The following is a 288,358-nucleotide window of genomic DNA, read 5'->3' as shown; positions in this document are numbered from 1 at the left end:
AAAATATAATTTTGAAAAGACAATTTTGAATTGAAATTTAACGGTAACAAGCAACTTGCCACGCCTCCTCGAGTGCAATATCGAGACGATCTTCCCGTGGGATTTTGTAGTAACTTGACTGTTTAGATTTATTTAACGAATATGAACTAATCGGTTTAAAGAGAAATAGAAAATAGAAAAGAGGGTTGCCTAAACGTAACACGGTTTAGAACTCACGCGGGCCAGCAAGGAAGATACATTAACGTCTCAAGCGTCATAGGCTGCCGCCTGTTTGGAAATGACCGAAGATCCCGAGTTCGGCGCCGTCAGGGAGAGCGTTTTTCACCTAACTTCACTCAGCCAGTAGCTGCTTATAACGGAGGATCGGTGATGGTTTGGGGAGGAGTTTCGAGATTTACGCGAACTCCTTTGGTAATCGTCCACCAAAATCTAAACGCTACGCGCTACATTAATCAGATCTTACGACCTGTTGTCTTGCCTCTACGGCAGCATAATAGAGGATTTATTTTCATGCAAGACAATGCTCGGCCTCACACAGCAAACATCACCCGTCGGTTTTTTCAAAGACACGACATAACGTTATTAAGGCATCCATCGGTAAGCCCCGATCTTAACCCTATCGAGCATGTATGGGATATCCTGAAGCGCCGATTGCGTCAGAATTATCCCAATTTAAGGACTTAAGCAGCATTAGAGCAGGCGCTAATCGAAACTTGGCGACGGATTCCGCAGTCAATGATTCGAAACTGCATTTCGAATATGCCTGAAAGGTTGCGGGCTGTTATTAGGAACAGAGGTGGCAATACGCGGTATTAGCAAACACACACACACACACACACACATGATCTTCGGAGATTGAGTTTGGAGTCACAATTTACTGTGGCAGTGACGAACCACAGGGTCTCATTCTCTGATAAAATCACACACATACACGTGCGCAAGCACAAAAGAAGCGTAAATCCGCCGCGCAATCTCCACGTGATACGCTTTGGGTAACGCTAATGCCGGTGGTAATTTTTTTTTCAAAAATTTTCGATTTTTTTTTTTTTTTTTTTTTTTTTTCAAATTTACCAAGTCACTGGTACAGAATTGAGAGGAAAATGGAAAAAAAACATTTTTTTTTATTTTTTAAAATAATTATGACCTTTTCGGAGCGAAATTCTTGTTCCTTTAATTTTTTCAAAAATTCAATCAAGTGGGATATAAAAACGGTTGGCTGGATTAAATTGAAACTTGGTAGAGTTATTATGGGTATATTGAACAGTAAAAGGCACACTTAACATTAGTGGTTTCCGCGATATTTTTGAGTAGGCGCTTGATTTTCCAAAAAACCACGAAAATCCCTTTTTTGGTTGCTTTTTGAAATTAATGTTATGATTGAAAAAAATTTTTTTTTCAAAAAATCAATAGCCAATTCTTATAGAGACATTATTCAAGTTTTTGAAACCAACCTTGAATTTTCTGTGCGATCATTGGTTGCTGAGATATTGATAATCAAAGACAAAATGATCTTTTTCCATTCAAACACCGATATCTCTGCGAAAAATGCTCGTATCGAGATCTTTACAAAAGCAAATAAAAGCTGAATAAACAAGTTATCTGGTCCATATAAAGGTTGAGTCTAAATAATTTTTTCCAAGTCCGTAGGATAAAAGAAAAAAACAAAAAAATTTCGAAAATTTTTTTTTCGGTGGTTTTCTTAAGATTACTTGAAGAAAAACTTGAAAAAAAAAAATTTTTAAACTCAGATCCAAAAACTAGACACTTAGAGCTACAATTTGCTTTTTTTTTATTTGCTGTACGACCATTTTTCTACAAGTTACAGCCTATTGAAAATCCCCCAAAAATTTGGATTTTTTTCTTGCTCCCTTAATTTATGCGAGGAGTGTAGTAATTAAATAATTCAAATAAGTAAATACGCAATTATTTATCCCAGCATATATAAAACCCATTTTACCGTTTATAACATTCAGTAAATTTTATTGAGTTGAACGCAATTTTTACCTAGGAAATTAGACAAATAATAGAAACACAGTAAATAAAATAAGATAATACATAAAATAATAATAATAATAGTAAGATAATAATAATAATATATGAGACGTGTTGAGCAGCGTGTGCTGCCGTCTGTTGCCCCTCTCCGACCTAATGCGAAGATGCCGCGATATTTAAATATCGTGACAAGTATTTTGTGTGAAAAATAAAATAAGTTTATTTTATTTCGACAACCTACTGTGTTTTCTCCGAGCAATGAATTAATTGTGTTTTCCGATCAACTACGACTTTTTTTTGATAAATTTGTTTCTATCGAGTCAAGTCGACAACGGCATTTATATTTTGTTTGTAACCGATTATTTTTGTGATACCGATCAATTACTTTCTGATTAATATACGACTAATTATTTTGTGTTAACCCTGATTAATAATTTATCGTAATCTTAAGTGCCTGACCTTTCCCCGATCCGCCACCCTGAGCCGATTTCGATAATTGTTTATTTGGTGATATTAAAATCACCTGGCGCCCAACTATAAATTTTGAACAAGGTTGCCAAAAATCGTAAGTGTATTCGGACTTCACTCCGGTAAATCCCCGGTGGTGAAAAACCCGTTACAATATTTATGTAATATAACGCACTTTTGAGGACACGATTGCGTCTACAATTCTTACCTGATCTTAATGAAACTTTCTCCACTTATTTTATGTGTAATTACCACGGTTAAGTTCGAAGATAGGCTGAATCGGTCGATTAGTTTAGAAGTTATGGCTGTTTGAAATTTTTACGATTTTTCGAAAAAATCAGTTTTCAATCACTTTTAAAGTCCATATAACTTTAAAACTAAAATTCATAGAGAATTTCTGTAAAAAGTATTTTAAATCTTGACCAATAAGCTTTAATTCATGACCTTAAACTTTACATTTTGACCATTTCTTCCAATAATTTGATAGCCTTGAAAATTTTAATGGAATCAAAAAATGTCGAAAATATGGTTTTCATTCCACATAACTTATGCTTGTCCAATTATAATCCAGTTTCATCAGCTGTATTTTATTTTGCACAAAATAATCTTTAAATTCCACTGCTATTTTGTATTTTAAAAGTAGTTCTTTCATTATTTATGATGCATCAAATGTACCTCTAATCTCGATGATTATCACTGGTCTTGTCATTAAGATAGCACCTACAGTTCTTATCGGATCTTAATGAAATTTTTTACACTTATTCTATAGCAAATTATCTTGATCAAATTTGAAGATGAGCTAAATCAGTCAATTGGTTTTTAAGTAATGGTTGTTTGAAATTTCCACGAGTTTTCGAAAAAATCAGTTTTTATTCACTGTTAAAGTTTATATAACATTAAAACTAAAACTGATAGACAATTCCAGTAAAAAGTATTTAAAAGCTTTTCTAATAAGCTTTAATTAAAGACCTTAAACTTGATGTTTTGACCATTTCTTCCAATAATTTGATAGACTTAAAAATTTTAATGGAATCAAAAAATGTTGAAAATATGGTTTTCATTTCACCTAACTTATGCATTTCCCATTATAATACAATTTTGTCAGTTGTATTATAGTGTGAACAGAATAACCTGTAAATTTCACTGCTATTTTATATTTTAAAAGTATTTTTTTTATTATTTATGCTGTTTCAATCGTAATAGCGATTACAATTATGATCATACTAATTAAATTTTCTATACTTTGTTTACGTGAAGGTTAGTTTAGTACATTACCTATATAATGTTTTGTCAAATCAACTATCTGAAGTTCTCTATCGAAAATAGTCGTTGTCTTTTTTTACTCTCACTCTTAGAAAACGAACCTAATTTCATATCATGACTATACACTAAGATGTATCACAAGATATGTATGTATGAAACTTTTTATATCGATTAATTGGAAAATCTACCTTCCATTTCGGCTGCCGAATGGCCTTTTTTTTTTTTTGAAAAAGTTTATTTGGGTCATTCCACCAAATAAAATTATTTTTACGGGGCGACCCTCGTCGATTTGGTTCAAACTTTGTGGAGTCGTTCTATATATTAAAAAAAAAATTATCTGAAAATTTGAGCTTTTTATATGCAGCTGTTTCAAAGTTATGATTTTTTGAATTTTTTAAAAATTTTTGTTTTCAACTTTTTCATTAATTTTTTTAAAGGAAAAAATTTTTTTTTTAAAATGAGCACATAACAGTTTTTCGTAGGAAAAATTCTCAGCTTTCCAATAAAAATATCTATTTTTCATTTTACGTTACAAAAGACCTTTTAAAATTCGATTAAAGACGAAAAAACGATTTTTATGACTGTGCGGCGCTTGATACATCTAATTTGATATTTTTTTCTAAAAGCTGAGACTTTTTCCTACAAAATATGTGATTTTCACGATGTGCATATTTTTTGTTTGAACAAAATCAATAATTATTTAAATACAAGTCATTGATTTTATAGTTTTAACAAACTGTAATAGTTCATTGTGTGGCAAGAGATGAAACAAAACGATGTCAGACGAAAGTAAAGTAGGCTGCCCGAACCGTAGACAAAAGCTGACAATAACTGCAATCTGAAGTCGTGTTTCATCTAGTGTTACACACTATTTTTTTCATGATTACCTGCATTGAAAACTATTATCAGTGTCAGCAGCCAGATAGAATCAAGTTATATTAAGACCAATGGTGCGATCAACCATTAGTGTACGCCTAACTTATGCTTTGCAATTTATAATTAAACAGAAACCATAAATACTATTGATTATGCACACAAATTTTTATAAGACTTGATTACAAAGTCAGAACTGTCATTAACGCAGATGACATCAATAGTCTGAAATCACTATTGAACAAAACACAAGAATCAAAGTTCAAATTACGATATAATTCCTGGACTTGAACCATTGATGCTGGTATCATGAAAAATGGTTTTATAATTTTTGTTTTCAGAGCTTTACTGCAGATCCATACCCGGAAACATATCCTCACACCGCAAAATTTATACATCCGGGCTATTCAAAATTTTACCAGCGTTGATTTCACTGTTATAACCATCATTTATTGAAAGAAACGACTTAAAACGATTGAAAAAAAAATTTAAATACTTTTTAAGGCTTTTGAATACTTTGAATACTTTTGAATCACCCTTTTTATGGGCATTTAACATTACAAATCGTTTCGAATCGTTACGTTTAATCAGGGAATGATGACTTCTTTTAGAAAATAAATGTTTTAGAAGTACGATACTTTGAGTCATAAACGGTAAAAGAAACACAAGCAGTGCACCCTATCTCACTTATTGTTGATAGCTTAGGATATATATGTGGTAAAAATGTATCACCATCCTCAAAAAAAATAAGAATTAACGTTTTTTAATCATAGAGAGTTTATATTTTATTTAATTTTATTCAAACAAAAAATATGCACATCGTGAAAATCACATATTTTGTGGGAAAAAGTCTCAGCTTTCAGAAAAAAATATCAAATTAGATGTATCAAGCGCCGCACAGTCATGAAAATCGTTTTTTCGTCTTTAATCGAATTTTAAAAGGTCTTTTGTAACGTAAAATGAAAAATAGATATTTTTATTGGAAAGCTGAGAATTTTTCCTACGAAAAACTGTTATGTGCTCATTTTTAAAAAAAAATTTTCTCCTTTCAAAAAATTAATGAAAAAGTTGAAAACAAAAATTTTTAAAAAATTCAAAAAATCATAACTTTGAAACAGCTGCATATAAAAGGCTCAAATTTTCAGAGAATTTTTTTTTTAATATATAGAACGACTCCACAAAGTTTGAACCAAATCGACGAGGATCGCCCCGTAAAAATAATTTTATTTGGTGGAATGACCCATTTACATTATAAAAGTACATTATTTACATATTTACATGAGTACAGTATATGGCTGCAAACTTAGCTTTAAAAATTGCCGTTTATCTCTTTAATAATTTGTTATTATATTTATAATGTTGGTCCATGTCGTGTTTGGCTTCTCACATTATTATATTCTCTTATATTAGTATAAGTTTATTATCTCAGGTATTGTTATTGTAATTATAATATGTTATATTGACTCTCTGTAATTTTCACGTAATCGAATGATGAAAAATATATTTAAAAAAAACATCATATATGCTCATTTTTATAATAGTTAGTGATAAATAATAAAAGAAAAAGAAAAAATAAATGAATAAATAAAAATAATTAGTTATAAATAAATAAATAAATTATAACAGTTTAGTAAACCCTCAATCAGGGACTGATTCATGCTCTAGTATTTATACATATGACAACTGTCGTTTTTTTTTTAGTTTGCTTACGCTGTCTTGGGTGCTTTTTGGTTATCCTTCCTTCTCCTGATGGCTTTGCGATGGGGGGACATCTGTTAGCCACCAATATTTTATATTTAATCGATGAAAATCTCTGTAGTCTCGATCAGGTATCGATCTACTATATACGAGGTCATTTTTCTTTGAATCAAGCGTAGTCTGTATTTTTTTGTCAGCTTGGTGTCTTCTGGTATGGTACAGGATCGGGATATGATTCTCGTCTTGTATTATTCCAATTTTATCGTAATAAACAAACGCTTGAGGTGGTAGGCAGCACGAGTTATTGTTTCTTGAGACAATGATTTCATCTTCCGTTCAGCTCAGGTTCGTGATTGCAGCATTATTAATTTCCGGCAGTTTGGAAAAATAATCTCTGCACAGCTTTATTACGAAACTGTCGATTTTTAGTATATTTGCTATCTCATATTGGATATCATTGCTAATTTGTTTATTGTAATTCGACTCTCTCGATCTATACATACTTAGGCACGCCCTTAGGCACTTTCTCTCAAAGATCCTCAGCATTTCGATCGTGCTAGCACTCTGGTTTCACCAGATAGGTGCTGCATATGTTATTATAGGACGTATCAGCAATTGATAACATATGATTTTTGCTCGGCGGTTCAGGTGTTTGCTATAGAATAATCTCCTATTAGCATTAAAGGCTGCTTTGGTCTTGTTAAGCTGAGCGTCCGTGTGTTTGCATAACCTGAGGAGGCTCAGAAGAGGTTTTGGCGCCCTCTAGGGGGTGCCAAACCAAGCAAGTGCCACCCTCTACGTGGGTTCTGAGACTATTACCTCAACCGTTAGCGGTGCCTGCATGTTTTGCACCTTGTAACATGTGGCAACTCCGTGGTTGCAGGAAGCTAATAGGCACCTCTGCGCAGGCGATGCCAGCCCTTCAGACTGTCTTAAAATTTTATGGAATACTAGCCCGTACACAATACTATCACAAGCTATAGTTAGCAAATGATATTCACTTGGTGATGAAGGTAGAGGGCAATCTTTTAATAGTTGCCGTCCTAGATTCAAGTGGGATAATGTGGAAGAAACCCTTTTTAGGGTAATGAGTTATGCTGCGACTCACCACTTATCTGCAGCCTGTAGATCAATACAGGGAATTGGTACCATGGGGGCCCCATTCCAAGCCCCATTTCGGCCAGAGTCTCTTTACTTCCTGAGATGGAAGAAGTGGGGGGCACGAGTGAGGTAGGATTCGTGGTGGCTGTGGTTAGATACCACACGCAATGGGGATGTTTAATTATACCCCCGGTAAATGTTCACTCTTGTTTTCGACTGAGAGTGTCGTCTGGGTAGAAGAGATGCTACTTCGCATAACCTGAGGAGGTGGGCCAGATGTACTCCCAGGTATTTATCTGTAGATCTATGAGGGATGACTGTCTCTTCACCTGTTGCTGGTCTTTTCGCTTCAATTTGGGAGTCATTTAACTGCTTTTTGCTCATCTTTGTCAGGTAGTCGTGCATCTTGCGGAATATTATCGTTTCGCATTTATCGGGATTGATCCTGAGGTTCCAGGTCTGGTAGTATTTATCTATGCTATTATATAATTCTTGTAATTTGATAGGTAGTTTATCCGGTGACTTTCCTGGGATATAAACAATAAAATCGTCAGCAAAAGCAATTGCTTTGGTACCGTCAGTGGTTTTATTCATATCAAACATACTCAGCAGTTGTAGCGTAAATATTGTAAACAATATCGGCGAGTTCACCGTCCCTTGTTGTAGGCCCTCTTTGATGTAGAATGTGTTGCTGGATGAGTGTTGGCCATCCCAGGTCACAAACGATTTTCCTCTTATCATGTCGCTGATTAGTAGAATCAACCATTCAGGAAATTTTAGTCTTATTAGCCTATAGATAAGCCCATTCAGCCACACTGAATCGAAGGCTTTTGCTAGGTCTATTAGTATTGCTCCTACTATTTGATTATAGTGTAGCTGGTATTGAATATCGTTCAGCAATTCATTGATTGCGTGCACCATGGAGTGCTGGAATCTAAAACCGAACTGTTGGTCCGGGATTATTTTATTATCTTCGCAGAATTTATTTATTTGTTTATTTATTAGTGACTCGTACACTTTGCTTAATGTTGGAGTTAAGCTAATTGGCCTGTAGCTGTTTGCTTTGGTGAGATATTTTCCCTTTTTCTGGATCAGCAGCACCTTTGCCTTTTTCCAGCAAATTGGAAAATAGCAGTGGTTAAGTCAATTGTTAAATATAATTACGAGCGAGCCAACGATGTTATCCGGTAAGTGCTTGGGAATTATTGTCGGTATGTTGTCCACACCGCTGGATGTTTTGTTCGGAAGAGTCTTAAGTATTTTCTGCAGAGTTACGCTATTGCAGAAAAAGTAGTCTTGGTCATTTTCCCAGGTTGGGTGTGACGCTTTGTTGTTCTGGTCAAATGTTGTATATGTTGTTTCACTGTTTCTTTTCTCTGCTATTTTGTTTTCAATCAAGTTTGCTTCTCTGTCGACAATTTCTTTTATTCTCGTTCCTTCATTTAAATATCTAGCAGAGTTTATGGATTGCAGGAACTCACCAATGTTGTCTAGTTTAGTCACTGGGTCGGTAATCGTAATCTTTTTCTCGTTGACGCTGATTCCTATTTATAGCTTGTCAGTGATAGGATCAGTTCGGCTTATGACTTGATCTCTTATATTTATGTTGTTTTTTTTCCTCAAAAATCTGTTGATTTTTGGGAAAAAAGTTGTTGCGTCTCTATGGTTAATTTCCTTCAACTGTTCGGCGTAGTAGTTTGTGGTAGCTTTCGCAAACTCACTTCGTAGCCCTGCTTTCACTATCTTGATTATTTCTTTTGTTTTTTTTTTTATTTCTGCTTCTTTGTCTATTGTGTACTTCTTTTGTAGTTTATGTAGTTTGATTAGCAATTCAGATTTTTTTTTTGGAGCTTTTTTTATTCTGGAGTCGAGAAATTTCAGTACACTATTTCGCGGTTTAAATTTTGGTACCACTTCTTCTATTGACTTTTCTATTGTTTGTGTTAAATTACCGATACAATTATCTATTTCATTAATTTTTAGGTTTTTGTCGTCCGGAATTATTTCTTGGTGTTTATTTTGCAGGTTACGAGTGAATTTTGGCCACTTAGTGGCTCTGTAGGTGGAACGGTGCTGTTTTGTTTTGTCATTGAGGTATTCTTGTTCATTAGGAAGTTTAGCTGTAAATTTCAGCGCCAGGTAGTCGCTGTCATATGGATATGTCTTGATCTTGTTGTCTTCGAGGTCAGTCAGTTATAGATTTGTAATGCAGATATCAAGATAGGTTTGGCTCTCTGGTCTAGATGGAGTGCTCGTTGTAAATATTTTCGCTCCAAATTTGGGTGCATCATGGATCTCTCATTTTCTTAGGTATTTACCTCATTCGCTGCCGTCGTGATCTCCCCACTCCATGCGCCTAGCGTTAAAATCGCCTGCAATGACAAATCAACTTTTGTAATTTTTTATATTTAGTTTGTAGAATAGTTGATTGAGCTCCTCTGTAAAGACCGTTTTATTAGAATTGGTGGCATATAGACTGACGAAGTATATATTATTAAAATACTTTTTGTCGGTATGCAGGTTTATTATAGTGTATTCCACTAATTCATTGTTAATGGAGGATGGATGTTTGATGACATCGTAGTTAAGGACTCTTTTTATCAATACAGCGGTTCCTCCTTCATTGATTAAATTAGGCCGGTCTGTTCTGATCAAGTCATAATCAGCAAATATTATTTTATGGTTTTCGTTCAGTTTTGTCTCAGAAAGAAGCGCTATGTCCGGGTTATTTTTGTTGAGCGGGCTCAGCAGTTCGAATCTTCTGACATTATGCTTTATTGAATTTACATTTATTGCGATTATTTTTAATAATTGCTTGGCCTCAGTGGGGAGTAATTTCTTTTTGTCGATTGATTCTGGTGTATTATCCATAATTTAAGCCTCAATTTTGGAATAAATATTCTACTCTTTTATTAGGTTCGTCAATCTGATTTACTCTGTTGCTCAGTCCTTTGACTTACTGTGTAAAATTATTGATCTCTTGTAGCATTGCGTTAGCCCATGGTGGGGTTTGTTGATCTAGATTACCTTGTCTTGCGTTTTGGTAGCTTGATGTTGCGTAGTAGCTTGTTGCCTGTTCTGCTCCATTGAAGTTCATCGTTTGTCTTGGTGTTGGTAAGCCAGGCCAGGCATTTTTTTGTCTTATTCCATCTGCGTTGCTGTCATTTCTCTGTTGTTTTGCTGATGCATTATATATTTAGGTATTGCTTGTTTGAGTTCTAATTTGGCGATTGTTAGTTTCTCTAGTTTCAGCCTTTGCAAACTTATGGAATGGACATCCTGCATAGTTTGCTGGGTGTCCTTTTTTTCCGCAGTTGGCACAGGTCAGGTCAGTTATTGGATTATTATTGTCAATCTTGCATTTTCCTCGTTCATGGTCACTGCCTCCGCATTTGACACATCTGTATACTATATGGCATTGTGAACTGGTGTGTCCCAGACGCTGACAGTTTTTGCATTGTATTATATCATTCTTGATAAGATGTTCCCACGTAGCTTCTTGTGAGGCTATTTTTCTGATTTGAGTGAAATTTATTTTCTTGCTTTGGGGTGATAGTTGGAAGCTCGGGAAAAAAGATTTTATATGATTATATATAAACATACATAAACATATATGTTCATATACAATTTATATATGATCATATAAGAAATATATAAAAATTATATACGATTACATAAAAGTTTATATGATCTTATAAAGTTCTTATAAGAATTAATGTGCTATTCTGAGGACTTTATAAAAAATGATATGATTTGATGTAAAGTTATATAAAACTTTATAAAATTACTAGATAAAGTTCTATATGCTTATATATAATTATATATGATCATATAGAAGTTCATATGATCTTATAAAAATCTTATTTTATACCTTGAAAGCTCAATAATTTTTTTTTTCTTTCACTTTATGAGCATGCTAAAATAATATTTTCTTGCGGGAAAATAGATTTTCTGTAAACGATTGCAAATTAAAATTCAAAAAAACTACCACCAATTAAATAACGATAGCGTAAAAACAACAATTATAAGTAAAAAAAAATCTTTTTTTTTCGAACTTTGGAGGCTTGTAACTTTTTTTTTATTATAGTGACGAGCATGACTATCAGGGACATTTTTGTAGGGAATCAGATTTCCTATGAGGGTATGAGAGTCAAAATCGAAAAAAAATTTTTTTCATTGTTTTTCCTTGAAAAACTGAAAAATAATTTTTTTACGTGTATTTTAAATGGGAAAATGAATTTGTAAACCGCCAGCTCAATTTTCGAGATATTGAGCTGATTTTTTAGAAGGATTTTTTTTAGGTCCCAAAGAAACTTTTGAGACTATGAGACCTAAACAAAAACAAAATCATTTTTTTTGACACACCCTAATAAACATATGTGTTTATTAGGGTGATTCAAAAAACAATAAATTTTTTTTTTGTTTTTCCAAACAGGTTCAAAAGTTTCGTTTAGATAAAAAAGACCCCTGTGAATATTAGAACTCTTAATATTAATATTAACATTATCCGCATTGCACTTTTCTATTTCCCATAAGAATAACATGGAAAAAATTTTTTTTACGTCTTCTGATTTTTATAAGTAGCTAACGATGCGTCACAGGAATCATTGGCAGGCATTTTTTTATAGGGAATTGAATGCTCTACAAAAAGAAAATTCTCATCATTTTTTAAGGAATCTATTTTTTCAAAAGTTATTTGAGATTGAAGTCGAATTCATATTAAATTTTGAGATTTTCTTACTTTTCCGGCGGAACTATCAGACCTATTACAAAATATCATTGGACCTTTTTTGTAGACAGTTTTTTCCATTTTACCACCGGGTATACACAGTGTATCCTCTGTGATTACGCGGTGTATCCACCGTGATTTCACGGTGGCTTTGTGCTATTTCACCACCGTGGTTCCACGGTGTATACACGGTGGCAAAGCCACCGTGGAATCACGGTGGATACACCGCGTAATCACAGTGGTACAATGGAACAAACCCACCGTGTTTCCACCGAGATTCAAATCTGCGAGGGTATATATTACTTTAGAACAATACATTATTTCATTCATTATTTCATCAATATCATTACTTTTTCATATCTCTTGTAATGTGTCAATCTAAAGTCACTTACATTTGCAAGCGCTTTTTGCAATCTTTCAGGGTTGCTAAAAATTTCTGGAATCCATTCCAGAAAAGCTGTCATATAATATTTTTAAATACGGCCATCTACATTTGAAGGTTATACTCTTTTTCTAAGACGGTAATCTAGTCCACTGAGTCACGTGATAATAGTCAAGTGGTGTCAATTAAATTGCTACGTTACCTCACCTTCGCTCATAGCTAGTAAGAGCTTGTCGTAGTGATCAACAGGTGTCGCCTCTTAAAAGAAAAACACATGGTTTTTGTTTACATCAGCATTGATGTTTATAAACAGTTAATGTTTACATGCCTGTCAATGTGAAACTGTTATGGATTGTTTTAGATGTAAGAGACAAGTTATTAAGCCTGTGAAGTGTAAAACCTGCAAACACTCATATCATCCTAGCTGTGCCAAACTAATTATTGCTGCGAAACTCTCAAGCTGTTGTTCTACGTCTTTTTCGTTAACACAGTTACCTCACAACAGTGCGACTAGCTCCAGTAATCAAACACTATCATCCTTGATGAGACCATCTAGTCTCTCCAATCTAAAGCAAACACGTTCAACTCTTTCCAGCTTTAAATCGGTGGGATCATCGCCAAAAACTCCACCTGTAATATCTCTTGGTGACGACTCTGTATTCTTATCGCCAAGTGTATCAAACTCTCCCACGATGGTAGGTGCCATAAAAGCTAGTGATAATTCAGTCACTTCTGATAAACAAGATGAAACAAATTCAGTCACTTCTGGTTAACAAGATGAAACAAATTCAGTCGCTTCTGGTAAACAAGATGAAACAAACTCTGCTGGAAGCAAACCTGATTGGAAAAACTTTAGTTTAGAGGACAAAGTCAATCTTTTAATTGATATGTCGTACAACAATAGTCTTTGTATTCAGACTATCTCTAAAAATCTTGATAATCATAGTCAAGAAATTAAAAGTGTAGTCGCCAATCTTGAGTTGAATACTTCTAAAATTAAAACAATATCAGACAATCTTGTTATGGTAAATAAATCGCTGGCAGACATAACAGATAATCAAGCACTAGCTCGAAAGGATATTAATGACATCAGCAACAAATTAAAATTAAATTCGCAAAAATGTGATGAAAATGCTATGTCGATCACATTATTACAAGCTGCTCTTGATACTGTTGCAAGTGCTCCAACTTTAACTTCCAATCATGCTGCAGAGTATCATATGTCTTCTGAGCTACTACTATCTGGGATTCCAGCAAATGTTGCTGCTGATCAAACGTCGGAGCAAATAGTTCATAAAGTCTTCAATAGGCTTGGTGTTGCCAACCTTATTACAAATATTTTGAGTATTCGCGATTTCAACTCCAAAAGGAGACAAAGTGGATCTAGTTCCAAGCCACTGTCACACTCTTTTATTATTCATCTTAAATCATGTGAGGTTTGTAAACATATTATTGATACAAAGCGTCGTACACCTAAATAATTGGCCAATAATATCTTTGATTCAGTTACTCAATCGGCCCAAAATCGACAAGTATATATAAATGAATTCTTACATACTCATGTTTATAAATTGCATCAACTTACTAAAGCCAAAGCTAAGCAAAGCAAATTTAATTATGTATGGGTCTTTGAAGGTAAAATCTATGCTAAAAAAGATGATGACTCATCGAAGCTCCTAATAAGCACCGAGACTGACTTAGTCAAATTGGATTAGCAACTACCTTGTAAAACCAGCAACATCTTAACATCTATCAACATCATGAGTTTGAATATAAATAGTTTCTCTGCTCATTCAGCCCAATTTCAAGTCTTAGCAAACGAGTTAAAACCTCACATCATCACTGTCGTGAAAACTTGGCTCACACCAAATAATAATGTTACTTTCACTGACTATGTCATACATCGTAGAGATCGGGGTTTAATAAATTCAAATGGTCAGTATATTAGAGGTGGAGGTATTGCCTGCCTCATACATAACTCCTTACAATCCAAGCTGCTATTCTTATCTGAAGCCCATGATATCAATAATCCAGAGTTCATGCTAATTGATGTCACTTCATCAACCGGTACACATATACTGCTTTCAGCTATTTACAGAAGACCTCAGGGTCAACTATTAGACAGCTACTTTGCCCAATTTGCCAAATATTACCCATTCTACAAAAATGTCATCATAATGGGTGATCTAAATTGTAATCTTCTAAGAACTGATCATCCTGCAAATCATCTTAAATCATTTCTCATGGAATCTGGGCTGGACTGTGTACCATATAGATCTACATTTCACACCTCAACAGTAGATTCATGGCTGGATGTTATCATCGTTGATAGTTGTGATAAGCTGGTGAACTACTTCAAATCAGATATGCCTTTGATAGGTGGTCACGATTACTTATTTTGCAAATACAAACTTGAACACAAGAGCAAATATAGTAAAAAAGTTAAGTTTCGTGACTTTAAAGATTGCAATCATCAAGCACTTTCAACGGTTCTACATCAAAAACTAATTCAGTCAAATTTGAATACAGCAGACTATGACCCAAATTTTTTGGTCTCATACCTCATTGATGCTGTTACATCTTCTTTAGATCTTTTTGCACCGTTCAAAGAAAGGACATTAAATCGTCCCAGCAGTCCGTGGCTGACAAAAAAACTTAGGTTGAAATTTAAGCAACGAGACACTTTATACAAAAAGGCACGACGCACTGGTGACAAAAATTTGCTTACCTTATTTAAAACAAAACGTAAAGAATTGAAAGCACAACTTACATCTGCTCGCGACAGTGATTTTAAGCAAATTCTTGATAACAATTCCCACAAAACAAACTTGTGGTCTACTCTCTAACGTACTGGAATCATCAAGCATAATAATTCTTCGCCGTTAAACCATTTTAAAGCGAATGATCTTAACAACTTTTATGCCAGTATTCTAAGAAAACATCCGTCTTGTTGTAGTGAATTTATAACTGATCTACCAACGATAGCTGAGAGGAAAGTCAACAGTGTCTTTAATTGGACTGAAATAGATATTGTGGATGTCACAAAAAATCTGCAAATTGCTGTCCAAAAGTCAAAAGGGAAAAGCCCAGATGGATTTGATCTTAAATGGCTTAGAGACCACCTACCCCAGATCTCGATCTTTCTTATAACCATCTTAAACAAATCATTTGACTCGGGTATATTTCCGGAAGCTTGGAAGCAGGTTTACATTGTTCCTTCAAACAAGACAAAAGTTCCAAGAACTATGTCTGACACTAGACCAATAGCTAACATTTCTCATCTCGCTAAAGTGTTTGAACGTATTGTTGCAAACCAATTGACAGACTATCTTGAAAGGAACCAAATCATTGACAACTTCCAGTCAGGATTCAGGAAACATCATAGCACTCAGGCAGCATTACTTCTACTAACTGATGATATCCGCAGAGCTACCGATAGAGATGAACTAACATATCGTAACCTTTTTGATTTCTCCAAAGCCTTTGATTATGTTAAGCCTGAGGTTTTATATATAACTATGTATCAAATTAAATTTTCCATCGAGGTTATTCTGTGGTTTCACTCTTATCTCACTGGTAGATCGCAATCTGTGCTTGATCTTGATTACTCTTTATCGGACACCATCAGTACAACATCTGGAGTTCCACAAGGATCCATCGTAGGTCCCATTTTATTCCTTATCATGATAAATGGTGTTGCCAAGAAGATAAATTATTCCAAATACGGTCTCTTTGCTGATGACAAATATGCTTATTATCATTTCAATTGTACTCAACTACATGTAGCAGCTTTCAAAATAAATACCGATGCTCAGGCTGTAGCTGATTGGGCTAAAGATGTTGGTCTTGAACTAAATCTTCAAAAAACTATGGTTATGATACTGGGTAGTAGCAGGAAACTGAAGTGGCTGGATGGCTATGATCTTCCTCAAATTACTGTTGATGGAAATGTTATTCCATATGTCAATTCAACTAAACATCTTGGGGTTCATATAACAAATAATCTCTCTTGGGATGTACATGTGGCTCATACCACACGCAAGGTTTATGGTAGATTAAATAGCCTCAAGTCTAGGAATAACATTCTGTCTACAGCAAATCGTAAATTACTCATTACAGCCTTAATTATCCCAATAATTGATTATTGCTCTTTGGTGTAGATTGACAATTCCCAAAGACGAATATAAACTACAGCGCTTGGTGAACAACGGCATCAGGTTTATCTACAATTTGAAACGTGATGACCGTATCACTCCTCATCGTCGCTCCTTAAAATGGCTTTCAATCAAATCAAAAAGACTTTATCTTTTAGCCTGTTTCTTATACAAATTATTCAGTTCTGGTGAACCAAGTTTTTTGAGATGTCTTTTTGTTGATGAGCCACAAGACATCAGACGCTCGGAAAGGCTGGCTTCAAAGTACAACAATGTCTCTTTCCGCTTTCCAAATTTCTCGACATCAGTATACGAGCACTCCTTTTTAATCTCATCAATACGCCTTTGGCGTGAAATTCCACCAGATGTCATAAACTCACTCAGCATAGAGGCATTTAAATCAAAAGCCTTTGAATTCTTCTATGAGCTTGAACTCAGGGATGCCTAGGGATCAAAGCTAATTTTGTTTCTTAAAATAATTTACATTTTATATTGATATTTACAATACAAAACTATACTGCTCTGATCTATGATTATTTATATTTTTTTTTCTTTTTTCTTATACTGTTATATTGTGTCAAATCTTTAATTTGAAAATGACTATGTTTATAGTTTTACATGTACTTTAAATTATATTTCTTTTTTTTTGTATTTTGCCATCAGGCTTTTTGCTTTGGCATTGAAATTTAAATAAATAAAAAGAAAAAAATAAAAAATACCAGGTAAAGTTTCATATGCTTATATATAATCATATATGATCATATAAAAGCTCATACGATCTTAAAAAATTCTTGTAAGAATTTATATAATTTTATAAGGATTCTATGATAGTTGATATGATTTTTTATAAAGTTATGTATGAGTTTATAACATGACCAGACGAAATGTTATAAATTATATGCCGTCATATATGATTATATAAAAACTCATATGATCTTATTAAATTCTTATAATAATTCGTATAATCTAATAAAATTACATGTAACTTCATATAAGGTTATATATAACATTATGAAATTACAAGAGCACGTTTTATATGGTTATACATTATCGTGTATGATCACATCTGATCATATAGAATTTTATATGACCTTATACAATTCTTCTAAGAATTTAGATAATTAACAAAAATTTTTGTGATTTTCTATGAAGTTATAAATAAATTTGTATGATTTCAATAGAGTTTGATACTGTTATAAAAAATCATACACTTATCCAAAAAATTAAAGGAACAAGAAAATTTTATAAATTTTTTAGTGATTTTTGGAAGGCTGTATTTTCGTGAAAAATGATCGCATCGAAAAAATAAAAAAAGGAAATTGAAGCTTGAAATCTCTAGTTTGAAGATCTTCCAGCAAAATATTTTTTTGAGCCACGGTTTTTGCGGAATCATAAGAAAAACGTCGAGACAAAATTTTTCTAAATTTTTTAGTTTTGTTTTTTAGGTCTACGGGGCCGGGAAAAATTTTTTCGAAAAAACGAATTCATGGCTCGTTTAGGAAATTTATTCAGCTACAATTTGCTTTTTTTTGTTTTTCTGTACGACAATTTGCTGCTGAGATATCAGCCTTTAAATCAAAAAGGAGCCTTTTGTCTTCGATTATTGATATCTCAGCAAGTAATGGTCACACAGTAATTTAAAGGGCAGTTTAATAAACTTGAATAAATTCCCTACAAGCTCCATTTTCAATTTTTTCAAAAAAAAATTTTTTTTCATCCTTGATATCCATTTGAAAAACCCACAAAAAAAGACCATTTTCTGGTTTTTTAGTCAACTCATCGCTACTCTGCAAATATTGATAAAAAAAATAATGTTGCCAGGTAATTTTACAGCTTAATGTACCTCCAAAAACCCTGGAAATTTTCAGATTGATCCATTGAACCGTTTGTCCGGTCCGATTGCTCAAAGTTTTGCAAAACAATTAAAGGAACAAGTTTTGTTCCTTAAATTGTGTAATCATTACCAAAATGAGAAAATTAATTTTTTTCGGATTTTCTTTTATTTTTGCGTTAGTTATTCAGTAAATGTAAGGTAAAGAGGAAAAAAAAAAATTTTTTTCCGAAAAACGAAAAAAAAAATAACCCCCCGAATGAAACGTAAAAAAAAAAAATGTAAAAAAATTCTTGTATGGTCTCGTTTTTTAGAAAATTTTTTTTTTTCCTCTTTACCTTACATTTACTGAATAACTAACGCAAAAATGAAAGAAAATCCGAAAAAAATTAATTTTTTCATTTTGGTAATGATTACACAATTTAAGGAACAAAACTTGTTCCTTTAATTGTTTCGCAAAACTTTGAGCAATCGGACCGGACAAACGGTTCAATGGATCAATCTGAAAATTTCCAGGGTTTTTGGAGGTACATTAAGCTGTAAAATTACCTGGCAACATTATTTTTTTTATCAATATTTGCAGAGTAGCGATGAGTTGACTAAAAAACCAGAAAATGGTCTTTTTTTGTGGGTTTTTCAAATGGATATCAAGGATGAAAAAAAATTTTTTTTTGAAAAAATTGAAAATGGAGCTTGTAGGGAATTTATTCAAGTTTATTAAACTGCCCTTTAAATTACTGTGTGACCATTACTTGCTGAGATATCAATAATCGAAGACAAAAGGCTCCTTTTTGATTTAAAGGCTGATATCTCAGCAGCAAATTGTCGTACAGAAAAACAAAAAAAAGCAAATTGTAGCTGAATAAATTTCCTAAACGAGCCATGAATTCGTTTTTTCGAAAAAATTTTTCCCGGCCCCGTAGACCTAAAAAACAAAACTAAAAAATTTAGAAAAATTTTGTCTCGACGTTTTTCTTATGATTCCGCAAAAACCGTGGCTCAAAAAAATATTTTGCTGGAAGATCTTCAAACTAGAGATTTCAAGCTTCAATTTCCTTTTTTTATTTTTTCGATGCGATCATTTTTCACGAAAATACAGCCTTCCAAAAATCACTAAAAAATTTATAAAATTTTCTTGTTCCTTTAATTTTTTGGATAAGTGTATATGATTATATAAAAGTTTGTATAGTTTTATGATTCTTATATATAAATTTCGATGGTCTTATAAGCAGGTTATCTTAAAGAAACTTATAATTTTATATAAACCACAAATGTTATAAAATTTGATCATATTTGGTGCATTATTGATGTAGGATGTATCAATTTGATCATTTGATTTAAGTAATGCTATTGATTGTTAAATACTTATAAGGGTAAAGCAGACTCGAGAAGCAGACGGCAATCAAGTGATCATCAAAGTTGAGCAGCATTGAGGTAGCACATTAGTTGGATGGGTGACCCCTTGGCAAAATAGCAGTTAACCGATAGATTTTTTTTTTGTTCATGCATGATTATATATAATTATATATCATCAGATCCTGCCAATTTTGAGATCTAATCATTGTAACGAGGTTAATGACACCTCACTATCATACCATGATAATAAACTGTCACCTCGATAAAATTATCATATATTACCGCTATTACCTGTTGACATACACAATGATTATTATGATTATTTAATATTCCCTTTCCATTTGCTATTTTAATGGAAGGGATGCGCATCTCGTCGGCGCATAAGCACCGACGTGAATCTATAAAAAGGCCTGCGCGCCGATTATAATCAGTTTTTACTCATTTACTTTCACTTTTCATTATGTCTCTATAATAAATATAGTTTACGTTTTTAACCCTTTTTTAATTTTTTCTTACCCGTTTACGACTAAGTATCCGGTAGTATCTAAGTACTTCCTTAGATAATATAATCATAGACTGATATGATTATCCTAGCCTACAGTACCTGCCTGTAGAAGACGGCAACCCCGTAGAGGTACATACCTGCTGTATCCTCATCCTAGCCTATAGTACCTGCCTATAGAAGACGGAAACCCCGTGGAGGTGCATACCTGCTGTATCTTCCTGGTATAAGCCTGATTATACCTATCCTGGCCTGCAGTACCTGCCTGTAGAAGACGGAAACCCCGTAGAAGTGCATGCCTGCTGTATCCTCGTGTACGTCTGATTACACACATCCTAGCCTATAGTACCTGCCTATAGAAGACGGAAACCCCGTGGAGGTGCATACCTGCTGTATCCTCCTGGTGTAAGCCTGATTACATCTATCCTAGCCTATAGTACCTGCCTATAGAAGACGGAAACCCCGTGGAGGTGCATACCTGCTGCATCCTCACCCTGGCCTACAGTACCTGCCTGTAGAAGACGGCAACCCCGTACATCCATCTGCAACACCTGCTTGTGGTTTTTACCGACAATTGTGATACTCTGATCACAATTGTCTTAGCTTGTAAGTTCACTTCTATCTGCATCAGTGAATCACCAGCTCTCAAGTAAGTATAATAATACTATTATTATGGCTTCTCCAACTCCTAGTGCATAGTATTTAATTAGATTCTATTCTTGTGGCTTGTCATGCAAGTACCTGTAATCCATATTTATTATATACCATCTGTATTTAATCTGGCCCCACGAATCCTGATCCTTTATATGTAATCCTGTGGGTTTAATGCCTATTCCTTTCATATCTCTTTATATTTCCTTTCAATATTTATTGAATTGACTCGTGCTCCAGAGTTCCGTTTGGGAGTTTTGTGAGTTTGATTGATCTCAATGTTAGTCCCAAGACGCTTTTTTTCATGTTTACACTAGCACCAGCCGCCGCCACCTTGGCTGTCAGCTTGTTGGCCGTCGCCTCAAGCTTATTTATTGTTGTCTCAATTTGTACTGATTTTATTACAAATTAGACTAAAAATAATTATGGTTTACTTGGCTTTATTATTTTTATTGCTTTATTTATTCGATTTTGTTTTTTACTTTTTTACTGGATATTACATATGAATAATAGTCACTGATATGCGATGCGTACTCTATGGCAGTTCCGTTAAGACTAACTAGGGATGTATGATTCAAGATCGATGCTCACTAGAATCGATTCATTTATGGTGATAATTCGATTATTTTAATCGATTCTTTCTGTGAAAACAATTCGAGAGATCGATTCTTTCAGTTGAAGATTGATAGATTGAAAACAAGATGGCGGATGACCGGGAATTTTTAAATCTAAACTTTATTCTATTTTAAGAAATAAAATTTTTTTTTATTTAAATAAAAATTTTTGATTTAAATATTTAGTTTTTATTAATCATTTTTATAATGACAATCAAAATTAATTTACAATTTCGAAATCGATACAATCGATACTTTTGTAAATCAAAGAAAACTCGCCTGATGTCACTAGAAAATCCCCCGTCTCGAGGAGATTGAGAATGAACGATAAAGCATAATTATTGTCATCTACATCATAAATATAATTAGAATTATTACAACAAAATGGCTGAACATGAATTCATATTTACTTACGTTTAATATTTAAATAAGTTATAAAATCCAGATTTTCCACTTTACGAACAGCATCTTGCTCAATTTGAATGTAAAAAACATATTTTCTTTCACCAGATTGATCTGCACAATACACAGTTGTTAAATTATAACTTATACTTTAGAAAAATTATCAAATCGATTTCATTGATTTACAAAAATAATTATTTTAAATGAAGTGGAGCACTTACGCGGGACTTCGGAAACTTTGATTTCACTCTGCTGTGCCATACTGTACCGCAGAAAATGAAAAATCAAATTTAACAAACGAGATACTTTGAATGAAATCTGGTAACCCGATGAAAAGAGTTTTTGTCTAATCATATATAATTATGCATAATCATCTATATATGATTGGATACTAAAATTGGCCAGGTCTAATTATATATAATCAGATATGTTTATACATGATCATATATGATTATATATAATCATGCATGAATTCAATCATGCATATAATCTCATTTAGAATATCTGTAAATTATTAATTAAGTAATTTAATTAGGATTTATTGTTTTCATCAATATAAATTTCGGTTAAAATTAACATAATTAACTATTTATAGGTTGCATATCAATTAAGCCTGATCAGATTTAATCATACATAGACATATATAACTACATATAAGTTTATATCAGTCATGTCTGATCAGATCCAATCATATATAAACTAATGCACGACTATACATGAATTTATATTAGCCATGTGTGATCAGATCTAATCATGTATAGACTTATATATGGTTATATATGGGGTTATAACAGCCAGGTATAATTATATCTAATTATATATAGACTCATACATAATCAGACCTGATCATATATAGACTTATATATGGTTATATATGAGGTTCTAACAGCCAGGTATGATCAGATCGAATTATGTATAGGCTTACATATAATTATATATAATCCCATATATAATATCATGTATAATTCTATATAATTATATATAATTATATATTTGATCATATATAATTAGACAAAAACTTTCTTCATCGGGTAGAAAATGTTGTACACAGTTGTCCCCGAAAAAAAAAGAACGAACGATGCTTATGCAGTCACAGCTGAATTCTGAGAAATGTAAGTCCTTCCCTGGGGAAGCTTAGTACTCAGTTACGCAGTAAGCCCGCGACAAATAAAAAAATCTGGGCGTCGGTTGACCCTGCGGGCCAGCCCAAAACTTCCCGCTGTTTTCGAGCTCAAGGAGCTTGAAAACATTAATCTAAATATGTTTTCGAGCTCGAAAATGCTATTATCTGCGATCATTTTTTATGAGCTTTTCAAGCTCTACCAAGTTGCGTTTTTTGCTAAAGTTTGACAAGTTAAGAATCGAAAATTATTAATGAAGAAGCGGTTTTAAAATTTTTATTTTCGATTATGTTCACTGAAATAGATGTATCGAGGCAGAAATTAATGTCAGTGATCAAAATCAAGATTTGATTGAGTTTTGACTTAGGTCAGAGCAATAATATATGAAATATCCGAGAAACATATTAAAAACGGGGTTTTCTCAATTTTTTGCTGATAATATGATTCAAACTAAAGAACAAGTTAGATGACATTATATGATCATCGAAAGAGACTATAAGGAGGAATAGTTGGTATGATTTCAGACACATTTAGTGCATTATACTTTGATTCATCCGGAAAAAATAACGTTTTATGTTATTTTTTTAACTTTTCAGCGCTGATATCTTTTGAATTAATGAACTAATTTTGACGTCTGAGGTGGCAATCGGCGCCTTTTCTCGAATTCTAGAGCTGATACAATTTTGGAATCGATCCGTTCTGCCGTTTCGAAGATATGTGGAAAAACCCGTTTTTCAGTATTTCTATCTCCAACGATATCTCTCGAGCAAATTAACTGATTGAGATGGTTAAGGCGGCAATCGACGCGTTTTATTAAGTTCTAGAGCTGATTAGATTTTGAAGTTGATCGTTCAATTCGTTTCTGAGAGATCAATAAATAACTAAAAAAAAAAAAATTTTTTTTTCGTAATTCGCCAATATTTTCGAGTTTACTTGATCAAATGTTCTGAAATTTTTAGGAAAGTTGACGGCTAACAAGCTCTTTCGATTGCCACCTTATTCATCGAAATCGGTTCATTAGTTAAAAAGTTACAAAGAGTTTACACACACAAACACACACACACATACATACACACACACACACACACACACACACACACACACACACACACACACACACACACACGCACACACACACCCACACCCACACACACACACACATACACACATACATACATACAGCCACTCGAACATCATTATGAAAATAGTCAGAATAGCTTCCTAAGACCTCAAAACGTCGACATCTGATAAAAACTCGATTTTCGAAAATCGGGGTGAAAACAATAACTTCCCGAATTTTTGAAAATTTACAATTTTCTTAGCGGGAAGTTAAAAAAATATATAGATATAGTATTAGCATTGGTAAGTAGTTACGGCGCTGCGATCGTTAAGTTTAAAATTGTAAAATTGTCTTTTGTTTGTAATAATAAATATACTAACAGAACCATTCATTGTTTATTATAAGTTTATCAATAATGAGGTGTTTTAAAGCTTGTAAGTATTAAATAATTTTATTTAAATTCAACTAATATTTAATTTAAAAAATAATATAATAAAATAATAAATGGAATAATTAAAAAGTGCATGCAAAAAAAAAATGAATTAATACTTGAACTAGGAGACGTTTTACATTTTTTTTATGAAATTAATTTAATTTTTGTTTTCAGTGCCGTCTTCCGAAAGATCACTTTAAATTTTCGAAATTATATTTCAATAACAAGTTATGTTTTGAAACTTGTCATCCATCCGTCACAGAGGCATAGTTTAATATATTCCATAGCTTAAATAACAAATTCTTATTTATTTAGTAATATAGATCATGTTCGGGCTTTTCTATGAGACCGGATTACCGAAGGAGAAATCGATACTCCAGATCAAGGAATTGATTCTATTTACATGAGTGAAAATGGTCTGGATTTGTAAGTATTTCCTCCATAATTCGTTGAATAAATATGAGATACATGAAATAATGAAATTAATTAATTAATTAATGTAACGGGACCTAAGTCCACCTCCTCCACGGAAGCCGATACCTCGCCCTTTTGGGCATACTCGTGTTGCGTGTGGTCCCTATTTTTATAATCAACACCACCATATATTATAAAAGCGAAATATGAGCATAAGCTCACATTAACTTACCCATTAGGCATGCATTGCATGTGGGTGTCTCACCAACAACCACCGCGAGACGGACCTCATTTGGACCCATACACTCCTCCCATCTCAGGGAATAGAGAGACTCCACTTGTTTCTTTCGGGTTCCCACAACCAATTATCCGCTTGTTTCTCTCGCCCCCTGTAAGATTTTCTACTTTCCCCAAGCCATGTAGTACACTAATTATTCAAGCCAAATTAAAGTTAGGCGGATTGGGGGGGGGGGGGGGGGTGAAATAATGAAAAGCTAAATTACTTAATTATTCATTATAATAATTATTAATTTTAGTAAACCAATTAACAAACCTAGTGACTCCGCAGATGACTCACGCCAAACAAAAGATAATTCTGATAAAAATGAGACGGATAAAGGTAATTAGTTATTAAAAAATCTGTCTATCGGTTGACCCTGCGGGCCAGCCCTAAAACTTCCCGCTGTTTTCAACGTCCTTAAGCTCGTAAACATTGTTGTGAATACATTTCCGAGCTCTTCGAACTCGAAAATACGTTTGTATTCCATTGTTTTCGAATAAACCGTTTTTTACCAATTCTTTCCCCACGATATCCCGCGAACGAATTAACCGATTAAGACGGTTGAGGTGGCAATCGAAAGCTTTTATCGAGTTCTAGAGCTGATTAGATTTTTGAATTGATCGATTCGATAGTTTCCGAAATATTCACGAAAAACAAAAAAAAACGATTTTTTCATTCTTTCGTCGACGATATCTCGCGAACGGATTTTCCGATTAAGACGGTTGAGGTGGCAATCGGCGCGTTTTATTGAGGTCTAGAGCTGATAAAATTTTGGGAATGATTGGTTTAGTCGTTTCGACGATATTTGCAAAAAACCGTTTTCTACTGTTTCTTTCGTCGACGATATCTATTGAACGGATTATCTGATTGAGACGTTCTTGGTGGCAATCGAAAGCTTTTATCGAGTTCTAGAGCTGATTAGATTTTGGAATTGATTGATCCAACAGTTTTCACAATATCAAAAAAAAACGAAAAAAAAAATTTTTTTTTTTTCGTATTTCTTAAATATCTCAGAGTTTATTTGACTAAATGGTCTAAATTTTTTTGGAAAATCTAAGTTCAGAAAATATCTTTCGAATGCCGCAAGAACCATCTAAATTGGTTTATTCATCAAAAAGATATGAGAGGTTTACATCCACACACACACACACACACACACACTCACACATACATACATACATACATACAGACATCGCTCTGAAAATGTCAGAATAGCATCCTAGCACCTTCAAATGTCAACATATGATGAAAACCCGGTTTTTGAAAATCGGGGTGAAACCAATAACTCCCCGAATTTTTTGAAAATCGTCGATTTTCTCAGCGGGAAGTTAAAAAATAATAACATAAACAATAATTTGACAAGAATAATTAATTTTTAAAGAAAAGTTAAGCAGTAACGGCGTTTTATTAAACAATGACATTCAGATATCAATAGGCAATAAGTCAAGTTCTCAAAATCAACCTGAAAAGGAGTCTACCAAACTAAGCTCAAAAAATTTTAATCCTGGGTATTAATCATATTTATTACTTTTAAAATTTTTTATCGATTACTTTCTTATTTTTTCAATAGTTTAATGATAATGATATTTTTTAGAAAAATAGTTTAAAATCCGAGGATGAAAAAATCTACAGTTTGAAGCTTTTTTATTAAAACTCTAAAAGAAGGAGAATGTAAATTATGCACAAAAAATGTTGCAGCTCCTGGTAACACGACTAATTTGAAAAATCATTTAAAAAGTTCACATTATGACAGCTACACTAGTGTCTTTGTTGATCTTAATGTAAACGATGGTTCTGAGGTAATTTTGTTGCTATTTTAATTCCAATATTATTATCTTACTTTTATCGAAATTGTACTGAAAAAAAAAAAAAAACTTTTCAGGATCCAGTTCAAGTCAACAACAGTAAAAAAGATTTAAATATTCAATCGAAAATACTTAAATTCGAGCAGCAGAGAATTGATGTGAGTTTCAATCGGATGTCTTCATTTCAAAGTTAGTTATTGATATTTTTATTTAATTATAAAATGTTAATTTTATTATAAATTTTAAATGAAATCAATAATGTTTTTCTGTAGATGGCGGAACCCAACATGAAAGAATCACAAATACATTAATATTTATGATTGTTAAAGACCATTTAACGTACATCGTACATAGCTACTGAGATACAGCGTTTAAAAATGTTATTAACGACAATTTGTCCTCACTATCAGATTCCTAGTCGATACAAAATCATCGAGTTGATTCAAGAGAAAGCTCAAGTCTTGACCATATTACTAAAAAAAAAACTAGAAGCTTTCGATTCTTTTTCGATGACCACTGACGTTTGGACAGAGACAAACACCTCGCGAAGTTTCCTAGGCTGTACAATCCATTACGTAGAAGAAAATTCATTAAAAACTATGACTTTGGAGAAAGTTGGATTGACTGATTGGCATACAGATGAAAATTTTTCAGAACGATTTGAAATTATGCTTAGGAAATGGAATATTCCCAAACATAAAATCACTGCGGTTGTAACTGACAATGGTGCAAACATGGTGAAGGCTGTGAGTGATACTTTTGGAGTATATAAAGGCTAAAGATGTTTTGCTCATTCTCTAAACTTAGCTATGACTGATACTTTTGATAAATATTAGATACTGAAAGAAATAATTGATAAACTCCATAAAGTAGTTATTTATTTCAAAAGTCCAATAGCAGCAGCTGAATTGAAACAAGTTCAAAACAGTGATAAAGTTTTGAAGCTCATTCAAGACGTTCCAACTCGATGGAACTCTGAGTTCTACATGCTCGAAAGATTTTTACAAATTTTTGATTCAATAGTTATTGCGCTTGTGAAATGCGACAAAGCTAATATCTCATTATCAGCGTCTAAGGTATCAATACTTCGTGAAGTAGTAAAGCTACTTCAACCGATAGAAAATGTTACAAGAAGAGTAAATCGCCAAAATTATGTGACGAGCAGTGAAACATTATACCATTTACATTATTTGTTCTCAACATTATCAAGTTTACCTGCAACCACTGAAATGGCCCAAAAAGTGAAACAAAAAATACTACAGTCTTTAAGTAGCCGCTTCAAGTCAATTGAAAATCATCCGTTGGTCGGTCCTGCTGCAATCCTCGATCCAAGACAAAAAAAAATTTGTTCCACCCGGAACGTCGTACTCTACCATGCGAAAAAAAATCAATGAGCTTCTGTCTGGAACTGAGAAATCAAAACCTAATAACTCAGTTAAAACTACAATTAATAGAAGCGGTATTGACAATGACTTTTTCAAGTATCATCGTGAATTGGTGAAACAAAACCGAGAATCACACGAACACTCAACTGTTGAAAAAGGGGACATTGATCTAAAAAAATTTTTGGATCAGGCTATCCCTAGCGGTTTTGACGACACCGTAGAAACGTGGTGGAAACACGAAGTTTTTACGGTGTTCACTCCTTTACAGTGTTTCCACAGTGAATCGACGGAGTTACGACGGTATTTTGATGGTAGAAAGGCGGCGTTTCTTGTGCAGTTACGAGACAAGGTTTCTCTCGTATTTTCTTCGAGTTTGATCGGTGTTCACCCGGAAATTTCACGGTTTTTTTTTGGACTCTCGTCGGTGTTTTCTTGGAGTTTTGTCGGTGTTTCTCCGGAGTTTTGTTAGGGTTTTCGCGGAGTTTTGTCGGTGTATCGTCGGAGTTTTTGCGACTTTGACACTTGGAGTTTTGTCGGTGTTTCTCCGGAGTTTTGTTAGGGTTTTCACGGAGTTTCATCGGTGTATCGTCGGAGTTTTAACGGCTTTGACACGGGGTTTTGTTGGAGTTTTTGCGGAGTTTTGAGGGTGTACTGTCAATATATTCTTGAAATTTTTTTGATAGATTCGCGGCTTTCTTACGGTATTAAGTATATGTTGTATTGTATGCTAAAATTTGATTATAAAAAACGTTGTTTCAAAGTAAATGATGTTTTGTTTTTTAATTGAAAAATTTATTTCAAATAAGAATAAAGTACTAATTATAAAATGCATATCTCTGTAATTATAAGTAAATCTATTTTTTAAATAAATTATTGATCATATTAGTTTATCTCAAATAATTAATTTGAGTAAAGAATAATCGATGACTTAGAAGTGATACCCTGATTAAACATTACATCCACCTATGTACTGTCTTCGTCAAGATATATTCACATTTACATAATATACTAAATAACCTCAAATTCATGATAAAAATTTGCTAAGTAAAGTGTTGTGTAATTAAACATAATAATAACTATATAATACAAATAATTTTATATGAATTCGTTTATATATAATTTCTTACTATGCTAAATTAGTAGTGTAATAAATAGTTTATTATCGTGATTAAAAAGTAGAACGATAAATAACAGTTCTGTGAAAATTAATATATATTTAAAAATGTATAAAAGACTCGATACTATCGTGGAAATTCGATTGTGGGCGATCAAAACACAATATTGCATTTATTATGAATTGTTTATTTTATAATGTGAATTAATTAATGATTGTAAAATATTAACTTAAAAACTACATTAAATATTTATTTGCTGGATCGGGATGGTGAAAGAAATAATATTTCACTAATTTGGTGTATTGCCCATATTTAATAAAAATAAATCACAGATAATAGCATAGAGTAGAAGAGTCGATCACGAATTTTATTAGAGCACTTATTAAACATTATTCGATTGCATTTGAGTTTAATTGAGTTAATATAAATTGCATGGCACCGTACACATGAAATATTATATACATTATATATAGAGCGCAGTTGAATTGAAGATTGAGTTTTTCGAGTTTAAATGAGTATGATTTTTTATAATTTTACACGGCAACATACACGTGAATTAATAAAGTACATAGAGCGCAGTAATGAATAAATTATTGACAATTAATAATTTACAAATATCACAAATATTTCGAGTGTAAATTTAAGTCACAGATAATTTAAACACGCGACATATAGAGTACGAGTAAGAACCGAGTATTAATTGAGATGCGTAGCGAGCCGAGTCTGAACGTATATTAATTACTTTGCAGTCACAAATAAAATTTGATATTGATTTTTGAGATTAAAGATTACTGGATGACTGAATGATGACATCAGTCACACCAGTTGACATCATGTACAAGTAAATAATTAATCGATGAGTAATGAAAGTGAATGTAAATTAAGAATAATTATTTGTGGCTGCAAAGTCACGTGATGGCGAGTATATGTATATATATATATATAGCCGGCAGGTTAATTTGACACGTGGTCAACACAAAAATGATCACAGATTTTATTAATTAAAGTGAGAATATAACTGAAAAATATAGATGAATAATAATACCTGATGAATTTGCGAGTAGTAATCAAATTAATGTAATCAATGACACACGATAATTTGTACGATGTAATTGAATATTATAATAAACTTGTAGCACGTGGTGGTCTATCACAAGTGATGTAGAATAATGCCAGTTGCCGTGTAGCTGGCTATCGAGTTGAAATTCCGAGCATCAGAGGGCGCGTCGATAGCAGCACCTCTGGTATAGTAGAGCGATTAAATTAGGAACATCGAGACCATAAGGGGACGTGAAAAGGACGTTTGCTTACGTTTTCTTTTTTTTAAGTTATTTTCTCAATTAATTTCTTGTATACGGTGTACTTTTACTTTGAAATTCTTTAGTTAAATTTTTTATATTGATTTTACAAACATATTTATTTCGTTTCTTTTAATTCTTTTTATTCAATTAATCTAACCTTAATCTTGGCGTCATTTTGTACGCAAGATTGTGGTGGAGGCCCTGGCCTCCACGGAGTTCACCAGAATTTTGATCATCTTATGAAAGATTATATTAAACGTAGAAGATTTGAATCATTGGATTGGGATTTTGCTGAGTTTGCTGGAATAAAGAGTCGTTCAAAAGGAAATTCTAAGGAGGGTGAGGAGGATGACAAGGTAATGAAAAAGTTTAAGACAAATGATGATACTTCTGAACTTGACAATGATGTAAATATGGTTGAGTCTCCGACAGAACTAGAGACGTCACAGGTGCAAGGAAACGTTAAAAACACGTTTGAGTATGGACACCGAGGAAAGGGTCCCTATTGTGTTTTCGTTAGAATCACTGATGAGAAGTTAAAGTCAAAACCGATTAGTATTATTGAAATTGCGCGTAAATTATCTAAGATTCTTATCCGTTTTGATGATATTACACTAAGTGCTAAGAACACGTGGCGTTTAATGTTTAATTCAAGAGCAAGCGCTAACACGTGTTTGACTAGTCCTAATCTTGGTAAATGTGGTTTGGAAGCGTTTATCCCTAGCTTTTTACGTTATAAAAAAGGCGTTATTCGTGATATACCAGTTGATGTGGGGACAGATGAGATCAAAAACTGTCTTACTTCTGAAAATGCTGATGTACATATCGTTGATGTTTTTCGTCTTAAGAAGAAACCTAGTATTTTAGAACGCTCTAAAGATGGAAAAACTAATTGGACCGATTCGACTTCAGTCTGTATCACGGTTCCAGCTACTCGACTACCTGATAAACTTAAACTTTGGGGAGTTTTGTTGCCAATAACTGACTATGTAGCACCGATACGTATTTGTTATAACTGCGGTCGTTTGGGTCATATTAAATCCAAATGTAATAATCAAAAAGTTTGCTTAAACTGTAGTCAAATTCATGATCAAGAAGAGGGTACTGTGTGCAATAAGGATAAAAGATGTATTAATTGTCATGGTGATCATAGTACATTGGATACTTGTTGTCCTAGTAGAAAAGAAGAGATGGTAATTAAGAAGATCATGGCTCATGATAATTTGTCTTTTATGGAGGCTAGAAGATCGTTGAGATCTTTTGGTTCGGGTGATAACGTACCAAAAAAGAGGTTTGAAAGTTTTGTACCATCTTCAAAGGAATTTCCTTCTTTACCGGGTAAAAGTTCCTCACCTTTGCCATCATCACCTTCTGTTATTAATAAGAAAACTTCATGGAGTCAAGCGACATTGAAACCCAGTAAGCCTATTTCTGGTAGCGCGGCTGATATTTCAAAAGATCAACTGTTTGGACTACTGACCAACGTTCTACAAGAGCTTTTAAAGGCATTATTGTGTTCACCAGATATTAGTTTATTGATAAACCATATCTTGAAGGCTGTTGAGCTCCACTTCCAACATCATGGCTCAAAAGAAAAAGGAAAAGAATAGTAATAATGTACAGTCTTTAAGTATCGTCCAATGGAATGCCCGTAGTATTAAGTCTAAGTTACCTGATTTGATTCATAACTCTATTAATGTTGATTTATTTATTATTTCAGAATCCTGGCTTAAAGAGAGAGATTCAATATATATGAAAGGCTTTGATATTATAAGAAGCGATCGATCTTATGGTAATGGAGGAGGAGTAATGATTCTTGTAAGAAACACTTTAAAATATTCCGTGGTTCGGGGTTTGTTTAATTGTGACGGTAAGATTGAGGTTTGTGCAATAAAACTGGATCTTGATATTGGACCTTTAACGATTGTTTCTTGCTATAGACCACCTTGTTCTTCTGCAGCTATTGATGGTGATGATTGGTTACGTTTTTTAGATCAATTTTCGGGTAGAATTTTGGTTGCCGGAGATTTCAATGCACATCATTCCTTTTGGGGTGATGTGAGGGATTGTGCAATCGGTAAGTCCATTGTTGAAGGGTTAGATTTTCGCGACTGGGTTTGTCTTAATGATGGAAGTCCTACTCATTTGTGTGCCGCTACAGGGTCTGAATCGGTAGTTGATCTACCCAGTAAACACATTGACGTAAATTTGACGTCAGAGTGACGTTACGCTATGTCATCATTTACGTAAGATATAAGTCACGAGTGTGTCAGGTGTGACTCATTATTTCCCACTTTTTTACGTAAGATTATGATGTAAAACTAATGACGTATGCATGATGTGAATGTGATGTCTGTGTGATTTTCTATGACGTCAATATGACATATGGGTGATGTCAAAATTATCAATTCGGAAAAAATATTTTGAAAAAGAAAAAAATTAAATAAAATACCGAATTTTTGATTTGATTATTACCGCGCGAACGCATTGTGAATTCTGAAACAAGATTAGATAACGTTAAATGATGAAAAAATCCTGGGCGTCTGCTGGGTTCGAACACGGCTCCTCTTGGCTGGGAGTCCTGAACGTTGCTCACTGGTCCACATCACGAGAGTTCAAATCTCGTGCTTAATTGATGTATTTAGAGTGAAATGCCGGAAAAGACAGAGTTAATAAGTTTTCGTGATGGATTTTTACAAAATTTAAAAAACTCCATGAACTTATATGAAATTTTATAGAAGCAATATTTGTCGACCTCGATGATAATTGTATAAAATTTCATTAAGTTTCATCAAATTTTTTAATTTTTTGTTGTGATGTGAAATTTAAAAAATCTTATATAAAATTTTGCGAAACATTAAATAATTTCACAAAATCGTATGAAATTCAATCTATTGAAAAATTGTGATACTAAACTTTAAAATCATAATAGCAAAAGAGTTCAAACTGTTGTTACATTTTCTTTGTCATTCTAAATGATATTTTCAATATATCATTTAAAAAAATAAAGTTAATTTTTTTATGCTCACGCTAATGTTTTAATCTAAAACGTCTGAATGATCTATTACCGAGTTGATCGATTACTTTGACCCCAAAAATGTTCGACGTTTAGTTGTTATTTTTATACATTTACACATGTTTGAAAATTCATTCTATGATTGTTTTATTTCAATAAATAGATGATAAAAAACTATGACTCGGACATTACATCAGCATTGCGTAAAATACTGACTTGTCACTGATGTAAAGATATGATTTAAGAGTGACATCCACATTACGTATAACCGTGACTTTGCCACTGACATAAATGTATGATTTTAAAATTACGTCATTATGATATATGGATAATGACTTTATTACTACATAACAATGTGATGTAGATTCTATGTCAAACGTACGTAATACCCCTCGCAGATTTGAATCACGGTGGAAACACCGTGGAAGTGTAAACACCGTGGATCCACCGTGGTTACACGGTGGGTTTGTTCCATTTCACCACCAGGTATACACAGTGTATCCACTGTGATAACGCGGTGTATCCACCGTGATTTCACGGTGGGTTGACCACTGTGTATACACGGTGTTCCCACTGTGATTACGCGGTGCATTCACCGTGATTCCACGGTGGTTTTTTGCTATTTCACCACCGTGGTTCCACGATGTATCCACCGCGTAATCACAGTGGGAACACCGTGTATACACAGTGGGCAACCCACCGTGGAATCACGGTAGATTCACCGCGTAATCACAGTGGTAAAATGGAACAAACCCACCGTGTTTCCACCGTGATTCAAAAATGCGAGGGACATAAGTCATAACTGTGACATCGTACAAGAGTCATGCTTACATCAATATGATGTCACAAGCTTTACATCATATTAAAGTCATATAGAACGTCAGATTGACATCAAATTTACATCAGATGTCGTGACATTGCTATGACCTACGTATGACGTCAAAATAAGGTCATGTGTTCACTGGGTAACGTTCGTAGACAGTAGCTCAGCGTGGTTGTTTGATTGGAAAGTTGGGAATGATTATTGGGATAGTGACCATATTCCAATTTTTATTAGCTGTAAAACTCGAACTTAGGCTGGGATCAATCGTAAAAGTTCGAATCGGATTTATAATAAATCTATTGACTGGGATCTGTTCGAAGAAGAATTTAATAAAAAAATTTTCGATTTAGAGGCTTTGCTGGCCTCTGATGTGGATATACAATCTAAATATTCCTCTTTTGCTGCTTCTGTGGTAGATTGTGTATCATTCGCTTGTCCTAAAGTTAAGAAAAAAAATGTTCAATCTTCTGTGGCTGCTCCTTTAAAATCTAAGTCTCTCCCATGCGTATGGTGAAATGAGGAATTTGATAAGTTAATTAGAATTAGAAGAGCTTGTTTTTTAAAATTTAAATTTGTCAGGTCTGCGGAGAATTTGTCTGCTTTTATGGAGGCCCAGGCTAAAGCTTCTGCTGGTTTAAAACGTATCAAAGAAGAGAGTTTTAGGAAATTCTGTGAAAGTTTATCTCGCGACACAAACCCCAAATATCTTTGGAGTAGGATTAAAGGATTTCAAAACAGATGGAATTACAAAGAAAATTCTAATGAATACTGTCCGGACAAAATTAAAAAAGTAAATAAACTAATTAATGAGTTATGTCCATCTTGGGTTAAGGGTCCAACTCCTTCTTTTATTTCTGACCACAACGATGCTTTCTTGGATCTCCCTTTTAATATCGATGAGCTTAACTTTGTTTTAGAAGATTTGAAGTTGGCTTCTAGTCCTGGTTTGGATGGTATTGATTATAAAATTATTTCGAATTTACCACGTGACTCGAGAACATTGCTTTTGGATTTATTCAATCAGATTTTTACATCTCAGACTTTCCCAGCTGAATGGAGAAGATATTCTATTTTTTTTATCCCTAAACAAGAAAGTGATAAATTCCGTCCGATTTCCCTAGCTCCTTGTTTAACTAAGGTTATGGAAAAGTTAATTTATAATCGTGTGGTTTGGTAGTTGGAGCATAATGGTACATTACCGGATTCCCAAAATGGTTTCAGAAAAGGACGTTCGTGCTCTGATAATTTATCCATCTTATGTGCTAACATCATTAAAGGTTTTAAGTCAGGTGAATCTACTGTGGCCTTGTTTTTAGATATCAAGTCTGCTTACGATAACGTTCTCCCGGATATTTTGATCGAAAAACTTAGATTTTTAGGTTTTTCCCCAAATGTCATTGCCTTTATATATAATTTAGTTTCCGAGAGATGTTTAAAGTTTCAATTTGAGGATATAGACGAATATAGGTGGGTTTTTCGTGGATTACCTCAAGGGAGTGTTCTTAGTCCTATCCTATATGCTATTTATGTCCTGGAGCTGGAGAGTATAACTCTTAGGAGTGTCAATTGCGAGATTCTCCAGTATGCTGATGACAGTTGCATTTTTGTCGTCATAAAGATGTTCCCACTGCTGTTAATAACATTGAAAAAGTCATGATTGATATTTGTCGTTACCTTGATCAACTCGGGCTAGAACTTTCAGTGGCTTAAACTAAACTTTGTGTTTTTAATAAAAGGAATCGTGGTAGAAAAGCTCAAAGAGAGAATTGGAGCATTAATATTAGAGGAACTGATATTTTTAAGTGTGATGTTGTTCGCTTTCTGGGTGTATATTTTGAATCGTCATTGAGCTGGAAATTACATATCGAAGAACTTGATAAGAAATGCCGCAACTCTCTTAAAACTATTAATTGTTTGAGAAGGACATGGTGGGGTGCTGATCCCATGGTGCTACTGAGAATTTATAGAGCGATTATTAGATCCAGGTTGGAGTATGGGGGTCTTGTGTTTTTTAATTTGACTAAGTCAGAGAAAGCTAAGTTAGATAGAATTCAATTTAGAAGCTTAAGAGCTGCTCTGGGGTTTTCTGCCTCTACTCCTACAAATGTTATTCTGGCGGAATCCAAAGAACCTCCTCTGAATTTGAGATTCAGGTATTTAACGCGTAATTTTTTGATTAGAGCATGTTCTAGGAAGGATCATAAGATCTTAGGATTGTTGAATAACATTCAGGAACTGGAAGATAACCCAGTGTTAATTAATAAAGAAGGTCCTATTAATCTGGTTGAGTGTTATCGTGACATTGATAAGGTTCAGCATTTTATCAAATACTCTGGTAGTCCTTTATGTTTTTGTTATGATTTCGATGCGTACTGTTTTTGTCCTGATGTTTCTTTTACTGAAGGTGATGAGATTAATAAAGTTGCTGAGTTTATCAATTGTCAAGAGCTATTTATGGATATCTTTCATGACTTTTTAGTAGGGTGGATATGTTACTATACGGATGGTTCCAAAGGTGTTGATTCTCCTTTTGGAGGCTTTTCTGTGATTGAGCTTGAGGAGTCTTTAGAACTAGAGTTTAGGGCCCCTAAATTCGCATCTATTTTTACTCTAGAAGCCATGGCTGTGGTTGAAGCTTTGAAGTTAATTGAGAAGTCTCCATTTAAAAATAATGTTATTTTTTCGGATTCCAGGAGTGTGCTTATGGCTTTGATCTCGAATAAACATCATGGTAAATTATCCTTTTTGATTTATTTTATTAGAAGTATGGTTTTCCGTCTAAAACGGTTGGGCAAAAGGGTTAAATTTTTTTGGATTCCAGCTCATCGTGGTTTGGTAGGTAATGAGACAGCTGATAGAATTGCTAAAAGAGCTATTTCTTTGGGTAAAGATACTTCTCTTAACCTTCCCAGTAGTGATTTTAAAGGACTGTGGAAGGCCTGTCTGCGGAATGAGTTTATGAATTGCTTCTTGTCATCGGATTTAGATAAAGGTTCATTTTATCGTAATAACTTTTTTTATGACAGTTCACAACCATGGTTTGCGAAAATTCGATTGAATAGACGTGCGACTGTCTCTATCAATAGACTCAGGAGTGGTCATCATAGTCTAAAGTCCAGTTTAGCTAGGCTGGGTATTATTCAATCTGCCTTATGCCCGTGTAATATGGCTGAAGAAACCCCGAATCACGTTTTTTTCCAGTGTTCCTTGTATGAAGAACCGAGAAAAATCTTAATGAATAGCCTTGTTAAGTTATTAGGTTTTGCTCCGTACTGCATAGAATTACTTCTTTGCTCTTTAAGCCAGGATATCTTCCGTGTCATAGGCAAATTCCTGATCTCAATTGATCTTTTTATTTAAGATTTAAAGATTTTTGTTTTTAAATTTTATTTAAACCTTTTATTTTTGTTCTGTATTTTTTGCATTTCAGTATTTCTAATTTTTAGGTATAATTTATGATATTTTGAATATTATATTATCTTATATATCTTATATCTGATATTTATAAGTTAAGTTATAAAATTGTTATTGATGTTACTTTGAACTATTTGAATATGTGCCTTAATATATATGTTATATTGGTGATATTTTTAGTTTGTAAGTTAGTTTATAGAAACTACTATAGATGTCATAAATAAGATATTACTTTTGTATTTACTATTGTTAAGTTGGCTAGATTGGGTTCGCCCAAGGCCTGTATGCTTTTCTTTATTTTTATTCAATAAAAAAAAAAAAAAAAAAAAAAAAGGTATAGTAGAGCGTCAAATTATCAAGTGTTCTGGCACGAACATTTGAAATTTACGCAACAATGATGATCATTAATAAGTGATAATATTTATTTGTAGCTATAAGTGAATAGTAACTGTCATTAAAATTTTCAACTATTCAAACGGTTTAAAGTATTTCATTACTTTTATTAAAAATTGTTAATTTTATAATAAAAGTAATTAATTGAATTTAAACTTGTAATTTGATTATATTTATTTATTAAGCATTATTTCTTAAATAAATTTATATGAATTCTTCAAATTAAATTGACCTTGATTTATTTAATTTATTTATATTAATCTCTTCTATATATTTATATTAATTTAGTAAATTTATCAACGTATTAGATTGATTTTATAATCATAATTATCATTTTAATATTCTAACGTATAACCTAAAACTTTGAAATCGTTAATGACTGTAACGAGGTAAAAATTTAAAATTACAACTTTAAATCAACCTGATTTCCCGCGGTTGATTAATTACCCATAGTACCCCATATGCGTTACTATTTCATCGACTTGTCGCCGGGCGCGCTAATTTAAGGGGCTCGTCCCCAAGACCCAATAAGGAAATAAGTTGGAGTGGTGGATTTTCCGATAAGGGCCGAAGGATCGCGAACTAAGATTTGATAAGGGAGTGCACGAGGTGAAGACACACACAGTCGGACGGACCGGCAGAACAGTTGGACGGGTGACCGCACGGGAAATATTGAGAAGGATTACGAGGTGGACAGTAACGAGCGACGGGAAAACGGAAATCGGCGGGAAGGCTGTAAGAAGTAAAGGACGCCACGATCAATTGGATAAAAAGAAATTAAACCGAGGTAAACAAATCGTCGGCAAGTGGCCACAATTGATTAATTAATTAATTGAGAAATAACAATTAAGTTAATTCGTGGGCAATCGCCATTTCCTGTTTGACTGTATTAAAATATAAATTCTCGGCAAGAAGGCCAGAATTCAAAATAAATTAACACGCGGTCCGTCTGATAATTTCTCGACAGAAAGCCAGTAATTATAAATTATAAAATTAATATTAAGAAATTGTTAATTGACAAATGAAATTAGTTTTAATTACTAAGATAAAAATTAAGTTACAAGAATTTTACATGACTGAATTTAAAAGTGCTGTGAAAATAGTGATAACGATAAAACTATAATTAATTAAAATTATTATTAATGGAAGTCCGTTCTTGATGTGAAATTCGGTTATTAACGCGAAGACAAGTTATAAAAGGAAAAAGAGGGATAGCGTCTGTCGTTGGCGTCAGTTTTCCAGTATCAGTAACTTCTTTACTCAAAAACTCGATACTTGAAAAACTGAAAATATAAAATGTTGTCGCGGAAAATTTGAAGTGTAAAATTATAAAGTAAATTAAGATTTGTCGTGTTGAAAAAATTATCTTATTAAATTTGGCAGAGTCAGTAAATTTATAAATTGAAATTTTGCGGATATAAATTTAGTCCAGTGGACAATTAAGTAAATTTGTGATTAACTAAAGTGTGTGAAGTAGTCGGTGAAATAATTATTGTAAACGCGTGTGTGTGTGAATAAAGTCCTGGGGACTCGAGTGTTAAAACGTGTGTGTGTGTGTGTGAGAAAAATTAAGTTTCCTGTGGAAATGTTTTTAAAATAATAGATCCAGGGGATCAGGCCGGTGGCCATTTTCGTGAAAGTCCAGGGGGCTAAATTTTATTTTAATTAAGATCCAGGGGATCAGGCCGGTGGCCAAGTCGTTGTAAAAGTCCAGGGGACTCGTTCGTCGTAAATAATAAAAGATCCAGGGGATCTGGCCGGTGGCCAATTTATTATAAAAGTTCAGGGGACTCGTTCGTCTAAATAATAAAAGTCCGGTGGACAAAATTTTAGTTAATTAGTTGTAAGAATAAGAAGTCCGGTGGACGGTTTTGTTAAAAATAGTTATAAGGAATAAAAGCCCGGTAGGCATAATTATGAATTGTTAAATAAAAGTGAAATTATATTGATTTAAATTGTGTGTAGAAATTAATTTAATCCCTCAATCTTCTCACTCTTATATATTTCAACGACCCTGATTTCATATTATAACATCTCCGGTTCTGGAAGGCCGAGTTTTAACTTCGAGTGGCACCCTTATTAAGATCTATTAATAAAGGGGCCAAACTTGGCAAGGTTGAGATATACCCTGTTATATGACATCTGAACAATAATGTAAAAAATTTGAAGTCCACGGTGTGGTGTGAATGATTTGGTGTTAAAATTTTCAACACGGCCGGTGTGAAAGTCACATGACACACAGTATTAACTTTTAGACTGTGTGAATTAGAACGTTCACACCACCGATGGTGTCAAGTTTTTTATTTTAAAATGCCATAAATATGCCACACAAATTCTAAGTTACCACTACCAAAACGACGAAAGAACTCTTAATATACTCTGCAAAACCCATAGAAAACCACCATAGAAATTCCGAGCAAGCCTAAAGAGGACTCCGCGAAAACACCCATGAAACTTCAAAAGAACACCCAAGAAACTCAGCAGGAACACCGATAAAACTCTGTGTCGTAACTGTACACAAAAATACTGCGTGTCTACCATGAAAATGCCGTCAAAACTCCCTTGGTGCACCCAGTTTCAATCGAGTTTTTTCCGAATTCTTACGGTGGCGCTAGAAGCGCGAGAATCCGTAAAAACTCTGACTAAACTACAAAGAAACACATTTAAAACTCCCACAAAACATTAAGAAAACTGCGTGATAATACCGACGAAACTCCAAGAGAACACTAATAAAACTCTGAGAGAAAACCAACGAAAGTCAGTAAAAACACCACTAAAACTCCGCAAAAACTCCGTGTCGTAACTGTATACAAAAATACCGCGTTTTTGCCATGAAAATACCGTCGGAACTCCCTCGAAAACCCGAGTTTCGCTCGAGTTTTTTTAGAATTTCTACGGTGGCGCTAAAAGCGCAAGAATCTGTGGAAACTCTGACTAAACTACATGGAAACACCCAAAGTACTCCGATAAAACAGTAAGAAAAGTCCGTGATAACACCGACGAAACTCCAAGAAAACATCAACAAAACTCCAAGAGAAAACTAGCAAAACTCTTCAAAAACACGGAGAAAACTCCGTGTCGTAATTACACACGAAACGCCACGTTTCTACCGCGAAAACACTGTCGAAACACCCTCGGGACACCGAGTTTCTGTCGAGTTTTTTCGGTGGCATCAAAACCGCTAGGGACCATTGAAATTGAGAATGATCCAATTGACTATTGGTATCACAAGAAAAATGAAGCTCCTCAGTAAGCAAAACTAGCATTAAAATATTTGTCTATACCAGCAACTTCTGTTCCATCAGAAAGACTATTTTCTTCTGCTGGTCAAATAGCTTTAGCTAGTCGAAATCGAATTAGTGCTGCTCATTTACAACAATTACTGTTTTCAAAGTAAATTAATATTGAAGAATGGAAACTTAATTGAAAAATATTCAATCTATAATTATTTTATTGTTTAAATGTTAAAATTATAATTATTTAAGTAATTAACTTATAATTATTTGGTTGTTTAACTTATAATTATTTAATTATATAAATTAAACAATGCCCGGGATAAATCCATCAGACCTGATCATGGATGATCATGCGTTAATCTCATGCATGATCATGTCTGAATATTTGCCAGCCATGAGCATGCGTGATCATGCTCGGTCAGGCATGATTGTGCTCTCTCATGCATGATCACGCATGCTCATGGCTGGCAAATATTCAGCTTAAACAAGATAATGCTTAAACAAAAATAATCATGCTTGACCAAGCGTGATCAGCTCTGATGAAGCACAATCCCTAGAATTATTTTTAAAAAATCTGTCTATCGGTTGACCCTGCGGGCCAGCCCCAAAACTTCCCGCTATTTTCGAGCACCTTGAGCTTTATTGAAATTTTTTCATCAAAAATATTTGATTATTCCTGATTAAAAACTTCGATTAAATCTGGTTCAAGCTCGATTGGATTTCGATTGTATTTTTTTGCATGATCAGACATGACTTTGCCTAAACCATGCTCAATCGTGCATGATTCATACATGACCATTTTTAGTCTTGTCTAAGCCTTAAGGCTTATAAAACAATAAAAACTAACAGTTTCATCGTACAGATAACTTGGGCTGATAATGATTTAATTATTTATGGATCAATACAATTTTTCGTAGAAATAGAGAAAATAATATGTTTTGTTTTAGAAGAACTTGTTATTGAACATACAAAACTTTTCTGTAATGTTGAACATCAGGTGAATATAACTTATATAATGCCTATCCGTGAATGTAGAAAACTATTATTTCTAACAATAAATCAAATTAAAACAATGCTTCATGTATTGCGTGTAGGAAATTATATACGTGATAGTTTTAAATTATTAAAAAATAAATTTTAAGCAACAAAATTTTTTAATTATAATTATTATTATACATTTCGAATTATACATACTCATCCATGATCATACATGATTGAATATCACGTTGTATGAATCAGCCATAGTCATGTACGCTCATGCAAAGTCATACTCAGTCATGCAATCTCATGCATGATGATTAATTTCCCGTTATATATAGTCATAGATGGTTGGGCATGATTTTACATGATCATGTATGACGTTGCATAATTCGTGCAGTGTCATGAATGATCATTCATGACTGAGCTTGGTCATGTTTGACGTTGCATGAATCATGTGTAATTATTTTTTCCTCGTCATGCATGGTCATGCATGATTGAACATGTCTTTGCATAGTCGTGCAAAGTCATGCCTGGATCATGCACAATCATACCTGAATCATGTGTGAATCATGCATGATTCTTGCATGATCAGGCCTGATGATTTTTTCCTGGGTGGTTTTTTTGAATTAAAATAATTTAATTTAATAATAATAAATGCCCTTGTTAATTTTTCAATTCAATTTTTTAAGAATCGATTTTTTCTAGAATCGATTCTTTATTGTAACTTCAATTCGATTATTGAAAATTGATGTTTTTGCGATATCATATATCCCTAAGACTACCGCGAGAGCTTTACCAAGTAAGCCATCCCAGCCTTTGCTAGGCTACGTTTCTTTTGCCTACATCTATTAAGCCACATTGGCCTTGCGGTCAGTCATCCCTTACGGTTTCACCGCGACAGCGGAAACACGGTCGAACCACCGTGGTTCGACCGTGAAAACACGCCTTCAGTGTTCTGACAGTGAAGCTGCGAAGATTCGACGGTTATTTTACGGTCGAACCACGGTAGTTTCTGTGCAGTCACGCTACTGTCTACCGACCAAATCCCCACTGTGTGGTAGAGCACTCGGCGCGATACCGAATTGGTCTGGGTTCGATTCCCAGTTCGGGCTATCTATATTTTTCTCAATTTATCTATAAATTGTCTTATTGAGAAGGTTATTTGCATGTTTGCATGTTTAGGTTTCCATTATATTTAAATGGTGTATTACCGTACGATGGACGGTGTGGCTCAATAAGTTATAGATCAAATTGAACGGAATATAGTATAGGACCGGATAGCTCAACTGGTAGAGCACTCGGCGCGATACCGAATTGGTCTGGGTTCGATTCCCAGTTCGGGCTATCTATATTTTTCTCAATTTATCTATAAATTGTCTTATTGAGAAGGTTATTTGCATGTTTGCATGTTTAGGTTTCCATTATATTCAAATGGTGGCTTCACGGTGGTTTGCAGTAATTTCCACGGTGAGCTCATGGTGGTCCCACGGTGGCCTCACAGTATTTTCGCGTCGATTTTTTGGCGTTTTCACTGTGGTAGTTCGGTATTTCCACGTTGTTTTCACGATGATTTCGTGGTTTCTTCACCATTGATATCTTTTTTTCTTATAGTTTCCAAATCTCTGTCAATCATGTTTTCTTGTTTTCTCCGTATTTTGGATAATTACCGTTTCTAAAGTGTATTGTTAAATTATTAAAATGAACATAGCTTATCATTTTAAGTTATCTTATCAACATGAGTACACAGACAAAAGGAATTTCTTGGCGCAAAAAAGTTGCACTCATCCCAAAAAAACTTTTGCATAATGAATTGAAAACAAAAATTTTCTTGGGGTGAGAAAAAATTTTCTTAAAATTCAAGAAAAAAATTATTTAGGCAAAAACTAAACGTTTTTGCGCCAAAAAATTTTTCTAGTCCTAAAGAAAATTTTGTTTTTATTCTATAATATGCAAAATTTTATATAATTGAGTTCTAGCAAATTCTATTTAATAGCTATTTCTGTAGTAAATATGCTGTACAGGTGTGTGAATCATCATATTTTGTATTATATATTTTAGATACGACTAAATAATTTAACATCATTCGACAAAAATCTGGGCGTCGGTTGACCCTGCGGGCCAAATGCGGGAAAATATTGTGGAAATCGATAATGTTGACTGTGCGGTTTACAGTTCAATATGTCCACAAAAACCCTGCAGAGAGCCAGATTAATCCAACCAGCCGTTTTTTTGTTTCACGCGATCAAATTTTTGAAAAAATTAAAGGATCACGTTTTTTGCTCTGAACAGCTCATAATCTTTAACAAGATGAAAACAAACATTTTTTCTGAGCTTTGTCCACAATTTTATTGCAGACAGTGCTTAAATTTCCAAAAAGGAAAAAACTTTTTTTTTGAAACAAAAACTTCAAAAAAAAAAATTTTTTTGAATTTAATGACTGAGAGATCAGTAAAATCACGGAATGCAGCGACGTAAACGTGTTAAAAATTATTGGGTGTTGGTTTTGTAAATTTCCTGAAGTTATTCCAAAAAAAAATTTTTTGAAAATGAGGTTAATTTTTAATTTAATTGAATAAATATTTATTTAATAATGTTTTTCACTCACCTTAATTTTAAACAAGAAACTAATAAAAATGTTTTTTAATTAAATAAAAATCAATTAATTATTTTTTTAATAACAATTTAATATTGTACATATGACAGCGTGGGTTCTCGAATATTAAGGTTTAAGTTTTTAATGGATTTATGTTTGAAAAAAAAATACGTTATGGCGCTGTCTACTGACCTGTCAATATGAGATACAACTTCAATATTCTGTACTAATTATTGACATCCACTATTTTAAAATTAAAAAGCATATAATTTACTGTAAATCTATGATATTGTTAATTTTTTATATTTTATTTATTCATAAAAAAAAAGTTGATGTAATTAGATGGAAAAAAAAATTTAGAGCGATCATAAAGCACACCGGCGCTTTCGCGCTTGAGGTGTGCAATAATTAAAAATCATTGTTTCAAAAGACTGCTTTTCTAACCGCAATAGTTAGGAAAATTGACGCTCACAAGCTGTTTCGATAGACTCGAATGAATTTTATTTTTTTTATTAATGAATTTTTAATAATAATCACTAGCAATAATTTTTTTTCGATTTTTTAAATTTTATAAATTGTTTAAAAATGTATACGATCATTATTAATATAGTAGGTAATTCAATATGTTCTGAAATAGGATAGGGCGTCAATAATTGGTGCTTTTACCTTATTTTTTATTTATAAATTATCACAATTTCCCTGAAAAACAAGCACCCAACTTAGTTGTGAACAGTACAAATAAAGCATTTAAATAAAAAAGAGAAATTTTGTTGATAGGATATTATGTCCGGGGATATTTTATCCGTAGGATATTTTGTCGGGGGATGGAAACGCGCGGAATCGAAAAAAAAAATTGGTCTGTCAGTTGACCCTGCGGACCAGCCCCAAAACTTCCCGCTGTTTTCGAGCTCAAGAACCTCGAAAACATTATTGTGAATACATTTTCGAGCTCTTCGAGCTCGAAAATACGTTTGTATGCTGTTGTTTTCGAAAAAAAACGTTTTTTACCATTTTTTCTCCAACGATATCTCTTAAACGAATAAACCGATTGAGACGGTTGAGGTGGCAATCGACGCGTTTTATCAAGTTCTGAAGCTGATCCAATTTTGAAATTGATTTATCAAGTCGATTTTGAGATATTTCAAAAAAACTAAAAAAAAAAATTTTTTTAATTCTTTCGACAACGGTTTCTCTTGAACGAATGAAGCGATTTTGATGGTTGAGCCAGCATTCGACGCGGCTTATAAAGCTCTAGAGCCCAGTCCAATTTGGAATCAATCCATCGAGCACATTAAAAGTTATAAAAACAAACATTTTTGAAAAAATTTTATTTTTGGAATATCTTTGAACGAGCCCTACCGATCAAGCTCAATTTTCTTTCAGCTTCAAGGTATTGACAAGCCGCGTCGAATGACACCTTAAAGTTCAAAATCGGTTCATCCGTTCAAAAGATACAGGTATTTACATACGTACGTACATACATACATACACTCGGACATCATCTTGAAAGTAGTCAGAATAGCTTCCTAGGGCCTCAAAACGTCGATATCTGATGGAAATTCGATTTTCGTAAATCGGACCGAAACCAATAACTTCCCGAATTTTTGAAAATTTACAATTTTCTTAGCGGGAAGTTAAAAAAAATATTAACGCCGACTTGGAGGATCAATCCCAGCGCCTTTGCATTTAAAGTCTGATCTGTTATCCACTGTGCCAAATCACGCACTTAAAAGACGACGTTGATTGTATTTATACACATCCAAAAAATTAAAGGAACAAGAAAATTTTATAAATTTTTTAGCAATTTTTGGAAGGCTGTATTTTCGTGAAAAATGATCGCATCGAAAAAATAAAAAAGCAAATTGAAGCTTGAAATCTTTAGTTTGAAGATCTTCCAGCAAAATAATTTTTTGAGGCACGGTTTTTGCGGAATCTTAAGAAAAAGGTCGAGACAAAATTTTTCCAAATTTTTTAGTTTTATTTTTTAGGTCTACGGGGCCGGGAAATTTTTTTTCGAAAAAACCAATTCATGGCTCGTTTAGGAAATTTATTCAGCTACAATTTGCTTTTTTTTATTTCTCTGTACGACGATTTGCTGCTGAGATATCAACCTTCAAATGAAAAAGGATCCTTTTGTCTTTGATTATCGATATCTCAGCAACTAATGATCTTACAGTAATTCAAAGGACAGTTTGAGGAACTTGAATCAATTCCCTATAAGCTCCATTTTTAATTTAAACAAAAAAAATTTTTTTTATCCTTAACATCAATTTTGGAAACCCACAAAAAATGGCCATTTTCTGGTATTTTAGTCGACTCATCGCTACTTTGCAAATATTGATGGAAAGGTCAATTTTGCCAGGTAATTTTACAGCTTAATGTACCCCCGAAAACCCTAGAAATTTTCAGATTGATCCATTGAACCATTTGTCCGGTCCGATTGCTCAAAGTTTTTCAAAACAATTAAAGGAACAAGTATTGTTCCTTAAATTGTGTAATCTTTATCAAAATGAAAAAATTAATTTTTTTTTTATTTTCTTTCATTTTTGCGTTAGTTATTCAGTAAATGTGAAGTAAAGAGAAAAAAAAAAACCCCGAGTAAAACGTAAAAAAAAAAGTAAAAAAATTCTTTTTTTTTTTTTGTTTCTCTCGCTCGTTTAGGAAACGCGGTTGGAATACAGTGGCGCGACTGCACAAAAAATACCGCGATTCCATTGCATTACAACCACGTTTCCACAGTGATTTAACAGTATTTTTACTGTGAGCTTACCGTGGCGCTAAAACCGAAAGGGATCCCGATGAAAAAAGATTTTGTCTAATAATATATGATTATATATGTTCATATATATGATCATATATGATTAAATTATTTATAATCATATATGAAGTTATATATAATCATGCATGATTATATATGGGGTCATATATAATTACATATGACCCCATACATAATTTGATCTGATCAGATCTGATTATATATGAGTCTATGTATAATTAGATCTGATCATACCTGGCTGTTATGACCCCATACATAATCATGTACAAGTCTATATATAATTAGGTCTGATCATATATGAGTCTATATAATTAGATATAATCATACCTGGCTGTTGTAACTCCATATATAACCATATACGAGTCTATATATAATTAGATATAATCATACCTAGCTGTTATAACCCCATCTATGATCATATATAAGTCTATACATGATTAGATCTGTTATGTCCGACTTCGCAACCTTTTTTTTTTTAAATTCATGTTGAACGCTCCAAAGGAATAAATATTCCATTTTCTCATAAGAAACCTGGAGTAGTTCAATTGCAGAGATTTATTCTCCCGTCTTCCATTCCCTTATTCTTAGTCCCCACTTAGTAATAATTATGGTCACTCTAATGCGTAGCAACACCCACAATTAACATTGAGCTAAATTAAGTTCCGTCAACGGGACATCTCTTACTATGTAAGACGTTGAAAACCCCCTCCTTCCTAACTCGGACCCTGTTACGTCCAAGATGACGAAAACACGTTTTTCAGTCCCTTAATTTTGAGTCAAAGCACTTAAGCCATTGACTCGGGTAGCGGGGACCTCGCTATTTAGTGTCGAGTATGTCAATATACGAAAATAGGATGTACGAGGTGAATAGATGTGTCTTATCACTAGATAAATGAACAATTTATTAAACTTACAGTTGGTTTATTCAATATAACAATATGTCAGGATACAAGATTTTGGCTGAGCTGGAGACCAGATCGTTGATTAGAATTCGACTCGTATGAAATTGTTGTTGATTGAAATTCGATTTAAGATGAGATGTTGTCAGGTGGCTTGATGGTTGGTTACGGTTCTTGAAGGTTGATACTTGTTGATGTGAATGAGCAAAGGGGGGTACTTATACTGGGTAATTGACAATCTGTCTGAATATACTTTTAATATGATGAAATTTTATTTAAATGTGAATAATAAAAATTAAGCAGCAATAATGTTCAATAGAAATAATTTAATTATTTAAATTATTTATAATATTGAATAAACGAATTAAAAATCGAAATTATTTTTAATTAAAATGATTCTATTTAAATTGTATAAATTCTGAATTTAATATTATAACGACTCGAGTAAGAAATAAAAATTCGATATTTAAAAGATTAAGGTTTCGCGTAATCAAGAGCTTGATAATTAATGGGCGCAGAGGACTAATTTGCGGCAGCTTTTATAGGCGCATTTCTAGGCGAGGGGTAACACGCGCGACCTTGAATTGAGATTTGTTACCAAAAACTAATGTTATTTGGAAGATTTGGTGAATTGCGGGGCGTGGTGTAGGGAAAAAGGCGTACGTGACCATTTTGAGTAGAAACTTCTAGAACAATACCCCCACCAAGAAGAATACACCCGTTCTCCATGTTATTAGATAGAGACTATTTTAAATTATTAATTACGGATTATTAATTTGATTTAAAGCATAGGTGTTTATTGATTATTAATCTCCTTATTATTATCTTTCGATTGATTCTAATTATTTCTTTTTATTATTATTGGTGTAGATGTTATTCGTATTTTTAATTATTATGGATTAGTTATGAATAATTTTTATATTATTCTTGGTTTAATTAATTAAGGTGGAAATTCGGGTCACGATGACATTTTTAATTTATAATTATTTCAATTATTTATCGAGTTATTCAAAGTGGTAATTCATAATAATTTCATATGTGTTAGTGAGAAGCGGAGGGATACATTACGTAGAGGAGCTTGAGCTGACCTTCACAGAGCTAATGTAAAGTCGTCTTACGATATTTTTAATTATTATGAGATAATTATGGAAAAGATTTATATCATTCTTGGTTTAATTGGTGAAGGTGGAAATTCGGATCACTATGACATTTTTAATTTATAATTATTTCAATTATTTATCGAGTTATTCAAAGTGGGAACTAATGATAATTTCATATGTGTTAGTGAGAAGCGGAGGGATACACTACGTAGAGGGGCGTGAGGCTAGTCTTCATAGAACTAGTATAAAGGAGCTTCATGACATTTGTAATTATTATGGGATAATTATGAGAAAAATTTATTTTATTCTTGGTTCAGTGAATTTAGGTAAAAATGCGGACTATTATGGCGTTTTTAGGTTGTAATTATTTCAATTATTTATCGAGTTATTTCAAGTGGAAATTTGGGATAATGTCATATGTGTTAATGAGAAGCGGAGGGATACATCTTACGGAGGGGCGGTAGAAGATGGGTCAAGCAGCACGTATCCCCAAATAAGGAGATTTTATAATGATGGCACGCGTCAAGAGAGAAGACCGCGAAAGCGCAAGCGTCGAATACAACACTTAGTTGAGTTATTAGAGGCAAAACTATATTCCTACATATGTGTTAGTGAAAGATAATGGGAACGAAATAGTAGATTCCCTGACTGATCTATGCCGGTTAGCCAGTCGGTATATAAGCTTTTATCCTAATCTCGCGTTTTTTGTCGTTACCCGCTGGACTATTATAATTCTCTCATGTTGTTATGAATAGGTGGCTATGAGGTTTATTATCTGTAGAACGTCAAAATTATTATTTATATTTCCTGTCGCGGTATGTTATAGTGGTTTCATGATATGTAGATTATGAATGATTATCCTATTTATTTTTCTCGTCAGTACGTTAGAATATTGCGTCTCCAATTTTTAATTTGTTTTTTTTTTATTTTATCTGGGGTCTCGTTTTTTTTGTTTCACATCAACAGTCTCAACAATCATCTGACCTTGAATATATAATATACTCTTTTATTATTAAATTTTTGTTATTTATTAAATCTTTAATGGTTTCTGGAATTTGACACGTTACGCCGTAACAACCCCCATGGTTGCATCTACAAAATTTTTCAAGAGCAATCACTCTACCGAGCACAGGCTTGCTTTCCGGTCACTAGTTGAATTCAAAGTTTTCAACAAAGAGTCGCAATTTGGTACATAGTATCTTTCAAACAAAAAAAAAACAAAACGCGTATAATTTTATTCAGGAAATAAAATTCGCAAACCATTAAAAATAAATATATATACTATATAAGAAGCGGCTGAGGCAGCCGTTCGGCACACGCGTGGCTCGGGCGATCACCGAAGTTAAGTAGCATTGAGCATGGCCACTACTTGGCTGGGTGACCGTTTAGCCACGCGTTGGGTTCGAACGAAGGTCTCTGACCGTTAGGCGCGGGATGAAGATCCAGTGATCGGTAAAATGGGAATTTTATCGACCACTGGAGCTTCACCCAAACCGAACTGTACTGGCAATGGTTTTCTCTGTGGTTTTCCTTGCCCCTATACCCCCACAGCCAAGGTGGAGGATAGGGTATCACCGTAATGGTACAGTACAGTATAAGCACAAGTCGGGCCACAGCCGCACAATGAAAAGCAGATAAAGAAAGGAAGCAGTTGCGATGTAAAGGCAAAAAGTGTAAAAGGTCGTACATGCGGCTATACACTGGAACAATTATTCATTCATTCATATATATACTATATATTTATAACAAATATACAAATAAAATAAAACCGACCACGTCGCTTTTATAAAAATACAAAACAAAGAAAAGAAAAGTTAAACAAAGAAAAAGTGTTATCGGTTGTGAGTCCGTAGTTAAGTGTTAATAGCACTGTTCAGTGCATTGAAAATTGAAAACCAGATATTGTAACTAACAGTGAATACATGCTGGAAAATAAAAGAAATAACCTTTAAAGAGTATCATCTCTAATTCCTTTGGGAAAATTAAAGGAATTTTATTCCATTAAAACACAAAACTAATCTAATAAAGAATAAGAAAATATCAGTGTATACTAAAGTGTAACAAATTTTTATGCATAAAAATAAAAGCCTTTAAAGAGTATCATCTCTAATTTCTACTAAGAAAAATTAAAGGTATTTTTGGTTTGTAAGCAATTAAAGTTTCATAGTTGAATAAAAGGAAAGAAAAAGTGAAAGACTGTTTTTGTGCTTCATTAATTAAAATTAAGTTAGTTAATATTGATCACCCTTCCTCGCCGGCTTATCGCTTGCACGAGAGAAAGAGAAATCGTCAACCAGTTCAAGGAACACATCTCAGGAGTCCAAGGGCCTACTACGAAGGAGTCTTCAAAAAAGGAAAAATAATCAACGAGAATTATCACAGCAAAGGTAGGAAGTTTATAAGTGACTATTTTATCTTTAAAATTCTTTAACAAATTTTCCATCGGCCTCAAAAATTTAATTGGAAAAAGGACGCTATAAATTCCAAATCGTATGTATCAATTCGCATATTCTATAACTCATTTTTAGTAACCTAAGAATTAAAAGAAAACTTACATCGAAACGTATCCCTAAAATAAAATAAAATAAGGCTTGAATAAAACATTTAAGCCGAAAATTGCATGTGTTAGTCCGAACGCCCCAATCCACGCAACCAAATAAAAATATAAATAATAGTCGGACATAACAGATCTGATCAGACATGATTGATACAAACTCATATATAATTAGATATAGGCCTATATATAATTAGATCTGATCAGACGTGACTGATATAAACCTATATGTAGTTATATATGTCTATGTATGATTAAATCTGATCAGATTTCATTGATATGAAACCTATAAATATTTATATATATATATATATATATATACTCAAATACATATATATATATATATATATATTTAAATAATATGACAATTTTTTAATATCAATGTTATTAAATTTTTATTCTGTCAACTATCAATCAAACTTAAATCCCCAATACTTAAAAAATTGTCAAAGGTTTCAGCAGCAATTTAAAAGTATAAAGTATCAATTTGATTATTTGAGTTAAGTAATGCCATAAACGTTTCTTAATTGTAAGTGTATAACAGACTAGAGGATCAGACTACAAACCATCGATAACCAAAGTTAAGCAGCATTAGCGTGGGACATTAATTGGATGGGTGACCTCGTAGTAAAATAATTGTCGATAGTTAATAATTTTTTTTTTTTATTTAATTTTAACCGACATTGATATTGATGAAGACAATAAATCCTAATCATACTACTTAATTAATAATTTACAGATATTCTAAATGAGATTCTAAAAATGACTATATTCGTTCATGCATGATTATATATAATCATATATGATCATGTATAAACAGATCAAGTTATGTATGATCATACCTGGCCAATTTTTGGATCTGATCATATATAGACAATTATGCATGATCATATATGATTAGACCAAATCTTTTTTCATCGGGATATTTTTCAATCTTAAACACAGAATTTAAAATAAAAATATTATCGCAAATAATTTGGGAAAATGTTACATTTTAGCAAAATACTGAACGGGTTATATGAATTTTTCATAAAACAATTTCGATATAAAAATATAAAAATTTTTAATAAAAAAAAATTCAGTTAGAAAAAAAATTACAAATTTCCTTAATCTTGTTTAATTATATAAATTAATGAACTTATTATGATTATATAATTCAATTATTTAATTTTAATTTATTTCAATTAAAAATGTGGACTCGTTATCAATTTACTGTGCTAGTGCGAGAAAGAGAGAGTAAGTTAGAATTCATTTCTTAAGAACAAAATTTTCTTATTTTCTTCAGCCAAGAAAATTTACTCTTTGCTCAAGTCAGTCATATAGCTTGTCTGGAAAAACTATATGACCAACAGGAGAATAGAATTTTGTTGGTACAACGAATTTATTTTCTTCAATCAAAAGATATTGTTATTGAATTAAGTAAATTAAGGTTCTTGTTTAAAAACAAAATTATTTATCTTAATAAATGTATTAACTTAGAATAAATACGTTCACCTTTAATATAAGTAAATAGTAAATCTTGAATAAATAACATTTTTCTTCAATTGAGGATATGAAGTATCTTGAATTAATAAATAAGTATTCTATTTCAATCGTAAAAGAGTTTTTAAGAAACGATGTATTGACGTAAAATTTAAAATTCGAGTAAATTTAATACTTGATCGAAGAAAATTCTGGCCTTCCTTCTTAGACCCAAAAAATTTCATGACTCAAGAAAATTGATATTCAGCCAACATACAGTAGTTTTTTTTTCTCTGTAACAATTTTAAGGGCAGCAACTTCAGCCAACACCTCGTCGCACTTCGTCAACGTTTCCTTCAATCAGGAAATTATACTTGACTGTATTCTAACTTCATCCAATTATGTATTCCAAATTATTTCCTCTAGAACCGCGAGCCGAGGTAATAAAAATAACGAACACCAAGATGCGGCAGCCTTTGACGCTTGAGAAGTTAATGTATCTTCCTTGCTGGCCCGCGTGAGTTCTAAACCGAGTTATGTTTAGGCAACCCTCTTTTCCTGTTTTCTATTTCTCTTAAACCGATTAGTGCATTTCCATTAATATGTTACGTCCTGGAGTCGTGTCGGCTTGTGATATGCCGGCGCGAATTATTTGAATTGGACGTGACTGTAGATCTTCGGATACATGGGTAGTTCTCGAAAGCTCGGAATAACTTGGTCGTTTATTAGAGAATAAATATGTTTGATTTATTCAAATAAAATAGAATAGTCGAAGAACTTGGTTGAAAATATACTTGAGTTTTACAATTACTATTGACAAATAACTTCGAGTCAAAAGAATAATATAATTTAATTAATTCGGGAGTTTACTTGCGTGTTCTATACCGCACTACTATAATTTCTGGATGATGTGAGAGTAAGTAAGAGTACGAGTGTGAGAAGAGAATGATGCATTGGACATCGGCTTTTTATATCTTTACGCGAGCCAACACCCTAGAGAAAAGTGAGATAAGGTATTGGGGCCTTATTCCCAAAAAGAGGTAGTTTCGTTATCATCGTTCGACGGGGATGCTGTTGCGTCAGCAGTTGGACGATCTGTTTTAACATATTTACTTTTTCGTGGAAACACTAATTTCACTTTTTTATTCTTTTGACAATCATTATTTGTCGTACAATTATTCTTATCTATTTTTATTTATTAAGATTCTTTTAGAGAAATCGGCGGTGATGAATAAATATTCTAATGCATTAAAAATATCTTATCTATCTGACTATTTTTAAATACATACTTATTAAGATACGTTTTAAAGAAAATATATTGTTATTAATAATTCTATTATTTAAATATATCGATTTGGCGGGTCTCAGGTCGGTCTCTTATTATTTAAGATTTAAAAATTGGCAGAGCCGTCTATTGAGTGGACGTAACAAATATTATCTAAACAGTCAAGTATACTATTGTGATGTCCTATCACGGTCGGTACGATTAAAGTGACACCGCGTAGATTATGAGATAAACGCGATTCCGCGGGATTATTTAAAGATATCAGCATTTAATTTTACAATATAATATACTCTGTCGTGTTTTAGTTATATCTTATCATATTTTTCTTTGGGAATTTCCAAACCATTTATTTAAGCTAGGCCTGGTCACTTAAGCATTTCTCTATTCTTCGAGATCATAAAATTGTAAGATCCCGGGAAAACCCATAGTCTTAGGAAACGTATTTTTCCCAAGTCTGTCCTTTTATTTAAAAAGATGGAATTTGTTCTAGACATAAGCTTTTTATTTTTTGTAAACGTAAAATATTTATAAATATTGTAAATGTAGTATTTAAGCTAAAAATAGTTGAGCCGATTAGAGACCCTAGTAAACTTGGGATACTCTAATGTTGGCAAAAAGGCAAGTCCAGAGCCATAAAAGATCGTACCCTGGGAAAAACCCTAACCACGCCGGATAACAGCACAGCTGCAGAGCAGACGGAGCCGGTGGTCAAGAGGAGATCCGATCCTGCTGGAGGAGGTCGCTCACGTGACGTCAGATGGACCAGTCCTAGGACAGACCCAACCCCCCACTCAAGCCATCAGCGCGGACTTGCCATAATTTTAAGTTATGCTAAGATAGAAAGATTGTGTGAGTCGAGTCGACAAGACGTGCTTTGTAAGCCTACTGATAAAATACAGACTTCTAGAATCATAACTATTTATTTAATTATTTTGTTTTATTCAAAGAGCCTGCAATCAAGCTTAAAGTTATGTTATATTTCTCTATTCATCGCGCTCTCGAAGTCGAATGTTTTAATATTCCCGGCCTAATCGACCCCGTCGATAAATTGGAGATCTCAAAAATAAACCTCCAGCCAACCGCTAGGAGGAGGCGATTACACTCTAAAATCCCACGGGAAGATCGTCTCGATATTGCACTCGAGGAGGCGTGGCAGGCTGCTTGTTACCGTTAAGTTCTATTTAAAATTCTCTCATCTTAAATTATATTTTCTTTTCCAAAAATCACCACACGGGTGAGTACCACTCGCGTAAAACACGAGGAGGCGTGAGTGATTTTTATAATAATTGATCAGTGTATGAACAGCGATTCTCGCCCGAGTGAATTGCTAATCCCTGATTGAAAAAGAGAATTAAAGAGGATTAAAAATTAATTGAATCCTTTTTAATTCTCCGCAGAGAATTAAATAGAATTAAGAAGAATTCACATTTAGAAATTTCCAATACTTTTTAATTCTCTTCAGAGAATTGAATAGAATTAAGAAGAATTCATGTTTATAAATTTTCAATACTTTTTAATTCTCTTTAGAGAATTAAATAGAATTGATAAGAATTCATATTTAGAAATTTCCAATACTTTTTCATTCTCGTCAGAGAATTAAATAGAATTAAAGAGAATTCATATTTAGAAATTTCCAATACCTTTTGTTATGTCCGACTATTATTTAGTTTAATATTTGGTTACGTGGATTAGGCGTTCGGACTAACGAATGCAATTTTCGGCTCAAGTGTTTAGTTCAAGCCTTATTTTATTTTTAGGGACACGTTTCGATGCGGATCTTCCTTTAATTCTAGTTATATCTGAAAAGAAATATCTTTCTATTTATATGTATATATTATATGTTAACCGGTACATACAGTCATGAAGTTATGGATTTCTTATTTCCTCCTAAGTTGAGGCTGATTGAAATTTTGTTATCGAGGTTAAAAGATAAAATAGCCACTTATAAACTTCTTACCTTTACGGTGATAATTCTTGTTCGATTACTTTTCTTTTTCCTTGGGGGACTCCTTCGTTGTGGACCCTTGAACCCTTGAAGTGTGTTCCTTGGACTGATTGCCGCTCTCTCTCTTTCTCTCGTGGAAACGATGTTCAAGTGAGGGTTGGTTGTTAATATTAACTAACTTATTTTTAATTAATAAAACACAAACACTGTTTTCACTTTGGTTTTCTTTTTATTTTAATTTAGAAACGTTAAATTTTAGCGATGATAAAATTCCTTTATTTTTCCTTAATAGAAATTAGAGATGATACTCTTTAAAGGCTTTGATCTTTATTTTTGTACATTTGTTGTTACACTTTTTTGTATACACTGATATTTTTCTACTCTCTATGATTTATTTTTATGCTTTACCGGAACAAAATTCCTGGGGACTCCTTCGTTGTGGACCCTTGAACCCTTGAAGTGTGTTCCTTGGACTGATTGCCGCTCTCTCTCTTTCTCTCGTGGAAACGATGTTCAAGTGAGGGTTGGTTGTTAATATTAACTAACTTATTTTTAATTAATAAAACACAAACACTGTTTTCACTTTGGTTTTCTTTTTATTTTAATTTAGAAACGTTAAATTTTAGCGATGATAAAATTCCTTTATTTTTCCTGAATGGAATTAGAGATGATACTCTTTTAAAGGATTGGACTTTTATTTTTGAGCATGTATTCACTTTTCTTTACAATATTTATTATTTCAATTTAATTACACTGAACAATGCTATTAAGCACTTAACTACTAACTCACAACCGATAACACTATTATTTATTGGAATTTTCTTTTCCTTTGTATTATAAATTTTTGTCTTCGCTGTGCGATTTTATTTTGCTTTCTTTGAGCTGTATATTTTAATATACTTTCTTCACTGTATATATTTTCTTCACTGCTATAACTTTTTCTTTACTTTTCTTTTCTATATTTGTTATAAATAGATAGTATATATATTTATTTTATTGGTTTGATAATTTTATTTCCTGAATAAAATTATTTGAGAGATTTTTGGAAGGATTCTGCTATACCTAATTTGCGATTCTTCGCTGAAACTAATGAACTGATAACCGAAAAGCAAACCGGTGCTCGGTAGAGTGATTTGCTCTTGAGAAATTTTGTAGATGCAACCATGGGGGTCCGAGTTTGGGAAGGGGGGGTTTTCAACGTCTTACATAGTAAGAGATGTCCCGTTGACGGAATTTAATTTAGCTCAATGCTAATTGTGGGTGTTACCACGCATTGGAATAATTGTTGTTAAAAAGTAAGTGGGGAACTTAAGAAGGATCAGAGAATGAAAGACAGAAGAAAGAAATCTGGTATGACGTTCTGTATCACTCAATTGAACCCATCCTGGTTTCTCTTATGAGAAAATGGAATATTTATTCCCTAAGAGTGTTCAACATGAGTTTGAAAAAAGTTTGCGAAGTCGGACATAACATCCCCCCCCCCCCAAGCTCAGAGATGGATCTATCTCTTTGAGCTTGCAGTTGATAAAGGAATGTTGAACCCTTCTCTTGATTTGGATTGTTCGAATAATCTGGCTCCGCTTTTAGCCAATTGGTCAGCTTGCTCATTGCCATAGATTCCCTCATGGCCGGGAACATGATGGATTTTAATGTCCCTGGCTTTCATTTGGGCTTTGACGTATTCGAGTTCTTCTTTATACGAAACAGGCTTTCCCGTGGAAGTAGTCCAATCTCGCTTTTCCCAATTTTCATACCAGATGGTGAGGCCGTTGCATAAGTACTCCGAATCAGTAAAAAGGTCTATTTTTGTTAAGTCGAATTTTCTTATAATTTTTAAAGCCTGAAGAATGGCCTCTAATTCGGCACCATTATTAGTGTTTCTGTCAAAGCATGGAAGAGAAAGATTTTGAGGATGGTTTGGTCCAAAATAGATTCCTAGACCCGTGGCTGGTTCTGAAGTACCATTGCGAAAACACAACCCGTCCGTGAAGATGGTGATGCGGCCTTCGACGTTTCTTTCGAATTGTACTGGGTGGATAATTGGTTTCCAATGTTGTAAGTATTTATGAACTTCCTTTAGAGATGGCAATTGCTTAAAGATTGGATTCGGATAAGCGAGGATTTGGTCTCGGCAATCCTCCCAAGTGTGATATATTCCGGGTTTGTGGCCGCTGAGAACCACATAGAACGGCATCTTGCTGAGCAAGGGCGAAAATGAAATGTCCGTAGGCTAGTGGATGAATTTGGAAGGGTTTAATTTTAAGGAGGTTAACTCGGTCCGCCAGGGTAGGCCCAAAGGTAAATAATACGAACTTATGTGCGTTATGGTTGTGAGTTTTGGCTTATGCTAGATACTTATATATTTTATTCTAACTTATATATATATATATATGTCGAAATTATTGAACAGGAGATATGAGCCTATCACTAGAACTGAAGGTTTCCCCGCTAATACCTTTTTCTTTTTGGTTGGATTCTAAAACATGGCCCCTTCTGGTTCCGAGGGTTTACAACCACTGTTCCTAGTGATAGCTCCAACTCTGTAATAAAACATATTTTATGAAAACTGACAAATGCTTGATATAACTATTCTAATGGGAAACATATGTTTTACAGATCCTTATAATCTAATAGATTAATGCACTTATCTTATCACAATACATGACTATTCATAATGTTATTATTATTATTATTATTATTATTCTTATTTTTTTTTTTTTTTTTTTTTTTTTATAAAATTCCTTTATTTTTCCTTTATAGAAATTAGAGATGATACTCTTTAAAGGCAATCTATTTTAAAATTTTATTTTTTTTTGTTTGTTAAAATTTTTTTTTTGTAATACTACTTGGAATAACCTAGGATTCCTCTATGTTTTGCTAACAGAAAATTGAGATGATACTCCTAGCGGAATTATAAAGTATTACATTTAACTATTTAATTCTAAGTATGGCTAAATCTTATTTCTTAACTGTACTATACTTATTATTAATCCGACTCTACTAGAACTCAGTAAGGTTTGCTGCTTCCCTGGGTGTTGACTTGAATTCCATTGAGTATCTCCTTGGATGGAAGCAGGATGGTGACGAGCTGCAGCTTGATGTCGCCTTCTCTTTTCGATACCGAATTTGTTTTCCCTGGATTGGGTTTGCAGATGCCGCGCTGTTAGACCGAGTAGAGCTTTACAACCCCTACCGACAGGTGGTTTTTCTTGGGAAAGATAACGAGTTTCTGCACGTCCTTTGGGCTGAGTTCCAGAATCTCCATCACCTTTTTCTTCGTCGTTTTTCTAGGCAATCCGTAGATCAGAAGTTTGAGCGTAGGTTGGTTCACCTCATCACAGATTTTGGGCATGGGTTTGGCGGTCTTTTCGCGTATGGTAATGTCATGATAGTATTCGAAATCGCCATCCTGAGGATCAATTGGATATATCCTCGAGTGATTTGATCTCGCGTTGAGATCCCTCGTACGCTTCGCGGCTCCCTCCTGCGCGGGGTATTTATATTTCTCCAGATGTACCTTGGCTTTATTCTGGACCATGATCCAGGGATTGACACGTTTGGACATATTTATTGAGATGGACTGGTGTACATGGACTGGTATAGGGTGTCTTTAAATTAAAACTAAGATTATATGAGTCTTTCCTTTATAAGGAAATGGAGTCGATGCTCCTCTTACTTGCTAAACTACTACTACTGAATCTATTATTGGGGAGCTTATAGGTATTATTTTGTAGCTCTGCCACAAATACTTATTCAGTAAGGGTATCTCAACCGAGATTATAATTAGGTTATCTGATCTTGCAGCAGAGATTCTTGCTATTTTTGTTACTGTTAGGAGTGAGTTTGAATGGCCCGACTATCAATTGAAATTTTTTTTTTTTCGAACGGCTCAAAAGGTGTGTCAGTTATTATCATAGGTTGCCGGGTCTTTATTCGCGATAATTTTTCGCGCTGACAAACGTCGCAATTTTGAATAAATTCATGTACGTCCTCTTTCATTCCGGGCCAATAATACCGCTCGCGTATTTTCCAAAATGTTTTTAATACGCCTTTATGTCCTCCGATCAGACTCGAGTGATGTTCGGTAATTATTGGTATTTTTTGGTTTTCTGTAGGGCATATTATTTTACCCTTAGTAAATGTGAGATTTATAGGGCAAAATCTGAATATTTTATTCAAATAAGGTTATATTCCCTCCCTTATTTCATCACCATTTTCAGCTATTCTTAGAGTTAATATTTTGTATTTTTCTAAAGCGCCTCTTAATCTATACAGAGCGTTCGATATCATTTCCGGAGTGGTTTTATCAAAGTGACGCGGTTTGAAGATCACCTCGAAAACGCGATTTTTTCCGTACTGTGTTACGAACACCTGTCCTACCTTAGGTTTATTTATCTTAAATTCCGCTTCCGAAATATAATTTAGTGCTTGCAGCAGCTTGGGTACTGGCTGAGTGAATTTACAATCCGCGGAAAGGAAATAAGCTATATTATCCCTAACATAAGTGAGTCCGTCCCGACTATAAGAAATTCTTAAAAGAGGTTCCCCTATTGATTCGGGACCGGTTATATTTTTATTAGTTAATTCAGGACCCTTTGGGTTCCTACTTACGTCCGATAACTCTGGTTCCGTTTCAAAAAATTTACTTATCCTGTGTGCTATAACGGCTTCGGGTAATGGGTAACTAGGGCTTGGTTTCAAAGAAATTGTTGTTTCTATATTTGTATTTTTATATGGTTCAGGTTTTTCAATTTCGTTTAGGGTAATCTGTTTCGGGGGGTTTGTGTCCGGATTCTCTTTGGGTCGTTCAGATGGACTCTCGGGAGTTACGTTTAAATCTAATGTAAAGGGTGACCGTGTCGAAAAACAGATCTTTTCTCCAATAGGAGTTTTTAATAATTTATAAGCTCCGTCATCCCAGTACATCCCTCCGAAGGAGGACATGAGTTGTCGGTTGAGGGAAGATGTTACCTCTCCGAAAGAGGGTACCGTTACTTGTTGGGGGCTTGCGTTTGTAGCCTCGTCTGCTGACGAAAGCTCAGAGGTCTCCAATTCTTTATAATTAGGTCTTTTGTAAAGGTGGTCGGTTGATCTTGACTCACCCATTCTTTGTCTTAGCCTTGAAGCGATTGTTTCTCGAGGTACCGGAAAGACAGGTTTTCCCTTCTCCGAAGGGTTGGGTTTGTCTATTTTTCTAGGTCTACTTGGTCCTCTTTTGGTTGGTATATTCTGAGGATTATCAATCGGACACATGCTGGTTCTAGACGTTAACAAAAACCATTGGTCCCGACCATTGTTAATGAAAGGAATGGTACGTGTTGGTATGTCTATTAAGGGGGGGGGGGTAAGGTTTTTAAATTATTTAAAAAAATTTTTTTTTTCAATTTTTTTTCTGAATGAACAATATGTCGAGAATATTGTGCACAAATTTTAAATCAATCCGAGTAAAACTAACGGAGTTACAGCGTTTCAAATGACCGGCCAGTATACCTGATTTTTATACCTGCCCGACCTGCCCCGACATACCCCTAGTAGAAATCAGCTGCAATATTCTTTGTTCTTTCGAATCCCTTTCTCCGGCTGTGTGTCTTTCAAAGGATGTAAACTGATGACTCAATATGAGTATAAAAATTCATATTCTTTGATTGATAGTTTATTTCAAATTTTCACGAATAAAAAACTTTAAATGGATTTTCCCGAAAACGTTATTTTTAAAGTCCGTGAACATCATAACTCAAAATGTACTGAACCGATCCCTTTGAAAATTTGAACATTACTTCTTCACATAAATCAACAGGTAACTACGAAGAGTTTTTTTTTTGTTTTTCATTTTTTTCTATTTTTTAATAACAAATTAACCGCGATTTTTTGAGCTAAAATCGCGTTTTTCACTTCCAAGTGCTGCAAAAAATCGGAAAAAAAAAAAAAACTCTTCGTGGTTACCTCGAGAAATACATCAACTTTAAAATGCATATCAATTTTTTTTTTCCGATGATCCGGTAACGAGCCTCAGGAGATTCTACGTCACCAGCTTATTAATCAATATTTTTCGTTGAAAATTTTTTCTGATATTCCTTAAAAGTTGTACAATAATATGTGATTAAGTTTAATGAAATTATATTACTCATCTCGCCGGGAAAAAATCACAAAAATATGCGTTTTTTTCGCCTTTAAAACCCTACCCCCCCCCCCCTTAATGTCAGTGAATGTTTGTTATATGACAGTTCCGCTTTTTCTGTTTTTAAAATGTCATTACCGATTATACCCATACAGGCGATGGGAAAATCATCTCTTACAATATGAAATTCGAATTCTTTAAAAAGAGATTTGGACTCGAAAATTCTTAACCAAACTACTTCTAAGGTTTTAATGATTTTAGTACCTACTCCGCTTAATTCTAAGGTTCTACTAGTGTCTACAGATAAACAGGGCTTTAAAACTTTTAATTTTACCAGGCTAACGTCCTCGCCTGTGTCAATCAGGAATTTTTGCTGATTTTCATGCAGATCGCTACATGATGACTAGATAATAGGCCCGGAATCAAGGTTCAAAATAACCCTATGGTTTTGTGTATTGTATACAATAGGAATGGGACGTATAGGCCTATTTCCCAAAACCATAGAGTTAGTGAAGAACGAAATAATTGCCTTGTTACTATCAAAGAACTCATTACCGGTTACTGCGTCGTATTTATTAATGGGGGCCGTTGTTACGAAGAAGTCGATATTCAAATCCCAGAGTTTAAATGTTGTTATACCGATTATCGGAACGGACTCGTGCGTAGTTCCATTAACTGATTTCGAGGTCTCGTAGACTTCGACTTCCCCGTTTAGTATAAATAAGTTGATAAAATTATGAGAGGATCCTGTGTCTAGCAACACAGATAAAGGTTTATTAAAGTATTTTGGATTGTTTAGAGTTATCACCGAACCATTTCCTATTGTTCCGGAGAGGGTTTTACATTGGATTTCTTTTGCAGGCTCGCCGCGTGGGTTGGGCTCTGCGCGCTGCGTCTCTGAGGGGGTGGGGTAGTTTGGTTGCTCGACATCCCCCCCGTGGGTCGAGCACCGTTGGAGTTTAAATTACGGCTGTCTAGGGTTTCGACGCGTTGTAACAATTCTTCGTATTTTTTCCGTAGAAATTCTAGTTCAGTGTTTTTATTGTCTGGCGCTTGAACAGGCGCCTTTTCGTGAAATTGAACGCGTTTCGCGATACGATACCCCTCTGGCTTTGTAATCGGGTCCGCTACATTGCCAAGGTTAGGTTTTGGAGTGTCCCCTGCTTCATTTATCGGAGGGTTGGCTTTCCGATTTAGTTTGGGGGAATAAGAAAAAGACTCAGTCTCTTTGTTAGGATCTGGGCCGTACTTGGGGGGGTACAGGGTGGTATGTTCTCTACGGGCTCTTTGTTGATTCTGAAAATCGTCGTAATCTCTGGAAAACTTAGAGTTCTCCCACGCGTCCGCGCGAGCGTTTTCGCTATCGTACCTCCGTACCCGATTCAAGTTGCTGGTGTAATCCCCCGTGAGTTTAATCATATCCTTAACTTCTTCGAAAAGTGGGGTCAATTGGATAGCTTCGTCTTTCATTTGCTTAGCGAACTTGAGTCGAAGCGGTTTTGGTAAATTTTCAAAAAATATTTCTTTAGCGTCTGCGCATGCAGACGCATAAGCTGCGCGTCCATTAGTTTCCTTATCTTTGACTGCTTTTAGGCTGTTCAAAATGTCTTTTATACGATAATAAAATTCTTCGACGGATTCGTCGCGTTCCCGTTGGCACCTTGCAAGCTTCCGACTTAAAAATCTGATCGGGTTCTGCGGCCTGAACTCTTTCCTAAGAATTTCTAACACTTCTTTTACCGTAGTTAATTCTTTGGCCTCTACGTATCGTCTAGCTCTCCCTCTTAGCCTGCTTAAAAGATGGGCCACATATACCTCCTGGTTGTTTTGAGATAGCAGGTGTTGTTGTGTAACTGACCTATCAAACTGTTCATACGTTATTTCGCCATCGCCCGAAAATATGGGAATAGTAGCTGAGAAATCTCTTGCCGGAGTGTAGAATCTTTCGCGCTCGAGCTCCTCCTTTTGGCGAGCAAGTTCCTTTCCACACATTTTATTCGGAATTAAAACTAAACCTAAGATATTTATTCCTAATAGCTACCTAGATGCTTAGAGTTGTCAAAATTATCACTTTTGTTCTCAATTAAGAGAAAAGAGTTACTAACTCGGAAGCAATATTTTGATGTTTAGATATGACTATACATATACATAAGCATACATGTTTTTGTATGTGGACAACTAACTCAAACTAATCCTAATGCTCTTTTTCGAAAAGTACAAGAGAGAAAAGAGGAAATGAAAATTTTAATTGTTTTGTATAATTACATGTATTATGTCTCGAGTTTATTTTAATTTCTCTATCGTATGAAATATTAGAATTTTTATGTACGTTCAATAATAATAATACTAACAAAAAAAAGAATATTAATCAGATTATAAAAATAATTATTTGGTATATATTCTTTTGTTTTCTTTTCCTCATTATATTTTTTTTTAAAGATTGGATTTCGATACTTGGCTATGATAACTGAAGTAAAATCTATTCACACGGTCCCAACTGCCGAGTGGACGTAAATATAAGATAAATTATTTTATTTATTAAATTGCTGACGCGAGTAAGATGATATATATATATATATATATATATATTTCTTACAATTATTTAATATGATACCCACTCTGTGGTGTGCTGACGCTTACTTTTCGGTTAATATTTTTATAAGTCTTTTCACGCAACACCAAGTTATTTAATTAGCATTTTTGTTGCAAACCCTGAAGAAGTTTTTTAACATTATCAGTGAGTGTTAAATCTTGTGCCTCGGACACGTTTTTATTAAGTTTCGAATTTTTTAAAGTTCCGGCTGTTGGAATCTAGGTTAATAACCTATGATTATTGGGTATGAATGTAATCTGCGCAAGCGCTGATACGGCAGTTGGCAACACTGTGGTCGAGGAGCCTAGTCCCTCGTGTGAACTACCAGCGACCGCTACAAATACTACTTCTCCTCCTCCAACTCAACCAGCGGGAAATTTAAACGCAAGCAATAACATCTCCAATTTTCTTTCAACTCCCACGACCGTAATAAAGGATACATCAATACTCACACCCAGGAGCGGTAGAGGCCGGCCTTCCCTGGCAGAATCTTTGAAAAAACATCGCCCTGATCACACTAGTTCATTACCAGATCTGTTCAATAAATCTAAGAAGAGGCTCAGAGACTCTGGACCCAAGACCAGCCCGCCTGAGAAACTACAGCGTTCATCCTCTTCGCCACCTTCAGTCCGGCAGCTTAAAAATAACATGGGAGAAAGCAAGGAGCTTTTAGACGCTATCCTCAAAAACATGGACAAATGGAGATCTGAAGACAAAGCACACCTCGACAAAGTCAAATTGGAGCTATCAGTTGAAATCGCTGACGTTAAACTATCAAGCGCCACGCTAATTCAGTCGATTAAAAAAGATTTTGCTGCTGAAAATGCGGCTCTCAGATCGGAGATTGCTGACCTAAAATCCCGACTGGAATTGCTGGAGCATTCTATTGCCTCCTCTGCTCTCGATCCTGGGTGTCCCTCAAAACTAACCTCTCAAGTTGTCACTCACCCATCTGCGATTGAGAACCAAGTCATAAGATCTTCTATCTCCGCTGTCGAAAAACACCTTAGAAGAAATAACGTAGTCATCAGAGGCTTAGTATTTGATAAAGTTAATCCTACCAGCTCAGTAAGTAAATTTTTAGAGACTCACTTTAATGTTGAAAACTGTATTTCCAGCGTAACTGTGTTTGGGAAGGAAAATAATAAACTCAAAGTCACCCTCAAGGATCAAAACGTCAAAAACATTGTTATGCAGAAGAAAAAGAACCTCAAGACCCCAGTCTACATTAACCACGACTTAACCCCCGAAGAGGAGCGATTGGAGAAAAGTATAAGGGATTTGGGTAAAAAACTCACGCAAGAAGGAAAGAAGGTTAGATACGGGCATCTTAGAGCCTACGTAGATGGAATCCCCCACAAATTGGACCCAACCAGCAAAGTTTTGGTCCGCTCTTCCAACTGGACTAGCCGCTTCGCCCCACATAACCCTCAAACACTTCAAGAAGATACACTAGCTCAAATGGATACAGACAATTGCAATAGCACAAAAAACGACCAATAAGTCACACAACAGTAAAGCTCACGTTTTGGAACGTCCACGGGTTTAATAACCTAGTTGAAGCAATTGATGAACTCGACTCATTGTATGTCAGCGCCTCTGAAACCTGGTTATCGAATATACCCTCCTTTTGGCCTCCCTTGCCAAAACAATGGCAGGTGTCCTGGAGTCCCGCCACTAAACTCCACAATCTGCCAGGGAGAGCCAGAGGAGGACTCGTATCCTTGGTGAACAATTCTGCTCATCATAAAGTTTTGGCTTCCAGCCGCTCGTGGATTGCTTCATTAATAACACTAGCAGACACACGTATAGTTACCATTTCTATTTACTTCAGCCCTGACTCTGATCTCTATAAGGAACTTGATGAACTGCAACTTTTGATAAATCATATTTGTTCGGAAATACCACATGATATTTTTGTATTTGCGGGTGACTTCAACGCCAGGCTTGGTTCGTTGGGAGCCTACGACCCTAATGTACTGGATTCTCCCTACCTATCCCCAGCCAGAGACTCTATGGACAGCTCTACAAATCAGAGAGGCAAGATGATCCTGGACTTCATGGACACCAATAGTTTCGTACTTTTAAATGGCCGCACTTTAAGAGACACTCCAGGACGATTCACATTCTCAAACAAAAACGGTCAGAGCACCGTGGACCTAATTTGGATCAGCACACTAGGGCTACATCTCGTCAAAGATATGGAAGTCAACCTTGTCATTACCAATTCAGACCATTTTCCGGTTACAGTTGAGCTCTTTACTCCAAACCCAAACTATACAGAAGTGGTGGATCTGGCTTGTAAACAGGACAAACTCCCTATTCTTCGTTGGAAGCCAGAACAGAGAGATGCGTATAGAACATCGATGAGCTGGTCTCCCCTCGTTTCGACACACTCTGTTACCGACAACATAAATAGCCTATACAAAAATCTTTGTCTCGGTATAACATCGGCAGCTAAACACTGTTATATGCTTAAGCCTATTCGCGCAAGTACGGGGCACACTAACAAACCTTGGTTTGATAAAGATTGTTATCACCTGAAACAGAGAGTAAACCTGTCGCTTAAACTTTGTAAATTAGCCTGCAACGACCGACTAGCCTGGAAAGATTATCACTCTTTAAAAAGCGAATTCTACTCGCTGATAGAACTTAAAAAAGCCGAACACGTTAGGCAAATTAGACAAAAATTTAACAACGTCAGTAACCCAACAGAATTTTGGAAAGTCATCAGGTCCGCCAGGGGCTTCTCTCCTCATCTTTCCACTATCTCTCTCCACGAATGGGAGAAATTTCTCAACAGCACTTACCCCGCTAGATCCACCGTCTCCTACTCCTTCCCAAATACCGAAGTAGTTACACTAGATGACGAGATTACCATGGCCGAACTCATCAAAAGTCTCTCTAAAGTCAAGCAGCGCAAAGCTGCAGGCTCTGACGGCATTTCGAATGAATTTCTGAAAGAACTTCCAGATAACTGGCTCCTTTATACTCTCGCATTGTTCAACAAGATTCTGGGATCCGGCACCGCACCCAGTGACTGGTCCAGCGTGATCATGTGTATGCTTCACAAGAAGGGTGACGCCATGGACCCAAACAACTATCGTGGCATAGCATTGGTCAACTGCCTGGCCAAGGTATTTACCCAGATTCTCCATGATCGAATCAAGAAATGGGCTGAAGAAAATAATTTGATCCCCGAGGAGCAAGCTGGTTTCCGCTCTGGCCGTGGTTGTGAAGATAACATCTTTAACTTAATCTCCTTGTTACAAGTACAAGCGCGTTTCAAAGGCGTTCCTGCTCACGCCCTTTTTATTGACTTTAGGAGAGCTTTTGACTCTGTTCCTCATCAGAAGCTCTGGGAGAAGCTAGCCAGACTTGGTCTTAGTTCCAAGATCTTACGACTTCTGAGTAACCTATACAGCAATATTCACATGAGAGTGCGTAGCAACGGGGAATTATCAGAGCCGATCGACATTACGGAGGGAGTACTCCAGGGTGAAATCCTCAGCCCGCTCCTCTTTAGCCTGTATATCAGTGACATCATCTCCTTCTTCAAGGTCAGGGATGCGGAGGGCTTCTACATTGGATTAGTAGAGGCGTTAATGCTCCTCTACGCCGACGACATTGTTCTCTTAGCCGCCACGATCGCCCGCCTACAAAAAAGTCTACGAATTTTACTAGAATATTGCTCGCTAAACGGCCTTTCTGTCAACGTTGCGAAAACTAAGGTTTTAACTGTTAGTCATAACGGTAGAAAACGTACTCCTGCTATCTTGAAGTACAACGGCTCTATAGTTGAATCGGTGCGCTCGTACTCCTATCTGGGAGTAAACTTCTGCAACTCTATACTAGGTAACACTTCCATTGAGGAAGCTGTCAGGAAGGGTAAGATAGCTGCGGGCACCGTACTCACGATTCTCTCAAGAGTTAAAGGGGAATCCTGGCTGGGAAAACTGAAGCTGCATCACAGCATTACACGCGCTACACTAACTTACATGTCCCACCTGTGGTGCCTAAAACCTGACTTCCTAGAGAAGCTGGAATCTGCCAACCTGTTCTTTTTCAAACGTCTATTCACTCTACCTCGCTGCACTCCTGGTTATATCATCAGACTCGAGCTCGACATTGACCACGTCTCAGTACCGGTCTTGAAAGCGGCCATGAAATGGGTCATCAAGATTCTGGATATGCCTGAGAATCGCCTACCTAAAGTGTGCTTCCTCATGCTGGTAAAACTAATGTCCACTCCCTTCAACGTTACCAATTTGAACTGGGCGCAACAACTAAAGGACCAACTGTGTCTGATCAATGAAGACAGCATGCTCAACAACCTGTCCTCCAAACATTGGAAAGCTAATATCGAAAAAGTCATTGCCAAATATCGGTTACACAGAAGATCCGTAGATCTGTCCAGATACTATAACTCGTCGGCCATTCAATTCAACTACTTGAGCCACTCTACCCTGCTGGCGACTCAGATTCTCACCCGCTTACCTCCCCATATCTCAAGATTGCTCCTCCAAATGAGAATGGCTTCTATCTACGCAACTAATCTGACTATAAACAAAACAACACACAAGCTCTACCCTATAAATACATGTAAATACTGCCATCTGAACGAGAATGAAACCTTAGTCCATTTTCTATTATTCTGTCCGAGATACACAGAACTGAGAGAAAAGTTTTTGCCTGGTTGGCATTCTACTGCGGATAATCACTACGCATTTTTAAAATTCCTGGATACTAGCAATCTTGATCTGTTAAAAAAAGTATTCGCATTTTGCAAGGGCTGTCTCAAGTTGAGACTTGAGCTGGACTCGGCGTAACCACCCAGCTAGTTGTTATTGTAACTGTGTGCTACTTAAACTCTGTACATATGCTATGAAGATTGTATCTTGTTATGAGCAATAAATAAATAAATATTTAATATGATACTTATAAAATTTTTATATTATATTATATTATTACTAGCTTTGCTATAATAATTTTTTTTAGATCGTAATCGTATAATAAAAACTTTAGTCATTGAAATAAGATATTTCCTGCGATAAAATTAAATCGAGTAAGTATTTAACAAAATCCGTATGAATAATATGATATATGAACAATTACTTATTTCGAAATTTTTTTTCTTATTATTATAGCAACTGAAAAGGGGAAACTCGATGATTTTTTTTTTTTTTTTTTAAATTCAATAAATTTTTTCCGAAGGTTTTTTTTTTTCTTTTATAAGATGCGGATTAAAATAAAATTCCTTTACTTTTTCTGTGAGAAAATAGAGGTACAACTCTTTAAAGGAACCTATTCTTGATCTTATGCATTTTCAAAAATTAATATTTCTATAATGTAGCTCAGGTTTTATGTACTATTTCAAGGGTTAATTTAAAATTTTATTCACCACTCATTTTCCGAAAATAGCTATCCGGCTGCAAAATCAGATTCCGTTTTTTTTTTCTTAATCTTTTACGACTATGCGTATCGCTCTTTGGGGAGTCTAGGGTATTATCTTAATAACTAGAGTATTAGTACATATAATTTTAGGATCAGCCTCACTTACATGTACAGTTTAAATATAATAATAAAATTCGTATAGGTAAATATAACGGTTGGTCTGAAACTTTGAAAGAAATTTTTTTATATTTTAATATGTTTCTTTTACGGAAATTTTTCCTTTCCCTATGTTCCCATGAGGAGATCTAATCATGACCCTGAAAGTAGCAGACATCCGACGAAAAATTAGTTTAGCTAGGGATATCTAGGGTAATAATAAAGTTACCATAAATTTGAAAATTGCCACTTGTTCATTGGCTCGAGATCTCTAAGTGGTAGATTTCAAAAAAAAATTTTTTTTAGTTGAAAAGTTTTTATGATGAAAAATAATTTTGAGATGGCTCTCCAAAGATTACAAATTATTAAAAATAAATTTTTATTTATTAATCTTAGACTATTTACGATGATTTAAATGGGGTTTCTGTTATAATTTCGAACTTTCTTTTAGAATTTTTGGTGACGAATATCCGTCTCAAAAATCGCTTAAAAAAAAAAAAAAGAAATTTGGAAATTTTTTAAAAATCTACATGTAGAGATTTTTCTTTTTTTTTTTTTAATTTATTTCATTTATATTTAAAAAACCAATTTTTTTTAATTTTTTGGATTGGGATATCAGCTAAGAAAAAATTTTTTTTCTTCCAAATCAAAGTTCCACATTTTCTTTGTGCTCAAAAGTTTATGTGGATTCCTTTTTTTTTTTAATTTTTTTTAATATATATATTTAATATTCCCATTTCAAAATGTTTTTTTGGTATATGTAAAAAAAGTTGTTAATTTTCTATAAATTTTATATAAATTGTTATTTTTATTCATTTATCAACTTCAATATACTAACATATCTTTATAAAAATATATTTTTAAAAGTTAATTATAATATAATTTTTCAGTCTTGTAACAACCATCTGCTACAGAAATCGCAATTGTACGAATAGCTGTCTTGCTGCATTTGTTGAAAAGTTTTTTTCAAATGTTTTAAACACCCATGATGAGACTATCTGAAGCAGGTATCACATTATATCCAATTGGGTTTCTGGCGTATTTCACCAATGCCACATGCCAAACATTTTTTTAATTGATTCCTCATCGTATACGGATCAAACTCATTAGTTGATACGTTATTTATTTTAATAATTTGTTGAATAAAGTAAAGTACAAATATTCCACAATTGAATTGATCCTTTTGACAAGGATGATACATTTTTTCGGTCGTCCAATTGATTTTACTTGTTGGAAATACTCGTTTATAACAGCGAACAAAGTTATCAAAATAAGGATCAGAGTCAGCAAATTCGTCATTAGGGTCTAATACGTAAACAAAGCCGTTGAGTACATGAATATAAATTAATATCCAATGCGATCGTCTAATATTAAGTGGAAAGAATATCTCAGTCTTGCCAGTCCATTGTCGTTTCAAATGAAGATAAAAACTTTTATCGACATCTTTGCAATTCTTAATAAATATTATTAATCCTATCTCACATAGAGCATAAGCAAGTTGGTCTTGTTTTGGTGACTCTAAAATTAAAACACTAGCATAGTAATCAATGATAAAATTTGACAACCATTGGTTCTCATATAGGGTTTTATAGTCTTCACCACGTAAATAAATAAATGAGTTATCATCATAAATGTTTTTAGTGAAGGCCACAAAATAATCTCGTGTGGAATTTTTGTAATAATAATAATCATGATTTTGTATTGTTGAATTTTCATTAAAAACTAATTGTGCCTTTTTATTTTCTTGCACACAATTTTTTTTTAATGTTTTAGTCTGCTGATATGATGATCTATTGGGTTTTTGCCGCTTTGAATCTCTCCAACCTACGACGATAACAAATTATCTGGTTCATTAACTGCCGGTTTGGATCTTTTCCTCATATAAACTTTTGGAGTTGATGAAATCAACTGTTCATAAGCTGAAGTTATAGATAAAAAGAGCTGGTCTATAAAAACTCCGGCTTTTAAATCATAATTTTTTTCTGCTTTTACAGACTTGAAGTGATTTTCGGCTGTGCTGTTTGTTAAATGTATTTTGTTTGGATTAATAAGGACTGTCCAGAGCGGTAAATAAGGTAAAAGATCGTTCATTAAATATTCTGCAAATAAATTACAAGTATGTTGGTTCTTCGGAATTTTTTTACTGATTGGTTTTATACTTTTTTCGACTTTCAATTTTAACGGTAAAAGATCTTGGTAGAATGGACTTGATTTATAATTGCTTCCATCATTATCCAAATCTGAGTTCAAATTTTTCTCTTCCTCAGGTTCACTGTCATCAAGTTCGACTTTGATTTTATCTTCATCTTTAAGATTTCTTTGTTGACTTTGAACTTCAAATATTTCATTTAACGCCTTTAAATATTCTGCATTCTTGTTTACCGATAAAATAACTCTAAAGACGTTACTCACTGTTTTTTTTAATGAAGCGTAATTTTCACAGTGGACTAGTATGGCCATTAGTTCCAAAATAAAAGTAATTATATGTTTTTCTATTTTATATTTATGTAAATATCTTGATATCATTTTCATGAAATGAGCATAACACAAATAACCCTGATTAAAAACAATGATTAAAAATGATTTCACACGTTAAATGTCCATAAGAGACAGGATTAGAAATGATTTGAAGGATTAAAAAGTATTTAAAATGATTAAAAAACAAATCATTTTAAATACTTTTTAATCATTTTTTTTAATCAGGGAAACTGGAACAATACATTTATCCAGTAGTTCATTTTTATTACAAGCTGCAAAAGGTAATTTTAAATATTCTTGAACAGATAAATTATTCCACTCGAGCATTAGGGAATTAACGCTACTCCAGGACCAATCGGTAACAGCCCCTTCGAATGGCGGCCACTTAACATTATTGTTACCCCACAATTCTTTAAAATGAGCCAAACATTTTCCGATATTTAATGCTGTTTGATCATTCGTCAGCATTTCAAGAACAGGGTAAATCTTATGGGCAATGTTGACAACACCTGCATAATAATTTATCCTCTTTGAGCCCTCGAAAGGTTTACGAACAACAGACCCAGTTGCATCGAAGTGAAATATAAGATTACTGAATTTTTTAAGTAGTTCTATTTGCTCGTCAATACCGAGAAGAACTGTAAATGGCGAAATAAATTTTTGAATGTATTTATGCTAATGATTCGTTTCGGTAAGTCTCATCATTAAATCAACACAGTCATCTTTATGCCGATCAGCTTTACCTATTGCTTCCGATCGAGTTTTTTGAAGATTTTGCAGTGGAACCATGAATTGATAATTATTATCATCTCGAGCAAGATCGATGTCCATCTCACCGACTAATTATTTATGAATTGTGTTTGATTTTGCAAGTTTCAATTTCGTTTTTACTGATTCACGCTGTGTTTTAGATAATTGATAAGCAAGAGGTTTTGTATGCTTTGGCTTATCATTCGTAGAATAAATCGAAATTTTAGTCTTTAAGCTGTTCGTATGTCTTTGAAATCTAAAACGAATTTGGCATTCTGGCTGCTTACACGTAGCGTAATCACGAAAACGATTATTATTGTCGATTTTAATTCCGTGAAAAATTAAAACGCATTTAATTCCGCATTTCTTAGGTAAATCACGACGTAATATATAATGCAGCAAATCTGATGAGACTCGGAAATTGCGAACGACCTGAGACGAGCAAATCTCGATACCCGAGTCGAAATTTAAATCGTAGATTGAACGTAGTCGACGTTGAAAACGTAAATTCAACCTTTGAAGACGTAAATGGCCGTAAAAACGTTTTAAAGACGTAGATGACATACGAAAACGTAAATAAGAGCCTTGTAGGAAAAAACTCTACTGACAGCTGCTTTCTCGGGCCTCTTTGGGTCTTATAGACTACCTATCAGCTCTGAGACAAGAATAAAAATTTTCAGCATCTTTAAAAAAGTATTTTGGAGCCTTGTAGGAAAAAACTCTACTGACAACTGCTTTCTCTGGCTTCTTTGGGTCTTACAGACTACCTAAAAGCAGTCAGAAAAAAATAAAAATTTCAGCTTTATACCGAAGGAATCAACAACCATCTTTTTTTTTTTTTTATATTCAAAAAGCCTTCTCTCAATTTTAGACAGTTTTCTTTATCATTCCCGAGATTATTTCATTTGGTGAAAATTTTTATTTACATTTTAATGCTATTATAAAAATAAAAAAATTTACTCTAACTCATAATTTTTATTTTTGTCTCCCAAGCTGCTAGGTAGTCTGTGAGACCCAAAGAAGCCCGAGAAGCCGCTGTCAATGGAGTTTTTTCCTACAAGGCTCCAAAATACTTTTTTAAAGATGCTGATAATTTTTATTCTTGTCTCAGAGCTGCTACACAGTAAGAAAATATTGTGTAAAATCAACACAGTCTGTGTGTTAAAAACGGTTGACACGAAATTTGTGTTGAAATTTTGACACAAACTTTGTGTAACCCCTTTTTAACACAAAGATTGTGTTGAAATATTGCCACAAGAGGGCGCAAAGAATTCCACAGTAACAAACAAAATGTGTTAATAAAGAGTGTATAACACATATTTTATGTTACAAAATAAAGTGACACAAACTTTGTGTTAGTTTAACACACTACAATTTTTAACACACACCGTTTTCGACACAAATACACAATATTTTTTACTGTGTAGGTAGTCTGTAAGACCCAAAGAAGACCGAGAAAGCATCTGTCAGTAGAGTTTTTCCTACAAGGCTCTTATTTACGTTTCCGTACGTCAACTACGTCTTTAATACGTTTTTACGGCCATTTACGTCTTCAAAGGTTGAATTTACGTTTTCAACGTCTACTACGTTCAATCTACGACTTAAATTTCGACTCGGGTAGAACTAATAAAATTATAATCATAAGTTCGATTTATTACAGCAGGAATTGTCGCCGGCTGTAAGATGTCTTCTTTCTTAGGACTATTTGACCAAGATGAAGCCTCGGAAGACACAGAGGTGAAACTAAATTGTTTTGTCATCTCTTCTAGTTTATCACTAATCTTTTTATCAAGTTTGTCTTTAATGGCTATTTTTTTATTTTTGAAATATTTGTTGAACTTCTCAGTAAAACCCTGTTCATTTTTACGCCAACAAAAAAATAAATTTGTTCGTAGTTGTTCAATATCTTTTTTTTCCGCAGCCCCAAATGGCTACAAAGTTTAAAAAACAGGGGTTTATTTTTTGTTGGACCGTCAATAACGTCGTCAAAATCATTGACTAATTGAACAAGCGCTAAAATAACTGTTCCATGGCAAAACTTCATTTTCATTAATGATGCTGAAATAGCAGATATCTATACAATAAAATTAAATACTGCTGTTATAATTGAATTAAATATAAAAATGTTAAAATTAATTAAACATAACACAAATCACTGATAGTATGGATGACAATGTACTTAAAAGCTCACGACACTTGTAAATAATTAATCAACATAGTACTTTAATTATTATTGTTTAAAACATAACACAAATCACTGATAGTATGGATGACAATGTACTTAAAAGCTTACGACACTTGTAAATATTCAAATCAACATAATAGTTTAATTAATATTGTTTAAAAGAGAACAACTATCATCTTCAACTATAATTAAATATTGCTGAGACACACATGATACTGAAGTTAGCAGACGTCTAATAATTTTTGGATTTTTTTTTAGACGATAAAACACAAAAAAAAAATTTTTGAAAAAATTGCACCTGTAGTTTTTTAAATTTTCTACATGCCCTCGCAGATTTGAATCACCGTATAAGTGTAAACACAGTGGATCCACCGTGGTTACACAGTGGGTTTGTTCCATTTCACCACCGGGTATACACACCCGGGAAAAAATGATCAGACCTGATCAGACATGAACAGGCATGAGTCTTCAGGCCTGATCAGACATGAAAAATGGCCATGCCTGACCAGACCTGATCAGGCATGTTCAGGTCTGATCAGGTATGTTCATGTCTGTTCATGCCTATCCGGGTAAAAAAATTATATATAAAAAATGGCCCTATATAATTATATATAATTATGTATAACTATATTCAATTATACATGTATATAATTATTGCTATAAAAATAAAAAAAAAATAAAAAATTCGGGCGTGTGCAGGATTTGAAACGTGGACCTTGCGCTCGAAAGTGTAACTCGCTACCCACTGACCTAAGAGATTTAGTTGAAAGGTAAGTTTCGTATGCACTTCAAGTAATAAAAATCTTATACGTGATAGATTCTTGGTCAACAAAATTTTAGATCTATGAGCAGACATGAACAGCCATGAACAGACATGAACATATATGACCAGGCATGAACAGGCATGGACAGGTATGATCAGGCCTGAGCGTATTTAACGCTTCAGACATGAACAGGCATGGACAGGTATGATCAGGCATGAGCGTATTTTATGACAGAGTGATTAGCTTGCCAAGTCTGGTCGCACCTAAGTATTATAGTCGAATATTAGGGCGCCACTGGAAGATGGACTCGGCCTTCCAGAACCGGATGTTAATTGTAATTTTTGATTCTCAGGGTCGTTTGTAAATTTATATTTTGTGAGAGAGGAGAGGAATAGTGAACAGGCTAAAATAAATTTTATTAAAACTTTGCTTTTAATTTCAATTATTTTAAGCACCTTGCTTATTATTTATTTAACCTTTTGTTTAACAATTTATATACTTATGGCAAACTAAATGCGTCCCCTGGACGTGTACTTATGACAAACTAAATATCCTTATGACAAACTAATATTCTTACGATAAACTAATATTCTTATGACAAACTAATTTTTTCTACGTCTCCCGGACGTTTTCCACACTCCCACACACACACACTCTCATTAAAAAACCGTCCACCGGACGTTAAACCTTCATATTAATAAACCTTGATTAAAAAAACCGTCTACCGGACGTTAAACCTTATTTTCCTTAAATTCTACTTTAAAAAACCGTCCACAGGACGTTAACCCGCATATTCTTATTTCCTAGTGTCCACCGGACATATCCTAAACCTAACTTAATCTTTGTCCACCGGACTTACATCACAGACACAGTTTCGTTACTCTAACTTGACTCTACAAATTAATTGACTCTAATTTTAACAATACTCAGTAACTTTTCCCACTTAAATTTTTACAATTCATAATTTCCAATACTCAATATAAAGTTTCTCATACCATAATTCACTGTATTTCCAATCAATTAATTTATTTTTGTTTAATGTAATTTATAAATTAATTAATTTTACCACTTATAAATTTTTCACTAATTATTTTCTCTGATTAATTTACCACAATTATTATTCATTTATTACTTTCAATTTCTAAATTCTTCACTGACAATTTTCACAATTAAATTCATTTCACATTCAAAATAATCCGTTTTCTCAATTTTACTCAAAATTTAATTTACCCAAACTCTAGTATCTTTTATTTAGTTTTTAGATATTTTAATTAACTTAAAATTAATTTAGTAATCACGTAATGACTAGAAATTGATTTCGGGTTGACTAGAATTTTTGACCGGTGAATTAGCGTCACGCGGTTCCCGATTTTTATTGACGTTAATTGAGTAAATCGATTAAATTTATGAATCTTAGAATTAATGCGGCCGACGGAATAAATTCCAGCCTGTATTAATCTTAAGATAAATTAATAATTTTATTTACCGGATTATTTTCGCGACAACTTCATTTTATTCTGGCTGTAGAGCCTTGAATAAATACTACAGAGTTTTGAACACTTAATTGCGACCAAACGAGACGCGATAGAACTTTCGAGAAGACGAGATTGAACGGCTGGAGAGCCTGAACTATCCGTTTCTTTACGCGAGATCAACCGAAAGATATTAAGTAATATAATATAATTAATTTGCCAAGGGGCAGAGGCAGCCGATCGGTTCATGTGTGGCTCGGGCGATCATCAAAGTTAAGCAGCACCGAGCGTGGTTACTGTTTGGCTGGGTGACCGCTTAGCCATGCATTGAGCTTGATCGGACGTCTCTGTGCGCTAGGCGCGGACTGAAGAGCCAGTGATCGGTAAAATGGGAATTTTATCGATCACTGGAACTTCACCTGCTCCGAAAAATGACAGCTGTACTGGCAAAAGGTTTTCTCTGTGGTTTCCCTTTGCCGTTATACTCCCACGGCAAAAAGGTGGGGTATAGGGCATCACGTAATGATGCAGTACAGAAGCACAAGTCGGTCCACAGCCGCATGAAAAAGAGGAGGGAATAGAAAAAGGTAGCGATTGCGATTAAAGGCAAGAAGTGTAAAAGGCATAAATATGCTATACACTGTTAACAATAATAAAAAAAAAAAAAAATATAATTAATTTGCCAGATTAATAAAATTAATCAGAGGCCTGAATTAATTATAATTTACCTCAAATTTTAATTTCAGCAGTCCTTGGAACTTATAGTGATGATCTGCTCCGGGCTGCTACCAATCTCTCGATGTTAGTTGAGTTTTCAGGTTTCCGTTGTCCGGCTTTCGTCCTCGTATCTTTGCTTCCGTCACAATGGTATTATTTAATTCACAATGTACTAGATGACCTTGTATTACAATGTGTTTGATCACGTTAGTCATTCACTTTGTCTTCACTTGGCGTCCATCGCCTTCGGTCGTCCGACTGACTCTCTCTGGGTGTCCAACGAACTCTCTCGATTTTTGGCACGGCACTCCCTTATAACTCTTCGATTCACCCCCGGAAAACTCATCCCTACTAAATTAATTAGCAAAAGAGAGGGGCGGATGTTCGGGTCTCACTGATTAGCGACACCCGGTGACATGTCGAATCACTCAATTTAATAAACCGAATTATAATTAGGGCCCGTTATCGACCGTGGACAAATCCAAATTTAGATCTTAATAAATAGCCATTGGAATATATTTTACCCTGTTACAATTTAACGCTTCAGACATGACCAGACATGAACAGGCATGGACAGGTATGAACAGGCATGATCAGACCTGACTGTATTTAACGCTTCAGACATGAACAGTCATGAACAGGCATGATCAGGCCTGAGTGTATTCAACGCTTCAGACATGAACAGGCATAATCAGGTCTAATTTCAGGCCTGATCATACATGAACAGGCATGGTCAGGTCTGATCATTTTTTCCCGGGCAGTGTATCCACTGTGATTACGCGGTGGATACACCGTGGTTCCACGGTGTATCCACCGCGTAATCACAGTGGAAACACCGTGTATACACAGTGGTCAAGCCACCGTGGAATTACGGTGAATACACCGCGTAATCACAGTGGTAAAATGGAACAAACCCACCGTATTTCCACCGTGATTCAAATCTGCGAGGGTGTGCATATCTTTATTTTATTTTTTTGCAATTGATTTGTTGAAACCCGAAAATTCAAAAATTTTTAAATGTCTGCAAACTTCAGGATCATAGACACACAACTATTTTAACACAAATCACTAATAAATTGTATGACAATGTATTTTACAGCTGATGATACTTGTAAATATTTAAAGTAACCAACTTCAGTACTATGATGAAGTCAACAGGCAATTGGAGTTAACTTCATGAGCACTACTTCATTTGTAGAAAAAAAAAATCCGGAAATTGTGAATTGTCGACTAACTTCAGGATCATACAATTTTCGAATTTACAACAAGCAATTATAAAAGAAAGAAAAAACTAACAATATGAACATATAGAAAATTAATAAAACTACAGGTGCAATTTTTTTTTATATTTCATCGTTTTGAAAAAAATTATTAAACGTCGGCTAACTTCAGTATCATTGAATTAAAGTGATGGTTAATTAAACTTGTTTGAAGAATATGCATAAAATAATATCTTATTCATCATGTGGAATATCGGTATTATACTCAAATGCGAGTTTGGTGGCACGAGCGAAGCTCGTTATTGGTTTGAATTACTGAGTAGGGGTACCCTGTGGAAAAGGTCTTTTATGAGATTTTATAAGACCTTTTCCACAGGGAAGGGGGGGGGGGGGGTTTCAACGTCTTACATAGTAAGAGATGTCCCGTTGACGGAACTTAATTTAGCTTAATGCTAATTGTGGGTGTTACCACGCATTAGAATAATTGTTGTTAAAAAGTAAGTGGGGAACTTAAGAAGGATCAGAGAATGAAAGACAGAAGAAAGAAATCTGGTATGACGTTCTGTATCGCTCAATTGAACCCATCCTGGTTTCTCTTATGAGAAAATGGAATATTTATTCCCTAAGAGTGTTCAACATGAGTTTGAAAAAAGTTTGCAAAGTCGGACATAACACTTTTAATTCTCTTCAGAGAATTAAATAGAATTAAGAAGAATTAATATTTAGAAATTTTCAATACTTCTTAATTCTCTGCAGAGAATTCGAATGTATTAAAAGTCTTTTATTTTAGATCCTATTTAATCCTTCATGGGGAATCGAATAGAATAAAAAGCTATTCCCAAGAAAAATGTTGATAGCCCGAACTGGGATGGATATCCCGCCCTTTCTATGGGGAAGAGCACTGGTTATACCAAAAATAATATAATATCTATACCAGATATATATATATATATATATATATATATATATATATATTTATATATATATATGTAGTGTCTAAAATAAAACTTAGCAATTTTATTATATTTTGTATTTTTAGTTGTAAGATTTTAGTTTTCCGTTTAAACTTAAAATTGTAAGTTAAGGATTAGGACGGTCGTAAAGCAATAAAACAGTCGGACAGACTGTTGCCAGATGTCGAAGTAATGTCAAGTCCTTTAGTTATATCTTTTGCAATAAGTAAATATAAGAATGTTGTAAAGAAAGGAATAGAAAAAAAACAGTACGCAGTATGAAGTATGAGCATGAGGGTGAGAAGGGGCAAACGGGCCCAATAGTATTAAGAATAGTTGTAACTTTAGTGTTAGATGAACCACTCTGAAGAGCAGACGTGCTCACTACTGATGTAACCCTGACTTAAATAAATCGTTTTGTTATTTCTTAATCCTACCTTCTTTCTCAACCTGCGATCTCCTATAAACTTAATAATATTCCTATTTAAATATATTATACTACATATATATATATACATATATATATATATATATATCTTAGGGTGTCCCAAAATAAAAAAAAAATTTTTTTTTATCGTCTTATGGGCTCAAAAGTTACTTCATATTATCAAAAGTGAAGTTCACTTTCCGTTGACATTTTAGTTCAAAAAATTAATATGTTTTAAACTTCACTTTTCGTTGACATTTAAAGCCCTGTAACTGTTTTCTCATTCATTTGACGGATATATGATATCAGATACTTTTTGAAGGAAATTAAATTTCAACAAATTTTTTGATGCAATAAAAATGAAAAATAATAAAAAAAAAATTGAACACTGATTAAACTAAATTTTTGTTGATTTTCGAAGCCCCATAACTTTTTCCCAGTTCGTTTGACATACATAATGCATCAGCACTTTTTTGTAGAGAATTTAATTTCCTACAAAATCATACTAGGCAAAACTGAAAAAAAAAATTTTTTCATAGTCTTTATAACGAAAAACTAAAATGAAAATTTTTCGCGTGTGTTTTAAATGGGAAAGGGGACCCCCCTTTGTGATAGCTCAATTTTAAAGATATCTGGCTGAAATTTTGTGAGGATTCTTTTGATAATATGAAGTAACTTTTGAGCCCCTAAGACGTTAAAAAAAAAATTTTTTTTTATTTTGGGACACCCTAATATATATATATATATATATATATATATATATATATATATATATATATATATATATATATATTAGGGTGCTTCGTTTGAGATGACTATTTTTTTTTTCCAAGTCCCATGTCAAAATATCATTGTACACATTGAAAAAAAAATTCTCACCAAAGATGAGCTCTTAATTTTAATTTTAAGTACTCGCTAAATGAATTTGGAATTTTCCCATTTGATTAACACGTAAATTTTAATTTTATTTATTCAATTATATATAGCTTTACGGCATTTCAAGATATTTGATTGACCATAGGTGGAAATCACAGAGGAATCGTTCCTCTTTGAAAGTGCTTGTAGCTAATTTATGTTTTGTAACCGACCTCGCCGGTAAAAAATCTTAAAGCTAATTTTTTCTCAAATTTCATGGTTTCTTTTATTTTACTCACAAACCATAAGCTTCACAACAAAATTGTACATGACTTCTTTTGTAGGGAATTTGATTTTCTACAAAAGAAGTTATGTAAGCCATTACCGTAGAGCTAGTAGTTTTCGAGATAAATCCAATTAAACGTCTCAAAATTTGAAAAATCGCTGTTTTATCCAAGATTTTAGTACTGTTTGATAAAATTGTGGCCGAAGAAATATATGACATATCATGGTTAACATATCATCAAAAATATGTCATGTAAAACAAAACTGTCTCCTACTACATTTCCTCCGTCTTTTCTTCATTTAATCCAATCACCTCTGTTTGACCATCGGAAACTTTTTTAATTACTTTCTCTCTCAGTACAAAGATAATTGTTTCATACTCGTTATATTTACATATGAATGTGTAATATGTATTATTATATTTTGTTTTCATACATTATTTGTGTTTTCAGCAATGATTTTACCAAAAAGTACTAAAATCTTGGATAAAACAGCGATTTTTCAAATTTTGAGATGTTTAATTGGATTTATCTCGAAAACTACTAGCTCTACGGTAATGGCTTACATAACTTTTTTTAAAGGAAATTAAATTCCCTACAAAAAAAGTCGTGTACAATTTTGTCGTAAAGTTGATGGTTTGTGAGTAAAATAAAAGAAACCATGAAATTTGAGAAAAAATTGACTTTAAGATTTTTTACCGGTGAGTTCGGTTACAAAACATAAATTAGCTACAAGCACTTTCAAAGAGGAACGATTCCTCTGTGATTTTCACCTATGGTTTATCAAATATCTTGAAATGCCGCAAAGCTATAGATAATTGAATAAATAAAATTAAAATTTACGTGTTAATCAAATGGGAAAATTCCAAATTCATTTAGCGAGTATTTAAAATTAAAATTAAGAGCTCATCTTTGGTGAGAATTTTTTTTTTCAATGTGTACAGTGATATTTTGACATGGGACTTGGAAAAAAAAAATAGTAATCTCAAACGAAGCACCCTAATATATATATATATATATGGGTCATTCCACCAAATAAAATTATTTTTACGGGGCGACCCTCGTCGATTTGGTTCAAACTTTGTGGAGTCGTTCTATATATTGAAAAAAAATTCTCTGAAAATTTGAGCCTTTTATATGCAGTTGTTTCAAAGTTATGATTTTTTGAATTTTTAAAAAATTTTTGTTTTCAACTTTTTCATTAATTTTTTTGAAGGAAAAAATTTAAAAAAAAAAAATGAGCACATAACAGTTTTTCGTAGGAAAAATTCTCAGCTTTCCAATAAGAATATCCATTTTTTATTTTATGTTACAGAAGACCTTTTAAAATTCGATTAAAGACGAAAAAACGATTTTTATGACTGTGCGGCGCTTGATACATCTAATTTGATATTAGTAGATTTAATAAAAATCTAACTATTGTATTTGTCCTCATGATGGAATTTTCGAAAAATTTTGCTACCTCTAAACTCAGCTCGATGAGCTGAGTCAGGAAATACATTCAGTTCAAAAGTTTATGTATGTATTTATATATATATATATATATATATATATATATATATATATATATATATATATATATATATATATATATATATATATATATATATATATATAATATAACGCGCCGTTCTCCAACGATAGCGTCCGCAATTCTACACCGATCTTAATGAAACTTAGTATATTTATTCTATGGACGATTACCTTGGATGAGTTCGAAGATGAGCCAATTCGGCCAATAAGTTTAGAAGTTATGGTTAATTGAAATTTTTTAAAATTTTCAAAAAAAATTTGTTTGCCGCTTTAACTGAATGTAACTTCTAAACGGAAAGAGATGGCTTATTTTCGTTTGTTCTATGTGAAAGCTCGTCCGATTGCCTACAATTTTGACTATACAACTCATTGATTGGACCATTTTTTCTAGTAGATAAATGGTTTTGAACATTTACAAAATATTATAAAAACTTATTTTATGCAGGTTTTCACTTTGATTATAGCCACAATTTTAAACCAATCACCTTGAAATTTAGTATACGTATTTTGTGGGTGACTACCCATACGAAAAAAATATATATCCGGATATATCCGGGCAAATCTGCATATATGAGACATATATTTATATATATGTTGCATATATGCGACATATTCCAGATTTGCCCGGATATATCCGGATATATATTTTTTTCATATGGGTACCTTGTTCGAGTTTGAAAATGAGCTCAATCGGTCGATTAGTTTAGAAGTTATAGCATTACAAAATTTTCAAAATTTCCAAAATTCATATTTTTACTTTTTCTTCCTTCAATATCTTTTGAATGTGATAACTTATCGACTTTATATAAAATTCATCTGAAAGCTCTCCGAATAAATTTTAATTTTCATGCCTATATATATGTCTAGACCACAGAAATTACTTATTTTACCATTCATTTAATGAAATTTTGCTATTGCATTAGTTCTCCTACTTCTTAGTACATTCATGGAGCTATTTAAATTCATATTATCGCAGTGTGACACTTATAAAATCCAAACATCTCAATTCAGTGGGTATATACAATTTCGTTTTATCGACAGTGTATAAATGATATGATACATCAATAACAAGATTAACATTAGTTATGATGATAATATTCTCTATATCTACTCGTCGTTTGATATTCTAATAGGCTTTTTATTTCAAATATTAGTACTAATTTCAAGTATGACACTTTGATGTATCACAATCAATTTTTAATCTTAGAATATTTTATTAGTAGATTTTATTGAAACCAAATTATCGCCTTTGTCCTTATGGTAGAATTTTCGAGCATTAAAACCATAATCTATCATAATTTTTCGAATAGGGTCCGGAATACCATTGGTCCGATAGTTTGAATATATGCATACGTATCTTTAAATAACGTCAAATCAAAACATATAGTGCATTATCATCAAAAATTCTTCTGAAGCTCATTTAGTTAGCTTCAATTTTTGGCATTATACTTATAATTTTTTGATTTTTTTTGTTTTATCATCTCGAGAATTTCTAAGAAAATGTAAAAAAAAATTTTATTTCATTATTATCTTTTATTTGAACAGTGAAAAAATTCAATAATGAGAAATCTACTTCCATTTCGGCTGCCGAATGGCCTTTTTTTTTCTGAAAGCTGAGACTTTTTCCCACAAAATATGTGATTTTCACGATGTGCATATTTTTTGTTTGAACATAATTAAATAAAATATAAACTCTCTATGATTATAAGACGTTAATTCTTATTTTTTTTGAGGATGTTGATACATTTTCAACACATATATATCCTAAGCTATCAACAATAGGTGAGATAAGGTTCACTGCTTGTGTTTCTTTCACCGTTTTCGACTCTAAGTATCGTACATCTAAAACATTTAATCATCATTCCCTGATTAAACGAAACGATTCGAAAGGATTCGTGTTGTTAAATGCCCATAAAAAGGGTGATTCAAAAGTATTAAAAGTATTCAAAAGCATTAAAAAATATTTCAAATTTTTTTTCCAATCGTTTCAAGTCGTTTCATTTCATAAGGGTTGGTTAAAACAGTTAAATCAACGCTGGTTAAATTTTGAATATCCGGATGTATAAATTTTGCGGTGTGAGGATATGTTTTCGGATATGTATCTGCAGTAAAGCAATAACTTAACAATAACTGCAATCTGAAGTCGTGTTTCATCTAGTGTTACACACTATTTTTTTTATGATTACCTGCATTGAAAATTATTATCAGTGTCAGCAGCCAGTAAGAATCAAGTTATATTAAGACCAATGGTGTGATCAACCATTAGTGTACGCCTAACTTATGATTTGCAATTTATAATTAAAATTTTATAAAACTTGATTACAAAGTCAGAACTGTCATTAACGCAGATGACATCAATAGTCTGAAATCACTATTGAACAAAACACAAGAATCAAAGTTCAAATTACTAATTCCTAGACTTGAACCATTGATGCGGGTATCATGAAAAATAGTTTTATAATTTTTGTTTTTAGAGCTTTACTGCAGATTCATACCCGAAAACATATCCTCACACCGCAAAATTTATACATCCGGATATTCAAAATTTAACCAGCGTTGATATAACTGTTTTAACCAACCCTTATGAAAAAAAACGACTCAAAACGATTGGAAAAAAAATTTGAAATACTTTTTAATGCTTTTGAATACTTTTAATACTTTTAAATCACCCTTTTTATAGGCATGTACGATACTTAGAGTCAAAAACGGTGAAAGAAACACAAGCAGTGCACCCTATTTCACCTATTGTTGATAGCTTAGGATATATATGTGTTGAAAATGCATCAACATCCTCAAAAAAAATAAGAATTAACGTCTTATAATCATAGAGAGTTTATAATTTATTTAATTATGTTCAAACAAAAAATATGCACATCGTGAAAATCACATATTTTGTGGGAAAAAGTCTCAGCTTTCAGAAAAAAATATCAAATTAGATGTATCAAGCGCCGCACAGTCATAAAAATCGTTTATTCGTCTTTAATCGAATTTTAAAAGATCTTCCCTGTGGAAAAGCTCTCATAATTTCTGATAAGATATTGAATATTTTTTATGAGAATCTATGAGCTTCGAAAATATCTATGAGATTTAAAAAAATTCTCATATGAATTTTTATGAGAATCTATGAGTCAAAGCTTTTGATGTTTTCCTATCATGATTTCCGTACTAGATTTTTAAAAGAATGAGTAAGATTTTTTAATTTATGAGATTTTGTGACTCGAATTCCGCCAACGATTATGAGATTCAATAATTACTTTCACTTCTATAAGATTGTTACAGTTTATTCTAATGTATTTTCAATAAGAATTGATCAGGCGAATTCCGATGTTATAATACTTACAAAATCGCAATAAGATTATTTTTTCATACGAAATTTTCAGAATTTATAAGTTTTAGTAAGAGTTATCCTAGGAGATAATATCTTATTGAATATCATAAAATATTTGTCATATTTTATGAGAAAATATTTAACATGTATTTCTTCGAAATTTTATGAGACTGAATCAGGAATCACATGGACAAATGCAGACCTTTTTCTCATAAAAATTTTATGAGAATTAGTATAAGAAAATCTATAATCGAATTAACTTGTAAAAACTTGAAAGATTTAATTTTAATTTAAAAGCTATGTGATTTATGAGTTTTTGTAAGTTTTAGTTAGAAGGCTATTACTTATAAAATATTATGGAGTACTTATGAGATTTTATAAATAATTTCCATTCACATAAAATATTAATTTTATCAGATTCATTTAAAAATAATTGCTTAACTTCATTTTTTTCTTACAAGAATTTACACCAGAAATACTAATATTATCACTTTTTCTTGTACTTTGAATATTTTAACTGTTCGGAGATGAGTGAAAATATAAGTTTTTACGTGATTTTTTACAAACCCAGTAATGTATCTTGCCCCATTTTTTTTTTTTTTTTGGTGCAAGATACATTATTTTTTTGTAGCAATATTGCATTTTTTTGGTTAAACAGAATAAAATTTCTCGGAACAAGTACTATTCTTTTCACGCAAGTTTTTTTGTATTCTCCGACCAAAATAACAAAAGTTGCTTAAGCCAAGAGAAAAAATTTCTCGGAAGAAAAGATCGATATGGAGAAGGGGAAAGTCACCGGTGCTAGGCAGCAGTAGCGGGAGTAGTTCGGTGCTCGCCGCGAGATCGCGCCTACGACATGTAGTGTCCCTGATAAGACATTTATTTCAGAAGTGTTATATTCCAAATTTCAATACGATTTTATTCGAGTACTCCTCTGTCATTTAACGGATCAACAAGTACCTGTTTATAAATACTCATACAAATATTCTTGAGTATACATAATAAAAACTTTTTGAATTCATGCTAAAAAATTCAATAAATAAGCATATAAACCTTAATCAATCTCATAAATTTTTTCGTTACTATATGGAAAATTACTGTAATCACATTGATTAATCAGTATCAAATCTTGTATGATTACTTCAGAAATCGTCTCATACAATCTTATTCATTTCCAAAATCTACTCAATTGTAAACTTTACATTTTTCGAAAACTTATAAATACTTATATTCACAATATTACAGCTTCTGTTTCTTATAGATTCTGATGATTTATATGAGAATTTTAAGAAAAATTTTTTTTTGATGCACCATGTATGAGAAAATAATTGTATAAGAATTTTTGAGATTTTTCGTGGACAAATACTGATCGTTTTCTCATAGCCAATTTTTTTTATGAGATTTTATAAGACCTTTTCCACAGGGTTCTGTAACATAAAATAAAAAATGGATATTCTTATTGGAAAGCTGAGAATTTTTCCTACGGAAAACTGTTATGTGCTCATTTTTTTAAAAAAATTTTTTCCTTCAGAAAAATTAATGAAAAAGTTGAAAACAAAAATTTTTAAAAAATTCAGAAAATCATAACTTTGAATCAACTGCATATAAAAGGCTCAAATTTTCAGAGAATTTTTTTTTCAATATATAGAACGACTCCACAAAGTTTGAACCAAATCGACGAGGGTCACGCCGTAAAAATAATTTTATTTGGTGGAATGACCCATATATATATATATATATATATATATATATATATATAGAACGTTGTGCAGGGTGTAACATGTCTAAAATTCTCGAAGGTTGGAAATTCGTCCGTTTGAGAACGTGGTAGCGTTTTACTCGCTAAATCGAAGACCGCGCGTAAAATCAAAGTCTGAAAGTTAATTCGAGTTAACTTGGTTTAATCACTATTCTTTATTATAGTATTTCAATTACACTTAAAATTAGACTTTGAACTTGATTTTAAATAATAAGTAAATTGTAGAAATTAAATCGATTCTTTAATTTAACTGATAGGTTCATGAACGAAAACACAAAGTTTCTATTCGAAACTTATAACAATTTTATTTTACGTCTATAACACACAAGAAAAATTACAAGCTGGTTGTCTTCGAAGCTCGAAGAGAATATTGATACATTTTTCGGTGTCCCGCGTTTGAGATGAGTGGCGAAGGTTTCTGGCGTGAGAGGACTGGTTGAGTAGGAGAATCACGTAGTTCCTCCACTTGAGTCGGGCCCGCCTTGAGTCCCTTTAGTGCATCTGCACTGAAATTGCTACAATTTTGGTTTTCAGCTGTTCAAGTTACCTGCACGCCACCACCTTGGACACTCATCTCGGAGTCTGGACTTTTTTACGATAGGATTTACATTACGGTCTAGACTATAAGTACTTGGGTAAGCCCCAACAGTTTCCATCTGTTTTGAATTTTCTAAGCTCTTCTTGTTTCGTACTTATTTTAATTTTACAATTCTTGTTTATCTTTTATTTACAAATATTTTACTTAGTTCTATTATTTGAAGTTTCGTTTAAATAATGTTATCAAACAAATACTTTTTACTAAGGGTATTTTCTATTCTATATTTCTATTTCTATTTTTTCTCAGTGACCATAAACTTTTATATACCTCTTACTTTAAACTTAATCTTATTGTAGTTATTTAAATTATCGGGTTATTCCCGCGTCGGTTTACAATTTTATCTTAAAGTATGAGGGCGCTGAGAATAACCCAGCCGTCATGAAGGTGGTCGCGAACACGCGAATGCGCGACAAGGGTATACTGCGCCACTACCAGTAGGTACTTCCCACTCTGCTACGTAAAGTTTACTTGGTAACAGTGGAGTGCTGACTGACGATAACGTCCGCTGCATTCGCTTTTAACACTTCTACTATAAGTGTCCATATCCAAGAAGCCCGCACGCTTTAGCGCAAGGTTACTAGAATAGGTAACCTATTCTAGTAACCTTGCTTTAGCGGTGAACGCGGAACTATCTTTCGCTCACTTACTCTCTCCCGCCGGATTGTCGGTCGACGAGCGTCTCACGTTCACTCTTACATTTTTTTCCCGTTGCCTTTTTCTCTTAATTACTTTTTTTTTCCAAAAATTTCTCCATAAAAGAAAACAAATTTTCACGTATAAAATTATTATTTCTTTTCTTTCTCAAAATAAAATTTTAATAAATAAATAATTACTATTTATTATTATTTTTTTTTTCAAAAGTTAAAAAGAAAAATAATTTTTTAACTTCCCGCTAAGAAAATTGTAAATTTTCAAAAATTCGGGAAGTTATTGGTTTCGGTCCGATTTACGAAAATCGAATTTCCATCAGATGTCGACGTTTCGAGGTCCTAGGAAGCTATCCTGACTAATTTCACGATGATGTCCGAGTGTATGTATGTGTGTACGTACGTACGTACGTACGTATGTATGTATGTAAATATTCATAACTCTTGAACGGATGAACCGATTTTGATCGTTGGGGTGTCATTCGACGCGGCTTGTTAATGTCTTGAGGCCGTATAAATTTGAACTTAATCGGTAGGGTGCGTTCAGAGATATTTCAAAAATAAAATTTTTTCGAAAATGTTTTATTTGGATAACTTTTAATTTGCTCGATGGATTTATTCCAAAATCTAATCAGCTCTAAAACTCTATAAGCCGCGTCGAATGCCACCTCAACCATCAAAATCGGTTCATTCGTTCAAGAGAAACCGTTGACGAAAGAATTCAAAAAAAATTTTTTCCTTGGTTTTTTTGAAATTTCTCAAAAACGGCTGAATAAATCAATTTCAAAATTCGACCAGCTTTAGAACTTGATAAAACGCGTCGATTGCCACCTCAACCATCAAAATCGGTTAATTCGTTCGCGAGATATCGTGGAAGAAAGAAATGCTAAAAAATGGTTTTTTACAAAACAATGGCATACAAAAGTAATTGCGAGCTCGAAGAGCTCGAAAATATATTCACAATAATGTTTTCGAGCTCAGCGAGCTCGGAAACAGCGGGAAGTTTTGGGGCTGGCCCGCAGGGTCAACTGACAGACCGATTTTTTTGTTATGGTTACAATTCTCTCGAATTCTCGGCGAGAACAGAAATTGCGCCATTATTTTAGAATTAAAAAGAACCCAGTAAACACATTGACGTAAATTTGACGTCAGAGTGACGTTACGCTATGTCATCATTTACGTAAGATATAAGTCACGAATGAGTCAGGTGTGACTCATTATTTCCCACTTTTTTACGTAAGATTATGATGTAAAACTAATGACGTATGCATGATGTAAATGTGATGTCTGTGTGACCTTCTATGACGTCAATATGACATGTGGGTGATGTCATAATTATCAATTCGGAAAAAATATTTTGAAAAAGAAAAAAATAAAATGAAATACCGAATTTTTGATTTGATTATTACCGCGCGAACGCATTGTGAATTCTGAAACAAGATTAGATAACGTTAAATGATGAAAAAATCCTGGGCGTCTGCTGGGTTCGAACACGGCTCCTCTTGGCTGGTAGTCCTGAACGTTGCTCACTGGTCCACATCACGAGAGTTCAAATCTCGTGCTTAATTGATGTATTTAGAGTGAAATGCCGGAAAAGACATAGTTAATAAGTTTTCGTGATGGATTTTTACAAAATTAAAAAAACTCCATGAACTTATATGAAATTTTATAGAAGCAATATTTGTCGACCTTGATGATAATTGTAGAAAAATTTAATTAAGTTTCATCAAATTTTTTAATTTTTTGTTGTGATGTGAAATTCAAAAAATCTTATATAAAATTTTGCGAAACATTAAATAATTTCACAAAATCGTATGAAATTCAATCGATTAAAAAATTGTGATACTAAACTTTAAAATCATAATAGCAAAAGAGTTCAAACTGTCGTTACATTTTCTTTGTCATCCTAAATGATATTTTCGATATATCATTTAAAAAAATAAAGTTAATTTTTTTATGCTCACGCTAATGTTTTAATCTAAAACGTCTGAATGATCTATTATCGAGTTTATCGATTACTTTGACCCCAAAAATGTTCGACCTTTAATTGTTATTTTTACACATTTACACATGTTTGAAAATTCATTCTATGATTGTTTTATTTCAATAAATAGATGATAAAAAACTATGACTCGGACATTACATCAGCATTGCGTAAAATACTGACTTGTCACTGATGTAAAGATATGATTTAAGAGTGACATCCACATTACGTATAAGCGTGACTTTGCTACTGACATAAATGTATGATTTTAAAATTACGTCATTATGATATACGGATAATGACTTTATTACTACATAACAATGTGATGTAGATTCTATGTCAAACGTACGTAATACATAAGTCATAACTGTGACATCGTACAAGAGTCATGCTTACATCAATATGATGTCACAAGCTTTACATCATATTAAAGTCATGTAGAACGTCAGATTGACATCAAATTTACATCAGATGTCGTGACATTGCTATGACCTACGTATGACGTCAAAATAAGGTCATGTGTTCACTGGGTAAGAACAATTCAACATCTTGTGAACTGAATACGTCGAGCCCATAGGGAGATATTTTAATAAACATCTATCATTGGGAAAACCTGTATATTAGATTATTTCTAATATTAAGAACCACATCCCTTCTTCCTGGACTAAATCATCTTTCGATCAGAGACCATCAGAAGCCGTACACGAAGGTCAACTTCTAATGTAAGCAGTCGAGCATCAAAAGGTAGGTGAAATTATAAATTTCTGTAACGTATAAAATCCAAATTCTGCATCGATACACAGAGAGGCCCCTGCGGGGTTTATCGTTCGAGTTCTCACAATAAAAATAAAACCTAGAGCTTATCCTCTAGAAAAATCACCCTGTTCGAACCGGTGCCTCCCACTTGAGACCCACGCGACCATTACCAATAATAATTATTAATTAATTAATTAAATCCGGACGTAACATGTCCAAGAAATTTAATTTTCTAACTAATTTTGATTTGATAGCTTAAAAATAAATAAATAAATAATAAGAAATCTACTTCCATTTCGGCCGCCGAATGGCCTTTTTATTTCTAAATAAAAACGTTTTTTGTTCGAAATTTTTTTTTTTTTCTAATTTCAGACTTTCAATGATACAACTTTGACTCTCTTGAAAAAACTTGTGAATACTTCGATTTAAGGTTTTCTTGGATTCTAAGATTTTTTATTAATTCTGACTTTGTCGGAGTGAACATTTTTTGACGTAATTTTTGGCAATATAATCCATCGATTTAGATAACAGCTACCCGGTAAAAAATTTGTCCCAATCTCGATGCGAGTTAATTGCCTGGTCTAATATTTTGGCCTGGATCATAATGTGAAATGGACATTTCGCGTGTCACTTGATGTGTATCTTGCCGAAAAAATTACAATCTACAATATTTTAAATAATTCCTTTGATTTTCTATTTTTATCTACAGTAATTCATTTATTCAGATTATTAATATTTTATATTACATTATTTTAATATTTCTACGCGATTAATTAATTACCTAAATTATATGTTTAATTTAATTACTTAACTATTTCCGCTTTTATAATTTTTCATGTTTCATTTAATTGCAAAAAAACAAAGTTAAATCCACTAGAAATTACGTCATCAGTTACATTATCTTATTTTAAAATAATAATTGTTTAGCTTTTTATTTTTTTCTCTATTTTTAAAAAAACTATCGATATATGTATTATAAATTAATACATGAGCAAAAGGCACACTTCGATACTACATTATTTATATTTATTATTCGATACATATATCAATTCAAGTAAAGAAATTCGTTTAGCTGATAATATCTTGTTACAAATATAATGTTTATTATATTAATAATGAGCCCTTTGTATATATGTCAAATTATTTATGCACTGTAAAAAATTCGCGGAGTGAATGCGTATTAAATCAGGACTGAATGCGGAGTGAATGAATTTTCAATTATTCACTCCCCTCGGAGTGAAATTCACTCTGAAGGAGAGTTTTCGCGGAGTAGATAATTTTTTTTAATTTAATCCTTTCGGAGTGAAGTTCACTCTGGAGAGGAGTTTTGGAAATATTAATAAAAAATAACTCCACTAAATAAAATCGAAATAAAAACTCGTGTATTACATTACTGAACAGCTGATACGCACACACACGCACATACTCACACACACACACTGTTTAACAGTTAAATATAAATTCATTTAAATGTTAAAACTCCGGACCGGAGTGAATTGGGAGTGAAATAAAATCCGCGTCACTCCGAGATCACTCCGCTGAAAAAACTCCCAATTCACTCCGCATGTGGAGTGATTTTCTTTAAAACTCCGGAACTTAGAGTGGCAGAGTGAATTCGGATTGAAATTAAATCTGGATTCACTCCCGATTTTTTTACAGTGTGGCGTTAATTAACTAATATTAATTAATGCTCAATATAATATCACGGTGACCACAGATTTTTGAAATTGAAATTCCCTGACTTTTCCAGATATTCGAGTCATATATAATTAAAAAATTCCCTAACCATATGTAGTAATATTAAATTATTGGAAATATTTATTTAAATCAAAATCAAATGGTATAAGTCAGTTCAATACATAATCAATCGTTGTCAGTAAATAAAACTTTAGTTTTGTATTTGTCAATGTTCATAGGTTTTTTTTATTTATTAAATAAATAATTTTTGTTTTTGATTTTAAATCTATTTTTATATAACTCACTCTATAATAAAAAATAAATAAATTTTTCATTTTCCCGAGAATAAATTTCATAATTAAGAACGTTTTATAGAATATTAATAAATTATTAATCAAGTACGCGAATAATAAATATAGTGAAATTTATAAGCTCAATACTTGTGCATACTTTTAATGTTTTTTGAGTTTTAACTTGTCAGAATGCATGTTAATAGCTTGAAATAGATCCTGACGATTGGTTTCGAAATTAATTTCTACAAATTTTTGTTAAGACGGTATTACAATCGCATTCACGCCGCGCCATTTTTTCAACGGTTTTGACAGAAAAAAAAATTTATCGGATTTTTCCAGTCAAAAGAAAAAAAAGTAAAAATTTTTCCAGCTTTATGACGAAATTCTCTGACTTTTCCCTGATTTTTCCAGTATGTTTATAATTCCTTGACATTTTCAGGTTTTCCAGAAATGTGGCCACCATGATTATTATTTAAGTTTAAAATAACATTTAATAAACTTAAAATCATATATGTTGTTTATCATTGATTTGCTTAAAACTATACAAAGACAATAAACAAAATTAAACCATTAAAATTGTAAGAAATTTTTTTTTCTTCTTCCTTTAATATTATTTTAAAAATATTCAATGACAGTACGGACAGTTTTTACGATTTAAAACAAAAAAACAATTTATATTTTTCCCTATTTAAAAGGCAGTCGATACTGGAATTTCAAATATAGTCTTTATTCTTATCACAATATTGAAATAAACAGCAAAATATATTTAAAATTTTGCCAATATTTAAAAATAATATGAAAATTTACACCAGAAAATATTTCTAAATTTTCATTATATAAATGAAAAAAACCAATCAATTTAATTAGGCTGCCCGCAACTATTTTATACAAAAAAAAAGTTTAGTTAAAATTACTGTTACTGTTACTGATAGCAGTAAGTTAACAATTCTCATACTATGTACACAATTGATGGCCATAGCCGATTAAATTCAAAATTTATATCACTAGTACAGTTCTAGCCCATGATTGAGAATAGTATTCATTTCTTGGGCACTTCATACAATTGCAATAACCAATTCAAGCCCGAGAGATTCAAATAAAATATAAATCAAAACTAAATATTTCGACTACTATTCGTTCAAAATGTAAAAAAAGTTTTTCAAAGGTCTTATTAATATTGGACGGACTTGAAAGGTTAAAATTTTTTGAAACCAACATTTTTTATGATAATCACAAATATTTAAACAAATTTTTTCATTCTATCCTAATAATAAAACTACATAAAATTATTACCAAATTAATCAATTATTTACACATTTAGCCGATGATATTCTTATGTCAATAATTATTATATTAATAAAAGCTACAGATAAAGTTTAATCATTGATGATATTATTTCATCGTAAAAAAAATTATGTTGAATTTATTTTTACTTCATATTTAAGTATATATTTACTAAACTTATTTTCGTGACGTATAAAAATTTATCATGAAGAAAACAAACACACGTAACTTAATATTTAAGTTTTTCCATAATTGATATTTTTATCATTTGATAAATATTTACTATAATTATTTAGCTTTTTATTCTAAATATTTGAATTACTTTTCTTTTCATTGGCACTGTAGCACCATCATAACTTATTTTTACAAAAATATATCATCGCGATGTAACTATCTACCGTTAAACGCATTAACATAAGTAAAAGCATGCATTAATCTTGATCCTATCAAATTTCAAGTTTGTTCATAGTTTTAATATTTTTTTTTTTACAAATTATCACGTTTTTATGGCACGCCTCAAGCTCGAAGAGTTAAGAGTGCTCTACTCTTATTTTTACCTTTTCAATCTGGTTTGTAGATTGGTATTTTAGGTATGAATTCAATAAGTAGAACCTACAAATAAAAATTAATTTAATTATTATACAGGATATATTTATTTATATTGTAAAGTATTATAAATTTCTTACGTATTCCATCATTGAAGAACTATCACATCTTTGCTTAGTTAGTCTCCAGTGTAATCCAAGTTTATGATATAATCGACCATTTTCCCATTCCAATAATTTATTCAGGGAGTGCTGTGTCTAAAAAATATTTAATTTTATTAAAAATAATATATAATTCGGTATTCTGACTAGTCGCTCCAAAACCTCTCTATGCACAGACTACTACTCTATACCATTTCTCTACCTAAAACATGTCTATTGTAGAGAAAAAAAAAAAAAAAAACTATTCTTGAATTGATTACTCCAAAACATCTCTATCCAGAACAACTCTTCTCAAGCTCAAACTTCACTCCGAAACTTTTCTATTCAATGCCAAGACTATCCAAAATAACATTATTCATTAATTACAACGTAATTTTAATAATTGTGTAAGATATATATATATATATATATATATATATATATATATATATATATATATATATACAGTTAGATAGGGTTTTGTGCCAAAAGGGCGTATAAAAATTTTTTTTTGTCATTCAACTCAAAATTGTTTAAAACGTCAAGATCAATAAAAAAAATCGGTTTATCGGTTGACTCTGCGGGCCAGCCCCAAAACTTCCCGCTGTTTTCGAGCTCTTCGAGCTCGGAAATACTTTTGTATGCCGTTGTTTTCGAAAAAAACCGTTTTTTACCATTTTTTCTCCAACGATATCTCTCAAACGAATTGACCGATTGAGACGGTTGAGGTGGCAATCGACGTGTTTTATCAAGTTCTAAAGCTGATCAGATTTTAGAATTAATTTATCTAGTCGTTTTTGAGAAATTTCAAAAATACTAAAAAAAATTTTTTAAATTATAAGTTAAAGTATAAAAAAATTTAGGTAGCATTTGACGCGGCTTATAAAGTTTTAGAGCCCAGTGAATTTTGGAATCAATCCATCGAGCACATTACAAGTTATCAAAAAAAAACATTTTTGAAAATATTTTATTTTTGGAATATTTCCGAACGCACCCTACCGATTAAGCTCATTTTTTCACAGCTACTAGATATTGACAAGCCGCATCGAATACCACCTTGGCGATCAAAATCGGTTCATCCGTTCAAAAGTTACAGATATTTACATACGTACGTACGTACATACATACACACACTCGGACATAATCTTGAAATTAGTCAGACTAGCTTTCTAGAACCTCAAAACGTCAAGATCTCTTAGAGATTCGATGTTCGAAAATCGGACCAAAATCAATAACTTCCCGAATTTTTGAAAATTTCCAATTTTCTTAGCAGGAAGTTAAAAATTTTTTGAATTACTTACTAACGCCAAGCGGGCGTATAAAAAAAATTTATTTTTCTTTTTACAAAACAAAAATAATGCTACACGGAGAGAAAAATATCGCCAGAATGACTATCCAATGTATCCTCAAATGACGTATCGTCAGAATAACGATTCGTATACCTTATTTAGGAATACTCTCATATTAATTTAATAATCTATAGTATCGTTAAAATAAAGATACGTATTTGGGTTAGGTTAAGTATTCGTTTATTTAATTTAACAATACGACGAATAGCCTTTGTAACGATATGTAGTTTCGTTGATATAGGTATCTGCATCGCCAGCGTGAGGATCCGTATAGCTGCTAAATTGGCGTATCATCGTTCTCGGTTGCCGGATGCCAAAATACAGAGTTTGCGCAATAGTCATGTCAGCGATTCATAAAATGCCTAAAATAAGAATACGGATCGTCGTTTTGACGATCCACTGTGAGGATACTCTGTATATCTGAACTGGCTATACGGCGTATCGTTAAGTAAGATGACTATACAGCGTATAGCCAGAATAGCGAAACGTATACTTAATCTAGCGATATTTTTCTCTCCGTGTATATCAATGAAGCAATTTCAAAATAAATATGAAAGGTAAAAAATTGAACTATATATATATAGTTCTATTTCTGTATACAAAGGGGCAAAATAGGTGAGCGAAAATCAGTACTGAAAAACTTGAGAAAAAATTTTTTATTCTCTGAATTTTTATAAAAAAGTAAAAATTTTTTTTTAGTTCATTTGACTCCATTTAGAATTTTCGAAAATCACCTGTTACGTTCTGGCTTTAATTAAATTTAAATAAAAATTTTTAGAAATTTTTTTTTTGAAGTCTCGAATTATTTATTCGCCACAGTGGGCGAATAAACGGTTCGACACTTCTTATAATCATAATTAATTAATAAATTAAGAAATCGTTACTTGGTTGGCGATATTATTTTTATTCACCGCCAACAATGTAACGGAAATCTCTTGCGATAAGAGAGTCGCCGTGGCTCGCGGATAGTCTAAACAGATGACGATGCATGAGACCCGGGCCACGACGATTCTCTCATAGGAAACCTGAGATGCAACGTTAACAGTTTGGATAATGTATTATACCAAGGAGCGACAGAATCAAGTCAGTCGATCACAAGATCTAGTAGAGCTAAGAACTCTTACAAATCCGCTGGTTTGATCCTGTCACTCGGACTTTAAGGCAAAATATATATATATCTACCCGTATTTTTTTCAAAATACATTTTCCTTTTTAACTTTGGGCGCCGCCACTGGCAGCCCAATATTAATACACACCTCATACTGGGCGCCGCCCCCGGCAGCCTAATATTTTCACCTGCTCTGGGCGCCGACACTGGCAGCCAAAGCACTTCCTTCCTGACTTCCAAAATTCATGCCGAGAAGCCGAAGGGCAGGTAAAAAGGCCCAATTACGTCGGGTCCTTCGTACGATCCATGAGGATCTCGGTCGTTCAGTTCACCAACGCCGCCGCCTAGAAATCGTTGCCGAGGAAGTTCTTCTCGATCCAGTGACGTTGGTTATTCCAAATTCGGGTATCGCGTTAAGTGAGGTTCGGGAGTTGTCGAGCTCTTGTGTCGTTGAGCCATCGAGCTCTTGTGTCGTTGAGCTGTCGAGCTCTTGTGGTGTGGTCCAACAGCTGGAGTCGCTCGTCCTTACGGAGGAACCGAGCCTTCAAAGCTCTTCCTGTGCAGAGGAGGATTCACGGGCGAACCCAGTCTTCTGGACTGGTGTCAGTGAGGGTTGGCAGTTGGATCCAGTGGACATTCCATCCGTCCATCCACCCAGTGGGAGCATCCCTTTTCACGACCCTCGTTACGGGTATTACTCCGAGGCCTACTTCAAGGCCACCGGCCGAGACGCGTACGCACCAGCGGAGGCGAAGAAGTTACGCAAGAAAGGGATTATTTGGGCTGACTTATGGGGCCCATAATCTCCACCATGGTAAGTCATTGAACTTTTTGCCTAAAATAAGAGAAGGTCAACAGCTGACGCACCTGGGGTCTATTGACACCCTAACGACGTCAACCTGGTCAAATTAAAAATATTCTGTATGATCAATAGATAAGCCAGAATGTAACACACCTAATTTTTTTTTTCTTTTACTCTTTCTCAAGCGATTTTGTGAGATTTAAATATTAAAAAAATTAACTCTTAAAGGCTTCTAAAAAAAAAAAAATTCAAATTTTTAATTCTCCACCTTAGAATATGTTTGACAGGCGATGAGAAAAAAAATTTTATACGCCCTTTTGGCTTTAGACCACAAAATATTTAAGTTCCTAAAGCCAAAAGGGTGTATAATTTGAGACATACGCCCATTTCCCTTTGGAATTTTTTAACTTCCGCTAAGAAAATTGTAAATTTTAAAAAATTCGGGAAGTTATTGTTTTCACCCCGATTTTTGAAAATCAAGTTTTCATCAGATGTCGACGTTTTGAGGTCTTAGGAAGCTATTCTGACTATTTTCAGAATGATGTCCTAATGTACGTATGTGTGTGTGTGTGTGTGTAAACTCTTTGTAACTTTTTAACTAATGAACCGATTTCGATGGTTAAGGTGGCAATCGAAAGAGCTTGTTAGCCGTCAACTTTCCTAAAAATTCCAGAACATTTGATCAAGTAAACTCGAAAATATTGGCGAATTACAAAAAAAAAATTTTTTTTTTTTAGTTATTTATTGATTTCTCAGAAACGAATTGAACGATCAACTTCAAAATCTAATCAGCTCTAGAACTTGATAAAACGCGTCGATTGCCGCCTTAACCATCTCAATCAGTTAATTTGTTCGAGAGATATCGTTGGAGAAAGAAATACTGAAAAACGGGTTTTTCCACATTTTTTCGAAACGGCAGAACGGATCGATTCCAAAATTATATCAGCTCTAGAATTCGAGAAAACGCGCCGATTGCCACCTCAAACGTCAAAATTAGTTCATTAATTCAAAAGATATCAACGCTGAAAAATTAAAAAAATAACATAAAACGTTATTTTTTCCGGATGAATCAAAATATAATGCACTAAATGTGTCTGAAATCATACCAACTATTCCTCTTTATAGTCTCTATCGATCATCATATAATGTCATCTAACTTGTTCTTTAGTTTGAATCATATTATCAGCAAAAAACTGAGAAAACCTCATTTTTAATATGTTTCTCGGATATTTCATAAATTATTGCTCTGGCCTAAGTCAAAACTCACTCAAATCTTGATTTTGATCACTGACATTAATTTCTGCCTCGATACATTTATTTCATTGAACATAATCGAGAATAAAAATTTGAAAACCGCTTCTTCATTAATAATTTTCGATTCTTAACTTGTCAAACTTTAGCAAAAAACGTAACTTGGTAGAGCTTGAAAAGCTCATAAAAAAAAATCCCAGGTAATAGCATTTTCGAGCTCGAAGAGCTCGAAAATATATTCACAGTAATGTTTTCAAGCTCCCTGAGCTCGAAAACAGCGGGAAGTTTTGGGGCTGGCCCGCAGGGTCAACCGACGCCCAAATTTTTTTTTTCATTTTTAAGCTTAGAATATATTCGCAAAATGATTGGCAAAAAAAAATTTTATACGCTCTTTTGGCATTTGTCACACGATATACTGAAACTTAAAATGTATGAGCATATTTTTAGTTTTCGAAGACAACTTAGGCGGTTATCTATTGAAAACAGAAGGTTATATTTAATTGGTATATTATTTTATAAAACTGTACATCTTGGTATCCCAGGGCTTTTTGTTGATAAACTATTATTAAAAAATGAAATACGTTAATTAAGACATGACAACCCAGAGAGAAAAGTACCACGGGCCCAAGCTTGGCCCAGACTTGGCCCAACTTTGTAGAACCTTGGGCCAGGCTTGTAAGCCAGTCTTGGCCCAGCTTTGGTAGAAGCCTGGAATGATAATCTCGGGCCAAGCCTGGTTGCCAGACCTGGCCCAGGCTTCCAGGAAACGAATAAATTTAATTAAAAAAAATTTATTATTATTAACCTCGTAGAATTCATGATCATTAACGTTTTAATTAATTAAGGGAGGTAAATGATGTGAAAAAAACTCGGTGGAAATTCTGCTGGACTCTGGGCGCGAACTGCCGTCTTTCTGATTACTGGGTCCGAACGGTAGCTACTGGACGACCCTACTAACGTTGAACTGGTACATTTATATGATCTACTTGTATAAACCATGGGTATATCCAAACTTGGGTAATCCTACCTTGGCCCAAGCCCGGGTAATCATTGTAACGGCCAAGGCTAGGTTACCCAGTCTTGGCCCAAGTCTGGCTTGCCATTGGACGGCCAAGGCTAGGTTACCCAGTCCTGGCCCAAGCCTGGGCCAATATAGGTGTGCCAAAGCTAGGTTCCCCAGTGCTGGGCCAAGTAGGGGCCCGTTGTTCAACTCTGGCAGCTCCTGTATGGGAAAGTAAAAACAAACTCTTTATGGATGCCAATTAGCCACATCAATCATTATCAAAATTCATTTCTTGTAACGGGAATAAATTTCTGGAATAATCTACCAATAAACAACCGCTGAAAGCTTATCTATATTTGTTACAAACAATGAGAGTAGAAACTAATTCTTCTTAGAAAAATTTACTGTGTACGTTATACTGATATTTATAATGATTTCGTATTGAACAACTGGCTTCGAAAGGGCTTCCTAGAGTCAGTATATATCTATGTAATTCATGTATTACTTAAATCAATAAATAAATAAATAAATAAAAAAAATAAAATTATCAACAGCTAAAAAATCATCGGTAACTGGAAAAAAACACGTGAATTTCCATGTTAACTGACATGTTTTCTCAGTTACCGATGATTTTTTAGCTGAGTTAATAATGAATAGTGTTATTTCGGATATAATCTTGTCATTGAATAGAAGTTTTTGAGTAAAGATCGAGGTTGAGGAGAGTTGTCCTGGATATAGATGTTTTGGAGTAATCAGTTCAGAGATAGTTTTATTTTACGATACACATATTTTAGGTAGAGACATGATATAGAGTTGTCTATGCATAGACAGGTTTTGGAACGACTTGTCATGATACTTATGATTCTATACTCTGTAAAATAAACTAATCAAACTCGTTCCCACTCTCAAATTTCACATGTAAATTGAGAATAAATAAAAAATCTCAAAAGAATTTACAACTTTTTCGAAACATAATTTGGTATAAAATATAAAATGTTTTCTGCCCTTAAAAATATGTATTGACATTCGTATTTTTAAATTAAAGAAAAATTAAAACTATCCAATGTAATAATTGATATTGTTTATATATTTTCTTCATTATTTTCAATAATTGTTTACATTGCGTAAAAAAAATATTATTATTTAAAATTTTAGTAACTCTGAGGTATTATGATATAATAACTAATTATAAATTTGTTAACAATTTTCTTTTTTCAACTCAAACTAAATATATCAACAAAAAAAAACAACCACAATTATAAAATCAACCACGGTTATAGCAGATGTAGATTGAAATGAAAAATGTATTATTATATTTATTTTACAAATGATGTGACAAAACCATAAACAATTTGTTCAATTTTTCTTAATTGATATCTTATTTTGTTTGAAAATCAACTTATTCAAGCTTTTAATAAGTAAAAATGCAACATCTATTGTATAAAACTTACTCTTTTGCTAAGACAAATAACTGGCCACAATGAACATCCCAGAGTACAACAACAGCATACGCAACCACAAAAGAGCCATTTAACATTAACAGGTAATGTTTTTTTTAGCACACTATTAACTCGCATAACTGTGGCTTTAAATTCTTCTGGAGCAACCCTTGATACTAATCCATTGGGAAATTCTGCTTCGAAACGATTACTCAGTCCAAACCTAATACAAATCATTGGAAAAATCTTAACGTTTACATCAATAAAAATTATCAGATAATTATTGTGAATAAGATCCAAATATTAATCAACTCTAGATAGAATAAAAAAAAATGTAAATTACAAGTTACTAGTGATAAGCAAAATCTGTCTTAGTCTTGCAGTATTGGTCTTGGTCTTGCTAATCGAATACGGTACCCGGGAAAAAATTATTTTGCCTAATTATATATAATTATATATGATTATATATGGAATATATATAATTATATATGGTATTATATATAATTATATATGATTATATATAGACCTATATATAAGTATATATAGCCTTATATATAATTAGACCTAATTATACCGGGAAAAAAATGATTTTGCCTAATTATATGATTATATATAGAATATATATGGTTATATATAGACCTATATATAAGTATATATAGTCTTATATATAATTAGACCTAATTATACCGGGAAAAAAATGATTTTGCCTAATTATATATGATTATATATAGAATATATATGGTTAGATATAGACCTATATATAAGTATATATAGCCTTATATATAATTAGATCTAATCATATCCCGGGATAAAATGATTTTGCCTAATTATATATGATTGTATATGGAATATATATAATAGTATATACCCATATATAGTTATACATGGGTCTATATATGATTAGATCTGATTAGACCTGACCTATATAGACCCATATATAGTAATTTTTATTATATTTTAGATCTTTAGATCTATATATAATCGAATATAAATTAATTATTTATATATATATATATATATATATATATAAGTTAATATTTTATTTATAGAATATATTTAATATTTAGTTTTTCTTATTTAATATATTAGATGCTCTATGGTCTTTATTGATATTTAATAATCAATACTCGTTAAATGCATTATAGTTTTAGGTGTATACTTACAGAAATAATGATTACAATTTTACTATAAATTATAATTTTAAAATATTTACGAAGCGTTACTTTATATTTTTCAGTCTGTTAAAAAAGTAATAAACTTATGTATAGTTAATAATACCCAGTTACCAAACAGTTTTTAAAGTGTTCGGTTTTTTGCATACATAATTTTCAACTCTTATGAGTTGTGTTAATGTTTTAACATTGGAATAATTAATCAGCATTCTCCTATCACTTTCTTTTATAGGAATTACATGCTCAATAATAGATTTGGTTTTGATGCGATATGATATATATGTATTATACATAATCATTTCTAATTATATATGAGTATATATAACTTATATATGATTATATATAATTAGACCTGGCCAATTTTCAGATCTAATTATATATAACGTATTATGTATAATCATATATAACCTATATATAATTATATATAAATTATATATAATTAGACCTGGCCAATTTTTAGATCTAATTATATATAAGGTCTTGTATATAATTATATATAATTAGGCAAAATCATTTTTTCCCGGGTAACATTTTTTGATTATTGTAAAATAAAGCTTAATTAATTATAGATATTGATTGTTGATCATTTATAATTTATATTGATAAAAAGCCTTGAAAAATTTCCAAAACCAAGTAAGTAATAAATAGTAGACTATTTGAGCAAGACCAAGCCAAGACGGAATACGCAAGACCGAGACCTAGACCAAGACGAGACAATCAAGACCAAGACCGTTACCAAGACGGTCTAAGTCTTGGTCTTGGTCTTGCTTTGCTCATCACTACAAGTTACAAAAATAGTATATATTAAATGAATTTTCCAAAAATTAGTGATGATTATTTTTATGTTTAAGGTAAAGGGCCCAGTTATTGGCATTAACCCAGTTTCTGACACTTTAAAATTTATTTTAAAATTAAAAAAAAGAATGATTCGAATGGATAAATAGGGAATAATAAATAATAATTCAAAAATAATATTTATGTACATATTACAAGATCCTCAAGAAATAAATTCATTATGGGTACCATTTTGTCACAATAATCATTATCAGAAGTTGTTTCTGGTAAGAGGTATTAACTTCTGGAATTCGCTACCGATAAAAATAACATCAGCTAAAAGCCTGAGCATTTTTAAGAATCTATGTCATAAATATTTAATGCTACTAGAAAAAATGGATAACTTGAAACTGAATATATATATGGGTCATTCCACCAAATAAAATTATTTTTACGGGGCGACCCTCGTCGATTTGGTTCAAACTTTGTAGAGTCGTTCTATATATTAAAAAAAAAATTCTCTGAAAATTTGAGCCTTTTATATGCAGCTGTTTCAAAGTTATGATTTTTTGAATTTTTTAAAAATTTTTGTTTTCAACTTTTTCATTAATTTTTTTAAAGGAAAAAATTTTTTTTTAAAAATGAGCACATAACAGTTTTTCGTAGGAAAAATTCTCAGCTTTCCAATAAAAATATCTATTTTTCATTTTATGTTACAAAAGACCTTTTAAAATTCGATTAAAGACGAAAAAACGATTTTTATGACTGTGCGGCGCTTGATACATCTAATTTGATATTTTTTTCTGAAAGCTGAGACTTTTTCTCACAAAATATGTGATTTTCACGATGTGCATATTTTTTGTTTGAACAAAATCAATAATTATTTAAATACAAGTCATTGATTTTATAGTTTTAACAAACTGTAATAGTTGATTGTGTGGCAAGAGATGAAACAAAACGATGTCAGAAGAAAGTAAAGTAGGCTGCCCGAGCCGTACGCAAAAGCTGACAATAACTGCAATCTGAAGTCGTGTTTCATCTAGTTTTACACACTATTTTTTTCATGATTACCTGCATTGAAAATTATTATCAGTGTCAGCAGCCAGTTAGAATCAAGTTATATTAAACCCAATGGTGTGATCAACCATTAGTGTACGCCTAACTTATGCTTTGCAATTTATAGTTAAACAGAAACCATAAATACTATTTATTATGCACACAAATTTTTATAAAACTTGATTACAAAGTCAGAACTGTCATTAACGCAGATGACATCAATAGTCTGAAATCACTATTGAACACAACACAAGAATCAAAGTTCAAATTACTAATTCCTAGACTTGAACCATTGATGCTGGTATCATGAAAAATAGTTTTATAATTTTTGTTTTCAGAGCTTTACTGCAGATACATACCCGAAAACATATCCTCACACCGCAAGTTAATACATCCGGGCTATTCAAAATTTTACCAGCGTTGATTTCACTGTTATAACCATCCCTTATTAAAATAAACGACTTAAAACGATTGAAAAAAAAATTTTAAATACTTTTTAAGGCTTTTGAATACTTTGAATACTTTTGAATCACCCTTTTTATGGACATTTAACATTACAAACCGTTTCGAATCGTTTGATTTAATCAGGGAATGATGACTTTTTTTAGAAAATAAATGTTTTGAACGTACAATACTTTGAGTCATAAACGGTGAAAGAAACACAAGCAGTGCACCCTATCTCACTTATTGTTGATAGCTTAGGATATATATGGTAAAAATGTATCATCATCCTCAGAAAAAATAAGAATTAACGTTTTTTAATCATAGAGAGTTTATATTTTATTTAATTTTGTTCAAACAAAAAATATGCACATCGTGAAAATCACATATTTTGTGAGAAAAAGTCTCAGCTTTCAGAAAAAAATATCAAATTAGATGTATCAAGCGCCGCACAGTCATAAAAATCGTTTTTTCGTCTTTAATCGAATTTTAAAAGGTCTTTTGTAACATAAAATGAAAAATAGATATTTTTATTGGAAAGCTGAGAATTTTTCCTACGAAAAACTGTTATGTGCTCATTTTTAAAAAAAAATTTTTTCCTTTAAAAAAATTAATGAAAAAGTTGAAAACAAAAATTTTTAAAAAATTCAAAAAATCATAACTTTGAAACAGCTGCATATCAAAGGCTCAAATTTTCAGAGAATTTTTTTTTTAATATATAGAACGACTCTACAAAGTTTAAACCAAATCGACGAGGGTCACCCCGTAAAAATAATTTTATTTGGTGGAATGACCCATATGTAATTATGTCTATAATTATTAATTTTATTGATTATATATTGTATGAGCTGCTAGCGTATCTATCTTTTATGTAAACGGGCTATGACGGAATTAATTCTAGATTCTAGAGTCATTATTATTTGTACTTGTTTTTGTAATTAAGTATAAATAAATAAATTAATAAATTTGTTATTAATTTTTAAAAACTCATCCTGTACTTAGTTAATACCAATAACAGAAATAAAAAATAATTTTATTTAATAAAAAAAATTTTTTAAGCCGGAGTAACTGTGGATGCTATTTTTTAGTTATAGCGTAAGCAGTTCACGAAAGAGCATTTCAGAATTGAAAATTTTATCTTATCACCATGTAACTTTAAAAATATAATATAAAATATATGGATAGGATAATAATTAATTATAATTTATTTAAAAATATTAATGTATCATATTAAATAACATTTTATTATTAAAATGTGAGTATCAATAACTAGGCTCAATTTTATAAGTATGTCACAGTTATTGGACCTCAAATAATCATAATTTTTAATATTGCTGATAATTCGTTTGTTTACGTGAATATTTATATTAATATTTCACAACATAATTTAGATTGTTTGTTTTAAAAAAAATTGTGTTGTATTCAAAATAAATATTTAATTTCTTTTTCTTTTCAATTAATAGATTTAGTTTATTTAAACTTAATGACACATAACCTAACGAATCATAAATCATTTTGAAATATCAGTGTCAGAAACTACAGCACAGGAAATTTTGAGTGTCAGAAACTGGGTCTTTTTTGAAAGATTGATTTAAATTATTTATTAGCTCCAAATAATTATTTTGCGCTTATGACCTTATATAAAAATACTAAAATTGTTTATTATATAAAATACTACTTATTTAAATTTAATTTTATATTAGTTATCATAGGATAACCTCAGCTGTTACTCTTAAAGTGTCAGAAATTGAGCCCTTTACCTTAAATGAAATATATTTAAAAATTAACAACTTATTTTAATTATTACTTAATATTATTGAGTGCTGAAACAATAAAAATAATTAGTCACAATATATACAACAGTCAAAAAATTTAATATTTTATTTGAATAAATTATTTATAAAAATGTTATTTATTTTTAATGATAATCTATATTATTAAGAGAACAAGGAAAATTTTGTTCCCGCCATATCTATATGAAAGAATTAGTTAATGTTATTGAAATTGGTATCATTAGGTAGGTCTTGACTTGCATTTGTGCCTTTTCATAGTTTAAACTTTCTTTAATTGCCAAGCATTGAGATAAATAGATTTATCTGTATCATTCGAATTACATTTAAATTTCGCGGGAAAAAAGACAATCGTATTTATTTTCTTTAAATGAATTAATACTTTAATTATTCTGTCACTAAATATGACTGAATGTCACTGAATATATAGCTATATTATTTATATCTCGTTACTTATTCCAAAACGACGGATTTTTATACTCCCTTTGGTTTTAGGAAACTTCTTAAAGCCAAAAAAGTGTGCATAGAAAAAAAAAGGATTCATTGTCACAAAAAATCTTTACTCGCCTGAAGAAAATTTTTACTTACCCCAATAAATTTTTTGCATCGTGAATTGAAAACAAAAATTTATTTAGAACTAGAAAAAATTACTTGGTGCAAGGAATTATTTCTTGACCAAAAAAATCTTTTCTCGCTCCAAGACAATTTTTGTATTTAATTGACAATGCATAAAATTTCTTGGTTCAAATTAAAATTTTGTTGCGGCAAGAAATCATTTTCTTCTGAGTATTTTATAAATTTAGTAGTGATATTTGGGCAGTCATGTAGTAAACGCAGGTTGCTCGTAAATATAATTTTGGTAACTTAGTCAATGACTTTGAAACATTAACAAGGACACGAACTGAAGAAAAAACAAATCTATAGGACAAAGAAAATTTTTTAACAAAGCACCGAGAGTCTTTGTGACGTTTATTGTTAACAAGATAAGGTTATGGACCTCATACAATTGAGGGCTACTAAATATTAAATAAAATAAAAATTTATTTAAGTATATAATGAAACTCACACTGTCATGTTGCCAGCACCACGTACTACGATAGGGTCTGGAACAATAGTCACATAGTGATCCTCAGAATTTTGTTCATTTTCTTCTTCTTCTTCTTCATAAATTGCATCAAAATCTGCCATTGTGATCTGATTGATTCACAAACTAGATCTTCTCTTTAAACCACTTTATTTTTATTTTATTATTATAAATTTATTTGTAAATATTATTTTTAATTCATTGTAATAACAATTATAATATTAACATTTTTTTTCATTAATATTAATATCATACATTTTTTTGTTTACTACGGAGTAATTATTAAATGCGTAAAGACTTTTACTGAATCAAACAAAACGTTTGCACAAACAATAAATCACACACTGTGGAAAACTGCAGATAATCCTGGTAACGTGGTATGAACATTGGTGGAACATCTCATAATAATCTAAATAAAAATTATGAATACGAACTCCAAAAAAATACACCGCACTAAATTCAAGGAACTTTTTAATATAGGTATAGAAACGTATAAAGAGTTTACACAAGTTTACACTAAGTATTTATGGATAGATATACGTATGTACCTCTTAATGCATAATTGTATAGTATGTGGTCGAGATACAATAAGTGGCTTTCCTCTAATGCCATTGGGGTTTGGAATATGGAGGGTAGAGGTACATATGGGGCTTCAGTTTCAAAAGTGTCCACGATAAGCTGTACAATTTTAGTTCCAAAACCAACTAGAGAGGCGCTGATGAGCATACATGGTTAGATGTGAAGGTGGCGATTATTGATGAAGTGAAGTATGTCTAAGGGAAACAGTCGAGTACAGAAGTAGTTGTACTGAATAGAGTAGTTTATTATAAAAATAAAGTAAATGAATATGCAATTGAAAACGTAGTCAAGTGAGAATAAACACGGTGAAGTATAACCTGAAAAATTGCGTTTTTATTATGAAGTGCTGTTTTTAAATATTTTCAAGAACAATTTAAATTATTTATTTTTATTAAAGACTTACATTATATAAATACTATGGTGAGAGTTTGTACTGTGAAAAGTTGCCCAAGTGGCCGGAAAAGTAAAAAAGTAGTAAAAGAAACATTGTGTTCTGTGTCTTTTTTTCAAGCAAAAGTATGTATATATGAAATAATAGTTCAGATTAGAATTTTTAATTCGAAATATATTAATCATTACTAACATCTTTACATTAATGTTTAGACCCCAGTAAGGTTACAACATTGGTCCAAATCTTTGGGTGTAGCGTTGAAAGCATCCGATTACATTTGTCAATTTCACTTCAAGGCAAAAGATATAAATATGTATGCCAAGATTGTCATCGGAAATGAAGTTCACTTACATTCTTTAGGCAGAAAAGATTTTACAGAAGAAGCAGTGCCGACGATCGAACATCAGTTGCAGCTCAATCCTGAACTGCAGCAACAAGATCAGCAACAACTAGAGCAAGAGCAACATCAACCAGATCAAGAGCAACAGCAGTCGGAACAAGAGCAACTGCAATCAGAGCAACAGCAACTAGAACAAGAGCAACAGCAACCAGAACAAATACCGGAAATTGTAAAACCAATTTCATATTTAAGAAAAAAATATGCATTACTACCCCAGAATTGGTCTTACGCTGAGAAACCTGACGCAATGGAATTTATTCGGATTGATCCTGTGCGAATGCAGATCCAGAATCATATAGCTTTAAATAAGGATTTCTCTATTTCGGTAAATATACATGCTTTTTTATTACATTGTATTATTTCAATCAATAAATTATTTAAATTAATTAACATTTTACAGGTAATTTTTACAAATTTTGAAAGAGTCAATTTAAATGATAAATTATCTTCACCTGATGAAATATTTGATTATTTAAAATCTGTGGAAAAATGGCCGTTATGCGTTGGCACGCAAATTGAGAAACAAAGGTAACGTAGATGTATAATTAGGAAATACTTAAATAATTTGAGGAAACAAATGCGAAATGTCATTTGATTCTTTTTTAATTTTTTAACTTAATATTTTAGATACTCTAGTCAATGCAAACGAGTAGTCATCGGTGATGAAGCTTATCAAAGGAACCAAATAAATCCTAGATGTAAATCTTGCAGAGTTCTCCGAAGACGGTTACAGAGCAAGCATAGTTATCAAGCAATGTAAACGGGGAAAAATATGTCTGATTTAATTTACGAAATATTTATTTTTGAAAATTATCTATTTTATTTTAATGTTTCATCGTTTTAATCGTGTTTTAACTATCACAATTACGAAGACTGAGCAATTAAGTTTTAAATGCATTTATTACTTTTTTAAGACTCATTGTTTTTGAATATATAAGCAGTATTTAATAATTGTTGAGTATTAATAATTATGTAAGAATGTTCTATTTTTTTAAATACATTTATTTACTCAATTTTTATTTTAATTATTCGTAATTATACAACCCATCACTAAAAAAATTTTTATTTTTTTTTTTATTGGTTATATTATTTATGGTATTTCATATTTTATTATTCCAAAGAATACTAAAATTTTTAATATTATTGTTATATAATGAATCAATGTAAGAAATTACTTTATTATCTCGGCCTTCAAAAATTTTTGAAAGTCGCTCGTTTGCGGACCGGATATATCTTTCTTCGTTTAATTCTGTCCTACTCTAACAGTTTTAGGCGCTTTCTTTCAAATTGAGTCATTTTGCTAAAACAGCGCTACCTTAATTGTATCTGATTTTATGGACACTTCTAATGAACAGAGAGAGTGCTCCTTTCCTCTACCCACAATTTAGAGGAAAATGTTGGAGAGCAAACAGTTACCTTTAAGTTGACAGTAAATTGTCTGTACTCTGTAATTTGAATTCACCCAAATAGCACAGTTTGCTTTAGCAAAAGTTTATTTTACAAAAGATTCCTTGAATTTTTCGTTAACTTCGGAAATTTTTCTAGTAAAAAGTTACCTCTAAATTGAAGGAAAATTATAGCCTGATAGCCAGAGTTTCTGATCAGAAAGTTGGTGTACATGAGTTGCGACCAACTTGACGTCAAGTTGTCAACAACTTTCAGCTTGTGTAACTGTTGACTACAAATTGGCTACAAGTTGCTCAGAAGCTTGTAGTCAACAGTTACACAAGATGAAAGTTGTCGACAGGTTTCTCGGAAAGTTGCCGTCAACTTATTGAAGTGCCAACTTTTGCAGTCAATTTGGCGATAGGTTGCAGCAGTAGATTGTCGCCAGGTTGCCGCCAACTTGGCTATCAGGGATATTTCTATTCTTTTATTCAACTTTTGCTGTGAAATTGTCGGCAAAGTCGGGCAGCAGATTTCAGATAATTTCAACATCAAATTACTGTCAATTTCAAGCTAAAGTGGCTATTAGGGGATAGAGCAGAGAAATTCGGAGTACGGTTGTCATACTGCCGATGGGGCGACTCAGACAAAAATTTTATGGCAACTGATACCTACATTTTACTTCCACGGCTTCCACGTAACAATAAAATAATTTTATAAATATTTAGCCGAATCTGTGTCTGTGTATACAAGCGCTTGATGTTGTGTAAGTTGTGAATATATAATAACATTAAAAAACTAACCTAACTTCAATATAAAATATATGAAATCAACAACTGAGTCAAGAGGGTAAGGGAATATATATATAAATAATTCATTGTTTAATTTATGTAAAGTAGAAATTTAAAAAAATAATTCATAAATATTTTTTTTTTTTGCAGTGTCATAAACTTATTTGTTATATAAAGTTTCTTTGTTATTTTTTAAAAATATATTATTTAATAACATGACATATGCTAATTCATGGGAAGAATTTGAAAAAGGTGCAGAAAGGTTATATCTCCAAGATCCAATGAAGGTACTATTATTTATAACAGTGTATTAACTAATTACTAATTTATTTATTTTTAATTACTTGATATAAACATTGGATTATTTATAGGCACGTTATACAATGAAATATTGTCATAATAAAGGTGTTTTAAGCTTAAAACTCACAGACAATCGAACGGTAATGAACTATATTTATGTTTAAACTAATTATAAATTTTATATAAATATGAATACTTAATGATACTAAATTAGCCGACGTCTAATAATTTTTGGATTTTTTAAAAAACCATAAATTATGAAAAAAAATTATTTAAAAAAAATGCACTAGTAGTCTTTTAAATTTTCTACATGTGCATATTTTTAGTTTTTTTTTTTTTCTTTAAATTTAATTGTTAAAAAAAAAAATCAAAAAATTTTTAATTTTGTTTGCTAACTTCAGTATCGTAATATTTAAATATATTGATTACAGTGTTTACAATATAAAACTGAAATAGCTCAAGATTTGAAAAAAATGGAAAAATTTATTGGAAATCTTATGAGACACATGGCATCAAAGGATAATTAAATGAACTCTTTAAAAATTTTATATATTTTTCAATAAAATAAAATTACCATAAGTATAAAATTTAAAAAATTATTTTTTTATTGATCCTATGACTAGTAGGATTCTAATATTTTTTTTTTATTGATTTATTTAAGTATATAAAATGAATGAACATGTACAAAGAAGTTGAATAAACAATAGTTATCAATACATCATTCGATACACGATCATTAGATCCAATTATGATTTGGGTAAATTCTTAGGTTTGCGGGTTAATGTTCTGTAACAAAAATTTATAACTTTATTATTTTTTTTATTATTACCATCAAGGCCATTCTTAAACAGTGCTCCTCACTTTTTAAAAATTTTCGATGATCCAACTGTCATAAGCGTATCAATTATGGTGACCACAGATTTTTGAAGCTGAAATTCCCTGACTTTTCCAAATATTCCAGTCAAATAATTAAAAAATACCCTGACTATACGTCGTAATATTAAATTATTGGAAACATTTATTTAATTCAAAATAAAATGGTACAAGTCAGTTCAATACATATAATCAATCGTTGTCGTTAAATAAAACTTTAGTTTAGTAGTTGTCAATGTTCATAGGTTTTTTTTATTTATTAAACTAATAATTTTTTGTTTTCGATTTCAAATAGGTGTTTTTATATAACGTATTCTGTAATAAAATATTAAAAAACTTTTCATTTTCCCTCAAATAAATTTCATAAATAAGATCGTTTTATAAAATCGCGTGCCAAAAGGTAAAAGGGCGCATTGCTACATGTTACTAGGGAACCATGATAAAAAAGCGCATAAAAAAATTCAAGTTTTAATACAAAATACTGACAAATAGTTTCACAAGACAAGTTAGATGCAAAAAACTAAAAATTTACAGATTTTTTCTTTAATTATTGTTTTGGATTATGGATCCGCCATAAATCAGAATAATTTGAAAAAGAAAAAAAAAATACAGATATGGAGAAGGAGGGTATGGGAGTCGTACCTAATTGAACCGGTTACATATTTCTGCAATTTTTTCTTTCAATTTAGTATAAGAGTTTCAAAATAATTTCATAAACTCCAATAACCAATTCCATAATAAAAAATATTGATACAATCACGTGTATTTTGTGATTTTTCTAAACATATTTTTAATTTTGATATTAAAAGAACGTAAAAGTAAAAATACACCTTCTTGACTGCAGCTTTTTTTTTTTTTTCATTTGTAGACTTAGGCTAAGCTTTTATTAAATTCCTTAGAAAAAAAATTTATAGACCCTTTTAGCTTTAGGTCACAAAATTTTCGAATTCCTAAAGCTAAAAGGGCGCATAATTAAAGACATACGCCCTTTTACCTTTGGGAAAACAATGTTTGATTTTCAAGCGTAGAAAATGTTGACTAATCAATTGGCGATGAAAAAAAAAATGTATTCGTCCTTTTAGCTTTGCAGAGCTAAAAGGGCCCACACATTGGTATGCGCCCTTTTACCTTTTGGCACGCGAAATATTAATGAAGTACGCGAATAATAAATATAGTGAAACATATTAGCTCAATACTTATATATATTTTTAATGTTTTTGATTTTTTAACTTGTCAATATGCATGTTAATAGCTTCAAGTTCCTGACGATTGATTTCTACTAAGACTTTCTTTTCTAACTGCTTCATTTTTTCGCTATTGAAATCAATTTCTGATAATTTTTTTTCAAAACGGTATTACAATCGTATCCACACCGCGCCATTTTTCGAACAGTTTCAACAGAAAATACAAATTTATCGGATTTTTTTAATAAAAAAAAAAGAAAGTAAAAACTTTTCCAGCTTTGTGACGGAATTCCCTGACTTTTTACTGATTTTTTCAGTACATTTATAATTCCCTGAGATTTACAGGTTTTCTAGAAATGTGGTCAATATGTCAATTTACATAGATTGATATAGATTTAAAAAAAAATTACTTACAGTTGATATCAATTCGGAGTTAAATGAAATTTGTTAAATAAATTTCAGTAAATATTCCTGTCAATTTTATAATCCGAATTTTTAAATTTTGCGGGCTAAAATTTATTCAACAAATTTCATTTAACTCTTAAGTGATAACAATTAATTAATTTTTTTGAAATTCTATGTTTCGACGAAATCGCAACTACGTCTGTTTTCAACTAATACTTAAATTTTTTTTTTAATTAATTAATAAAATTTCAATACTGTTTTAACAGTTGAAAGTCATTGGATATTTTTAAAAAGTGGAGGACACTGTCTACGAATGCCCTGAAAGTAATGAATTAAATAAGTTTATCGTATAAAAAATAATAACTTACGATATTATGGGTTGTAGAACTGCATCTAAAGTAACATCAATAGGAGGTGAAATTTCTGGATTTGGTGATAAATCATAAATTCCTTTTCTTGCTAATTGTGCTTGCGTCTGCACCAAATCAAATATTATGTCACTACAATTTTTAATAGTTTATACAATAAAAAATAATAATTTTTTAAAAATTAAACTTGTTTCATGAACGAAAAATAAATCAATGGAACTATTGGAATGTTTAAAATACATTAACATTAAGACTTTAAAAATAAATTTTGAATAAAAATTATAGCGTACCATACGAGTTATTCTAGTACTATCGGCAGAACTTGAACAGCAACTTGATAAATCCTGAGTGGTACTCTCACCCAATCCACTATCAACATTACTGCCAATTAATATTTTGCTACTACGTGAAGTCGAATTATAATCTTTTTTTTCATTATAATGATTTCTAGTTGTCGAATACTTTGATTCAAGTCCACTGGATCTTGTCGATAAAATCTCGTAATTTGCTTCGCGTTTTTGACGAATTTGTCTATCCCTCTTGTCAAATGTTCCAATTGTTCTGAAATCGAATCTTTGGCTACCTTTAATTCTTCCATAATTTTCTATTCATTTATTGATACAAATATTAACAGTATATGACACACCAAGGAAGGAAAGTAGCACATTCCAACCCGGGTGTATATTTTATGAAAAATTGTATTAAAGTTTTCCATGTATGCTCTGTAATTTCCAAAATATTTATGGTACACACGCGACTTTAATAAACTTTTTAAATAAAGAAGAAAAAAATTCCCGTGTTGTTAAAATAAGAAATGGAATTTTTCAAAACATCAAGTCTATAATTGAGTTCGATTTTTTCTTTTTTTTTTCTAACGGATTTTTTTTTTCCCTATAAATTACCAGTCTTTAAACTGGCAAAAAAAGACACTGTAGGGTGGATCAAAAAAATCAACGATTTTTTTTTTACTGGTGACACTGGAAAATTGGTTGCTAGACACCTCTAGAAAACTTTCGCCAAAAATAAGCTCTTAATTTCAATAGGAAGGTCCTCCGCATTACAGTTTTTTATTTTTTCCTCAGTCCATTAGAAAAAAATTAATATCTCACTCATAAATTGATCGTACAGCAAATCTATTTATACCATTTTGTAGAAAATTTAACGCTCCACAAAAAAAGGTTTCCTACATTTTTATCGTAAATCTCACCATTTAAAACATATTGAAGATTAAAGTTTGATTGTTTTAAGACACATTTGTTTTTTGCTTATGAATTTCCTAACTTGTGAACAAATAAGGATTATTAAATGAGCAATACATATTTTTGTAGGAAATTAAATGCTCTACAAAAATGGTCTCTTATGCTTAGTCGATAAAATTGAGCTTTTAAAAGATATTTGTCATCAAACTTTAATGCATTCCGATCTGAACAGTTTTCGATAACAAATTAGGAAAATTTCAATTTAATTTCTGAGTTTTGAGGAAATTTATACAAATTTAAGCTTTTACCAACACAGAAATGCTTGAAACTATATTTCAAGTTTTTTTTTTCAGACTTACATATGTTTGGCTGTATTGAAAAAAATAAATTATGCATCATTTATCGCTTAGAGTCAATTATTCATCAAACTAGTAATAGTTTTGCTGTAGATCAATTGATGAATTATATATGAATTTTTAACTTCCCGCTAAGAAAATCGATGATTTTAAAAAAATTCGGGAAGTTATTGTTTTCACTCCGATTTTTGAAAATCTAGTTTTCATCAGATATCGGCATTTTAAGATCACAGGAAACTATTCTGACTATTTTCAGAATGATGCTCGAGTGTCTGTATGTATGGATGTGTGTGTGTGTGTGTGTGTGTGTGTGTGTGTGTGTGTGTGTGTGTGTGTGTGTGTGTGTGTGTGTGTGTGTGTGTGTGTGTATGTGTATGTGTGTGAACGGTCTATAACTTTTTAACAAATGAGCCGATTTGGATGGTTAAGGCGGCAATCGAAAGAGCTTGTTGGCCATCAACTTTCCTGCGAATTTCAGATCATTTGATCAAGTAGTCTCGAAAATATTTGCAAATTACGAAAAAAAAAAAATTTTTTTTTTCGTTTTTTATTAATTTCTCAGAAACGACTTAAACGATCGACTTCAAAATCTAATCAGCTCTAGAACTCAGAAAAAAAAGCGTCGATCGTCGCCTTAACCATCTCAAGCGGCTAATTTGTTCGAGAGTTATCGCGGGAGAAAGAAATTGTAATAAACGGTTTTTTTCGATTATCGTTGAAGTGACTTATCCGATCAATTCCAAATTCTAATCAGCTTGAGAACTCAATAAAACGCGTTGTTTGCCACCTCAACCGTCTCAATCGGTTAATTCATTCGAGCGATATCGTTGAAGAAATTAATGGTAAAAACCGTTTTTTTTTTCGAAAACAACGGCGTACAAAAGTATTTTTGAGCTCGAAGAGCGGGGTCAACCGATAGACAGATTTTTTTCTATTGGACTGAGGAAAAAAATCGAAAACTGTATTGAAGAGGACCTTCTTATTGAAATTAAGAGCTTATTTTTGTTGAGAGTTTTCTAGGGGTGTCTAGCAACCAAATTTTCAGTGCTGCTAGTAAAAAAATAATAATAGCCGATTTTTTTACCAACCCTAATACACTGTATTTAATTTATTTGAAATACTTCAGCCATGAGAGTGCATTAGCACAGGAAATAAATACACAAGTGCAATAAAACTGTTAATCAGTGATTTATTAAAGTATACTCATGCTTTAAATAAATAAGGACATGCTTAACGAGTAAATAATTTACATGCTCGAAATAAATTAATAAAAATTAATTTAAAAAAAAACTGATTCATGCATAACATAAAAAACAATTTGATAAAATAATTTTCAAACAATGACTACAGATTCAGTATCATCCTCCAAAAGAGAATGGCTGAAGTGTGTTGATGTTTTCTTGAGATCATCGTACCTAGTTGAGACTGTTGTATCAATGTCTAAATGTAAATTACTTAAATGTGAAAGACTTTGAGGAGTAGCTTGTGATTTAACAACAGTGTAAGTGATTTCTCGTCGTTGTTCTTCAGTCATTCTTGACGTATCAATAAGATTATATTCTAAATGCCTAAAACAAGTTAATATATTACATTAATTATTCATTCAAAAATTATAATAAATATTTATTCATAAATTATCGATTGTTTTACTTTCTAAGCTCGTGAGGCAATTTCTGAGATGGACTTCTATGTCTGCTTCTATGTTTTCTTCTTGGCTCTGTATGACTCACCTAAAAATTTTGTTCTCTTTATAATAAAATAATAACTAAAATAAATATTAAATATTTACCACTGCTCTTTGAACTCCTTCAGCTTTTCGTTTTTGCGCTTCTCTCCATTGTGGCTCAGAATCTACTAATTCATGCCTGTAAAATTATTTTAAAACAATTAAATTATAAAACAAATTAATAAAACACTTATTTAAAGATTTGTACCGTGAATTACGAGAGCTTCGGTGCTTTCGTCGATGCTTACGATGACCAGATCTACTGTCGGAACCTCTAGAAAGTTCAGACTCACAGTCGGAATGCCGGCTGTGCCTACGATGACTGTGACTATGACTATGACTTCGTCTACGATGCCCACTGCGGCTGTGGCTGTCACCGGAGCTTTGACTTTCTACAGAACTACTTCTTCTATGAAGTCTATTAAATAACTATAAAAAAAAAAAAAATCAAGTCCCTAAGTACAGCGAAAACAATTAAATAATCGATAAATAAAAAAACTTACCCCAGGAGCTGTACCCGCAGAACGTATAGAGCGAGGACTGGATGATGAATAAAACCCACGAGATTGACTCTGAGTCCACGGTGCGCTTCGAATACTTCTAGGACTGGAATTATTTACATGTCTGGAGGTATTAGAATTTCCTAAATTAACAGATCGGCTATCGATTATCCGATCGGCAGCAGGAGTTTCAACAAATGGCCCTACTGTCTCTTGGCCCTCGACAATTCTACGCTGAGCTCGACGGCTTGGGACACGTTGGAAAGCTGGCTGTGGTATCCGACGAATAGAACTTTGCTGATGTTTTTCTGAAGTGGGACTGTAAGATCGAAAACGAGAGTACGGACTCATTGGCGGTGGTCCGGTTGCCATTAATCGGAAGAATGCTTGATGCTCTTGGCAACACTTCCAAAGATGTCGACAAGCACCTTTTGAAGGAGTTTCAAACCCATGCGTTCGCTCTTCGGAATTTTTTTCGCTGACACGAAGCATAAAGTATCTGCCCTGAGGTTTTAAAATGTTACTTTAGTATTTTTTTTCTGTTTTTATTCTAAAACTAAAACAGAAAAAGCAGCATTAAGTTATATTATACATACTTTATAATATATTTTATTGATACGCGGCCAATAGTAGTTGCCTACTTTGGTTTTATTTCGTAGTAAAATTATTCCACTTGGAGTTAAGCCCAAATAGTACTCGACGTTGTCGTCACCCTCAAACAAAATTATTAAAATTTCATTTACACATACAATTAATTATAAAATTAAATAGCATTTTTATAATATACTTACTAACACCGGATGGAGATCAACTCCATACATTTCAAGCCACTTTACTTTATCTAAATAATTAAGCTCTGCCGTTGATGGTAATTGACCACTATTTAAAAAAAAATAAATAATAGTTACAAAATTTTATATAATCATTTATGAATTTATACCAAAATATTAAAAAAAATAAATAAGGATATAATTACATACATTAGAGTTTTATGAAGCTCGACTATCCTTGCTTCCAGTTCAGATGTTTGATTAGTTAGAAATCGAAACTCGGTAACGTAACCAGGAGAATGCCGTCTAGGATCATAATCGCCGAGTTCCGCTAGAGAAGAAAAAAAAATATAGATATAAAACACAATTTTACTTTATTTTAAATAACTGATGTACATGACTTTCTGGTTACCCATGTAAAATTTAAAGAGTTTAAGAGAGACTACTAGTGTGAAATTTTTAAAAAATCAATTTGTTTTTTGCATATGTCGATTGTCTATACCTTCAAAAATAACATACTCAAATTTTTGTGCATATCTGGAACAGTTTTTTTAAGTCACAGCCATCTGAAGAACAGCCGCTTATCGGTTCTCGAAAATAAATTTTTTTAAATTGCTGCAGTTGTAACTTGAAGACAAATCATCCGATCGATTCGATTCGAATCGCAGCTTCTTTTATTCATGTTTCTACGTACCACGAACCTCGAGTTTTCCAATCAAATCAAAAATGTAAATTTGGCAGGCCAAAAATCATTAAATTTTCGCGCAAAATTTGAAATTTTTTTTAAAAACACCACCATTTTGTTAAGTTTCAATTTTTTTTCTTAGCTCGAGGGTTAAAGTACATTAAATACCTGCTAGTTTAATAAACTTTTAGGTTTTTTTGATTTCATGCACTGCGAAGGTCGCTATCACTACAGCAGTGTGGGGAATTTTTTTTTGGAGCGTTGAGAGATTGTGAATAACTCGCTGAATTTTGAATTTTTTAGCCCAAAAATTTCATCTTCTATTCAATATATATCCACAAATATGTCGCATTACTAATGCCAAAAGGGCGTACCTCAAAATGTACGCCCTTTTGGCTTTGCAGAACTAAAATTGCGTATGAAAACATTTTTTTTTTCTTCAATCAACTTGGGAATGTTAGAACAGTATATATCTAGAAAAAAACGAAAAAAATTTTTTTTTGACAAAAATTTTTAAAACCAAAAGGGCGTATCGTTTTTTTTTTTCTTTCAATTCTTATTAATTCTTAGCGAAAAAAAATCAAAAGAATAGTAAAGTAGATGACTTCACAACTCAATCCATTGGAAAAAATATTTCCTTAAATTAAAAAAACAGTCCCAAGTTGATTGAAAATAAAAGATTTTTCCTACGCCTTTTTGGTTCTGAAGAGCCAAAAGGGTGTACATTTTCAGATACGCCCTTTTGGCATTAGTAATGTGATATCCTTGAAGCATTAAAACATTCCATGTAGTAGTTTTCTTTGAAAAAACTCTCAAAAATCATCTTTTTTTCAGACGGTCACACTAGTGGTACCCCTTAAAGAAACCTATTATTTTTTGGGATCATTAATATTTAAATTTTTCAATTCAATAAAATTTGGTGTTATAAAAAATAAAAGTTAATTTTTACTTTGACGACAGTAAAAAGTAACGTGTAATAATTAACAGCAGTTGTATAGTATATATATTTGTTGATGATTCGTTAAAAAAAAAAAAAACATACGTGTTAATTGAGTGTAGAAAATTTAATGAGAACGGAATGAGAACCGACGAATCGACCCTGAAGTAACTCGAAACAGTACAGTCTCGACAATTAAGTATCAGTTTACACGCACAACGCGGTATATAGTAGTTATATACTAATAAAAAATATTTTATTTCTTTGGTTACACGTATAATTTATAGAAAACACTTCTGTATAATGAAAATAATTGATAAATTCATTCATAATTTGAAAAAAATTAATCCTTATCTATATTTATGAATGTTTCTTTCCTTTTTTTTTTTTTTTTTTATTAATTAAATTTCTGAATATCACAAACAAAAACTAATTGGATTGCACTTAAAGTATTTCAGATAAATTATTTTAATGACAATCTTAATGACGTGATTTTACATAATTATGATGTATTGTAAATAGTATATTTAAAAAAAATCGTAATATGTTTTGCTTGACTTTTCATAAAAATAGTATTGACAGAATTAATTATCCACAACAAAGAGTATTTCTAAATAATAATTATTTTATACATTATTTTAAATCGTGTATCTCATTATTTAAATAAGTTACTTTCATATGAAATTTTCTCTTCATTACTGTTTTCTTTTAACAAATGATACTTTTAATTTAATCTATTCAATAAAATAGCTAAAATTAAATTTCTATCTTATTACTATATTTATAAAAGCGAACTCAAGACTAAATAATCGATAGAGATAAAAACATGTACGTAATCAGGATAAGTTAAATAGAAAATAATCATTGACTCTACAGTTCATATCATTAAAATGAATTAGATTTATAAGTCATTATATCAAAAAAAAAATCTGTCTATCGGTTGACCCTGCGGGCCAGCCCCAAAACTTCCCGCTGTTTTCGAGCTCCTTGAGTTCAAGAAGCTAGAAAACATTGTTGTAGATACATTCCCGAGCTCTTCGAGCTCGAAAATACTTTTGTATACCATTGTTGTCGAAAAAACCGTTCTTTAGTATTTCTTTCTCCCACGACATCTCACGAACGAATTAAACAATTTTGATGGCTAAGGTGGCAATCGACGCGTTTTATTGAGTTCTAGAGCTAATTAGATTTCAAAGTCGATCGTTCAAGTCGTTTCTGAGAAATCACTAAAAAACTAAAAAAAAAAATTTTTTTTTTTTGTAATTCGCCAATATTTTCGAGTCTACTTGGTCAAATGATCTGAAATTTTCAGAAAAGTTGATGGCTAACAAGCTCTTTCGATTGCCACCTTAACCATCCAAATCGGTTTATTAGTTAAAAAGTTATCGACCGGTCACACACACACACACACACACACACACACACACACACACACACACACACACACACACACACACACACACACACACACACACACACACACACACACACACACACACACACACACACACACACACACACACACACACACACACACACACACACACACACACACACACACACATCCATACATACAGACACTCGAGCATCATTCTGAAAATAGTCAGAATAGTTTCCTGTGATCTTAAAATGCCGATATCTGATGAAAACTAGATTTTCAAAAATCGGAGTGAAAACAATAACTTCCCGAATTTTTTTAAAATCATCGATTTTCTTAGCGGGAAGTTAAAAATTCATATATAATTCATCAATTGATCTACAGCAAAACTATTACACACCTCAAAACGTCGACATCTGATGAAATTTCAATTATCGCAAATGGGAGTGAAAACAATAACTTCCCGAATTTTTCGAAAATCGTCGATTTTCTTAGCGGGAAGTTAATAAAAGAACCTTTAAAAAATATACACTGGTCACAAAAATTAAGGAATAGAACAAAAATTCTAAATTTTTGGGTGATTTTCAACATGCTGTTATTTCATCAAAAGCCACTAATTTTGCCTTATAGAGAATATTTTGCAGTTTTCAAAACCTTACTTCCATTCTCTGTACGACCAATACGTCCGGATTTATTGATCATCAAAACCAAAATGGACTTTTTTGCTTTGATCAATGATAACTCGGCGCCAAATCATCGTAGAGACTTTCTGTCACTCAGAGAAAAGTCGATGGTCATGTTAACTAAAAAGCTTCAACTATTTAAAATTAATTCCTAATACTATTTTGATAGTTATATTAACTATTTATTAGCTGCTGAAACATAATAAAATTTATTGGTGCTACTGAAATTTGATAGCCCTGATTAAATAAAAAGATTAAAAAGTATTTAAAATGATTTCTTTTTTAATCATTTTAAATACTTTTTAATCCTTCAAATCATTTCTAATCCTGTCTCTTATGGACATTTAACGTGTGAAATCATTTTTAATCATTTTTTTTAATCAGGGAGTAATTAAAATTTTTTATCGCAACTACTGAAATGAAGTTAAAATTAAATAAATTTTAAGTAATTACAGCAACCTTTTCGTTAATTCAAGTAACTAAAAAATTGTTTCAATAGTAAGTGTTGATTCATTGTTAATGTTAAATAGTTATTCTAACTATCGAGTTAATTGCTAAAACTAAAATTTTCTAGTTAAAGCTTTATTTCACTATAACTTTATAGTTAATGTAACTACAGGAATTGGTATTAATGAAACAAAATAACGTAGCATTATGAATTGTTTGATTACAATTATTATAAGTGAAATAATGATTGCAACTGCAACCGTCACGTAGTTAAAATAACAATCTCATAACTATATTAACTATAAAAATGCAAAAAAGAACTACAACTCAGTTGTTGCTTCAATTATTTTATAATGATTCATTTGAACAAAAATCTACGTTTGCACGAATTATTCATTTACACGGAAAGAAAATTATGGGAACTTTTCCTATGCATTATGGGAATGGTTCCCATAATGGTATGGGAATAGTACCTATACTACTATAGGAATGGTTCCCATATATTATGGGAACCATCCCCATAATAGTATGAGAATAATTCCCATACCATTATGGGAATGGTTCCCATAATGATATAGGAATGGTTCCCATACCATTATGGGAATGGTTCCCATAATATTATAGGAATAGTTCCTATACCAATATAGGAACCATTCCCATAATGGTACACGGAGAGAAAAATATCGCCAGAATGACTATCCAATGTATCTTCAAATGACGTATCGTCAGAATAACGATTCGTATACCTAATTTAGAAATACTCTCACATTAATTTAATAATCTATAGTATCGTTAAAATAAAGAGACGTATTTGGGTTAGGGTAAGTATTCGTTTGTTTAATTTAACAATACGACGAATAGCCTTTGTAACGATATGTAGTTTCGTTGATATAGGTATCTGTATAGCCAGCGTGAGGATCCGTATAGCTACATTGGCTGTACGTATCGTCGTTCTCGGTTGCCGGATGCCTAAATACAGAGTTTGCGCAATAGTCATGTCAGCGATTCATAAAATCCCTAAAATAAGGATACAGATCGTCATTTTGACGATCCACTGTAAGGATACTCTGTATAGCTGAATTGGCTATACAACGTATCGTTAAGTAAGATGACTATACAGCGTATAGCCAGAATAGCGATACGTATACTTAATCTGGCGATATTTTTCTCTCCGTGTATGGGAATCATTCCCATACTATTATGGGAATGGTTCCTATATTGGTATAGGAACTATTCCTATAATATTATGGGAACCATTCCCATAATGTTATGGGAACCATCCCTATAATATCATAAAATTCTTTTTTTGCACAATAATGTAGAAATTTCCCAAAATTTGAATTTTCTTGAATGTTTTATGCTGACAAAAAATTCTTGTTAAAAATTTTAATGTTTTTTTGCCAAATACGATTTTTTTTTTAAATTTTTGAATTTTTGTTTTTATGTTTAATAATATTTCTGTGTATTGTAGAAGTGATTACCACACTTCTTTAAATTAATTTTTTCATGATAATATGGGAACCATTCCTATAATATTATAGGAATGGTTCCTATAATAGTATGGGAACTATTCCCATAATATTATGGGAATGATTCCCATAATGGTATAGGAACCATTCCAATTGCATTATGGGAATCATTCCCATAATATTATGGGAATAGTTCCCATACTATTATAGGAACCATTTCCATAATATTATGGAAATGGTTCCTATAATTTATGGGAATGGTTCCTATAAATTATAGGAACCATTCCCATAAATTACAGGAATGATTCCCATAATATTATAGAAAGTATTCCTATAAATTATAGGAACCATTCCTATAATTATAGGAACCATTCCTATAGTGTTATGGGTATCATTCCCATAATTATAGGAACTATTCCTATAATTATGGGAAACATTCCTATAATTATAGGAACCGCTCCCATAATTTATGGTCGTAATTCCTATGTTGGTATAGGAAAAAATTTCACAAAATTATGGGAACCGCTGCTATAATTTTCTTTCCGTGTACAGTAATTGAATACTTATTTTAATCGTCGCAAATGATACTAATTTTTCTTTTCACAGCAGCGGAAAATTTTTTCTGTTTACTACAAATATTAAAAAAAAAAACAAAAAAATTTATTTAACGTATTTGAGTTCCCAAAAACTTACTATTTCCTTAAGTACCCCGTTTCACTCCTCCCTCTCCCATATATTAGACTGTGTAAAATAAAATCGATATTTTTTTTTTTAGTTCCATACGAAAATTTTGTTGTATGTAACAAAACAAAAATTTAGGAACTTTTTTGTAGATCATTTTATTATCCATCAAATATTGTTATTCAATTATTTTCAAACCTTATAATTCAACAGTTACAAGTAATTAAAATTAATTGTTTGGAAAAAAAAAATCGCAATTTTTGTGAAAAATGGATGAAAATTCTTTTATGTCGCATTAAACTGTATCGAAAATTGTTGTCTTTGATTATTTTATCAGCCGAATGACGGATTTCATCTGTAAAAAAGTGCAATGAGTATGCACTTATTCTAGTAAAAAATTTTAAGGTCAAAATATTTAACTAGTATCGAAGCGGCAAAAAGTAAAGTTGTTAGCTTTATATTTCATTTATATTAACAATTAATACTTGTTGATATCTTGTTAAATCCAATTTAACTAAAATCTAACGATTTCTTTAGCTGTGCTTACTGCAAAAATTATTCGTAAATTTAACTGAATTATTTACTTTATCGAAAATTGTTTGGACTCAAAAAATATTTGTTGAATTGACAAAAGAAATAAAATTTCTCGGAATAAGGACTATTCTTTTAACGCAAAAATTTTTGTATGCTTCAACTATGAAAAAAAAGTTGATTAAACCAAGAGAAAAATTTCTTGTTACTAGACAACGGCAATAGGAGTAGTTCGGTGCTCGCCACTAGATAGCGCCTACCATTTGTAGTGTTCCTGGTAAGAAACTTATTTTAGAAGTATTATATTCTAACTTGAGAGCAATCCTGACACCAATACTCTCCTGCTATACGACCGAGTACCAAGTATTTCTTTGGATGGTCAACATTTTTGGAATCTTTTATTGTGCATGAATGACTCGATATAATAACTTTATTAATGATATTATATTGAGAGTAAAAAATATAATATCAGACAACAAGACTAATTTGTTTTTATTCAATAACTTTAATATTACTAATTAAATTAAATTTAAAATTAGAACAGAATAAAAGTTATGGATGTTATAAATATAATCTTCTAGTCGTGATAACTAAAATGATTGTTCACTCGATCACAAATGTATAGTTTACTTGACTTATACACGAGATTTGTATCAATTATATAAAAGTAATAACATTAATAAATATTTAATATTACCAATAATTATTACTTTATGTTTAACGATACTTAAATTTAGATTCTTTTCAATGAAATACTTATAGTAAATAAAACTATTACACTGTAAAAATTCACCGGGGTAAGTCCAAGCGGTGTAGGTGTTAAAATTATCAGTGTTAAATTTACCCCCGAAAGCGATGTGAAAATAACGCCGCCACCGGTGTAAATATTCTAGACCGGTGTTAACCCTTTAGAGTCTGACCTTGAAACCCCACTCTTCGGTCTGGCGGAGCCCGATAGAATTAGAAAGAGCGCGAAGCAAATGTGTCAGGGCCGTATTATAAGAGAAAAAATTTCACCTAAGCGGGAATTGAAAATTATTTAATTTTTAATTTTTTATTTATTAAATAATAAATATCAAAGGACTTAAATTCGAAGTAAGAACAACATTTGGTTTCATTATAAATATATTTAAGTAATATTGCAATTACATAGCAATGTATAAAATTTTTTACATTTTTCTAACCTTACTTTTGGAGACTATTTCCTCACGTCAACAATACTAACTACGGTTCTGTCGATGAACGCAGCGCGAGATTCAAACGAGTGGAAGGGTACTCACAGACACACTACTACTCTCACATGTCACTCATACAAGCTCACGGGACTCTACGATTCGCGCTCTCCCCACTAGTCTCACACGGAGACGTTTCGAGATCCTCTGACTCTAAAGGGTTAAAATAACGTCGCCGCCGGTGTAGATATTCTTTACCGGTGTTAAAGTATTTTACTTTGTGAATATTTGTACTTACTCGATCACTATACTTGTTAATGAATGATATTTTTTATTAATTTTCATAAAGAACTGACATTTTTTGTGTTTTATAATCTTTAAAGTTTACTCCAAGCGGACGCAGTTTACCCTGCTTTTACACCGGTATTACTCCGCTTTTACACCGGTTACCCCGCTTTTACACCGATTTTATTCCACTTTCACACCGGTTACCCCGATTTAACACCGGTATTTTTAACACCGGTGAATTACTCCTTCTACACCGGTATAATTTTATTTTAACATCGGGCGGAGTTAAAATGAGTCCATTTTTAACACCGCTCTTTTTACAGTGTAGAATTAAGTTATGAAAATAATAAAATTTTTATTTCATAAACATTTTTAAATTAGTTATGTTAACATTTGATATGACTGATGGTACTAAAAAATAGTTATCTTGACTATTTTCCAATTGATATAATAACTATAAATCATTGTTGTAGAAATTATGATTAAATAGTTGAAGCGTTATTGCACTATAATTTTATAGTAAAATTAACTAAATTTTTCTCTGAGTGTGAGGCTGTCAAATTAGAGGACATAAAATTTCCAAAAAGAGTCATAAGGTCAGATTACCCAAAAAAATTTATTGAAGTCCATAGACTTGTTGGAAGACGACCAAAAATTTTGCAAATTTTTTTTTCGTCGGTTTTTTTAGGATTAATCCGGAACCGCGCATGATAAAAAAATTTGAAGTCCAGATCTGAAAACTAGAAACTTGAGGCTACAATTTTTGTTTTTTAATTTTTTTCTACGACCATTTTTCACCGAGTTACAGCATGTTGAAAATCGCCCAAAAATTTAGAATTCTTTTTCTATCACTTAATTTTTGTGACCAGTGTATATTTGAGATTAATCATTAATCTTACACGGAAAAAAATAACTAGGTGGTGTAACATGGACCAGTCTAGGCGGGTCACCATGAAAAATCATGTAATGTTACTGCAACATGAAAATTCATATTGTCTCACCATGATTTTTTCATGTAGCTGCAACATGAATGTCATGTTATTGTGGTCCCAGTAAGAGAATAGATCTCGGAAACTGTCCTCACTACCAAACATTTATAGTCCGGGAGCCAGGTGCAAATTTCGTCAGTCATTTCCTCTCAAGCGATAATTCATGAGAGTGTTGTGTTATAAAGCTACGTGAACGTCAGCTTGGGTTCCGAGGGTGGGTTGGGCGGTAATAGCCTCCCACACACGTAAAAAAAATAAAAAAATATTTAGTCATTTCCTCCCACCTGAAAACACGTAAAATTGTTCGCTAATCCAATATCTTGAAGAAAGATAACAATCAGCTAACTGTAGCACGGTGGATTATACGTCAGCTGATCACTCAAACGCGAAAAAAAAATTTTTACTTTTAGTCATTTCCTCTCATCTAAAAATTTACCTGATGGTAGCTTATACATAACTATGAAGAAATATATCCGTCAGCTGGCTGTATCCCGGTGGAAAACCCGTCAGCTGATACTTTGAAAGTTATAACGCAAGCGGTAGGTGGGAGCATCTAACGCGTAATTAAATGCATCAGCTGACGAGGTTTCCACCGGGATACAGCCAGCTGATTTTTTTTATTAATTACAGCAGAGTACTAAAAATCAACTCATAAATTTTCATCTGGGAGGAAATGACGTATCTCGAATTATTGAGTGTTACACTCTAATTTTATGGGAATTCAATGCTACGTAAACTTCAATAATGAATATCTCAAAAAATATCAATCTGAGTGATTCGGTGCTAAGGACCTTTTTTGTAGGAAATTAAATTTCCTATAATGTTGTCCTTTGCATTTTTTTTGTAGGTCTTGTTGTTTATGAGATAATAAGAGAAAAAACAAGAATTCTATTAAAAAACTCAGTTTAGCGGTCCGTACTACCCCACCTATATGAGTTACGACTTCGCGACAATGGGCATTTTTGTAGAGCATTTAATTCTGAGAAAATCCCGGCTTTGGGCGAGATGATATCATAAAATGCCGTGGAGTTATAGAAGTTTAAAAAATAAAAACCCAACTTAACGTGTATTTTAAATGGGAAATCTTTACATGCTGTGATCGAGTACTTAATATTAATATTAAGGGCTCAAACTCTTAGGGAATTTTTTGGGGGTATTTTCAACAAAATTTCGGGACGGGAGTGAAAATAAAAAATAGTCGCAATTTAAAATACACGTTAAGTTGGGTTTTTATTTTTTAAACTTCTATAACTCCACGGCATTTTATGATATCATCTCGCCCAAAGCCGGGATTTTCTCAGAATTAAATGCTCTACAAAAATGCCCATTGTCGCGAAGTCGTAACTCATATAGGTGGGGTAGTACGGACCGCTAAACTGAGTTTTTTAATAGAATTCTTGTTTTTTCTCTTATTATCTCATAAACAACAAGACCTACAAAAAAAATGCAAAGGACAACATTATAGGAAATTTAATTTCCTACAAAAAAGGTCCTTAGCACCGAATCACTCAGATTGATATTTTTTGAGATATTCATTATTGAAGTTTACGTAGCATTGAATTCCCATAAAATTAGAGTGTAACACTCAATAATTCGAGATACGTCATTTCCTCCCAGATGAAAATTTATGAGTTGATTTTTAGTACTCTGCTGTAATTAATAAAAAAAATCAGCTGGCTGTATCCCGGTGGAAACCTCGTCAGCTGATGCATTTAATTACGCGTTAGATGCTCCCACCTACCGCTTGCGTTATAACTTTCAAAGTATCAGCTGACGGGTTTTCCACCGGGATACAGCCAGCTGACGGATATATTTCTTCATAGTTATGTATAAGCTACCATCAGGTAAATTTTTAGATGAGAGGAAATGACTAAAAGTAAAAATTTTTTTTTCGCGCTTGAGCGATCAGCTGACGTATAATCCACCGTGCTACAGTCAGCTGATTGTTATCTTTCTTCAAGATATTGGATTAGCGAACAATTTTACGTGTTTTCAGGTGGGAGGAAATGACTAAATATTTTTTTTTTTTTTTACGTGTGTGGGAGGCTATTACCGCCTAACCCACCCTCGGAACCCAAGCTGACGTTCACGTAGCTTTATAACACAACACTCTCATGCATTCCTCTAATTTTCGCTTGAGAGGAAATTGGTCATGTAAATCTGTCGCTGGCTCCCGGACTATTATGAACTGTACATGCGTACAGAAAAGTGGGAGAACATTTAACACGTAAAACATCCAGAGTGGGAGTAAAAACCGACGACACCCGAAGCCCAATTTCTTGTTGAGATGACAATACCGTAACATGACAAATCATGTTGCCCCAACATGATTTTTTATAGTGACTCACCTAGACTGGTTTATGTTGCACCACCAAGTTATTTTTTTCCGTGGATAATATAAAAAACTTAATAAGTCGAAACCAATAGAGGAATAGGACAATCCAACGCATGTGTATAATTTGTCTACTCAAACCAAAAGCAAAGATGACAAACACGCAGATTGGATACCCTACCGACATTCGTGGTTTGAATACTTTTTTCATCAAATTTTTAAGCAAAAATTTTAATTTTTGTCATTGTTTTTAGGTTACCGTATGTGTAAATTTACTTCCTCTTCCCATAGAAGAAAACTGCAACTTTCGTTTCATCATACCTACACCGAAAGTTTAAATTCCTGCTCTGTTTAGAGGAAAGAAAATTGTTCTGTTTTTATATGTATAAGAAAACAAATTATAAAATTTAGCACATGCGCTTATTTATTCTTATCTAAAACAGAGGTAAGAATTTGAACTTCCAGGTGCAGATCTGGTGAAATAGTTTATACACGCCACGGAGGAAAATAGGACGTCCCGATCCGCGTGTTTGCCACCCTCACCTTTGGCTGGGGTAGACAATGGCACGCGCAGGTTGGAATGTCTTACTTTCCTCCTTTGGTGTGTTATATACTAATTCCGCTAAGTGGGACAAGAATTTAACCTTTCGGTGCAGGAATAGTAATAACTAATTAAATAAAGATGCGCAAATGTCTATCTTGCTTCAAACAGTGGCTAAAATTCATATTTTCTGTTACAGATGCGCTGAAAAGGCGCAAGAAAAATTTTGCATTATGAAGTGAAAACAAAAATTTTCTTAGGATTAGAAAAAATTTCTTGGCACAACAAAATTTTTTCATATGCCCCAAGAAAATTTTCATTTTCAAATTATAATGCAGAATTTCTTAGAGCAAGTAAAAATTTTCTTGGGGCGAGTAAAAATTTTTTTCGCCAAGAAATCTTTTTTTACTGTGTACAATTTAGTACATTTTTTTATTTCTCTATTTCTTTTCAGTAAGGTTTACAAATCTTTGTGATTACATTGCGAATAATCCAGCAAGTTTTACCAACCAGTTCCAAACGATGCAACGGGACACTATTCAGTCTGTATCTTTTGATGCACTATGAGACGCAAACATTGCCGTATCTCTATTTACTAAGAGACTTTGAATCTTATAGTTGATAAGTATAACTAGAAACTTCCAAGATGTAACATTCTTTTCTTTTTTGCTTTAATCTTTTTTTTCATTTTTTTTTTTTCTATATATATAAAAGGGTATTTCAAAAAAAAGTATTTTTTTTTCTTATGGTCTCAAAAGTGAGTCTTAAGTATAAAAAAAAAACGCCCGAGTGGAAATTCAAGAACCGATTTAATCACAACAGTTTCCAATCACTTTGATGGTTCATTTACCGCCTAAAAAGACACCTATTTTGACTGTGCAAGATGAAACATAAAAATAAATACGATGAAACCAGGCCTGAAATTTTAATAATAATAATAATAATAACAACTATCTTCAAAAGTACCTAGCGAGCGTGGGTACGAATCCCACTTAGATTAATTCTTTTATTTTTTTAATTTTTTATTCGTTTTAAAATATCTGTTTAATAATCTGTCAGGAAATGATCTTTTAAAATTACATAAAATTTTAATTTATTTGTAAATTTTTACACGCTGTCATAAAACATTTAAAAATTTTATGATATTTCTTATTCGAATGTTACATTTTTTTTTTTTTTTATTAAACTGAGAATCGGTCATTTATTAATTAATTGCACACCTCAAGCTCGAAGCACTGAGTGTGCTTTATTGGCGCTCGATTTTTTGATTTCTTGAATTTTTTTTTCTTCAGTGTCAGATAAAACTTTCTTCGAGCTAAAAAAATCTTAGAAATAACATTGTGCGCTAAAATGTTCGCTAAATAAAAAATCTAAGTTGCAATAAAACCTTTGACAAGAACCATCTAATTAATTAATATAAGTAACTCAAAAGTTATGGATTACAAATATGTATCCACAGGCAAGGATATATACTTACATTGCACTACATAAGCACCTAATTCAGCAGCAAGATCAAATGACACTGGTAACCTGCCCTGGAAAATATCCTGTTTGACTTGTAGGAAGAATTGGTACCTGTAATATAATAATAAATAAATATAGTTAAATAAATTTTTCTCACGAAAAACGATTATTGAGAATAGTCAAAAATCGATTGATGGAGCCCTCAAAAAACTGAACCAGTATTAATGGCTTCTCTGCTATTAAGGTTTGTTGGAGCCCGAGGCATCGTACATGATTCGCGAAGAATAATCGCGGGTCGCGTGGAAGGAGATCTGAAGCAATGAATTCAAAGCCATGGACTGAATATACTCTATAATTTACCCCTTTTACGCTGGGGATAATTGGTGCGTTCCGTTAATTGCTGGGTTTTGGAAACAACTTCAGGAGTCCTGCGGGTTGGTAAGCAGTGGGCGAGTTTGAAAAGTTAGAATATTGCTGGAGGCCTATTACAATCCTGCATAAGTCGCATTCTTTCATTCTTTCTTTCTTTATTTATATTTTTTTTTTTTATTTTTTGTGCTAACCGAAGAAGTTACCAATATAAGTAACGTGTATATGTACGTATTTTTCTCACCTTGTAATTTCCTCAAGAAGCTTGCAAGGATCAGCGGCATAAAATTTAACACCAAAATAAAGCGTATGAGTATCTTGTGTCGTATCATTTTTACGAATCTTCAATTGCTTGCCAATCTTTTTACTTGGATCTAACCACTGCTGTAAAAAAATTCATTTAAATTAATATATATGTATATATGAGTTTAATAAAGGTGTTGAGAGGATGATAAATGTTTTTTAGCAGGTGGTGTGGACCAAGCGGAAATTACGCGAATCTAAAGTTTCCCGTTACTCGATGATCCCCACCCCGGATGTCAAGCACCCCGCGGGCGTTTTGAAGTTATCGACGACGTGCCATTTCATAAGCCGGCAAGGATTTACGATCACAGGAATCAATTTGAAGGGGTAAATTCAATTTGAATTAGACTGCCATTAGGATAAGGCAATTAAATAGTCGTTTTCTTTGTCGATTGAACATCTATATTATTATTTAAAATTTTTTATATCAATATTTAATTATCATCTTACCATTTGATTTTCGTGATCTAAGTACCGTAATCCGAAGTAAGCTGTCTCCAAAAGATTTAAATGACGGAAAACACGATCCAACAATTCTTGTCCCAAATTTGAACCCTGTAATTGTAAAAAAAACAAACGATTTTTTATAGAAGAATAAATTATCAATTTAACGATAGTAATAGTAAGTTAAAAATAAAAATATTTGTAAATTTGTCCTTGATGCAGAAGCGTGACAAAGCCGAACGAGGCTTGGTCGAGATTGAAATCGGTCGTTTCCTGTTTCCCACTGGAATCAGACGTCCATAACGTCCATTTGTTTTCTCCCTGTAATGCATGTACACTGACACGGACGACGCCTTTTCAGTATATGCACTGGAGCTTAATACTAGGAAGGACTGCTCTGGTTATAAACTATAGTCATGTATATACTTTTAAAACCACTATACAACAGTGCGCAAGGTAATTGTTCCAAGTAGAGAAAAACAAAGAAAAAAAATTACAATGATACCTTGAAGAAAACGCGTAGGAAAGAACCATCTTGACTCGTGGCTCCACCCTGTGCGTATACTATAGAGATTGATCTTTCATCGTGGATCGGGTAGACAGATAATTTAAAAAAAAAAATAAGAATTTTTGAGAAAGGAATTTCGTTCCCTCAATAATTAGGAGTCGTTTCATTCACAGTGAATTGTTGCTTGTTATGAGAATTTCTTTAGTCATGCAAGATTGAAATGATCAGTAAAATCTACCAGAAGGTCGAAATAATAATGCCTTACTGTCACGCATAGCAAATAAATATCTAAATAAAAGACTTATATAATTCTTTATTATTTCAAAATTAAATAATACGTGTTAAAGAATATTAACGTTTTACAATACACTAATCGATAGCCAATATATATGCATATAATTAAACTCAATCAGTTTAAAGTAATATCTACTCGTATATCGTATCATTTCAAAACATATATTTCGACTCTCAAATACCTTCTCCCAACTCTTCAGACACTCGACTTCTTCAAGTATGTTTTCTTCTCCGTCTCTTTTTTTATTATTTGATACTATACTACTCGGTCTCTGTTCCTTTCTTTCGGGGTCAATGGCAATGCGTCGTTCAAGTAAAAGTTAAGTTGCCAAGAAAGAGTCGTTGAGTGGGAGCCCCAAGCTCAGAGTGGTAAAAAGAACTTTCAGTGGAACTACAAATACAATGTAACAATGTTTATTGCTTGTGGTTTTTAAAAACAACTACAGACTACATCTTCGCAAACTTGACAGATTGGCAGGAGCATCGAAGTGCATTATAAAATATTTAAATAAATAAAAGCAAAAAAAGAATGATAAAATTTTTGCAACAATAGCAGTGGTTAAAAAAAAAAATATTTCAAAAGTGCAAAAATACGTCGCGCAGAATATTATAGTTCTTTCGCGAAACGCATTGTTTTCACTTTTTTATACTTTTCTTTGCTCTTTATACTTGTTCTTTTCTTTTATCTTACACCCTCTTCTTATTGCCTGACCGACACAGAGCTTCCTCACGTGTAACTGCAGACGAGATATATATACGCATCCAAGTACATATTATACGTGAGTGCATGCAGTTTGGTAGTGCACAATCAGGATAAAAGGTATATGCCCTGATTCTCTCGACATTGTCGGAAATATAACGTAAGTACTATAATTAAGTTGACAGCATTTTAAGTGATACAAAACAAACATTAATTCACAAACTTTGTAAAGATATTATTTTATGGTCATCATTAAGTAATTAACAGTATTCATCTTTACATGAATATAAAATTGATTTCTCTTCTTTGTATTTTATTAACATCAGTCCCAATTAATAAAGTGAGGTCTTTTTAGCTATCATGGTAGATGTTTATACAGCATATGCCTTTTTGACTTTAGGGAAGCGATATTTTTGAAATGTTTAACCATAAGAACAGACAAAAAAAAACGATTTTTCAAAAGTGCAAAACCCTAGTCCCCCCTCAATTACTCCTGTTTGGTAACAAAAAAATTATATTTATATTGTCTAATTACGTATATAGACTTTTTTTTATGATTCAGTTTTTGATAATTTAGTATTAATTATCAATATCAATTGACTTTTTAATAGATGAGATACAAATTTCGCTGAAAATCAACGGGTAGAAAAAATTGTTGATTGTGTGGCAAAAAATGAAACAAGGTAATTACAGACGAGAATAAGGTTGACTGCCCGAGCCAAAGGCGAGAGCTGCACAATATTTTTCATAATTATCCACATTGAAAGTTAGAATTTCATAGTATTTAGAGTCAGTTGGGATGAGACAATTCAACACCAATCATCCACTCTCTTAGAACAAATCAGTGAAAAGTCATCGCACGAATGGCCTTAAGTATACCACTGATTCATTCAATGATATAATTGGGACTTTTTTTGCAGGTTACTATTTACTGATCGGAGTACTTTTTATCGATTTATTTTAAGAGAGCATGTACAAATTCAACTGACAACTGAGATAGTTGTTTTCGTTTAATGTTGAACTGAAAACTAGACTTTTTCTACCCTAAAGAAACGATTGATGTTTCCCAACCCGATAAATCGAATTTTCATCATACCTACATCAAAATAAATTCTTTTGCGGGATAAAAATCATAATCTTATGAGAAAACTAATGAAAAAAAAATACACATGCGCTATTCTTCCTGCAAACAGAAGCAACATTTTTAACTTTTAGGTGCAGGTACAATGAAAAATGGTACATACACCACGGAGGAATGTAGGACGTTCCAATCCATGTGTTTGCTACCTTCGCCTTCGGCTAATTTCCTCTCTTGGTGTGTAATATACTATGGTCTGAAATTGGCTTAATTTGACTGGCAGAAAGATATTTTATCACACATTTAATACTGGTTAAAAAAAAAAAAAAGTCGACGTCAAACAATATTAATTTTAATTATATTTTTTGATAATGCTGGTTTTTTTCCCTATTCCATGATTTTTGTTTTTTCTATTATTTGAATATTTTAATTTAAAAAAAAAAAAAATCATCAAGATATTTTTAAAAACATCGATGAGCATATGAGACCTCTTGGAATATCTGGACGATTAAAGAATTATAATAAGAAATTATATATTATTCGTAACTGTCGGTAAGAGTCACGCTTATCCACGAACCCGGCGTGTAAACGTGTATCCTTACGATGGAATGCGAAGATTCAAGTCGTTGCTGGTTGGCTCATTGAATGCCAATTTTCCAACATTATATTCCTGACATCAACCATAATCAATCGCCTTACTACCAATTCAACATAAATATTGAACGGACCAATTTTTAGAAATATCACACACACGATAATTATTTTTGCTCCCGCGTAAAATATTATTAGATTTGATTTTTTAAGTTTTATGAATTAGAATAAAATTATTATTAGTTTCAGTAAACGTACGCGTCAAGGATTGTCAGCACGTGAATTTGATATGGAGTAAAATTATGAGCTCAGCTTACAATCATATACTAGAGCGGATATAGTCGCTACACAAGGTCGAGAAGTTGATCGGAAAATAAATAAAACAAGAGCTGGCATAATGAAAGTAACATACATGTTGTCAAGAATGAGGGGAAGAGAAAAAGTGATGGGTGAGCTGTACTAGCCTGCGGCAACTCTAAGATGCCAGTGGTTATATATAGGTGGCATACAGGTAGACAAGCAATCATCTTTGGCTCGCATGTGTTGGACTATCAGCCACGGCCTATCCCTAAGGCTATCTTTCGTTTGCTTCGTGTATATCCTTTATGCGCACGGGCAACCGTTTATTTAGCCATTTCTCGCTCCGTTTCAGCCCCCAGCAACGAACCCACGTCGTGGGAATCGCTACTCCCTAAAATATATATATATATTTATACCGAATAGATAGCAATTTCTTATAATTCGAATTATTGGTAAATTATTGTAAAAAATTTTCTTAATCTTTCACGTGAGTTAATGGTGCCCTAATGGTGTCTCACGTGAGTTGTTGGTACCCCATTTTTTAAATATAGTGAAACCTAAACTTACAATTGACCTTATCAATAAGACAATTTATAGATAAATTGAGAAAAATATAGTTAGCTCGAACTGGGAATCGAACCCAGACCATATCGGTATCGCGCGGAATACTCTACCAGTTGAGCTATCCAGCCCTATACTATATTCCGTTCAATTTGATCTATAACTTATTGAGCCATACCGTCCATGATGAAACCCAATCATGGTTCGATGGGATGAAACCCAAAGTAAAACTTTTTATCATGAGCCACACCGTCCATGGTCCATCATGGGCAACATCGACGTATGCATTTGAAAATAATATTTACAATTTGAAACAAAAAGCGACTGGTCCAAATGGGCCAATAAATCAAATGGCAACTAGGACATTACGTAACATTAACTTTCAAATAATACTACATGATGAATGCAACGAATCATGTTCGCAATTTTTTACTAATATTATGAATAGCAAACGAGAGAAGATATCAAGTTCAGTATACGGTCAGTAAATGGCGCGATATTGTTAGACCACGTAATTGGGCAAGCTTCGAAAAGCTCTGTTTCTTTTTATAATCGATGCCTATACAAAGAAAGAATGTATCATAGCCAACTGTATACTAAAGCCAAGAAAACGAATAACTTATTTATTCGGTTGACATACGGAAGAATAGCTCAAATTACTCGATTTTTATCAGAGAATAATTTAGCATGAATGGAAATTCTTATTTTAGACGACGAAAAAGTGGAAGGATGTGACCATCTATGCAGAATTTGGAACCGTAAACCTGAAAAAATGAAATTGCCTGTAACCGGCATACAAAAAAAGATGGTATAAGGTACTCGCGGGTAATAAGGCCTGTCGGCTAATAAGGCCTAAGTGACAGAAATGATATTTAAAATAACCGCCTCCGCTAAAGGCTACTCTAATAAAAGGGTCTTGCATAGAGATGTTACGAGAAGTTTATAGAGTCTTGATACCACGTTCCTTGTCTTCTATATTTCATCATCCGTCATAGCGCGACATCCGTCATGATGTCGTAGCGCGGAAGAAATTATAAGAAACAATCTAGTCTTCTGACTCTTAAAAAGGATACTGATAGTTTTAAGCGCTGTTGAGCAAAGCAATCTAGACTTCTGTCTTTAAAAAAGTATTGTTGCTAAATTTAAGAGATGATTCATCTTTAATACCAATTTTATTAAGTATAATTAAAATATTCCAGTTTGTTTAACCCGTAGGCTTTATTACCCTACCGTAGTAAAATAAGGCCTATTCGTATGGTTTTTGTAAAAGTTTAATTTTTTGTTTTTTTTTGTGGTATAAATTGCTATTACTTCATTATATTTTATGGCTAATGTATAGAAATAAAGATTAATGATACATTTCGATAATTAAATGCAATATTTTCGATTCTATTCAAAATCTCCCTTAGCTAGGCCTTATTACCCGCTGGTACCTTATATATGTCTATTAAGGCCCTAACGCACAATGAATACAATTTAATCTATTTAACGATAGATCCGAATGACTTTGAAGTACAGTAAAAAAAAGTTCAATCTCAATTTGCTATTTAAGTTAATGTTTCACTGTAAATAACTATAAAATAATTAAGTAAAGTTATGTGGTAATTTCTGTAGAATTTTTCATTTTAGTCTTGTATTATTTATGTATTTAAACACATAAAGAATAAATAAAAGATATAAACTAATTCACAGTAGTGCAATTCCCCATGAGTCCTGACGACCAGCATTATTTTAATACTATAGACTAGAAAAAATTCACCCTCTTAAACTAATTTCAATTGTATAAATTGCTAGCAAAATAAAGAAAATGAAATTTTAATATTAATTTTTATTTATTGATAGAAAAAAATTGGAAATTATTCAAAATTATGAATGAATATTAATAATCGAATATCAAGTATTAATTATTTGTTAAGAATAATTGGAAGACATTCGAAATTACGAATTAAATTCAATAATTTTTCATTTACTATACAACTGGATATCAAATTAATTATCCGCTAAAAATTATTCGATGGCATTGGAAATTACGAATGAAATTTAATTATATTCAATTCAAGAAGTAACCAGATATTAAGTTTTATTTATTTATAGAAAATAATTGATAAGTATTCAAAATGACGAGTAAATTTCAATAAATTCTTATTCACAGTATGATTGGATATCAAGTTGCATTTATTAATAGAAAACAATTCAAAAGTATTCACAGTTACAAAAAAATTTCAATAATTTTATATTCACAGTACAACCAGATATCAAGTTTTATTTATTCATAGAGAACAATTAAAAATTATTCAAAATTACTAATGAATTTCAATAATTTTTTATCCAAGAGGCAATCAGATAAAAATTATTAATGTTCCGTTGAAAATAATTGGAAGACATTCAAAATTGCAAGTGAAATTAAATCAAGGCTAATTCATTTATTGATAACAATTTAAAATAATTTATTTTTTTTTAATTCTGCATTAGACCCAAATTCATGAACTATTTATCTATTCAAATTCATTGAACGCAATTAAATATTTGAGTTTTTCTTGATTTTTTTTTATACTTAAAAAGGTTTAAAATCTTCAAACTATTTTTCTATTTGGAAAAATTCATTTTTGACTGAAGCGAATCAATCGTGAAATGAAACTTGTTGAAAATAATTGAAATCATATCTAATTCAATTTTATTCAATCAATATTATTAATCAGCGCAATTCGAACGTTATTCGCACATCTCTAGTATAACAGATTTTACTTTACGTACCATCAAATGAACAGAAAAAAAAATTCTAATTTTATGAATAATTAGTTCTTGTATCTATTATAAAAATGCAGGCCATTATTTTTTAAGAATTTAAATTTATTTGATAACACCATTAAAGTGTTAAGAACAAATAAATTAAAATTTTTTTAGTTAATTAGTAAAAATATTAAAAATAATACACCTATGAATCTATACTAATATATTAGTATACAGCAAAGAAAAAGAAAAAGATAAACGATCGGTAGTAATTTTCGTGTATATTATAATGAAAGAGCGCAAAACGCAACCAAAGTGATCTGGACAATATAAAATTGTTTTTAGTAATTGTGTAAAATGGTTTTTTAAAATATAAAAAAAACTATAATGTGTAGAATTGTCTTTAATGTGTCGATGATACAGTGGTCTTTCTGCGAAGTTATTCGAAAGCAGAATTCTAACATACACGCATACACCTGCATATATATATATATATATATATACATATATATATATATATCTATATATATATTTATATATATATATATATAATCTCGCGTCCATAAGCTAGTCCATTAAGTAATTTTGATTTTTCCACTGGTTCTCTACCTACTCGAGAAGCCGTTTCGCCTGCGCCGGCTGATTTAGCCTCAAGCAAAAGAGTATAAGCATAGGGTACATCATACAGGTTGAAGGTTGGAGCGAGGTTGTAGTCTGATGTTTTACACAAATAAAATAGAGGAAAACGAAAGAAGAAAAGTGCTAACTAGTGAGTAAAAACCATGGATGTAACTGTGAAGGTGATGAATGAGATGCGATTCATTTCGCATTTGACTTTGCATAATTTTTTCAGATTATATCAAACTCTTTACCTACAACCGAGTGTCTATAGAGAAAAAAATAGGGAAATTTGAATAGCGGAGTAAAAAATACCTATGCTATTTTTAATCATTTTCTGAAACTTTTAATGGTTATCTCAATTTTACTGTCATTATTTTTAACTTCACGCTAAGAAAATCAATGATTTTCGAAAATTTCAGGAAGTTATTGTTTTTACCCCGATTTGTGAAAATCCAGTTCCAGTCCAAATCAGATGTTGGCATTTTAAGGTCACAGAAAACTATTCTGACTATTTTCAGAATGATGTCCGAGTGTGTGTTTGTTTGTGTGTATTTTCGAGCTCTAAGAGTGTATTCACAACAATGTTTTCGAGCTTAAGGAGCTCGAAAACAGCGGAAAGTTTTGGGGCTGACCAGCAGGGTCAAGCGATAGACAGTTTTCCTTTTTTTTGTAATAAGCTAAACAGTATTTGTTTCGAAATAATTTAAATACTCATATATTTACGTAATATGATCTCGTTCCGTTTCCTATGCAATTCATAGACAAAAGTTTTTTTTTTCTTTCTTAGTGATAAAAAGGCTTTATTTTACACATATAAATGAAAATATTAATGCTTACTAAAGTTTTTCATTCATTCTATTTTAATTTCATTCAATGAATCGTGAACTTTCTCATTTGAACTATACTTGTGAGAAAAATTCGAATTCTTGTCTTGTTTAACGGAAAGAAAGGAACACTTTTCTGTTACAAGAAAATGAATGAATTGAATATGTGCAGGTGATAACTTGTTCTCAAAAAATTCAAACTTTCTGTTACAGATTTAGTAAAAAATAGTATGTACACTTAGGAAGGCTAGTAGGACATCCCAACCCGCATGCTTGCCACCCTCACTTTCAGCTCGAGAAGACAATCACAGAAGCATGTTGAAATGGTCTAATTCCTTTTCTAGGTGTGCAATATACTATTTCATGCTATACCAGCATTGAAACCACAATAAGCTTCAATGTCTGTTTAGTTAGTCAAAATAATCCAAAACGTCTCATTTCAACCCAGTAAATTAATTCCAGACTTCATTTCAACCCTACCATAATAACATTTGGTTATTTTATTTTCAGCCTCAAAAATAACCATATGTTGTTCCAACCAACTATTTGTACATGCATTATTGATTTTTAATTGGCTCATTTTGGCTGGATTCAGACATTGGAAGTCGAAGCTTCAATTCAGGTAATTATGAAAAATATAGTGTGTACCTTAAGATAAGATGACAACTTGGCCGCTGCATCTCTCATACACGACATAACATTTTTTGTTTTCAATTATTATTGCTCAGCTTTAATGTATTATACTTTATTTTGGCAAAAAAAATTTCAAAAGAAAAAAATGTGTTCAAAAATAATTGCAAAGAGATGATAAAAATTAGAGTATTCCAATTTTACTAAGTCTCTATATCATAGAAAATAAATTTAATTATTTAACAGATGTGTTTATAAGAATATTTTCATTTATTTATCACCGAGTTATAAATAATTACTCATTTTACAAGTATGCAATAAAAAACGAAAAAATAACTTTGTCAAAACAATATTAACTTCCCGCTAAGAAAATTGTAAATTTTCGAAAATTCGGGAAGTTATTGGGTTTCATCCCGATTTTCGAAAATCGAGTTTTCATCAGATGTCGACGTTTTGAGGTCTTAGGAAGCTATTCCAACTATTTTCAGGAGGATGTCCGAGTGTCTGTATGTATGTGTGTGTGTGTATATATATGTGTGTGTATGGATGGATGTAAACTCTTCATATTCTTTTAATGAATTGACCGATTGAGATGGTTAAGGTGGCAATTGAAAGAGTTTTTTGGTCGTCAACTTTTCTGAAAATTTCAAATCGATCGATCCAATGGACTCTAAGATATAGAAGAAATATAGAAAAAAAAAAAAATCTTTTTTCAGTTTTTTAAAAATTTTTTAGAAATGACTCGATCGATCGATTCCAAAATCTAATCAGCTCTAGAATTCGATAAAACGCATCAATTGCCGCCTTAACCATCTCAATCGGTTTATTCGTTCGAGAGATATCGATCGAGAAAGAAATAGTGAAAAACGGTTTTCTTCGATTATCTTCGAAGCGACTCATCCGACTAATTTTTCAAAATCTGATCAGCTTTAGAACTCAATAAAACACGTCGATTACCACCTCAACCGTCTCAATCGGTCAATTCGTTTGAGAGATATCGTTGGAGAAAAAATGGTAAAAAACGGTTTTTTTCAAAAACAACGGCAAAAAAAAGTCTTTTCGAGCTCGAAGAGCTCGAAAACAGCGAGAAGTTCTGGGGCTGGCCCGTAGAGTCAACCGATAGACCGATTTTTTTTTTAGTAGTAAATCAATAAAAATTATTGCATTAATAACTTGAAGAATAATTTTCCCAACAGCAGAAAAATTAGATTTATTACTATGTCGGAAAAAAGAAGATCAACATATCTTGAACTGAACTAAAATTCATTCGAATTAGAAAATCGTTTTGAATGAAATCTCTGAATTTTTACACCAAAAATATATCGAATCGAAAATTTTAAATAACATAATTTCTTGTCAGATGAAAATACAATGTTCCTAAAGGTTTTTTTTTTTCTATGCTCATCGTGAACTTCTATTCTAACTTAGTAAATGTTTTTTCCGTGAATACACACAAAAAAGAAACCTCAAAAAATCACAGTTTGATTAGTACATAAGGTGATCTGATGTATAGTAAATAGAGTAGCTAATAAAAAAACGCTTAGCCAGTGAATGAACGGTCCTATTTTTCAATATTTTAATCAAGATACACGGGCGTGTGTCTCGCGCCAAGTATGCATCGAACAGTGTGTGAGAGCGCGAGAACTCCGACCGTGTATCTAGGGCCGAACCAACTGTCGATTTGTTGATAAGTACATGTATTTAAACTTCTAAATTAAATTGTTAAAATTCTATTGAATTCGGAGTTAAAATGAGGTTGGTTAATACGCCATATAAATAAATGATTCGCTTTCAATTGCGACTTTAATCGAATTATTTGGTTCTGTACCTAAGAATTTATATTCCATAGCAACGTCTTATATGCGCTAAATGTGGATATTTTTCATATATCATAAATTTTATTATTTACATTTATGCTATATATTGTAAAAGGAAGAACAATAGCCGTAAACATATATCAAAAAAGAGAAAGAAAATGTAGTAAACAAGTGAATTTCCAAAATATAAAAAGCGTTTTTCTTGATTAAAATAACCATATAAAAATGCAAATTTGTTTTTTATTTTTATTTTTATAAGGCTATTTCAATAAATATATTAATAAACGTAAGTGGATTCGGAATGCATAATTTTCACAAAAATATCAATAAAGCCTTTCAATTGAAATTTGATAAGATCCCTGATTAAACTGATAGAAGGATTTCTTAGTGTTTAGGAAACCATTTCTTAAACATCATTGTTATGTATTTAACAAATATTTTTTACTATTTAAGAAATGATTTTTTAATAGTTAAGGAATCATGCCTTAAGAAATACTTAACTATAGCACTTCTCATAGAACTCATTCTTACATTCTTACAAATCATTCTTACAAATTCTCTATGGGAATTTATGAGAATCTATAGGATTCTATGAGAATTTCTAAACAGGGTTACATAGCTCAACTCTAAGAGGTCGCTGTTTCAGTTTTAATTTTCCATTTAATTAACATTTAAAAATTTTTTTTTCATTAAAAGTTTAATTAATAATTTCATTTTGAAATAAAAAACCGATACTTTTCAGATATTTTCAATTGACGTTTAAATTATGATAATTATGACTTATCAAAGAGTTTTGGAAAGCTTAAGTAATCAGCTTTAAAGACTTATACATAAATTTCGAAAATGTTCAGTAGCTTACAAGTACTTAAAATTTTAATAAAAGAAAAAAATTTTTAATATTAATTAGATAGGAAATTAAATTTAAAATAGCGGCTTCTTAAAGTTGACCTAAAGAGCCCGTCTTTTGGGAAAATTTTTTTCTCGGCAATCACTAGCGCTTCAGAGGATTTTTTCGCTGACACATCTAAATATTGTTGTACACATCAAAAAAAAAAAAATTCCCTCAAAGTTTGAGCCCTTGATATTAATTTTAAGTACTTCCTTTTTCATTTAAAATATTTACCACTGATAAAACATGTAAATCGAATAACATTTTTTTTTTGCTACAACCTAGCAGGACTTTAAGCTATCGTTTTGAATCCAGTTTTTATTTGTAAAGTATTTGTTAATTTTTGAAATTTATAAAACGATTTTGCTTTAACTCGACCCATATCGATTGTATCAGCTTCAAAAGTTATTTTTTTTTCATATATTTTTGTTAATGATAAATAACGGATTATCTTACGAAAAATATGAATAGCACCAATCTTTTAGGAAATTTTGTCACCTACAAAATTGTTTATTACTCTTATATTGCTAAATCGTATTGTTCACTTTTCTACAGATTAAATCTGTTTTTTGCTGATATAGATGGATGCAAAAAAAATTGAGTTGAAGTTCTAAAAGTTGTCTATCAAACAGCAATGAAGTATTTTCTGTATGTAATTGTGATTTAAATCTAAATGATATGGATAAACATTAAATAACTTTCATTTACTGGTCGTGTTGATTCACTAAACCGATCACCCTGTATTGCTCTGAATCTGAAGCTGAAAAAGTTGATACCTATGTTTTAATTATTAAAACTTATTTAATAATAAATACAGTAAAATATCGAAAATTAATTTAACAGTTGTAAATACAATTTGAGCTTATCTATGATTAACGAATAGTCAATTTTGAGTAATAAAACCGCGAATATAATGTAATTTTTACAAGTTCGGGTTCGAAGCAACATTGCTGCTAAGGCCTGTAATTTTTTGAGTTTTCTTTTGACTGTATACTTTCCTTAAACAATTAGTATGACCTCCACCAAATGATTATTAACGAAATGTAGTTCATTAAAATCTTTCTGAATTAATCTGATCAAAAGAAGAAATTTTTATTTCATAGTATAGTCAAGTCAACACTTTGAATTTTTTTCTTTTTTAATTGAATTAAAGTAACAACTGTTTTGTTGAATTTGATTGTTTATATATTAATCAAAGAATTTTTAAGATAAATAAAAATCACCAAAAACAATAAATATATTAAAATATCGTTGTAAATATGTACATTATAATATATACATCTACATGCATTGAATACAATTTTAATACTTGCCAGTACGTCTTGCAGTAACTCGTGCTCGTCAAGGAGGATGACCTTGCAGTGAAGAATCCGAGGCCTACGACTACCAGTGGGCCTCATTCCAGGACATAACCATTCGACGACCATCGTGAAGTTTTTCTTCTCTTCTTTATTCTTCTATTTTATATTTAACGTGTTCTTTCTCTTCCTTTTACTGTTGCTGCTTATGCGTACTTTTGACTATCTTTAATTTACTCTACTCACGCCGTTCATTCTGAAGAAAATAAAACAAAAATAAGAAAAGAAAAGAGTTACTTAAATTGATCGTGATGAATAGAATAGTTTATTTTTTTGTTTTTATTTTAAATTGCTATTATTGAAAAAACTTTAAATATCTTTTCAATGAAATTATAATAAAAAAAAAATCTCTGTGCTTGAAAATATATAAAAAAAAACCCATATTATTTTTAATTGCACAAAATATCATATTTTTCTTGAATGCATGACATATTCTTGAATTGGAAATTTCAAGTAACAAGTTTTTTTATATGATGAAAGCTATACGACTTAAATAGAATATTTGTACACAATCAGGCGCATGACATGCAAACGTAATTTTGTGTCAATGGCCTTACGATTAAAGAAGGTGATACCAAGAATATAAAGAATTAACAGGAAAGTTCAATCTGGTTTAGTTATATGTAGTAACTCAAAAGTATAGTAGATAGGTGAATTTTATCTATTTTTCTTTTAAAATATGTTCATCAAAATGTTTAATTTGTTATGTAGAAATGTGTATGAAATTTAAATATAACATAATGATCTGAATCTCCTTTAGTAAATAATCATCTCTGGCTGATCCGAATTACGGTAATTTACCGCATTTTTCCGTTAAATACGGCATTTTTACGGCAAATTTGCGACAATTTACTGTAGAATATGGTAGTTTATGGCAGCAAATTGCAGTAAAATACAGCAATTTACGGCGTTTTTACCGAAAGCACAGTTTGCTTTTTTATTTTTGCAGTTTTTACAGTGCAATACTTCACTTTACGGTAAAATACCGCAGATTTGACGCAATTTTGCGGTAAATCACCGCTCTCTTGCTGCTGATCTACGGTAAAAATACCGTAGTTCTGCCATTAAATACCGCGCCTTTACTTTAAAATGCCGTATTTTACGGAAATTACGGCATCTACCGTAAAACCCCGTAATTTACCTAAAATGCCGTAAAATACCGTAAATTACGGTAATGAACGTAATTTACCGTAATTCGGATCCGCAAGGTATTTTTAATTATTGCTAAACGAATTCTAGTACTCTCATTGTTGAACCGATAAAACGAATTTCTTGTAATTAATAATTTTTTTTTAATAGTTCGCTAATGTAAAATATATATCTGCAACAACACTATCAATAAAAAAGACACAATAAAACAGATTCAATTCATCCTTCTTTTGTGCATTCAGTTTTATGCATTTCAAATATTACAATGCAAGAGCAAAGAGTTTTTCATTCATCTCAAAGAGAATTTCTTTTTATATTTCTCACTACTTATCATTGCCTACAGTTGTGAAGTACTTCTTTAAAGGTATTCAATATCATTTGAATTTAAAAATTTTTATTAAAAAACAACTAAAGATGTCTTTGTCAGTAATACAAGTAATACTTGAAGCTTAAAAAAAAATATTGTTCTTGAAATAAATATCCACATAATACATATACATAAATATATAATTATTACTATTTAGTTAATAGATATAATTATAGTATATATACTATATTTTATATACCTTTCATCTGATAGTACGATAAACCGAATGTTTAAATTTAGTTTACAATTAAAACTTTTTTTTATATTTATTATCTACTAAATTATGCTTTATATCTTTAATGTCTTGGTAATTTTCCTTTCCGTTAGTCATTTATACCGTTATGACTAGCTAACGCGTTCGTTATATTACATTTCATCTCGAATACAACTATTCTTTACGGTGTCCTAGACACATACGAGTAGGAGTTTAATCTCATTCTCTATATATTATTCTTCATTTTAGTACCCGTGTGACGAAAGCCGCTGTCATACTTTGATTTGGTCATTCTTCATGATAAACATCGCATTAATTTCTTATATATGAAAAAGATCTTCTACCCCTTTAACTTTTTTTGCATCCATCAACGCATTAATAAAGTTCTCTTATTTGAATTGGTAATTTGACAGCCACATCTTTATATCATTTTTAAGAAATAAATAATTCAAAACTATAATATAAGGGAAGGGGAGCAAAAGGGGGCAGAGTAGGCAAAACGGGATACCCCCAAAATTTTATAAAAAAACATTTTATATTTTAAATGGTTTTTAAACATTCCAAAATCACTTTTGTAAATATAATTGAGCGTTATTTTGAATGTTTTTTGTCAAACTTTTTCAAAAATCAATTGTCAGTTGCAAAATATTAATGACTTTTGTTTTATGATAAAAACTATTAAAAATGTGTTTTTCTTCTTTTGTATTCAATAATCATGTAAAATATAATTTTTCTTCATGTAAATTACTTACAAAAAAATTCAACTTAATCAAATTCATTTAAAATCCAGAATTTTTTTTACCTTTTTTAGGGGGTACCCCATTTTGCCCGTAAATGAAAAAAAATTTTTTTTTAACGGCAACTGAAAATTTTTCCTATGTACTTTGAATATCATTCAAAAAGAAAAGATTTAGCATATTTGAGTCCTCAAAAATTTAGTATTTCCTTAATTACCCCGTTTTGCCCCTCCCTCCCCTATTATACATATATTTATTAACTAACACATTTAATTGATCGCATGAGCAATTAAAAATTGTACATGCGATTAAGATCCGGTACTGCACTAAGTTTTCATCCAAGCATTGAGTATACGCTAATGAAATTGCACATTCTGCTACTATACGACTAATTAATCAACAGCACCCGGTAAATTTGCACATCTTAAGTACGGGAATTCCGTGGCATGTATTCTCCAAGCCCCTTCGTTTCCGGGACGTTTGTTATACTCAAGCGTGAACCTGCCGCGAGAAAATAACTACAGGTTTTTAAACTGTGTGTATACGACTCTATGTTTTATCCTATTGTTTTGCTATTTTAAATGGGAAAATTTTACATTAATATTATCATACTCTATTAAATTATGTCTATATCATTTTCTCCATTATTAACTGAAATACTTATTCTTTTTATGTATTTTTTATTTGAAATTTTATATATTTATATTTGAAAATAATTAAATTTTATTCCGTTAAAGTTGAAAAAAAAACTAGTTTTGATATTGACTTTCAAGTAAACTACAAATATACATATGATTTAAAACTTAATAGTTATGACTGTACTTCTCCGGATGTGCTTTACGACATCCAGACTCAGAATGTACTTACAGGAGTTAAGACAAAAAGAACTCAAGATATTGAACAGGATTTTGATTTTATCTGTATAATCGTGTACAATATAGATAAAAAATAAATTTATTCATACATACTTTTCAAATTGTTCACTGTTTAAATTCATTTAAAATTTATATACATTTGTATTCAATGCACGAATTATTTTACACTTAGTATTGCAACATCGTGATTGTAGTTGATAAAACTTGTTACGGGATTAAAAAATAATAATTAAAATTTTAAAAATAATTAACAAATAGTCTCATAAGAAAAATAAATTTTCACCATGGTAATTGAACAATAAAAACGCGGCAATTTAAAGTGGATAGCACATAACACAATCTCGACGCCGTTTAATACCGCGACTGAATGGCGGTAACTGACCTGAGCAGTTGCTTGGATCGGAGTGAACTGAGTCAAGCAGAGGATTCGAACATGCCATTACCTACTCTGCCTTCCATTTCGTCGCCTTTCTCTCGATGTACGCCCTACGACTTTTGTTCACTCTTTTATTATAAATTACAATATTTTTATGCATAATATCAGGTATTGTTGAGTTAGTTAAGTTCACTTTATTTAATAAGTACAGTACTCACTAATATACAATTTTATATTTACTTAAGGGAGACCACTAGTGTGAAATTTTGAAAAAATCAATTTTTTTCTCCATATTTCGATAGTCTACACTTCCAAAAATAACATATTAAAATTTTTAGTGCATATCTCGAATAGTTTTTTTGAGTCACAGCCACCTGAAGAGCAGTCGCTTATCGGTTCTCGAAAATCCGCATTTTTCAGAATTGCTGCAGTTGTAACTCGAAGAGGAATCATTCGATCGATTTGATTCGAATTGCAGCTTTTTTTATATGTTTCTACGTACCATGAACCTCGAGCTTTCCGATCGAATCAAAAATGTAATTTTGCCAGGCCAAAAATCATTTTTCGCGCAAAATTTGAAAGTTTTTTTCTTAGCCCGAGGGGCATGGTACGGGAAATATCTTCTAGTTCAATAAACTTTTTGGTTTTTTTGATTTCACGCACTGCGAAGGTCGCTATCACACAGCAGTGTAGGGACTTTTTGTTTTGGAGCGTTGAGAGATTGTTAATAGCTCGCTGAATTTTGAATTTTTTTGTCCGAAAAATTTTATCTTGTATTGATTCTATATCCACGAATATATCCTTAAAATATTAAAACATTCCATGCAGTAGTTTTGTTTAAAATAATTCCCAAAAATCATCATTTTTTCAGGCGGTCACACTCTAGTCCCGTAAAAAATAAAACATATATAGCCATTAGGTGGGCCAAAAAAAGTGACTTTTTTTTTTTGTTTAGTTACAGTGAAAATATTGTTTGAGATGATGAAAAAAAAATTCTGTTAAAATTTGAGCTCTTAATATTAATTTTAGGAGGTGCCTATTTGCAATTGTGTATTTCCCATTTAAATAACATAGCAAAAAAATTTGTTTATGTTTAAAATTTTATTACTCAGCATCTAATAAACGGATCGCAAAGATTGATATTAAATCTTGTAGGGAATTGGACGATCTACAAAAAAGGTCTCTTATAATTTTTCGCTTATTCCACTCGGCTCCAAGTTATTTAATGTTAAAGTTTAACCTTAAATAATTTATTGGCAATTTCACAATATTTTTAATTTTGACTTTAAAAATATGGTTCGAAAATGAAAAAAATATATTACTTTATGAAGAACGGGTCACGTGTTCTGAAAAAACGTCAAATTTTTTTTGTAATCATTGATTTAATGTTTAAAACTTAAAATTTCTTGAATCTTGAATTAAAAATAAAATAAAATAAAAGTATAACCTTAACTATTGCACGCCTCGGAAGCGAAGCGGAGAGGTTGTGCTTTATAACCGACCTGTCAAGGTCACACGATTTCCACTCATTAAAGTGCATATATTTTTTTTCTATTACTCTTACACATTATGAAAAACACATCAATATAAAGCTGAAACACTAATAAATAATCCTGATACTTTTTTTAATTTGTCTAATATGTATTAATATAAAAAAAAGTTCATTAACAAAAATTTATCGTGGACGTCCATTAGTCTCCCTCGCGGACTCGGGATTACTCCGAAATCATGGTGAAATTTCGGTGAAATCATAGTGAAATGACAGTGAAATCACTGTAACTTTGTGCCATTTGCTTACTGTGTGATAATTATCATCCGATGGTAATTTTATGATGATTTCACCATCGATTCATAGTAGAATCACAATAGCATAACAGTCAATTTCCAGTAGTATAGCTGTAAGTTGACAGTATTATTACTGTGTATTTACAGTGATTTCACTATCAGTTTATGCTGGATCTGCAGTGCTTCAGTCATGCTTTCTCAGTAATAATACCGTGATCATACAGTGATTTCACAGCAGTCTTACTATAGATTCTTCGTGAAATCACAATAATATCGCTGTGAATTGACAGTAATATTACTGTGATTTCTTAATCATTTAATCCTGGATCTGCTTAGTTTTCATCGAGATTTAGGGGCAATATTGAGATCCTATATTTATTGATTCAAAGATAATAATAATAAAATTAATAATAATATTATAATAGCAACAATAATCCTAATCTTGGTTTTTCAATAAATAATTTTTCTTGTTTAAAAAAATTGTTTAGTATCCATCCCTTTGTACGACTTCATGTAATTCCCCTGGAGGATTAAATGCTATTTTTTTACCCTCGGTAAAGAAGGAATTTTATTTTTTTTTAACGCATGATGGGACTCGAACTGCCGACCCTTCGATTGAGAGTAGCTTAAGTCATGTACTTTAGCCCGCTCGGCCACCACACGCATTCGGAACTACATATTTAATCTGTTACTTCATGCTATTCAATACTATATATACTCAAGACTAAGCTATAAGAAAAATTATTTTATTAAATACTATAAAATTAAAAGAATTCGATATTTGTCAAAAAAAAATTTTTGCCTTCATTTGTAAATCATCAAGTTTTCTTAATTTAAGAATATTTTATTTTAAATTATGATAAATAATAAATATTTACTATTGAAATATTAATCTAAATGATATTCTCTTTATTTTTTGCAGTAGTTTAAATTCAATTTATACAGTTTTAAAAAAAAAGTTATTCAATTTTTTTATTTATTTATTTTTTTTCATAATTCTGAAGAATTTTACCGTCTTAAGCTTTTATAAAATTAACTAAATTAGATAATTACAGATAAAATTTCACTCGGAAATTCCTAAAATAGCTAAATTTATAATAAATAAAATACATTTGTGCCCAAATATTTGCTAAACTTACAAATAATTATAGGAGCATTTATGAAATAATTGATATTATTTTTTTTTTAATTCCATTTCTATCGATTAATGACATTAAAAATTCAAATTTTGATTTTGAAATTGGATTAATGATAGATATACCGTATCAGATCACTATCAAAGTAGAGTGAAATCATGGAGAAAACACTAATAATTTGCTGTGAAAGTATCATAGAGTCACAGTGCTAATACTACTAGGTTGTCATGGGATCACGGTAAATTCATGGTTAAACCACTATGAACTGACTGTGAAACTATTGTAAAGTCACAGAGTTAACACTATCAAATTACTATGGAATCACAGTGAATTCGTAGTGAAATCACGATAAACTGACTGTGAACCCATGATAAAGTCTCAGTGTTACCATTGTTGGGTTACCATAAATCGATAGCTGATCGACAGTAAAATTATCATGAAAGTATGGTAATTTAATTCTAAACCTACAAAAGAATCACAAGTGAAATCACTATGGAACTACCATAAAATTACTGTAAAATTACTATATAACCAGAGTGACGAAATGGCACAAAACGACTGTGAATTCACTATGAAATTACCATCAATACACAGTAAACTTACGGTAAAATTGATTTCACTGTGATTTCACTGTGATTTCACAGTAACCCCGAATCCGCGAGGGCTGTGGTTCAAAAAAACGGCGTGGTACGGATATCTCGAGAACGACTTGACGAAACTACTTAATTTTTTTTTCAAAATTTTCAGAAATAAGCAAAGAAGGTTCCTTTCGAAAATCACTACTGTAACCTTCTCGTTTTTTTTAAAATAAATCATTACGGTTAAAACCGGCAATCTTACATGTAAACAAACACACACTGCCGCCATTTTTCATTAGGAATGTTCTCCTTATTTATTTTTTTTTTACTTTTATTACCGTATATTTACCATGGAAATTTTTATGGGAAAAGAGCGGGATGTTCAATTTTATTCGAAATTTAACTTTTAAAAAAAAACATAACATGAGCTTTCGAGGCGTGCACTTTTAGATTTTCCAAATTTTTTTTCCTTTCTTTCAACTATACTATCACAATTAATACAGCAATTTCATATTTATTAAACAAAAATATTAATTAAAATAAATTGAAAAAATTTTAATTTGTAGTACAAATAATTATTTTCAATTAAAAATTGATGAAGACAATATCTTTAATTCTTAGACTACTTATTAGTTGAGTACAAAAACTGCGGATTAATTAAATTGGAATACTTCAATAGTTATTCAGGACTTTATCGTTTTTGCAGAAGTTATTGTTCATCTAACGAAATAAATTAATAATTATAATTTAATTAAAGCGTAAGAAATGTTAATTATTTGCAATCAATAATTACAAAAAAAATTCAACATTTTTTCAGAGAATGTGATTTGCACTTCATAAAGTAAAATATTTTTTTCATTTTCAAACCATATTTTTAAAGTCAAAATTAGAAATATTGTGAAATTGCCAATAAACTATTTAATGTTAAACTTTAACATTAAATAACTTTGAGCCGAGTGGAATAAGTGAAAAATCATAAGAGACTTTTTATGCAGATCGTCCAATTCCCTACAAGAACAAGTATTAATCTTTGCGATCCGTTGATTAGATGCTGAGTAATAAAATTTTAAACATAAAAAAATTTTTTTGCTATGTTATTTAAATGGGAAATAAAAAAAATTTTTCGATCGCAGAGCACACTCTAATGCTTCGCATTAAGAGTCGTGCAATTGCAAATAGGCACCTCTTAATATTAATATTAAGCGCTCAAATTTTAACAGAATTTTTTTTTTCATCTTAAAAAAAAATTTCACTGTAACTAAAGAAAAAAAAAATAGTCACTTTTTTTGGCCTACCCTAATGGCCATGTATGGCCGTGTATAGTTCATATATGAAGCATATATGGTAGGGTGCTTCAAAAAAAAAATTAATTTTTTTTTCTCTCTTACCCCCTAAAACGTTAGTGGTGGCCGAGAAAAAAATCCTCCCAAAAGATAGGCTCTTTAGCTCAACTTTAAGAGGTCGCTATTTTAATTTTAACTTCCCATCTAATTAACATGTAAAAATTTACTTTTTCACTAAAAGTGTGATTACTCGTAAGCTGCTCAAAATTTTTCAAACTTATACAAAGTTCTTTAAAGCTGATTCCTCAAGCTTTCTATAACCCTATGATGTGTCAAAATTATCTCCAACTGAAGCTAGCAAAAAAAAAAAATGAAAATTAACAATTTCGTTTCAACTATGATAATTTTAACTTTTCATAGGGTTTAAGAAAGCTTGAGGAATCAGCTTTAAAGATCTTTGTATAAGTTTGAAAAATTTTGAGCAGCTTACGAGTAATTACATTTTTAGTAAAAAAGTAAATTTTTACATGTTAATTAGATGGGAAATTAAAATTAAAATAGCGACCTCTTAGAGTTGAGCTAGAGAGCCCATCTTTTGGGAGGATTTTTTTCTCGGCAACCACTAACGTTCCAGGGGGTAAGTGCGAAAAAAAAAATTAAATTTTTTTCTTGAAGCACCCTAATATATGGCCATACATGGAGCATATATGGCCGTACATAGGCATACCAACTTTTTTAATACAGTTATGCATGGCGATATATGAATCATATAAGGTCATATATGGTCATACATGGCTTTGTATGACTATGTCTGATCATGTATGCCCGCGATTAATTAAACATATATGGTCATTTATAGTCCATGTATGGGAATATATGGCCATACATAGCTATGTATGACTATATATGATCTCGTATGCTCATAAATAATTATAGTGGATTAAATATTTAAAATCTTGAGTCATGTTACTGAAAGTAATGAATTTTTAGATGCATTTTTATGTAATTAATACTAAATTTTACAACAGAATACTACGTTTCAAATTAAAAATAACATAAGAAGATAAAAATAGTTATATTTTCTTTTAAATAAGTAAATCTTAAAATTTGTATTTCTTCATTTAATTAATTATTATGATATTTTAGTATGGTGTTCATATACTTAAATAATTTACAGTCTTTTTTATTTAAATGATGTATTAGAGTAATCATTCATAACTCATAAATCATTTTAAATGTATATAATTAAAAGTGCATAAGCATTTATGTGTATACGTACAGAACTTGATCACGTCATGTTAACATATCGTTAAATACATTTTTCTTTATTTTCATGCATACACTATTTTTCCTTGCTCTTCCATCGTTCGAAATTTTAGCCGCCCGTCAATTCCGCGACTATCCCGTTTTTGATACATCGTATACATATATATATTTACTCTTTTATCTATCAAGTATACTTATCTGATATATGAAACCTATACAAGTCTTCTCTTATTGTTGCACGACAAGTTGTCGACAATTTTCAGCTTGTGTGACTGTTGACTACAAGTTGAATGCAAAAATGTAGTTTAGCCAAAAAACTAGGGAAATATAATGATGCCAAGAGCTATGGTAAAAAAGAGCGGATATGGCGAATGGAAAAAACAGATAAGGCAGAGCTAAAGAAATGATGGTGCAGTTGATAATAAAAATTTCTGTTAAAAAAACAGATGATAATCAAAAGTTCAAATTGCTCAATTATTTTTTCCGCAACTTAATATTTTTGTTTAATAATTGTTGTCTATAAAATTAAAATAAATTTTATCAAGTCATTTTCGGTGTTGAATTTTATAAAAATATATTTTCATAGTTTCTCTAGCAAATTGATTGGTCAGAATAAATCTTAATACAACTACAAGAGTGTATCTAGTTGTACTTCTCATCTTAATAAAAGATATTCTAAATGATAATTAATAACAAAAAATTTAATTTTATTGTGTAACATTTGATTTGAAAAATTAACATTCTGCGTGATTTAGTAATCACAAAAGGGAACGATTCATATGAAAAAGAAGCCAGCTCGCGTCATCTAGCTACTATTCAACTAAGTAAATTCAAAAATCAAAAGATAAAAAATAACTAACTTTACGGTCAACTCAAATTTAATTTTTCCGCTCATTTTCGAGAAGCCTCTCTAACCTCACCTTAGTGAAATTTTCGAAATTTTTTTGATGAAGTCATCAATGGAATCATTAAAAAATGTTTTAAATGACATAAGTATATATAAAGATAATTTAAATTTAAAATTAAGCTATGAAAAAAAATTACACGCCACTGAATTAGATATTAATCTTAAAAATATAGAGAACTTGATAGGTTATCATTTTTGTTTACAAATAACTTTTTTTTTTTCACAATAAACATAAATAGATTTTGAATTATATTATAATGATTAATATTTCAGATGAGAGTAATAAGGATTCAGAACAAATAAATAATACTTCAAATTCAATAACATCTTACAAACATGTTATCCAAAAACTTTCTGAATCCAGTAACGAAATAAGTTTGCCTATTTCTAATGTTGAACATGAGTAAGGATCTGACATTTATTTTTTCGACTTACAATTGTAGTATAAAAATTGATTTATCATATTTGATTTTTTTTTCTTATTTTAGTGCCATAATAAGTTTTGTATCGGATGCTATGTCATTTCTAACTTCTTTGGAAGTTAATACGAATATTGATCCAGAAGAAAAATTAAAACTGTCTAGAATGTATACTTTAGTGGTAAGTTTTTTAAAAATAAAAGCTACGACAAAGTAAGAGACCGAGTACCTGATCTGGGAACCAGTACCCGATCACTTATATATTTTTAGTAGATTTCATAGAAATCTGACTATTATATTTTTTTTCATGATGGAATTTTCGAAAAATTTCGCCACCTTTAAACTCAGCTCGACGACTGAGTCAGGAAATACATATGGTTCAAAAGTTTATATATGTATTTATATATATATACGATATAATGCGCCGTTCTCCAACGATAGGGTCCAAAATTCTACACCGATCTTAATGAAACTTAGCATACTTTTTTTATGGGCGATTACCTTGAATGAGTTCGAAGATAAGCCAATTTGGCCAATTAGTTTAGAAGTTATAGCATTTTTTAGTTTTGAAAATGTCAAAAATTCATATTTTTACTTATTCTTTCTCCAATATTTTTTGAATGTGATAACTTATCGACTTTCTATAAAATTCATCTGAATACTCTTCAAATAAGATTTAATTTTTATGCCTATATATGTGATTAGACCAATGAAATTATTTATCTTACCACTCATTAAATGAAATTTTGCTATTGTATTGGTTTTCCCACTTTTAGTAGATTTCATAGGAATATAACTATTGTATTTATTAGTAAATTCATGAAACTGCATGAATTCATATTATTGCCTTGAAATTAATATTTATTTAGAAGGTTGAAATAATCAAATAATGAGAAATCTACTTCCATTTCGGCTGCCGAATGGCTTTTTTAGATCTGTATTTGCTGAATTTTATTAAATATAAATCTACAAGTACACGTAGTGATCAGGTACTAGGCCTTTTGCTTTATTAATGGAGTTCACTTCCCGTTAAAAAAAAAAAAAAACTTTTTTATCAGGGTGGCCACAAAGAAATTATTTAAAAATTTCCTGATATTTCCCGGTTTCCAGTAAAATTTTTCACATTTTTCCCTGATTCAGAAATTTTATTCGTATCATTAAGATATTCAAGTTTTTATTTTTTAATTGTCAATAATTTAATTTGATGATTAAATCATGCGAGAAACTAAAAGAAACAAATAAAATAAATTAATCTGATTTACTCTTTGTTATTTGATGTTAAAAATATGTAAGTTAAAATTTTTAATGAGAAATTTTATGATTAAAATAAATTAAAAATACACTAGTGACAAAAATTAAGAGATATTAAAAAAATTCCAAATTTTTAAGTGATTCTCCCCAGGTTGTAATTCGAAAGAAAATGGACGTACAACAAAAACAAAAAATGCAAATTGTAGCTTCAAGTGTCTAGCTTTCTGATCTGGTCTTGCAATTTTTTTTTTTTTCACGGTTCCGAAGTAATAAAATATCAATGATAATTATCGAAAAAAAATGTATTGAAGCCCGAAGACCGTTTTTAAAAAGAGCAAAAATTTGTAAAATTTTTATTCCTATGGTTTTCTTAGGATTACTCTGGGTCCGTGCATAATAAGAAAATTTCAAGACCAGGTCAGAAAACTAAACACTTAAAGCTACAATTTATCTTATTGTTTTTGTAGCACGACTATTTTCCTTCGAGCCTGGGGAAAATCACTTAAAAATTTTCAATTTTTTTTAATATCCCTTCATTTTTGTGACTCGTGTAGTATTGAAAATTTTTTAGATTTTTAACTGTCGCAATTAAGTTCCCGGATACTTTTCAAAATTCCCTGATAATTCCCGATATTTCCGATTTGTGGCCAGTCTGTTTATTCATAATTAATTTTACTGTAAAATTATCATTTTGACACCATTATGATTTTTATGAATTTATTCTGGCAATTTATTACGTACCTGAAGATTGGAACGTTTTTCGCGGAACGATAATAAAAAAATAATATGAAAAGTAAAAAATTTACTGGATCTAGATTTCTGAAATGCTTCGCATAGGTACTAGTGTATCAGCCGAGAATTGCAGGCCACCCCCTACACCCGGAACTACCCCATACGTCACCCTTAAGCATCAAATTACATAATTCTTTCCATTTTCGTTGCGCGAAAAACGCGCCGATCTTCAGATACATAATTTATTGTGAATTTGCTGTAAACACCACATTTTGTAAATTCGTATTACTTATATGATTAATTTATAATGACACGAGTTTAATATGAATTTAAGATTACTTCGATAGGTATACACAAAAACAAAATCAGTCTATCATTTGACCCTGCGGGCCAGCCCCAAAACTTTCCGCTGTTTTCGAGCTCCTTGAGCTCGAAAATACTTTTGTATGCCGTTGTTTTCGAAAAAAAACCGTTTTATACCATTTTTTCTCCAACGATATCTCTCAAACGAATTGGCCGATTTTGATGGTTGAGGTGGCATTTGACGTAGCTTATAAAGTTTTAGAGCCCAGTTGATTTTGGAATCAATCCACCGAGCACATTACAAGTTATCCAAAAAAAAACATTTTTGAAAAAATTTTATTTTTGGAATATCTCCGAGCGAGCCCTACCGATCAAGCTGAATTTTTACAGTTTGTAGGAATTAATAAGCCGCGTCGAATGCCACCTTGACGATTAAAATCGGTTCATCCGTTCAAAAGTTATAGATATTTACATATGTACGTACATACACACATACAGACACTCGGAAATCATCTTGAAATTAGTCAGAATAGTTTGCTAGAATCTTAAAACTTCAAGATTTGATAGAAATTCGATTTTCGAAAATCGGTCTGTAACCAATAACTTCCCGAATTTTTGAAAATTTACAATTTTCTTAGCGGGAAGTTAAAAAAGATTTAATTTATTACAATTTATCTATAATTGATTCCCAACCTCGAGCTGTGAACCAAGAATATATAAAGCAAACAAATATTCTTAAAAATCACATTTAAACCTTAACAGTTATGGATCTAGAATATTTGACTCCAAATTTGTATACCTAATTCTATGAACTTTTAACTCCAATTATCTCAATAGCTAATCATTTTCAAACAGGTTTAAGAAAATTTATTCCTAATAATTTGCCGTAAGATTTGGCTCAAAATATTAAAAATTAAAAAAGTTATGACTATTTTTAAGTACAAATTTATTTTTTCCATTTTTTGGTCAACAATTTTTTATAACTCAAAATTAACTATTTGATAAAAATCGATCCTAATTTTTTATAAACATATTTAAATAGTATTTCTATAAAATTGAAAGTAAAACTACCGATTAGGTTTATTTCTACAGCCGATAAAAAACCTTGAGATAACCCCTTGTGTCCGTTGAGGGTTAAAATTATATAACAAATGATAATTTCAAATTATATTCTGATGAATCTTATTATAAATTATTCATCATAAAATCTAGTAAATATATCCTTTTTATATCCCTCGTCCTAATTAAAATTGGTCAGAATAAATTTATAATAAAATTTATATTTGTCTCAAAATGTGAATTTCATAGTGAAATTTTTTACACTTTTCTAAATGAATTATTTAAATGCATATAATGTAGTTATATTTTTATAATTCTAGCAAGCGCCCAATGAAAATCTAATAAATGAAATTCGGAACTACAAAATCACAACGGATAAAGTTGAAGTGATGATTACAAATCTACATATTCTTCAAAATTTTTCAGATGTAACAGATACAAGTGTAGATGGTAACATAGTCAATTTATTTATATTTTTTTTTAACACACGTATTTATAAAATGTTTTCGTATATATACAGATATATGTATTAACTAAATTTTTGTAGGAAACGTTTCTTTGGACCCAACACTGGATTTGTAACCATCAAAGTATAATAAATTTTTTTCTTTTAATTATATTAATTCTTGCATGTCAGTAAGTAATTGCTGAGATGTATCTAATTTATTGTCCAAATTTAGTTTTAAAAGCAAAAGTTGAGGATCAACTATATCCTGGACAAATTTATAAAGATTATTGACATTTTTAATTTTAATTTTATTGCTATTTTTGTAATGAGTTTTTTATTTATATTTACTCACCTTGAAATGAGTTTGTACGGGTGCAGGAGACATGTAAGTCGACTCTTTTACTTGATTGTGATATGAGTCATTTGTTATATCTTTTTCTGATTTTTCAACCTGATATACTCTCAATGATAATCTTTCTCTAAAACAAAAATTGTAGTTAATATTTTTTTATTGTATTTAAATTTTGTACATATGATAAAATAATTGTAATTAAAACTAAATTAATTGACTTATGTTTAAATAAAATACCTCGCTAATGTTATTTTTTCAGCAGCAATTTTACTTTCTCGATCGGCTAAAGATTCAAGCTGTGATTGTAATTGATTTAATTTATCTTTGTGTTGTTTTTCAATTCTTTGTGCTTCTCTTAGTGCTTGCAAACCCTCTTCACGTTTAATGACAGCTGCCTAATAATGTAAAAAAAATTTTGTAGTTACCGTACTCTTTAATTCAATAGAAAAGACAAGTTATCATAAGATAAAAAATTATAAAATTTTTCAATTTATTCACAATTTTTTAATCAATGCGCTCGATGTTTTTTCATAAAATTAGCAATTAATATTTACTCCGTTAACAATTTTTCTCAAATTTAAAATAAAATACTTGAAGTCATTAACAAATCATTTAGAAATACGAAACATGAATATGATTATAAATGAACTTATTTTTATTTTCATGGTGGCCATATTTCTGTAAAACCTGGAAATGCCAGGGAATTATAAATATACTAGAAAAGTCAGGGAATTTCGTCATAAAGCTGAAAAATCTCTGACTAAAAATATCCCATCAATTTTTTTTTTCTTTCGAAACTGTCCAAACAGTGGCACGGTGCGATTGCGATTGTAATACCGTCTTGAAAAAAAATTGTTAGAAATGGATTTCAATAGCGAAAAAATGAAGCAGTTAGAAAAAAAAAATTTCTTAGTAGAAACCAATCGTAGAAAGAATCTTCAAGCTATTAACATGCATATTCACAAGTTAAAACTCAAAAAACATTAAAAGTATACATAAGCATTGAACTAATAAATTTTACTATTCGCATCCTTGATTAATCTATTCTATATTATTAAGAGAATAAGGAAAATGTGTTTCCCGCCATATCGATATGATAGAATTAGTTAATGTTATTGAAATTAGTATCATTAGATAGGTCTTGACTTGAATTTGTGCCTTTTCATACTTTAAACTCTTTTTAATTGCCAAGTATTGAGATAAATAGATTTATCTATATCATTCGAATTACATTTAAATTACGCGAGAAAAAAGACGATCGTATTTATTTTCTTTAAATAAATCAATACTTTAATTATTCCGTCACTAAATATGACTGAATGTCACTGAATATATAGCTATGTTATTTATATCGCGTTACTTATTCCAAAACGACAGATTTATATACTCCCTTTTGGTTTTAGGAAGCTTCTCAAAGCCAAAAAAGTGTGCATAGAAAAAAAGGATTCATTGACGCAAAAAATCTTCACTCGCCTCAAGAAAGTTTTTACTTACCCCAAGAAATACTTTGCATCGTGAATTGAAAACAAAAATTTATTTAGATCTAGAAAAAATTACTTGGTGCAAGGAATTATTTCTTGACCAAAAAAATCTTTTCTCGCTTCAAGACAATTTTTGTATTTAATTGATAATGTATAAAATTTCTTGGTGCAAATTAAAATTTTTTTGCGGAAAGAAATCTTTTTTTTCTGCGTATTTTAGAAATTTAGTAGTGATATTTGGGCAGTTACGTAGTGACTACAGGTTGCTCGTATTTTATTAATATTCTATAAAACGTTCTTATTTATGAAATTTATTATAGTGAAAATAAAATGTTTATTTATTTTCACTATTTTTTTATTAGAGAGTAAGTTATATAAAAACAAATTTAAAATCAAAAATAAATAACTATTCATTTAATAAATAAAAAAAACCTATGACCATTGACAAATAATAAAATAAGTTTCATTTAACCACAATGATTGATTATTTATTGAACTGACTTGTACCATTTTATTTTGAATTAAATAAATATTTCCAATAATTTAATATTACGACATATAGTCAGGGAATTTTTTAATTATTTGACTGGAATACCTGGAAAAGTCAGAGAATTTCAGCCTAAAAAATCTGTGGTCACCATGAAATATCTTACGTAAATGATATGTAATTCTCACGTCTTTCAGAAGTTATTTTAATTGACAAAGCCTAGAAATCACTTATTTGGTAATTATTTTTAATATACTTTTAGCCGGCTTTTGTGCCGAGTGTACTATTTAGAAACAATTTTTAGATATATTTATAAATGAAAATGAAACCTGAGTAAGTTCTTCTAAATCTTTAGCCCTTTGCATTAGTTGTCTTTCTTTCATTTCATTTCGACGTTGTTCTGTTAAAAGACTTTCGGATTTTTCTTGCCATCTCTGCCGTTCTAGGTTCGCTTGATGAGTTGCATCATGTGCTGCTTTGATTGCTGCCTCTAACTGTTTCAACACAATCAATAAAAAATCTAAGGGATCAAGTATAAATTTAAAAATATTTATTTATATTAAAAACGAACCTCAGTCTTAATTAAATCATCAGAGTTTAGTTTCAAGTTATTGAATACTTCAAATTTGGCTCTTTCTGCAGCCACAGCTTCTCTCTCATTAGCTAATAGTTTTAATTGTTGTTTTTGTTCGGTGATCCATGTTTCTTTTAAACACTATACACAATTCATTGTAGAATATTTTTATAGAAAATATTTAAAAAATAGCTTTTTTTTTACCTGTATATGTTCTCGTTCCCATTTGATTTGCTCGTGGAATAAATTTCTCTCGTGAATAAAAGATTTTTCTTGCATTTCCAGTCTTGTTTCTCGTTCATTTATTAATTTATGACTTGTTACAAATTGATTTGTTAATTCATTTGTATCAGACTCTAATTTTTGAGCAATATTAACTAGTTGTTTCCTTTCACTATCCATTGTTTCTTGTTGGGTGATTAGATGTTCAATCAGCACTATTTTTTTTTATTAAAAATTAATTGTTGAATTTAATTAATCGTTTAACTTACACTGTTAAAATTTTTTATTCAAATGTAAAACAAAAATTTCAACTTTGTAACAAATCCAAACCAAAAAAAAATTGCTTGAAAGTTTCAGCCCATAATTTTAATTTTACGTCCTTTACATTTGATTTTGAACTTTTCCCATTTAAAATACATAAGAAATTTTGGATTTTGTTTTTAATTCTCTACAGCTCAGCCGCATTTCAAGTTATCGGCTTGCCGTTTGCGTCATTTTGTAGGTAATTTAATACTCTTCAAAAGTATCCTCAGTAATTTTACTCATTGTTTCTTCTGTATTGGTTCTGAAAATCGTTTTTTTTTTAAATAATTTGGATTTTTAGTCGATATCGACAAATAAAAGGAATTTAAATTAAAAACGCAGATAACGATTTTTTAGGGAATTAATTTCTCTATAAAAAATGTTCTCTTAGTTAAGTAACCCAAATTCTTCGTTCACGTGAAATAAGGATTTTATTGATTTTGTAAATAAAATGTTTGCCCAAAATTTTTCCGAAGCTTATCGAATTTAATCCTTCGTATTTTCAATAATGGGTGAAATTAATAAAAAGAAAATTATTTGCTTTTATAAAACTAAAATTAAAAGGCATTTGGTCGAGTTTTTTCGAAAAATATTTTATTTACAAAATTAATAAAATCCCTATGTCACGTGAACAAAGGTATTGAGCCACTTAAATAAGAGGACCTTATTTGTAGGAAACCAAATTTACTAAAGAATCGTTATCTGCATTTTTAATATAGATTTCGTAATTTCGTCGATATCAACCAAAAACCAAAACTATTTTTAAAAAAATGATTTTCAGAACCAATACAGAAGAAACAATTAGAGTCTGAGTAAAATTACTGAGGATACTTTTGAAGAGTATTAAATTACCTACAAAATGACGCAAACGGCGACTCGATAACTTGAAATGCGGCTAAGCTATAGAGAATTAAAAAAAAATTCAAATTTTTCTAGCTATTTTAAATGACAACACCACTTTATCTCTCTGGACAAAATCTCCCCATGACAAAATCTCTCCAGGATAAAATTTCTAAAATTATTTTTATCAGTCCAATCCCTGATGGCCATACTATCACCTCAAAAATTTGACGTTCAGTGATTTTGATTAACTTCACAGTAAGTTAACGTCAAGTTCTTGCAATCGACGGTGATGTCAAATTTGGGCTGGGAATTTCCCATGATTTCATACGTATATGTGTAACACATTCTATTTATTTATGATACACACATAAAATGTGAAAAAAAAACCTGAATACGATTCCAGTCGTAAGTGTAGAAATCATTATAATTACATAGATTATTATAAGATCTCGTTTATAGAGATCGTGTTCAACAGATTTTGTCTGGGGAGATATCATGGTGGGACCTTTTAAATGGGAAAACTTCAAAATCAAATGTAAAGTACTTGAAATTAAAATTAAGAGCCGAAACTTGCAGGGAATTTTTTTTTCAATGTCTATACAACAATATTTTGATGTGGGAGTGAAAAAAAAAATAGTCGTTCCAAACGGACCACCCTAATATATGATATACCTTTCAATGATTCTTCTTGTCTTTTCAAATTACTTTCTCGTTTAATGACACTGTCAAGATCTCGATTTTTAATTTGATCAGACAACGTTTGAAACCCATCGGAAACGTGCTGTACTCGTTCAAGAATACTGTTAACATCTGTTTTATGAGTTATTATAAAATCAACAGTCTGTTGTTCTGTTTTTTTGGCACGAGAAATATTTTCTAATGTTTTAATATGTTCCTTTTGTAATAAATCAACTTGCTGTGAGTGTCGAATGTGAATATCTTTTATAACTTGAATTTGATCTGTCTAGAAGGAATTATATATTTGTTAAATTAATAAAAAAAATAAAATATTTGTTCTTCTATTAAATAAAATATAATCATACTTTAAGATTTTCTATTTGTGTTTTTAAATATATTTCTTGCTCATTTTTTTCAGTCGATAATTTTTCTATTTTTTTCTCATATTCATTTTGAATTTCTGCTATTTGTCCCCGTAATCTTTCTTCAAGTTTATTTAGATTTTCTTGCATTAAACGCATTTGTGTTCTGAAAGTACGAGAGTTTAAATTCAATCAATTATATCAAGGATCGATAATTATAATAAACATAAAAAAATTACTCATGAGAATCTTGTAAAATTTTTACTTCTCTTTCATTTGTATCCTTCATAATATCTACTAAGTGCTCTAAATTATGTTTTTCTACTTCTAAAGTATGTGATAAATATTCAGATGATATTTTTTCATCATTTTGTTTATCAGTCATTGGATCTTTATCTTTATTTTCAAATTGTAAACCTGACGGCAGTGTCATATGCTGATTGGAAAGTGCCTTTAAACAAAGAAACAAAATATAAATTATTTTGAATGCATATAGGGTATAATAAATGAATACTCACCTGAATGTAATGATCTATTCTTGCTTGCTGTAATTTAATTTGAGTTTCAAGTATTGACTGCCTATCAATTTGCTGTTTAATTAATGTATCGAATAATTTTTCTTGCTCATTCAATTTACTTTTTTGACCTTCTACGATACTACTTAATTGATCAGTTTGTTGAGATAAAATAGTGGCAGCTCGTAGCTCATGTTCCTGTTGCTGCATAGCAACAATTGAAATTTTCGGATCAAATTGCGTTCCTGTCAATGAAGAAATATCTGGCAGAGAAATAGTATTTCTTTGTGATAAATTGTCTTGGTTTAATATCGAAGATTTAGATATAATGTTATTTTGTACATCACATTTATCAGATTTTGCTGTTGGATTATTCACTTGTTTATCAGTTTCGGTGGTTATTTTTTTTGTACCACCCAGCCACGCGGGTAAATTTTCTGGTGGAATATCATTTATACTAGCAGCTTTTTGTTCTAAATATTCCTAAATGTTAAAAAAAAATTATTATTATTATTTTATGTGAATTTTAATGAATTCATTGGAATGTTTATTGTCTTACTTGTTTTGTTTGAGTTATTTGCTCTTGTGAATCTAAAAGTCCTAAAGTATCGTTGAGATTTATAGATTTAGGTCTTGCTCTTCTAGGTTCTCTACCACTGGAGGTAGAAAGAGTAAATTGGGCAGGTTTTGATGATGAAATAATTTCTTCAGAACCAAAATTTTTAGACATAGATTTGTCATGACTATTTTCATTTGTAGAACTTGCTCGTGATTTACTTCCAAATAAATCTTCCATTATTAATGATTTTTTAGTTCTGTCTGGTAGACTTGATTTCGAAGAAATAATTAACTCATTATTTGAATTTTCGAAAGTCTTTGATACTTTTGGCTGTGATGTAGCTGACTGTGACTTATTAATTTTCCAGTTATCATTTAGTGATTTTTTTTCTTCATTTTTACTTGAAGTAAAATTAAATTCCGTACTTTTTGATATACCGACATCAGACTTTAATTTTTCTGTATTTTTAATTCCAAATAAACCTGATATTTTATCATCATTTTTATTTGAAAATTTATTTTTATTTAAGGTATTGCTGTCACCCAATAAATCATCCAAAGGATCGTCGTCAAAGTCTAAAATAAATTACAAAAAAGAAGTTCATTCAAAAGAATTTATGATCCTGAAATTAACAGACAATTAACAATTTTCGGATTTTTTTTTTTAAATCGATTACAAAAAAATAAAAACTAAAAATATCTACTTGTAAAAAATTAATAAAACTGTAGCTGCAATTTTTTAAATAATTTATCGTTTTAAAAAAAATTACTAGACGTCGACTAACTTGAGTATCATAAGAATTTATAATTATTTTTACCTCGAAAAATAACTTTTTTTTGCGTTTCCTTGACGTTTTGTTTAGTTTTTTCAATGCCAAATAAACTTTTCTTTTGTCGATTATCACCGAATAAATTATTATCAAGTTCTTCTAAATTTTCAACTAATTCACTAACTTTATCAATATCAATATCTGATTCATCAGAAGCAGTATCCATTATTTATAAGATATTACATAAGAAAATAGATCGCCCATGATAAATATTCTTGGTAAAAAAGTAAACATTATTTTGTAAATATTTTCTAAATCATGTCATTCATAAATAGATATTTATGTTTTTAGTCATGTATGTCAAACGTCAAACAGCGCATCTGGTGAATATACATTGAAAGTCGAAGCCTTCGACTCGAAGGTGCTGCCTCGCGTTGAGTAAAATTGACAAAAATAATCTAAATTAGTTAAATACACAAAGTGACGTTGACATAAATATTGGAGCAATAGGTTAACTATAGGAAATACAGAGTTATTATTTTTTCATAAATAATAACCACATATACATAGTGGTATATAGTGTAATAAATAGCAGTTTATCAGAAATTTGAAAAAAATGTCAAAAATTTCAATTTCTCCACGTGCTTGTAGTAAAATAATTTTACACGCTGCAAAATATCCACACTGTGCTATCAATGGACTTTTATTGGCTAAACAAAAAAATAAAAATGATTCTAAACCAGCGGATCTTTTGATTCAAGATGCTATTCCTCTTTTTCATCAATGCTTACACGTTTCACCTATGGCCGAAATAGCACTCACCATGGTAATTATAAATTATATATATTTTTTATGATACTGAAGTTAGCAGACGTCTGACAGTTTTTGAATTTTTTTAAAAACGATTTACTATAAAAAAAAAATATTTCGAAACATTGCACCTATAGTTTATTAAATTTTCTATATGTGTATATTTTTAGTTGTTTTTTTTTTGTAATTTATTTGTTGAAAAAAAAATCAACTAATTTGTAGCTCTCTGCTAACTTCAGGATCATTCGGTTTTTCTTAAATTATCAATGAAATTGTTTAAAAAATATTATCTAATTTTATTTTCTTGACAGGTGGATCAATTTGCCGAACAAAATGGCATGGTCATTGCTGGTTATTATTTAGCTAATGAATTAGTCAATGATATGAGGTATTGATTATTAAATTCAAAATACAAAATGGTGTTTATTTATATTAATAAATGTTTGTATTTACTACAGTACAGATAAACCGGCACACAGAATAGCAGACAAAATAGCTGAAAATTTTAATAACGCTCTATTAGTTGTCATAGATAATAAAGAGTTAACATTTAATATGAATTCTGTTCCATTTAAAATTTCACAGTATGCTGATGGAAAATGGAAAGTCAAAGATAAAGCAGAGTGGGTATTTTTTTGTTATTCAATTAGAATTAAATAGATAGAGATTTTATTTACACTTAAATACTTTTTTAAATTATTCTTTTTATCTCTTTGAATATTCTCTGACGTTTTCACTCCTCTTTTCATGATGTTGAAAGTAACAGGCATTAAAAAATTTGTTTTCTTTTAAATGAAATAATTAAATACTGATAAAAATAGAGCATCAACTATGCATGTGAAGAAGTTCCACCATGATATCTCCCCATGACAAAATTTGTTGAACACGATCTCTATAAATGAGATCTTATAATAATCTATGTAACTATAATGATTTCTACACTTATGACTGGAATTGTATTCAGGTTTTTTTTTCACATTTTATGTGTATATCATAAATAAATAGAATGTGTTACACATACATGTATGGAATCATGGGAAATTCCCAGCCCAAATTTGACATCATCAATTGCAAGAACTTTACGTAAACTTACTGTGAAGTTAATCAAAATCTCTGAATGTCAAATTTTTGAAGTAATAGTATAGTCATCAGAGATTGGATTGATAAAAATAATTTTAGAAATTTTATCCTGGAGGGATTTTGTCATAGGAAGATTTTGTCGTGGGGAGATTTTGCCAAGGAGATTTTGTCCAGAGAGATAACGTCGTGTTTGCATCTGAAAATTTCTTGATGTATATTTTTAATAATTTATTCTAATGAAAAGTGATTCGTAAATGGAAACACTGTCATTGCCAGATGACGGCTACTTTCAACATCATGTCTTTTCTTTTAGTCCACTGACTTTAATCTAAGAAAAAAAAAAATTATTTGTTTACGTTTAATCACGCGGTCGGTAACAAAGCAACAGTAACTGAGGTTGGTGGCGCGCGCGAGCCCGGGCACAGTGGTTTCTTTTTTTTTTTCATTAATTTTTTTCACGAATATAATAAATTGCAAAGGGTTTATTTTTTGGTTTCTAATTCAGAATTTTTCGCCCTTTAATACAATACCAATTTTAATAGGGCTTTACAGTAATATATATAAGTTATTTGATGAAAATACACGGTGTCTCAGCGACCCTAATGTAATTTTATTATTTATTTAAAAAACGCGGGGGAGTTGAGCTTTTTTATTATTATTTTCGTAATCTACACGGAAAGAAAATTATGGGAAGTTTTGCTATGCATTATGGGAATGGTTCCCATAATGGTATGGGAATAGAACCTATACTACTATAGGGATGGTTCCCATATATTATGGGAACCATTCCCATAATAGTATGAGAATAGTTCCCATACCATTATGGGAATGGTTCCCATACCATTATGGGAATGATTCTCATATTGGTATAGGAACTATTCCTATAATATTATGGGAACTATTCCCATAATGTTATGGGAACCATCCCTATAATATCATAAAATTTTTTTTTTGCACAATAGTGTAGAAATTTCCCAAAATTTAAATTTTCTTGAATGTTTTGTGCTGACAAAAAATTCTTGTTGAAAATTTTAATGTTTTTTTGCCAAATACGATTTTTTTTTTCAATGTTTGAATTTTTGTTTTTATGTTTAATAATATTTCTGTGTATTGTAGAAGTGATTACCACACTTCTTTAAAATGATTTTTTCATGATAATATGGGAACCATTCCCATAATATTATAGGAATGGTTCCTATAATAGTATGGGAACTATTCCCATAATATTATGGGAATGATTCCCATAATGGTATAGGAACCATTCCAATTGCATTATGGGAATCATTCCCATAATATTATAGGAATAGTTCCCATACTATTATAGGAACCATTCCCATAATATTATGGGAATGGTTCCTATAATATTATAGAAAGTATTTCTATAAATTATAGGAACCATTCCTATAATTATAGGAATCATTCCTATAGTGTTATGGGTATCATTCCCATAATTATAGGAACTATTCCTATAATTATGGGAAACATTCCTATAATTATAGGAACCGCTCCCATAATTTATGGTCGTAATTCCTATGATGGTATAGGAAAAAATTTCACAAAATTATGGGAACCGCTGCTATAATTTTCTTTCCGTGTACGGATTTTTTTACATAAAATAGAACAATAAAATTCCACTAGCAAATTAGTTTCTACAACGGGTAAGAGTAAAGTCAGTGGACTATTTGGATTTTTTTATAAATCAATAGATGTTCTAGCATTTACAAATTTATTCGAAATTCTGTACAATTTTTCATGCTTTTCACTTACTTGCTCCGATATGTCTCTTTCTCATTTTAAAAAATAATTGGTTACGTATGATTTTGAATACATTTTGCTACATTATATTATGATTTACTTGGAAAAAATGACATAAAATGTTGTTTTTTAAACTTTTCGACTCCGATATCTTTTGAAATACTAAATTGATTTTGATGTTCGAGGTGGCAATCGGCGCGTTTTACTGAATTCTAGGACTGATTGCATTTTGAAAACGTTTAATTTAGTCGTTTCAAAGATATTCGTGAAAAACCGTTTTTTAGCATTTTTTCTCCAACAATATCTCTTGAACTAATGAATCGATTTCGATGTTCGAAGTGGCAATCGTCGCGTCTTATCTAACTCTAGAGCTGATTAGATTTTGAACCCTGCGGGCCAGCCCCAAAACTTTGCGCTGTTTTCGAAGCTCAAGGAACTCGAAAACATTATTACTTGTAAATTTTTTAGCTCTCCGAGCTCAAAAAACTGTTAGACCGACAAAACACGCATTTTACTGAAAAACAATAATTTTTGTCCGCCGATATCTTTGGAACGAATCAACCGAATCGAGTTTACTCGATGATAATTGAAAGAGCTCATTAAAACTTAGAACTGAACACATTTTGAGGCAAATCAGGCAAGTGGTTTATGAGTTATACACAAAAAGCCAAAAAAAAAAAAAATTTTGTAACTTCTAAACTACATGACAATTTTGTCTTGGTGAGCTTTTTGAATTGTGACCAAGAACGTTCAAATCAGTTGATTCGTTCCAAAGATATCGTCGGACAAAAAAAGTTTTGGGAAAGGAAGGGAAATTTAATCAGTTTTTTCTATTTTTACTTACAAAAAAAATTTGATCGTGTATTTTTTTTTTTGAATCTTCTAATTAACATAATTTTTTAAATCGATTGGTTTGCTAATTAATGAAAACATCTGAAAGTAAATTGTCAAGACCTTAATAAACGAGCAAATCAAATTTACTAAATTTGGTAGTGATACTCGGGCAGTCACGTAGTGACTGTGGGTCGCTCGTAATCATTAATTTAATAAATAATTGTTATTTTTTTATTGCAGTATTTTGAATGAAAGTGGGGATGCTGTAATTGAAACAATATCTATATTATTAAAAGAAGAGAGGTATCAAAATCTTATTGATTTTGATAATCATTTAGATAATATCAGTTTAGATTGGCAAAATAATGAACTAAACAAAATCATAAACAAGACTCTGGCTTACAGTAATGGAGTTCAATCATGAAAATAAAAAAAAAATTCTGTACAATTAAATTAGCATTTAGTAGTCAGAGCACAGTTTACTGATGATTGTTAAAATAAAATAAATCCATTTTTATATATTCCTTTTTCGTAATTTTTTATTTAAAAATTATGAAATAATAGTAATAATATATAATTGATATTTTAAAAAAATTCAATTGACAGTACAAATTGGAATATTGTATCCAATTTTTAATATTTTAATTCACAGCCAAAGCATTATTTAAAATATTAATAAATAAAAGTTTATACACGAGTATCAGCTTACTGATTATTATAAATATTTAAAAAAAATACAACAGTCCATTGTCCAATTTAAATATAATGTAAAATAAAATTCAAAACTAATAGGAAAAAATTGTGGTGATTCAGCTTCCGATGGATTTCTTACTCATATTCTCAAGTCATGTAAGTATTATTTTGGTATCTTGAAAATTTAAGATTTCTAGTAATTGATTTTAAAAAAATTAAGAAAATAGTTCTTTTATCGATCGAGTTGAAAATTTTTTTACTCAAGAACAAAATTCAATATAGATTTGAATTTTGACTGCTAACATATCTTTAGACTCTGACTAGAATACCTGAAACGGGCGAAATCACTTCGAAGATTCTTAAATAGTATAGCTTTTGCTATCTTTAAAATAAATTTAAAGTTTCTAAATACATAGGTAGTGTTACAATTCTACTCACAACATCTCTACTCCAAGGAAGTCGCTGCAACTCTACTTACTCACAATTTTACTCAGCCTCAACTCTACTCACAGTTTTTTTTACTCAGGTTTAACTCTACTCAGTTATATCTTTTCTCAACTACATCTCTACTCACGTATTTTAGCCTATCGATAAAAAAATTATTTGTGAGTAGAGTTGTAGCTGAGTAAAGTTGTCGCTGAGTTTAGTTGAAGATGAGTAAAGATATAACTGAGTAGAGTTAAACCTGAGTAAAAAAAACTGTGAGTAGAATTGAGGCTGAGTAAAATTGTGAGTAGAGTTGTAGCTACTTCATTTGAGTAGAATTGTAACACTGCCAATAATTAGCAGAAGCCACATTTATTTAAATTGAGAAATTCAGGGAAAAAATGATTAATTACTACAAAATACGTAACACACAAATTAAAATATTTTATTTACATTTCAACGTTGTTTTAAATTTTCATAAAAATACGCAATGTGATTTACAAATATAGCAATATAATATTGATTTGTATTTTAAAATTAAATTTTAATTTAATATTGCAATATAATAAAAAATATGTTCAATATGTTTATAATTAAATGTACACGTTTTATGAATAAATATTGTATCATTCCTTGTATTTCTTTAATCACAAAACCGTCGAAAATATTTATTTTATATATTTATAACAAATCACTTCTTGTAATTTACTCATATATTCATTTTATTAATTCATAAAATTAATAAATGTTAAAAATAATTAATAATGGAGTATATAAATAAAACCTTTAAAATAACGCAGTTCATAATTTCATAAAATAACTGCTTCATAAAATAAAAAACGAATCAAAAGATACGTCACCTAATTTTATATTGACAAATTCAGAGTTATAATTATTTCGTATTGTTGTATTAAATTAGTTTACGTAATTTAACATTCACCTTATTTACATTCATATTCAATATGATTATTTGCAAAGCTACAATATCCGTTTTTATAATTATTATTAATATAAATATTATTATTATTTGCTATCATTTGATATGTTATGGAAAATAGATTGCTTTTTCAATGACAATGAAATAGGGATATGATTTGCGATGATTCTAATGTACATCACAGATCTATTTAAATTTATTAAAAATATTGCATAATCACACATCTATTCGTTTATTACACGGATAACAGTATATTATCAGTATATATTTTTAATTTAAATCATGAGTTTTTTTTTATTTTTTTTTTTTTTTATAATGATTTCTACAAATTTTTCACAATTAACAAATCATTGCTTTGTAATAATTACTCACGATATAATGATGTTAAATTACTATACACAGCCATAATGTAGAATTCAAATTTACAGTCATCTTATTTTAAATCAAATAATTATTTCGATTTATGATAAACATTTAAATGAAAGCAATGCAATATGTAAACAATGGTGTGTAAAAAAAACAAATAAGTATACTAAACATCAATGGATCACGAAAATATCTTATTGAATATCATATTCATATCATCAATCCCTGGCGAATCCAAATTACGGTAATTTACCAAATGTTGCCGGAATTTACCGTAACATACATATTTCTACGGCAAATTACTGTAATATACGACATTTTACAGTGAATTACAGTAAAATACAGCAAATTATGGTAATTTGCGGCATCTTTAAGGTAAGAATTGTATGTTTTTTATTTTTGGCTACGCAACATTTGACCCGAATACAAAATACCCGCGACAAACCCATACGAAAAAAATATATATCCGGATATATCCGGGCCAATCTGCATATATGAGACATACATTTTTATATTTGTCGTTTATATGCAGATTGGCCCGGATATATCCGGATATATATTTTTTTCGTATGGGGAATACCCGCAAACCAAAATACCCGACGGCAAAACACCCGCAAACCAAAATACCCGCGACAACTATTAGATGTTGAATATCTTTAATATTGTATTTAGACAAAAAAGAAATTGTAATTATAATGTATATAATATTAAATTAATTAAAAAATTAGAATATAAATCCCTGTGACAACTGACCCCCACGACAATTACTCCCAATAATATAATTGTATCCTCAAAATAGTAAAATGAAGAGAAACGCAAATAATTAATTTTTTTAATCATACATTTTTTTTTCACGAAAAAATTAAATACTAATAACAATTGTATTAACATATGATATTCATAACAATTATTATTATTAAATATGACTTTTGTGTGTGTGCAATTAAAAAAATATACCCACACATAAAAAAGTGTGAAAAATAGCGTCTTTTTTTCACGAATATCGTGTGTGTGAAATTAAATCAATGTACCCACACACAAAAGGGTGTGAAACATCGCGCCCTTTTTTCACTAATTTTGTGTGTGCAATTACAAAAATATACCCACACACAAAAAAGTATGGAAAATAGCGCCCTTTTTTCATGAATTTTGTGTGTGTGCAATTAAAAGAATATACCCACACATAAAAAATGTCAAAAGTTGCACTAGGTCCCTGAACCCTACCGGGGCTTTGCCCCTGGACCCCCTTATTGAGATACTCTTTTTTCACGGAAAAAAAAAAACAAAGAGATTTTTTTCTCCGTTCTTTTTTTTTTGTTAATTGATTCTCGGGATGAATTGTCTTGGTCCCAAAAAGCATCACACCGTGTGGCGAGAGTTTCAGATTGCGGGTGTTTTGGTTTGCGGATATTTTGTCGTTGGGTATTTTGTCTGGGTATTTTGTCTTCGGGTCAAATGTCGTGTCACCTTTATTTTTAGAGTTTTTACAGTGGAATACTTTACTTTACGGTAGAATATCGCAGGCTTGCCCCAATTTTACGGTAAATTACCGTTCTCTTACAGCAAATTTATAGTAAAAATGTCGTACTTTTGCCATAAAATACCACACGTTTACCGTAAATTGTGGTATTTTTACCGTTAAAATACCGCAATTTTTCCGAATACCGTGATTGACTGTAATTTGGATCCGCCAAGGATATTGAAACTGTGAGTTTTAAATTTTTCTTTTGCCAGTCGAAACAAACTGATTTTTGCCCGATAATTAGCTTGTGATTTCGCTCCTGGCCAAGTCGCATTTATTTATTGTAAGCCTCTAAATATTTCTGTCATTCTAATAGCCAACAAAACTGACGGTTGTGTTTGGGAAATTGAAATAATAATATAAGTTCCCATAAAAAAAAATTATTAAATAAATAAAAAAGTCAATGTTCTTCTTGCTCAATTAATTAAATTTGTATAATTAAAATACAGCATTATTTTTTTGCTGCACTAGGGTCAGAAATTAGCATGTTTCGATAGACTCCAGATGTTAAAACTCCCAGTATCAATGCAGGTAAAATGAAATGTATCTGGTGATGTCAGCCCTCGCCTTCAGCTCGAGAATTCCACTTCAACCTCGTCTGAAATCGTCTTCTTTATCCTATCCCCTGTCACACAATATAGAGGAGAGATGCTGCAATTTGAACAGGGGGCAACTTTTTGACAGTTTTAGAATTCAAAATTATAAATCACAAAAAAAAAATTTTTTGTTAAAATTGCAGCACCTCTCCCCTACTATTAATTGAAAATTTTATTAAAACACACGTGTTTCTATTATTGATAATTCATTCCTAAAATGAAATGCATTACTATTGTTTACCACACAAATTCACTCGATCTACAGTGAAATTTTAATTTAGTTCATTCTAATTTTTCATTAATTATTTATTCTATTTCATTATTTTTTTTTTTTTAATTATATTCTCCGTTGTATTTTTTAGTGACGTATTAAGTCTAAATTGATTTTGTGGTTCTATAATTTGTAATCCGTTCGGCGAATGCATTTATAAAAATCTACGTTTCTCTACTTATACTAAACATCATTGAATTTATGTCAATTTTAATTTAACTATATATTTTTCGTCGAATAACAGCAATCGATTAAGCGGCAGCAAAGCGGCTGTTCGTTTATTTTTATATTAATTCGATTACTGTGAGCAGTAAGTTATTATTTTTTCTTTTTTTTTCTTTTAAATACTGTCGTAATTGTCAATAGAGAATTTCCTGGTCGAGATTGGTATCTTAAATTATTAATTACATTGTGATTCACAACGTGATAACCAAATTTTTTATTTTTAACTGAATAATCTCAAAGAATGACTAATTGTTTGTAAAATAAATATCTTTAATATCTTATAAAATAAATAGATCAATAACATATAAAAGCTCGAAATCTATAGAAGTGATGTAGATACTTCCAAAAGTTATTGTTTAAATTTTATATTTGTGTAATATCCATTAGAAATATATTTATTTCTTCAATTTAAATTGCAATTGTACTTCATTAAATATTATTTCGTTTTCTTTTTTCAATATTTACAATTTGCACTCACAGTATGTTTCAATTATTTGTTATAAGATTTTAACGAAACTTTTTTCAACAAAATTTATACTTCAAATGTATATATGATAACTGCATTACTTGTTTTAGCGAATCGATAAAACCAACAATCTTTTGGACGGTCATATTGTAAAACAGTTGTCTTTGTTCTTGCATACAATTACTTTTAAAGAAAATTTTATTGTTAACTTTCTGTATATTATCCATTCGCGTTGATTTTGATCCAACAATATAACAAGATTATGTAAAATTTTAATTATTAAATATCTATCTAGTTTAGGTAACAAACTAATTATTATTATTGTTATTATTTTAATAATAATTCAATATTGTTCTGCACCCACTTCGGACGGTGCTTACGTATTTAATCTCACTTCTCAATTATCTATTCACTATTTAAAACATTTGTTAAAGTAGCCCGTGTAAAAAAAATTTGTTCCAAAAATGTTCCAAAAACGTTCAAGACAATGAATTGTTCAACTTACAGAATTGAGACAATTCTGAACTTTAAGTTAAACATTTGTGGAACTGTGAAAATATGAGAAAGTGAAAAATTTTCAACTAGTGCAGTTTTCCTGCGCGTTTTATTTTTTTTTTATTTTGAGCACAAATAATTTCATTTGACAATTTTTTGGGTTTAAAGAACATTAAAAAAAAAATAAATAATAAATTAACTAGGAATTATGAACATTTACGATTCATACTAGAACTATTCAGCTATATGAGGAAAAAAAAAATAAAAATGATTTGAAAATATTTACGAACTTTTATTAGAACTTTTTGGGAATGTCAGTTTTTTTCACTTTTCGTACTCGTTCAAAAATAGTCCAAAAAATCGGTCTATCGGTTGACCCTGCGGGCCAGCCCTAAAACTTCCCGCTATTTTCGAGCTCCTTAAGCTCGAAAACATTGCTGTGAATACGTTTTTGAGCTCTTCGAGCTCAAAAATATTTTTTGTATGCCGTTGTTTTCGAAAAAAACCGTTTTTTACCATTTTTTCTCCAACGATATCTCTCAAACGAATTGACCGATTGAGACGGTTAAGGTGGCAATCGACGCATTTTATTGAGTTCTAAATCTGATTAAATTTTGAAATTAATTTATCGAGTCGTTTTTGAGAAATTAAAAAAAAACGAAAAAAAAATTTTTTTTTAATTTTTTCGTTAACGGTTTTTCTTGAACGAATAAACCGATTTTGGTGGTTGCGGTGGCATTCGACGCGGGTTATAAAGTTTTAGAGCTGATTAGATTTTGGAATCAATCCATCGAGCACATTACAAGTTACCCAAAAAAATAATTTTTGAAATATCTCCAAACGCGCCTTACCGATTAAGCTCAAATTTTCACAGCTTATAGCATTTAAGAAGCCGCGTCGAATGCCACCTTGTCGATCAAAATTGGATTATCTGTTCGAAAGGTACAGATATTTACATGCGTACGTACATACATACATACATACATACACTCGGACATCATCTTGAAATTAGTCAGAATAGCTTCCTCGTACCTCAAAACGTCAAGATCTGATAGAAATTCGGTTTTCGAAAATCGGACCGAAACCAATAACTTCCCGAATTTTCTTAGCGGGAAGTTAAAAATGAGTGTTTGCTTAAATAATTAAAAAAAAAATAGAAGTCCGCAAGAAAAGTCCACACTAGTAGGAAATTTTTCTCACTTGTAATTATTTTAAAGTTTAAAAAATGTTCAACTCATAGTTCAGAATTGTCTCAATTTTGGAAGTTCACTGTAAGGAACGTTTTTGGAACAAATTTTCTTTACACGGGAGTAAATGAAAATCAAGATAAATAATTTAGTTCTTAGCACCAGCAATAGCTGAAAGTAGTGAAGTCGATGAACACAAGTACCTTTTTTTAACTGAACAAAGATTGTCATTTAAACTTTCAGGCCTTCATAAAAGTCAATCCTAATTATGATAAAAATAGTTGCACCAATGAAATCCAATTAATATCAAAGATAATTTAGTGTTTGATGTTAAAATATTTTTTAACTATCTAAAGTTGAAAGACATGGAGTTTATTCCAAAATAATTCCAGTCAATATGTCTATTATTATGTAATTAATATTTCTCCGAAGCTGTCATGTCGTTACGTCACTGATGATGAAGATTCCGGTGGAGCTGGCAATTGAGGAGTTTGTCGTCGAGGCCAATGTTGTGGAGAAATTGGAGGAGTTGTTCTAGGGGTTGCTGGTGCAGATCCAACTACTCTCCAATTAGCACTTCTAGTTGGAGCCATTGGTGTGTTTCTTCCTACTGTCGTTAAACTTAAAGTACTGCCACTACTGCAAGCAACAGCTGCTGATAAATCAACTCTCGATACAGACCTGGTAATATTTTTTTTATTAATCCTCAAATTATTTGTTATTAATAAATAATAATTATTTTATTTAAATACCGTGATGAAGGGGCGGAACCTGTATACGAATGTAAGCCGGCAGGACCACTTCTAGGTCTAATATTTGCTGAAATAATACTTGCTGATCGTGCCATCGCTGGTGAAGGTGGTGCAGATGGTAGAAGTCGAGGGGTTTGTGGTGGTGTTCTTCCAGAACCAGAACTACTAGTACTGCTGGTTGATGATTTTCGCCTTAATGTTCTGACGATAGACAGATAAAATAATATTCTTTTACAAATAATCAATAATTAATCATTAAATATGTTACCTTTTAGAAGGTTGTCGACACATTCCACTAGGGCACTGTCTACCCATTGCACATTTTCCTTCACAAACTTCTCTTGCCAATGCTAGAGTTTCATAGTTTTGAAGAGTTGCTCTACAAAGTTCAGCATCGGATGCTGTTAATGCGAGACTTGGAAATCGTTCTCTCAATCTTTTTCGCTCCTTCAATTAAGTTTTTTTAGAATATATTTAAATTTTACATTGATTTTACTTAAAAATTAATATTTACTTCGGCTAAACGAGTAGATTCAAAGTCTTGTAGTTGTTGCTGAAATCCAACATTAGGATTTGCGACAGCTCGACCTACTCTCACTACTTTGAGTGCTTCTTTCCACGAAAGATTTGTAGTACTCATGATGTAAGCAACCGCAACTGTAACACTTCTCGACATTCCCGCGAGGCTAAAAATTAATTGATTTATTGGTTTTATTTAATTTATATAAAATTATTTTTCTTTAATAAATGGGTTAATTTAATGGATAATTACCAATGTATAAGGACATTACCACCCCGAAGACGAGCTGCGTGAATAAAGTCGTTGCAAAGAGAAAAATATTGCGTGAGATTTTGATCAGGTGTATCCGCCGCCAAAATACAGAGATAATGTTTATCCTTGAATATAAAATAAACAAAACATTTTGATTTAACTCGCTTTGTTTTTTAATTAATTAATTTAAATTGATTTTATTTACAGAATGAAGTCGTCGAGCTGCATCGTGGATTGCTAAGATGTGCGTGATTTCAAATCGTTTCAACTGTGCCTCATCTTTACTGTCTCGATAATTGCCTACATATAGACCTGGTAATACCTATTTACAGAAACAATATTTTTTTAATAAATCGATATATTTATAATATATTATTTGATTTAGAGTAGTTGTATAACTTATTCAAGTCGTTAATCTTATTATGTATACCATAAAACTGCGGAACAAATATCAATTCGTTTCGCTCTAAAACAATTTTATTACTTAATTTAATGACAACAAAAATGATAATAATAATAATGAGCAATCTACAGTAGTCTATTGTACTACCCGAGTATTACTTCCAAATTTATTAAATATGATTTGAATTTAACTGTTTATTAAAATCTATACTCTAAAATTAACTCTAGAATCTTTTGTTTATTTCTATTATCATTGAAATTTAATGAAACAAATCTCATCATTAACTCGCAAACTTATTGATTTTGATGATTGTAAAATCATGGGATTCTTGAAAAAAAATCTACAAACCGTCAAATTTTTTGTTATTAGTCATCTGCTATATTTTTTTTCCACTGATAGCAAATGAAACCTGTTTCATTTTTATTATCACAGAAGACATGACTCATACTAAATTTTTCTTATTTTCTCTTAATTATATAAAGGAGGGAGGGGCAAAATGGGGTACTTAAGGAAATACCAAGTTTTCAAGGACTCAAATACACTAAATCTTTTTTTTTTTAATGATAATGAAAGTAAATAGGAAAAATTTTCAGTTGCCGTTAAAAAAAACAAAATTTTTTATTTTTGTGGGAAAAACGGGGTACCCCGTAAAAAAGGTAAAAAAAAATTCTGGATTTTAAATGAATGTGATTAAGTTGAATTTTTTTGTAAGTAATTTACATGAAGAAAAACTATATTTTACATGATTATTGGATACAAAGGAAAAAAAACAAATTTTTAATAGTGTTTATCATAAAACAAAAGTCATTAATATTTTGCAACTGATAATTGAATTTCGAAAAAGTTTAACAAAAAACATTCAAAATAACGGTCAATTACATTTACAAAAGTGATTTTGGAATGTTTAAAAACCATATGAAATATAAAATTTTTTAAAATAAAATTTTCGGGGTACCCCGTTTTGCTTACCCTACCCCCTTTTGCCCCCTCTTCCCCTATATACACTAGGGTGAGCCAAAAAATCCAACCTATCGACTTTACGTCTTAAAAAGGACCTATATATCGAAAAAAAATATTCTCCCATTGGGCAAAATTTTTAGCTCAATTTTAAAAGGTGTTGGTAGCCATTTGAAATTTCCCATTTAAATAACATGCAAAAAAATTTTTTTTGATTAAAAATATTATAACTTTTGAACCGTGTGAGATAAAAATTCGGCTCTAGAATATTCTTGTAGGGCATTAAATTTCTTAAAAGAAAGTCCTGGGAGTCGAATTTATAAACTTGATATTTTGTACACTCACAGGCTATCAAAGTCTAGAGTAAATAGAATCATACAAATTTAAGGCTTTATTTGAATTTTCCAAATACTTTTCTTTTATTGTGATTGATAACAAAATATTATTTGTAACAACGTGGATATTGTTGGTGATTTCATTGCACCACATGTAGAACAAATTTTCTCGTAGTATTGACATTTTTAATAACAAAGCCTCAAATTTGTATGATTCTGTTTACTCTAGACTTTGATAGCCTGTGAGTATACGAAATATCAAGTTTATAATTTCGACTCCCAGGACTTTCTTTTAAGAAATTTAATGCCCTACAAGAATATTCTAGAGCCGAATTTTTATCTCACACGGTTCAAAAGTTATAATATTTTTAATCAAAAAAAATTTTTTTGCATGTTATTTAAATGGGAAATTTCAAATGGCTACCGACACCTTTTAAAATTGAGCTAAAAATTTTGCCCAATGGGAGAATTTTTTTCTCGATATATACGTCCGTTTTAAGACATAAATTCGATAGGTTGGTTTTTTTGGCTCACCCTAATATACACGCAGAGAATTTTACGGTATTTTTTACATAAAAAATTTATAGAAAAATTACTATGTCATAGTAACATGAGGACAGTATGGAATTATTGCATAAATCGCCGAGAACGTAGAAATTTTTAAAATACATCGAACAGAATTTACAAGGTACATTGTAATTTTGACAAAGCAACAGATTAAGAAATTTAAATTTCTTGGATAAAATTTAATCTGTTAATTTTCTATAAATTTCTGATGTAAAAAATGCTAAAAAATTATCTGTGTGTAATAGCTACATATATGTTCAGTCATATTTAGCGACAGAATAATTAAAGTATTAATTTATTTAAAGAAAATAAATACGATCGTATTTTTTCCCACGCAATTTAAAAGAAGTTCGAATGATATAGATAAATTTATTTATCTCGATACTTGGCAATAAAAAAGAGCTGAAACCATGAAAAGGCACAAATTCAAGTCAAGACCTTTCTAACGATACCAAATTTAATAATATTAACTTATTCTATTATATAGATATATATGGCTGGAACAAAATTTTCTTTATTCTCTTAATAATATAGATAATAATAATAAATAAAAGTAAAATATTCTCTATAATAATTACCATAATTTAATCAACATAAATAATAATTATTTGTATATTTAGCTCAGCATAAATCTTGATAGCTTATGATATTAATTAATATAGAGTAAATTTAATGTTATTGATAGCGTCAAAATTCTCAGGATACTAATCATAAATTATGTAAGACTTGAATAATAAATGATACCTGAATGAATTTTCTCTCTAAAGTTAACTTAATCTCTGTTAATCGAAAAAGTTTATTTAAAATTTAAGCTTTATGGTACGTTTAATATTGAATGGCCTGAGCGTAATAAAAAATTAATAAAACAATTATTAATTTATATAGTAATTCAATTTACCATATGCAAAACAAATATAAAATTTAAGATATAAACAATTATTAAAACAAGTTAGTAGATTATAAACTAGTCAGTTTCATACTAAGACTTAAAATGATGTTCATCAAATTGTTTAAATTTTATTATTTTGTATTTAGTATTTTTATTACATTAAAAATATCTTTTGGAGAATCACTTGACAGTATCGGACATGATAGTCAATCTTCTTCAGTTTCAATAGCTGCCTTTGATACTAAAAATACATTAAAAGTTGTTGGAAAAAATCATACGAACGTTAAAGGTTCAGTTTTTGATGATTTAAATGAAACTAACGGAACACGGAGTGGAAATGACAATTTAGTATCAAACAAGAATTCCGTAATTGGTTCGACAATATCTCATCATAGATCCGTGTTTTTTGAGCATGGGAATAATACTCTTGTGAATTGTAAAAATAATTTAGATGTCCAGGGAGCGGAAAAATTTTTTCCCTCGGGTACAATAACTCTTGGACCAGAGAAGACTTTCAAGGACATTGTTAATTGTCCGAACAAGTCAGGAGTTATTGGAGATGAAAAAGTGGATTCAATGTTAGGGAATAATAAAAAAATTAAAGTGGTTGTGAATATGACGAGTACTCACCAATCGATTGATACAACCTGGAAAAAACGCCTGGTTGATCCGTCTACGGTATCGAGTCTGTTGGTAGCGCCTAGTGCTCAGGGTCAATCGATAGATGTGATAAATTCAATGATCAATTCTTCAGTTTCCAATAATCATTTTCAAACAGGTAAAATTGCTGTGAGAATTATGCATGATGATGATTTTGATAGTTTTAATGAAATGATGATATGTAAAAAATGGAAAACGTTACCTTATAATATTCGTCGCTTATTAGCTCAAAAGATAAATTATATTATTTCAGGAGCAATGGCTGAAAAAATTAATGATGGTCGTGTTGATGATTATAACAACAATAACAATAATAATGAAGTTGGTAGTGATGATGATAATAATGGTAGTAAAACATCAAAGCGTCGTTTTAAACGGGGAAAATGCGGCTGTAAAAAATGGAAAAGTGCTGAATATAAAAGTAGTGTTGTTGATATAAAAAAGCCATTGGGTGGAAGGAGATCAGCTAATTTAGATGTTAATCTTAATAAGAATTTCAATTCTGTACGAAATCATGAAAACTATTTGTCTTCTTTAGTCACGAGTTCAAAATCTGTTTTTACAACAATTGAAACTACTTCAACAATAACTACTACAACAACACCATTAATATCAACGTTAACAAAATTGATAACAGAGATGAATGCAACAATTGCGATAAAAAAGATTCCACTTCTAAAGATTAATTCAAAAAGAAAAAAATGTCCAAGAAAACGTGGTTTTAAAAGAAAACTATCTTATAGAAATAAAAAGGATCAAGTTGATACAATTAGTAAAGTTTAGCTGACGAATATTTTAGTCTTATGATTTTCTCGACTAGGTTATTAGGGTGACCCAAAAAAACCGACTTTTTTTGTTTTCGTTTTCATGTGAAAATTTGATGATTTAACATATTTTCGAAACCCTCTCTGGAAATCAGCTCGATGAAAAATTTTTAAAAGGTCACTCACAAATTTTGAAAATTCCAAAAATAATTAAAATTTGGATTTTTTTTTTTTGTAATTTTTTCTTTCTCGTGGCAGGAATAGTTTATATCTGTAAAATAATGAATATGCTGAAAACTTTAATAATTAAACGGCGCTCAAAAATTTTGAATGTTTTCGAGTGCTGTCTTTTGGACGTTTTCGAGCGACCCTTGAATATTAATATTAAAGCATCTCAAGTTTTAACCATCAATGAATATCATAACCAATTAAAAATAGAACCCAAGATATAGAAAAAATTAGTTATTTACATATTTTTTGTTTTTTTAATCAATTTTTAGGTTTTTTTTGTTATTCAAATCTTACCCAATTTTATTGTTTAAGACTGTCCAGTATATTTTCAGTTATGCAAAAGTTATATTTTAATGAAATGACGATAATAATAAAATCATAAAAAAATACAACCATTAATTCCAAGTATTAGTTGCCTATTATGAGTTAATATTCAAAGCAAAAATTTTCAGCATGGCATTGATTTTACAGATCGAAAATATTTCTGCCACGAAAAAGAAAAAATTTAAAAAAAAAATCTGAATTTTAATCATTTTTAGAATTTCCAAATTTATCGAGCGACCCCCTAAAAATTGTTCACCGAGCTGAGTTTTGGAGAGGGTTCTTAAAACTTGTGAAACTAAAAAAATTTTCATATGAGACTCGAAAACAAAAAAAAAGTCGGTTTTTTTGGGGTCACCCTACTAGTTATATTTTGGCACATTATTTATGTTTATGTCAATATATTACAAATGTAATAGAAAAATTATTAAATCTTAATTATATTAGATAATATATGTCTTGAATTATAGATGTACAAAGTCGATTTAGAGACAAAGCTAAGTGAGCCAGGAGTTTCCTAATCATAACTTATCCCAAGAATGTACTATTTGATTGGCGACCAGCCAACTAAATCGGCGCCATGCAACCACCTACGTCATCAAGACGCCAAAAATTTTTGTTTTTGAACCTGAGTTATTAATTTCATGTAATTTTTGAGCATCAATTCATTATTATATCTTACTTAATATTATTATGTGAAACAATTTAAACAGTAAAAAATTATCTATATTTTGATTTTTAATTAATATACGAATTTATGTATTAGTTAAATGATTATCTAATTTACCTTATTCATGCCGTTTCCCATTTCGAAGACTCAAATTAGCGTGACAATGTGTTAAGAATCTGTTTTGGTTGTTTTAATATCATCATTAGAGGCATCAGATAATAAGATGCTCCTTGATGAGCAACCTGGTTCTTTTGTCTTTTTCATAACTACTTTATGCATTAGACTCTTCACATTGTGAATTACACTGTCATTACAGGCTTCTCTTCACGATCTTGAGGCTCTAGCTACTTCAGTACGATACTTGACTTTTTAACGTTCTTGTTCTATTAATATGAAAAAAAAAATCTATGTTAAGCAAAGTAAAAAATTAAAATTTTTTTTTTTATTAATTAATTTATTGATTTACTAAAACTTTTTTTTTTGTTACGAACGTTAAGGTGCAAAAAAATTCAAACAACAAAATAAATAAATAAAAAATGAGGATATCACAACCATGTGAATTCTGAATCGATCCATGCTATAAATTACTTAGAAGTCATAGCACCCAGTGGCTTGACAATAAGTAAATCAGTTAGCATAAATACAATATTTAAATTAGTGTTAGATTAGTATACAAAGATAAATTTTTAATGAAAATTCTATAATTCTATGCGCATTGATTTCTAATGTGTAATAGAAGGTAATGTAATTAATTAATAGATCTTGTTTTCTTTTAATTCATTATAGTAATCGTAATATTTTACTGTTATATTATGTATTTTAAAGTCAGTGCACTTGTTACCATAGAATATGCTGTGCCGCATTTTATCGATTTTTTAAAATCAAAGACAACATATATCCTACTTGTTTGTTGTGATTACACGTGTAAGTTTTTTATTGTTTAACGTCTTTAAATTCTCATTAATTATTATTATAAAATTTTTTATTCTTTTATATTAAAAGTTATGTAGAGCATGAATTCTATAATTCACATGCTTATAACTTGCCCTATTGATAAAGAGACGATGGAAATTTAAATTTAGTATCTATAAATAATTGATTTTTTCTTTTGCCCAAAAAGATTGCAAACATCTATTTTAAATTGAGAGTATATTTTTTACGTTCTTTCTTTTGCCAGAAAAAAACAATTACTATTATTATTATTTTGTTTTGCTTGCAGCATATCATTGACATCGTTTTAACAATAGCTTCAAGCGACAAATTTTTTGAGTGCTGTATAGATACATACTAGTAATCATTAGATGTGTGTATATATGTATATATACATATGTTTGCACACATTGTGTTAGTTATTTTACTTTTATCATAGTTAAAAGGATTAGTTAATTAAGGGGTTAGGGGTACTCAGGGGTATGAAAAAATGATGATTTTCAATAATTTTTTTTTTGTAGTTAATTACTTTATTTGACAAAAATAAAAACATAGCTTTATTAGAACACGTTTCGATTTGACTTCACGAAAATTTCAAAAAAAAAAATTAATAATTCAAAAAGTTATCGCTGTTTTTGTAGAGCCCGTTCCTCCCGAAGTCCTTTGCGGTGATCATCATAAGTCCTTGGAGATTCATCTAAAATCAATCGGACAAGAAAAATTAGTTTTATTAATAGATAATCTTGTGCCTGATCGAAGCTTTTTTTTTTTTTTTCGAAATTAACAAAATGGCGGCCTCAGGAAATTTTTTTCAAATTTTCGAGAAAAAAACCGACAGTTTATTGTTAAAAAAAAATCGAAATTTTGAAAAAAAAAAAAAATCCTTCGATCAGGCACGAGTTTTTAATGTATTTCAAAAGTACAATAAATTTTATTGAAATCTACCGAGCAGTTTTTAAGTTACAGTGATCACCAGTTCAGAAAACATAGTTTTGAGAAAAACGCATTTAAAGTTTTGCTATGGATTTATGTCGAATTATAAGAATTATTTAATAACTTACACTGAGTCATCTATTCCTGGACCATATAATAGCTCTTCAGCCGACATAGCAGCTTCCAAAATATCGATTTGCTGGTGCCTACGTTGCAATCGACCTTCTCGGGTGTTATCATTAGCGCGCTTATCTGCTACTTTGATACGTGCAGCATCCATTCTTTCTGCATACCGATGAGAATTAGGCCCACAATTAAGTCCTAGTGTATTCATCAAGACTAATAATGAATTTATACCCTCATTAAATATACACATAGCAACGTATGCAGCTATTTGTACGATGGTAAAACTAGTATTTACCGTTTTTGGGCATATTTTCCATACTAGTTGGTTAAAGCTTTCATTATTATTCTGATTGAATCCACCTACACATCTTGAAAGTAAATTTTCATTACTAAGATCTTCGTATATAGGCTTGATAGCTTTTAAAACATCAGAAGGTAAAGGAGAATAATCGTGAGAAAAGGTATCAAGCTCTCCTCTTGCTTCAGCGCGCTGGTAAGAGCACCAAGATTCTTCGCCTTTTGGACACATATCATGATTCGGTTTTTCATCACTCGAGCCGTAGTGATAAAAGGTTGCCATTATAGCAGATTTCATATTTTCAATAGAATCACAATGCCGGCGTATTGCTAAACCATAGTACACAGTTAGTTTGTCTATTAATTTTCCTGTGAGCTTACCTCGACCACCAAGACCTTTTTGTTTACTCTTCAGCGTACGTAATCGACTCCCCATCCGCTTTTGGACATGCCCTATACATTCCTTTTTATTTACAGTTGTATTTTCGTAAGGATCTGATTTTATAATTCCTGAATAGGTCTTGGAGTCACCATCACCAATATAGTTGGCATACTTAACTCCATATTTAGTTTCAGAATACGAAAACATTTCGACCATCGCATCCACCTCCATTTTCCCAGAAGACCCTTGATGATTAGCAGAACACACATCTTCATGCGATTGATACCATTCCTCGAACTCAACAGTATTTGTTTTTTTTTTCCAATACTCACATAGCTTACAATATGCACTTTTAATGTTTATGTCAAGAATCTTTCCAGTAAAATAGCCAATTATAGAAGAAACTCCAAATGACGATGTATATCCCCGTTTTTGCCAGGTTCCATCTCCCGATACAGTTAGATGATTTATATCTTCATTTTCAGTTGTTGGCATTGCTTGCTTTTCTTCATTCACAGCTTTCGTCATGAAGGTTTCTGCGACGGCTTTACTACAATTCAAAATCTGTTTCAGTAAAATTGTATGCGTAGATTTATCTAAAAAAGACGGCATGTCCATCAGGCCGCAAAACTTGCACAATCCTTCGTATCCTATTCCTAGTATTCTCATTACAAAAATGAAACGTCTGTTTATTTCATAAGAATGCCCAACGAAAGAACAGGAAGGAATATATTCATTTCCACAGTTATTACATGCAACTACAATTTTGAATCCCAGCCCACGTGTACTTGCTGTTTGAAACACTACATTTCCATCACATTTTTTACATTTTATAAGAGCAGAAATTGCAGTGAATACCTGAATAAAATTTATTATTCGAAATTCAGTACTGCTGTCTTCAGGTACATCATCTTCAGTGTTTTGTTTTAATTTTTTAGAAGATGTACTCTGAATACTTTCATCACGTTCGGCTGTTTTCGGATTAAAAACATTCTTTCTTTTGACTGAACGCGACTTATTAATTTTTTCAGAACTCCGAAGTTCTCTTGAAACCTTTCTAGAATCACGTCCCATGGTTAATAATTTAATTCACTTGAGAAATAATTTATCACAAAACTATCGACTGATCAGTGCAACGACTACAGGTATACTGGCAACCAAAAATTATTTTTCAGTTCTTGTACTACCTACAAATTGTGAATATATGTAGAAGGATATATATATATATATATATATATATATATATATATATATATATATATATATATATATATATATATATATATATATATATATATATATAATTATAAATACATTAAAATGGGGAGATATTCATGACAATGAAACCCGAAAGGTCGGTTGCTTGCAGCTGTTTCTAGCTACCTGCTCTCGAATGCCACGTAGCACCCGAGCGTCCTTTGGTCATTGTTAAATAACTCGAAAAGAATTTGTCGGATTCACTTCAAATTTTCACACAATATTTTTAAAATATTATACTTTAAGAAAATGCAAAAAAAAAAAAATCGATTTTTTGAAAATTCTGACTACCCCTAACCCCTTAAGAGTAAGTCATAAATATGAATAAGAAACAAAATTTTAAATTTTCGTAAAATATTTATGATTATTATTATTTATGTAAAAATATTATTGTTAATGATTTTGTTGTAAATTCAAATCTTAGAAAAACATTATTTCGTAATATTTATCATATATGAATACCTTATAGTCAAATCAATTAATGTTGATTACTAGAGTAAATTTTTTGAGATTATTATATATGATTCTGTTAAAGTATTTAATTAATATGGGGTGTGGCGTTAAGTATTTATTAAATCTTATATATGACAGTATCATGTGTATGATGTTATGATTGAACGTTTTTATTTTTAAAACATGCGACATACTAGTATTTTTACTATGACCTCATTGGAAATTTTTTTTTCGATAAAAAAATAATTTAAGATTTTCTATTATTTACAATGACTTCAAAATATCAAAGGTACATTAACTAAATGAATACTTATAACATTATTTTAAATATCTATGGATTTAAAAATATTTTTTATAAACTAAAAATTATTTGTAAAATATTACTGCAAAATTAAAATTTCTCATTCATGATATTGAATAATGTCGTTTTTTTAGCATAAAAATAATTTAAAGAAAAATGTTTCATCAGTTACTTCCATTAAAATGAAAATAAAGGAAAAATAAGGGGTACTTTTAGCAGTCATTTATTTAAGTATTTTTTTCAATAACCACTTACTAACTAAAAAAACGTCTCATTAAGAATCATTACCTCATTATTTAAGATATAATTTTTAATTTTGTCCATCAGTTTTTCACTTAAAATTGATAATAATCATTGCCTACCTCAAGAAATAATTTTATTTATTAAATTATGTTTATTTCTTTTGCCTTTTATAATGATGATATAAAGTAAACAATTAACACTGTTTAAAAATTTTTAAGAATCAACTAAGTAATCAACAATAAAAATTTTAATATAGACGAGTCAATTTCCGCACTAGTAATACATTCTAAGGGCACGTCGTCCGAAAACTGATCCGCTTTTCTTGCGGTAGAACACTATCCTCGTGCGAAGCTCGCGGGGGCGAATTCGCGATTATACGGTCCAGGTTTAGTGGTAGTTGCGATTACGCAGGCGCCGCTCGATACACAATCCCTCATCGTTCTCTTCGCCACGAACTTGATCTGATCAATTTCACAGCGGTGACAGAAATTCCAAGTTTTAAAATCAAAACCTTCCATACACGTTGAAAAAAAATCGGTAATAACACCTTTCATCTTAACGAAGTAATTATTTCCATACTCACATTTTAATGATTCTCATTCTTTAATGTTAACTTTTCCTATCGGAGACGGTAAACATTCTTATCCGAGATGATAATCATTATTAGTAAATCATTACTATCTCAGTAACTAGTACTATCGGCAATAGTAAATATTACTATACAAGAAACGAGTAATTAACATAAAATTATGATAATGATTATCACATACAATATGGTAACCCGGGTCAAAAATAAAACTTGATTTAGACTTGGTTTACCAAGTCGAAATTGGGAGCCGTTTTTCACAAGACAAACTTGACTTTTTTTTACGAAGATATGAAATACAATGAGTTTTCGCCTTGGTTTAGACTTAACTGGCTTATTTAGTCACGATTTGAGACGAAAAATTGAAAACACGTCGTAAATGACTTGGTTTAGACTTATTCGACTTAAATTTTAAGACGAAAAAGTTAAGATCAAGTCGAAATTGACTTGGTTTAGACTTATTCGACTTAAAATATAAGGCGAAAAAGTCAAAACTAAGGTGAAATAATTTTTATATATTAAGGCGAAAGTAAGGCGAATAAATAACTTTTTTTCGACTTGGTTCAGCAAGTCAAAAGTAAGGTGAATAACTATCGTGCTCGAAGTAAAGACGAATAAGTTGAAACTAAGATAAAAAAATACGAATAAGTTGAAATAAGTTGAAACTAAGATGAAAAAAATTTAATTTAAGTCGAAAAAGTCGAGATCTTATCGAAAAATCGTCGGCAAATCGATAACTTCAAAAGAAAATAAGGTGAAGCGAGTCTGAATCAAGTTTTATTTTTGACCCGGGAATTAATCTCTATTCTAAGATGGTAATAGTTAGCATTTTTTTTCAGCGTGATGGAATGTTAACGAAGCAAACTAACTTTCGGCTTTTTACGTAAACGCCAATAATTATGTCCGGGGTCAAAAAAAATATAGGAGTTTTTACGCCAATATAAATTTTTATGTACCTAAAAAATGTTTAATATGCCGAATTTTTTTTGTCAGTATGATCTGATGATCAGGAGATCTGCTCAAAACTCGAATTTCTCAAAGTTGAATCAAGATCAATATCTTAAGATAAATGTAAGAATTCTTACATTTAAAAATAATTAGTTTTTTGAAGCGGAAAGTTAATAATTACGCTTTTATTTTTACCCTTGCGGTTTTAAAAACACTTTGGAAACACACTGGAAATATTCTGGTAACATTAGGCAACCATACCGGCTCCAGAGTATTTCTAGAATGGTTTTGTGCCCTTTTTTGAGAATGAACTCAGGGTATTTCCAGAGTAAATGTAGAGTAGGGGAGGGTGGGGCAGAACGGCCCCCCTAAGCCAATTATTACTTTTTGTGGCTTTCAACCATAAGATCACTTCACTTTTGTCCTATTTCGAACAAATTTATGGACATTTTGCCAAAATTCTGAAAAAAAAAATTTTTTTTGTGGGGCAGAGCGACCTCCCTCCAAAAAATGATGAAAAAATTTTTTTTTCGTTTTTTTTTTTTTTTTTTAAATTGTTTTCATCATTAAGAATGTATATCTTTCTCTTGACAAGTATTTTTAGTTTTATATTACTCGAAAAAATTTTTTAAGGTGTAATAAATCGTTCACTTTCAATTACCTTAATTACTAATTGCTATTTAATGAAAAAAAAAAAACAGTTCTATAGTTTTACTTTATTTTAAAAATTTATCAACTAAAAAAAAATTTTATTTTTATAAATTTTTAGTGACCAAATTTGCCTCTTACGTAGAAAAACGGCCGAAAAATATGAAAAAATAATTTTTTCGGAAGTTTCGGCTGGTCCATTTTGCCCCAGGTGTTATGCGTAGGGCTAGAAATGTGGAATTATAATAATTTTTTTTTAATTTGACGATAAAAATATGAAAAAAATTACTTTTTCAAAATTTTGGGCTTGTCCATTTTGCCCCAAATGTCATGCGTAGGAGTACAAATGCGCACACATATCGGATTTATATTAATAAGTCGAAAAAAAAAAAAAAATTTTTTTTTTATCAAAATTTCAGGGGGGCCGCTCTGCCCTACCCTCCCCTAAATCCAAAGTGTTTCCAGAAAGTAACCAGAGTGAATACATACTGACACCGTAGGGAACCCACAGTGAATACAAACTGATACCAGAGTGTTTCCAGAATATTTTTAGAGTGAAAACATAGTGAAACCAGAGTGAATACATACTCAAACCAGAAGGTATTCAGAGTAAATAAATACCGAAGAAAAAAATGCCACCGAAGTTTATTATTTTTAGAATAATTAAGAGCATTTATTGAATACAAAAATCACTTTTTTTTTATTACCTGAAACGTATTTTATGTTTCTAGATTATAAAAAAAAATTATTCAAGGAAACAAAAATATTAGACAGTGTTGTAACAACGCAATATAGGGTATACTATATTACTACCAAAAGAGGCACTTGTCACTCTGTCGGGTGACAGAAGAGTAGCCGTGCCAAAGTCGTCCTCAAGTTCGGAATATGTCGGTTCGAAATATATTCGTTACCAGGAACATCACAAGCAGCTGGGCGCAATCTAGTAGCGAGCACTGAACTACTCCTGCCGCTGCTTCCGCGAGTTCGGTGCTCGCCGCTGAATCACGTCCAGCCTTTTGTGGTGTCCTTGGTAACGAATATGTTTCGAACTGATATATTCCGAACTTGAGAACGACTCGGGCACGGATACTCCTCTATCATCTGACAGAGTGTCAAGTGCCTCTTTTGGAAGTAATATACACGGAAAGAAAATTTCAGTTAAATTTACGATGCTAACATCGTAATTTGTCCTATTGATTATAGTCCTTCGGCTGAAGAGGAGAGCTCGTATACATTTTGTTGGCCAAAGCTGGACCAAACTTTATCTTACGTGTTTTGGGCCAAGGATCACGAAAATCAAGCCCATTTTGTTCAAAAGTGGTGCAAACAAATGTTAATAACAATTTAATTGTTTAAATCAAAATAACTCCTGAACCGCTGGTTTGTTGGGGCAGTTTATTGGAAACAAAATGTTCGAAATGAAAAAATACACAAAAAAGGTACCATGGCGTTTTTTTTTATCTCAAATTTTTTGCGAGATATGATAAAAAAACGAGCTAGGCGCTCGGACTTCTCCCCTCGCACGAGCAGCTGCCTATCGCGCGCGCTCTCTTTCCGCCAAATCGCGTCAGATGCTTGATAGGCCGGAATTTTTCCGTTTTTAACATTAAAAATGAAAGAAAAAAAAAGTCGACACAATGTCAATACCACCAATCGACAGCGTTTATTTCGACACGGATTTCTATCGTATCGTCCAGAGACGTTTTTTTTTTTTTTTTTTTAACTAATGTTATAAACAAATGGATTTTTTAAACGTCCAGTTTGGATTGGTGGTATCGACATTTTATCGATGTTTTTGATCCTAACCGGACTTTGAAAAATTCTATTTGTTTATAACTTTAGTTAAGAAAAAAAAGGTCTCCGGGCGCTCTGATTTAAAAAAATGATTTGGAATGATTCAAAACAATTTGAAATGATTTAAAACAATTTGAATCGACTAATATATAGATATTACTTAACATGGTTATTACTTAAGATATACACTTAACATGGAGCAAATCATATTTCTTAATCAGGGCGAAAGGATAGGAATTCGTGTCGAAATAAACGCTGTCGATTTTTCGTATCAAAATTTTGTCGAGTGTGGACTTTGAAAAAATTTATTTGTTTATAACAATAGTTAAGAAAAAAAAAATCTTCGAACGATACGACAGAAATTCGTGTCGAAAAAAATGCTGTCGATTGGTAGCCCCAACAAACCAGCGGTTCTGAAGTTATTTCGATTTAAACAATTAAATTGTTATTAACAATTGTTTGCACCACTTTTGAACAAAATGGACTCGATTTTCGTGATCCTTGGGTCAAAATACGTAAGAAAAAGTTTGGTCCAGCATTGGCCAACAAAATGTATACGGGCTCTCCTCTTCAGCCGAAGGACTATTATTAATATAGAAGAAACTCTTAATTAAGATGATATCTAAAAAACTTTGTTTTTTTTTGGACCACCCTAATATATAATATGTATATTAAGGTTTAACTTGTTCCTTAATCTTAAGGCTGGATCTAACGAAATCTCGAATTTAAGATTTTTAGTTATTTATTAAATAATCATCATTACAGTGATTTTTTGAACTTCCGACAAAAAGCAGAAGACGAACTTCCTTGGAAGATTTTCATTATTTGAGTCCCATAAATATTCAAAACGTAATTAGAAATCTTAAATTCAAGATTTCATTTGATCCGACCCAGCCTTAACATAACAATGGGTTTAATATAAATTATATAACTATTAGATATACTCAACATATTACTGCTTAGAATAACAACAGGTTGTATATGCAGTAAAATGAACAACAATAAATATGAGGTGTATAGACGTTAAGAATATCCCAAGTGAGAGAAATAAAAAGAATGGCGCGCGCAAGTGATAATGGCTACAGGTTAGTCATGGCTGCCATGAGGTAAACTAAGGAGCCAAGTGCGCGCAAGTGCGTTGGCATTTTATATCATTTTATGTATCTTTTTTTTAAGATACAGACTATTATTCGGTTGTGAAAATAATTGTATTATTTTTATAAGTATATTATAACTTATAATAATGTTTGAAATACACAGTATACATATTATTAATCTTTGTATTTTATCATTTAAATTATACATTCCTCATGTTTACTGTCGCATATATTATAATTAAAAAGTGATAAAACAATTAAAGTATTTCGACAAAAGCTATGACTTGATAATATTAATATGATATTGTAAGAAAAAAAGGTTCGTACTTAATAATTAATTACTTGATAAATTTAGTGTAAATATACTTGAGTTTATGGTATGAATGTGGGGGATATCCATATGAGCGAGCATGACACTAATTACTGTGACCTGTAAAGATCCCGGAAATGTCAGCATATTTCTTTTTTCTACCGTTAATTTTATTATTTATCCATTATTTTTAATTTATTTAAATTTTACTATTAATTTATTAGTTTTTTTCTAATTGTAGACTATTTTATTTTATAAAAAATTATTTTATTTTATTAATAAAAAGTATTTATTTCATACATAAAGACAAATTAATTATTTTTTCACCTGTATTGCAAATCCTTTTTTTTTTTTTTTTTAATTATAAAGAATGTAGCATGACAGTAATAGATAAGACTGATAGTAGTGTTTGATAACTGCATTGATTACACAATAATGGAACAGTTCATTTCATTAGTTTTATTCTAAATTTTTACTTTGGTTAATAATTGCGTATAACGAATATTTAAAAAATGGTAATAAATATTGATTTTTATGCAGATGTGTAATATACAAATATAACAGAGGTTATCTTTAAAAAATAATTTCGATTACTTATATAGTTATAAATATTGATAAATTGTATCGTAAATTTTTATTCAATTTTTTTTTTTTCGCTGGTAGAAAGGTGATAACAAAGTGTAAATTAACTAAATTTTAATACATTAATACAACTTATAGATTGTTTTTCATGAATTATCTTTTAGTCATAAAACATGTTCCAACAGAAGAGGCTTAAAGAGTGTATTATTAAAAAAAAAAATGTATGCTTTTAGTAGCTTTTAAAAAAAATGAAGGCTTTGCATAAAATGTTGAATATAATTTTTAAGTATTAAAAGTATTTTAATAATGATACTGAAGTTAGCCGAGATCCAATAATTTTTTGATTTTTTTTAAAACCATAAATTCCAAAGAAAAAAAATATTTCATAAAATTGCACCTGTAGTTTTTTAAATTTTCTATATTTGCATATATTTATTTTTTTATAAATTAAATCGTAGAAAAAAAATCCGAAAATTGTTAATTGTCTGCTAATTTCAACATCATTTTTAATGCACAAAAAAAAAGGATTTCTTGGCGCAAAAAATTTTTATTTCCCCTAAAAAATTTTTTGCATTATAAATTGAAAACAAAAATGTTTTTGGGACGAGAGAAAATTTTCTTGAACCAATAAATTATTTTTTTCTGCGTAAAATTTTTTTTTCTTTTAATTAAAAATTTTAAATATTCTGTGTTTAGTTGAATAAAATCGATAATAAATAAATGAGTTTTATTAATTGTAAAATAAATTTAACAGGTATATTAAATATTTCTTAATGATTGTTTTTATTCAATGCTTCTTTTACAAAGTGCTGTGAATATTCTTTTACTCGAATATTTGTTATGTTTTTGATAATTATTATTTATTAATTATCAGCTGTATAAATTATTAATTTTAATAATTAATAGAATTTTTTTTTCTATATAAAATAAAACTCATATAACATTTGTGTAAATATTACCTAAAGTCGCGCGAAAAAATATGAAAGAACACTTGTCAAGTATATCAAATATCATTTCATCATATTTTTTTTTAATAAAAAATTAAAAAAAATTGCTTATGTCTATCAATTTAAAATAAACTATAATGGTTTCTTGATATTTAAAAAACCGAGGTGGTTTTATAAATTTATATTTTCCTGGTACTTAACTGCTAATTATATTTTTTATATGATGTGGTTTTATAAAAATTAATTCGTAGGTAAATATACCTGTAAAAATTGTAAACTCACAATCATGGAGCACTCAGACCTAGTTGCTGAGATGGTACATGTGGAAAGATTGACAACGCAAGAGCGATTACATCTTGCTCGACATCGCAGGCTTCAGCAGCTTAAAGTTTGGCGCCAAAGAGAAAAAGAATGGTTGCGTCATCAGACAAAACATCCAAGTAATAAAAGAAGCATCTTCTTTGATGATAGTGTCATGTTATTAGAAGCTGCAGCTAGAAATGATATTGATGAAGGTACTTCAAAAATTAACGTTAATTATTTGATAAATTTAAAGTTAAAATTAAAATACTTTTAATTGGTATTTCAGTACGAAGGCTGTTGAAAAAAGGTGTTAATCCAGATTCGACGAATGAGGATGGTTTAACTGCTCTTCATCAATGTTGTATTGATGACAATGAAGAAATGATGAAATTACTTGTTGAGTTTGGTGCCAATGTTAATGCTGAAGACAGTGAAAAGTGGACTCCTTTACATGCTGCTGCTACCTGTGGTCATTTACATCTTGTGCGTTATTTAATAACATCTGGTGCTAATTTACTAGCTGTCAATGCTGATGGAAATATGCCTTATGACATTTGTGAAGATGAACGAACTTTAGATTGTATAGAAGGTAATTTAATATTTTATGTGTGCTTCATTATGTACTGTTACGTTCTGGCTTTAACTATATTTAAATTAAAATTTTTAAATTTCTTTTGGTAATATATAATAAAACTTTGATCACTCTGATGAAGAAAAATTCTTCAACAGAGTAACTACAGCAGATAAGCGATTTCCGCGAACACCGTCGTGGCCCGTAGTCTAAATTCATGGCAAGGCAGACCCGGGCCTTGACGACGTTCTCTAGGGTAACCTGAGATGCGACGTTGGAGGATTTATAATTTTATCATTTTTTTGTACTGGATCTGCGGAGACAGAACAGGAGTCAGCCAACGAATATCTAAGTCACAGTGACTGACTGACTTAACCCTTAATTTTATTACTTAAAACATACCTAAATTTAGTAAATTTGGTGTAACATTTATTATATAACCCTAATCAAATATTTATAACAAATCATAATCACTAATAATAGACGACGGACACGCCTGGGGTCTATAGACACCCTAATGATGTCAAACCTGAACATTTTAATTAATAATATAAATTTGTTTATATTTTTAATCAATCTGGGGTAATACCCCAGAATGTAACAGTACATAAGGTTTCTTTCTTTATTAATTGACGTTAATAATATTTTGTTTAATATTTAGGTGAAATGGCTAGTCGAGGTGTAACGCAAGAGTTGATTGATGAAACTCGTGCGTCGACAGAGGTTCAGATGTTACAGGATTTACAAAAGGCGGTATCGTTAGGTCAAGATTTAGAATATAAAGATCATCAAGGCGCTACTCCTGTATGTATTAACAAGGAATTTATGATGAAAAAAAAAAACTATTTTTTTTAATTAATTATAGTAATTATTGTATTGTTTATTGACTTCCCGCTATGAAAATTGAAAATTAAAAAAAAAGGGAAGTTATCGGTTTCGGTCCGATTCTCGATAGACGTCCGCGTGTGTGAGCGTGTAAACGAATCTTTGTTGTACGATATTTTTGGAACAAATCGAGCTGCTTGAGCTCGAAAACAGCGGGAAGTTTTAGGGCTGGCCCGCAGGGTCAACCGATAGACAGATTTTTATTTTATTTATTTTTATAGCTTCATATAGCAGCAGCTAATGGTTATCTTCGTGTCGTCGAATATCTTTTGGATCAACATGTTTCCACGGATGTTGAAGACAATGATAAGTGGCAACCGGTGCACGCAGCTGCTTGCTGGGGTCATGTAAGTCATCATTTATATTTTGTAAATATCATTGTTTTTCAATCAGTCAAACTATAATTTTATTATTTATTATAGTTAGAGGTTCTTGAACTATTGGTTCAAAACGGTGCTGATTTGAATGCAAAAAATAAGCACGATGAAACACCAGCCGGTACTAGTTAATTTATAATACAACATAATAATTAATAGTTAGATAGTATAAAATTTCATATAATTTGGTTTAGATATTTGTGAAGATCCTGAAATTCGAGAGCGCATAGTTGAATTGAAAACAGAACAGGAAAGTAAAAAACTTCGTGAGGCACAGAGTCGGCGTGTACGTAGATCACAAAGCATCAACACTAGAACACAAAGCGTGAGACGTACATCTATAAGGGATAAAGTTCTCACGACGAAAAAAGACGCACAAGAAGAGGCTAGATTGAGATTACAAGCACAACAAGTAATTGAGATAAATTACAATAAATAAAAAATTTATGGGGCTAATTAATTTTATTTAATTTTTTTTATTACAGACTTATGCTCCAACTAAGCCAACAGATTCGATAATTTTAGCAAATAATTCAAACGTTCAAGATAAAACAGAAGAATCAGATTCTACTGCATTAACTCCAGCAGTGCGTCGAGGTCCGGAAGGCAAAGACAATGATTCGTTTCTTCATGAAGATGTTGACAAAGACTCAGGTACATTCCAAACCTTTTATAGCTTATATTGGTTGTGGTTCAGTAGAATATTGTGGTAATAATAATAATAATAATAATTAAACTCTTTTGAGTTAATAAAAAACTTTCCTAATGTTTTTGTAATTGTGAATTTTAAAAAATTAAAAAAAAAAATTCGCGAATTCGATTTATTATTGTATTTACATTATCATTTATAATTACCTTGTAAATATATTTTTTCATTTAATTCGTTTCTCATCTTCCTGATCTATTGGTTTTTTTTTTTTTTTTTTCTACCAATGCGTGCTGCTCCCTTGGCATAAAATTTTGAGGTCAGTTTTTTATGTTACCTTCTTATTCGTTTAATTGACTATTGGTTAACAATACTTATCGGCCATGCTATTGTTTTGTCTGTAAATTTCCGGTGCGTATTATTTAAAATTTAATGGCATGTAAATACAATATTTTTTAATAATTTTTTTCATTAAATTTTTTATTCAAATTACTAATATATTTCATATTAATCAACAACAGTAATTTTTTATTTATTTGTAACATATTGAATAATTTATTATTATTGTGGTTCTAAAAAATCTCGTTCAAAAAAACTTTTCAATTTTAACAGTTTTAGCATGACAAAAACTTTTTATGCATGTTCTAATACACTTATCCAAAAAATTACAGGAACAAGAAAATTTTATAAATTTTTTAGTGATTTTTGGAAGGCTGTATTTTTGTGAAAAATGATCGTATTAAAAAAATAAAAAAAGCAAATTGAAGCTTGAAATCTCTATGTTGAAGATCTTCCAGCAAAATTATTTTTTGAGCCACGGTTTTTCCGGAATCATAAGGTTCCTTTAATTTTTTGGATAAGTGTATTTATAAAGTAGTTTTCTTTATGCTTATCCATATTGCGTGCGAAATGCCAAAAGGGCGTATAAGAAAAAACTTTTTTTTAATTACAAAACATGAAAATAATGCTATATCAATGAAGCAATATCAGAATAAATATGAAAGGTGAAAAATTGAACTGTAGAAAGGGGCAAAGTGGGTTTTTTTCAGTTTTATTTGACTTTATGTAGAATTTTTATATACCTGAAAATCAAAACGATTTCCACGCAACAAAAATGAATAAAATTCGTGTAATTTTTTTGCTTTTTTATTTTCCTTCCACGAAAAACGTTCTGATCTTCAAGTACATGAATTTTTGAAAATCACCTAATTTTTTCTATACTCTTTCTAAAGCTATTTTGTGTGATTCAAACAAAGAAAAATGAACTTCTTCAAATGATTATAACATAAAAAAACTCAAAACATCTGAATGATTTGAAAAATGATTACCATACGTTAAAATATATACTCAAACCTTTCTAAAATTTCTCGCCTTAGTAGCGAATAGTATTTCATAGTTTCTTCAATTTCAATTAAAATCATAATTCATTTTCTGGAGCATTAAAATTAAATATTTATTTGGTAATAAAATCCGATTAAATGAACACTACGCTTTCTGGGCTTCGACATTTTTTTTCATTTTCCAGCTTAGAATATGTTTGACAGGCGATTAGAAAAAAAATTTTTTTACGCCCTTTTGGCTTTGGATCACAAAATGTTTAAGTTCCTAGAGCCAAAAAGGCGTATAATTTGAGACATACGCCCTTTTGGCATTTTGGAAAATTTTTTTTTCATTTTTAAGCTTAGAACATGTTTGCAAAGTGATTGGCGAAAAAAAAAATTTTTATACGCTCTTTTGGCATTTCGCATGCGATATCGTAATTAATAAACCGCTTGTTCCGTTTATCAAAATTTTTTAGAAATCACGAAAAACGGTTACATGACTAAATATCCACGACTAAATTACATTAATATTCAATGTCCAAATTATGGTTTTAAGGGGGACCACTAGTGTAAAATTTTGAAAAAATCTTTTTTTGTTTCGTTCTGCATATTTCGATCGTCTATACCTTCAAAAATAACATACCAAAATTTCTAGTGCATATCGCGAATAGTTTTTTTGATTTACAGTCATCTAAAGAGCAGCCGCTTATCGGTTCTCAAAAATACATTTTTCAAAATTGCTGAAGTTATCATTCGAAGAGAAAAAATCCGATCGATTTGATTCGAATTGCATCTTCTTTTATAGATGTTTCTACGTACCACGAACCTCCAATTTTTTGATCGAATCAAAAATGTAATTTTGGCAGGCCAAAAATCATCAAATTTTCGCGCAAAATTTGAAATTATTTTTAAAAACTCCGCCATTTTGCTAAATTTGAATTTTTTACCTTAGCACAAGAGTCACGGTACGGAAAATACCTCCTAGTTTCATAAACTTTTTGGTTTTTTTGATTTCATGCATTGTGAAAGTCACTATCACTGCAGCAGTGGGGGGCCTTTTTTTGGGGGGCGTTGAGAGATTGTGAATAACTCGCTAAATTATGAATTTTTTTGTCCAAAAATTTTATCTTGTATTGATTCTATATCCACAAATTATCCTTAAAGCATTAAAACATTTCATGCAGTAGTTTTCTTTAAAAAAATTCCCAAAAATTTTTTTTTTAGGCGGTCACGCTAGTGGTCCCCCTTAATACATCTTCCCAGAAATTTCCACGTAGATATTTAGTCCTGTTACCACAAAAATCCACTTAATAAATGGTTTGCTAATTAAGTAGCTATTATTTATTCTTACGCATTTAGTATTGTTATTAAAAAAAATACAGTTTTAAACTGTATATTATATAATTCATTTTTTTAATTTATTCTCTTATTTAATCCCTGGTGGTTTTGAATCACCCTGGAAACAGCCTGGAAACACCCTGGGAGTGGAAAAACGGTGGGTCCAGGGTGGTTACATGGTGGGTTTGTGCCATTTTACCACCGTGTTTCCACGATGGTTACACGGTGTATCCACCGTGATTCCACGGTGCATTCACCGAGATTCCACGGTGTATTTACGGTGATTACGCGGTGTAACCATCGTGGGTGCATCGTGTAACCACCGTGGAATCACGGTGATAAAATGACAAAAAACCCACCGTGTAACCGCCGTGGATCCACCGTGATTCCACCGTATTTCCACTCCCAGGGTGTTTCCAGGCTGTTTCCAGGGTGATTCAAAACCGCCAGGGATGTAGTAATTTTATTATGATACTTAGAAGTTCCTAACTATGGATGCGTTATATTTTAAATTAAATTTAAAAATATTTTTATTTAAATAATTGATATCTGTATGTCTTTTACATAATGATAGTTCACAAAGTCTGAATTTGCATAACATAATTAATTTTATAATTTAATAGAATAGTAATTTGAGTCATAAAATCAATTAAAATAGATATAAAACACTTAATTTTTTAAAAGTAAACAATTAAAATTAAAACAAGTAAGATAAATTTTAGCTAGATTTATATATTTGCCTTGATAGTCACAGGGCCTGACTCGCCTGTCAACCGACAACAACCAATTTATGAAAGTGATAATAATGGCAAGATCAACATACATGTGTCTGTAGTTTTCGTCAAATCATTGTCGGATCTGAAGAAACAACGGGCACAGAGTCGGCATACAAATCCTACGGTAGATGCTAATGGAAATGGTATTCCAGTTTCTTCAACATCTGATAATGATTTAACTGCGAATGATTTTCAACGATTTTCTGGAAATACTAGTGAAATTATTGGAGATAGTCATACGGAACAACGTTGTTGTGTTGTAATGTGAGTTTTAATTTTTATGCTAGATTCAATGTCTAAAAATGTTTTTTTAACGCCACGTCGAATAATGCTATAAATTATAGGTAAAATAATCAAATGTGAAATTTTTTACGTCCAATGAAAAATATATTTTTCATCATTAAGTAATTATATAAATATATAAATCAGTAACAAGCAAAGGCTTCATTTAAAAAAGTTTATATTTATTCTCTAGTGAATAGAGACAAAAAGCGTATGTACTTAAACTGTTGGCTGATATTTTTTTTAAATATTTCATAAGATTTGCATATATGCATTTATATTATGAGATAATATCTCATATTTTTTTTTTCGTACGGCTCTATATTATTTGTTAATTAATTTATTTATTTCTGCAAATAGACAAATATATTTTCGATAAAACATTTTTCTATTTTATATATTATTCGTATTTCTACATTTTTTTATGATACAGCTAATTAATTGTATAAGGATTATAAATATTCATAAAATTAGTAGTAAATTTTTATTAAAAATATTTTTTTTTCTCAGTTGAATAAATTTAGTAGAAAATATGAATTATCAGCTTTACAAGTTAAAAAAATGATTTGAAACATTTTCGCTTATACAGAAAATGGTTTATGATTTAAAAGAATAAAAAATACACTGATTGAAAATTTATATTGAATTAAGAAATATTTTCTTGAGCCAAGAATTTATTTTTTAAGAGAGCCAATTATGTTGCTTTAAGAAATTCTTGTCTTGATTTAGATTTTCTCAGCTCTAAAGATTTTATATCTTCGATGGATAATTCTTGTGTCTTGACCCGAAACTATATCATCTTCAATAGATACCATCGAATTTTTCAAGCAAGGCCACCCTGATAGCCACCTTAAGGCTCGGCCGTACCTAACGAAATCTCGAATTTAAGAATTCTAATTACTTTTTGAATATTTATGGGACTCGGGTGATAAAAATCTTCCGAGAAAGTTCGTCTTCTGCTTTGAGTGAGAAGCTAAAAAAATTGCTGTTATGATAATTATTTAATAAATAATTAGAATTATTAAATTCGAGATTTCGTTAGGTGCGGCCCAGCCTTAACCACAAGTTAACTTCAAGCTACTGCCGTATTGGCAAGGTGCGCGACGAAAACGACATCTGTCGACCGCATTAAATCATCCTCAAAAAGCACAGAGAGAATACGGAAAGTTTTTATAAACAAATAATTAAAATTTTTAAAGATTGCGAAATATATGTGTGATACCGCATTTGAAAGGTGGAAAAATATAGAGTAGATTGTACTGAAAAAAATAAGTATAAAAAATTTTAATAAATACAAAATAAATATTATTTTGAACGACATAAGGTTAGCTTGTAATAATAATAATAACAACAATAATAGTCATAATAACAAACGAGTTAAAATAATTATAATTATAATTTTTTCAAAGTTAAAATTATTAATTTGCATTAAGTAAAGAAATTGAAGTGATTTAAATTATTCGTAATTTTAAATTTTAAAACTCAACAATTAAAAATACTTTGGGTTAAAAATTTGTAATTTAAAAAAATTCCCCGTAATAATTTTTAGCCAAAGATGAATATCATGGATGGAAATGTATAAAACTTGCAATTACTATTTCTGTCAGTATTTTTGCAATTAACAACACAACAACTACTTGTTCTTATTTTTTAACATTGCTTTCATTTAACTATTCACAAGACAAGTGCGATTTAACGCGTATTTCGTCCACTGCAGGCGCTACAATCGATTCGATTGTCCTCACCCTATACTCCACACCCTGCCAATTCTGAAGTCAATTTAAAGGAAAATGTTGGAGAGCAAACAGTTACCTTTAAGTTGACTGTAAATTGTCTGTAACTTGAATTCAATTTGACTACAAGTGTTACTGTCAGACGATGATGTTAAGTTGATTAAAAGTTTCACGTCAAATTGACGGCAAGTTTTTTTTGTCAAATTACATTCAGATGACGGTAGTAGATTTGCATCAACTTGCGCGCAAGTATTATCCAGCCGAGGCTTGCCAGAAACTTGTCGTCAAGTTAGCCGAAAATGTTTCACTGCAAAACTTGCTGAGCAAGGTGTAGTGACCAGGGATTTTTTAAAGAATTTTCTCAGAAAGTTGGCGCCAGTGAAGAGTCGCAATTCGAAGGCAGGTTTCTGAGAAAATTGAAGACAACTTTCCGTCAACTTTGGAAATACCAATTTTTGTGGCCAACTTGGCGACAGGTTACGGCTGTTAGTTTGACGCCAGTTTATCGCCAACTTGGCTATCAGGGAAATCGATTCTTGTTTTAAAAATCGCGTTGTTCTCGAAATAAGTCGGTAATGTCTTCAACTTACATTTTTGCTTATCTTAATCCAAGAGCAAGAAATTCTCAAGCGAAATATATATTCTGTTTCAATGGAACAAAGAGTAAAATTCCCAAACAAATAATTTTTTTCTCCATCTAAGAATTTTAATTTGTTGGTTCAAGAACTTAATTCTTGAATTAAAACAACTAAAAATTTTGAAACAAGAATTTGAAAATAAAAATTTTTCTTGAATCAAGATAGTTTTCTATCAGTGTAAAAATATTTGCTCATTATAATTATGTTTAACTATAATCGTTACTTAAAAGTACTATATCTTGGCCGGTGAGACTTGTGTCTCTCTCTGGTCTATAAAGTGTTGTGATTAATAGAGGCGCAAAGTAATATTTTTTATAATTTTTATTGAAATAAGTATTAAGTAGAATAATAGTTAAGACATTTTAATTAATGATTTTATCGAATTGTTGCGTAATTAATATCTCGATTCTTATTCATTGAAACATCACGTACCTATTACTTAACATTAATGTTTGAAATATCATAACGCTGATAATATTAAAGTATGAATCTCAAACTATGATACTTTAATAGTTCGAGTTATTGACACGTTCTTAATTCTTCCGAAATTTACAACGATAGAATATATTATTGTTATTTATAAGTATTTAAGTACTTAACTATGGATACTTAGTACTTTAATATTTATGAATCCATAAAGAAAAAAAAAAAACCAAAGCTCATTCTTCAAAACCACGTACTTGAACTAAATTTATAAAATTTCATGTTTTTCGGTGTCTCCAAACTAAAAGAAAAAAAATGTAGCGCCGGTCAATTGAAAAAAAACAAATTTTCCATAATTGTGTAATTATTTAAATTACAATTCCAAACTGAATGTAAAAATTATAAGCAGTAGTGATAAATTTAAAAAATCAAAATTAAAAAACTTTTAATAATGAATGTTGTTTCGAATTCACATAATATAGAGAAATTTAATATTAACTGTATAGATATTTTCATGATAAAAAAAAACAAAGTTTTTTGATAGTTATGACGAAGTTGTTGAAAGTGAAAATTAATAAAAAATTTTCTATCTTAAGATTGAAACGGATCAAAAAATCTAAATAAAAATAGAACAAACTAAAACACTATAAGTATAAGAGAAAAATAAAACTTAGCATTGATTGTTAAAATTAATAAATTATCATACATCGGTTGAAGTCGTATGAATTAATTATAAAAAAATTTTTAACTTACGTTGAATTTAGTAATTGTATATATTTTTTGTTGAATACTCTAAATTTAGAATTTGTTGAATAAATCATTTTATCTTGTATACTCATTCGGGAAATTTTATTATAATGAATGTGCACTGAAAGATTGGAACCCGATTGGTTACTGTTCTGCACCCGACTCAGTACGGTGTTGGAAGAAAATGCTCGATTGTGGTGCAGCACCACACTGATTATTGTGCGAAACTTGACTGAGTGATATGCGCACACGACTCAGTCAGGTTCCGCACACGGCACAGTAATCACTGTGGTCTTTACAATCGAGCATTTTTTTCCAGCACCGTACTGAGTCGGGTGCAGAACAGTAACCAGTCGGGTTCCAATCTTTCCGTGTGAATAATTATTTACAAATTCCATTTTCTATTATTTAAGTACAATTAATAACATTCCGTATTAATTATATTTAAAACACTCTTTTTTTTTTTACTTTTAAAACAAATCAAGTTTAAGAAAACTTAATTTACCATGTTTTTTAACATCAGAAAATCAGAACAATAATGTATAATAATTTAAATTGAGTATTTGAATGAGTCTAAATTTTAATCCATTTGTTTTATAAGTATTCTTATAGGCTTAATATTTTTTTTCATAAGTGACTTTTTTGTGTTCATTACACATTTTTATTGTATATTTATTATGGAATATTATATATACACAGATGTGTATACAATGCATTTTATGTATGATTTGGGATATTTATTAAGTTGAATCCATTGAAATACGAACAACTGATATAGAATTAAAGATAATATAATTTATTTTTTATTATTATTATCATTATAAATTAATTTGTATATTTAATTTATTAATTTATTCAACAATTATTAGTCAGTTAATTCAGCAATTAATTGTCATTTTTTCATGGGTAAATAAATTGTACAAATTGTATTGAATAATAAATGAATGAATCTATCAAATTACTGTTTTATCATTGTAAATGTTGATTACATTTTCATTTATTGTTTTGTATTATATTTCTCAAAACACTTTCAGTGAAATTATTTATAAACGTCTAATCTGATATTGAATTAATGAGTTTTTGAATGAAAAAAATCGGTCTATCGGTTGACCCTAAGGGCCAGCCCTAAAACATCCGGTTATTATCGAGCTCCTTGAGCTCGAAAACATTGTTGTGAATACATTTTCAAGCTCGAAAATACTTTTGTATGTTGTTTCCGGAAAAAAACCGTTTTTTACCATTTTTTCTCCAACGATATCTCTTAAACGAATTGACTGATTGAGACGGTTAAGGTGAAAATCGACGCGTTTTATCAAGTTCTAAAGCTGATCAAATTTTGAAATTGATTTATCGAGTCGTTTTTGAGAAATTGAAAAAAAACGAAAAAAACATTTTTTAATTCTTTCGTTTACGGTTTCTCTTGAACAAATAAACCGATTTTGATGGTTGAGGTGGCATTCGACGCGGCTTATAAAGTTTTAGAGCTGATTGGATTTTGGAATCAATCCATTGAGCAAATCAAAAGTTATCCAAATAAAACATTTTTGAAAAAATTTTATTTTTGAAATATCTCCGAATGCACCTTACCGATTAAGCTCAAATTTTTACAGCTTCAAGATATTAACAAGCCGCGTCGAATGACAACTCAAAGATCAAAATAGGTTCATCCGTTCAAGAGTTATGAATATTTACGTACATATTTACGTACGTACAGACACTCGGGAATCATCTTAAAATTAGTCAGAATAGTTTCCTAGAACCTCAAAACGTCAAGATCTGATAGAAATTCGATTTTTGAAAATCGGACCGAAATCATTAACTCCGAATTTTTGAAAATTTTAAATTTTCTTAGCGGGAAGTTAAAAAAGCCATTTGGCAGCCGAAATGGTAGTACACGGAGAGAAGTGAATGGTATATTCTCCAATGTAACGTAGTAATTATTACCATGTAGCATGGTAACGCAAGTTTTTTAGCCGCATTATTTATTTAACATAGTAATTTGTCCCATGTTGAATGGTAACGCTAGCCATACTAGCATGGTAATCATTCCTATGTTACATTGGAATTATTACAATTTCGATGAAGCTACTTCCAATTGAAGGTAGTAAATTTAATATTAAAATAAGGTTTTATAATTTAAAAATTAGGTTATTTAATTAATAATGAATAACTTTTTAACTGATTTAAGAAATTTTTAAATAAAATATTAAATATTAACATTAATATATTTTAACATGGGTTATTTTTATTAGAAAAATATTATAATAATTTAATTATTTATTGAAAATACATTTAATTGATATTTTATTGTAAGTAAAATTATTAATTATGAATTATTAATGTGGAGAAAGTTATGTACGTTTTTAAAATTGACTAAAAAGGATACAAGAATTTTTCTAAGCCCCATTAGGAGATAAAACCCTATACAGATTTCGAACTTACCAGATAATCTGGAAAATTAGTGATTGTGAATTTTTAATAGCTATGAAAATACTTGTAAAATTTAAAACGGAAAACGTGCGGCGCATGCAGTACACAACTGTAAGAAGTGTAGAGAGGAGCTATCAATGAGAAAATTTACACAACGGTTCATATCATTTCCAGAGCAATAAAATTGTAAGTTAAACTATTAATGCATCAATTATCTGTTGCATGCGCCGCACGTTTCTCGTTTTAAATCTTACTTTCAAGTTCGTTTTAAAAACGCGGTATATTAAAATTTTTTTTTTCTACTTCAATAATGATTTAATATGATATTGAGTTCATATATATAGTTAATGTAATTAAAACAATAATATTTGCTTATAAATGATAGTAAAACGTGCAATTATTTATCATTTTTTTGAGTGATATTAAAAAAAAAAATTATTTTACATGTTAAATAAATGTAAATAATCGCCTTTGTTAGTAACAATAATGTATACTATACGATTAAATGTATCTGTTTTGGATGGCCGCAAGGAGTTACAACTTCATGGCCAATAAACAATAAATAATAATAATAATAATATTAAATAAAAGACAATATTATCATTTATTATTTTTATTATAGAATTTAACAAATGATTTATTTAAAAGCTAAGTAATAATAACAAATTTGAATATAAATATTCTGATTACAATGAGCTCTAACACTAAAGCTAGATAAACACAAAACTGAAATTATAATTGTATCAATTTTCCGGTTTATTACATAGATTATTGATTAAAATATTATCAATTATAGTATAATAAATGTAAATCATCGATTAATTCTAGAGGAAGTAAACAATTAAATTATAAACAGTAATTTAAGAAATGTAAGCAAAAATATTTATTATTATTCATTCTATAATAAATATATTTTAGAAATATTTACAATGAAACGGTAGTAATGTTATTTTATTCGCTAATAGATTACTCTAAAAATAATAATCACAGAATTATTTAAAGAATGTCATAAAAAAATGAACACACATAAATAAAATAAATTTAATTACGTCGACGTCGTACTCGGGAAATCCTCCAAGAGTTGGGTTCTTCATATTTGTTATAAAGCGGTTCAAGACGTTGATTTTTCTTGAATTTACTCAGCTTAGTAGGGTCACTAAATTTGAAAAAAGCCGGAGCGAATTCGACGAGCCATTTTGGATCAATGGTCGTGACTTCTCTCATATATTCTTTAGTTGTTTGGACCAACTCGTGGTAAATTACCCACTCAGGTTGGCGATTAAATAATGCGCTGGATGGATGAATGTACACCACTTGGCTATCGACCAAAGTACGATAGCCTTCTTGAGGATCTTTCTTTGCTGCATTTCTAAAGAACCCTGAGCAGACAGCTTTTTGAACCCTAACAGTATTTTTTCCTGCTGATACGACATCAAGCTTGTGCCTGTCCATAATTCCTAACAGCTGTTTTCGCACATCTTGAGCTCGTTTCAATGTCCGTATTTGAACAAAGTTCTCATAACACCATGCGTTACTGAATTTATTGTTTTTCCAAGAATTATAAACTGCCAAAAGAGTAAGATGATCACCTTCGGCTTGATTAAATTTAGCTTTTTTCTGATCAGCCAGTGCTTGTTTGTCTTTTGGCCGATAAAAGACATTTTGCACCGACAACATACTAACAATTGTCAGTATTTCGTCAGAGCATTGCAAGTGGACACTCATAATCAACATCTTTGAGAGATTTGGCTCTAATGGAAATTCAGCCATTCTTCTTCCTAATCTAGTAAGTAAACCCTCATTATCCAAAGCACTGAGACTGTGCAATAACTCAAGAGCCATTACTAATGATTCTGCAGGAGGAGGATCCATGAATCCGAAGTTTATTAAATCATTAATACCCATTGTTTTTAATTGCAATACTGTGGTCGCTAAATTTGTTCGTTGAATTTCAGGAACGGGTGTCGGTAACATTTCATCTCTATAAGCTCTTTCTGTGAAGAGTCTATAACACTTTCCAGGACCAGTTCTTCCCGCACGACCTGCACGCTGTTTTGCCGCAGCTTGGCTGATCGGCGTCACAATCAGACTGTCCATACCAGTTTTCGAATTATAAACTTTTTGTTTAACAAATCCTGGATCAACGACATAATAAATACCATCAATCGTAAGACTTGTTTCAGCGATATTTGTTGCAATTACAACTTTACGAGATCCAGGTGGTGCAGGTTCAAAAATTCTGGTTTGCATTTCAGATGGTAATGCTGAGTATACTGGAAGAATTATAAGTTCAGGAACGTCTGGACCCAATGATTTCATACGCTCGTAAAGAATTTCGCAGGCTGTGTCAATTTCTTCTTGACCAGTTAAAAACAATAAAATATCTCCAGGCGGTTCTCGTAAATGAATTTGCATAACAGTAATTAAAGCAGCATCCAAGTAATCTGTTTCAGGTTCTTTTGTGTACATTATTTCTACTTCAAATGTACGTCCAGGTATTGTAAAAATTGGAGCTTCTTTGAAGTACTGAGAGAACTTTACTGCATCAAGAGTTGCACTTGTAACAATAAGTTTCAAGTCTGGTCGTCTTTCAACTGCTTGTTTCAACAATCCAAATAAGACATCAGTATGAATGGTACGTTCATGAGCTTCATCCAACATAATCACTGAATATGTTTTTAAATCAAGATCCATTAGACATTCACGAAGAAGCATACCGTCTGTCATGTATTTGATATTTGTTTCAGGACCTGTGCAGTCTTCAAATCGAATAGTGTAACCAACTTCTTGACCAAGCCGGCATCCAAATTCTTCCGCTACTCTTTTAGCAACAGACATTGCAGCTACTCGTCTCGGCTGAGTACAACCTATCTTTCCACGTGCGGTAAATCCAGCTTCTGCCAAATATTGTGTAATTTGAGTTGTCTTTCCTGAACCAGTTTCACCGATAACAATTAAAATTTGATTGTCTGTTACGGCTTTTACTAAATCATCTCTTAGCTTAAAAATTGGTAAATTTTGACGTTGTTCAAGAAGAGTTAAATTTGTTTTTTTTCCAAAGGAAGATTTTTTACCACCAATCACGTGTTTTTTCCATTCAGGTAGATCTTGTGATTGTAACCCTATACCGCGCATATTTGAAGCCAATGTTCGATTTTCAGTGTTGGGGAGAGGATCTATCCAAGATTTGTTGTAGCCGGAAGGTGCCGAATCCACTTCCTGTTCACGCTGCAGCATTTTTTGCTCTCTACGTTCTTTGGCAAGAGCACTTTGCATCATCGCAGCTTGAGCTAATGATCCGTCGGGATTTTTAACAATTCGAATGGGACTTAAATCCCGGAGGGCTCTATCGTGATCATGAAGAAAAGGTGGATCTTCTTCAACTAGCTCTATTTCTACATCTTCTTCCTCATCATCCTCACGAGGAAGTACTCCCGTTTCCATATCGAATTCCGGTAACTCACTCCGATCAATGCAACTAGCAGCAAGCATTTGTTTTATTTCCCATCGTTCCGGAGATGAAATACGTTGAACTCGTTTACGGGAATGTGTTTCATCGTCGTCAATATTACCTTGTAATTCTAAAAGTGAAGTTGGTCGATCAGGATTTCTCAAGTGTTTTTCGTCTTCTTCGGACTTTGTTAATGGTAAAATTGGATTCAAGTCCCGTCCACTTTCTTGATCAACGTCTTTCATAGTCAATGAAACTTTTTCATTATTAATATTTAATACTTTCACTAAAACTTTTTGACCACGGGATACAACATCGCTGGCATTAACAACACGGCCTTCGCGGCGTAATTGTGAAATATGCACTAGACCTTCCCATCTTCGTCTTAATCCTTCTAACTGTACGAAACATCCGAACGGAACAATATTAGCGACTTTTCCTGTATAAATTTTTCCAACTTCAGGATCTAAAGGAACCTCTTCTGACGACCGAGATCTTGAACGGCTCATTTTATTTTTTCTATGGTCACGGTTAGATTTATCTCTTGATCTTCTTCGATGTTTTCGATCCCTTGAAGATGATCTGTGATGACTTCTTGATCTTCGTTTACTGTTACGATTCCCTGACTTCAATCGATCACGATGTCTTGATTTAGACCGATCTCTGGAACGAGATCTTCTTTTCTGTGGACTTCTTGAACGATGTCGTCGTTTTCTTGATCTAGATCTCGATCTCGATCGTGAGCGCCTTCGATGTTTTTTTTCTTTTCTTTCCGCTTCCTTTGGATTTTTATGATTCTCATCATTAGTTTTTTGTAACGATGAGGGTGCGGAGGCTTCAAGTGCCGCCATGGCTTCATTTACCTCATCATCATCTGAAAAAGGTACTGGTGCATGGTTTCCTAAAACCAACACTGGATATTTTTTCGCAGCTACATTCTGTTTTGAATTTTTCTCCACATCTTTGATTTCTGATAATTTAGGAGGTTTCATGTGCTGAATTATTCGAAGTAAATTATCCATAAACGAATCCTGAAATTGTAACAATAAATTAGTTTTTATATTTATTTTTACTTACAAATTTATTAAAATATATACAACAAACAATAATCAAAAAGGTTTTTATACTTACGGAAAGTTCTCCACCATTTTCTTTCAATGCTTGTTTGAATCCTTCAGATGTTGGATTTTTTGTTGCCAAATGAATAATAAACTCAGCTGTAAACAATAAATAATTTTTAATATAACACATTTCAACAAGTTGAATTAATTTGAATATTCTTCGTAAATTGTTTACTTAAAAAAGGTGGATTAAAATATCGACGGATATCAATTTAAATATATTTAAAATTCATAGTCAACATAATTACATCATTTTCTAAACATTTTAAGTACAATGATGCATTCGAAAAATTATTGATCGATGAATGATAATTACCTAAGTTATACTATTTATATTATGATAAATATTGATAAAATTCTTAATAAATATGTTTAATATAAATTTAAATTTATAAAAAATTTACAATCTACTAGCTCAATACAACTGCAGTATTATCTAAACGTGTAAAAATGTTTTGAAAGCAAAGATGGATTTAACAATAAAAGAATTTCAATAAAAAAAAGAAAAAAGAAAAGCAAAATTTTGTTTGGATTGTATCAAATAATTTTGAAATTTTATAAATAATACTGTCAATATAAGGTAAAAGTCCCTAAACTCGTGTAACCGTACGTCTTGACTTGAAAATCGAGCGCGAAAGTCTAATTAACCCTACGGCCATCTCTTTGAATAATTACATGTTCTGTAATTCTATCGAGGCAATAGTAGGGTAGTTCCACCCCTCAGAAAATTTCTTATAAAAGGGCCAGCGAGCACTTGCTGGGAGACTCAGGCCCTGGCTACCACCCAGAGCTCATCACAGACACTCGAGTTCAGCGCATCGATGCATAAAAGTTTTGCTTTAACAAATCTTATTTATGAGACCTTTTCTTTGATATATTAAACTAAATTTATTTAACTTACTATAAGTGATGCTTCACTGAAAGAAAAAATACTGTTCAAGTATCTGCGTGTTTGAATCCTCCCGAGTAAATATTTGTCTAATCATAGTAAAAATATACTCCAACCAAGTAATATTTTCTTGATTTAAGAATTTTTATACTTATTTTAAGAAAATATTCTTGGTTGGAGTACATTATTACTAAGATTAAACAAATAATTTTTTCGGGAGGATTCAAACACGCAGATACTTGGAAACAGTATTTTTTTTTCAGTGTTGTCTTTCATTCGGATTTATTAAATAAGGAGATTTTTGTGACTTTTTCGTCTGGTTAAAGAAAACCAAATTTTATTATTAAGTGAGTGTGGTGGTTTTGTGTGCAACGTCTACCCAGAAGCAGTTCAGAGAGCCCGCGAAGATTCACCGAAGACGATCGACATCAAGTCCAAGGAGTCCGTGATGAACCGGAGACCGATACCACTAATAAGTCCACTTACAACCAGATGTCTCGACAATTATTTTAACAAAATTCTCTCTCTCTTCAACGTAGCACATAATGTAATTGATTATTAATTTTATCTCACCCCACGTCCACTAAATTTTGCGCGTCCGGATAAATTATAATTAACCGCTGGACGCTTATATGTTAATTTTACAAGCTATAATAATTTAAATAAATTAAGAGGAAATTTTCTTCATGAACATTTGGGGATTTTGGTTAAATAAAAATCATAAAATATAATTGAATCTCCACCAATTTAATTTCATTTATCACCAGCGTCCTATAAAAATTAAGTTATCTTTCAGCCGCGTGTCCGGTCAGAACGAGTCGACCTACTCTTGAGATAATTATAGTAAATTTTCCCGATTTCAGAACCAGCAAGCAGAACATCTAAATTTATATTTACGATAATTAATTAATAAAATTGAATTTATTCGGGAAAATTTAATTAACTGTGGTTCGTGGCTACTGGACACGAAGTAGCCAGAGTCCACCGTTAGACTCGATCAGAACCATTAACTGCTCACTTTAACTGCGGTAAATACGCTCTTATAATTTTCATGTAAAAAAATTCCAAGAAAATTTCAAGAAAAAAAAATGATTATTGATAAATAATTATTTGTGAATATAAATATATTAGAATATGGCATTTCATTTGGCAATTTATATTGAGTGGTTTAATCTCACTCCAATGAAAAGTGAGCGCGTAATGGGTCTTTTACCTTCCCTGATTAGAAAATATGATCAATGACGATTAAAAATGTTTTAATCGTTACGAATCGTCAATTGATGATTAAATGTGAAAAACCATGACGATTATGATTGTTAAATACGATTAAATTTTTAATCGTTTTTAATCGTCACAAATCGTATGTATTTTCTAATCAGAGTTACTAAGTATACATGCTTCATTAAAATGAAAAGTGTAGATCGGTTTTTAGTTTATTTCTTTTAATATAAAAAAATCACTGGGAATGAGAATTAAAAATATTATTATATTTTATAGAACAACTGAAATAAATTAAATAAAATTTTTTTTTTTCATTAGATTTAAGAATTGGAATTAAAAATTATGGGATATAAAATATATAATTTTCAGTAGTTATTTTTATAGATTAAAAATTTACGAGTATGGATGTAGCAGACATCAGACAAATTTAAAATCATAAATAAATAGGGTAAATAATTTAAAAAATAATATTTGAAAAAAATGCACTTATGAATTTCAAAATTTTCTGAATGTGTATTTTTTTTTAAATTTAATTTTATTAATTATTTACTCGATTTATTAATATTTTTAATTTTGTCTGATGTCTGCTACATTCACACTCATTAAAAATTTAGTTAATAATTATTTATTAAAATACATTTTACTAAAATTAAAATAATAGTATAAACATACCTAAATCCTTATCATTGAGTCCTAAATGATTTTCTAATTCAGTACAAATTTTCGAAACTAGTGAAAGATGCTCAAGTTTTTCGATTTCGTTCGGTTCCATATTTTAAAAATTATTTCACGTTTATTAATTATTTAGAGGAGTTCGTGACACAAAAATGAATACGTTTTATAAACGAAAACAATATAAAATGGTTAGGTTACAGTAGGGTCACGTGCCACTTTGATGTGTTTTCTTTCACTGCTTTTTTTGGATACTTTTGCTTTCGCATAGGCGCCACTCTGCGAGTCGTGATCGAACCGAAAAGACAATGTCCGTATCGCCATCTATGGAAACCGAATTGAATCCTCTTTTTGTGTTTTTTTGTTACCTCTAAATAGAAGAAATTAACCGCAAATTTTTCAGGCAATTTCAACATCAAATTACTGTCAATTTCAAGCTAAAGTGAGAAGTGACTATTAGGGTGGGTATACATATAAGATTGTGTCGATAAGTACACTTTCGACATATGTATTTTCTTTTGGCGCATGCGCATCTTACTTATATTATATGTTATTTAAATTTGCTCCATATATTTTTGTAAACTCTTTAAAATTTTTTTTGACACAAAATAACACAATTCATAATATTATTTGCAGTGATTGGCTCACAAAAAATGTTTAAATCAGTGTTAAGTTTAGTAAGAACACCCATCATAGATTATAATTCCTCGCAATCATTGACAAGCTTATTACGATTGTCTAATTGTCTAACAAATACGAGATTTTTACATGTAACCTCTTCTACGTTTGGATTAGATCAAAGAAAAAAGAGAGAAGGCTTTAAAAAAAAGGATGAAGGATCAGAAGGAGAATTTACAATTGATATTGACAATTCACTTCATCAGTAAGTTTTATAATATATTCAAATTTCATTTATTTAAAATAGAAAATATTAATTTAAATTTTTTTGAGGTTATCCAATACAATTCTTTTAGCTCACTCTAGCATTTTATTCCAATGATTAATTTACACTTAACTATTTAATAGGCAACAATTATTTCCTGATATGAATACACCCAATAGACTTTTCAATGGTATACCTTTCAAAGAGATTCCTATTGTAAATATTACATGTGTTCGTAATAATACTAAATTGAATTTAACAGACTTCAGGGGTAAGTTTAATGTTTATAACATATAGATTAGACTGATTCAAAAAAATCGAGTGTTTTGTTGAAGTTTTAATTGTTAATATCAATATTAACAACTGCGTCATCGCAATTTTCGATTTCCCATTTAAATAACATGGAAAAAATTTTTTTTAAAGTTTGGAATTTTATCACTCACCGGCGAATCAGTGTATCAAAAAAATCAATAGACATTTTTGTTGAAAATTTAAAACTACAAATAAGATCTTTTATAATTTTTCCATAAATTTAATTTTTCTAAAGTTATTCAAGGTCCAAGTTCAATTCATAATAAATTTTAATATTATCTATCTATTCTATATTATTATGAGAATAAGGAAAATTTTGTTCCCGCCATATCTATATGAAAGAATTAGCTAATGTTATTGAAATTGGTATCATTAGATAGGTCTTGACTTGCATTTGTGCCTTTTCATAGTTTAAACTCTTTTTAATTGCCAAGCATTGAGATAAATAGATTTATCTGTATCATTCGAATTACATTTAAATTTCGCGGGAAAAAAGACGATCGTATTTATTTTCTTTAAATGAATTAATACTTTAATTATTCTGTCACTAAATATGACTGAATGGCACTGAATATATAGCTATATTATTTATATCCCGTTACTTATTCCAAAACGACAGATTTATATACTCCCTTTTGGTTTTAGAAAGCTTCTCAAAGCCAAAAAAGTGTGCATAGAAAAAAAAAAAAGATTCATTGACACAAAAAATCTTTACTCGCCTAAAGAAAATTTTTACTTACCCTAATAAATATTTTGCATTGTGAATTGAAACCAAAACTTTATTTAAAACTAGAAAAAATTACTTGGTGCAAGTAATTATTTCTTGACCAAAAAAATCTTTTCTCGCTCCAAGACAATTTTTGTATTTAATTGATAATACATAAAATTTCTTGGTGCAAATTAAAATTTTGTTGCGACAAGAAAACCTTTTCTTCTGAGTATTTTATAAATTTAGTAGTGATATTTGGGCAGTCACGTAGTGACTGCAGGTTGCTCGTATTAATATTAAGAGCTCAAATTTTAACTGTATTTTTTTGTCGTTATCTTGAACAATGTTTTCTGTATAATTTCGAAAAAAAAAAAATCGTTGATTTTTTAAAACAGTCTAACATAGATGTCTAATCTAATCTTGTTATCTGTTAAGTATACAAAAATGGTTATTTTTAATAGGTTCTGTGAAGATTTTACATACATGTGGAACTGAAGGCTTCAAACATGCTCGAAAAGCAACAAATATTGCTGCACAAGCAACTGCTATTTCATTAAGCGCCGTGAGTAATTTTTTAAATATTTCTATTCAACTCACAAAAGAGGTTTCGCTTCCCTAATGCCAAAAAGGCATATGCTGTATTAACATCTACCATGAGAGCTAAAAAGACATGAATTTTTTTTTTTTTGTTCAATTGTTTAGAAATGATTTGAAATGAATATTTTAAAAACAAAAAAAAATAATAAAAACCAAAAAGGCCCATCAATATGCGTAAGCCTTCTTGCTTTTAGGCGCAATTATTATTAATCCCAAAAAGACAAAAAAAAAGTAAATTACCATTTTTGGGAATTTCTTGCGAGCTTGCTATGAAAGATAAGTATATAAACACTGTTAAGGATGATATATGAAGTCTTGAATTATAAAAAAAAAATTTTTTTATTCATTTTTATAAGTATGTTCATACAAAAGGTTTACCCTAACGGAGCGCCATAATTTAAAGTCAGATCGTGTTTTAAATTCGGTATGACAGTGCCTACGAGATAGACTAGCGATATTAATTTTAGACTATTTTTACTAATTTTAACTAACGAAAATTTAAAAAAACAAAAAAAAGTATTTTTTTTTTCGCTGTTATTTGTAAAAAAAAATTAGTTAAAATCAAGATTTTTCATCAAAATCAAATCAATGAAATATGATATTGAAACAAGTAAATATTTTTGAAATAATTTATGAACAGAAGAAATATTAGAAAAATTTAACGTATTCAATGAGATAAGACTTTAATTAATTATAATTTATGATATTTTTTTTTTTAGAAAGCATTAGATCAAGGATATAGAACCATTAGAGTACGAGTGGCTGGTTTAGGACCAGGTCGAATGGTAAATTTTTTTAAATACTTGAAATAAGTTGTTTATTTTTAACGCTACTAAATTACAGTCTGCAATCAAAGGACTTCAAATGGGAGGAATGGAGATCATATCAATTACAGATAACACAAGAGTATCTTGGTGTCCTCCGAGACCTAGGAAAGCTAAGCGATTGTAGAAACCCTGTTTATTTGCTGCTAAATTTTAATAAAAGTTTATCTATTACTTCGTCATAGTAACAAAACGCTTTCAGATTTATCTAGTTATATTAAGATTTCTTTTATTTCATTTTTAACTTCCCTCTAAGAAGATTGAAAATTATAAAAAAAAAAAAAGGAATATATGTGCTAACTTTTAGATTTTTACATCAAAATTTGCTTAGTCAAAAAGTTGGCTAAATCGTTCGCAGTTTAAAATTCACGTATTTTCCATTTAAAACTTTGGTGATCGTGGCGGCCAGGTTAATATTAAAATTAAGAGCTGTAAATTGACAGGAATTTTTTAACTTCCCGCTAAGAAAATTGAAAATTTTCAAAAATTCAGGAAGTTATTGGTTTCGGTTTCATTTTCGAAAATCGAATTTCTAACAGATCTTGACGTTTTGAGGTTCTTGGAAGCTATTCTGACTAATTTCAAGATGATGTCCGACTGTACGTACGTCTGTATGTAAATATTTTATAACTTTTGAACGGATGAACCAATCCGGCTTTTTGAGGTCGCGTTGAAGCGACTTGTTAATTCCAACAACTTTTGAGAAATTGAGCATAATCGGTACGAATTATTTTTGGGGTCGAATGCCACCTCAACCATCAACTCAGTTCATTCGTTCAAGAGAAATCGTGGTCAAAAAAGTGTGATTTTCTAATAAAATCTAAATTCTTGAACTAATTGATGACGGTGCTTTTTTGAATGTTAGTAATTGAAAAACTGCGTCGAATGTCACCTTGAACGCCAAAATTGATTCATTATTTCTAAAGATATTGGTGATTAAAAATACGAAAAGTAACGATTTACTCCATTTATTCGGAATAACTCGTAACATTATTTATCAAATGTTTTAAAAAAAATCTGTCAATCGGTTGACCCTTGCGGGCCAGCCCTAAAACTTCCCGCTGTTTTCAAGCTCTTCGAGCTCGAAGATACTTTTGTATGCCATGGTTTTCGAAAAAAACCGTTTTTTGGCATTTCTTTCTCCCACGATATCTTACGAACGAATTGACCGATTTTGATGGTTGATGTGGCAATCGACGTATTTTATTAAGATCTAGAGCTGATTAGATTTTGAAGTCGATTGTAAAAGTCGTTTCCGAGAAATCAATAAAAAATTAAAAGAAAAAAAAATTTGTTTTTCGTAATTCGCCGATATTTTCGAGTCTTCTTGATCAAATGATCTGAAATTATCAGACAAGTTGATGGCCAACAAGCTCTTTCGATTGCCGCCTTAACCATCCAAATTGGTTCATTAGTTAAGAAGTTATAGACCGGTCACACATACACACACGCACACACATACACTCGGACATCATTCTTAAAATAGTCAGAATAGCTTTCTAGGACCTCGAAACGTCGACATCTGATGAAATTTTGATTTTCGCAAATCGGGATGAAAACAATCTTCCCGAATTTTCGAAAATTTACAATTTTCTTAGCGGGAAGTTAAAAATTTTCAATGTTCGAGGTTAGAAATCTGCGTGAAATGCTATTTTATACGTCAAAATTGGTTCATTATTTTCAAAGATATTGCTGATATAAGTTAAAAAAAAACAACGATTTACTTCATTATTATTTTTTTTTTGTTATTGTTTATCACTTGAATTTTCGCAATGGAATGTGCGACATTACGATTGTTGAGCTTAAAGAGCTTGAAAGTGTATTGACAATCATGATTTCGAGCTTCTTGAACTCGAAAACAGCGGGAAGTTTCAGGGCTGGTCTGCAGGATCAGGCGATTTACAGATTTTTTGTTTTTTAGCATTTAAACCTTGAAAAAATTTCTCAATCAAACGTACATTTTTGAGTTCTAGGATTTTACAATTATTTCTTTTCCATTAAATAGTATTAGATATGAAATCTCAAAATCAAGTAAAAAATAACTATTATTTCTCTAAATTATTGCTCAAGATATTTTTTGAATGAATTGGCTGATTTGAACGAATCTTAGTAAGTGAAAAGTTATTGATACATTTTATTTAGTGCCAAGTTGGTCAAAAACAAATAAAATTATAAAACTATCTATTATCTGCCAAAAAATCTATTTTATTATCACGCCAACTGATCTTCAAACGTCTAATGAACTGTTAAACGTTGGATAACTGGACATGATGACCATAGATTTTTAAAACTGAAATTCCCTGCCTTTTCCAAGTGTTATGTGGTAGTATTGAATCATTGAAAATATTTATTTAATTTAAAATAAAATGGTATAAGTCATTTGTCATTAAATGAAACTTTATTTTATTATCCCTCGCGGAATTGCCATAACGGTATTTCTACGGTGTTTTCCGAGTATTTTTTGGGTATAAGTATTATTACGGTATACCCTAGGTATAAATGCGGTATGTTTGTGAAATTTTATTACCGTATTAATACCGTAAATATATTGTGTTGATACCAAATTTATATAGGGACTGTACCGTATTTATACTGTGTTTATACCGTATTTACGCTCTTGCTATACCGTATTTGTACAATGATTATACTCCATTTATATGGTTTTTATGCTGTACTTAAACGTCGGTTATACCGTATTTATACGGTTGCTATACCTCATTTAAACAGTGGTTACACGGTATTCATATAATGCTCGCACCGTATTTAAACGGTATTTATGCGGTATAAATATGGTGGTTATGCCGCATTTATACAGTGATTATGCCGTCTCACTCTTACAGGCTGAAAAATACTTTTCATATCTTTCAGTTTTATTAACAAACAATCTTCAGATTCTATAACAGATACAATATGTTTTACTACTACTTGTATTCTTAAATGGCTCATCTCTTCACTATGTTCTGCTTTCAATTTGTCAATAAAAAAGTACAGCTGTAAAAATGAACTAGTTTATTTTTACTTTCACAAAAAAATTTTTTTCAAAAAAATTTCTCTCATTAACAAATAAAAACTCTTGAAACTAGTAAAAATTTTTCAATTTAAACATAAAAATATGTTTAGTTGAGGAAAAAAAATTTTGATTCAAGATTAAAATTTCAAGCTAATTATTTACTTGGTGCAAGAAAATTTTACTTTTCCGAATCGTTAAAACAAAATTTCTTGAATCAGGAATTGTTTTCTTGATTCGAGTTAACTGTTTTTTCTGTGTAGTAATGATTCGCAAGAACATCAGATAATTTTGAAATACATTTAGGATCAATATTAATAACTAGGATTATTTTATGATTAAAAATTTCATTCTTCAATTGAAACATGTCTAAACACTGCAGTGTTTATGTCGTATGGCTATTTTGACATAAAAGTCTTTTTTTAGCTCATAAAGTTCTTCATTTGTACATTATAAAAACCTTCACGCGTCTTTTAAATTTTAGTTTCTCTACACAGAAAATACAGTTAACTTGAACTAAGAAAAATATTCTTGATACAAGAAAATTTTTTTTAACGATTCGGAAAATAAAATTTTTTTTACATCAAATAAATAATTATTTTGAAATCTTTACTTTGAATCAAAATTTTTTTTCCTCAAGTTAACATATTTTTATGCTTTAGTCGAAAAATTTTTAATTGTTTTAAAAGTTTTTATTTCTTAAAATAAGAGATATTTTATTGAAGAAAGCCGTGCCAGGTTATTGTAGCAATATTGCATTTTTTTGTTTGAAAAAAATAAAATTTCTTGGAATAATTACTATTTGTTTAACAAAAGAATTTTCGTATGCTCCAACCAAAAAAAAAAAAGTTACTCAAACCGAGAGAAAAATTTCTTGGGAGAAAAGATATATATGGAAGAGAGGGAAGTCACTGGTGCTAGGCAGCAGCAGCGAGAATAGTTCGGTGCGCGCCACTAGGTAGCGCCTACGATTTGTAGTGTCCCTGGTAAGAAACTTATTTCAGAAGTCTTATATTCCGAAATTGTGACCATTCTGGCGCGGGTACTCCTTCGTTATTTGATAGAGTGATAAGTACAATATCGGTCATTAATTCTTGCGCGGTAGCATAACATCGGGAAAAAAAAAACTTCTCTAAAGGAAAATATGTATCACTTTTTTATACAAATATTATCTATAAAAAAAAAAAATTGTAAAAAAAAAATACAATATTTAAAAATATATCTATATTAATTAAATGTAAAATTATAAATATGTATTGTAAAATAAGTGAATAAAAAAAAGTCCCTATAAAAAAAATCTCTAGATTTATAAATCACTAAAAAAAAATTACAATAAAAAAAAAAATTCCTACAAAGAAACATTTGCATATCTAAACATCTACTTAAAAAAAATATATAAAAATGAAAATCTCTACAAATAAAATATCTATAAAAAATCGGCTGTTTTGGAAAATCTCTATAAATCATCACATGTACAAATAAATATCTGAATAAAGTATAACTTCGAGAACTGGAAGCATTGCCACCACGTGCTCATAATCATGAATAAGTTCGTGTTGTAATATATAAGTATAAATAATAATAATAACAAAAATTATGGTTATTATTATGTTATTAAGAAAAATATAATAAATAATTTTAAACTTATAATAAGTGACTTCGAAAAACGTGAAAGATTCAAATCTGATAACTCCAAAGCACTGAGCCTGTAATAATTCATATAATTTTAATTTTTTTAATTTTATTAGTTAAACTTTATTTGAGAATATCATAAAATTATTATTATTTATTTTATAATTGTTAATTTTGTTTGACTTTCAAGCCGTATGCCAGGATTCGATGAACGTCCAAAAATCACTTTTCTTTTTTAACTTCCCGCTAAGAGAATCGACGATTTTCGAAAGTCGAGTTTTCATCAGATGTCGACGTTTTGAGGTCCTAGGAAGCTATTCTAACTATTTTCAGAATGATGTCCGAGTGTATATATATATATATATATATACTAATACAAAAAATTAAAGGAGCAGAAAAATTTTATAAATTTTTTAGTGATTTTTGGAAGGCTGTAACTTGGTGAAAAAAAATCGTATCGAAAATTTAAAAAAAGGATTTTATAGCTTGAAACCTCTAGTTTAGGTGTATTTTTTCAAAATTTTTTAAAAGCTCCGATTATTGCGCAAACATGAGAAATACCGCGAGCCAAAAAATTTCTAAATTTTTTTTTTTTTTCGAAGAGCCCACGGACCGCGGAAAAATTCTTTCAACTAAACGAATGCATACATCGTTTAGCAAATTTATTCAGCTTCAATTTGGTTTTTTTTTTTAACCTCGTAGGACGATTTGTCGCAGAGATATCAGCCTTCAAATAGAAAGTGATCCTTTTGGCTTTGATCTTCGATATTTCAGGTACCAATGATCGCACAGAAAGTTGAAGGGCGGCGTTAAAAACTTGAATAAATTCCCTACAAGATCCTGTCATCATTTTTTAAAAAAAAAATTTTTTTTTATTTTTAACATCCATTAGAAGAAAGTACAAAAAAATGACTTTTTTTGGTTTTTTAGTAAATCAACCGCTACTCTGCATATATCGATAAAAAAAATAATGTTGCCAGGGACTTTTTTAGCTTAATGTACCCCCAAGACCCCTGTAAATTTTTGAATTGATCTATCGTACCGTTTTTTGGGAATCATCGATCAACGTTTAGCTAAACAATTAAAGGAGCAAGTTTTGTTCCTTTAATTGTGTAATCATAATCAATTGAAGGCTGATATCTCTGCGACAAATCGACCTACGAGGTTAAAAAAAAAACCAAATTGAAGCTGAATAAATTTGCTAAACGATGTATGCATTCGTTTAGTTGAAAGAATTTTTCCGCGGTCCGTGGGCTCTTCGAAAAAAAAAAAAAATTTAGAAATTTTTTGGCTCGCGGTATTTCTCATGTTTGCGCAATAATCGGAGCTTTTAAAAAATTTTGAAAAAATACACCTAAACTAGAGATTTCAAGCTATAAAATGCTTTTTTTAAATTTTCGATACGATTTTTTTTCACCAAGTTACAGCCTTCCAAAAATCACTAAAAAATTTATAAAATTTTTCTGCTCCTTTAATTTTTTGCATTAGTATATATATATATATATATATATACACTCGGACATCATTCTGAAAATAGTTAGAATAGCTTCCTAGGACCTCAAAACGTCAACATCTGATGAAAACTCGACTTTCGAAAATCGGGGTGAAAACAATAACTTCCCAATTTTTCGAAAATCGTCGATTCTCTTAGCGGGAAGTTAAAAAAGAAAAGTGATTTTTGGACGTTCATCGAATCCTGGCATACGGCTTGATAGTCAAACAAAATTAAAAATTATAAAATAAATAATAATAATTTTATGATATTCTCAAATAAAGTTTAACTAATAAAATTAAAAAAATTAAAATTATATGAATTATTACAGGCTCAGTGCTTTGGAGTTATCAGATTTGAATCTTTCACGTTTTTCGAAGTCACTTATTATAAGTTTAAAATTATTTATTATATTTTTCTTAATAACATAATAATAACCATAATTTTTATTATTATTATTATTTATACTTATATATTACAACACGAACTTATTCATGATTATGAGCACGTGGTGGCAATGCTTCCAGTTCTCGAGGTTATACTTTATTCAGATATTTATTTGTACATGTGATGATTTATAGAGATTTTCCAAAACAGCCGATTTTTTATAGATATTTTATTTGTAGAGATTTTCATTTTTATATATTTTTTTTAAGTAGATGTTTAGATATGCAAATGTTTCTTTGTAGGAATTTTTTTTTTTATTGTAATTTTTTTTTAGTGATTTATAAATCTAGAGATTTTTTTTATAGGGACTTTTTTTTATTCACTTATTTTACAATTCATATTTATAATTTTACATTTAATTAATATAGATATATTTTTAAATATTGTATTTTTTTTTTACAATTTTTTTTTTTTATAGATAATATTTGTATAAAAAAGTGATACATATTTTCCTTTAGAGAAGTTTTTTTTTTCCCGATGTTATGCTACCGCGCAAGAATTAATGACCGATATTGTACCTTGTTTGATGGTAATATAGTACAACCTATATTACATAATGACAAAAATATTTATTATCAATGTTTCCATAAATAATTTATCTCTGAATTTGAACTTGAGCTTTAACAAAAATATTTTAATCAAAAGTCTATAGAATCTCTACTATATGATTAAAAATATACGAGTGACATAATACATTGTAAAGCAATATAAATAATTATATAGAGCCATTTATCATTAATAATTATATATAGTTTTTTTTACCTTGTACTGGATAAATTCCGTATAAACACCTCATTAAATCAGTAGAATTGTTGTGTGAACTCGGTAGAAATGCCGTATAAATTCAGTAGAAATGCCGTATTATTGTGCTAACAATGTCATATTGTTACGGTAGAAATTTCGTATTAATATCATATACATGAAGTATTAATCTTATAGAAATGCCGTATTAATACAGTAGAAGTACCGTATTATTACGGTAGAAATAACGTATTAATACGGTAGAAATGCCGTATAAGCTTCGTATAAACGCAGTATAAGCTCTGTAGGAATACCGTAATTAAATTTCACAAACATACCGTATAAATACGGTAAAACTACTTGTTATCGACTACGTGTATGCTCTTTTAATACAGTGTTCAAACCGTATCATGAAAACCGCGAGGGATAGTAATAATAATAATCTTTCTTCCATATAGAAGAGGATACATCTTGCCTTTACTGCAAGGAGGGCTGCAAATCTAGAAAAATTACATATATTTTATTTAATAAGAAAAAGGGAGAAATAAGTCTTAACAATGTTGAATTAACTGTCTTCAAGGAATTTGTTTCGCTTGTGCAAGCAGCACTGCATGTAGTTAACAATATCCTTCAGAACTTCATTGCTCTTTAGATCTAAAATAGAGACAACTCCGAGGTTTTGCTCTTTAAGAAAGAGAAACTAAGGGAGAAGAAAGCTGGATCGTTCCTTTTTATAAAAATCACATGAAAACAGCACGTGGTCAACTGTCTCGGGATCTATTTTGCAGACTCCTTGATGGGTACAAATAATAGTCATGTATTGGCTGGCCAGTCTCAACTGAGTGATAATGCGCTTATGAAGAGTTTAAAGAGTGTCGAGTGAGGTGATAGGCAGCACAGATGTGCGGAGGCATGGGAAAGTAAAAGATACGCGTTCTAGAGTTTTGATGCACATTGATGTCTTCTTGCCTCCGAGTGAATTTGAGATTATTTAATGCCGTGGACAGGTTTGCGCTCCATACTGACGCATTCCAGTTTCCTCAAAGGTAGGAAGCGTTCATTCTGGTAAGAATATTTTTTATTTGTGTTGCCCAGTTGTAGTTTGAATCACCTATCATCCCTCGTGGATCATCACATAGATCTACTTAACGTAAGAAGCAGGTTTTAGTCAGTCTATCATTCTTAGACTCCAATATATTTATCAAAAATTTCATAGACAGTTTGTATGCGGTAAGACAAAGTTTAGGAAGGCTGAGTTCTACTCGTAGTGCGTGGTTAGGTGTGCTTCTAGGTAAGCATAGTACTTTTCTGAAATGGAATGCTTGGACTGACTCAATCTTCTCAGTTATTTTATTATTTATCAATGATCAAAGGTTTTTTTTTTTTTTATTAAATGAATTATTTTTTATTTTTTATTTTAAATCTGTTTTTGTATAACTTATTCAATAATAACATACAAATCAATTTTTTATTTTCCCTAGTATAAATTTCATAAATAAGAACGTTTTATAAAATATTAATCAAGTACGCGAATAATAAATATAGTGAAACTTATTAGTGCAATATTTATGTATATTTTTAATGTTTTTGGGTTTTTAACTTGTAAATATGAATGGTAATACCTTGAAGTTTCTGACGATTGGTTACTACTAAGACTTTTTTTTCTAACTGATTCATTTTTTCGCTATTGGAATCAATTTCTAGTAACTTTTTTCAAGATGGTATTACAATGGCATTCGCGCTGCGCTACTTTTTGAACAATTTTGACAAAAAAAAAAAATTGATCGGATTTTTTCAGTAAAAAAAAAAAAAAAAGTAAAAATTTTTTCAGTATATTTATTTATATTTTCCTGACATTTCCAGGTTTTCTAAAAATGTGGCCACCATGCTAGATACTGTTTAGTGATATCTCATACTGGTAATAAGCAGTCTATAGCAAGGGTACATTGAGTTACACTCTGAAACTGCTATATTCAATATGAAATATTTGAACAGTTACTAACACTTTCAACAAGTTATTCAATAAGAATAGTACTCAAATAACGCATGCTTGAGCAAGATTCTGGTGCCAGTGCTTTGAGCAAAACCCCTAGTCACTAGTGTCTTTTCCTATACGTATGGGTCTTGCACACGATCATGTAACAAGAAATCGTCAACAAGACTTGTGCATGACTTGCTCAAGGCATTATACACAAAAATATTGAAGAAATCTTAGATACGGTGCAGTTTAAAAATTTCTCGCATATTTCTTGCACCAGTAATTTACGACAGATACTTACGCATGGCTTGCTCAAGATCTGTTCAAGGCTCAAGGTCAATGTTGAGCCTTGAGCAGATCTTGAGCAAGCCATGCGCAACTATTTTCAACTATAGTCTTCCTCCAGAATTGAGTTATAATCTGGCGCGAATTTCTTGTATAAGGCTTGCACTAGACTTGCTATTGAAATCTGGCCACAAGTATCTGCAGCAAGACACATAAGTAGGAAAAGATACTAACGTCTATCGCACTTGAGACCAGGCTTGCTCAAGCCTTGAACAAAATTATTATATAGGTAGATGTATATTAATTTTTGAATAGATGATAATAGTCTTGATAAAATACATACATGTAATTCTATTCATATTGTTGAATTTAATACATATTGCTTTTGAAACGGGCAGAGGCAGCCGAGCGGCTTCCGTGTGGCTCGGGCGATCACCAAAGTTAAGCAGCATCAAGCACGATCGCTACTTGGCTGGGTGACCGCTTAGCCACGCGTTGAGCTTGATCGGAGGTCTCTGACCGTTAGGCGCGGATAAGGATCTTGTGATCGGTAAAATGGGAATTTTATCGGTCACTAGAGCCTCACCCAAACCGAACTGTACTGTCAATAGTTTTCTCTGTGGTTTCCCTTGCCGCTATACTCCCACAGCCAAGGTGGGGGAGGGGGGGGGGGGTGGATCACCGTAATGATGCAGTACAGTACAAGCATAAGTCGGGCCACAGCCGCACAATGTAGGTAGAAAAAAGTAAGCAGTTGCGATATAAAGGCAAAAAGTGTAAAGGCCGTTAATGCGGCTATATACACTGGAACAATAAAAAAAAAATACATATTGATTTTGACCAACTTGGCATTAAATAAAATTTATATACATCAAAATTATGGTCGCTAAATAAAATTATAAATTTATTGATAAACTTATTTGGTTGCTGCAGAATTCATTCAAATCAATTAATTTATTTGAAAAATATCTTTAGACAAAATTAATAAAAAAAAAAATTTATGATCTTTTAAACGAATTGACCTGTTTAGATTTCTAAATTAATTGGTTAATCAGTTTTTAAATTATTAAAAAAAAATTTTTTTTACAAATGAATTGTTGTATTTGCTTTTATTTTTATTTACATTCGGGAAGTTATCACTGATTTAATTGATTGATCTAAAAGTCAAACAGCTTTTAGCTTTAATGAACCCTGTCAATCAGGCGAGAATAACCAAAATTGGTGTAAAAATATTGTGAAATACATATATAACTTTTTTGATACATACATACATACACCCATACATACGTACTTACTTACATACTAACAGAAATACATACGCACTGAAGCAATTATATCAGTTTCTTTAGAATTCTAAAATTTTATGTACTTGAAGATCGGAACGTTTTTCGTGCAACGAAAATTAAAAAAATTTATGCTTAATTAATTTGACTGCTCAAGGGTGATTTAAGATGAGCCTGAAGTTAGCAGACAAAAGAAAAATAGAATATTTGACAGCGGATATCTTTTAAACAATTTGAATTATAAACAATTAAATGAATGGAATAGAATTCTATTGAAATAAACTAGATATGCTAGCAATTTTTTTTTTTTTAGCTCACTGTTTTGGATTTATTCAAAAACAAAATTTTTAGCAAGCTAACCTGACATTTCAAATGATCGGAATAACTTCATATTGTATTACTTTCTTGATGGCACTATTATCTAAGGGCGCCTTCGTTTTTTTTTTTCTGAAAATCGAAAAAAAACTTTAGCACGTCATAATTTTTGAACAAATCGTTGAAACAAAAAAAAAAAATCACCTCTTCGTTTTTTTATTATCTAGAGGTGCAATTTTTTTATTTTCGAAAATTGCTGTCATATTTTGAAAAAATGATAAAAACAAATTTTTTGAATTTTTTAACTAAGCATATGAGTGAGAAAAATTATTTTAAAGATTGAACTAAACATGCCGTCTTTTTCTCTTTCCAAGAGCTACGTATGCATGATTTCATTTTTTTTCTATTCTAAAATTAAATGGTCAATATGCTCAGTCAATCAAAATTTTAAGTTTTTTGAATTTTATACCTCGTTAATGGCGTTTTTTTTACCAAAATAAGCCTAAAATACATTTTTGTAGGGAATTTTATGTTCTACAAAAAAGGTCTCTTATGATTTTTTGATAAATCCATCTGTTCAAAAGTTATGGAAGCTTGAAGTCAAATTTATAGGAAATTTCGAGATCTTTTTACTTTTCCAGCGAAACTACCGAACTTATCATAAAATGCCATGGAATTTTTTGTAGACTCTAGACTTCTCTTGGAAAGAGAAAAAGACGGCATGTTTAGTTCAATCTTTAAAATAATTTTTCTCACTCATATGCTTAGTTAAAAAATTCGAAAAATTTGTTTTTATCATTTTTTCAAAATATGACAGCAATTTTCGAAAATAAAAAAATTGCACCTCTAAATAATGAAAAAACGAAGAGGTGATTTTTTTTTTGTTTCAACGATTTGTTCAAAAATTATGACGTGCTAAAGTTTTTTTTCGATTTTCAAAAAAAAAAAAAAAACGAAGGCGCCCTTAGATAATAGTGCCATCAAGAAAGTAATACAATATGAAGTTATTCCGATCATTTGAAATGTCAGGTTAGCTTGCTAAAAATTTTGTTTTTGAATAAATCCAAAACAGTGAGCTAAAAAAAAAAAAAAAATTGCTAGCATATCTAGTTTATTTCAATAGAATTCTATTCCATTCATTTAATTGTTTATAATTCAAATTGTTTAAAAGATATCCGCTGTCAAATATTTTATTTTTCTTTTGTCTGCTAACTTCAGGCTCATGATTTAAGGGGTAGTTTTGGAGTTTGGGGGTGACCTGTAATTTTCGGCTGACATCCTAGCACCGATGCGAAACATTTCAGAAATCTAGATCCAGTAGATTTTTACTTTTCATTCTGTTTTTTTTTTTTATTTTCGCTCCGTGCAAAACGTTCCGATCTTCAGGTACATGAAATTTTCACAGAAGAAAGTTAATGGTCACTGACTAGATTGTAGATTTATCGAGTACTTAGGTCACAGAAAAATTATCTGATTTTACAAATTTGTTTTTAAATCAAGTGTTTAATGTGTTTGTTGCATGATCCAAGGTATATATTCAGATATTCTTGTATATATTCCCGGAAGTCGTGGTCTAGCGCAACCGACTCCTGAAGAAACAACCCCTACGACAATTGTTCCCTCTTTTAAAAAATTTTTGACCATTAATGGGCCGCCGCTGTCAGCCTGAAACAAAGGAAACTAAATATAGAGATAGAACTCAAGTTTAATGAATATGCTAATTAAAGAAATGTATTCTTTTGTATATATTTTCCTTTAGTTTTCAATTAAATTACTTACCCAACAAGCGTCTCGGCCACCAGATTCATATCCCGCACACATTTGTTGAGATTCTACGCGTGTTTTTTTTCCCTCTTCTTTATACCATTCTTTGCAGATTTCATTATTTACAACATTGACTCCAACTTTCTGTAAGACATCGGTTCGCTTATCTTTAATAAAAATAAATTATTTTAATCCTACTTCTATTATTTCTCGAAACAAATAAATGATAAATAAGGAGATATTTATATATACATTTTGATCTATCTTCGCCGAGCCATCCCCATCCAGCAGCAATAGCTGGTTCATTTTCATACAATCTATAACCAGGTTCTCCTTGAGCTGTTGGAAAACACGCTGGTTGTACACTTGCTGACCAAGTTATTGGCGATTCTAATTCAAGAATAGCGATATCGTTCACATATTGTCCACACGTGTGTTCTGGATGTACTATTACTCTTCGTACATTTTCTACTATAGCAGCAGGAACCTCAGGTTCTCGTAAATTGTACTCCCCTAGTGTGACTCGAAATTGTCTCGCAGGAATTGAATCGGTACCACTGAAATAAAGTTTTAAAATATCAAAGTTCAATCAATTTGTTAAGTTAAATTCTTTATTTTTTAATTTTTTTCTTTAAAAAGTTAGTTTGTGGTAAAAAGACGATTCTTACCAAGTTTAAATCAAAAGATTTAACTTCAAGATGCCGATCAATAATTCTGAAAATCTTAAAAATATGAAAATAAATCGAGTATCTTTTTTTTTGGAAAATTTTTTATTAGCTACAGCAAATGTTGCTACATGAAAAATAAATGATCTGAAAATTTAACTTTGAAATACAAACTTTATGAGGATGCGCAAGAATCACGAAATTTTTTGAATTTTTTATTTTTTTGAGCGGCCTTTAAAAATTCATGTTTTGTGGTAAAATTGTCAGGGTATTAATTATTTTATGGGTATTAACATTTGCGGTAACAAAAAAAAAAAAAAAAGGGAAGAAAACACTCTTTTTAACTTCCCGCTAAATTGCAAATTTTCAAAAAAAGAGAAGTTATTGGTTTCGGTTCCATTTTCGAAAATCGAGTTTTCATCAGATGTCGACGTTTTGAGGTCCTAGCATGCTATTCTGACTATTCCCGGATGGACGTCCGTGTGTATGTGTGTGTGTGTGCGTGTCAACTTTTTTTGTCCGACGATATCTTTGGAACGAATCAACCGATTTGAACGTACTTGGTAGCAATCGACAGGGCTCACCAAAACTTTAAATTGATTAGATTTTGGAGTAGATCGGTCATGTAGTTTACGAGTTATACGAAGAATAAAAATTAAAAATTTTTTTTTTTTTTCGTTTTTTGCGTATAACTTATAAACCACTTGCCCAATTCGCCTCAAAATGTAATCAGTTTTGTCTTGTTGAGCCCTTTCAATTACCACCAAGAACGTTCAAAACGGTTTATTCGTTCCAAAGATATCGTCGGACAAAAATTATAATTTTTCAGTGAATATATGTTTTACCGGCCTAATAAATTTTTGAGCTCTTCGAGCTCAAAAATTTACAAGTAATAATGTCTACGAGTTCCCTGAGCTCGAAAACAGCGGGAAGTTTTGGGGCTGGCTCGCAGAGTCAGGCGGTTTTCAGATTTTTTTTTTTTATTTTTAAGATTCAAAATTCTTGAGCGGCATTTTAAAGTTGAATTTTTTAAAGCAAACTTGGTGAGAATATTTTTTTTATCATAGATAAATTTTTTGAAGGGTAAGAGCAAAAAAAAATCAAAATTTTTTCGAGCCACCCTGATAAATATATATATAAAGTTGAAAAATAGATTTATCTAGGCACGTCAAGAAGATGAAGCCAACAAACTAAGTGGTATTCCTGTAGGCGTCGTAAAAACTCGTTGTCTGACACGTTAAAACTGGATAAAACTGTCATGTTATCGTTGACCCGGAAGAGAACAAAAACAAATTAATAGTTGGATCGAGATATAAGTTGAGAAAAAGTATAAGAATGAAAAAAAAAAGCTTGTAAAAGTTAGCAGGGAGAGGGAGGGAATTAGACAGAGACAGAGAGAAAGAGGGAGAGATTGGAATTTGGATGACCTTTTGATGCTATATCATGTTTTAACGTGGTCGTAGGTGCAACTACCGAGTGGTCTGTAATCCACACGCAATCATGGTTTGTAGAGTCGTAGTGGGAGTCGGATTCACGCGCTTTAACTCGTTATCCACAACCCAGTAGGGGGTAGAAAGTTGACCTACGGTTGTGTGCGTTGAGCTCCAGACTTTTAATTGTCCGCCATCCCTTTCCTCACAATGTTTCCACGCAACTCAGTCTTGCGATTAAACCCGTACATCTTCTCTTTGTTTTAATAATAATATAAACCGTATAATTGTTGATAAGTATTACATTTTTTGTTTAATTTTTTTTAGTTGTCATTTTTAATAAATTAACTTACGAGCAAAGACAATGAGCAGCAGTAAGAATAAACTTGGAGTTAATTATCGATCCTCCACAGTAGTGGCCCCCTTTTCTTGTAATGCTCACTAGCCAAGGAAATTCACGTGGAAGTGCATTTTGACCTCCCACGACTTTTGGCATCCGTGAAATTGGTAATGCTACCCCACATGGTACATCAGCGACTGCAACATGTAGTAAATAATAAATAAATACGTAACAAGTTAAGCTGTAAATTTATTTTTTATTTTATATCTAAGTAGTTGTAAGAAACAAAACTCATAGATTTTCAATAAAATATTGGCCAACATCAAAGTACGTGCATTAAATTCTTTATAAAAAATAAAATAAAGCTTTTCATAAAGAATTTAAAAAAGAAATAACTATAAAAAATACGTCTGTAGTTATTCAATAAATGATTTTTTTTTTTTTTTCATCGGTTACATTCTATTCTAGTATAATTGAAGATGGTAAGGCTAGAGATTTGAAGATAGATAATTAATTGTTTGATCAAATCTGTCTTGCAAATGAAATTCTCGCACTAAAGCGAACAGATACGACGGATCTGTCACCACAATTTCGAGGTCTGGCATTTCCCCTCTCTCTGCCGTCTCGTTTCACGCCTCGACTGATTAATTGGAAAGCTGCGTTTCACCCCGTCCCGGTGGATCCGTTTGTCCATAGAATTCGAAGTCACCTCTATTCGGAAACGCGTAATAGATATGTCAAAGCCAGGCGGAACATGGTCATGATAATACGCCAATGCTTTGCCGGGCATGAATCGGAAGCGCGCGAGCGTTATCCCAACCTTTGAAAAATATCCTCTTTAGCTCATACATGTACTCTTTGACCTCGCGATATTGTTATTCCCTGAAATTTCGATGTAATCGAATATTCTTGATTGAAAAATAACTTATATTTATATGCTGTTGAGTAGTGGCAAAATTTATTTTTAAAATCATCATTTATAAATTAGTAATAAAATTTAACTATGATTGATTGATTTTTTTTTTAATGAAAAATTGACAGTTAGATGTTGTATATCCAAGTGTCAGAAAGCGGAAGCGATATGTTTTTTTTTTAATCCGCTCGATGTGTTTTACATACACAACAGACTACTGATGCACTTGGCGATTGGCACCCCACAATAATTGTATTTATCGCTCGAGAGACACCCATCGACCTGCCATACATACCGAGTACTACTGTACTGCATTTTCCGCTGACGCTGTCAGAGTTAAATAAAATTATAGCCAATGCATGCGGTTAGTTTGAATTGTAAATTCTGTCATAGACGGATGGTCGTTGTACTGGCGTATCCACAAAATTTCTATCTTCATCAGTATATAACTTATTTGCATTTATAAAAATTAATTTTGTTTAATTACATTAGACAAAATACTTGGAAAACTATATCGTAAGAATTTAATTGCAATCATTGTTATCGCGGTATAGTGACTATTGACTTTTTAGTTTATGAAAATGTATATCATGAATATGGACTGTATCTTATTAGCATAAAATATTAAATAAGAATATCAATAATATAAACTTCACAATTTAAAGTAAATTTTTTAATATCTATCATAGATACATACTAGGGTGACCCAAAAAATCCGACCTTTTTTTTTGTTTTCGAGTCTCATATGAAACTTTTGTGATTTAACATATTTTAAGAACCCTCTCCTTTAGCCCGAAATTTAAATAATTAAACGTCGCTTAAGAATTTTAAATGTTTCCGAGTGTTGTCTTTTCGACGTTTTCGAGCGACCTTTGAATATTAATATTAAAGCATATCAATTTTTTTACCATCAATGTATATCATAACGAATTAAAATAGAACCCGAAACACAGAAAAAATGAGCTATTTACATATTTTTTTATTTAATTTCCAGGTTTTTTTTGTTATTCAAATCTTAGCCCATTTTAGTGTTTAAGTCTGTCTAGTATATTTTAGATTATGCAAAAGTTGTATTTCAATGAAATATTATAATAATTGAGTTACAAAAAAATACAAACATTAATTCAAAGTATTAGTTCACTATTATGAGTTAATATTCAAAATTCTTGAGCGGTCCTTAAAAATCTATATTTTAAGAGAAAATTTTCAGAATGACATTGATTTTACAGATAAAAAACGATTTCTGCCACGGAAAAAAAAAGAATTGGAATTTCAATCATTTTTGGAATTTCCGAATTTCTCGAGCGACCCCTTAAAAATTTTTTATCGAGCTCATTTTTGGAAGCGGTTCTTAAAACATGTGAGACCAAAAAATTTTCTTATGAAACTCGAAAACAAAAAAAAGTCGGGTTGTTTCACCCTAGTACATAGTGTAAAGAATCGGAAGTGAATTAAGAGTGAATACGGATTTTATTTCAATTCGAACTCACTCCGTCACTCAGGGTCCCGAAGTTTGAAAAAAATATTACTCCGCATACGGGAACCTCCCTATGGAGTTGATTTTATCAAAGCCGTTTCATGAGGGATACCGACATGACATAATAAACGTTCACGCTGAATTTTAACCCCGTGTGACGTTTGCTACGTAAATATTAAAATCATTGGGTGTTTGATGTCGCAACACTGAGATCTCTAACGAAAAACAACCCTGGGACCCAGATCTCTCGGATGTCCCACTTATGGTGAAAGCATTAGAGAGATCTGGTGGCGTCACGAAGTGAATGTCCAAGGGTAACCTACCCCATTTGGTACCATACATTCACTTTACCTTCTAAAACATCCCTTCCAGAGACTCAGGGTGCGCAGTAGACCCCTAAAATCTGTATATAAACCCCCGAGAATCTTCCCAAGACAGTCAGTCGCTCTCAATTGTAACCAAGTAAAGACTGAACTCAGTAGTGCAAGCAAGTCTGTTCTACGCTCGAATAATACCATCATCCAGGTCTAATTGGCACAGAGAAGTTGATTCACCAAGCGAATTGAGCCCCATGGTGGCAGCAGCAACGCTCAACTTGTGAGTGCCCTGCAATTGATTCGCTAATAAAAGAATTACGCTCAACTTGTGAGTACGTTCTTCGGTGATCAAAACACTGATCTGTACCCCATTTGGACTCTGTGGCGAATTAACGCTCCGTGTGAGTAGTATTTCCGCACACAACGCTCAACTTGTGAGTACGGTGCGGGAGTCGATTCGCTAAAAAGGAATTACGCTCAACTTGTGAGTACGTTCCGAATCTGATTCGAGTTGCGAATAGACTTGTTCATTGCAAGTGACTAGAAGATTCACGGGTCACACCCAAAAGGGGTAAGCAAACGCACTACTTAAAAACCTACCGCATTACTAACACTAGATTGTAACAGGAATTAATAAGCATTGTAAACACACTGGTAACAGAATATATTCTTCTCTTTCTCTAAAACAAGTTTCATCATTTCCACAAAACCTTTCACTTTCCCAAATCGTAGAGAATAAGACTTCTCGAGGTCTATCCGGCAGCCCACCTCTCTTTCATTCCTAATACCCTAATAGCCACGCAGGGTAAATAAATTGAGAACCCGATAGAATTCGCATCCGCTCGGCGAATTACTATAATACTAATCATAATAAGCGCGAGTTACGACACATGTATGCAACCACCCTCGATACTGATTACGTTGCTTTAATATATTTTTAACGTCTAAATTGACGCGTATTAATTAAACGGGAACAAGGTAGCCCGCTATTTTCTTTTATTGATTTCTTTATTGTGCATCGATAACCGCGAATTATCTAATTTAAGTATTAAAATACCCACCCCGGACGTGACACCCGTAACACATATATTCGAAAAACGGCAGCATATTAACGTTTGACGCCCATGCCACCCCCTTTAGGAGTAAATTTTATCAAAACCGTTTTATAAGGGATACCTACATGGCATAACAAACGTTCCTGCTGAATTTTAAGTCCATAAGCTTTATAGTTCCAGAGATACTAAATTTAATAGATTTACATTCTTACTTAATTACAAATAAATCAGAGTTGAGACTCTTATTTTGACTGTTTAATAAAATGTGATATACGATTCGATTGACAGAAACAATTGATAAATGAAACAAAATCTAATCTATAAAAAAAATTTTAAAAACAGTTGACACGCGTTATATAAAAACAATTGACGCTAACGAAATAAACACAATTGATGGCTGTAATTAATCTGTTTTTTTATTATACTTTTGGAATAATAATTTATATACCCGAATTCTGATTTCTAATTGATTTAAAAAGTAGCCTATATTTCAAGTGACAATGTCTTGTATATGTATAAAAAATTTCATCTCAATGAGATGAGTGGTCGATTAGTTACAGAGGTACAAACAGACAGACGAAAATTCCAAAAAGGATAGATATATAGTATGAGTGGGTCGTAAAAATGACATTTGACGCATAATTTGAAATAAAAACACCACGTACATCCAGAGACTATAGATTTATATATTAGTATAGATGTCGTAGACACATCAGGCAGGGCCAACCGTTGCCCAGATTTTTTTTTATTTATCTTTGGGTCTTTGTTAAGAAATCCTCAACAACTTTTAAATTTAATACATAAAAATGATTTTGATACTAGGGTAGGGAGGGGCTAATTGATCACTTTTTGGTTTGACCTTCCATAACTTTAAGACGATGCATCGGATTTAATCAATTCATGTGCTGTTAGGTTTGTAATTTAGCAATGATTAAGTTATCTTTGAATACTTATGTGATCACGAAAAAGTATTTTCATACGAGTATAGGGGAAAAATTCTGAATACTTGTTTTTTTTTTGACGCAAATAAAAAAAACCAAAGCGTTCTGTCAATGAGCCTGAGCACCGAATGGCAAGTGATAATCACGCAATGTGTTTTCCTCCCGCAACCCTTTCCTTTCACTATTTAAACTTTTCTTGTAAGTTGCTTAGTTTTCGAGATATTTCGATATTGCACAACTTGCCCCTATGATCAACTAGCCCCTCCCTACCCTATGTTAAATGTAGCACTTTCAAAAATTATTTATTTCACGGAAAAAAGAGCAGTTGAAAAATTTAACTCATATCTGAGTATTTATTACAGTTTCGTATAGTAGTAAAGCGCTGCGACTTTGAAACTGTAAAAATTACACTTTTATCCAGGCATAACAAATATTACAGTTTCACACTCGATATTGTCCAGTTCTCTATAGTAAACAGATTTTATAATTTTAAATTGTATTCGAAAAATTACAATCTCACACTGTAATTTTCTCTACAAATTCTTCAAATTTTATTTCCTGAGACAAAAAAATTTTATTATTACAGTTTCATATAGTAAAAAGTATTTTTTTTGCTTGAATTTATACTTCGAAATTGCTAAAATATGATATATAAGCTACAATCTTTACAGTTTCATTCGACAAAAGAGATTCTTTTTTTTTCGAAATTCGATATTTAAAATAATGATAACTATAGTTTAAGATTAAAAAATTTACAGTTTTATAAAGCAATATTTATTTTTTTCTCTTAAATCTATATAATTAAAATTTTTATATCTATAGAACAATAATTTTTGTTTTTTAGTTATTATCGGATTTAATTGTGTTAATAAATATTCATAACCTTCAATAGAAGTTGTGACAGAATCAGCTAATCCCATGTCTGGTTCATAAATATTGTCCGAATATGACGAAAAATATTAATAATGACTAAAAAAAAAACAAATTTTCCTTACTATAATTTTTTAGTTTCCTCTTACATTGAGCTTCTTCATCTATATATTAATCAGTAATATCAACTATTGTAGATGAATAGTACCACAAAACCACCAATTAAAAATCAATTTTAACGATATAAACTTTTATTTAATAATTCAAAAAATCACATAAAATTTATGACTTGACGCATTCACATCTAATAAAGAACTGTCTATAAAACAGAAGCACAAAGCACAAGTTCAAATTTGTTTGTAGCCGTTTGTTACTCGAGCTATGGGTAAGATGCCTCCCTGAAGCTATTCGACTTATGGTCACTGCCTTAGCGTGAGTGAGATACTAAAAAGCGAAATATTAAATATTGAAAAATAAAATTTTCAAACTGTAAAACTTACCGACTAAAATTTACAAGTTGCTATCCGAAACTGTAATTTTTATTTACAATATGTGAATACTCTCTTACAAATTAATTTAGTTAAAATTACATTTTCGATCGTTAATATTACTATTCCGTATAGTAGAGTTCTTCTTAAGATATAGAGTTTAAGAATTACAGTGTGAGCTGTGATTTTTATCAGATCATTTAACATTCTCGACAATTGATAACTCACAGTGTAATATTTATATTATGAATAAATAAGAGGAATGATTTCAGAAAGCAAAAAATACATCACCAATAAATCTTAATTTTTACAGTTTCACCTATCAATTATTAATTTTTAAATAAAGCAAGAATTCAAAATAAAAAGTAAATAATACTTTAAAGATTTATTTAACTAAAATTACATTTTAAACTGTAAAATTTACTGCTTCAAATTGTATTAATTTTATTACTATGACAAATTTCGAAAATTACAGTTTAAGTTTTAATGCTTAAAGATTTTTGCCCCGAAAGCCTATTTTTACTGTAGAAACTGTAATTTTTCAACTGCTCTTTTTTCCGTGTAGAGGAATAGTTATTACTTGCAATGAATTTCACTAATTCATTTTTAGAGAGTAAATTCTTGAAATTTATCAAATGAATTGTAACACATTTTTTAGATCAGAATAACTTTCACATTGTTGCAGAATTATTAAGTAGATGATGTTATCTGAACATGATGGGTTTTGTAAATTTATCACAACATAATAATCGATTTCATAATATATTGGAAAAAATGCTATCTGGCAGCCAGAATGGAAGGTAGATTTTTTGAAAATTTTCAGCACCTCCCTGACTGTTCGATAATTTCTCCGAAATTTTTTTCTTTAACTAAGCGAAATTTATTGCGTTATTAGAGGAAAAAATTACTTGGATCAAGAAATCATTTCTTTCGCGGAATACATCATTTTCTTTGTCTGAAATATAAATTCTTTAAACCAAGAAAAAACTTTCTTGGTCCAAAAAATGTTTTCTTGGCTGAAGATTGTTACGTTTTTAAGTCAAGAAAAAATGTCTTGAGTTGAAACAAAAAAGTTTTTGAACCATAACAAAGTAATTTTTTTAGCTCGATAAATTTATTTGCTCAATTAAAGATATTCACCTCTTGGCAGAAAAATTTTTTTGTTTGCGACAAAAAAAAAAATTTCTTGGCCCAAGAAAGTTTATTCTTGGTTTAAAAAATTATTTTTTTGTCATTTTTTTATTGAAATGTTTCAATTGTACAACTTTTTTTTTTGTTCAAATTTTGCGAACAATGCTGTGAAGCAAATAAATACTTTATCGGAAGCATTTATAAGGGATAGACAAGTTTCGCAATAAGTTAAATATTTAAAACAAATTGAGAAAATCAATTATCGATTAACGAAGGAATCGAACCCAGACTGATTCGGCGTCACGCGAGAGCTTTACCAACTAAGCCATTCCAGCCTTTGCTGTGCTACGTTTACTTTGCCCACATATACTGAGCCACATTGGCCTCATGGTCAGTCACATTTTTAAATCCTAAACACAGAATTTAGATTAAAAATATTATAGTCAATAATTTGGAAAAATGTTAGTTCCGACATATTAGCAAAATCCTGAACGAATCATATGAATCGTTCATAAATAGTTCTTTAATTAAGTGCATAACTTTCTTGAACTAAATATTTTTATTTCTTGGTTTAAGTAAGTAACATACTTAGGTTAAGAAAAATGTTTATTCTGCTAAGAAATGCTAGTTTTTAAAACTACTACCTTAAATCTACAAGAAAAAATAATTTCTAAATCAGTACGTAAGAAGAAAATGAAGTAAATTTTGTAAGGACAAAATAAGTTTAAAGGCAATAAGAATCTTGAGTCCTAAGTCAAAATGGGAAAAAAATCAAACGAGGAAATTAGACTGATCTGCGCTAAGAAAAAAATGAAGCGAAAATTGTAATGGTCGGATTGGAGGATAAATTCAGATAAAAATTTATAAACAAGAAGTTATTGAGATTAATTCTTGAAGTTTGAAGAAAAGAAGAATTTGAATTTAATGTTGAAGGAAAAAAACCATAAAAATTTTTTGACTCGGAGCGTTTGATACAACATTTTAATGTTTGTTTTGAATTATATGAAGTAATAAAATTCCTAATTATAAAAATAAATCAATTTACAAAAAAATACATAAAGAAAAAAAATTGTATAATACTTACGGTTATTATAATTTACTGCAAGAGTTTGTGCTATAATTCCGATTATAATCAATAATGTGCAAGCCATTTCTTCCCTTGGCTTAATTTAGTTACTTGTTGGTTGAGAAAAAAGTTGTCACATCTTCTTAACATTTACGAGTTCTTTATATGTTGCAAACGTTCCTATCTCCCACTCCTATTTTTAAATTATGAATGAAGGAGGGGCGGAGATGCTCTTGAATTAGTTGACTCATTGTATTTGTATTTATAACATTATTGCTGTCATCAGGGCTTTAGGTGAATGATAAGTGCGTGTATTTAAAAAAAAAAAAAACTAAGGTCTTGAATTTTAGATTACAATTACCGTGGCAATGTCCTTAGTATAACATTCATAGAGGCCAACGTACCGAATTTAATTTATTCCGAAAAAATTAGTATTAACATTCATAAATCTCAAGGTCTTTTTTTTTTATATTCTACTGTTATAGAAAGAATTTGAAATATTTTAAGTAATGTTTTCATAATTTCCGATAAATTAATTTTGAATACAGTTTACTTATGTATATATACAATAGATAACATGTATATATTTTTTTATCATTACTTATAATGATTAAAGAATAATTACAGTGATAACATGATCACATGTCTCATCATTTCCGTATTCTGAGTTACTGATTTTAGGTCATGCGGGTTTCACGGTTGAATTTTCACCACGGTCAGTTAAAGTCCTTTAAACAAAATGAAAATCGATTATTGTAAAGGTTATGTTGCTTCTCTTTTAACTTTTAATAAGATTTTTGTTTGAAATAATAAATTTTTTGTTTTTGTAGTCAAGTATATTTTGAGTTGTTAAAGAAGTAAAATTTTTAAAAATACTTGAATAAAACTCATTGAATTAGTAAAAATTCTATGAGCTCTAAAGCCTAGTAAGGCTGTTCCATTACCACAAAAACGATCAAAGTCGATTAATTCATTGAAGAGATTCTGCCGACGAAAGATTTAAAACTTAATTGTAATTCTTGTCTTTGTCGCACTATTTCTCACAAGTTCAATAAGCCTACAAATTTAATTAGTAATTTATCTCGACAAGTTTTTTCGATTGCTGCAATAATTATATCTTAACTGATTTAGTGGACTAGAAACGTGAGAGAAAGGTTTAAAAAATAACTTTATTTTTACTACCGTAAAATAGTTTGTAAGCTTCTTGTTCAAATAATCTTAAAATCAAATCAAATCCCAGTTTTCATAAGCTTTTTCGATTATTGGTAAAATCGTTTTAATCGGTCTACTCATACCTTCAGGCAACCACACAACCGTAAGATATCAATGACGATAAGTTTTAACATGATTTCTATTTGCTTCGTCCCATTTATTTAAACACAAAAATGATAACATTTTTAACTTTAAAGAGTTAGTAAACTCACATTTTATTTCGAAATGTCAACATAAATATAAAATACCAGTGATCGTTCAGGTAATACACTGTACTGCCCATCAATAGTTTGAAAACAAATAATTTTCAAAATTATGTGTAGATACAATTAGTAGATAAATTTGTGGGCTATTACAGCTTAAACTATGTGATCCTTGGCGGATCCGAATTACGGTCATTCACCGCATTTTGCCATAATTTACCGTAAAATAGGTATTTCTACAGAACATTTGCTGCAATTTACGGTAATCTACGGTATTTTACCGTCATAGGTCTTTTCGGAGAATCATGGTAAAATACGGCAATTTACCGTAATTTGCGGCATTTTTATCATAAGCACTGTATGCTTTTTGATTTTTATAGTTTTTACAGTGCAATACTTCACTTAACGGTAAAATAACGCCGGAGTGCCGCAATTTTACGGTCAACTATCGTTCTCTTACTTCAAATTTACGGTAAAAATAACGTACCTTTGTCGTAAAATATAGTACGTTTACCGTAAAATACCGTCATTCGGATCCACCCGGGATTTTTCATTGTGTTAAAATTCTGATAAATAATTTTTATAATAAGTAAGAGAATTTATCGATTAATTAAAATTTTGGTGAGCTAACAGTCACTAATATTTATTTCAATAAGCTCAAGTGCTAATCTTTAAGCTAATAGCAACTTTACGATTTACAATATTCTACTATATAAAATATCTAAAAGAAGATTGTAACAATATCTTACCTTACAGAGTTTGAAATAGATTTAATTTTCGCAAATGACATTTAAATGACTTAATACATGTTGATAAGCTTGCTTATACATATTTAATATGCTTTGACAGTATGGAATTGAGAGTGAAGGTGTTAAAGTCTTACTCTATCTACCTTCTACTAAACTTGACCTACTTACTTAAAGTATTGATAATATGATTTGTCTAAAAGAAAATATTTTTTATTATTATATTGCCTCTCTAATTTTTTTTTTTAAAATGATTTTCTATATACAATTTTTTAAGTTACAAGACTTTTTATTTTATACTGTTATTATTATTTTTGAATTGTCAAAATTATTTTTAGTCATCTACACGGAAAAAAAATAAATGCTGCAACAGGAGACAGTCCTGTGGGAGCAACGGGACAAAATCCTGTTGTAACAACAGAATTTTTCCTGTGGAATCAATATTAGGATAAAGTTATCCTATAATAGGATAAGGAACAAGTTTCATATGTCCTAAATTCTAACTTCCCGCTAAGAAAATTGTAAATTTTCATAAATTCGGGAAGTTATTGTTTTCACCCAAATTTTCGAAAATCAAGTTTTGATCAGATGTCGACGTTTTGAGGTCCTAGGAAGCTATTCTGACCATTTTCAGAATGATGTCCGAGTGGCTGTATGTATGTGTGTGTGTGTAAACCTTTCATAAATTTTAAACTAATTAACCGATTCAAATCGTTCTTGTGGTAATCGCAAGAGGTTGTTGACCCTTAACTTTCCTGAAAATTTCAGATCATTTCATCAAGTAGACCCGAAGATAATTGAGAAGTACGAAAAAAAAAATTTTTTTTTTTCGATTTTTTTTGTTACGTCGGATTTGTAACAAAAAAAGATGTTTGGTCCTAGTCTTTCGACCAATAGACCGGGGACAAGAAACCTTAGTGAAGGAATATGTAAATTAAAACATGAATTTAAATTATAAATAAATGCATACATTGTTACAAATAAATTTCGATTAAATACAGTTAAAATGAAAATATTGAAGTCAAGATTATAATATAGAATTATTCGGAATTTAACTCATCAACAATTACTAAATAAATTTTAGATACGATGAATGACAATTATTTCTTTTACGCTATGTATTACAAAAATCCAATTATTTTAAACGTGCCATCAACTAGATGGCTTATGTGAGTAATACTCCAGCCTACACTAGTTAAAATGACTGGTAGAGAATTTTTCTTAATGATACAGTACAAAAATATTAAAACATGAGACATTAAATTTCGTGGACTTACTACGTATTAAATGGCGATAATCTTACATTGATATTTTATTGAAATATGAGTTGATCGAAGGTCTTCATCCTTTGATGAATAGTTATGAGCCTATTCCTTATTCCATATTTAAAATTGACTATGCGTGCATCCTTCATTGTATCAGGATTTACAAAAGTGGCTATCAGCCCACTCTTTCTCTGGCGGTTTTGAATCACCCTGAAAACTGCCTGGAAACACCCTGGGAGCGAAAACACGATGGAATCACGGTGGATCCAGGGTGGTTACACGGTGGGTTTGTGCCATTTTATCACCGTGTATACACGGTGTTTCTACGATGGTTACACGGTGTACCCACCATGATTCCACGGTGTATTTACGGTGATTACGCGGTGTACGTGGAATCAGGATGGGTACACCGTGTAACCACCGTGGAATCACGGTGATAAAATGAAAAAAAAACCCACCGTGTAACCACCGTGGATCCACCGTGATTCCAGGGTGTTTCCAGGGTGATCCGAAACCGCCAGGGTTACTATATGAAAATGAGATCACTTGGATAGGATAATAACGGGTATTAAGAATAGTTCGGCACTCACGACACAACTGACGATTTTTGGGTCAGTTCGTTAGACCTTCGGAAAAATGGGTGGTTTCTCAAGTTTCTGTAGTTGGGGGTGTGACAATGTAAAATGAGTTATTTTATCGACTAAAATCGTGATTTTTCACTGATGGTCATTAACCCTACCCGTAACCCCAACCGGGCATATGAGGTAGATCCACCGCGACAGTCCAGTCAAAAAGTTTTGAATCAACACTAACCTTAAGCACATAAGCGGTACTATGACTGTACAGTATTTGTTTTCAACGTGACTGTACTTGTTTTACTACTATATCCCCTATACATATACACACATACTATGAAATATAATTCTGTATGGAAATGTGGCAACGTCGCTTTATTCTTATTCTTATTTATCCTATACCACTCAAACTTAGAGAGTATACGCGTAGTAAACATCAACAAGTTGCAAATAGGAAGTTGATATTATTATTACAAAAAATAAATCATTATGAGTAGCAATATCCGTTATAATGGGTGATTTATTAAAAAAAAAAATCCTTGATAAAAAAATTAGAATCAAAAACGCTTTACAAAGAAAAGAATCGGTCTGTCAGTTGACCCTGCGGGCCAGCCCCAAAACTTCCCGCTGTTTTCGAGCTCAAGAACCTCAAAAACATTATTGTGAATACATTTTCGAGCTCAAAAATACGTTTGTATGCTGTTGTTTTCGAAAAAAAAGTTTTTTACCATTTTTTCTCCAACGATATCTCGTAAACGAATAAACTGATTGAAACGGTTGAGGTGGCAATCGACGCGTTTTATTAAGTTCTAAAGCTGATTGAATTTTGAATTCGATTTATCGAGACGTTTTTGAGATATTTCAGAAAAAATTAAAAAATTTTTTTTTTTTAATTCTTTCGACAACGGTGTCGCTTGAACGAATGAACCGATTTTGATGGTTGAGGTGGCATTCGACGCGGCTTATAAAGCTCTAGAGCCCAGTCCATTTTGGAATCAATCCATCGAACACATTAAAAGTTATCCAAAAAAAACATTTTTGAAAAAAGTTTATTTTTGGAATATCTCTGAACAAGCCCTACCGATCAAGCTCAATTTTCTTTCAGCTTCAAGATATTGACAAGCCGCGTCGAATGACACTCCAAAATTCAAAATCGGTTCATCCGTTCAAAAGATACAGGTATTTACATACGTACGTACGTACGTACGTACGTACATACATACATACATACATACATACATACATACATACATACATACATACATACATACATACATACATACATACATACATACATACATACATACATACATACATACATACATACATACATACATACATACATACATACATACATACATACATACATACATACATACATACATACATACATACATACATACATACATACATACATACATACATACATACATACATACATACATACATACATACATACATACATACATACATACATACATACATACATACATACATACATACATACATACATACATACATACATACATACATACATACATACATACATACATACATACATACATACATACATACATACATACATACATACATACATACATACATACATACATACATACATACATACATACATACATACATACATACATACATACATACATACATACATACATACATACATACATACATACATACATACATACATACATACATACATACATACATACATACATACATACATACATACATACATACATACATACATACATACATACATACATACATACATACATACATACATACATACATACATACATACATACATACATACATACATACATACATACATGTTGGCGAAGCCTCGGCCAACAATTACATGTGATCTGAGGCTTTCTTATTTACTTCCCTAGGTGTGTAATATACTATTTCGTAAATCGGACCGAAACCAATAACTTCCCGAATTTTTGAAAATTTACAATTTTCTTAGCGGGAAGTTAAAAAATCGGTCTGTCAGTTGACCCTGCGGGCCAGCCCCAAAACTTCCCGCTGTTTTCGAGCTCAGAACCTCGAAAACATTATTGTGAATACATTTACACCGTAGATCCACCGCGAAATCACGGTGGATCTACGGTGTTTACATTTCCACGGTGTTTCCACCGTGATTTAAATCTGCGAGGGAATTGCTACTTAGCAGGTAAACATTACTATTTGCCATTGTAACTTTTAAGACGTGAGATATAATATCCAGTGCATTGTAATAAATCAATCAGAAGTTCCCTCGCAGATTTGAATCACGGTGGGTTTGTTCCATTTTACCACTGTGATTACGCGGTGTATCCGCCATGATTCCACGGTGGCTTTACCACCGTGTATACACGGTGTTTTCACTGTGATTACGCAGTGGATACAGCGTGGAACCACGGTGATGAAATAGCACAAAGCCACCGTGGAATCACGGTTGATACACCGCGTAATCACAGTGGATACACTGTGTATACCCGGTGATAAAACGGAGCAAACCCACCGTGTAATCACGGTGGATCCACGGTGTTTACACTTCCACGGTGTTTCCACCGTGATTTAAATCTGCGAGGGTTGCAGTGTATAGCCTTATTGGCCTTGTACACTTTTGCCTTTTATCTCGCAAACTGCTTACTTCCCCTTTCAGCCTTCATTGTGTGGCTGAGGCGAACCTCTAGTGATCGATAAAATTCCTATTTTACCGATCACTAGATCTTCATCCCGTGCCTAACACTCAGAGACCTCTGTTCGAGCCTGACGCATGGCTAAGCGGTCACCCAGCCAGGTAACAATCATGCTCGATGCTGCTTATCTTTGGTGATCACCCGAACCACACGCGTGCTGAACGGCTTCCTCTGTCGCCTATGGAGTGCATTATATTTTATTTATATTTAGCATACATTTCGAGACATTGGAATAAAATATCTGGGTTAGTTTGATCATTAAATTTTTAGAAGGGAATTCTTCTTCAACTCTTTCATATATAAATATACATATAATTATAATTATATGGTATTGTTATTTAAATAAATAAAATAATAATAAAATTTCGCAAATGCATTTGGTATTTAATCATATTTTTAAGCCGTTATTACAGTTTCTTAAGAAAACTCAATTGAATTATGGAATAATGTGCATTCAACAGTACAGCAAGAGGCGACTTACCGAGATTAAATAGTGAAACTTGAAGAAGCATTAAGTTTTTCATTTTTTCTATCCCTTTCTTTTTTCTTTCGTCAACGTTGAATAATATCAATGAAAAGTTCTTGAAAACTATTAACCGAAAAAAAGTTAACTTTTCTTTAAAAAATATGAAGTTATATTAGAGTTACTTTTATGATATTTTCATTAAATTTACTTGCATTATTATATTACATTAGCTTCAGTATCTTGGATAAATGGAAAAGCTCTTTGTAATTTAGTTGCTTTATTTTAATTTTTCTAAGGTTTTTCAAAAATTGTTAAAAGGCTTCATATTTCACGGTATTATCCGATTATTAATAATTTATCAGTTTATAATTAATTGGTTCACTAATTGGTCGATGCGAAAAAATAAAGCTACACGCTGAGAATTTTATGGTAACCCTGACGGTTTTGAATCAAATGATTCTCATCGAAGATTTTTAATAGTTACTATACTGTATAGTAATTTTATAATTTTCTACAATAATGCTATTAGAAACAATCATTTGATGATAACTATTAATATCTTTGAATAATAATAACTCTCACTATAACAATAGTAATCACTCACACTACGAATAGCAATATTCATAATTTTAGGTAACAATGATTACTTCATCACTACCCAGTAAACACATTGACGTAAATTTGACGTCAGAGTGACGTTACGCTATGTCATCATATACGTAAGATATAAGTCACGAATGAGTCAGCTGTGACTCATTATTTCCCACTTTTTTACGTAAGATAATGATGTAAAACTAATGACGTATGCATGATGTAATTGTGATGTCTGTGTGACCTTCTATGACGTCAATATGACATATGGGTGATGTCAAAATTATCAATTCGGAAAAAATATTTTGAAAACGAAAAAAATAAAATGAAATACCGAATTTTTGATTTGATTATTACCGCGCGAACGCATTGTGAATTCTGAAACGAGATTAGATAACGTTAAATGATGAAAAAATCCTGGGCGTCTGCTGGGTTCGAACACGGCTCCTCTTGGCTGGTAGTCCTGAACGTTGCTCACTGGTCCACATCACGAGAGTTCAAATCTCGTGCTTAATTGATGTATTTAGAGTGAAATGCCGGAAAAGACAGAGTTAATAAGTTTTCGTGATGGATTTTTACAAAATTTAAAAAACTCCATGAACTTAAATGAAATTTTATAGAAGCAATATTTGTCGACCTTGATGATAATTGTATAAAATTTCATTAAGTTTCATCAAATTTTTTAATTTTTTGTTGTGATGTGAAATTTAAAAAATCTTATATAAAATTTTGCGAAACATTAAATAATTTCACAAAATCGTATGAAATTCAATCGATTAAAAAATTGTGATACTAAACTTTAAAATCATAATAGTAAAAGAGTTCAAACTGTCGTTACATTTTCTTTGTCATCCTAAATGATATTTTCGATACATCATTTAAAAAAATAAAGTTAATTTTTTATGCTCACGCTAATGTTTTAATCTAAAACGTCTGAATGATCTATTATCGAGTTTATCGATTACTTTGACCACAAAAATGTTCGACGTTTAATTGTTATTTTTACACATTTACACATGTTTGAAAATTCATTCTATGATTGTTTTATTTCAATAAATAGATGATAAAAAACTATGACTCGGATATTACATCAGCATTGCGTAAAATACTGACTTGTCACTGATGTAAAGATATGATTTAAGAGTGACATCCACATTACGTATAACCGTGACTTTGCTACTGACATAAATGTATGATTTTAAAATTACGTCATTATGATATACGGATAATGACTTTATTACTACATAACAATGTGATGTAGATTCTATGTCAAACGTAAGTAATACATAAGTCATAACTGTGACATCGTACAAGAATCATGCTTACATCAATATGATGTCACAAGCTTTACATCATATTAAAGTCATGTAGAACGTCAGATTGACATCAAATTTACATAAGATGTCGCGACATTGTTATAACCTACGTATGACGTCAAAAGAAGGTCATGTGTTCACTGGGTATGGTAATAGTTACCATCACGTATGCAAAAGTCACTTAGCAGCTTTTTAATCATACACTCGAGTTAAATTCTCATATTTTACAATAAAATCAAAATAAACGTATTCGATTGTTTATCAACTTTCATAAAAGTAGGTACTCTCAACCTTCAACTGTCAACTGATGAGGAAGTTACCACCGCAACAGGAAAGTGCGTTCTACTTTCGACCTTCAGAATCTGAAAAGGTACGTGGAAGTGAAAACATTTCAACTAATCTTACATTCGAAGATTTCAGATTTTCTACAAAGCGAGGGCTACATGATTCGAATAGATATGTCTCAAGTGCACTGAAAAAAATAATCGCTAGCTGCTAGTGATTTTTTTCTTTAGCAGCTAGCGATTTTTAATCGCTTGCTGAAGCGATTTTTTCGCTAGCAGGTAGTGATTAAAAATCGCTTGCTGGAAGCGATTTTTTCTTTGGCAGGGAGCGATTAAAAATACTGTTTTTATCATTGAAATAAATTTATAAATATACATATTCATGTATATTTATATATATGTCGGAGATGAAAGAATAAAACGGGGTTTTCCAATAGGACGGGAAATTTCTAACAGTCGAGACTAGTTTTTATAGTAACAATTAAATAACAAAATTTAAGTTCTAGTTGTTTACAACTTAAGCAGATTATGTTTATTACGGGAGGCTTAGGCTCGTTGTGACATCTGTTCACCAAACGTAGCCACGGTCACAGGATGGGTATAGTAAGACACAGAGGACAAGATAGTAAGATAATATGAGACGGTTGTCCTTCTTTGAATATTTTGACAAAAAGGTTTTTAACGAAAAGTACAGAGTTTGGTACTAGTTGAGTCAGTTAATTCTGATTGAGCATTCGTTGTGCGAGTACAAGTTTTCCTGTCGACCGTGGATTCGTTCTCGAGCCTAGTTTACCGTAGTATTTGTAAATTATTCGATTAGGTTTTATTTGAATATTATTGGACTGTCGTGTATTGCAATTATTATAATTCCCTGCGTAATTAATTATTGCATTAATTAGTATTTAGTGTATTTTGATATTTGTGCGATACTATGTTTATTCTTTTACTTGTCTAAGTATCGTTATTTATGAACGATACTTTTAATATTAAATCATTGTGTTGCATAATTAATATTCGTTCATATTTTAAATAAAAATAAGAGATATTAGTATTGAGACCAATACTCGGGATAACGCCCAAGGTTGTAATGACTTTCCGACATATATATATATATATAAGTATATATATATATATATGAATATATAAATATATATTTATATATATGTATAAATATATATGAATATGTATATTTATAAATTTATTTCAATGAAAAAACAGTATTTTTAATCGCTCCCTGCCAAAGAAAAAATCGCTTCCAGCTAGCGAAATAATCGCTTGCAGCTAACGGTTGAAAATCGCTAGCTGCTAAAGAAAAAATCGCTACCAGCTAGCGAAATAATCGCTTGCAGCTAACGGTTGAAAATCGCTAGCTGCTAAAGAAAAAATCGCTAGCCGCTAGCGAAATAATCGCTTGCAGCTAACGATTAAAAATCGCTAGCTGCTAAAGAAAAAAATTGCTAGCAGCTAGCGATTATTTTTTGCAGTGTGTACTTCCATGTTCTGGTAAATGAGTTGCAACGCTGTTTCGTAAGACTAACATACAAGGGGGAACTGCTGCAGATGACGAGCTTGCCTATGGCCTCTCAGCTGCTTCATATGCATTCACCATGATTATGAACTAGATCGCAGAGATCCTTCGTCCCATGGGTATTAGAGTTGTGGTATACCTGGATGACTTTTTAATTGTTGTAGAGATGGGCGATTTTGAATAAAATAATCGATGTTTACATAATCGATTATGTGTAATAGATTACTAACGAAAATAATCGATGTTTTTTTATCACCTGATGAAAAAAGAACCGCTACAATTGGATTCCAATTTTTAATATAAAATTGTATTGTTTATGTGATTATTGAAGAAATAAAAAGTATATGCTTAAATATTATTATTATTATTATTTTAGGGTTTACATTCCAAGATGGCGAGCGATACAGACATCGCTGTGAGTACCCAGTAAACACATTGACGTAAATTTAACGTCAGAGTGACGTTACGCTATGTCATCATTTACGTAAGATATAAGTCACGAATGAGTCAGGTGTGACTCATTATTTCCCACTTTTTTACGTAAGATTATGATGTAAAACTAATGACCTATGCATGATGTAAATGTGATGTCTGTGTGACCTTCTATGACGTCAATATGACATATGGGTGATGTCAAAATTATCAATTCGGAAAAAATATTTTGAAAACGAAAAAAATAAAATGAAATACCGAATTTTTGATTTGATTATTACCGCGCGAACGCATTGTGAATTCTGAAACGAGATTAGATAACGTTAAATGATGAAAAAATCCTGGGCGTCTGCTGGGTTCGAACACGGCTCCTCTTGGCTGGGAGTCCTGAACGTTGCTCACTGGTCCACATCACGAGAGTTCAAATCTCGTGCTTAATTGATGTATTTAGAGTGAAATGCCGGAAAAGACATAGTTAATAAGTTTTCGTGATGGATTTTTACAAAATTTAAAAAACTCCATGATCTTATATGAAATTTTATAGAAGCAATATTTGTCGACCTCGATGATAATTGTATCAAATTTCATTAAGTTTCATCAAATTTTTGAATTTTTTGTTGTGATGTGAAATTTAAAAAATCTTAAATAAAATTTTGCGAAACATTAAATAATTTCACAAAATCGTATGAAATTCAATCGATTGAAAAATTGTGATACTAAACTTTAAAATCATAATAGCAAAAGAGTTCAAACTGTCGTTACATTTTCTTTGTCATCCTAAATGATATTTTCGATATATCATTTAAAAAAATAAAGTTAATTTTTTTATGCTCACGCTTATGTTTTAATCTAAAACGTCTGAATGATCTATTATCGAATTTATCGATTACTTTGACCCCAAAAATGTTCGACGTTTAGTTGTTATTTTTACACATTTGCACATGTTTGAAAATTCATTCTATGATTGTTTTATTTCAATAAATAGATGATAAAAAACTATGACTCAGACATTACATCAGCATTGCGTAAAATACTGACTTGTCACTGATGTGAAGATATGATTTAAGAGTGACATCTACATTGTGTATAACCGTGACTTTGCTACTGACATAAATGTATGATTTTAAAATTACGTCATTATGATATACGGATAATGACTTTATTACTACATAACAATGTGATGTAGATTCTATGTCAAACGTACGTAATACATAAGTCATAACTGTGACATAATACAAGAGTCAAGCTTACATCAATATGATGTCACAAGCTTTACATTATATTAAAGTCATGTAGAACGTCAGATTGACATCAAATTTACATCAGATGTCGTGACATTGCTATGACCTACGTATGACGTCAAAATAGTCCCTAAAATTGTGATCTGTATAATCTGTGAAAGTGTTTTTCACACAAATGATTTCAATCGATGTAATAAAGGCGGTTCGGGCAAGTTTATTAGTGATATGCTAGTTATATGTGCGAAACATAATGTGGACATAACCTCAAAAAATAAGTTTGATAATATCGAGCTCTGTGAAAATGCACGTAAAATTATTGCGCACACTAAAATGTTTGAAAAAGATAAAGTAAGAGAGGAATTACGTCATAATATTTCCTTAAACAAGACCAGAGAAAGCATGCTGATGGATGATACAATCATCGAAGATGAATTGGCCATGCTCAAAGTTAAAAATGACTTGCTCAAAGAATTAAATTCAGAACTGAAAGAAAAAAATGATTTACTGCGAGAAATAGTAAAAGTTAAAAGTAACAATAACAATAGTAATGCGGCTAGTTATGCAGATATAACTAAGTCTGACGTAACTAATTCAAGGAAAGTCATACCCAATATTGTTGTCAAAGCTAAAGATAAAAACAATCGAGATACCGTCAACCAAGTTAAAAGCCAATTGCTGGGAGACATCGCTGTGCCGATCAAAAAACTACTGACCAACAAAACTGGTGATGTTACTATCAAGTGTAAAAACAAAGAGGATGTAGGTAGAACAATGGCAATACTAAGTAATAAACTGAAAAACAAATACCAAGTTGAGGTGCAAACTCTAAAGGCACCGAGAATGAAAATACTTGATGTCCAAAATGACATGAACATCGATGACCTCACTGAAGATATTAAGAACAGAAACCCAGCGATGCTCAACGGAAACTTTACATTAGTTAATGAATTTAAAAATGCATCAAAACAACGCACTGTTATACTTGAGGCTGCGCCTGAAATATACAGCGCTATTGTAAAGAACGAGTACAAACTTTATACAGGATATCAATGTTGCAAAGTGGCTGATGACATCAATTTAAATCTATGTTTCAAATGTGGTCGCTTAAACCATAGCGGTAAAAACTGTAAAAACGAGACAAAATGTTTGAAGTGTTCTGGTGACCATGAGACTACTAACTGTAAAGCTGATACCATAAAATGTGTTAATTGTGCATTTTACAATAGGAAATATAATCAAGATAAGTGTACAAATCACCATCCAAACGATACCACTAAATGCGAGTACATCAAATTTAAATTGCAAAAGCTATTAAATATGACAGATTATCCTATAATACCTAGAATTCCTAAATTTCTAGGCCAGATACCCGGCCAAGGAAAAGAAACTACGTTACCTTCAAACAATTAGTAACTACCTATAATAATGGATAACTACGATGAAAACGTAACAAGTATTGAAAAACAGTATGACTGTTTAAACAAGTTAAACCAAGTCTTTGTATCCAGTAACGTACTAATCTTACATGTTAATGTGAGAAGTTTGAATGCTAACTACCAAAACTTAGAAATTTTAGTAAACAGTCTTGATATAAAACCGGATGTTATTGTTTGCACCGAAACGTGGAATCTAGATTACTATAGGTATTACCAACTCGATGACTACACTATACACTACAACTATGGGAATGTCAACAAGGCGGATGGAGTGGTGATTTACGTCAAATCTATTCTATCCCATACAACAATAATTGAAGATATAGGCCCATGTAAAATATTATCAATTATGTTAAGAGTTAGAAATAGCATGTCTTTCAAAATCACAGGTATTTATAGGTGCCATGATATTAATGTTGAAAATTTTAATGCTCAAATGAAAGAATATTTAATTCTGAATAAAAATGTCAAGCATCATTGTATTGTCGGCGATTTCAACATCAATCTACTCAAAACAGACTTTATATCTGAACAATTCCTCGAAACTATGCTAAGTTCAAATTATGTCAACTGTTTCAGTGACATCACTAGACCAAACAGTATAGAGGGCACTTGCATTGATAATATGTTTATTAAATCTAAAACAGTTGTTTCAAATTCTTTTACATATACTAATGTCTTTACAGATCATTACCCAATTTTTCTAACAATCAACTGGCAAAAGCAAAACATCTCTAGAGCTCCTAAAGCTGCTATTAACTACAACAAGTTAAAAATACTATGCGATAAAACTGATTTTAGTTACATATTTGATATACAAGACCCAAATATAGCAATAGATGTGTTAATTAACGAAATCAAAATTTTAACAAAAGAAGCAACAATGAAAACAAGATCAAATAATTCTAGAAATAAAGATAAATTTAGTTTACCTAGAAAAAATTGGATAACTGAGGGTATTGTTAAATCCTGTAACACTAAGGAAATGCTATTAAATCTGTGGAAGCTCGATAAAAGTAACACAAAACTTAAAGACAACTATAAAACCTATTGTAAAATTTTAAATAATGTAATTACGCAAGCTAAAAGAAACTATAATGCGGAACAAGTCAACAAAAACAGCAGCGACAGTAGAAAACTTTGGCAATTCATAAATAATAAATTAGGAAGAAAAAGCAAAACAGATAATGATATAAAAAAATTAATATATAAAGATAAAGAAGTGACAGATACCAAAGATGTGGCTGATATGTTTGTTGATTTTTTTAGCAACATAGGATTAAAATTAGCTAAAAATATCAATCTTGATAAAATAAGTGAAGGCAGGGCATCTAATCTAGTAGATAACAATTGCAAATCAATATTTTTTAAACCTACAGATTCAAATGAAATATTCAAAACAATTAAAAATTTAAAAGATAAAGCGCGTGGTCTAGATAAAATTAATAGTAAAGTATTAAAAATATCAGCACACTGTATTAGCAAACCTTTAGAGCATATTTTCAATATATGTTTAGTAGAAGGTATCTGGCCCAGGGCCCTAAAATCAGCAGTTATTGTACCCATTTACAAAAGCGGTGATTATTGTGAGCCTAGCAACTACCGTCCGATATCATTGATATCGAATTTAGCAAAAGTACTAGAGAAACTTATACATATTCGGTTAACTAATTTCATAACAGAATGTAATATAATTTCTGAGAGGCAATTTGGTTTTTTAAAAAATAAGAGCACTAGTGACGCTCATGCTGATCTTGTCCAGTACATATATGACAACTTAAATTCTGATAAGCGAACTATTGTAACTTTTCTTGATTTAGCCAAGGCATTCGACACTGTAAATCATGTCATATTATTGAATAAACTGGAGAGATATGGTATAAGAGGTGTTGCTTATAACTTGATTAAAGATTACTTAAGCGATAGAGTTCAGACAGTAATATACAAGGGCATTCACAGTAAATTCGAAAGTGTAAAAATCGGTGTCCCACAAGGAACAATACTTGGTCCCCTATTATTTTTGTTATACATAAATGATATTTTTAGTGCGGTAGAAAAAAAATACTTGACATCATATGCTGATGACACTGCTATCCGGTGTTCAGGTGACAACTGGGACGAAGTGCAAAAGGACATGAACAAAGTTTTAAAATTTGTCTGCAATTGGTTAAGGATTAACCAATTGACACTAAATCTGGGAAAAACTGTCTATTTAACCTTCTCCTGTTATAGTGATTCTATACCAAAAACTGTAATTAGCATAAACAATGAAATAATAAGGAGAGTTAATAACTGTAAATATTTAGGTATTTATATTGATAGTTGCTTAAAGTGGGATATACATATACAGGAGATCATTAAAAAAGTCAAATATTTCCAATTTCTTGTGTATAAACTAAGTCTCTTTATGGAACGTAATGTACTAAAAATGTTGTACCATTCTCTATTTGAAAGTACCATTAACCACGGTATTATAGCTTGGGGAGGTGCGTACAAGAATTCCATCAAGCCTCTTTTTACTTTACAAGAAAGAATATTAAAAAAAATAAGAATAGAGTACAACCATATATTAAACATAAAACAACAATTCATTCTAAGTAGTCTGACAAAATACTTCAATATTTGTACACATAAATATAATAACTATGAAGGCAGATCTAGACACAAAATAATACAGGGACACAAAATAACCAAGACTAAGTACCAAAATAGTCCTTTGTATACTGCAATTAAATATTTTAACCTGCTACCAAATGAAATAAAGAATGCTCTAACGTTAACTAAATCAATTAAATACTATCTAAGAAAATGGTTACTGTCTAGTCAAGAGCAACTATTAACTTTATAAATTTTTTTATACGCCTTTTGAGTAATTGTTTTTAAAATATTTATGGTGCTTTTTAAAATTTTTTTCGCTTCATAATTTATACTTAAGTAAGTTAGATATATTAAATAATAAGCATATGTTGTTAAATAGGCATATATGATAGTATTTCATGTAAATCATATATGCCTATTCACTCCTCCCAAACCTATGAACAGGAAACATTGTTTTCCTCTATAGGATTTAAATGTACAATTTCTATGTATATATGTATATTTATCTATATTTTTGGGAATAAATAATAATAATAATAATAATAATATTTAAAAATAAAAACATTTTTATGTTTAATTATTTATTAAAAAGTTCCAATCTTCTTCAGAAGTAGAGTTAAAAAAAACTAATTCTTTTTAATGAGACCCAGTTAATCGACTACGCCTTCTCTTTTAATGTCTCCTGCTTTTGAAAACAAATGTTTCGATGGGACCGAAGTTGCAACCATACATAAGTATTTCATTGCAACATAAAATAAATTTGGAAAAGTATTTTTCTTAGACAGCCAATATTTTATTGGGTCACTATCCATTGGAAATTCCAATGTTTAGTTTACTCTAAAGTTAACCTGATAAACCGTATCACTTACGTATGACTGTTAAAACACGAATTTGATTCGCTTGATTCATAATTATTAATATAAAAGTACAGAATATTATGAATAACAATAAATAGAAAGATATCAAATATTAATGTCAAAATTACAAACGAAAGTGTAATGAAATGAGATATAATCATTATTGAGCACGCATCAGTAGAATGGTTGATTTTAGCATTCAAGAAGTTAGGCTAGATAAGTTAAAAGTACATCCGTTTATTGTTTTAAATGTTCAAAAAAATTATTTCGATGTTTTTCGATTATTAAAAGGAAAAAAAATCAAATAATCGATTCATCGATATTAGAGAACATCGAGAAAAAATAATCGATTATGAAAAAAAAGGCCATTCGGCAGCCGAAATGGAAGGTAGATTTTCCAATTAATCTATATAAAAAGTTTCATACATACATATCTTGTGATACCCCTCGCGGACTCGGGATTACTCCGAAATCATGGTGAAATTTCGGTGAAATCATAGTGAAATGACAGTGAAATCACTGTAACTTTGTGCCATTTGCTTACTGTGTGATAATTATCATCCGATGGTAATTTTATGATGATTTCACCATCGATTCATAGTAGAATCACAATAGCATAACAGTCAATTTCCAGTAGTATAGCTGTAAGTTGACAGTATTATTACTGTGTATTTACAGTGATTTCACTATCAGTTTATGCTGGATCTGCAGTGCTTCAGTCATGCTTTCTCAGTAATAATACCGTGATCATACAGTGATTTCACAGCAGTCTTACTATAGATTCTTCGTGAAATCACAATAATATCGCTGTGAATTGACAGTAATGTTACTGTGATTTCTTAATCATTTAATCCTGGATCTGCTTAGTTTTCATCGAGATTTAGGGGCAATATTGAGATCCTATATTTATTGATTCAAAGATAATAATAATAAAATTAATAATAATATTATAATAGCAACAATAATCCTAATCTTGGTTTTTCAATAAATAATTTTTCTTGTTTAAAAAAATTGTTTAGTATCCATCCCTTTGTACGACTTCATGTAATTCCTCTGGAGGATTAAATGCTATTTTTTTACCCTCGGTAAAGAAGGAATTTTATTTTTTTTTAACGCATGATGGGACTCGAACTGCCGACCCTTCGATTGAGAGTAGCTTAAGTCATGTACTTTAGCCCGCTCGGCCACCACATGCATTCGGAACTATATATTTAATCTGTTACTTCATGCTATTCAATACTATATATACTCAAGACTAAGCTATAAGAAAAATTATTTTATTAAATACTATAAAATTAAAAGAATTCGATATTTATCAAAAAAAAATTTTTGCCTTCATTTGTAAATCATCAAGTTTTCTTAATTTAAGAATATTTTATTTTAAATTATGATAAATAATAAATATTTACTATTGAAATATTAATCTAAATGATATTCTCTTTATTTTTTGCAGTAGTTTAAATTCAATTTATACAGTTTTAAAAAAAAAGTTATTCAATTTTTTTATTTATTTATTTTTTTTCATAATTCTGAAGAATTTTACCGTCTTAAGCTTTTATAAAATTAACTAAATTAGATAATTACAGATAAAATTTCGCTCGGAAATTCCTAAAATAGCTAAATTTATAATAAATAAAATACATTTGTGCCCTAATATTTGCTAAACTTACAAATAATTATAGGAGCATTTATGAAATAATTGATATTATTTTTTTTTTAATTCCATTTCTATCGATTAATGACATTAAAAATTCAAATTTTGATTTTGAAATTGGATTAATGATAGATATACCGTATCAGATCACTATCAAAGTAGAGTGAAATCATGGAGAAAACACTAATAATTTGCTGTGAAAGTATCATAGAGTCACAGTGCTAATACTACTAGGTTGTCATGGGATCACGGTAAATTCATGGTTAAACCACTATGAACTGACTGTGAAACTATTGTAAAGTCACAGAGTTAACACTATCAAATTACTATGGAATCACAGTGAATTCGTAGTGAAATCACGATAAACTGACTGTGAACCCATGATAAAGTCTCAGTGTTACCATCGTTGGGTTACCATAAATCGATAGCTGATCGACAGTAAAATTATCATGAAAGTATGGTAATTTAATTCTAAACCTACAAAAGAATCACAAGTGAAATCACTATGGAACTACCATAAAATTACTGTAAAATTACTATATAACCAGAGTGACGAAATGGCACAAAACGACTGTGAATTCACTATGAAATTACCATCAATACACAGTAAACTTACGGTAAAATTGATTTCACTGTGATTTCACAGTAACCCCGAATCCGCGAGGGACATGTTAGTGTATAGTCATGATATGAAATTAGGCTCGTTTTCTAAGAGTGAGAGTAAAAAAAGACAACGACTATTTTTGATAGAGAACTTCAGATAGTTGGTTTGACAAAACATTATATAGGTAATGTACTAAACTAACCTTTACGTAAACAAAGTATAGAAAATTTAATTAGTATGAGATCATAATTGTAATTACTATTACGATGGCAAGATCAGTTATAATTATAGGATGTACAGGTACGATTGAAACAGCATAAATAATAAAAAAAGCTTTCAAATACTTTTTACGGAAATTATCTATGAGTTTTAGTTTTAAAGTTATATGAACTTGAAAGTGGATAAAATTTTTTTTTTTTGAAAAATCGTGGGAATTTTAAACAGCCATATCTTCTAAACTAATCGAACGATTTAGCCCATCTTCGAACTTAATCGTGGTAATCGCCCATAGAATAAGTGTAAAAAATTTCATTAGCATCCGATAAGGATTCTAGGCGCAATCGTGTTCTCAAAACTTGGTTCTATTATATATATATATATATATATATATATATATATATATATATATATATATATATATATATATATATACATACATATATGAATTTTTCAACGAATGGTATTTTCGAACTCTACTCAACTAATTATGATAGGTTGTGACAAAATTCCTTGAAAAATCGACCATGAGGACAAATACAATACCTAGATTTTTAAAAAAATCTACCTAAAAAAAACATCGATGTTCGATTAATCGATTTTTTTGTCCATCTCTAAATGGTTGCTTAAGACGAAGAGCAACTGAAGATTCAGACAGCGTCGGTAATAACTCTGCTAGAAACAGTAGGTTGGCAGATAAACCGTCACAAGAGCATTCTAATGCCCTGTCGAAGGTTAGACTTCTTGGAAATAACCTGGGACACCGAAAGACAATAAAGCAGTCTTCCAACAAAGAAGATCGAGAATATTAAGAAACTGTTACGAGAGATGAGACAGAATCAGAGTTGCACTCTCAATCAGACTCAGTCCATACTAGGACGCCTGAATTTTGCGAGCTCCGCAACACCCAAAGGTCGTCTTCATTGCCGCCATCTTCAACGATTTCTCACACAATTCAACTATAATCACCCAAGGCAAAGGAATTAGATTGGAGCTCAAGTAATGGAAGAGCTCGATTGATGGAGCAGAGCCACTGTTCTGTCCTTTCAGCTTTACAAGTCCGGTGTCGCACTTCCTGACCACAGGTGCAGCTGACAGCGTTTGGGGAGCACAACTGGACGATGTCCACATGACGAGGGACTGAACAAAGAGCCAGCTGGCTTGGCATTCCAACAAAAAAGAAATTCTGGCTGTATGTCTAGCGATCAGGCAGCAATCTCAATACCTCGGAGCCTACATTCTGTTGCAATCAGACAATCGAACTGTCGTGTCCTACATCCAGAAGAAGGGAGGAACGAGGTCAATAGGGCCGTATGATCTGACATACCAACTCCTGCAGTTGATCGTCTAGTTAGAAATATAGATGTCAGCATGTTACCTTCCTGGAAGGTATAACGGTATCACAGACAGGCTGTCCCGAGGGGGCTCCTTACCAGAATGTCATCTGTTATCTGCAGCTTTCGAGGAGGTCTTCAAAAACTGGGGTACTCAAGAGGTCGACCTGTTTGTTACTGCCGAGTCTGCAGTAGTCAGACAGTATGTCTCGCGAGATTGCAAAGATCAGTTAGCAAAATTCATCGATGCCTTCAATCAAATCTCGGATTACGAGCTAGCACGGTTATTGCCATGACCCAGCATGATACCAAGGGTGCTGGCGCATCTTAACAAGTGTCGACGGCAATTCTTGCTAGTAGCCCTAACCCCTAAGTGGGGTCGAACGTTCTGTATGCCCGACCTCACCAGTCAGAGCTTAGAACCCCCGATGGCAATCAAGGAACTGGAACAAATACTGATAGGTCAATCAACAGGAAAACCACCATAACAGGCAGACGATCTTATACTCCGGGTGTGGAAAATTGGGTATGGGGGACAGTGACCAAAGACTGGTCACCGCAAGAGAGGGAACTAGTGAAAGAAAGCTGCCGAGCATCGGCTCTATAACAGATAACTGCTACTCTGGTCGTCCTTAACAAGGGTGCTACTGGAACTATTACGGTCTTTCAGAACCGGATCTTAATGTATGAAGATCGTTGTAAAATTTGTTCGTAAGAGAAGGATGAGGAAGGATAATTTATAATTGAGTTGTTTATTACACACTTTTATTGAATTTTAAACTAGCTATTAATTCACCAATTACAATAAAACATATTTACTGATCCCGTGGATCATTGACCTTGAACCTTATGGCAATATCACACACACACGCAACTTGAGTTCCCTAGATTTAACTACGCACACACACACACACACATCATTTTGAATTGTTGAAACCTATTATGTGATAAATGAATAACATATTTTGAAATGTTTAAACTGCATTGTTCTATAAAAAATGTAAAATAATTTTTAATTATATTATAACAATATTTTCAGTGACTACACCGATGGGCTACGTATCACTTACAAAAGGTTTTCAAGCCTATGACCGTCATCAACACCTGCGTGAAAACTAAAAAAGCTTATAACTCAGAAGAATCGCGATCAGCATCAGTCATCAGTGAGCGCGCTCACATACAAAACTCAATATCGCTTTTTGCATTAACACAAATTTGAATTAAATGCGTATCTTAATTAGATCCCAAGATAGTCCGTGACGATAAACTATAAATTATAAAAAAATAATTTTTTTTTCGTGAATTCTATTCGGAAAGGATCCACTATACACCAAAAAAATCAGCGTAGCAACCGAACAATTATTTACCAAATTAGAAACAACTAAAGTTATTGCTTGAATTAATACCCCTCAAAACCCACGTTTTTCAACCTTCAATTGTTTATATCTCGGATAAAAAATTTTTTTGGTTTATGAAAGTTTGGATAGGAGTAGAAGAGACTTCAATCGACCAACCTATATATTTCACGTTTTAATGCGATTTTTTTAAACACAAGTTATTCATGTTTTAAATTTAGGGTCTGTACTTTATGACCAGATAGTAGAAGTCTCCTACTCAACAACTTCAGGCTAGTATAGAGCGTATCTGTGATAAGTCAGCAATATCTTTGTATAGTTAGTCACCTAGAAACTAATAAATTAAGCTAAGGCTATTAATAAATCAGGTTTAAATTAAAGATGGAACTATTCTTAGAAAAAAAGCATTTATCTGGTACTTTATTACATTATGCATTAACTTGAGACTATTTGTAACTGGTATTCTGTGTTTCTTAATAGCGTTTGATTATGGGGGTCATAAACAAATGAATTTGAAATGATAATCACTTTCTCAGAATCAAACTCTACTATTATCATAAGAACAAATAATCTCGACACTAAATATATTTAAAGTGAGGAATACAATCAATCTAACAACTTTCATGTCACTGTTGATATATAAATACGTTGTTAATTTTTTATTAATTGAAATAAATAAAAAATTAGTGGTGAAAGCAGTCAAGAACTAGTATCATATATAACCCCACCTGATTTAGGGTATACTGTGTTGATATAATAATTCGCAAAATTCAGAAATTTGTTGAATAAAGCATAGTGCATCGCACGAGGGCTGTCATTAACCGTCAAACACAATGTTCCTACACGGAGAGAAAAATATCGCCAGAATGACTATCCAATGTATCCTCAAATGACGTATCGTCAGAATAACGATTCGTATACCTAATTTAGGAATACTCTCATATTAATTTAATAATCTATAGTATCGTTAAAGTAAACATACGTATTTGGGTTAGGTTAAGTATTCGTTTATTTAATTTAACAATACGACGGATAGCCTTTGTAACGATATGTAGTTTCGTTAATATAGGTATCCGTATCGCCAGCGTGAGGATCCGTATAGCTAAATTGGCTATACGAATCGTCGTTCTCGGTTGCCGGATGCCTAAATACAGAGTTTGCGCAATAGTCATGTCAGCGATTCATGAAATGCCTAAAATAAGGATACGGATCGTCATTTTGACGATCCACTGTGAGGATACTCTGTATAGCTGAACTGGCTATACGGCGTATCGTTAAGTAAGATGACTATACAGCGTATAGCCAAAATAGCGATACGTATACTTAATCTGGCGATATTTTTCTCTCCGTGTAGCACTCGTCTCCGGTGCAAACTAAGTACTCGCTGGCGCTTGTGCGTATAACCCAGGTAAGAACTCCCAACGCTCACAACTGGCCCAGGCGTGGCCCCGTTATTTCATGCCAAGCCTTGGCGACCAGGATTCGCCCAAGCCTTGGCCAAGCTTGAATGCCATTGCTCAGCCAAGACTGGTTAAATTTTTTTTTATATACTGATTATTGTTCTTATCCTCAAAGTGTCTATCACTATTTTAAGTCTCGATTATCTATAAATCTTTAATCTTTATTTTTTTAATTTAATTCGGACAATTAATTCAATTTGTTTAATTTTAAAACTTTGTATTCTTCGAGTTATCCAATTTTCTTATTTAAATAAAAGCACAAATTAAAATTAATGTTGAAAATAAATTCTTTTCATATTTTTTCTTTACTATCCGTACTTCAAACTGCTGCAAACTGAGAGAGCATGCGTTTCGTTTTATCCCTCCTCCAGAACCTACGCACTAGTTATACATGCGCGTCGAAATTGACGCATGCGTCAAAGTTGGCGTCATCTCCACAACAGTGAGTGTTGAATTACCTCAATTACTACATATTGTTACAATTGTTAGGTAATTACCAATATTTATTACAAAATTTAAACAATATAAAAATTAAGATATTAGAATTTTAATTTTAATGTCGCAGTAAACACAAAATCAATAATCCTATTATTTTTCAGTTTGATTAATTTCTATTTTAATGCCCAAGTGAAGAACATAACCTTTAAAAAAATTTGAAATAAAATTTGATTTGAAAAATAGTATTTAAATATCTACAAATGGAAGAGTTTATTAGTGACGCAAAATTTCTCATTATAAAATTTGATGAAATTTTGAATGACAAATTGGTTATCGAGCTTGTTCCAACTTCATGGGTTTCAGAACTTGACAGTGGTTGGGTATGTAAATATCCTCCTCACCATCATTATAAGTTCTTGGACCGCTGGGTTGAAGAAGAAAGCGATCCAGTAGATACTTGGAAAACTTTTACAGATGTTTCGATCATCAACAAAGCTTGTGAGTATTTTACTGAGTTACTTAATTTCTTTTTATGTCAACTTGATAATATTTTTTTTATTTATTATTAAAATGTTTAGATGACTACGAACAAGGTAAACGTCGGCTTAAACGGGCATTTACGTCATTGTCTCAGACAGAAAGTACTGACATAGAAAATAACAAAAATAACAAATACAGACCACCACATATTTCTAAGACATTGGCAAAATCTATGTTAACTGAGTCAGTAATTTTGTCAACCCAATCGAATTTAACAAAAAGTATAATTATATAAATGAAAATATTATTTATGTATATAAAAATATGCTTAAATCTAAAAATAATAATTTTTGATGTGTCAAATAGATCAAAACATCACCAGAGACCTTCATTGCAGTACAAGTCATAACTCCGAACGTCCAAATAGTACAGCTGCGAGCAGTGACGATGTTCATCAAGTTCAAGGTTTTTTAAATATTACTTCTTTATAAAATATATATAAAACTGTTATTCTATATTAATATTAATATTTGTTTTTTATTTTATGTCGATTTTATTGAGTAGATTTCAATTTTAGATTATTAATAAACTCTTTCAGGTACATCAAATAATCAAAATGGTCCAGCAAGAGTGACCCGAAATACCACAAAAGAAAAGTTACAACAATTATATGAACAAATGGACGGTTCACAACGTGAGAGACATTTAAAATAAAATTATTATTAAAATTGACGTACAAAATATCTTCAATACTTTAATATTTGTATTTATTATACTATAGAAATCTTTGCTCAATACATGGATCTTCTGGTCACTAGTAAAGTTAACAGTGCCAAACTTAGTCTCCAGTATGATTTTGACGCTAAAATCAATCAACTGAAACTGGCAATGAGTTCTTCAGGGTCAAATGTCCCTGATGGATTACTAAATGAACGGCAAAACATCTTAATATCCTTGCCAATAGAAAATTTGAACAAATTTCTTGATTTCGATGAGGAACTTAATTTAAGTTTAGAAAAACAACAAGCTCTTGTGAGTATTATTTAAAAATTTTTTCATATTTTACCACTTGATGCACTGAGGAGGTCAATAAATATTATCTTACATCAGTAATAGTTTAAATATATATTTTAATTAATTATATATTTATCTTTAAAAAAATATTCTCATATTTTTCTCATATTTTGAGAACGTTAGTACTTGTTATAGAAATTTTTACTCTTGAATCAATTAATATTCTTATGACACAATTTATTTTGCTCTTATGACATATTTTTTTGGCTCAGTGGTATCAAGTTTTAATAACACATGCTTTTAACTAGTTTTTAAATACTATCACTTTTTCAATTTAAGAAACTGCACTTCAAAATTATCACTGCAGGATTTAAAGAATACGAGAAAGACATTAAAACCATCATTGCCAGTATAATTAAAAAAACAGTCCAACTGGAATACAGTGGCACAGGTCGGCAAATGAGAGGAGTTGGAAAAAAAAACTTTTCGGCGACTTCGGTTTATCAATGTTTAAAAGGTATGTACTGATAATATTAATTTCAAATATAAATATTTTTACGAACGAAAAATTATGGCTTATTAAAATTTAAAAAATTAACTTTCAGAATTTATTGAAGAAAAATACCGAAGTGCTGAAGCACCTCCTAAGATTTTGTCTGTCACCAGTAACTATTTAGCTGGTTCAGGTGACCGAGAGGGTGGTAGAAAAGCTCGCACTATTTCCGTTTAAGTGTTGGTTTTTTATTCCCTCGCGGTTTTCATGATACGGTTTGAACACAGTATTAAAAGAGCATACACGTAGTCGATAACAAGTAGTTTTACCGTATTTATACGGTATGTTTGTGAAATTTAATTACGGTATTCCTACAGAGCTTATACTGCGTTTATACGAAGCTTATACGGCATTTCTACCGTATTAATACGTTATTTCTACCGTAATAATACAGTACTTCTACTGTATTAATACGGCATTTCTATAAGATTAATACTTCATGTATATGATATTAATACGAAATTTCTACCGTAACAATATGACATTGTTAGCACAATAATACGGCATTTTTACTGAATTTATACGGCATTTCTACCGAGTTCACACAACAATTCTACTGATTTAATGAGGTGTTTATACGGAATTTATCCAGTACAAGGTAAAAAGAACTATATATAATTATTAATGATAAATGGCTCTATATAATTATTTATATTGCTTTACAATGTATTATGTCACTCGTATATTTTTAATTATATAGTAGAGATTCTATAGACTTTTGATTAAAGTATTTTTGTTAAAGCTCAAGTTCAAATTCAGAGATAAATTATTTATGGAAACATTGATAATAAATATTTTTGTCATTACGTAATATAGGTTGTACTATATTACCATCAAAAAAGGTATTTATCACTCTATCAAATAACGGAAGAGTATCCGCGCCAGAATGGTCACAATTTCGGAATATAAGACTTCTGAAATAAGTTTCTTACCAGGGACACTACAAATCGTAGGCGCTTCCTAGTGGCTCGCACCGAACTATTCTCGCTGCTGCTGCCTAGCACCAGTGACTTCCCTCTCTTCCATATATATCTTTTCTCCCAAGAAATTTTTCTCTCGGTTTGAGTAACTTTTTTTTTTTTTTGGTTGGAGCATACGAAAATTCTTTTGTTAAACAAATAGTAATTATTCCAAGAAATTTTATTTTTTTCAAACAAAAAAATGCAATATTGCTACAATAACCTGGCACGGCTTTCTTCAATAAAATATCTCTTATTTTAAGAAATAAAAACTTTTAAAACAATTAAAAATTTTTCGACTAAAGCATAAAAATTTGTTAACTTGAGGAAAAAAAATTTTGATTCAAAGTAAAGATTTCAAAATAATTTTTTATTTGATGTAAAAAAATTTTTATTTTCCGAATCTTTAAAAAAAATTTTCTTGTATCAAGAATATTTTTCTTAGTTCAAGTTAACTGTATTTTCTGTGTAGAGAAACTAAAATTTAAAAGACGCGTGAAGGTTTTTATAATGTACAAATAAAAAACTTGATGAGCTAAAAAAAGACTTCTATGTCAAAATACCCACCCTATCCAAAACATCCCATAGAATCCATTAGAATGGGTCAAAAGCCGCTTAAACACCAATACAAATCTATAGGATTCTATGCGGCTTTTGACCCATTGTAATGAATTCTATGGGATGTTTTGGATAGGGCATACGACATAAACACTGCAGTGTTTAGACATGTTTCAATTGAAGAATGTAATTTTTAATCATAAAATAATCCTAGTTATTAATATTGATCCTAAATGTATTTCAAAATTATCTGATGTTCTTGCGAATCATTACTACATAGAAAAAACAATTAACTCGAATCAAGAAAACAATTCCTGATTCAAGAAATTTTGTTTTAACGATTCGGAAAAGTAAAATTTTCTTGCACCAAGTAAATAATTATCTTGAAATTTTAATCTTGAATCAAAATTTTTTTTCTTCAAGTAAACATATTTTTATGTTTAAATTGAAAAATTTTTACTAGTTTCAAGAGTTTTTATTTGTTAATGAGAGAAATTTTTTTGAAAAAAATTTTTTTGTGAAAGTAAAAATAAACTAGTTCATTTTTACAGCTGTACTTTTTTATTGAAAAATTGAAAGCAGAACATAGTGAAGAGATGAGCCATTTAAGAATGCAAGTAGTAGTAAAACATATTGTATCTGTTATAGAATCTGAAGATTGTTTGTTAATAAAACTGAAAGATATGAAAAGTATTTTTCAGCCTGTAAGAGTGAGACGGCATAATCACTGTATAAATGCGGCATAACCACCATATTTATACCGCATAAATACCGTTTAAATACGGTGCCAACATTATATGAATACCGTGTAACCACTGTTTAAATGAGGTATAACAACCGTATAAATACGGTATAACTGACGTTTAAGTACAGCATAAAAACCATATAAATGGAGTATAATCATTGTATAAATACGGTATAGCGAGAGCGTAAATACGGTATAAACACAGTATAAATACGGTACAGTCCCTATATAAATTTGGTATCAACACAATATATTTACGGTATTAATACAGTAATAAAATTTCACAAACATACCGCATTTATACCTAGGGTATACCGTAATAATACTTATACCCAAAAAATACTCGGAAAATACCGTAGAAATACCGTTATGGCAATTCCGCGAGGGTTTCCTATTTTTATTTTCATTTTTCATTTGATTAAAAGATTATTTTTAATATGTATTGCTTACAAATGGCGTCAAATAAAAAAAATTATAAATAAACAAACAAACTATTATTTATGACAATTGGAGGAGCTCGTTTGTCAAGCGTGGCCCAAGCATTGGTAGCCAGGCTTGGGCCAAGCTCGTTTTCCAGGCGTGGCCCGAGCATTGGCAGCCAGGCTTGGGCCAAGCTCGTTTTCCAGGCGTGGCCCGAGCATTGGCAGCCAGGCTTGGCCCGAGGCCATCATTCCAGAGTTTAACCAGGCTTGGGCCAAGCTTGATTGCCAGGCTAGGCCCAAGTCTCACGAGGCTTGGCGCAAGCTTGGGCCAAGCCTGGGCCTATTATTTTTTCCTACCTGGGAAATACTTACCTAGCCCACTTGCCATGCAATGTACTAGTATATATCTAGTCACATCAAATATTATATACAATACCGATTCCACAAGATGTCGACGCCTATTGGAAAAAGAGATGGGTGATTTTTACCGTGTATATATTAATGGTTAATACAACTTATTATTTTTTTTCTGTTCTAAGTAATATTTTCTTAATTTCAATTTAAAATACAAAATAAAATTAAAGATACATTATACGTGATTAAAAAAAAGTTTTAGGAAAAATTTTCATGATGATACTACACTTGGTTGAATTTTAAATGATAGGATTTGAATGTCAAAGTGAGAAGCTGCAAAATCAGTTACGGCGTTGACCTAGTCCCACTAGCCTAAAAAAAAAAAAAAAATATCCCGGGTAATCGCTCTTGTTCAATAGTCAATCGACCGTTGGTTCATTTTCTATACGTTCACTTCTTTTTCTCTTCAATCGGAAGAAAAAAAGAGATTATCGATAATTGATTATAGTCTTTAGTTGCCTTTTTTCCGTATATTATCAATTTAAATCCTTTCAATCGAAGCTTTTTCATTAATGAAATAAAATTCTAGAGATTTCTCAATATTAGATTAATCATGATAAATTTATCTAAAGTTGTAAATTAAATTTTTAGAAATGATGCGTTTTCTACTGAATCATGACACAATTCCATTTAATAACAGAAGCGTTCTTGATTATCTCTATTTCACCTTGGACATGGCATACAATAAGTGCATATTTTATATGTAATCGGCACAAATTGTTTGGCATTGATAAATGCACAGACGACATTCACACTGACGGCTTTCAAATGATTCTCGATGTAATAATAATATTCAATATCACTATCCAGATATGTGTATGTGTATATATGTATTGTGTGAGTGTATGCATATTTATTTTTTCAATTGAGTCAAAGAGTATTGATGCACAAACCAGTGTCAGAATGTCAGGTATAAAGTTATGTCATGGTAAAAATAAATTGCTTTTGCCAAATATCGTCTGTGAGATCTACAAAAAAATACATGATGAAAAGAAATAAAAATTGTAAAATAAAGTACAAAGTATCGATTTGATGGTGATGCCTCTTGGCGAAAGAAGCATATAAATAAATCAAATCTACGCCACCGCTTTGGGATTAGGTTTTGTAGCGGATGGATGCCTGGATAGAGAGATATCCATCAAAGTCTTTCGGAGAAGTATATGAACCATTATATCCACTCGTTGGAGCGGTGATCCGCAATTCTACCTCGTTCTCCCATAAATCTGTCTCACAATCAGTGTATATGATCCCATCGGGGTTTATTTTTCTTTTTAAAAGTGTGGGGCTGAATGTGATGAAAAATAATATGTTTGGTTAAAAATTTTAACTTTTATTTTTCGTGGATATATATATATATATATAAGAATAATTAAAAATATATACAACATTTGCTTGAATGAAGTATTTTTTTCTTTTTAATCTTCTCTGACTGACATCGAGGCTTGGAAAACTTACGACCACTTACCCACGGGCGTACGTCTCTCGGCAAGTTGTTTGCTTTCGTCGCATTCTACTCGGTTCGCAGTTAAATTGGTAAAGTTTTAAGTTTTAACGCTTATAACACCGCCTCTACCATTTCCCCACCTACATCCAAGACCTCTTGTATATAGTGCATTCTAGCTCTATAGATGCTACGCAATACACCGACATTTCCTCTTATTCTCTTTCTTCTTAACTTGTAATCGTTGAGGTTGCACCACGCTGAGAGAACAAGAACTCTTTGGTGTCATCTTAACTCGACGGAAGCTCAACTTTTGACGAATTCATTACGTGAGCAGTAAGCAAGGAATAAGAGTTAGTTATTACGTAGAGTCCTTGTGATAAAAATGACTAAGGGGGATTGGCTTTGTGGGGGGACGCGAATAATCGCGGTGCTTCGATTCACTAGGGAAATGAAATTCCTCTCATTTTATCTACCTTCCATTTCTTTTGGGTTTTACCGCGTATCCAACGACGATAAAAAGGATTTTCAAAGCTTTTTTCCTGACGAATATATTTTACTCGGTGGCTGAGAGACAGTAAGCACTATAGCTTCTCGAAGCCTTTAAAATCTCGGTTTCTTTTCATAGTCTGAAAATGAGAGCATTAGCATTTAGAGCGTAATTTTCTCATTAGATGTACAAGTGGCACTTTCGTAAAATAAAGTCACGCCCTGGAAATCGTCATCCCAAGAGCTTTGAAGTATATACTAGAAAACTTGAAAAATATAAATTAAAAAATTAATCAAAACAAAAAAAAAAGATATATGCATATACATGGGTCATTCCACCAATTAAAATTTTTTTTGGAGAGTGACCTCCCCCCCCCGCGGATTTTGTTCAGATTTTGTGGAGTGATTATCTACATCAGAATAAACATTCCCTGAAGAGTTGAGCTCTTAATATTGAGTACTTTCGAAGTAATGATTGTTTGAATTACGACGATTTTTTTTTTATCTTTTTCATTAATTTTTTTCTATAGTAAAAACATTTTCTATTAAAATACCAACTCTACATTGTTTTGTAAAAAATTCTCAGCTTTTCGATACAAATATTCATTTTTCATTATAAGTAACAGAAGACGATCAAAACTTTAATTAAAGTCAAAAAAGTGATTGTTTAGCCTTGCGAGAATTTTTACTTCAAATTTGATATTTTTTTCTGAAAACTGAGAATTTTTTACATAAAATATGTCATTTTGGCGATGGGGTTATTTTTGTTTGAACGTAAATAAATCATAAAATGATAATAAATAATTTTATGATATTTTTTAAACGGTAAAATATTTTTATACAAATTTTCCCAGTTTCGACATTTAATTTATCGTCAAAAAATTCGCATAACATACTCTATAGAGTATGAACGAGATTGGACTGGGTACAATGTCGGATTGTACTGAGTCCCATCTGGTGTGAAAAAAATTTACACATTGGACCTGCTACAATCTACATTGTAGTGGCTACAATGTACATTTAACTCAGTCCAATCTGAGATTGTACTCAGTTCCATCCAAGATGGGGCTGCGTAACATGGGACTGAGTCGAATCCCGCGTGTTGGTGGCTACGATCTTACGTTGTAGTCAGTCCAATCTATAGGATGGTAACCAGTCCTATGTTACCGATGGGACCTATTTAAATCTAACATTTATTCAGTTACCATGCGACATTTAACTGACTACAATGTAGGATGGGACTCAGTACCATCTTACATTTATAAATTTATTGCCGTTAAAGGTTACTTTATTTGAATTTACATAGTTTTATTTTTCAGTGCAGTACAAGTGTTTATGTTCATTTGCATATTTTCATCTTTTTTAATTTATATGTGTTTATTATTAGAGTAAATTATTTTCAATTTTTATTCTTTTAATTTTTAAAAGGTAAGTTGCTAAAAGTATCGAATTTTAAACAATTTAATAACGTTTTACATTATCTCAAACACTTTGTCTTCAAACTAACCATTCTTTTTTTTTATTTATTTAATTTATTTTGTATGACCCTTAAAATAATTAATGATACTGAAGTCAGCCGACGTCTACTAATTTTTGGATTTTTTTTTAAGCGAGAAATTATAAAAGAAAAAAAAATTCCAAAAATTGCACTTATAGTCTTTTAAATTTTCTACATGTGCATATTTTTAGTTTTTTTTTTTTATTCAAATTTAATTGTTCAAAAAAAATCAAAAAATTTTTAATTGTCTGCTAAATTCAGGATCGTAAATAATTAAGCATATTTTAAATATTAAAAAAGGTTATGCACAATAAAAGTTTAAAACTTTCTCAATTTTTATTTACTAAGTATATATTTGAAATTTTTGGAAATATTTTTTCTTTTATAATTTCTTGCTTAAAAAAAAATCCAAAAATTAGTAGACGTCGGCTAACTTCAGTATCATTAATTATTTTAAGGGTCATACAAAATAAATTAAATAAATAAAAAAAAAGAATGGTTAGTTTGAAGACAAAGTGTTTGAGATAATGTAAAACGTTATTAAATTGTTTAAAATTCGATACTTTTAGCAACTTACCTTTTAAAAATTAAAAGAATAAAAATTGAAAATAATTTACTCTAATAATAAACACATATAAATTAAAAAAGATGAAAATATGCAAATGAACATAAACACTTGTACTGCACTGAAAAATAAAACTATGTAAATTCAAATAAAGTAACCTTTAACGGCAATAAATTTATAAATGTAAGATGGTACTGAGTCCCATCCTACATTGTAGTCAGTTAAATGTCGCATGGTAACTGAATAAATGTTAGATTTAAATAGGTCCCATCGGTAACATAGGACTGGTTACCATCCTATAGATTGGACTGACTACAACGTAAGATCGTAGCCACCAACACGCGGGATTCGACTCAGTCCCATGTTACGCAGCCCCATCTTGGATGGAACTGAGTACAATCTCAGATTGGACTGAGTTAAATGTACATTGTAGCCACTACAATGTAGATTGTAGCAGGTCCAATGTGTAAATTTTTTTCACACCAGATGGGACTCAGTACAATCCGACATTGTACCCAGTCCAATCTCGTTCTTTCCGTGTACATCGAGAAAATTAAATAATAAGAATTACTATCTAGTTATGGTGAAATTTTTTACCATCAATTCGATAGTAGTGAATACTATATAGATGATTGTATTCACTACTATTGGATTAATGGTAAAAAATTTTACAATAACTAGATCGTAATTCCTAATATTTAATTTTCTCAGTATATTGTACATCTAGAGAGTGCTGCTGTTTAACTGTAAGTCATACTTTTAAAAACCCGGTGTTTACTGATACGTTTACAGATTAATTTATAAAAATAAACTTTACGCTTAAACAAAAATAACCCCATCCTCAAAATGACATTTGTTTCGTAAAAAATTCTCAGCTTTCAGAAAAAAATATCAAATTTGAAGTAAAAATTGTCACAAGGGCAGAAAAATCACTTTTTCTACTTTAATTAAAGTTTTGAGCGTCTTCCGCTACTTATAATGACAATTGAATATTTTTATTAAAATGCTGAGAATTTTTTACAAGAATAATGTAGAGTTGGTATTTTAATAGAAAATGTTTTTACTACAGAAAAAAATTAATGAAAAAGATAAAAAAAAAATCGTCGTAATTCAAACAATCATTACTTCGAAAGTACTCAATATTAAGAGCTCAACTCTTCAGGGAATCTTCATTCTGATGTAGAGAATCACTCCACAGAATTTGAACAAAATCCGCGGTGGTCACACTTTAAAATATATTAATTGGGGGAATGACCCAATATATATATTTATTAGACCGGTTCAAAAAAATCGTTTTTTTTTTTTTTTTAAAACCCGCAGTGAAATATCTTCCTAGTCATGAAAAAAGAAGCATGTGGAAACGGGAGTTCTTAAAATCAATTTTGAAAGGTCGCTCATCGTAAATTTCTATTTTACGTTTAAATAACATGGAAAAAAAAATTTTTCAACTTTGGAATTTTACAACTCATTTTGGAATTAACATGTCAGGGTGAGAGATACATATTTTTGAAGAAAATTGAACGCTCTAAATAAATTGTCTCTTATGTTTTTTCTCTAACTCTACTGCTCCTTTAAAAGTTATTCGAGTTTAAAGTTCAACATGTAATCAATTTAACCTTTTTTTCTTAAATTGTGGTATAATAATAAAACTCATCTTTGAAAAAAAATTATTTTACAATTTTTAAATGGTATAGATTATAGCTTTAAGTTTAACACGATTATTTTCAGTTTATAAAATTATTTACATACAATTCAATTTTTTTTTAAACTTCAAAGAGAGAATTAATTTCAGATTTTTAGGTAGATTTTTTTAAAAATCTAGGTATTGTATTTGTCCTCATGGTCGATTTTCCAAGAAATTTTGTCACAACCTATCATAATTAGTTGAGTAGAGTTCGAAAATACCATTCGTTGAAAAATTTATATATGTATGTATATATACATATATACATATATATATATATATATATATATATTAGGGTGGCGCAAAAAAACCGACTATTTTTTTTTTTTCCATCTCGCATGAAAATTTGTTGGTTTACGATGTTTTAAGAAGCCTCTCCACAAATCAGCTCGATAAAAAATTTTTAAGAGGTCGCTCACGAATTTTGAAAATATCAAAAATGATCAAAATTCGGATTTTTATTAAAAAATTTTTTTTTTCTCGTGGCAGCAATAGTTTATATCTATGAAATCATGACTATGCTGAAAATTTCAGCCCGAAATTTCAATATTTAAACGGCGCTCAAGAATTTTGAATGTTTCCGAGCGCAGTCTCTTGGACGTTTTTGAGCGACCCTTAAATATTAATAATAAAGCTTCTCGATTTTTTCACCATCAATTTGCATGACAATGAATGAAAATATAACCCGAGAAATAGAAATAATAAGTTATTTACATACTTTTTTATTTTTTAATCCAATTTGTAGGTTTTTCCGCTTATTCAAAACTTACCAAATTTTATTGTTTAAGACTGTCCTGTATATTTTTGGTTATGCCAAAGTTATATTTAAGTAGAATGACAATAATTGAGTTATAAAAACTAATTTAAACTATTAGTTACATATTATTAGTTAATATTCAAAATTCTTGAGCGCCGTTTAAATATTTAAATTTTGGGCTGAAATTTTCAGCATAGTCATGATTTTACAAATCTAAACTATTGCTGCCACGAGAAAAAAAAAATTTTTTAAATAAAAATCCGAATTTCGATCATTTTTGATATTTTCAAAATTCGTGAGCGACCTCTTAAAAATTTTTAATTGAGCTGATTTGAGGAGAGGCTTCTTAAAACATCGTAAACCAACAAATTTTCATGCGAGATGGAAAAAAAAAAATAGTCGGTTTTTTTGCGCCACCCTAATATATATATATATGTAATAGAACCAAGTTTTGAGAACACGATTGCGCCTAGAATCCTTATCGGATCCTAATGAAATTTTTTACACTTATTCTATGGGCGATTACCACGGTTAAGTTCGAAGATGGGCTAAATCGTTCGATTAGTTTAGAAGATATGGCTGTTTCAAATTCCCACGATTTTTCAAAAAAAAAAAAAATTTTATCCACTTTCAAGTTCATATAACTTTAAAACTAAAACTCATAGATAATTTCCGTAAAAAGTATTTGAAAGCTTGTCTAATAAGCTTTAATTTATGACCTTAAACTTGATGTTTTGACCATTTCTTCAAATAATTTGATAGCCTTGAAAATTTTAATGGAATCAAAAAATGTTGAAAATATGGTTTTCATTCAACATCATTTATGCATTTCCCATTATAATCAAATTTCGTCAGTTGTATTTTATTGTGCACAAAATAACCTGTAAATTTCACAGCTATTTTATATTTTAAAAGTATTCCTTTTATTACTTATGATGTATCAAATGTACCTCTACGACGTATGATTATAACTGGTCTTGTCATTACGATAGCACCTACAGTTCTTATCGGATCTTAATGAAATTTTCCACACTTATTCTATAGGCGATTATCTTGATCAAGTTCAAAGATAGGCTGAATCGTTCGAATAGTTGTGAAGTTATGGCTGTTTGAAATTTCCACGAGTTTTCGAAAAAATCAGTTTTTATTCACTGTTGAAGTTCATATAACATTAAAACTAAAACTGATAGACGATTCCAGTAAAAAGTATTTGAAAGCTTATCTAATAAGCTTTAATTAAAGACCTTAAACTTAATGTTATGACCATTTCTTCCAATAATTTGATAGCCTTAAATATTTTAATGGAATCAAAAAATGTTGTTAATATGGTTTTCATTTCACATAACTTATGCATTTCCCATTATGATACAATTTTGTCAGTTGTATTATAGTGTGAACAGAATAACCTGTAAATTTCACTGCTATTTTATATTTTAAAAGTATTTTTTTTATTATTTATGCTGTTTCAATCGTACCTGTACATCCTATAACTATAACTGATCTTGCCATCGTAATAGTAATTACAATTATGATCTCATACTAATTAAAATTTCTATACTTTGTTTACGTGAAGGTTAGTTTAGTACATTACCTATATAATGTTTTGTCAAATCAACTATCTGAAGTTCTCTGTCGAAAATAGTCGTTTTTTTTTTTACTCTCACTCTTAGAAAACGAGCCTAATTTCATATCATGACTATACACTAACATGTATCACAAGATATGTATGTATGATACTTTTTATTAATTGGAAAGTCTACCTTCCATTTCGGCTGCCGAATGGCCTTTTTTTTAAATTGAAAAGTCATTTATTCCTCATAGTAGAACAATAAAGATCTACTTTGTCAACGACGTTAAACTTGATAATTTAATATTTTAAGACGAATTTTTTTTTTTCAATAATAATTATGAAATATTTAAGAAAAATTAAGAAAAAAAGGTTAAATTGATCACATGTTGACCTTTAAACTCGAATAACTGTCAAAGGAGCAGTAGAGTTAGAGAAAAAACATAAGAGACAATTTATTTAGAGCGTTCACTTTCCTTCAAAAATATGTATCTCTTACCACGACATGTTAATTCCAAAATGAGATGTAAAATTCCAAAGTTGAAAAATTTTTTTTTCCATGTTATTTAAACGTAAAATAGAAATTTACGATGAGCGACCTTTCAAAATTGATATTAAGAGCTCCCGTTTTCA

At 31.1% G+C, this 288,358-nt stretch overlaps 16 protein-coding genes and 2 long non-coding RNA genes across 30 annotated transcripts; 10 read left to right on the top strand and 8 right to left on the bottom strand.

The window, feature by feature from the left end:
• Positions 1-21,888: 21,888 nt before the first annotated feature.
• On the bottom strand, positions 21,889-30,816 carry LOC130663654 (uncharacterized). Its single transcript, XR_008989227.1, has 4 exons — positions 30,675-30,816; positions 22,238-22,278; positions 22,029-22,130; positions 21,889-21,962 (listed from the first exon to the last, which is right to left on the bottom strand). It is a non-coding gene; the product is annotated as an uncharacterized LOC130663654 (long non-coding RNA).
• A 353-nt stretch (positions 30,817-31,169) lies between these two features.
• Positions 31,170-32,540, top strand: LOC130678555 (uncharacterized). The gene has a single exon (XM_057485834.1). The coding sequence runs from the start codon at positions 31,170-31,172 to the stop codon at positions 32,538-32,540; it is 1,371 nt and encodes a 456-aa protein (XP_057341817.1).
• A 26,367-nt stretch (positions 32,541-58,907) lies between these two features.
• Positions 58,908-59,600, bottom strand: LOC130678554 (ribonuclease H1-like). Its single transcript, XM_057485833.1, has one exon. The coding sequence runs from the start codon at positions 59,598-59,600 to the stop codon at positions 58,908-58,910; it is 693 nt and encodes a 230-aa protein (XP_057341816.1).
• A 38,282-nt stretch (positions 59,601-97,882) lies between these two features.
• LOC130678567 (cysteine-rich hydrophobic domain-containing protein 2) lies at positions 97,883-112,184 on the bottom strand. The gene is made up of 4 exons (XM_057485851.1): positions 111,569-112,184; positions 105,282-105,492; positions 98,318-98,434; positions 97,883-98,243 (listed from the first exon to the last, which is right to left on the bottom strand). The coding sequence occupies exons 1-4, from the start codon at positions 111,688-111,690 to the stop codon at positions 98,193-98,195; spliced, it is 501 nt and encodes a 166-aa protein (XP_057341834.1). The 5' UTR covers positions 111,691-112,184; the 3' UTR covers positions 97,883-98,192.
• Positions 100,768-146,453, top strand: LOC130678570 (uncharacterized). 3 transcript variants are annotated; one of them, XR_008991845.1, is made up of 4 exons: positions 137,082-137,410; positions 139,050-139,189; positions 145,948-146,078; positions 146,245-146,453. It is a non-coding gene; the product is annotated as an uncharacterized LOC130678570 (long non-coding RNA). The 3 variants fall into 3 exon arrangements; XR_008991846.1 differs by lacking the exons at positions 137,082-137,410; positions 139,050-139,189 and adding an exon at positions 100,768-101,588; XR_008991844.1 differs by lacking the exon at positions 137,082-137,410 and having other exon boundaries at positions 138,737-139,189.
• On the top strand, positions 112,438-113,969 carry LOC130678566 (putative mediator of RNA polymerase II transcription subunit 26). Its single transcript, XM_057485850.1, has 4 exons — positions 112,438-112,681; positions 112,769-113,281; positions 113,357-113,484; positions 113,584-113,969. Exons 1-4 carry the CDS (start codon positions 112,583-112,585, stop codon positions 113,714-113,716), a joined length of 873 nt encoding a protein of 290 aa, XP_057341833.1. The 5' UTR covers positions 112,438-112,582; the 3' UTR covers positions 113,717-113,969.
• On the top strand, positions 114,800-118,435 carry LOC130678569 (signal recognition particle 9 kDa protein). Its single transcript, XM_057485852.1, has 4 exons — positions 114,800-115,191; positions 115,284-115,420; positions 115,505-115,573; positions 115,865-118,435. The coding sequence occupies exons 2-4, from the start codon at positions 115,349-115,351 to the stop codon at positions 115,958-115,960; spliced, it is 237 nt and encodes a 78-aa protein (XP_057341835.1). The 5' UTR covers positions 114,800-115,191; positions 115,284-115,348; the 3' UTR covers positions 115,961-118,435.
• On the bottom strand, positions 116,023-154,191 carry LOC130678565 (band 4.1-like protein 4). Of its 6 annotated transcripts, XM_057485845.1 has the most exons (17): positions 154,054-154,175; positions 153,864-153,973; positions 150,384-150,624; positions 137,534-137,638; positions 137,025-137,164; positions 136,425-136,522; positions 123,025-123,145; positions 122,836-122,923; positions 122,641-122,763; positions 122,048-122,548; positions 121,753-121,973; positions 121,608-121,683; positions 121,469-121,548; positions 121,234-121,386; positions 118,554-118,824; positions 118,264-118,370; positions 116,023-116,219 (listed from the first exon to the last, which is right to left on the bottom strand). In XM_057485845.1, the coding sequence occupies exons 3-17, from the start codon at positions 150,495-150,497 to the stop codon at positions 116,180-116,182; spliced, it is 2,238 nt and encodes a 745-aa protein (XP_057341828.1). In that variant the 5' UTR covers positions 150,498-150,624; positions 153,864-153,973; positions 154,054-154,175; the 3' UTR covers positions 116,023-116,179. The 6 variants fall into 6 exon arrangements, 5 of the variants coding, with proteins under 5 accessions (XP_057341828.1, XP_057341829.1, XP_057341827.1 ...); XM_057485846.1 differs by having other exon boundaries at positions 137,025-137,161; positions 153,864-154,191; XM_057485844.1 differs by having other exon boundaries at positions 153,864-154,190.
• Positions 154,192-160,484: 6,293 nt separating this feature from the next.
• On the top strand, positions 160,485-165,879 carry LOC130678547 (uncharacterized). Its single transcript, XM_057485813.1, has 6 exons — positions 160,485-160,542; positions 160,950-161,018; positions 161,375-161,504; positions 161,590-161,701; positions 165,186-165,315; positions 165,413-165,879. Exons 1-6 carry the CDS (start codon positions 160,485-160,487, stop codon positions 165,445-165,447), a joined length of 534 nt encoding a protein of 177 aa, XP_057341796.1. The 3' UTR covers positions 165,448-165,879.
• Positions 165,279-172,841, bottom strand: LOC130663755 (rho-associated protein kinase 1-like). The gene is made up of 12 exons (XM_057463188.1): positions 172,507-172,841; positions 171,690-172,264; positions 171,134-171,613; positions 170,855-171,066; positions 170,619-170,781; positions 170,248-170,539; positions 168,412-168,644; positions 168,205-168,348; positions 167,963-168,127; positions 165,903-166,060; positions 165,666-165,792; positions 165,279-165,578 (listed from the first exon to the last, which is right to left on the bottom strand). The coding sequence occupies exons 1-12, from the start codon at positions 172,682-172,684 to the stop codon at positions 165,480-165,482; spliced, it is 2,826 nt and encodes a 941-aa protein (XP_057319171.1). The 5' UTR covers positions 172,685-172,841; the 3' UTR covers positions 165,279-165,479.
• Positions 172,842-172,909: 68 nt separating this feature from the next.
• LOC130663759 (ER membrane protein complex subunit 8/9 homolog) lies at positions 172,910-177,635 on the top strand. Its single transcript, XM_057463197.1, has 4 exons — positions 172,910-173,284; positions 173,580-173,656; positions 173,727-173,891; positions 177,178-177,635. Exons 1-4 carry the CDS (start codon positions 173,075-173,077, stop codon positions 177,359-177,361), a joined length of 636 nt encoding a protein of 211 aa, XP_057319180.1. The 5' UTR covers positions 172,910-173,074; the 3' UTR covers positions 177,362-177,635.
• Positions 177,636-178,624: 989 nt separating this feature from the next.
• On the bottom strand, positions 178,625-196,841 carry LOC130663756 (dual specificity protein phosphatase 15). Of its 4 annotated transcripts, none has more exons than XM_057463192.1 (8): positions 196,410-196,727; positions 191,560-191,825; positions 185,851-185,967; positions 185,646-185,770; positions 185,388-185,559; positions 185,142-185,320; positions 184,874-185,074; positions 178,625-184,802 (listed from the first exon to the last, which is right to left on the bottom strand). In XM_057463192.1, the coding sequence occupies exons 2-8, from the start codon at positions 191,578-191,580 to the stop codon at positions 184,565-184,567; spliced, it is 1,053 nt and encodes a 350-aa protein (XP_057319175.1). In that variant the 5' UTR covers positions 191,581-191,825; positions 196,410-196,727; the 3' UTR covers positions 178,625-184,564. The 4 variants fall into 4 exon arrangements, with proteins under 4 accessions (XP_057319175.1, XP_057319176.1, XP_057319173.1 ...); XM_057463193.1 differs by having other exon boundaries at positions 196,484-196,727; XM_057463190.1 differs by lacking the exons at positions 178,625-184,802; positions 184,874-185,074; positions 185,142-185,320; ... (2 more) ...; positions 185,851-185,967; positions 191,560-191,825 and adding exons at positions 192,846-193,069; positions 193,434-195,297 and having other exon boundaries at positions 196,410-196,841.
• On the top strand, positions 188,647-191,530 carry LOC130663758 (uncharacterized protein DDB_G0283357-like). Its single transcript, XM_057463196.1, has 2 exons — positions 188,647-189,574; positions 189,710-191,530. Exons 1-2 carry the CDS (start codon positions 188,899-188,901, stop codon positions 190,237-190,239), a joined length of 1,206 nt encoding a protein of 401 aa, XP_057319179.1. The 5' UTR covers positions 188,647-188,898; the 3' UTR covers positions 190,240-191,530.
• Positions 196,842-201,416: 4,575 nt separating the features above from the next.
• Positions 201,417-214,242, top strand: LOC130663757 (protein phosphatase 1 regulatory subunit 16A). 3 transcript variants are annotated; one of them, XR_008989246.1, is made up of 10 exons: positions 201,417-201,756; positions 203,528-203,791; positions 203,866-204,168; positions 204,812-204,954; positions 205,257-205,382; positions 205,458-205,533; positions 205,607-205,824; positions 205,898-206,066; positions 206,383-206,469; positions 209,467-209,605. XR_008989246.1 is itself a non-coding variant. In XM_057463195.1 (10 exons), exons 2-10 carry the CDS (start codon positions 203,563-203,565, stop codon positions 209,840-209,842), a joined length of 1,560 nt encoding a protein of 519 aa, XP_057319178.1. In that variant the 5' UTR covers positions 201,418-201,756; positions 203,528-203,562; the 3' UTR covers positions 209,843-214,242. The 3 variants fall into 3 exon arrangements, 2 of the variants coding, with proteins under 2 accessions (XP_057319178.1, XP_057319177.1); XM_057463195.1 differs by lacking the exon at positions 206,383-206,469 and adding an exon at positions 209,839-214,242 and having other exon boundaries at positions 201,418-201,756; positions 209,467-209,758; XM_057463194.1 differs by lacking the exons at positions 201,417-201,756; positions 206,383-206,469 and adding an exon at positions 202,137-202,262 and having other exon boundaries at positions 209,467-214,241.
• Positions 214,243-216,484: 2,242 nt separating this feature from the next.
• On the bottom strand, positions 216,485-223,354 carry LOC130663754 (ATP-dependent RNA helicase DHX8). Its single transcript, XM_057463187.1, has 3 exons — positions 223,102-223,354; positions 220,330-220,415; positions 216,485-220,229 (listed from the first exon to the last, which is right to left on the bottom strand). Exons 1-3 carry the CDS (start codon positions 223,199-223,201, stop codon positions 216,789-216,791), a joined length of 3,627 nt encoding a protein of 1,208 aa, XP_057319170.1. The 5' UTR covers positions 223,202-223,354; the 3' UTR covers positions 216,485-216,788.
• Positions 223,355-223,659: 305 nt separating this feature from the next.
• Positions 223,660-226,603, top strand: LOC130663761 (28S ribosomal protein S11, mitochondrial). Its single transcript, XM_057463199.1, has 5 exons — positions 223,660-223,984; positions 224,128-224,255; positions 225,467-225,567; positions 226,322-226,387; positions 226,446-226,603. Exons 1-5 carry the CDS (start codon positions 223,755-223,757, stop codon positions 226,551-226,553), a joined length of 633 nt encoding a protein of 210 aa, XP_057319182.1. The 5' UTR covers positions 223,660-223,754; the 3' UTR covers positions 226,554-226,603.
• A 10,518-nt stretch (positions 226,604-237,121) lies between these two features.
• On the bottom strand, positions 237,122-250,298 carry LOC130663724 (serine proteinase stubble-like). The gene is made up of 5 exons (XM_057463138.1): positions 250,082-250,298; positions 241,819-242,002; positions 239,623-239,927; positions 239,386-239,537; positions 237,122-239,271 (listed from the first exon to the last, which is right to left on the bottom strand). Exons 1-5 carry the CDS (start codon positions 250,146-250,148, stop codon positions 239,110-239,112), a joined length of 870 nt encoding a protein of 289 aa, XP_057319121.1. The 5' UTR covers positions 250,149-250,298; the 3' UTR covers positions 237,122-239,109.
• Positions 250,299-274,839: 24,541 nt separating this feature from the next.
• Positions 274,840-276,803, top strand: LOC130678546 (uncharacterized). The gene is made up of 7 exons (XM_057485812.1): positions 274,840-275,077; positions 275,158-275,340; positions 275,426-275,524; positions 275,658-275,753; positions 275,841-276,091; positions 276,413-276,590; positions 276,679-276,803. Exons 1-7 carry the CDS (start codon positions 274,840-274,842, stop codon positions 276,801-276,803), a joined length of 1,170 nt encoding a protein of 389 aa, XP_057341795.1.
• The last annotated feature ends 11,555 nt before the right edge of the window (positions 276,804-288,358 follow it).

The sequence above is a fragment of the Microplitis mediator genome, chromosome 2 (assembly GCF_029852145.1).
Source record: "Microplitis mediator isolate UGA2020A chromosome 2, iyMicMedi2.1, whole genome shotgun sequence".
NCBI lineage: Eukaryota > Metazoa > Arthropoda > Insecta > Hymenoptera > Braconidae > Microplitis > Microplitis mediator.
This window is presented reverse-complemented; position numbering and strand designations above follow the sequence as displayed.

Coding starts and splice junctions, on each gene's coding strand:
- LOC130678547 (XM_057485813.1), top strand. CDS start 160,485: ATGCAAAAATGTAGTTTAGCCAAAAAACTAGGGAAATATAATGATGCC. Junction 160,543..160,949: donor TAATGATGCCAAGAGCTATG/GTAAAAAAGAGC, acceptor TGCGTGATTTAG/TAATCACAAAAGGGAACGAT. Junction 165,316..165,412: donor AACAGATACAAGTGTAGATG/GTAACATAGTCA, acceptor AAATTTTTGTAG/GAAACGTTTCTTTGGACCCA.
- LOC130678566 (XM_057485850.1), top strand. CDS start 112,583: ATGGTGAGAGTTTGTACTGTGAAAAGTTGCCCAAGTGGCCGGAAAAGT. Junction 112,682..112,768: donor TGTCTTTTTTTCAAGCAAAA/GTATGTATATAT, acceptor ATTAATGTTTAG/ACCCCAGTAAGGTTACAACA. Junction 113,485..113,583: donor ACGCAAATTGAGAAACAAAG/GTAACGTAGATG, acceptor TTAATATTTTAG/ATACTCTAGTCAATGCAAAC.
- LOC130663759 (XM_057463197.1), top strand. CDS start 173,075: ATGTCAAAAATTTCAATTTCTCCACGTGCTTGTAGTAAAATAATTTTA. Junction 173,657..173,726: donor GAATTAGTCAATGATATGAG/GTATTGATTATT, acceptor TATTTACTACAG/TACAGATAAACCGGCACACA. Junction 173,892..177,177: donor AAAGTCAAAGATAAAGCAGA/GTGGGTATTTTT, acceptor TTTTTATTGCAG/TATTTTGAATGAAAGTGGGG.
- LOC130663724 (XM_057463138.1), bottom strand. CDS start 250,148: ATGGCTTGCACATTATTGATTATAATCGGAATTATAGCACAAACTCTT. Junction 242,003..250,081: donor TGCAGTAAATTATAATAACC/GTAAGTATTATA, acceptor TACATGTTGCAG/TCGCTGATGTACCATGTGGG. Junction 239,928..241,818: donor GCTGCTCATTGTCTTTGCTC/GTAAGTTAATTT, acceptor ACTTTATTTCAG/TGGTACCGATTCAATTCCTG.
- LOC130678555 (XM_057485834.1), top strand. CDS start 31,170: ATGAAAGATTATATTAAACGTAGAAGATTTGAATCATTGGATTGGGAT.
- LOC130678569 (XM_057485852.1), top strand. CDS start 115,349: ATGACATATGCTAATTCATGGGAAGAATTTGAAAAAGGTGCAGAAAGG. Junction 115,421..115,504: donor ATCTCCAAGATCCAATGAAG/GTACTATTATTT, acceptor GATTATTTATAG/GCACGTTATACAATGAAATA. Junction 115,574..115,864: donor AACTCACAGACAATCGAACG/GTAATGAACTAT, acceptor TATTGATTACAG/TGTTTACAATATAAAACTGA.
- LOC130678565 (XM_057485844.1), bottom strand. CDS start 150,497: ATGGTCGTCGAATGGTTATGTCCTGGAATGAGGCCCACTGGTAGTCGT. Junction 136,523..137,024: donor CTTCTTGAGGAAATTACAAG/GTGAGAAAAATA, acceptor ATTATATTACAG/GTACCAATTCTTCCTACAAG. Junction 116,220..118,263: donor GTTCTACAACCCATAATATC/GTAAGTTATTAT, acceptor TTTTTGTTACAG/AACATTAACCCGCAAACCTA.
- LOC130663754 (XM_057463187.1), bottom strand. CDS start 223,201: ATGGAACCGAACGAAATCGAAAAACTTGAGCATCTTTCACTAGTTTCG. Junction 220,416..223,101: donor ACTCAATGATAAGGATTTAG/GTATGTTTATAC, acceptor TATTGTTTACAG/CTGAGTTTATTATTCATTTG. Junction 220,230..220,329: donor AAAATGGTGGAGAACTTTCC/GTAAGTATAAAA, acceptor TTACAATTTCAG/GATTCGTTTATGGATAATTT.
- LOC130663761 (XM_057463199.1), top strand. CDS start 223,755: ATGTTTAAATCAGTGTTAAGTTTAGTAAGAACACCCATCATAGATTAT. Junction 223,985..224,127: donor ATTGACAATTCACTTCATCA/GTAAGTTTTATA, acceptor ACTATTTAATAG/GCAACAATTATTTCCTGATA. Junction 226,388..226,445: donor GTTTAGGACCAGGTCGAATG/GTAAATTTTTTT, acceptor ACTAAATTACAG/TCTGCAATCAAAGGACTTCA.
- LOC130663758 (XM_057463196.1), top strand. CDS start 188,899: ATGATGTTCATCAAATTGTTTAAATTTTATTATTTTGTATTTAGTATT. Junction 189,575..189,709: donor CAATAATCATTTTCAAACAG/GTAAAATTGCTG, acceptor ATATTATTTCAG/GAGCAATGGCTGAAAAAATT.
- LOC130663757 (XM_057463195.1), top strand. CDS start 203,563: ATGGAGCACTCAGACCTAGTTGCTGAGATGGTACATGTGGAAAGATTG. Junction 204,169..204,811: donor AACTTTAGATTGTATAGAAG/GTAATTTAATAT, acceptor TTTAATATTTAG/GTGAAATGGCTAGTCGAGGT. Junction 205,383..205,457: donor CAGCTGCTTGCTGGGGTCAT/GTAAGTCATCAT, acceptor TATTTATTATAG/TTAGAGGTTCTTGAACTATT.
- LOC130663755 (XM_057463188.1), bottom strand. CDS start 172,684: ATGGATACTGCTTCTGATGAATCAGATATTGATATTGATAAAGTTAGT. Junction 168,128..168,204: donor ATGATTTAATTAAGACTGAG/GTTCGTTTTTAA, acceptor GTGTTGAAACAG/TTAGAGGCAGCAATCAAAGC. Junction 165,579..165,665: donor CCGTACAAACTCATTTCAAG/GTGAGTAAATAT, acceptor AAATTTGTCCAG/GATATAGTTGATCCTCAACT.
- LOC130678546 (XM_057485812.1), top strand. CDS start 274,840: ATGGAAGAGTTTATTAGTGACGCAAAATTTCTCATTATAAAATTTGAT. Junction 275,078..275,157: donor TTCGATCATCAACAAAGCTT/GTGAGTATTTTA, acceptor TAAAATGTTTAG/ATGACTACGAACAAGGTAAA. Junction 275,754..275,840: donor ACAAATGGACGGTTCACAAC/GTGAGAGACATT, acceptor ATTATACTATAG/AAATCTTTGCTCAATACATG.
- LOC130678554 (XM_057485833.1), bottom strand. CDS start 59,600: ATGCCGTTCTATGTGGTTCTCAGCGGCCACAAACCCGGAATATATCAC.
- LOC130678567 (XM_057485851.1), bottom strand. CDS start 111,690: ATGGCAGATTTTGATGCAATTTATGAAGAAGAAGAAGAAGAAAATGAA. Junction 98,435..105,281: donor TTATTTGTCTTAGCAAAAGA/GTAAGTTTTATA, acceptor AATATTTTTTAG/ACACAGCACTCCCTGAATAA. Junction 98,244..98,317: donor GTTCTTCAATGATGGAATAC/GTAAGAAATTTA, acceptor TTTTATTTGTAG/GTTCTACTTATTGAATTCAT.
- LOC130663756 (XM_057463190.1), bottom strand. CDS start 195,184: ATGGGACGTGATTCTAGAAAGGTTTCAAGAGAACTTCGGAGTTCTGAA.